The 288,358-nt window shown below is 44.5% G+C and overlaps 1 long non-coding RNA gene across 1 annotated transcript; it reads left to right on the top strand.

Annotated features, from left to right (window-relative positions):
- Positions 1-121,317: 121,317 nt before the first annotated feature.
- On the top strand, positions 121,318-266,858 carry LOC132206979 (uncharacterized). Its single transcript, XR_009443262.1, has 3 exons — positions 121,318-121,342; positions 121,773-121,923; positions 266,826-266,858. It is a non-coding gene; the product is annotated as an uncharacterized LOC132206979 (long non-coding RNA).
- The last annotated feature ends 21,500 nt before the right edge of the window (positions 266,859-288,358 follow it).

Here is a 288,358-nt window from a genome sequence, read left to right as displayed (position 1 = left end):
GGGGTGGACGTTGCGGCCTTTGAAGAATGAGGACATCTGGGATGTATGGGAGTGGAATGCCTCATCCTGGGAGTAGATGTGACGGAGGCGAAGGAATTGCGAATATTGGATGGAATTTTTGCAGGAAGGTGGGTGGGAGGAGGTCTATTCTAGGTAGCTGTGGAAGTTGGTGAGCTTGAAATGGACATCGGTGTCTAGGTGGTTGCCTGAGATGGAGACTGAGAGGTCCATGAAGGTGAGGGATGTGTTGGAGATGGCCCAGGTGAACTTGAGGTTGGGGTGGAAGGTGTTGGTGAAGTGAATGAACTGTTCGAGCTCCGTTGGAGCACGAGGCGGCGCCAATACAGTCATCAATGTACCGGAGGAAGAGGTGAGGGATAGGGCCAGTGTAGGTGCGGGAGAGAACTTTTTTATCAATGTGTATTTTACAAGCTTCAAAATCTCCCAAAACCTGCCCAACTCGTCCCCGCCTCCCTATCCTGTTCTTCCTCTCACCTATCCCCTCCTCCCCCCTCAAGCCGCACCTCCATTCCCTACCTAACCTCATCCAGCTCCCTTGATCTGTTCATCCTCCCCGCTCTGACCTATCCCCTCCCTACCTCCCCACCTATACTCTCCTCTCCACCTATCTTCTCCTCTATCCATCTTCAGTCTGCCTCCCCCTCTCTCCCTATTTATTTCATAACCATCTCCCCATTCCCCTTTTCTGATGAAGGGTCTAGGCCTGAAACATCAGCTTTTGAGCTCCTGAGATGCTGCTTGGCCTGCTGTGTTCATCCAGCTCCACACTTTGCCACCTTTTCCTTAAAATCGCTTAACAATTCATCATAGATATTTGCTCTGTCTTTATGTAAATTTGTCCACATTCAGTGTTTTGTTTGCTCCCTTTAAGTTACAAGCCATTTTTAATGTTTTGAACCATTGAGATGGTGTGTGTATGCTCTTTATCATTTTCCAGAACCCCTTTAAATTTTCTGCTAAACCATTCCATTTAAATGTTTTCAGATACCAGGGCATGTGAGTCTTCATATAATTTTTGTCATGATATGCTTAAATATACCCAGGCTCAGTGATTTCAAGATTCCTGACACTCACTGTAATTGATATTTCCACAGTACTTCCCCAACACTGAAGTGTGTTATTGATGAATTGCTTCGAGGGTACCTCATCCATTACTAGGTTGCAACGTTGACATTCTGCAAACAAGTTCAGCCTTCAGCATCTCCAATTTTGAAAAAAAAGTACAAACAAGCTCAATCCACTCCACGTCAAGCTGAAAGGGTTAATTAGTATTAATTTTCTACAGATTCAAAAGAGGCTGGGGCTTAAACGCCTGCACGTAATTATGCCATCCAACTCTCCTCCTCCTTGAAGGAAGGAAAAGCCCACCCATTGTTAAATTGGCCTTTCCTGAATCTCCTCACATACAGGCAGATGCATATTCAACATTCCAATATCCCTATCACTTGGATATTATCAATTAGTCAAGTTTATTATTCGGAATTAAAGATTCAATATTTGGAAGTTTGTTCTGGCCAGCAAATGAAATTCCAAAGATGGTCATTTCCGGAATTAAAATGTACCCGAGTCCAAACACAACACAGAGCTAATTCCAAAAGGGAAATGTCTACCAAGCTTTACGAACCAAATTTTTGAATCAACATTTCACAAATTTTGGCTTTATACAACCACTGATGGTTTCATTCCATTAACTATACGTGTCCCACACAGATACAGGCACACAACACTCTGTCAAGTCACCAGACCTTCCCAACATCCTAACCAAGACTTCAAAGTATCCCCAGATCATGAGCTCAAGGGAACAAAAAGACACAAATTGTACGGGAGGATTCCCGCATTTCCCGCAACACATCCCTCACACCCCGCCCCCGCCACAACCGCCCAAAGAGGATCCTCCTCATTCTCACACACCACCCCACCAACCTCCGGATACAACGCATCATCCTCCGACACTTCCGCCATCTACAATCCAACCCCACCACCCAAGACATTTTTCCATCCCCGCCCCTGTCTGCTTTCCGGAGAGACCACTCTCTCCGTGACTCCCTTGTTCGCTCTACACTGCCCTCCAACCCCACCACACCCAGCACCTTCCCCTGCAACCGCAGGAAATGCTACACTTGCCCCCACACCTCCTCCCTCACCCCTATCCCAGGCCCCAAGATGACTTTCCACATTAAGCAGAGGTTCACCTGCACATCTGCCAATGTGGTATACTGCATCCACTGTACCCGGTGTGGCTTCCTCTACATTGGGGAAACCAAGCGGAGGCTTGGGGACCGCTTTGCAGAACACCTCCGCTCAGTTCGCAACAAACAACTGCACCTGCCAGTCGCAAACCATTTCCACTCCCCCTCCCATTCTTTAGATGACGTGTCCATCATGGGCCTCCTGCAGTGTCACAATGATGCCACCCGAAGGTTGCAGGAACAGCAACTCATATTCCGCCTGGGAACCCTGCAGCCTAATGGTATCAATGTGGACTTCACCAGTTTCAAAATCTCCCCTTCCCCCACCGCATCCCACAACCAGCCCAGTTCGTCCCCTCCCACCACTGCACCACACAACCAGCCCAGCTCTTCCCCTCCACCCACTGCATCCCAAAACCAGTCCAACCTGTCTCTGCCTCCCTAACCTGTTCTTCCTCTCACCCATCCCTCCCTCTCACCTCTAGCCGCACCCCATCTACCTACTAACCTCATCCCACCTCCTTGACCTGTCCGTCTTCCCTGGACTGACCTATCCCCTCCCTACCTCCCCACCTATACTTTCTCCACCTATCTTCTTTTCTCTCCATCTTCGGTCCGCCTCCCCCTCTCTCCCTATTTATTCCAGAACCCTCACCCCATCCCCCTCTCTGATGAAGGGTCTAGGCCCGAAACGTCGGCTTTTGTGCTCCTGAGATGCTGCTTGGCCTGCTGTGTTCATCCAGCCTCACATTTTGTTTTGTTGTACAGGAGGACATTTAGCAACCAACAAACAAAGGTGCATTCAAACCAGGCCACAAAGAGTTAACACTCCTACACGGCTCAGTGCTCTTGAACTGCACAAAAACCTGGCCTCCAGTTTTCTCTTTCTCCCAGTTATAACTATCTCCCATCCTTTTTGGGGTCCTGAAAGTGAGCTATATTGGTGTCACATCGAATTGCTTCTTATTATGCTTTTCGTGCCTCTTCTATATTATCAGTGATTTCCTTGTGGTGAACTTTTCAGTTGTTGTGAAAACGAAGAGGAACTGGAGGCACGGGAGGAGCAGGAGGAGGAGCACAAGATGCAATGGCTGGTTGTCCTGTTTGAGGATATTCCCTTATATCCTGTAGCTCTTTTCATGCTGTGGAAATTGTCAGTTTCAGTTTTGTATTTCCACTGCGTGCTCCATTTAATGTCAAAAGTGCAGTGTTCATTCTCTGGCGCAATATATGAATCTTTTCTAAGGTTACTGCGAGTGATGAGTAAATATGTCCCTCTGAGACAGGCAAGAAGGGGTAAGATAAAGGAACCTTGGATGACAAGAGCGGTGGAGCTTCTTGTGAAAAGGAAGAAGGTAGCTTACATAAGGTGGAGGAAGCTAGGGTCAAGCTCAGCTCAAGAGGATTACACGCAGGCAAGGAAGGAGCTCAAAAGTGGTCTGAGGAGAGCCAGGAGGGGGCTCGAGAAAGGCTTGGCTGAATGAATCAGGGAAAACACCAAGGCATTTTACACTATGTGAGGAATAAGAGAATGGTCAAAGAAAGAGTAGGGCCGATCAGGGATAGCATAGGGAACTTGTGTGTGGAGTCTGAGGAGGTAGGGGAAGCCCTAAATGAGTTTTTTGCTTCTGTCTTTACGAAAGAAACGAACTTTGTAGTGAATGAAACCTTTGAAGAGCAGGTGTGCATGCTGGAATGGATAGAGATAGAGGAAGCTGATGGGCTGAAAATTTTGTCAAACATTAAGATTGACAAGTCGCCAGGCCCGGACTAGATTTGTCCTCGGCTGCTTTGGGAAGCGAGAAATGCAATTGCTTCGCCACTTGCGAAGATCTTTGCATCCTCGCTCTCCACTGGAGTCGTACCTGAGGACTGGAGAGAGGCAAATGTAATTCCTCTCTTCAAGAAAGGAAATAGGGAAATCCCCGGCAATTACAGACCAGTAAGTCTCACGTCTGTCGTCTGCAAGGTGTTAGAAAGGATTCTGAGGGATAGGATTTATGACCATCTGGAAGAGCATGGCTTGATCAAATGCAGTCAACACGGATTTGTGAGAGGCAGGTCATGCCTCACAAACCTTATCGAGTTCTTTGAGGATGTGACTAGAAAAGTTGATGAGGGTTGAGCTGTGGATGTGGTGTATATGGACTTCAGTAAGGCATTTGATAAGGTTCCCCATGGTAGGCTCATTCAGAAGGTGAGGAGGAATGGGATACAGGGGAACTTAGCTGCCTGGATACAAAATTGGCTGGCCAACAGAAGACAGCGAGTGGTAGTAGAAGGAAAATATTCTGCCTGGATGTCAGTGGTGAGTGGTGTTCCACAGGGCTCTGTCCTTGGGCCTCTACTGTTTTTAATTTTTATTAATGACTTGGATGAGGGGTTGAAGGATGGGTCAGCAGGTTTGCAGACGACACAAAGGTTGGAGGTGTCGTTGACAGTGTAGAGGGCTGTTGTAGGCTGCAGCGGGACATTGACAGGATGCAGAGATGGGCTGAGAGGTGGCAGATGGAGTTCAACCTGGATAAATGCGAGGTGATGCATTTTGGAAGGTCAAATTTGAAAGCTGAGTTCAGGATTAAGGATAGGATTCTTGGCAGTGTGGAGGAACAGAGGGATCTTGGTGTGCAGATACATAGATCCCTTAAAATGGCCACCCAAGTGGACAGGGTTGTTAAGAAAGCATATGGTGTTTTGGCTTTCATTAACAGGGGGATTGAGTTTAAGAGTCGTGAGATCTTGTTGCAGCTCTATAAAACTTTGGTTAGACTGCACTTGGAATACTGCGTCCAGTTCTGGTCGCCCTATTATAGGAAAGATGTGGATGCTTTGGAGAGGGTTCAGAGGAGGTTTACCAGGATGCTGCCTGGACTGGAGGGCTTATCTTATGAAGAGAGGTTGACTGAGCTCGGTCTCTTTTCATTGGAGAAAAGGAAGAGGAGAGGGGACCTAATTGAGGTATACAAGATAATGAGAGGCATAGATTGAGTTGATAGCCAGAGACTATTTCCCAGGGCAGAAATGGCTAGCACGAGGGGTCATAGTTTTAAGCTGGTTGGAGGAAAGTATAGAGGGGATGTCAGAGGCGGGTTCTTTACACAGAGAGTTGTGAGAGCATGGAATGTGTTGCCAGCAGCAGTTGTGGAAGTAAGGTCATTGGGGTCATTTAAGAGACTGCTGGACATGCACATGGCCACAGAAATTTGAGGGTGCATACATGAGGATCAATGGTCGGCACAACATTGTGGGCTGAAGGGCCTGTTCTGTGCTGTACTGTTCTATGTTCTATGTTCTGTCTATGTTACCATTTATCACTGTGTCAGCTATCTTACTAAACTGTTCTTTGCTTTGCCCTGATTGGATAGCTTCCGTGAGAGAATTTTGTAAACATTTGTCTTTTTGTACTGGCTTTTGAATGATGGGTTTGAATTTCTTGACAGGTCCAAACATTTTGGGTTTGGTATTGAAGTAATCTGTGTATTGGGTTTGATATCGAATCTGTGTAAAAGGATGGTAAGTGTTCTGACTGCATCACTAGTGCTGTTTTGGTCACTGCAGAGGATACAGCAGATATTGTAGACGGGTTTGAGGCACATAAATTATGTGAGATGCAATCACCTTGCTTCATTGCAGTATCATGACTTTTAAAAGAATCTGAAAAGAAAGTTGGATTTGAATTGATTGCAAAGGTCACAGATGTGTTAACGGACTGATCACATGGAGCACTGGAAATTATGATATCTCTCATAAAAGGTGAACATAGAACACAGAACAGTACAGCACTGTACAGGCCCTTCGGCCCATGACTTTGTGCCAAAATTTTACCCTAAACCTAAGGTCGATCTAATCTCCACCCCTACCTTACACTATTATCCATATGCCTATCTAATAGCCACTTAAATGCCCCTTATGAGGCCGACTCCACTACCTTCTCCAGCAATGCATTCCATGCCTCAACACTCTCTGAGTAAAGAACCTACCTCTGCCGTCTCCCCTATACCCACCTCCACTCACTTTAAAACTATGGACCCTTGTAATAGCTACGTCAACCCTTGGAAAAAGTCTCTGGCTGTCCACTCGATTGATACCTCTGGTCATTTTGGATGCAGTTTACTTTGTGAAATCTGCCTATTTGCAGCATGTAATTGCTAGTCAGTTAGGAAAGGCATACGTATCTTTAATGAATGAATTCTGACTTGGAGCAGCTTTAGCTTCCTCATGTTTTATCATTTTTTCAACATTTTCTGTGTGGAAGTGGAGCGCAAAACCTGTCTTCTGTTGGTTTTCATTTTCTCCCTCCACTTCTGGCTTGATCTCCCTTACTTCCCTACCCTTTGGAGAGCAGTGCATTCTCCATATGTTGTACATGGCACCCGTCGGTATTCCGTCTATCTTATTCCTCCCTAATCCTGCTTTTAATAAGGCAAACATTTCCTTTTTGGTTATGTCTTGTTTCACCTTCAAACCTACTCTACCTTCAACTGAGAGTCAAAAAAAAATTGCAGATGCTGGAATCCAAAGTAGGCAACCTGGAGGCTGGAAGAACACAGCAAACCAGGCAGCATCTGGAGGAAAGGAGCAGTCAGTGTTTTGGGTATAACCTTTCTTGAGGACCGGATTTGTGGGTAGGGGGAGCTGCAGATAAATGGGGGTGACGGGTGTAGAGGAATAGTGGTGATAGGTGGACACTGGCAGAAGGTACAACCTGGTTGGTCTATGGGAGGGATGAATCTGGTTGGTGGCTAGAAGGAAGGGTCAGAAGGTTGAATGGGGGTAGGCAGGAAGTTTATTTGAAATGACAGATGTCAATGTTGAGTCCTCTGAGCTGTAGTTCTCCAATTTCAATTAACCTTCCCACTCATTCCCCCGGCTCCCTTTCCAGCCCCACCTCCTCCTTTCCATTTCACCTTCTACTACAGACCCTCCCCCCACTCATTCCAGCGGTGAAAGCTTCCTGACCTGGACCCTGAAACTGTAGAGAATGCATACCCATTTATGTAGATAAATCCCTCAAACGTTTTATATCTTAAGGTACGCTCTCCCATTTTTCAACACCACCTTCCTAATCAAACCGGGAAGGGTAATTGTTTGCTGCTGCTGGTGTCAGCGCATTCCACAATGATCCAGTTTGCCGTATGTTTCTAAAGACTGTTCATTTTGGATCAACACTCACTGCTCCCAGAATCCCTCACTCTGTGGCACTCAGCATAATATGGGCGGTACCTTGGTCCCATGACTGGGTCAGCAAAGAGGCCAAAAGTCCATTCGGCTTAAAGTGTGACCCAGAGCCTGCAATTCAGACAGAGAGTGATCTCTGAGATAGCAGGAACTGCAGATGCTGGAGAATCTGAGCTAACCAGGTGTAGAGCTGGATGAACACAGCAGGCCAAGCAGCATCAGAGGAGAAGGAAGGCTGATGTTTCAGGCTCAGATTACAGGGTCGAGGCCTGAAATGTCAGCCTTCCTGCTCCCCTGATGCTGCTTGACCTTCTGTGTTCATCCAACTCTACACCTTGTTATCATAGAGTGATCCGTCACTGTTCTCAAATTTTGTGGGTTCTGTCCTACCTGTTTTGCCTTTTTATTATTAAGGGTCGTGCTAATAGTCCCTTCTCTGAGTATGGCTCTGGGGGTGGAGCATCCCCTTCCCCATCCATCCATTCAGACTCTGAATCAGATGAATACCAGATGTCTCCATCCCAGTGGTTGGGGTCCCATTGTAAGGATAACAATGCACACATTTTCACTGGGTCAACTTACAAATTGCACTGTACTGCTCACTTTTTCTGTTGTATTGTCACCAGACGACATAGTATCTGTTTCTGTTTCTCCTTCGCTGTCGCCATTCTCTCCTGCGCTGTCTTGACCTCTTCTGTTTGGATAACATTACACCATTCTACTGCTGTCAATGCAGCCACAAACTGCCTGTTTCTGGCCTGGTGCTCTTCCAATTCCCTATATGTAGAACACAGAGCTGTTAACAATATCCATCCCATTTGTAGTACGCTGTCCTTGCTTTTGGGGAAGGCTGCCTCTCGCAAGCACTTGTGTACAGCAGCCTGTGCGAATAACCCTCCCTTTTCTCTTTATCCAGTTATGACTGTCACCAATTCTTGTGGAGGCCCTTACCGTGCTAACAAATTAGCTATAGACTGGAATCCAGAGTCTATCGCATTCCATCCTGGAACACAGAAGCTCTCCGGAGCATCAGGTTGCCTTTCTCTTCACTTAACTATTTTCCCAAATCCTATTCCATTTGCCAAAAAATGCCTTGGATCACAGCGTGTATCCAAGCGGTTCTTTTCAGACTCAGTTAAACATAATTAAGAGAAGGCTTGACAACAGCAATTTGCTTAAATATGAATGTATATTAAGTAAGAATAATGACTATAATGGTAATAATAAATGATTACAGTGGTGATAATAAATGGAAGAGAAAAAGAAAAACATCAATAAGCCTCATGCCCCTCTGCCCCTCGGCCGATGGCTGGTCTGGAAGCTTATGTTCGTTCCTGGCACTGCTCACGATTCTGAGCTGAGGTGAAGTCCAGCAGCAGCAGCAGAAGCTTGGAGTGAAACCTTCTCTCCCTTATACAGTGTGACAGCACAAAGCAGGTACAGAAAGACCAAGCTGCTGGCTGGTACAGAAAACACAGGATGGGAAAACAAGTGCAGGTGTCATCTTCAGTTCATAAAGGAGTATTCACAGGACTTATTCAAGGCCATGCAGCCTGTCGAGTATCATCAACAATTTTAGCCACTCACCCCATCCTATACAAACTATCTCTTCATGCAGCTGTTGAATATCATCATTAACTTTCTGCCCTTCGGCCCATCCTACACAGATTCCAATACGTGCCAACAGCATTCTGGAATTGTAATCTGACCACTTTGCTGGTTAGGGAAAACTGGAAGGAATTCCATACATCCTGCATGTAGATCCTAAGGCTTAGCCATCATGCATGAACAACAGTGAAAGTCATCTCATGTTTGAAACAAGGGAGAGAAGGACTATCAAAGCCTATTTGATGTGAAATACAAAGTTGCAAATGAGTTCACATTTCAACCTGACCTACACGAGCCAGGAAGAAGCCTGAGGACAAGAATGGCAGGTATCTTGTCCAGAGAGTAATGGAAGCAAGGCCATTGCAGGTCTTTAAGGCTGAGTTTGATGGAATTATTGTTGACAAAGGTGTCAAAATTCAAATGGGGCTGGGGTCATAGACATGTCAACCATGACATTATCAAGTGGTGGAGCATGTTTGGGGAACCAACTGGCCCTCTCCCCCCGTTCCTAATTTGTATGTACCCATTAAAAGGCAAAAGATCAGGCCACCATAGCCCCAGTCTCTCAACTTGAGGATCACAACACCTTAGGCAAGAGGGTGAGAAGGAGAGCCTTCCACATTACCTCCAGCAAATGCAGGAATTGAACCTATATTTTTGGCCAAGACTCCAAATTGCATGCCAACCGTTCAGCCTACCAACTACCAATCCCCTAGAAGTCATTAAGTTCATGCTAATTCCCTTGAGGCCCAGTTTTGTGTGCTGCCTACCACAGTATATGTATATATACTTTTTAATTCACTCATGGGATAGTGGGCATTGCTGGCTGGACCAGCATTTATTTCCTGGCCATAGTTTCCCTTGAGAAGGTAGTGGTGAGCTTATAGCCCATGTGCTGGAATGAATATAAAAGAAAAAAAGAAAAAATGTTATTGCAAATTACAAAAGGAGGACGTATGATAGATTTGTTGGTTGCCCTAGAGAGTTCTTTTTATCTACAATTATTGCTTTCCAATCAAATGATGCAAGAGATGGCTTGAATACAAATGTTATACCAGCTTAAATATAAAGCTCGATCTACCTAGATATTCAGGGCCTCCATACAACTATATGAACATTGGACGGAATAAGAACGTCATACATGTTTCTGTGCAATTATTTGTGTAGTCACTGCTTTACTCAACTGTGAGATAGTAAGAACTGCCAATGCTGGATTCAGAGATAACTCAGTGTGGAGCTGGCTGCCCAAAGCCCACCCCACTGTAATGGGTTACAAAATTCCCACGGTATCGGGCAGGCCTGGCAGCATAGCCATGGGACCCAAATTTATTCTCCCCACCTTCCATCCTACCTCCTCCTTGGTGGGCACAAATTACAGCCCCCTTATGCGACTGAATGTCAACCTTTCTCCCGCGAATGAACTTGGGACCTCAAACTGGGTTAAGGGTGCTAATGAATGCAAATTATTGTGTTTGATCCCGGACCTGAGATCACATACGATGCTTGACACATGGCAGAGAAAGCGTTTCTTTATCTGTGAGCTGTCAGTAAATGGGATGGTTAAGGATAATCATCTTTGGATTTGATAAAGTCGGGGGTGGGGCATGTAGGTTTCCTTGGGTTGTCCTAAGCTCCCACAGAGAGAATCTCCAATTTCCGTGACTGCACAATACCGTAAACACTGCACGTAATTTGTGTTTATTCATTCATTGCTAACTGCTTCTCAGTTATGAGCCATATGCATTAATACAAGCCTTATTCAAAATGCTTATTTGAAATGTGAATTGTTTCGAAGTTGGACATTAGCTGAACTCATTAACGAATGATGGCCTGTACTTTCCACAAGGAGAGATTTATATTTATGAGGCTGTTTTATATTTCAGCACGCCATCAAAAGGAAGCACATTTGATGAGCATCAGGATTGTCTCTCACATTTGTGCCCTTTGCAGTGGACACAATAATGCTGAAATAAATACGACAAAGGCGGGTTTTTTCAGGTCATAAATTGCTACTCACTGTCATCCCAGAATGGCTCTCCAGCACTGAGCATCAACAATTTCTCATTCATCCCACACGGGTAGCCTTGGAATGGAAGGCTATGGCACCAAAGCAAACAAATTGAAGCAGTTACTTTCAATTTCCTCAGCTAAGTCAATGCCTTTGCTAAAATCTCATCCAAAAAGATAAAGAGCAGAGCCTCCTGACAGGTGAGGTAATGCCGCATGGCTGTCTGTTATGAACCCAACCTGATTTTTGTTTGCATTACTGTGTTCATGTCTGTGTCTAGAGCCATCGTATGGGAATTAAAATCCCAACACATAATCTCACAGCAGTGTGCATCAAAATCTCATATCCTAATGCAATTCACAAAAGAAGTAGAGCCATAGAGTCACAAAGTTGGACAGTGCAGAAACAGACCCTTTGGCCCAACTCATTCATGCCAACCAGATAACCTAAATTCATCTAGCCCCACTTGCCAGCATTAGGCCCATATCCCTCTAAACCCATCCCATTCATGTACTCATCCAGATGCCTTTTAAATGTTGTAATTGTACCAGCCTCAACCACTTCCTCTGGAAGCTCATTCCATACCTTCACCACCCTCTGCATGAAAAAGTTGCCCCTTAGTTCTCTTTTAAACATTTCCCCTCTCACCTTTAACCTATGCCCTCTAGTTTTGGACTCCCCCTATCCTGGGGAAAATATCTTGACTATTCACCCTATCCACGCCCATCATGATTTTATAAACTTCTATAAGATGACCCTTCAGCCTCGGATACTCCAGGGAAAATAGCCCCAGCCTATTCAGCCTCTCCCTATAGCTCAAACCCACCAACCCTGGTGATTCTTTTCTGAATACCTTCTTCATTATCGTGTATACCCGCAACTCCACTTTCAAGGAACAATGAACCTGCACTCCAAGGACCCTTTGATCAGCAGCTCTCCCCAGGATATCACTGTTAAGTGTATAAGTTGTATGCTGATATGCTGTACCAGACTCCACCACCTCACATTTATCTTGATGAAACTCCATCTGCCACTCCTCAGCCCAAAAGAACATCTCCTTACTTGTGCACCAACTGGCTCAGATATGGCACTTACTCTCTGTCAGGGAATTGAACCCTAGTCTCTTGCGTAACAGGCAGGGATATTAAGCACTACAGTAATGAACAGCCAATTCAAGTTGTTACAGAGATAGTAGGAACTGCCGATGCTGGAGAATCAGAGATAACACAGTGTGAGGCTGGATGAACACAGCAGGCCAAGCAGCAGCAGAGGAGCAGGAAAACTTGACGTTTCGGGTTGGGACCCTTCTTCAGAAGAAGGGTCCTGACCTGAAGCTAATTCAAGTAGCTAATATTTAACTTGCTAATTGTGCATGAAGAGCACTATGTTCTTATATGTGTAGGGGAATGGATGAAGGAGTGAGAAGCAAGTTTGGTCAAAGTATGTAGCTTGTTCTGAAACAGGGTAAGAGCCTACCTATCCTTGAATATTCTTTACCCCAATGATGTGACCTTATGGAAGATAAAGCAATGCAATGTTGTGCCAAGGGTTGTCTTTATCAAACACAGGGCACCATCTTATGGATGTGCTGCATCTTTTTCCACAGATTTTTCCACTTTCAAACAGATTATTGCAATAAATCAGCTTTAGCAATGGCCAGGGTCCAGAAGCAGGAGTCAGCAAACCAATGCAGAATATAGGATAACAAAGTGTGGAGTTGGATGAACACAGTAGGCCAAGCAGCATCTCAGGAGCACAAAAGCTGATGTTTTGGGCCTAGACCCTTCATCAGAGAGGGTCTAGGCCTGAAACGTCAGCTTTTGTGCTCCTGAGATGCAGCTTGGCCTGCTGTGTTCATCCAGCTCCACACTTTGTTATCTTGGATTCTCCAGCATCTGCAGTTCCCATTACCACCAATGCGGAATATAGATGCTTTTAGACAAGGAGCTAGCTATTATTTTGGTACTTTCCGGTCAGCAACAGGGTTCCACGGATTTAAAGGGTGAACTGGAAGTTTTGTTAAGACTGGAGAGATCTTTGTTGTGACAGGATTCATTCACACAGATAAGAAAAGTTTCATAGTCTCATTGGCAATCAAACAACACTAACGTCATTCACTGTGAATTGCTGCAGTTGATAAGTGAACTTTGTTTGATGGAGGAGATGAAAAGAATGCAGATTATAAAAAAGAAACTAATGTGTCTAAGTGGGCAATGAATTATTCACAATATTCCCGGCTGGAGGTAATGCATGCCAGTGACACTCCATGGGACTTTGAAAACTGGCACGTGGGACCGAATTACAGCAGCACTTCCCTCATTGCTGACAGATGAAATTTTTACCAGTAAAACATGTAGGGTGGTAAAAGGCGAGGTAACAAAGTGTAGAGCTGGATGAACACAGCAGGCCAAGCAACATCTTAGGAAAAGGAAGGCTGTTATTTCAGGCCTAGACCGTTCATATGAAATGGTGGGGGAGGAAGGGGGTTTTGAAATAAATAGGGAGAGAGGGGGAGGCGGATCGAAGATGGATAGAGGAGAAGATGGGTGGAGAGGAGACAGACAGGTCAAAGAGGCGGGGATGGAGCCAGTAAAGGTGAGTGCAGGTGGGGAGGTAGGGAGGGCTTAGGTCAGTCCAGGGAGGACAGACAGGTCAAGGGGGCGGGATGAGATTAGTAGTTCGGAAATGGGCGTGTGGCTTGAGATGCGATGAGGGGATAGGTGAGAGGCAGAACAGGTTAGGGAATCGGGGACGAGCTGGGCTGGTTTTGGGATGCAGTAGGGTGAGGGGAGATTTTGAAGCTTGTGAAATCCACATTGATATCATTGGGCTGGTGGTAAAAGAATTCCATTTGAAGGTAATCCAAATTCATCAGGGCCAGATGAATCTTGTGTTGAGTTCAAACAGACTTCATTTCAGCTGTTCCAAGAGTCTTGAGCTGATGGGGTGGGTGTAACTGCTGTTTAAGGTAGATAAACACTGCTTAGAATCTTCTACAATGTGGAAACAGACCATTCAGCCCATCAAGTCCATACTGACCCCTACCCTATCCCTGTTAGCCTGCATTGTCCACGGCTAATCCACTAGCTTGCACATCCGTGGACATTATGGGCAACTTACCTCGGCACATCTTTGGACTTTGGGAGGAAACTGGAGCACTCAGTGGAAACCCATGACAACACAGGGAGAATGTACAAACTCCACATGGACAGTCACCCAAGACTGGGATCAAACCCAGGCCCTTAGTGCTGTGGGGCAGCAGTGCTAACCACTGAGTAACCATATCTCCCCTTAATTGTTTTAATTTGAAGTTTTTAAAGTCCCTCCTCTTTTAAATCATAAACAAAAAGGTGAGCCCAATATCTCCGATTAATAGAAAATGTGGAATGTTTTGAGTGACAGGTAGTTGGCACAGCATCTGTGCAGTTTCAATAGGAATCTTTGTTAATATCTATTCAAGAGCTATTTTTATACCTTTAGGAATGATTGGCTGGGTTTCAAAGCTAAAGTTATTTCTGTGCAAGGATCTGAGTTCACAGTTTGATCAACTGCTTAAGGAGGTCATTAAAAAGCTTGTGGGAATGATGAGAAGTTTGTTTGTTTTATGAGAGATTAACCATTTCAGCATACGTAAACATTTTGGTACCTTCACGACCCAGAGTTTTTGCTTTGCTATGTTCAATGAGAGTAATATAAGATTTTAAATTTTAGATCTCCACATAATTTGCTAGATATGTCCAAGATGAATGTTTAGTGGCTTGGTATTGAGTTAGCCTGAATGATATAAGGAGGCATGGGGTAGTGTGGTTAGGGTGCATTTGAGAGAGTGTGAGAGTTGATGATTAGAGGACATAAAGTCTTCTAAATCAACTGGAACCAATTTCCAGAGAACAGAGTTATGCCTTCTAATTAGCCAGCCTGAACATTCATTGGCACCTGGGTTGTTGGGTCCAAATTCATCTTGCAGTTTTTAGTAACAGCTCAGGGAATTTTTGTTCACTGAGGCAGCATTAACTAAGCTTTTCATCCAAATCTGGCTCGATCTGTCTGTTCTTTTATTCATCGAAACTGTTCCCATCAAACTGCTCCATTAAATTGCAGAGGACAATGAAGAATATTTATTAAAGCGATTGTAACTTTCTTCCATTTGTGTTTTTTTAAAGAGTTCTCAAGCAGAGAAAAGCACAATTTGTTTCCATTTGGAATGATATGAACCCCAGCAATGCTGGTTATCGAAATGGAGAAAGTTGCAGGAGGAAGCAAACTGGCTGAAGAGTTACTTAAACAGAGGAAACAATTCTTACAGGCTTTGGGAAGAGTTTGACACAGTTTATAGAGAGCCGTCACCTTCAGAAAGTAGAACAAGAGAAAATCCTGGCATTTCCAAAATGAGCTGCAATGAAGATTTATCCTTTGGGAAAACACATTATAAATAGGACAGGATTTTATTAGAATCATAGAATCTTACAGTACAGAAGGAGGCCATTTGATGGTGTTAAAAATTTTCCCCTTGTGTCCCTTTTAAATCTTTCTCCTTCCAGCTTAAAAATATACCCCATGGTCTTTAAGTCCCCCAGCCTAGGGAAAAGACCTTCAGTAATCACCTTATCTATGCCTCTCATGATTTTATAAACTTCTACAAAGTCACCCCTCAACCTCCTATGCTCCAGTTCCAGCCCATCCAGCCTCTCCTTATAAGGGCAGCACGGGGGCTCAGTGGTTAGCACTGCAGCTTCACAGCGCCAGGGACCCAGGTTCAATTCTAGCCTTGGGTGACTGTCTGTGTGGAGTTTGCACATTCTCCCCGTGTCTGCGTGGGTTTCCTCTGGGTGCTCCGGTTTCCTCCCACAGTCCAAAGATGTGCAGGCTAGGTGGATCGGCCATGCTAAATTGCCCATAGTGTTCAGGGGTGTGTGGGTTATAGGGAGATGGGTCTGGGTGGGATGCGTCAAGGGGCGGTGTGGACTTGTTGGGTCAAAGGGCCTGTTTCCACACTGTAGGGAATCTAAAACTCAAACGCTCCTGTCCAAGGAACATTCTGGTAAATCTTTTCTGAATATCTCCAATTTAATGATGTCCTTCCTTTGGTAGCTTTATTTTCTTACATGCACAATTGTGGACAGCAGATCGAAACTGAGCACAACAGCCACAGTCTCATTCAAAGGCACACGAAGAAGTGACAGACATGGGAAAACAAATAAAATGCCAACAGAGTGGAGAACATTTCTCCTCATCTAACACATGCTGTACCTGATGTGAGTATTCGATAACTCTGTACAGATTGAAACAGGAAATAAACCTGTTCTTCAAAGCCACAAAGCATTTTCAGCAGACAATATAGGGCCAGTTTGCTCATTTGTCTGGTTCACAATGCAGAGCGTTCCTGGTAATGCAGGTTCAATTCCTGCATGGATTAAGATTATCATGAAGGTCCTGCCTTCCCTCGACTGAGGTGTCGTGACCCTTAGGTTAAGCTCACTGCCGGTCATCTCTCTGTAATGAGAGAGTGAGACTGTGGTAACATTACCCGTTATTGTACATAAACAAATCATGTGAATGTGAATGAGAAAATCTGAAAAAATGGTGCAAGTCATCAGCAGATCACTCAGTGTCTGTGGAGAGAACAGGTTACCTTACATCGAGATAGTAAGAACGCAGATACTGGAGTCTGAGATAACACAGTATGGAGCTGAAAGGACACAGCAGCCCAGGCAGCAACAGAGGAGCAGGAAAACTGATGCTTTGGGCCGGGACCCTTCTTCAGAAATTCTGAAGAAGGGTCCTGACCTGAAATGTCAGCTTTCCTGCTCCTCTGTTTCTGCCTGGCCTGCTGTGTTCTTCCAGCTCCACACTTACCTTACCTTTCTTGAAGAGAAGAAGATTAAAGACAGCCCTTGTTAAGCAAACAGCACGAGGAGACCAGGAAAGAGAAGGTTGAAAGTTGACCCAAAAATTACAGATGGTTTTGATAAGGTTGACTGAGGGACAACATTCTTATTACAGAAATGACAAAATTCAGGAGCCACGACTATGAGGTCATCAGCAGTAAAATCACAATAAAATCCAGGAACAGGAAACTTCACCAGAGATTGGTGAGAGACAAAAACCCGCTGTCACGAGGAATGATGTGAGTAGCATAGGTGCATTCCAAGACTAAGCTGGATAAAGACTTGAGGGGCAAGAGAACAAAAGGGATTGACTTTTAGAGGAGGAAGAAGAAAGGTGAGACGCGATTTGGCAATGTGAGCACAGAGATCACCAGAACAGCAGGGAGCCATGGGAATTTTGCAGCAGTTTTACATCATTCATTAAGAAGTCAATAAAAGAAACTGGGAAAAGGAGCGAATCAATAAAATCGTGCAGTGATTTGACAACAAATATTGCATTTCTTTTTCAGCTACTTACCAAACATTCACTGTCATATTATTTATGAAGTAAAAACTCAAATCACTTATTCTTGAGATTTCCTTTTGTCCCTGCCAATAAAATCATTTTGGAGGTTAGATAGACCTTAGGATTAGGCGAAAAGCTTGGCACAACAACATAGGCTGAAGGGCCTGTACTGTGCTGTACTGTTCTATGTTCTATGAATGTTAAAACTGCCCAAAGCCAAACCAGTGATTTTTTTTAAAAAGTATTGGTTTATAGGTAAATTGTTTTTTGAGCTGTTGGTGTCATGCTGTTTAGCTGTATACTGTTGTATAAGGGAAAGCCATTCATATTTCTGTTCCTTTGTAGGATGTGGGCATTGCTGATAAGGACAACATTTACTTTTCCATCTCTAGTTGCCCTTGCAAAGGTTCTGATGAAGTTGTAGATTTGCTCACTGAGTCAGTGTGTTTGGTTGTAGATATTTCATCACCCTGCTAGATAACACCATCAGTGCACCTCTGGTGAAGCATTGGTGTTCTGTCCCGCTTGTGCTCTTTATATGCCTTGCTTTGCTGGGGTAGTTGGCATCATTTCCGGTTCTGTTTTTCAGTGGTTTGTATATCGGGTCCTGTTCAATATGTTTGCTGATGGAATTCCAGGCGGAATGCCAGGCCTCCTGGAATTCCCTGGCAAGTCTCTGGCTTGTGCTATTATCGATGTGTTGTCCCAGTTGAATTTGTGTCCCTCGTTGCCTCTGTGTATTGAGACAGTGAGAATTGGTCAATTCTTTTGGTGGCTAGTTGGTGTTCATGTATCCTTATTGTTAGTTTTCTTCTCGTTTGGCCTACGTAATGTCTCTCACAGTCCTTGCATGGTATTTTGTATATTATCAGAGATAATGGGAACTGCAGATGCTGGAGATTCCAAGATAATAAAATGTGAGGCTGGATGAACACAGCAGGCCAAGCAGCATCTTCACCCTCTGATGAAGGGTCTAGGCCCGAAACGTCAGCTTTTGTGCTCCTGAGATGCTGCTTGGCCTGCTGTGTTCATCCAGCCTCACATTTTGTTATTTTGTATATTATGTTAGTTTTATTGTTTGTGGGTATGGGATCCTTTATGTTTGTCAGTAGCTGTTGCAGGGTGGTTGTTGGTGTGCTGGTGAACTGCATTCCTGAACCCCTTGAGTCTACAGGGTGTGGACAAGCCCACATTGGTGATTGGCAGGGGTTCCAGGTCTTTGACTCAGATCATGCCTATCGAATTCCACACACTTTACCCTGATTTTATAAAAAGCCCACTGCATCTGCATTAAAATAGCTCTGATAGCTCACTTACCAACACTAGGCATATTCTAGCTAAACGTTAATGTGCAGAGAGAATTTATTTTGCACTGAGTTTACAAATTACTTTTTTTTACTTCATTTGTCTCTCTGAGTAACAGGGATAGGCTCAGCAGGCTGCATTGTGTTTGTGTTCAACTCAAGACAAGAGTACTGAGTGGGTGAACCTGCCCTGCTTCTTTCCACATTCTTCACCATCAGAGATGCCAGTGTCTGGCTGATTTGGCTCACTCCACATGGTGTGGAAAGTGGCTGATTGCACAGGAAACAGAAAAACCTCTGGGCAGAGGAAAGGCAAATGCAGGACAATATTATTAGGCAAGCCAGGGTAGCAAGATGAGCAAATATCGATGGGTCATTTTGGAGAGCAAATTTGCAAAGTGCTTATTTGCAAAGACAATCGACCATCAGCTGAAATGGGAACGGCTGTGCAACTTGTATATATTGGTTTTTGCTGGAGCCTTCTGCGAAGCCTTGGACAGATTCATTGTCATCACTCTTTCTTCCCAGTATCAGTCTCAACTACTCATATCAAGTGGGCAATTTGGCATTTAGGAAAGGAAGTACAATGTCGGCATTCATTTTAAGAGGGCCAGAATACTAGAGCAAAGATGTATCACTGAGACTGTATATTCAGACCACATTTGGAATATTGTGAGCAATTTGGGCTCATATTTTATGAAGAGCAGCTGCCACACCACACTATGATGAATCCAGACAGGATGCAATCTATGGTGCATCCCTAAAAATTTGAAAGAGTCCTCATGGACGTAAAAATTATTTTAGCCTCCTGAGGAAGTAGAGATGTTCCCGTGCTTTCTGGTCCTTGGCATCAACATGGGTGGACCAGGACAGATTGTTGGTGACCATCACTTCCAGCAATTTGACACTCTCAACCATCTCCACCTCAGCACCATTGATGCAGGAAGGGGATGTCCTCCACTCTGCCTCCTGAAGCCAATATCTAGCTCCTTCGTTTTGTTGACATTGATGGAGAGATTGTCGTCTATACGTCAAGCAGGCAAGCACTCAGTCACTTTCCTGTACTCTGTCTCGGCATTGTTCGAGATCTGCCCTACATTGGTAGTGTTGTCAGCAAACTTTTAAATGGAGTTGGGGTGGAATTTGGCCGTGAGCGTATAAGAAGTATTGTAGGGGGCTGAGTACACAGCCTTACGGGCCACTAGTCTTGAGGAGTATGGTGACGGAAGATGTTGTAACCATTTTTTTTACTGGTTGTGGTCTGTGGGTCAGGAATTTGACGATCCGGTTACAGATGGGGGAACCAAGGCGTAAGTCTCGGATTTTAGGGGTGTATTTATTTGGAATTATGGTGTTGAAGGTGGAACTATAGTCAATAAGTAGGAGCCTGATAAAGATATCCTTATTATCCAGACATTCCAGGGATGAGTGTAGGGTCAGGGAGGTGGCACAAAAACAAAGTTGCTAGAAGAGCCCAGCAGGTCTGGCAGCATCTGGGAATGTCCCAGATGAGTCTGGGAAAGTCCCAGATGATTGGAAAATTACTGTTGTAACCCCCTTGTTTAAGAAAGGATCGAGGCAAAAGATGGAAAATTATAGGCCGATTAGCCTAACCTCTGTCGTTGGTAAAATTCTAGAAGCCATTGTTAAGGATGGGATTTCTAAATTCCTGGAAGTGCAGGGTCAGATTAGGACAAGTCAGCATGGATTTAACGAGGAGAGATCGTGCCTGACAAACCTGTTAGAATTTTTTGAAGAGGTAACAAGTATGTCAGACCAGGGAAACCCAGTAGATGTTATCTATCTAGACTTCCAAAAGGCCTTTGATAAGGCACCTCATGGGAGGCTGCTGAGCAAGCTGAGGGCCCAGGGTGTTCGAGGTGAGCTAATGGCTTGGATTGAGGATTGGCTGTCTGACAGAAGGCAGAGAGTTGGGATAAAAGGTTCTTTTTCGGAATGGCAACCAGTGACGAGTGGTGTCATGCAGGGTTCAGTGTTGGGGCCACAGCTGTTCACCTTATATATTATTGATCTGGATGAAGGGACTGGGGGCATTCTGGCGAAGTTTGCCGATGATAAGAAGATAGGTGGACAGGCAGGTAGTATTGAGGAGGTGGGGAGGCTGCAGAAAGATTTAGACAGTTTAGGAGAGTGGTCCAGGAAATGGCTGATGAAATTCAACGTGAGCAAATGCATGGTTTTGCACTTTGGAAAAAAGAATACAGGCATGGACTATTTTCTAAACGGTGAGAAAATTCGTACAGCTGACGTACAAAGGGATCTGGAACTCTTGGTCCAGGATTCTCTAAAAGTTAACTTACAGGTAGGGTCCGTGATTAAGAAAGCGAATGTAATGTTGTCGTTTATCTCAAGAGGGTTGGAATATAAAAGCAGCGATGTGCTTCTGAGGCTTTATGAAGCTCTAGTTAGGCTCCATTTAGAATACTGTGTCCAATTTTGGGCCCCACACCTCAGGAAGGACATACTGGCGCTGGAGTGTGTCCAGCGGAGATTCACACAGATGATCCCTGGAATGGGAGGTTTAATGTACAATGAACGGCTAAGGATCCTGGGATTGTATTCATTAGAGTTTAGAAGGTTGAGGGGAGATCTAATAGAAACTTACAAGATAATGTATGGCTGAGAAACGGTGGACACTGGGAAGTTGTTTCCCTTAGGTGGGGAGGCTAGGACCCATAGGCACAGCCTTAGAATTAGAGGGGGTAAATTTAAAATGGAAATGAGGAGATATTTCTTCAGCCAGAGAGTTGTGGGCCTGTGGAATTCATTGCCGCAGAGTGCAGTGGAAGCTGGGATGTTAGATGCCTTCAAGGCAGAGATCGATAAATTCTTGATCTCACAAGGAATCAAGGGCTACGGGGAGAGTGCAGGGAAGTGGTATTGAAATGCCCATCAGCCATGATTTAAATGGCAGAGTGGACTTGATGGGCCGAATGGCCTTACTTCCACTCCTATGTCTTATGGTTTTATGGTCTTATCTGTGAAGGAAATGACCGAGTTAACGTTTCGGGTCTGGTGACCCTTCCTTAGAGGTGGCTTCTGCTGCAGACCTGTTACTGTAAGCAAATTACAAGGGATCAAGGCAGTCTGGGAGGCTGTCGAAGCACTTTATTGTTATGGTGGTCAGAGCTGCTGGACTGTAGTCACTCAGGCACGTTGCATGATTTTCCCTTGGCTTGGGGATGTTGGTGGTTTTCTTGAAGCAGGTGAACACTTCAGGTCATAACAAGGAAAGGTTAAAGATGACGGTGAATACTCCTGCCAGCTGATCCATGCAGGAGCTGAGCACATGGCTGGGGTCTCCATCTGGTCTGGTTGGTTTCCATGGATATCTGATTGAAACTTTCAAAAAGCTGAGAGGCCTGGATGGAGTAGATATGAAGATGTTTCCATTAGGGATGGCTAGGACCTGAGGGCACAGCTTTAGAGTGAAGTGAGTAGAACTGAGGTGAGGAAGAACTTCTTCAGCCAAAGAGTGATGAATCTATGGAACCTCTTGCTGCAGAGGGCTGTGGACATCAAGTCATTGAGTGTCTTTAAGTCAGAGCTAGCTAGATTCTTGATTAGGAAGGGGGTCAAGGGTTATGGGGAAAAGGCAGGAGAATGGGTTGAGAAACATATCAGCCCTGATCGAATGGGCTGAATGGCATAATTCTGCTTCATTGTCTTGTGGTTTTGTGGAAAAATGCCCAAACAAACTCTTCAGCAGAAGATAGATTCATTCTTGACGAACAATATATAGATTTCACGAGGTTGACCAGATTCACCTGGCTGATACTGGATGAGGAAAGGTTGAACAGGTTGGGCCTGTACTTGTTAGATTTCAGAAGAATGAGAGGCTACCTTACTGAAATATACAAGTCCCTTAGGGACTTGACCAGTTAGACGTGGATAGGTTTATTCCATTTCAGGGAGAGTCTAGAGCCAGAATAAAGGGTTGCCCATTTAAAACAGAGATGAGGAGGAACTTGGTATCAGAGATAATAGGAACTGCAGATGCTGAAGAATCCAAGATAATAAAATGTGAGATAATCGGAACTGCAGATGCTGGAGAATTCCAAGATAATAAAATGTGAGGCTGGATGAACACAGCAGGCCAAGCAGCATCTCAGGAGCACAAAAGCTCTGTGAGGCTGGATGAACACAGCGGGCCAAGCAGCATCTCAGGAGCACAAAAGCTGACGTTTCGGGCCTAGACCCTTCATCAGAGAGGGGGATGGGGTGAGGGTTCAGGAATAAATAGGAGAGAGGGGGAGGCGGACCGAAGATGGAGAGAAAAGAAGATAGGTGGAGAGAGTATAGGTGGGGAGGTAGGGAGGGGATAGGTCAGTCCAGGGAAGACGGACAGGTCAAGGAGGTGGGATGAGGTTAGTAGGTAGGAAATGGAGGTGCGGCTTGGGGTGGGAGGAAGGGATGGGTGAGATGAAGAACAGGTTAGGGAGGCAGAGACAGGTTGGACTGGATTTGGGATGCAGTGGGTGGAGGGGAAGAGCTGGGCTGGTTGTGTGGTGCAGTGGGGGGAGGGGACGAACTGGGCTGGTTTAGGGATGCGGTGGGGGAAGGGGAGATTTTGAAATTGGTGAAGTCCACATTGATACCATTAGGCTGCAGGGTTCCCAGGCGGAATATGAGTTGCTGTTCCTGCAACCTTCAGGTGGCATCTTTGTGGCACTGCAGGAGGCCCATGATGGACATGTCATCTCAAGAATGGGAGGGGGAGTGGAAATGGTTTGCGACTGGGAGGTGCAGTTGTTTGTTGCGAACTGAGCGAAGGTGTTCTGCAAAGTGGTCCCCAAGCCTCCGCTTGGTTTCCCCAATGTAGAGGAAGCCACACCGGGTACAGTGGATGCAGTATACCACATTGGCAGATGTGCAGGTGAACCTCTACTTAATGTGGGATGTCATCTTGGGGCCTGGGATAGGGGTGAGGGAGGAGGTGTGGGGGCAAGTGTAGCATTTCCTGCGGTTGCAGGGGAAGGTGCCGGGTGTGGTGGGGTTGGAGGGCAGTGTGGAGCGAACAAGGGAGTCATGGAGAGAGTGGTCTCTCCGGAAAGCAGACAGGGGTGGGGATGGACAAATGTCTTGGGTAGTGCGGTCGGATTGTAGGTGGCGGAAGTTTCGGAGGATGATGCGTTGTATCCGGAGGTTGGTGGGGTGGTGTGTGAGAACGAGGGGGATCCGCTTTTGGCGGTTGTGGCGGGGGCGGGGTGTGAGGGATGTGCCGCACCCCCATCTACCTACTAACCTCATCCCACCTCCTTGACCTGTCCGTCTTCCCTGGACTGACCTCTCCCCTCCCTACCTATACTCTCCTCTCCATCTTCGGTCCGCCTCCCCCTCTCTCTCTATTTATTCCAGAACCCTCACCCCATCCCCCTCTCTGATGAAGGGTCTAGGCCCGAAACATCAGCTTTTATGCTCCTGAGATGCTGCTTGGCCTGCTGTATTCATCCAGCCTCACATTTTATTATCTTATGATGAGGGACTTGTTCTGTTAGGGGACAGTGAATCCTTAGAATTTGCTACTACAAAGACTATTGAAGCCGCAGGATCAAGTATGTTCAAGGCTAAGATAAACAGATTTTTAATCAGTAAGAGGATCGAGGGCTATAAGGAAAAGGCAGGAAAGTGGAGTTACCAACAGCCATGATCTCTTCAAATAGTAGAGCAAATTCAGTGGACTGAATGGCCTACTTCTGCTCCTATGCTTTACATTCCTTGGGTTGTTAAACATTACTGAGGAGTTACTTACATCTGACATAACATGATGCAGAAACACAGTTGTATGGAAATTGAAGTGTTAAGTTAGTTTCTCTGCTTTGACAGATACTACCAGCCCTGCTGACTTTCTCCAACATTTTCTGTTTTTATTTTAGAAAATCTTGATCACCCATCTTTCATTTGAAATACATGTTCATCTCTTGTGGAATTAGTAGGCTCATGGTAAGGATACATGGGCATTGCTACTTTAACTACCTGCAGTTAACTCAACAAACAATTGCACTAAGCTGGTGAAAGCTTCAAAATATGTAGGGCTGTCCACACACACAAACTGAGTGACTCAACTCCTGACTGCCCAGAGCCTGTCCACCATCTACAAGGCACAAGTCAGCAGCGAAGAGGTACTCCCCACTTGCCTGGATGGGTGTAGCTCCAACAACACTTATGAAGCTTGACACTTTCCAGGACAAAGCAGCCCGCTCGACTGGCATTACATCCATGAACATCCACTCTCTCCACCACCAACACTCAATAGCAGCAGTGTGTACTATCTACAGGATGCCATTCAGAAATTCACCAAAGATCCTCAGACAGCACCTCCCAAATCCATGAGCTCATCCATCTAGAAGGACAAGGGCAACAGGTATATGGAAACACAACTACCTTCAAGTGTCCCTCCAAGCCATTCACCATCCTGACTTGGAAATGCATCACCATTCCTTCACTGTCACTGAGTCCAAATCCTGGAATTCTCTTCCATAATAGCATTGTGGGTCCACCCACTGTGGGTGGACTGCAGCAGTTCACCAAGACAGCTCTCTACCACCTTCTCAAGGGCAACAAGGGATGGACGAGAAATGCTGACCGCACACGCACACACACAGAATAGCTCTTCCAATATTCCTTTATATTCTGATATGCAGAGCATACCTTGTGATACCAGTTAACTCTTTCAGGTGCTAACGACCCTTACACACAATGATAGAGGCCACTGGAAATTATATAGGAAACAGCTGATGCTGTATTTGCAGGATGGACTGGGCCAATGAGATTTAATGCACCCAAAAATCAACTCTGTCCAGCAGGTGCTATTGCCCAGAGCCAAATAAATCCTTTGTCTAGCTTCATAAGCCTTAAGGTTTGATCCATGTAAGATTTTGTTTTGCTTTTGTTTGCAAATTTACCTTTCAAAGTGAATGAACTACATTTACAGCATTTCAACTCCTTACAAGAAAGCTTCTTATTCGAATAGCTGCTGAGGCAGGCAGCTTGAATGTATAACCTTTTGTTTATGTCATTGTCTTGAAATGCATTCCACTACCACAGAATAATGAAATGTGAGGCTGGATGAACACAGCAGGCCAAGCAGCATCTCAGGAGCACAAAAGCTGACGTTTCGGGCCTAGACCCTTCATCAGAGAGGGGGATGTGGGGAGGGAACTGGAATAAATAGGGAGAGAGGGGGAGGCGGACCGAAGATGCACTACCACAGAATTCTGCTTTCAGTGCAGAGACAGAATAGAATAGAGCATTCCAGCACAGTACAGGCCCTTCGGCCCTCGATGTTGTGCTGACCTGTCGTACCAATCTCAAGCCCATCTAACCTACACTATTCCATGTACGTCCATATGCTTATCCAATGATGACTTAAATGTACCTAAAGTTGGCGAATCTACTACCATTGCAGGCAAAGCGTTCCATTCCCTTACTACTCTCTGAGTAAAGAAACTACCTCTGACATCTGTCCTATATCTTTCACCCCTCAATTTAAAGCTATGCCCCCTCGTGCTTGCCGTCACCATCCTAGGAAAAAGGCTCTCCCTATTCACCCTATCTAACCCTCTGATTATTTTATGTGTCTCAATTAAGTCACCTCTCAACCTTCTTCTCTCTAATGAAAACAGCCTCAAGTCCCTCAGCCTTTCCTCGTAAGACCTTCCCTCCATACCAGGCAACATCCTAGTAAATCTCCTCTGCACCCTTTCCAAAGCTTCCACATTCTTCTTATAATGCGGTGACCAGAACTGTATGCAATACTCCACCTGCGGCCGCACCAGAGTTTTGTACAGCTTCACCATAACCTCTTGGTTCTGGAACTCGATCGCTCTATTAATAAAAGCTAAAATACTGCCTGCCTTCTTAACAGCCCTGTCAACCTGGGTGGCAACTTTCAAGGATCTGTGTACATGGACACAGAGATCTCTCTGCTCATCTACACTGCTAAGAATCTTACCATTTGCCCTGTACTTTGCCTTCCAGTTACTCCTACCAAAGTGCATCACCTCACACTTGTCTGCATTAAACTTCATTTGCCACCTCTCAGCCCAGCTCTGCAGCTTATCTATGTCTCTCTGTAATCTACAGCATCCTTTGTCACGATCCACAACTCCACCAACCTTAGTGTCGTCTGCAAATTTACTCACCCATCCTTCTACGTCCTCATCCAGGTCATTTCTAAAAATGACAAACAGCAGTGGACCCAACACCGACCCTTGCGGTACACCACTAGTAACTGGTCTCCAGGATGAACATTTCCCATCAACTACCACCCTCTGTCTTCTTTCAGCAAGCCAATTTCTGATCCAAACTGCTATATCCCCCACAATCCCATCCCTCCGCATTTTGTACAATAGCCTACTGTGGGGAACCTTAACGAACGCCTTGCTGAAATCCATATACACCACATCAACCGGTTTACTCTCATCTACCTGTTTGGTCACCTTCTCAAAGAACTCAATAAGGTTTGTGAGGCACGACCTGCCCTTCACAAAACCGTGCTGACTATCCCTAATCAAATTATTCTTTTCTCGATGATTATAAATCCTATCTCTTATAAGCTTTTCCAACACTTTACCAACAGATAAACTCTAAGAATGTGTTTAAACTCCATGGGTAGGAGTACCCCTTCCATATATTAGCAACCTGCAATTTCCCATCCATTACAGTGAAAGAATAGACAAGCAAGAGGGATTCAATGCTTCTCCTGCCATTCTGTAATCAAGTTCAGCTCGCAGCAAACTAGAAAGGAGCGTGCAGCATGGACAACCCTGCAGTTTGCATTCAGTAGTCACTTCAACACACAGCTTGCAGCTATCAATCATTTTCCAGTCTGAAGAAACAGTCAGGGCATCTGCTGATTTAGTACACAAATTCCAGAATCCAATATCCACTTGGAACTGCCTGGACCTGTGTTTTAGGTGTTTTCGATCTTAGACTTTCCAGACTGAAAGAGATTCTGGTTCTTAAACATCAATGACAAACACTCATGTTACAAATGAAGGAAGTGAAAGAACTTTCATTTATATAGCAAATTTCTAGATCTGACTACTCCAGTGGACTCCTGCCTAGCCCTGCACTTTGACACACTGTAAGCCTGAAGTTATCTAAGACTTTCAAGTTCCGATCTTAACACACACTAACTCTGTATCGCTATCACTTCAGTTAGAGATCTAGCCAGGAATATAGCTAGGGACGTTGGAATAGGAGGAGTCCATTAAAGTAAAACAAATGAAACAAAAGGAAAAAAAAGCAGAAGTAAAAAGAAAGAAAACAACTGGGAGTGGATGAGCCCAGGGCTCAAGAGCCCGCACGCAGCCTGCTGCTCCACCGCCATCTTGAATATTTTGTCTTCTACAGGCCCTTGAGTCTGTTCCACCATTCAATGAGACCATAGCTGATTTGTGGCCTAACTCCATATACCTGCCTTTGGCACATATCACTTGGTACCTTTGCTACATTCCCCAAGCATCCACTCCCTTCACCTCCACTGCCCAGTAGCAGCAATGTGTACTAATGGAGAAAGGTGCATTGCAGAAATTCCCCGAAGGTTGTTAGATAGGACCTTTCAAACCCATGACCACTTCCATGTGGAAGGACAAGAGCAAGAGGTAATTGGGAACAGCACATCGAGCAAGTTCTTCTCCAAGCCACTGACTATCCTGGCTTGGAAATATATTACTGTTCTCTCACTGTCGCTGGCTCAAAATCCAGGAATTCCCACCCTAAAGGCATTGTGGGTGAACCCACAGTTCAGGGACTGCAGTGGCTCAAGAAGGCAGCTCACCACCACCTTCTCAAAGGCAGCTAGTGATGGGCAGTAAATGCTGTGTGAGCCAGTGACATCCATGTCCTAGAAGTGAATAGAAGACAACATTATCTTCCTCAGATTTAAAATTAACAACAGATCCTGCATCTGCTGTTGTTCATGGAAGACTGAATATTCAAGATGATGGAGGAGTAGCAGGGCTGTGTGCAGTCTCTTGATCCTGGGGATCCCCCACTCCCAGATAATAAAGAGTGAAGCTGGATGAACACAGCAGGCCAAGCAGCATCTCAGGAGCACAAAAGCTGACGTTTCGGGCCTGGACCCTTCATCAGAGAGGGGGATGGGGAGAGGGAACTGGAATAAATAGGAAGAGAGGGGGAGGCGGACCAAAGATGGAGAGTAAAGAAGATAGGTGGAGAGAGTGTAGGTGGGGAGGTAGGGAGGGGATAGATCAGTCCAGGGAAGACGGACAGGTCAAGGAGGTGGGATGAGGTTAGTAGGTAGATGGGGGTGCGGCTTGGGGTGGGAGGAAGGGATGAGTGAGAGGAAGAACCGGTTAGGGAGGCAGAGACAGGCTGGGCTGGTTTTGGAATGCAGTCGGGGGAGGGGACGAACTGGGCTGGTTTTGGGATGCGGTGGGGGAAGGGGAGATTTTGAAACTGGTGAAGTCCACATTGATACCATTGGGCTGCAGGGTTCCCAAGCGGAATATGAGTTGCTGTTCATGCAACCTTCGGGTGGCATCATTGTGGCACTGCAGGAGGCCCATGATGGACATGTCGTCTGAGGAATGGGAGGGGGAGTTGAAATGGTCAGCGACTGGGAGGTGCAGTTGTTTGTTGCGAACCGAGCGGAGGTGTTCTGCAAAGCGGCCCCCAAGCCTCCACTTGGTTTCCCCAATGTACAGGAAGCCACACCGGGTACAAGGGATACAGTATACCACATTGGCAGATGTGCAGGTGAACCTCTGCTTAATGTGGAAAGTCATCTTGGGGCCTGGGATACGGGTGAGGGAGGAGGTGTGGGGGCAAGTGTAGCACTTCCAGCAGTTGCAGGGGAAGGTGCCGGGTGTGGTGGGGTTGGAGGGCAGTGTGGAGTGAACAATGGACTCACGGAGAGAGTGGTCTCTCCGGAAAACAGACAAGGGTGGGGATGGAAAAATGTCTTGGGTGGTGGGGTCGGATTGTAGATGGCGGAAGTGTCAGAGGATGATGCGTTGTATTTGGAGGTTGGTGGGGTGATGTGTGAAAACGAGGGGGATCCTCTGGGGCTGGTTGTGGCGGGGGCGGGGTGTGAGGGATGTGTTGCGTGAAATGAGGGAGACGCGGTCAAGGGCGTTCTCAACCACTGTGGGGGGCAAGTTGCGGTCCTTGAAGAATTTGGACACCTGGGATGTGCGGGAGTGGAATGCCTCATCGTGGGAGCAGATGCGGCGGAGGTGGAGGAATTGGGAATAGGGGATGGAATTTTTGCAGGAGGGTGGTTGGGAGGAGGTGTATTCTAGGTGGCTGTGGGAGTCGGCGGGCTTGAAATGGACATCAGTTACAAGCTGGTTGCCTGAGATGGAGACTGAGAGGTCCAGGAAGGTGAGGGATGTGCTGGAGATGGCCCAGGTGAACTGAAGGTTGGGGTGGAAGGTGTTGGCGATGCTGCTTGGCCTGCTGTGTTCATCCAGCTTCACACTTTATTATCTTGGATTCTCCAGCATTTTCAGTACCCATTTTCACTGATCCCCCACTCCCATCTGCTTTCTTTCTTTTATCTTCTTCTGCTCTTTTTCTTTCTTTTTTTTGTTAGTTTTACTTTTCTTTAAAACATGCTGTGCGGGTTAATCGGCAACGTTGGTATAACGGTGAGGGTGGGCCTCAAGTGGAATGGAGGCAGCCTCCTGGCTGTTGGAGGAGGGGTAAGTGGACGTGGCTCCTCTTGGTAATAGAAAGCAGCAGCGAGAATGCCCTCTCGGGGTCCGGGGACAGCGGCAAAGCTCCTCCAGCGATCAGAGGCGGCAACAGCAGCGAACCTTTCAAAATGTTGGTGCTGGCAACACGACAACTTGGAGGAGGATGGCCAGAGCAGGACTGTTAGTGAGATGACGGCAATGGCCTGGTTTGGCAATGGAGCCTGATTGGGTGAAAACAGTTTCCTTAATTCCCCTCCAACCTTTTGCTGCTTACCTTAAATCTGTGTCTCTTAATTATTGACCTCTCCATTCACTGAAAAGTTTCTCCCTGTCTGTGCTTTCGATGCCCCTCAGATCTTTGGGCACCTCGGTCAGATCCCGCCTCAGACTTCCCTCTTCTTACCAAAGCAACCCTAACCAATCCATTCTGTCTTCATAGCTGAACTGCTTCAGCTCAAACATCAGCCTGGTGAACCTCCTCCACATTCTGTCCAGTGCCATCACATCCCTCCTATAGTGTGATGACTAGAACTGCGCACAGTACTCCAGCTGGGACCTAGCTAACATTACATGTGACGCCATCATAACCTCATTGCTCTTGTATTCACTGCCTTGACTAATAAAGGCATGCATCCCATACACCTTCTTAACCAACTTACCTACCTGTCTTGTTGCTTCCAAGGATCCATGGACATGTACGCCAAGGATCACCTTCTACTTTCTATGTCCTAGAGACCCACTATTCAATTGTACTCTTTAATCCTTTCAAAATTTATCAGCTGCCACACTGATTCACTTTGCCAAACTCCAGCTATTTCTTCTACTCTGCTCTGGAATAACCTTCAACTACAGAGTTTCAACCAAAATTCATACTTGTGCCGTGGCATTACTGGCAGGGTTGATATTTATTGCACCTCGCTATTTGGTCTTATAGGGTAATGGGGCTTCTTGAGCAGGTACAGTGTTTCACCCTGCCCTCCCATTCTACTTCAGTATCATTCATTCATTCATTGGTGGTCCCTCACAGACGAGGATGACTGTGTCCCACTCTCAGGGTGTGACCATAGGTGGCTGTACAGACTGATGCAGATACCAGAGGCCCTGATACACCCAGGGCAGAAGGTGGTTGTGGGTAGGGGTGGGGGTGGCATTGACGTGGCAGCGCATTCCTTTTGCTGTTTAATCCTGTTTTCCGCATTTTCCCGACGGCCGAGTCTCAAGGTGCTCGATGCCTGCCCCTTTTGGAGCTGGGAGTAGGGCACCTGCTTGGGGAGTCTTGTGTTGGTCACGTGGATGGTGTGCGCAGCCCATTGTAGCTGATCGAGGATGGTCAGCGCCTCAATGCTGGGGACGTTAGCCTGGTCAAGGGCGCTGGTGTTGGCACATCTTTCTTCCCAATGGATTTGCAAGATCTTGTGCGGGCAGCATTGGTCATACTGCTCCACTGCATTGAGGTATCTGTGTAGACAGTCCACATCTCAGAGCCATATAGGAGGGTGGGAACCACTACAGTTCTGTAAACTGTGATCTCCGTGTTGGATCTGGTGTTGTTGTCCTCGAGCACCCTTTTCCTCAGGAGGCTGAAGGCTGCTCAAAGACCTGGAGAAAAAGTAGCGTCATACAACCAACTGCTCCCTTCAGATAGAACTAACTCTCTTGGTCCAAAGTGACAATCATTGTTGTACAAACATAAAGAGCTATGGATGTTGAAAATCTACAACAATCCAGAACTTTACTTCTGTCTCTACAGCCAGACCTGCTGAGTTTCTCCAGCACTTTGTTTCGGTGTCCATCATTCTTTGCTGGCCTAATGCAGGTGAAATGCCCTCTGGTAAGAGTGAAACCAGCCAATGACTAGACAAATAAAAATTAATTGCAGCCTGTGTAGTGGTAAACAGAACAGCTGTAGCTATCAGAAAACCCTCAAGGTATTCACATTTACCTGATACATATCAGTAAGAGCCTCCTCGGTGAATTATGTTGCAGGAGAGATGGCCGATTTCATTGAAATGTTTCTGACTGTTCTACAACTCATGAAGCAGCAGCGCAATGAATGAACTGTTGCTCGTGAATAGAAAATACCAGTTGTTTAGCAAATGGCTGTTAATTTAGATAAATGTAGCATTTTACATGTTAACTGGACCATTGCCAAATACACTCCTGCCCCCACAGGGTCAAGCTTTCATACATATTTGCAAAGGAAAAGCATCTTGGTATCGCAGTATATAATTCCCTTTAAAGGTTTACCATGAGTGCTGTCAATTGATAAGCAAACTAAGTCGGGGGTTGTTTGCATTTCCTGGATGATTCAATGTAAGACAAAGATCTTTAAAATGCTACAAACAGATACAGGAAATAATCACAAACGTTAATGGGATGCTGGCCTTTATATTTAGAGGAACAGAGTACAAGGATGCAGAAGTCACGCTGCAGCTAAACTAAACCCTGGTTAGATCCCACTTGGTGCACTGTGAACAGATCCGGGCACTACACCTTAGGAAGGGCATATTGGCCTTGGAAGGAGTGCGACACAGGTTAATAAGGCTAGTACCTGTATTTGAGGGGTTTCGCTATGAGGGAGTTGATACGACTAAGACCAGTTTTCTCTAGAATATAAAAGATTAAGGGGTGATCTGATTGAAGTCTTCAAGATATTAGAAGCAAAAGACATGGTAGATAAAGATAAACAATTTTCACTGTTTGGGGACTCCAGAACTAGGGGGCATGATCTGAGAATGAGGGTCAGACCATTCAGGAGTGATGTTAAGGAGCATTCCCACAAACAAAGGGTGGTAGAGGTCTCTTTTACTCTGGGTAGAATTCTCTTCCACAAGCGGCAATGAATGCAGGATATGTTGTTAATTTTAAAATCTGGGATAGATAACTTTTGTTAAGAAAAGATATTAAGGGATATCAGTCAAAGGCAGGTATATGAACTTCGCCCACAGATCAGCCTCGACCCTGTTGAACAGTGGAACAGACTTGAGGCTGAATGGCCTATTTCTGTTCCTATGTATTATTCCAATAAAAGGCAAGCCTTCCTCTGGTTCTCACTAACTTCACTTTTCTTGGGACATCGCTGCCATATTTGGTCACTTGTTGCCTCTTCGAAGTGTAGTCACTCACCTCACCACTTCAAGTATTCATCTCTTTTCTCCATGTTTGGGCCAAAGCTATAATGAGACGAAACATTGACTGGCCTTACTGGGATACAAACTGAACACCAAGTGATCAGTTTATTACTGACTAACTGGCGGCTTGATAACATTGTCAATGACACCTTCCATCAGCTTGATGCTCACGAGGACCAATGGGATTTAGCCAGATTTGATTTTTGTGGAATGATACACCTGGGCAACATTCCGCATTGTCAGGTAGATTCCAGTTGTGCAGCTGTACTGGAACAGATTAGTTGGGCTGTGGATAACAAAGTGTGGAGCTGGATGAACACAGCAGGCCAAGCAGCATCTTAGGAGCACAAAAGCTGACGTTTCGGGCCTAGACCCTTCATCAGAAAAGCCTGTATCTTGTTCCAGACCACAAGTCTTCAGTACTATTGCTGGTACTGTTGCCAGGGCCCTTCGTCTTTGTTGAATCCAGTGCCTTGAGCTGTCTCTTGATATAACATTTGAAAGGCATCTGGATGGGTATATAAATAAGAAGAATTTAGAGGGATAATGGGCCAAATGCCGGTAGATGGGACTAGATTAATTTAAGATATCTGGTTGGCATGGACAAGTTGGACTGAAAACTCTGTTTCTGTGCTGTATGACCTATGACTCTATAAATGCAGTGTAGGGATTAGTGCATGGTCTAGTTTTTTTCTTCTCTTATCTGTCTATTTCAGATGTTTGTGTGTTTGGGAAAGAGTTAACAATGTTGGAAATAAGGTGTAACAAAAATGCAAGTTCCACATATTTTATAGAGACGATGATGTGATTCATTCAAGGAAAATTATGCTGCAGAGATAGTAGGAACTGCAGATGCTGGAGAATCTGAGATAACAAAGTATAGAGCTGGATGAACACAGCAGGCCAAGCAGCATCAGAGGAGCAGGAAGGCTGACGTTTTGGGCCTAGACCCTTCTTCAGAAGGACCCTTCTGAAGAAGTGTCTAGGCCCGAAACATAAACCATCCTGCTCCTCTGATGCTGCTTGACCTGCTGCATTCATCCAGCTCTACACTTTCTTATCTCAAAATATAATGTGAAGCTCCATCTGTAAGCTGACAGTTCCCACTACACATCACCATCATCTCTCTCTCTCTCGATTCCTCCACATTTTACATTATCCGTCTGCTTGGATGAATAGAAAATTTCTCTAAGTAAATAGTGTGAAATTTGATACTATTTTCTTTGAACCTCATTACGAGCCCTGTGCCCTTCTGATAACAACGGTTTGAGGCTGACTCAAATTGAGGCTGGAAGTTTGCTGCTCTTTCAAGACTCAACATCCTTAAGCACTTCCCTCAGTACTAGGGTGACACACAGGACTTGCAAATCTTTACTCAAACTGCCTTTTGTGATCCCACGCCAAGGTACAACTGTATTTAATGTGATATGTCCTTCATTGGATAGCATGGAAGTGGTAATCAGATACCAATGATGCTGCCCTGACTTGAAAGTTCACATCAACACTTATCCCACTGAGTTACGAAACAGGCTCAGGGGGAGGCAGGGGTAGGAAATGCCCTCCTCCTGTTCCTTAGGTTTCATTTTGGGCCAGCTCCGAGCAGGATTTCGATGTTACAGTATTAAAGGTTTTGCAGGTGATTAGAAACGATTTTGTAAATGAGTGAATGTGTCTACAATTCACAATAACTCTGGCAATCCCGAACTGGACTTCTTATTCTAAATTTGGAAACGAAGTCCTGAAAAGAAAACACCATTGTTCTTGAGGCCAGTCCTTTGCTCTAAATAAAACACATTTCAGTCTCGTTCATGTACTTACATTCTCTATCTTACCAAGCTACCAATCTCAACTGGGCATTTTACCAACATGCAGAGAAAGGGAGAATGTGGTATGTGAATCAACAACTGTCTTTGTGCACCTGTCTTTTCCCAGCACTGGTGGGGGGAAGTAGAGAAATAAATGCATAAATACATCTGAGAAGTGCAATATTGCATTGGGAAAATTAGAATTCAGGTGAAAACTTTGAATGAGTGTTCTCTTTTTGGGTAATGAATTACATGAATAGAACAGCCAAAATAGATGAAAACTGTAGGAATTAGGTCTTACTTATCCCCCATGCTATGTTTGTTTGTGAATGAACCAGAATACTAACCAATTGCATGGAAGACGAATATAATGAACATATAATTAATTAATTGATCTGAATTTGCTCAGAACAGACCTTGAAATTGACTGTCAGGCAAAGAACAGATGTCCCAAATCTTTAAAGCGAATTCAAGCAATTCATGGCTAATTGTGGTTTTGAACTTTTATGCAAATAAATGACAGAATTCAAAGCAGCATATAATCTGACGGTGTCCAAGAAGAACAGATGCTTGTACTTATATTCTGAAATGTGCCAATTGGCTTGACAGAGAATATTGAGGTGTACTTACAATAGCTGCCTCTACGTCTGGGCTAAGCCTGAACAACTGTTGTTTTCTCTGATACGCACTAGTCCTTAACAACATCATTTGAAAATATAATGTGAAGTCAGATATGATCGTATATCCACAGAGAACCATGGTTCGCTCCCATCATCAATGTCCTAAATAGAAACTGAACCACAACAGCCGTATATCTGCTATGGGTACAAGAGCATGTGAGAGGTTGGGAACCCTGCAGTGAGTAACTCATGTCTGTCTCCCAAAACCTGACCATCATCAAATGGGCACAAGTCAGGAGTGTAAAAACTGACAGAACTGCAGATGCTGGAAATCAGAAGCAAAACAAAAATCGCTGGAGTAGTTCAGCAGGTCTGTCAGCATCTGTGGACAGCAATCAGAGTTAATGTTTTGGATCCAGCGACCCTTTGTTCAGAAAATGTTGATTTTTATGCTGAAGGCATGGCACAGGGAGGGGGTTAAGAGTAAACAGTAGTGGAGATAGAGCCCAAAGAGAAGAGCAGTTGGGCAGACAAAGGAGTAGATAATGGTCAGCCTGGGAGAATGAATGGCTGCTAATGGACAATAAGTGGCTAACAATGGGTTGTGAATAATGGAAGACTATGTGATAACAAGGCCTAGTGTATGGGCGGTTGGGTAAGAACTTAGGAGAAGGTGCCTCAAGGCCTAAAATTGTTGAAGTCAATATTGAGTCAAGAAGGCGCGAGAGTTCCAACTGGGAACTGAGGTTCTGGTCTTCCAGCTTGTGCTGAGCTTCATTGGAGAACCATAGCAAGCCTGAGACAGAGATGTTTGCCAGGGCGTTATGTTGAAGTGACAGGCAACTTGAAGCTCAAAGTTATTTCTGCAGACAGAACATAGATGCTCTGTAAAGTGGTCACCCAGCCTACACTTGGTTTCCCCAATGTAGAGGAGACCATATTGTGAACAGTGAATGCAATCGACTAGATTGAGTGAAGTGCAGATAAAGAGCTGCTTCACCTGGAAGGTGTGCTTGGGCCTTTGGATGTAGAGGGGTGATGAAGTAAAAGGGCAGGTGTTACCCCTTCTGCGGTTGCAGGGGTAAGTTGCCAAGAGCATGATGGGATACTCCCCACTTGCCTGGTTGAGTGCAGCTCCAACGACACTCAAGGAGATCGACACCATCCAGGCACAGCAACTTCCTTGATTGGCACCCTACTTCACCACAGTAACCATTCAGTCCCTTTACCACCAGCACACAGTTACAGCAGTTTTTATCATCAGTGTTGATCCAACTCTGGAGAATTTCAGCTGGAACAAAGACAGATAGTTTTGCTAAGTGTGAAATATCTGCAGCAAGACACAATAGCTCATCACTGACTACAAATAAACAAAGAGGGTGAGCTTGGGGGAGTTTGGTGATTGAGAGGCAAGTAATGAGGAAGGTAGTCTGGTCAAAACAGCTGCCAGATGAAAAACTAAAATCATTAAATCCAAAACATACAAAAAAGGAACCAATGGATGACTGGTGAGAATTTAGAACTTCAGAGGTTTAAAAAAATCATGGGAGGGAAAACAGAGAGAAAGCACAGCAAGTTGAGGTGGAGCAGCAAGGTAGCACGCTGCTAACTAATAGCCAGTGTCCTGTCCCTCAGTCTCTGTACCAACTCTCCTCAAATTTGGACGCCTCTCAGAAGAAGCATGGACATTGGCAAGAGCACAGAATATTTTCCAGGAGCGGGGCATCAGTGTCCATTACTGAGGGTGACTTGGTAGCATATCTGCTTACTGAGCTGGTTCAACGGCAGCTGGTGGGGTGTCCAAATAGTCTTCTCGACTTCATCCTCACGAAAATACCCACTGCAAATGTATCTGCCCATGACAGAATCACGATAACTGATCACTGCACAGTCCTTAAGGAGAGGAAGTCTAATGTTCACATTATGATTCTTATCTGTGGCACTGCCAGCACACTTTTGAATGGACTTAGCAACTTGCAACTGGACATCAATGAAGTGAAGTGGGTCATCATCAGCAGAAGGTTTTTATTGAACCGCAGCCTGTTAGGTCTGGATTCAGCATATCCCACACTCTACCATTAACATCAAGCTGGGGAGGAGTGCACACCTAAAAATGAAGTGTCCACCTGGTGAAGCTACCAAACAGGGCTAGTTTTTTTTTTACCAAACAACAGAAGCAGCATTCACAAAACTGGGTGATGTGAGACCACATTAGCAGATCAGATCAAAATTCTGCAGTCCTGCCAAATCCAGTCATAAAAGGTGGCAGAGAGTTAAACAACTAATTTGTAGTGGAGACTCCACACTTATGTATCCATGTTGAGGCGGGAGCACAGCGATCAGGCAAATCAGGGCATCCCTCTCATGATTTTTTAAGCCTCTGAAGTTCCTTGTATGATCCTGAGGAGTGTTGCCAAACAAAGGGACCCTCATTTATGAAACAGGGTCTGGACCCTAAACATCAGCCTTTGTGCTCTCTGATGCTGCTTGGCCTGCCGTGTTCATCCAGCTTCACATCTTGTTATCGCAGATTCTCCAGAATCTGTAGTTCCTACTATCCCCAAGAGACCCTGGAGTGCAGGTTATTAGTTCTTTGAAGGTGGACTCTCAGGTAGAAAGGGTGGTGAAGAAGGCATTTGGAATGCTTGCCTTTATTGGTCAGTGCATTGAGTATAGGAGTTGAAGTGTCATTGTCGTGGCTCTACAGGACATTGTTTAGGTCCCTTTTGGAATACTGCATTCAATTCTGGGTTTGGCTGCTGTACCAAAGATGTTGTTAAACTTGAAAGGGTTCAGAAAAGATTTACAAGGATGTTGCCAGGGTTGGAGGCTGGCGGTAAAGGGAGAGGCTGAATAAACTGAAGTTACTTTCCCTGGAGCATCAGAGGCTGAGGGGTGACCTTCTAGAGGTTTAAGGCATGGATAGGATGAATAGTCAAAGCCTTTTTCCCAGGGTAAGCGAGTCCAAAACTAGAAGGCATAGATTAATGGTGAGATGGGAAGGATTTAAAAGGGACCTAAGGACTAAGATTTTCACACAGAGGATGGAGCGTGTATGGAACGAGCTGCCAGAGGAGGTGGTGGAGATTGGCACAATTACAATATTTGAAAGGTATCAGGATGTGCACATGAATAGGAAGGGTTCAGAGGGATATGGTCCAAATGCTGACTAGATTTATTTAGGATATTTGTTAGGCATGGATGAGTTGGCTGGAAAGGCCTGTTTGCTTGCTGCACAACTTGATGACTCTATAATCAGGACATAAGACAAGGCTGGTGTTTATATACCCAATATCAACCAGAAGTCCTGAGTAAATGATGCATCTTGGCCTCTTCTTGAGGTCCCCGGAACACAAAATGCAGTTGTTGGAATTCAATTATTTTAGCCCCAGGACATTATTCTTAGAGTTTCTCGGGATAGTGTCTCACAACCACCCTCAGCTCCTTCTTGAAAGACATGGAAGATGCAGTGAAAGGAGTCCCAAAGATTTTTAGCATCATCTGACCTGAGAGAGAGAGATGCATCAGGCCTGCAAGAGAGCAGCTCAGAGCAAGAGGCTAAAAACAATGGGGGGGAGTCTTGAAGTCTACACCACCTCTGTCAAAGTTGCAGGAATATCAGATCTGAGGAAGAACTCCTTCAAACAGGAGGCTACAAACTGTAGAAGCATCTTGAGACTTAGACAACTCACCTGGCAATGACAATGGATCACTCACCTGCTTAACAGTGGCCAGCACTGAGTTCAAAAAGAAACAACAGTAAGGCAGGCGGCCCAGTGGCTCAGTGGTTAGCACTGCTGCCTCACAACACCAGGGACCCAGGTTTGATTCCAGCCTCAGGTGACTGCCTGTGCGGAGTTTGCACATTCTCCTTGTGTCTTTGTGAGTTTCCTCCGGGAGCTCCAGTTTCCTCCTACAGTCCAAAGATGCGCAGATTAGGTGAATTGGCCATGCTAAGTTGTCCATAGTGTTCAGGGATGTGTAGGTTAGGTGGGTTATAAGGGGATGTATCTGGGTGGGATGCTCCAAGGGTCAGCGTGGACTTGTTGGGCCAAAGGGCCAGTTTCCACACTGTGGGGATTCTATGTGATTTTAAGAGACTGCAGAAAATGAGATCAGAGTAAAGGAGAAAACAATGAATTATATATCAGGATTACTGCGCAGGGTGTGTACGGAGTATAGTCAATACATTTGAGGAATTACAGGTGTAGATTGCAGCGTGGATTATAATGCCATGGTAATATCAAAGAGCTGCCTCAAGGAAAGGCATGACTGGGTGTTAAATATTTCAGATAGAGGGTGTCAAGAAAAGAAAGGAAAGATAGAGGGTAGTAGTAGTGATTAAAGGGGGGCATTGCAGTGCCAATGAAAGAGGGTTTCCCCAAGTGTTCAAGGACAGAATCAATTTGACAATAACTGTAATCAAAAAGGACGCAGCTCGATTTAACAGACATAACAAGGTGTAGAGCTGGATGAACACAGCAGGCAAAGCAGCATCAGAGGAACAGGAAAACTAACGATTCGGGTGTAGACCCTTCTTCAGAAGCGAGTTCTTTATCAGCAAGCCATACTATCTCTGTAATAGATTCTCCAGCATCGCCAGTTCCTACTATCTCTGCTCCTCTGATGTTGCTTGGCCTGCTGTGTTCATCCAGCTCTACACCTTGTTATATCAGATTTTCCAGCATCTGCAGTTCCTACTATCTCTACCCATTTAGAACATAGAACATAGAACATAACAGCACAGTACAGGCCCTTCGGCCCTCGATGTTGTGCCGACCTGTCATACCTATCTCAAGCCCATCTAACCTACACTATTCCATGTACGTCCATATGCTTATCCAATGACGACTAAAATGTACCTAAAGTTGGCAAATCTACTACTGTTGCAGGCAAAGCGTTCCATTCCCTTACTACTCTCTGAGTAAAGAAACTACCTCTGACATCTGTCCTATATCTTTCACCCCACAATTTAAAGCGATGCCCCCTCATGCTCGCCATCACCATCCTAGGAAAAAGGCTCTCCCTATCCACCCTATCTAACCCTCTGATTATTTTATATGTTTCAATTAAGTCACCTCTCACCCTTCTTCTCTCTAATGAAAACAGCCTCAAGTTCCTCAGCCTTTCCTCGTAAGACCTTCCCTCCATACCAGGCAACATCCTAGTAAATCTCCTCTGCAGCCTTTCCAAAGCTTCCACATCCTTCTTATAATGCGGTGACCAGAACTGTACGCAACACACCAAGTGTGGCCGCACCAGAGTTTTGTGCAGCTTCACCAATAACCTCTTGGTTCCGGAACTCGATCCCTCTATTAATAAAAGCTAAAACACTGTATGCCTTCTGAACAGCCCCGTCAACCTGGGTGGCAACTTTCAAGGATCTGTGTACATGGACACCGAGATCTCTCTGCTCATCTACACTACTAAGAATCTTACCATTAGCCCTGTACTTTGCCTTCTGGTTACTCCTACCAAAGTGCATCACCTCATACTAATCTGCATTAAACTCCATTTGCCACCCCTCAGCCCAGCTCTGCAGCTTATCTATGTCTCTCTGTAACTTATAGCATCCTTCGTCACGATCCGCAACTCCACCGACCTTAGTGTCGTCTGCAAATTTATTAACCCATCCTTCTACGCCCTCATCCAGGTCATTTATAAAAGTGACAAACAGCAGTGGACCCAACACCGACCCTTGCGGTACACCACTAGTAACTGGTCTCCTGGATGAACATTTCCCATCAACTACCACCCTCTGTCTTCTTTCAGCAAGCCAATTTCTGATCCAAACTGCTATATCCCCCACAATCCCATCCCTCCGCATTTTGTACAATAGCCTACTGTGGGGAACCTTATCGAACGCCTTGCTGAAATCCATATTCACCATATCAACCGGTTTACTCTCATCTACCTGTTTGGTCATCTTCTCAAAGAACTCAATAAGGTTTGTGAGGCACGACCTTCCCTTCACAAACCATGCTGACTATCCCTAATCAATTTATTCTTTTCTCGATGATAAAAATCCTATTCCTTATAACCTTTTCCAACACTTTACCAAGGCTCACTGGTGTATAATTACCAGAATTGTCTCTACTCCCCTTCTTGAACAGGGGAACCACATTTGCTATCCTCCCAGTCATCTGGCACTACTCCTGTAGACAATGACGAGTTAAAGATCAATGCCCAAGGCTCAGCAATCTTCTCCCTGGCTACCCAGAGGATCCGAGGATAAATCTCATCTGTCCCAGGGGACTTATCTATCTTCACCCTCTGAAGGATTTCTAATACCTCTTCCTTGTGAACCTCAGTCCCACCTAGTCTAGTAGCCTGTATCTCAGTATTCTCCTCGACAACATTGTCATTTTCTAGAGTGAATACTGTTGAAATATATTCATGTAGCGCTTCCCCTATCTGATCTGACTCCACACACAACTTACCACTACTATCCTTGATAGGGCCTAATCTTACTTTCATCATTCTTTCATTCCTCAAATTCCTATAGAAAGCCTTAGGGTTTACCCTGATCCTATCCGCCAACAACTTCTCATGTCTCCTCCTGGCTCTTCTGAGCTCTCTCTTTAGGTCTTTACTGGCTACCTCGTAGCCCTCAAGTGCCCTAACTGAGCCTTCACATCTCATCCGATTATAAGCCTTCTTCTTCCTCTTGACCAGAGATTCCACCTCCTTCGTAAACCATGGCTCCCGCACTCTACCGCTTCCTCCTTGCCTGACAGGTACATACTTATCTAGAACACACAGGAGCTTTTCCTTGAATAAGCTTTTTTTGCTTCTGTCTTTACGAAAGAAATGAACTTTGTAGTGAATGAAACCTTTGAAGAGCAGGTGTGCATGCTGGAATGGACAGAGATCGAGGAAGCTGATGTGCTGAAAATTTTGTCAAACATTAAAATTGACAAGTTGCCAGGCCCGGACCAGATGTGTCCTCGGCTGCTTTAGGAAACGAGAAATGCAATTGCTTCACCACTTGCGAAGATCTTTGCATCCTCGCTCTCCACTGGAGTCGTACCTGAGGACTGGAGAGAGGCAAATGTAATTCCTCTCTTCAAGAAAGGAAATAGGGAAATCCCCGGCAATTACAGACCAGTAAGTCTCACGTCTGTCGTCTGCAAGGTGTTAGAAAGGATTCTGAGGGATAGGATTTATGACCATCTGGAAGAGCATGGCTTGATTAAATGCAGTCAACATGGCTTTTTGAGGGGCAGGTCATGCCTCACAAACCTTATCGAGTTCTTTGAGGATGTGACTAGAAAAATTGATGAGGATCGAGCTGTGGATGTGGTGTATATGGACTTCAGCAAGGCATTTGATAAGGTTCCCCCTGGTAGGCTCATTCAGAAGGTGAGGAGGAATGGGATACAGGGGAACTTAGCTGTCTGGATACAGAATTGGCTGGCCAACAGAAGACAGCGAGTGGTAGTAGAAGGAAAATATTCTACCTGGAAGTCAGTGGTGAGTGGTGTTCCACAGGGCTCTGTCCTTGGGCCTCTACTGTTTGTAATTTTTATTAATGACTTGGATGAGGGGATTGAAGGATGGGTCAGCAAGTTTTCAGACGACACAAAGGTTGGAGGTGTCGTTGACAGTATAGAGGGCTGCTGTAGGCTGCAGTGGGACATTGACAGGATGTAGAGATGGGCTGAGAGGTGGCAGATGGAGTTCAACCTGGATAAATGCGAGGTGATGCATTTTGGAAGGTCGAATTTGAAAGCTGAGTACAGGATTAAGGATAGGATTCTTGGCAGTGTGGAGGAACAGAGGGATCTTGGTGTGCAGATACATAGATCCCTTAAAATGGCCACCCAAGTGGACAGGGTTGTTAAGAAAGCATATGGTGTTTTGGTTTTCATTAACAGGGGGATTGAGTTTAAGAGTCGTGAGATCTTGTTGCAGCTCTATAAAACTTCGGTTAGACCGCACTTGGAATACTGCGTCCAGTTCTGGGCGCCCTATTATAGGAAAGATGTGGATGCTTTGGAGAGGGTTCAGAGGAGGTTTACCAGGATGCTGCCTGGACTGGAGGGCTTATCTTATGAAGAGAGGTTGACTGAGCTCGGTCTCTTTTCATTGGAGAAAAGGAAGAGGAGAGGGGACCTAATTGAGGTATACAAGATAATGAGAGGCATAGATAGAGTTGATAGCCAGAGACTATTTCCCAGGGCAGACAAGGCTAACACGAGGGGTCATTTGTTTTAAGCTGGTTGGAGGAAAGTATAGAGGGGATATCAGAGGTGGGTTCTTTACACAGAGAGTTGTGAGAGCATGGAATGCGTTGCCAGCAGCAGTTGTGGAAGTAAGGTCATTGGGGTCATTTAAGAGACTGCTGGATATGCATATGGTCACAGAAATTTGAGGGTGCATACATGAGGATCAATGGTCGGCACAACATCGTGGGCTGAAGGGCCTGTTCTGTGCTGTACTGTTCTATGTTCTCTGTTCTCATAAGCTCTACATTTCTAATGTACCCATCCCCTGCAGTTTCCTTCCCCATCCTATGCTCCCTAAATCTTGCCTAATCTCATCATAATTGCCTTTCCCCCAGCTATAACACTTGCCCACTGGTATACACCTATCCCTTTCCATCACTAAAGTAAACATAACAGAATTGTGATCGCTGTCACTAAAGTGCTCACCTACTTCCAAATCTAACACCTGGCCAGGCTCATTACCCAGTACCAAATCTAATGTGGCTTCACTCCTTGTTGGCCTATCTACATTCTGTGTCAGGAAGCCCTCCTGCACACACTGGACAAAAACTGACCCATCTATAGTACTTGAACTATTGTGTTCCCAGCGAATATTTGGAAAGTTGAAGTCCCCCATGACAACTACCTTGTCTCTCTCACTCCTATCGAGAATCATCTTTGCTATCCTTTCCTCTACATTTCTGGAACTATTCGGAGGCCTATAGAAAACTCCCAGCAGGGTGACCTCTCCTTTCCTGTTTCTAACCTCAGCCCATGCTACCTCAGTTGACGAGTCCCCAAACATCCTTTCTGCAACTGTAATACTGTCCTTGACCAACAATGCCACAAGATGAAGTCCACAAGATGACTTTCCACATTAAGCAGAGGTTCACCTGCACATCTGCCAATGTGTTATACTGCATCCACTGTACCCGGTGTGGCTTCCTCTACATTGGGGAAACCAAGCCGAGGCTTGGGGACCTCTTTGCAGAACACCTCCGCTCGGTTCGCAATAAACAACTGCACCTCCCAGTCGCAAACCATTTCAACTCCCCCTCCCATTCTTTAGATGACATGTCCATTATGGGCCTCCTGCAGTGCCACAATGATGCCCCCCGAAGGTTGCAGGAACAGCAACTCATATTTCGCTTGGGAACCCTGCAGCCCAATGGTATCAATGTGGACTTTACCAGCTTCAAAATCTCCCCTTCCCCCACCGCATCCCTAAACCAGCCCAGTTCGTCCCCTCCCCCCACTGCACTACACAACCAGCCCAGCTCTTCCCCTCCACCGACTGCATCCCAAAACCAGTCCAACCTGTCTCTGCCTCCCTAACCTGTTCTTCCTCTCACCCATCCCTTCCTCCCACCCCAAGCCGCACCTCCATCTCCTACCTACTAACCTCATCCCACCTCCTTGACCTGTCCGTCTTCCCTCCTCTCCACCTATCTTCTTTTCTCTCCATCTTCGGTCCGTCTCCCCCTCTCTCCCTATTTATTCCAGAACCCTCACCCAATCCCCCTCTCTGATGAAGGGTCTAGGCCTGAAACGTCAGCTTTTGTGCTCCTGAGATGCTGCTGGGCCTGCTGTGTTCATCCAGCCTCACATTTTACAACCATTCCTGTCCCTGCTCTATCCATGTCTCTGAAATGGCCACAACATCGAAGTTCCAGGTACCAACCCATGCTGCAACTTCACCCACCTTATTCCAGATGCTCCTGTCATTGAAGTAGACACACTTCAAACCAACTTCTTGCTTGCCGATGCCATCTTGCTTCCCTGAAACTTTATTTCGGACCACCCTACTCTCAACGTTTTCTATAGTCAAACTACAATTTTGGTGCCCATCCCCCTGCTGAATTAGTTTAAACCCACCCGAATAGCCTTAGCAAATTTCCCCCCCAAGATATCGGTACCCCTCTGGTTCAGGTGAAGACCATCTTGCTTGTAGAGGTCCCCCCTCCCCCAGAAAGAGCCCCAAGAATCCAAGAATCCGAAACCCTCCCTCCTGCACCATCCCTGTAGCCACGTGTTCAACTCCTCTCTCTCCCTATTCCTCGCCTCACTAGCACGTGGCAGGGGCAACAAACCAGAGACAACAACCCTGTTCGTCCTAGCTCTCAGCTTCCATCCTGGCTCCCTGAATTTCTGCCTTAAATCCCCGTCTCTCTTCCTACCTATGTCGTTGGTGCCAATGTGGACCACGACTTGGGGCTGGTCCCCCTCCCCCTTAAGGATCCCAAAAACACAATCCGAGACATCACAAACCCTGGCACCTGGGAGGCAACACACCAACCGTGAGTCTCTCTTGTCCCCACAGAACCTCCTACCTGTCCCCCTAACTATGGATTCCCTAATGACTAATGCTCTGCTCCTCTTCCCCTTCCCTTCTGAGCAGCAGGGACAGACTCTGTGCCAGAGACCTGTGCCCCACTGCTTTCCCCTGGTAAGTCGCCCCCCCAACAGTATCCAAAACGGTATACTTATTGTTGAGGGGAATGGCCACAGGGGATCCCTGCACTGCCTGCTGGTTCCCTTTCTGTCCCCTGACCGTAACCCACCTGCCTTTTTCCTGTACTTGAACAGAGTTGTCCACAGGCAACCAACTGGCAGGGAGGATATAACGGAACAAATCTGTAAGGAAATTTCATTAGGATGCCAACATTATAATGTGTCTATAACTGGGGACTTCAGCTACACAAACAGGTACACCTAGCCTGTGAGAGTGGAGAAAAGCAAACATACCTATATTGTGTTCTAGAAACTTTACTGCAGCAGTATGTGTCTCAGTAGAAAGGGTGGCATGGTGGCTCAGTGGCTAGCACTGCTGCTTCCCAGTGCCAACCTCAGGTGACTGTGTGGAGTTTGCCTGTTCTGTCTGTGTCTGTGAGAGCTTTCTCCCATAGTCCAAAGGTGTGCGGGTTAGGATGAATTGGTCATGCTAAATTGTCCATAGTGTCTAGGGATGTACAGGTTAGGTGGGAAAGCCATGGGAAATAACAGGTGCGGGGTTGTGGTGAGATTAAGTGGGATGTTCTTTGGAGAGTCAGTGTTGACATGTTGGGTGGAGTGGCTTGCTCCTACACTGTCGGGATTTTATGGTCTATTGGACCTCGGCCTTGGAAATGAGCTGGACCAACTGAATCAAGTTTGTGCAGAGGAGTCATTTAGGAGACAGTGATCATTGGATGATTGTTGGAAAGGACAATTGGCAATCCAGTCTAAGTATAATCAACTTGGGCAGAGTCGATTTCAATGGGGCCAGCACAGAACTGGACTGCCTAGGTTGAAATAAAAAGCTGGTGGAATAAACAGTCACTGAGAAATGGACTACCTTTAGAGAGGAGATGGTCTGGGGCAAAGTCATGGTACATTCCCTCAAAAAGGAAAGGCAGGGCAAACAAATCTCGCAGGATGGTAGAGGCGATAGAAGTTAAAATAAATAAGAAACATGATGTTAATGACAAGTATCCAGTCGAAAATGCAATTGAGAGCCTCGATGAAATTCAGAGTAAGACGTAAAAAGCATATTAGAAAAGCAAAGACGGGCAGTCAACATAAAGGGGAATCTGAAGATTTTCTGTAGGGACATTAATAGTAAAACAATGGTAAAAGGAGGAGAGGGGGCCAATTATGGATCAAAGAATGAGGATTTACACATTGAGGCAAGGGGCATGGCTGAGCTGTTATACAGTCATAGAGTCGCAGAGTAGGAAAGCATGGAAACAGGCCTTTCGGCCCAAACTGGCCCATGTTGACCATGGAGCCCATTCAGCTACTTCCAATTGTGTGCATTTGGTCCATATTCCTTCAAATCCTTCCCATCCATGTCACTACCCAAATGTTTTAAAAATGTTGCTGTTGTACTTCCCTCAACTACTTTCTCTGGCAGCCCATTCTATATACATACCACCCTCTGCGGGAGGAAGTAACCCCTCAGGGTCTTCTTACATCTGTTCCCTCTCACCTTAAACCTATGCCCTTAATTTTCAGTTCCCCATCCCTGGGAGAGAGACTCTATGCATTCATCCCATCTATGCCCCTCACGGTTTTATACACCTCAATAAGATCTCCCCTCATTTTTCTATGTTCCAAGGAACAAAGTCCTATCTTGGCCAACCTTTCCCTATAACACAGGTCTACTATTCCTGGAAACATCCTCATAAATCTTTGCACACTTTCCAGTTCAACTATGTCTTTCCTGTAACAGAGTGGCCAAAATTGTACACCATACTCCAAGTATTGTACCTCTGGGGATGCGATGGCTTAGTGGTATTACCACTGCCCTGCTAATCCAGAGACCCAGATAACGTTCTGGGGACCTTAGTTCTAATCCTGCCATGGCTCATGGTGGAATATAAATTTAATAAATATCTGGGTTTAAGAGTCTCATGATGACCATGAATCCATTGTCAATTGTCAGGGGGAAAAACCCACCTGGTTGACTAATGTCCTTCAGGAAAGGAAACTGCCATCCTTATCTGGCCTGGCCTACATGTGACTTCAGATCCACAGCAATGTGGTGGTTTAAGAATTGCTCTCTGAACAATTAGGGATGGGCAATAAATGCTGCCTAGCCAGTGACACCCTCATCCTCTGAATGAATAAAGAAAAAAAAAGTGCAACCTCGCCAACTCCTGTACTCAATGCCTCAACCAATGATAGGCCAGCATGCTCAATGCCTTCTTCACCACCCTGTCTGCCTATGACACCACTTTCAATAAACTATGTACTTGTACGCCTAGTTCCCTCTGTTCCACAGCACTCCTCAGGACCTTACCATTTACTGTATAAGTCCTACCTTGGTTTGACTTTCCAAAGTGCAGCACCTCACACTTATTTGTATTGAATTGCATTTACCAATTCTCAGCCCACTTCCCCATCTGATCAAGATCCCTCTGTAATTTTTGATAACCTTTCTTGCTATCAACGATACCTCCTATTTTTGCATCCGTCTTCACCAAGGAGATAGATGCCCCCCAGGCCATGATGGCAGTGGAGGAAATTCTGTCACGAGAGGGGTTCAACATTGATAAGGTGGAAGTGTTGGATAGATACGTGGCAGTTTATTGGATCCAGAGGCCTCAATGCAAGTAAACAGGTGGCATATGTGATGGAACATCTGTGTGGGAAGACCCATTGGGAAATACTGGGAAGCAATACAAATGTAGGTATTGATCTTTGAGGCACTGACAAGGGTTTTTGGGGGCAGCAGTAGCCTAACACAGTGAAAGCAGAGGTTATAGAAGGACAGGTAAGCTGGAGGGATGGGTGGGTTTGAAATTTTTTGACTACATTGTGCCCCTAGTTACCTCCTTCCAATCAACCTGAGATCCACAGCTGAAGCTTTGACTGACAGATACAATGAAGGATGGCAATGTCCGAATGGAGTCAATAAAGTTGCCTGTGACCAATCTCAATTATCTTTCTTCGATAGGCAGGATATGAGGAAGGGTTGGAATTCCGATACCAGGAAAAAAGCTACCATTACAGTAGGTGTGGTGGATATGTAGACCTCAGGCTGAAGAGGCAGGAAGAACAGATAGTTACGCAGCAAACACAGAGACAATCCTTGATTTTGTATCTCCACAGTGAACCTCAGAGCCAATACTGCCCAAGAAATGCCCCAAAGAGGTATTGGAATTATTACAGGTCTGGGCACGTGAAGCAAGACTTCCCTCAACAGCCACAGTCAACATTGCCTTCAGAGACAGAGTCATCACCCATTGGAGTCATACCTGGCACATAGAAGATGATCATGGCTGTTGAAAATCAGCCATCTCATCTCCAGGACATCGCCACAGGAGTTCCTCAGGGTGGTTTCCTAGGCCCAACAGTTTTTAGCTATTTCATCAATGACTTTCCCTCTATCAGAAGGTCAGAAATGGGGATGTTCGCTGAAGATTGCTCAATGTTCAGCACCACCCGTGACTCCTCAAATACTGAAACTGTCCATGTTCAAATGCAACAAGTTCATGACAACATCCAGGCTTGGGCTGACAAATGGCAAGTAACATTCATGTCACACAAATGCCAGCTCATGACCATCACCAATAAGAGACAATGCAGCCACAGCCCCATAATATTCAATGGTGTCACCATCACTGGCCATCCCACTATCAACATTCTGAGGGTTACCATTAACCAAAAACTCAGCTGGACTCATCACATAAACACAGTGACAACAAGGGCAGATCAGAAACTAAGAATGCTGCAGTGAGTAACTGTGTGTGTGTGCGTGTGCGTTTGTGTGTGTGTGTGTGTGTGTGTGTGTGTGTGTGTGTGTGTGTGTTTAGGAGGAGTCTTATAAGATTTTATAATACTTGTAGAGTATTCACTCTTATAGAGTTACAAGTTGATGGATCATAATTCTTTTTCCATGTAGCTAGAATCTATATTTTTGTGATAAATAGTCTTTCTGGTTCAGTACAGAAACCTGGCCTCTGCATTCTTTTAGCCTGGGTTAAAAAGACAGCAATATGGGCAATTATGAGTACTTTTATAAAGTCTTTAAGTTTTGTGATTACTCGGGAGTAGTAGGGTTTGATTTCCACTGTGCTACTCTGATGAGCTATAACACTTAGGCTGCCTCCAGACTGATGCCACCATTAGGCATATATTTCCATCCCCTCTCCTGTTGGTAGTACAAAGTGATGTCCCTTCCGAGTCACCATCATTCCCTCCTCTGTCACCATCAACACTTTGTCACTGTTTCTGTGCTACCTTCCCTGGTCATTGAAACCTCCAGCATGGGGAAAAGTATTTTTCTTCTACCCTATCTATGTCCCTCATAATTTTACACATCTCATTCATGTCCCCTCTCAAACTCTGCTCTAAAAAACCTCCTCTGTCTGATCTCTCTCCATAACTGAAACTCTCTAGCCCCCATCTCCTCTGCACCCTTTCTAGAGCTAGCACATCTGACCCATAATGTGGATTCCAGAAGGGCTCAGAATTCTCTAGCTCATTGCTGCAGAAAACTGTGGAGGTCAAGTCATTGAGTATTTAAGATAGAAAAAGATAGGTTCTTGATGAATAAGGGGACCACGGGTTATGGGGTGAAGGTAGGAGAATGGGTTTGAGAAATATATCAGCCATGATCAAATGGCAGCGCAGACCTAATGGACTCTGTGGCCTGATTCTGCTCCCATGTGTTCTGCTCTTATGGTAGCTGTGGTCTAATACAGCTCCAGCATGGCAAGGCAATGTCCAGTGGTATTGTTGCTTGTCTGTTAATCCAGAGACCGAAGTAACGTTCTGGGGATGCAGATTCAAATCCTGACATGGCAGATGGTGGAATTTGAATGAAATAAAAATCTCAGATTAAGAGTCTAATGATGACCATCAAACCATTGTCAATTGTCAGAAAAATACATCTGGTTCACCAATGTCCTTTAGGGAAGGAAACTGCTATCCTCAACTGGTCTGACCTATGTATGACTCCAGGCCCACAGCAATGTATAGAGCTGGATGAACACAGCAGGCCAAGCAGCATCAGAGGAGCAGGAAGGCTGACGTTTTGAGCCAGACCCTTCTTCTTCCTGCTCCTCTGATGTGCTTGGCCTGCTGTACTCATTCAACTATACACCTTGTTATTTCATATTCTCCAGCATCTGCAGTTCCTACTGTCTCTCCACAACAATGTGGTGGATTCTTAACTGCCCTCTGAGATGGGTGATGAATGCTGGCCTAGCCAACACTGTCATCTAGTGAATAAATAAACAAAAGGCATAGCCTCCCTGCTTTCAGACTCCATGACAAGGATGTTGTCAGGATTGGAGGGTTTGAGCTACAGGGAGAGTCTAAGTAGGCTAGAACATTTATTTCCCTGGAGTGTCAGAGACTCAGGGGTGACATTATAGAGGCTTATAAAATCATAATCGGCTTTGATAGGGTGAGTAGCTGAAGTCTTTTTCTTAGTTTAGGGAGGGGAGTCCAAAGATAGAGTATATAGGTTTAACGTGAGATGGGAAAGATTTAAAAGGGGCCTGAAGGGCAACGTTTTCACACAGAGAGTGGTGTGTATGCGGAACGAGCTGCCAGGGGAAGCGGTGGAGGGTGGTAAAATTAAAACATTTAAAAGGCGTCTGGATGGGTACACAAATAGGAAGGTTTAAAAGGATATGGGCCAAATGCTGGCAAATGGGACTAGATTTATTTCTGACATCTGGTTGGCATGGATGAGTTAGACTGAAGGAGCTGCGTCTCTGCTGTATAAATGTATGATGCTAATAAAGGCAAATATCCTACATAGCTACCTTAAACACTTAATCGACCTGTGCTGATACCTAAAGAGAGGAGAATCTTTCAAGATAGGAGTTAGGAAACATCCCTTGACACAATCCATGCCAGAAATTTAGACTTCTTTTTTCCAAATGGCAATGGATCAATTCTTAGTTTTGAAACAACGAGAGATAGATTTATGTTCTTCAAATGTACAATGGGAATTGGAGCCAATGGCAGGCATATGGAATTAAAACATAACTCAGCAAAAATGTCATTGATTTGATTTAGTGTTGTCATATGTATCTAAGTACAGTGAAAAGTTTTGTTTTGTGTTCAATACAGACAGTCCATAACATACGAGGACTTAAGATCACAGTGATTGAACAGACCAAGGCATACTAGGTTAGGGCTGCACAGAAGGTGTACAACAGCAAGATCAACATTAGATTGAAATTTGAGAGCTCCATTCAGCAGACTAACTGAATTAACTAACTAATTTTACTAGCCTCCACCACCTCTGGCAGCTCGTTCCACATACACACCACCCTCTGTGTGAAAAAGTTTCCCCTCAGGTCCCTTTTAAATCTTTCCCATCTCATTTCTTCTCTTTCTTCAGACTCCCCTCCCTACCCTGAGAAAAAGACTTTAGCTACTCACCCTATCGATGCCCATTATGATTTTATAAACCTCTATAAAGTCACCCCTGAGTCTCTAACAGCAAGGAAGAAGCTGTTCCTGAACCTGTTGGTATGTGTGCTTAAGCTTTTGTTTCTCTTGCCTGATGGAAGAGGTTGGAAGAGATTGTAACTAGGATGGGAGGGGTCTTTGATAATGTTGGCTGCCTTTCTCTAGCAACCAGAAATGCAGATGGAGTCAATGGATGGCAGAACAGACATGACCACTTGATGGTGCCCTCCTGTTTCTGTACATCCCTATAATCATGTTCAATTAGATTATTCCTGAGCAAGACTGTGGTCTTCAGCAAGTTTATAAAGAAAACACGAGGTAACCATTGAGTCACTTATGATGTAAATCCTTCTAATGTTTACCTAATGTCTCCAGCAATCTCAGGAAACAGGGGGTAATTCATTGTTGTTTTTCTCCCTGAGAATTAGGATAGGAAAGCGGAAAGCAAACAGTAATTATAAGGCAGGCTTTCTCTTTTTTACAATTAAGGAAAGTTCTACAATAGAATCTCATTAAATTGAAACAGAGATATACAATTCAGCCTCTTAAATTCCAATTTCAACATATCTAATTTGGCTTCATTTATCTGTCTTTACTTCACCTCCCTGAAATCCTTCCCTAAAAAAAAGTCACTTTGCAGGGACTAAATTACTAGGTTAGAAGTATCTGTTATAGCTCTCCCAATATCATCTCTTTCATTTAGCAGCTCCTGAGAAATTCGTAAGATCAAACCCATTCATTTCAGTGTCCCAGCAGTTCCTGGTTCATACCTGCCTGGAGAGCAAGTGGCTTTAAATTTTTCAAAAAGACATCAGCATTTTGTTAAACATAAAGTCATCAGATCTCTGCTCAAAGATTATTCACAGACTTATTACGCATACTTCTGAAAATTCTCGTGAATTTAGTGCCCATTTACCACAAAGCTAAATGTGTCATCAGGTTTTTAACTTTACACGAGCCCATATTTGGACGCAGACTTAAAACAAATGCTCTAAGTCTGCTTGAGGCATCAAGTAAAATACTTAGTACCAGGGATCCAATTAACTTAAAGAATGCTGCACATTCTGAGTTTTGAAATACCTTGGGGCACAAAGCCCATTGTACATTAATGAGGATTTGCTGACAATCTTCATCCATTCAAGTCATGTTTTACTTAAACATGTTTTAGTGTTAAAAGGATGTGTTTTTTCCATGCAAATGCATTAATACTGATGAGTTTCCCCCAAGTGGCAACTGATAAATGAATCCTTCTATGTAAATATTGCATCTGCACCATTCGCAATTATTCAATAACAGTGATGTGATTAAAATCCACAAACTTAGTTACAGATATTGTCCAAATGACAATGTTGGAACTTTCAACTACCCATAGTGTAGATCACAGCATCTCTTTCTATCTTGCAGCTGTTCCTATTCAGTTCATAGATTATGGAACTAGGAGATGGATGCATCACAGAAGTTCATACACACCTTTGTGCTATTTCTAGACTGTTTTTTACTTGTTTACAGGATATTGGCCAGGCCAGCATTTAGTGCTCATCCCCAGTTCCCCTAAAAAAAGGCTTTCTTCACTGAAGAGTCACCCATAGTGCAGTTAGGGAGTGAGTTCCACGAATTGACCCAATGATAATGAAGGAATGATGTTACATTTCCATGTCAGTGCAGTGAATGGCTTGGAGAGGAACGTTCTATGTATCTGCTGCTCTTGTTCTTCCAGGTGATAAAGGTCACAGGATTGGAAGGCACCATTGGATGATATTTGGTGAATTCCTGCAGATTGTAAATGGTTCATACTACTTCCTCTGGGTGTCAGCGGTAGAGGAAATGAACATTGAAGATTCTGGGTGAGGTATCAATCAAGCAGGTTACATTGTCCTGGATGATGTTGAGCATCTTGAGATTGCTAGAACTGCAGTTATAGAAGAAAGTGGGGAGTATTTCATGACACACCTGGCCATTACCTTGCAGATGCGGCTTTGGGGAGTCAGGAGGTGAGTTACTCGCTGCAGGATTCCTCGCCTCTGACCTGCTGTGCAACTGCAGTATTTATGTAGAGATGTCATGGAGATATGTGGCACTGGAACAGACCCTTCAGTTCAACTTGTCCATGCTGACCAGATATTCTGAACTAATTTAGTCCTATTTTCCAGCATTTGGCCCATATCCCTCTTAAATCCTTCCTATTCATACCCATCCAGATGCCTTTTAAATAATTGTACCAACCTCCACCACCAGCCTCTGGCAGCTCATTCCATACATGCATCACCTGCTGTGTGAAAAAGTTGTCCCTGAGATCTCCTTTAAATTTTTCTCCTCCCACCTTAAAGCTATGGCCTCTACTTTTGATGTCACCTACCCTGGGGAAAATACCCTGACTATTCACTCTTTCTGTGTCCCTCGTGACTTTATAAACTTCTACAAGATCAGCCCTCAGGCGCCAACATTCCAGGGAAAATAACCCCAGCCTATTCAGCCTCTCCTTATAGCTCAAACTCTCCAACCTTAGCAATGCAATCCAATCATTGTAAATCTTTTCTGCACCCTTTCAAGTTTCATGACATCTTTCCTATAACAAGGAGAACAGAATTGAATACAGTATTCCAAAAGTGGCCTAACCAATATCTTGTACAGCTATGACATGACCTCCCAACTTCTTTCTCAATGCACTGACCAATAAAGTTAAGCGTACCAAATATCTTGTTCACTATCCTTTCTACCTGTGACTCCACTTTCAAGATTTTGTGAACATGCACTTCAAAGTCTCTTTGTTTGGCAACACTCCTCAGGACATGACCATTAAGTGTATAAGTCCTGCCTGAATTACCTTACCAAAATGCAACACCTCACATTTATCTAAAATAAATTCCATCGGTCGCTCCACAGCCTGTCGACCCATCTGGTCAAGGTCCTATTGTACTCTGAGGTAACCTTCTTCGCTGACCACTAAACCTCCAATTTTAGAGTCATCTGCAAACTTACTAAACACACCTCCTGTATTCACATCCAAATCATTTATATAAGTAGCAAAAACAGATCCATGCAGCACACTGGTCACAGCCCATCAGCCTGAAAAACAACTCTCTACCACCACCATTTGTCTTCTACCTTTGAGCCAGTTCCGTATCTGAAGTCCTGGTTCTTCCTGTATTCCATGTGACCTACTTTGTTAACCAGTTACCATGTGGACTCTTTTTGAAAACCTCTGGCTAGTTCTGTTCAGTTTCTGGTTAATGGCAGCCTGCAGGATGCTTATAATGGGCAGTCCAATAATGGTAAGGTTAATCTCTACTTGTTCACAGGATGTCGGTATGGCTTGCCAGAATTGTTGCCAGTACTTAATTGCCCTATGGGCAGTTAAAATTCAAACATATTGCATTAAGGTCTGACCAGGTAAAGATACCAGATTTCCAAACAGACATTGATGAACCAGATGTGTTCCTGAAAATCAACAATGATTTCATGGTCACCGTTAGATTCTTAATTCCAGATTTTTGCTATTGAATTCAAATTCCACAACCTGTCATGACGGGATTCAAGTGCAGAACATTACCTGGTTCTCTGGATTAATAGACCCAATCATCTTGCCAGTAGGCCATCAACTGCGCCACCTCATTGACTGTCAAGGGGCGATGGTTGGATTCTCTCTGGTTGGGACCTAGTCACAGTCTGCCACTTGTGGGGCGCATATGTTGAATCATGTGCACTGTTTCCAACCTGATGAAGATTTTACAGGGGGAGTAAGATTACGTACATAATGGATGGCGTTGTTTTACCACAGCCCCCAGTGAAGAGCAATGTGAGTTCCTGAATGCACATGGGATTCTATCAAAGTTCAGTCTCCATCTTGCCATTTGGCCTTCTTTAATGGAATGCCTGGATTCACAGTCCTCTCAATTTTCTGGCCTGGCTGTTTCCTTGCCAGAAAAATAGTGAATATACATTACGCGACACATGGTATGGTGGCTCAGTGGCTAGCAGTGCTCCCTCACAGTGCCAGCATCCTGGTTCAATTCCCTCTCAGGCAACTGTCTGTGTGGAATTCGCACGTTCCCCCCTTGTCTGCGTGGGTTTCCTCCGGGTGCTCTGGTTTCCTCCCACAGTCCATATAATGTGCAGGCTGGGTGGATTGACCATGCTAAATTGCCTGTAGTGTTCAGGGATATGTAGATCAGACTGGTTATAGGGGGATGGCTCTGGGTGGGATTTCTGTGGGTCAGTGTGGACTTGTTGGGCCGAAAGACCAGTTTCTACACTGTAGGGATTCTGTGGATAAAGTAGGTGATAGAAAAGTGCATGAATCTGTGAAAGAGTGGGAGAATTGTTACATGCTGGAGTCTCCAAAGGATTGAAGGGATTTGGAATTGTGCTTTAGCCTGGTTAAAGAACATCGATGTAGCTACATGTCGAATATTTGCATGGTCACCTTACATTTCCTTGGAGTGATATATATTGGAGGGATTTCAGAACACACTTGTGTGGCTGATTTACAAACTTGGCTCCACATTATAAAACGTATCACATATTTAACATACATCATTTGAGAAAAGAAAATTTAAAGATGGGGGTCATTATGTGTGATTTTTACAAATTAAGAAGGATTAATAGTGTAGAAGCAAACAGGCCTATTAAGTTAGAACCATGAGGAACTAAAACCAGAAAGGCACAAAAGTGATTCGCAGCAGAACAATATTTCTATACCCTGCAGAGATGTCGCTATGAGAAACAATTTTTAACATTGTGCAAATTAGATAGTTAATATGTAGAATATAATAGGATAATAATTGTCCTGAGAGAAACCAGCTTCAACAGGGAATGCAGTTCTGAGGCAGGATTATTACATTGCTCTTAATCCTTCACTTTGTGACTGAAATTGGTGAATTTTACCTCAAAAACCCAAACAACGCTAAATATCATGGAGGTTTGCAGAGTTTACTTTTCAGGGTAAGGAGCAGCTTCATGCAATGTTCCCTTGGCTGGTTAACTGAAAATTGTGAAAGGGTCCCTTCTTGATTTAATTAACCAATTGTAATTAAACACAGAGAAGTTTGGGTGCTGGGCATTTGATTTCGTAAAGCTCCTCTTACTACCTCAAGAGGTTCAGGGCAAAGGCACGCAGGCAATGAAAAATAAAATAAAGCAGAGGTCGGAAATCTTGAAATTAAACCAGAAGAAGCAGGAAATGCTCAGTAGGACTGGCAGCATCTGTGAAGCAAAGTACGTAGAAACAGAAAATAGGAGCAGCAGTAGGCCATTCAGCCCAAAGGGTTTGCTCTCCTATTCATGATCATGGGTGATCCTCTATCTCAAGGCCATGCTCTGGATCTCTTTCTGCACCCTACTGGTAACTTTTGTTTGTCGAAGTCTATTTCTTCCTTCACGATATTCAGCAGCTTGACCTCTCTGGTAGAGAATTCCACAGATTCATCACTATTTCAGTGAAGAACTATCTCCCCACCTCAGTCCTAAATGGTGCACTGAGTATCCTGAGACCGTGACTCACTGATCTGGAATCCCACCCCCACACCACCCCTGACTCAGGACAAACATCGTTTGTGCATCCAATTTGTCCAGCCCTGTCAGAATTTTATGTTTCTGTGAAATCCCCTCTTATTCATCGCAATTCCAGTGAACACAAACTCAATCAACCCAATCTATCCTCATATGATAAACCTGCCATCCTTGGAATTAGTCTGGTGAACCTTTGTTGTACACCATCAATGGCAGGTGTATCTTTTCTTGGGTAAGGAGATCAAAATTCCGCACAATATTCCAGCTCTACATAGCTTTCTTAAGATTTCTTTGTTCCTGTACACTTGCAATGAAGGCCATTAAATCACTTCTCTTTCGAACTGCTGGCCCTACCTGTGTTCTTGCTTTCAGTGACTCGTGTAGAATGTTAAACAAGTATTTTTGCATATTGACATTATGCAATCTATCCCCACTTTAACAATATTCTGCCTTTTGAATTTCTATGAAATGACCTCGAAGACGCTTTACATTCTCCTCACCACCTAGGTCTGTGTATCATCAGCAAACTTGGAAATACAATATATGACTCTCCCTTCCAAATCACTGCTGCATTTTGTGAAAGGAGTTAATGTTTCACAACTACAAGCTTTCACTGAAAAAGATCATTGACCAAAACTATTAACCCGGGTTTGATCAGGACTGAGCTGCTGATCTCAGCTAAGCGTCAGTACAGGCTATCGAAAAAGCACCAGCAAGATGGGATTGTGGACAAGAGAAATGGCCATTCCTGAATGTTACTGAGCAGGCAATTCCTGTGGGGGTCATCTTTTATGTTGTTTCAGGGAAGAGACATAATCGCATCTCCAAATTCCTACTTTCAGTTTGTCACTTTGAAGGCAACACAGATACGACTGTTGTCAAGGAAGAGTTACTAGCTTCTGAAATTAGAGAGCAAGTTGGTTGAATTCGGTCAATACTACTTCAAGTTGCATCATGTCACCAAACAAAGAGACCTTGGGGTTCAGGTTCATAGTTCCTTGAAAGTGGAGTCACAGGTAGACAAGATAACAAAGTGTGGAGCTGGATGAACACAGCAGGCCCAGCAGCATCTCAGGAGCACAAAAGCTGACGTTTTGGGCCTAGACCCTTCATCAGAGAGAGGGATGGGGAGAGGGTTCTGGAATAAATAGGGAGAGAGGGGGAGGCGGACCGAAGATGGAGAGAAAAGAAGATAGGTGGAGAGGAGAGTATCGGTGGGGAGGTAGGGAGGGGATAGTCAGTCCAGGGAAGACGGACAGGTCAAGGAGGTGGGATGAGGTTAGTAGGTAGGAAATGGAGGTGCGTCTTGAGATGGGAGGAAGGGATGGGTGAGAGGAAGAACCGGTTAGGGAGGCAGAGACAGGTTGGACTGGTTTTGGGATGCAGTGGGGGGAGGGGATGAGCTGGGCTGGTTGTGTGATGCCGTGGGAGGAGGGGATGAACTGGGCTGGTTGTGGGATGCGGTGGGGGAAAGGGAGATTTTGAAGCTGGTGAAGTCCACATTGATACCATTGGGCTGCAGTGTTCCCAGGCGGAATATGAGTTGCTGTTCCTGCAACCTTCGGGTGGCATCATTGTGGCACTGCAGGAGGCCCATGATGGACATGTCATCTGAAGAATGGGAGGGGGAGTTGAAATGGTTTGCGACTGGGAGGTGCAGTTGTTTATTGCGAACTGAGCGGAGGTGTTCTACAAAGCGGTCCCCAAGCCTCCGCTTGGTTTCCCCAATGTAGAGGAAGCCACACCGAGTACAATGGGTACAGTATACCACATTGGTGGATGTGCATTGGCGTTATCCTCTCACAGGTAGACAGGATGGTGAAGAAGACATTTGGTACACTTACCTTTTTTGGTCACTGCGTTGAGTATAGGAGTTGAGATATCATGTGATAGCTGTACAGGACATTGGCTAGGCCACTTTTGGAGTACAGCATTCAATTATGGTCTCACTGCAATGGGAAAGATGTTGTTAAACTTGAAAGGGTGCAGAAATCATTTACAGGGATCATGCCGGATGCAGGTTTGAGCTGTTGGAAGAAGCTGAATAGGTTGGTGCTATGTTCCCTGGAACTTTGGACCCTGAGAAGTGGCTTTATAGAGGTTTGTAGAACCATGAGGGGCATGGATAATGTGCATAGCCAAGGTCTTTTTCCCCAGGGAGGGGAGTCCAAAACTGGAGCAAGTCGGTTTAAGGTGAGAGAGGAAAGATATAAAAAGGAACCAAAGGTCAACCTTTTCACACAGAGGGTGGTGCAGATGTGGAATGCGCTGCCAGGAGCAGTGGTAGAGGCTGGTACAATAACATCATTTAAAACACATCTGGATGGGTGTATGCATAGGAAGGTTTGAGATGGATATGGGCCAAATGCTGGCAAATGCGACTAATCTGACTCCACAACCACAGATGTATGTCCCTCCCCACCTCGATCTGCCTTTCATAGGGACCGCTCTCTCTGTGGCTCCCTCGTCCGCTCCACACTCCCCGCTAGCCCCACCATCCCTGGCACCTTTGCCTGCAACCGCAGGAAGTGCTACACCTGCCCCTACACACCCCCTCTCACCTCCATCCAAAGCACAAAACAAACATTTCACTTTAGACAGAGGTTCACCTGCACATCTCTCAGTGTGATTTATGGCATCTGCTGCTCCCAATGTGGCCTCCTCTACATCGGTAAGACTAAGTGAGGGGTCGGAGACCACTTTGTAGAACATCTGCACTCTGTTTGCATCAAACGACAGCACCTTCTAGTCGCGAACCATTTTAACTCCCCCTCCCACTCCCAGGGTGACATGTCCATCCTGGGCCTCCTCCAGTGTCACAATGACGCTACCCGCAAACTGGAGGAGCCGCACCTCATATTCTGGTTCAGGAACCCACAGTCCAATGGCCTAAATATAGATTTTACCAGTTTCAAAATCTCCCCACCCCCAACCTCATCCCATGAGACCTGCCCTCTCATTCCTGCCCCGTTGACCTGACGTAAGCTGTCCATCTTCTCTCCCACCTATCTGCTCCTCCCACCTCACTGACCAAATCCCTCCGTTCCCTACCTGTGCTCACCTATCACCATCCCACCTACTTTCCCCAGCCCACCCTTCCTCTCTATTTATTTCCAAGGCCCCTTCCCTGTCCCCATTTCTGAAGAAGGGTGCCAACCCGAAATGTCAGCTTCCCTGCTCCTCTGATGCTTCCCGGCCTTCTGTGTTCCTCCAGCTCCACACTGTGTTATCTCTGACTCCAGCATCTGCAGTTCTTACTATGTCTGAGTAGATTAATTTAGGATATCTGTTCGGCATGGACGAATTGGACCAAATGTACTATTTCTGCACTGTTCAACTCTATGACTCAATGAAACTGAACTATTCACAGTTGCTAACTACAGGAGATGTGAATTTCTAAGTTAAAATAAATGAAAATGGATGGTTGGTTTTACTCTGAATCAGGCAGAAACATTAGGGACAAATGTATGGATTTCTTTTCAATTGAGAACTCAGAGAAGGAGCGGAAAATAAGTTGTAATTGGGGCCCATAGGAAATACTGGCCAGCCTCCTACCTGATAAATTATGGGTCCCAATGCTGTTAGAGTGGTGTCAGTGCATTGATTGAAATTAAATATGTTTTTCAAATAAACATTTGAGGTGATATTGGTAGCGAGAAAATAGACGATGATAATGTCTTAATAAATAAATCAAACTTCCCAAGCCCCAGACAACTCTGCTCAATGTGAGCAATTAACCTGCTTCCTGTGCAAGATATTGATGGGATCCATCGAGTAAACATGTTTGGTTAAGAATGCAAGCAATCGAATTGGCTAAATAAATCACTTATGATTTACAACAATTTATTGCTTGATGACTATTCTATCATTGCCATAGTAACCAAAATGAGAGCTATTTTGCAGTTCTCCTTTTTGACAGAGTTCTGCAATAGGATGATAAGCAAAACACACTGGTCCTGAAAATGTGCATTGTCTTCAGCCGCTGGAATTCTCTCAATAATGGGGACAGTTGCCAAGATCTACCCTGTCTTCTTGAAAAAATGCAGGATAGATCCAATGCGGCCAATTCTGGCTCTATCAGTCCATTCTTGGTCACCAAAAAACTAATGGAAGGGGATCATTGGCAGTGGTACGTGCTCAACACTGACCCACTCACCAGTGCTCTGTTTGGGCTTTGCCAGGGTCATTCACATTTCAAGCCATGGTCTAAACATGGACAAAAGAGTTGGGCTGAGGACAGAAAATATCAGTCACCGCCTTTGACAGTAGCATTTGTCCAACTGTTATGGCAAAGCCCCTAAGAAAATAATGGAGCCAGGATGTCAGATGTGTGATCGATGTACATTTTAATAATTATCTTAAAACGTGGACTTTGAACTAGTGGCTTGTGGATTTGGTACATGTCCATGAAGGAGTTAATAAAGCAGCTGAAACATAAAAACATCACAACCAGGACCAGGAATTTGGCCTTCCATGGCTGCACCACTATTTGATTTAATTATGGATAATCGTTTATCTCAATGCTATATTCCCTATGTCTCCCCATACCCTGAAGATGGCTGGGCCTAGGCCATTACCCTGTGGAACTCCTGTAGCAATGTTCTATGACTGAGATGAACCATAGGCCGACTGCTAACAAGAACCAAAGACCCTCAACCTACTATGGACAGAGCCAATGTAGTACACAAGGTTCCATGCAAGGACTGCGACAAACATTACATTGAACAGACAGGAGGGAAACAGGCTACAAGAATACATGAACGCCAACCAGCAACAAAACGACACGACCAGTACTCACTCATCTCCATGCACACAGACAAGGAGAACCACCTGTTTGATTGGGACAATGTCAGGATCCTAGGACCAACAAAACAGACAAGCATGGGAATTTCTAGAGGTCTGGTTGTCCACCAAAAAAGGCCATCAATAAACACATAGAATTAGACCCAATATACACAACACTGCAAAGAAAAACTGGAAATGAGGTAATCAACTCCAAACGGACCCCACAGCTTAAATAACAGGTGGGAAAACACAGCAACACTTCACTGGAGGCTGGACTGATGATGTTACCGAGAAGGGTAGTGAATCGTCTGCAAACTAACGAACCAGCTCGGCAACTGAACTAACCACAAGATTCCTAGCCTCCGACCTGCTCTTGTAACCAAAGTATTTAGATTGCTAGTTCAATTCAGTTTCTGGTCAATGGTAACCCCAGGATGTTGATAATGGGAGATTCAGTGATGGCAACGCCATTGAATATTGAGGGGGACAGTGGCTACTTTGTCCCTTATTGGTGATGTACATTGCCTGGCATTTGTGTGGTATGAATGTAATTTGCCACTTGTCAGCCTGAGCCTGGATATTGTCCAGATTTTGTTGCATTCGGACATGGATTGCTTCAGTATCCGAGGAGTTGTGAATGGCACTGAACATTGTGCAATCCTTGGTGAATATCCCCACTTTTGACCTTATGATCGAGGGATGGCCATTGATGACACAACTGAAGATGGTTGAGTGTGTGTGTGTGCATGTGCCTCTGTGTGTCTGAGTGTGTGTGGACGTAGTGTGTGTTTGTCTGAGTGTGCGTCTGTGTTTGTCTGTGTGTGTGTGACTGTGTGTATGTATGTGTGTGTGTCTGAGTGTGTGTCTGTGTGTTTGTCTGAGTGTGTGTGAGTGTGTGTGTGTGTGTGTGTGTGTGAAAGTGTGTGCGTCTGTGAGAGTGTGCGCATCTGTGAGAGTGTGTGTGCGCATTTTTGTGTTGTTCCTTTTAAGCTTGCAAGAGTTCCAATTGAAAAATAACTAAAACAAACTATATGCTAAACATAATAATTAGCTTATTACAAAATCAGCAGGAAGTTTTTGAAGTAGGAGTAATGAAATTACTAAGCAAATACATTTCAGGATGAAATGTGGATAATGGTAGAAGATACTTATAAAGATGACATTCAGTCCAGCCCTTTATAAGATTGCTGCAAGCCCCTTGTTTGCAGCTGAAGTGCTGATTGAATGGTTGAAATTGGGAGGATGTGTTCAGCAGCGGTGATCGATGCTGTAGTGGAAGCCATTTTCAGTAGACTGAGTGGATAAAGGAAGGAGTAAAGGTGCTTCTTTCAAAAAAAAACTAGTTCTGCTGGCATAACAATTGACAACTGCCTGGATTCCTCTGTAATCATTTAGCTGGGCTGAGGGTGATATTAACCACCACCCCCGGCTTCCCCCCCCCCACCCCCCCCGACCCTGCCTCCGCCTCCCCGCCCCCAGTCGGGGAGTGATTTTTGTCTTTGAGAGCTGTTGGCAAACCAGGTGGATCTGCAGCATTATGTTCCTGTAGTTGCTGTACCTGAGTCTACAGCAATCCCGAAACAAGAGGAGCTCACGGAGGTCAAGCTGAATGCTGACCTGAGGTAGGGGTGGCACAGTGGGTAGCATTGATGGCTTACAGCGCCAGGGACCCTGGTTTGATTCCATTCTTGGATGACTGTCCGTGTGGAGTTTGCACGTTCTCCCCGTGTCTGTGTGGGTTTCCTTCGGGTGCTCCAGTTTCTTCCTACAGTCCAAAGATGTGCAGGGTAGATGGACTGGACATGCTAAATTGCCCGAAGTGTTCAGAGATGTGCAGGTTAGGTGGATTAGGTGGAATAACAATGGTTAATGTAGGGTTACACAGATAAAGTGTGTTGCTCTTTGGAGGATTGGTGTAGAGTTGAGGGGCCGAGTGTACTTTACCTGCACTGTACGGATTCTATTGGTAGGCTTGACAAGGTATCTGCAGATTGGGGTGCATGGGGTTTGCAGAGGGCAGGTTTAACAGGCCATGTTTACTGGGAGAAATAACATTGGGGCTTGCCTCTGGTGGGCACAGGGTTGCTTCAAAGGAATTAATTAGCCACAGAACCAAAACTGCCAGCTGTCCATCTAGTGTTGATGCCTCCCTTCCCTGTGCCATATAGCAGTGGGGAGGGATACTGACGTCTTGGGGGCCTAGATACATTCTTCAGGCCACACACTGCAATTTATTTCCCTGCTAAGCTTTTGAATACATTGGTGGGCACTGTCCACCCTAATGCTTCAATGCTTTTTACACAGAGGGCTGTGTGCGTGTGTTCAGGGTTAATGATTAGAACAGAGGCTGTGGCAACAGTTTGAAAAGCTTGGGCAGGCATTTTGAAGGAATGGGGATTCAGACCATGTGGGAGCACAGTAGGCACATAGGATTAGAACTCGATTTTCTGTGGAGAATCAGTATTGGATAGAAAAATCTGTTTCATTTGTGTGCTTTTGATGTAATTCAACATTTGGTCTTTCCCATTATGCTCACTGACCGAGTGATAATGGGAACTGCAGATGCTGGAGAAATGCTGGAGAGATGCTGGATGCCTCTCTGATGAAGGGTCTAGGCCCAAAACGTCAGCTTTTGTGCTCCTGAGATGCTGTTGGGCCTGCTGTGTTCATCCAGCTTCACATTTTATTATCTTATGCTCACTGACTGATATTGGTCGCAACACCTCAGTTTTAAAACACTTGTCATTGCTTTCAGGAAAATGGATATGAGGAATGTTGGATCAACCATGATCCAAGTGATTAGCAGAGCAGGCTCAAGGGTCCAAAAGGCCGACTTATGTTTCTTATTCTTATGGTGTTGTAATCCTCCAAGACATATTGTAGGGGCCGGGTCATTTTATTTAAAATAAAAGATCTGTAGACTGTAATGAATAATTGGAATGGAATATGCAATAGTGACTAGTTATCGTTGACAGAGACCTTTTAGCTCATCAATAACTGTGTGATTGGTTCAGTTCGTCTCCAGTTAAGGAGTTGTCATTCTGTTCCCTCCAGTCAAAACTCACTGTAAACCTGAAGAAAGATAGTTTATATTTCCTGCAACAGTTGTTGTAAGCTATGACTTTTAGCTAATAAATCAGAGAAAAGTTATGAATGAATTGACCACACTGTCTCTTACCAACTAGTGGAAGCATCTGGAGAACAATGGTCGAAGCAATATACTAGCTAGCAAAGAGTCATAAAACTCATCACAACAGGGAACAAAACTACGGATAATAAAATGTGAGGCTGGATGAACACAGCAGGCCAAGGAGCATCTCAGGAGCACAAAAGCTGACGTTTCGGGCCTAGACCCTTCATCAGAGAGGGGGATGGGGGGAGGGAACTGGAATAAATAGGGAGAGAGGGGGAGGCGGACCGAAGATGGAGAGTAAAGAAGATAGGTGGAGAGGGTGTAGGTGGGGAGGTAGGGAGGGGATAGGTCAGTCCAGGGAAGACGGACAGGTCAAGGAGGTGGGATGAGGTTAGTAGGTAGCTGGGGGTGCGGCTTGGGGTGGGAGGAAGGGATGGGTGAGAGGAAGAACCGGTTAGGGAGGCAGAGACAGGTTGGACTGGTTTTGGGATGCAGTGGGTGGGGGGGAAGAGCTGGGCTGGTTGTGTGGTGCAGTGGGGGGAGGGGATGAACTGGGCTGGTTGAGGGATGCAGTGGGGGAAGGGGAGATTTTGAAACTGGTGAAGTCCACATTGATACCATATGGCTGCAGGGTTCCCAGGCGGAATATGAGTTGCTGTTCCTGCAACCTTCGGGTGGCATCATTGTGGCAGTGCAGGAGGCCCATGATGGACATGTCATCAAGAGAATGGGAGGGGGAGTGGAAATGGTTTGCGACTGGGAGGTGCAGTTGTTTGTTGCGAACTGAGCGGAGGTGTTCTGCAAAGCGGTCCCCAAGCCTCCGCTTGGTTTCCCCAATGTAGAGAAAGCCGCACCGGGTACAGTGGATGCAGTATACCACATTGGCAGATGTGCAGGTGAACCTCTGCTTAATGTGGAATGTCATCTTGGGGCCTGGGATGGGGGTGAGGGAGGAGGTGTGGGGACAAGTGTAGCATTTCCTGCGGTTGCAGGGGAAGGTGCCGGGTGTGGTGGGGTTGGAGGGCAGTGTGGAGCGAACAAGGGAGTCACGGAGAGAGTGGTCTCTCCGGAACACAAAACTACGGAACTGTTTTTCCAGTTTTTTTCCCTCTAGTCACAATGTATTTTGTCCATTCTGTTTGTTTGTCTGTGTATGTCCAAGAGGGAGTTCATAAGGGGATTAATGGTTTAATTCATAATGTCAGTTTATGACTGATAACCTGTCGCTAGAGTCCAATTACTAGTAATAAATAGTCATTCGTGTTCAACACGGAAATCTGGCCTGTGTTTTCTATCAATCTAGGTCTGTAAGTCGGGTAAACTGAGGTACTTTGCATACATACTATAATAGAATCTCCACAGTATGGAAGCAGGCCATTCAGCTCATTGTGTCCACACTGACCCTCTGAAGAGCATCCCACCCAGACCCACCCAATATCCTATCCCTGTATTCCCCATGGCTAACACACCTAACTTGCACATTCCTGGATGCTATGGGTAATTTGGCATGGCCAATCCACCTAACATGCACATCTTTTGGACTGTGGTAGAAAACTGGAATGCCTGGAGCAAGCCTACGCAAACATGACGAAAAGGTACAAACTCCACACAGAGAGTCACCCAAAGGTGGAATTGAACCCTGGTGCTGTGAAGCAGCTGTGCTAACCACTGAGCCATCATGCTACCCCTTGCTTAGCAAAATCTTTAAATTTTGTGATGACTTTAGGAATTATGAAGTTCAACTTCCAGAGCATTACCCTAATGACTTGTGACAATATGCACTCATCTCACTCTGACTTCTTGGGCGAACTCAATTTTCACCATTGATAATGGGAACTGCAGATGCTAGAGAATCCGCGATAACAGAGTGTGGAGCTGGATGAACACAGCAGGCCAAGCAGCACCTTAGGAGCACAAAAGCTGACGTTTCGGGCCTAGATCCTTCATCATCTGATTTTGTGCTCCTAAGATGCTGCTTGGTCTGCTGTGTTCATCCAGCTCCACACTTTGTTATCGCGGATTCTCCAGCATCTGCAATTCTTGTTAGACCGCATGACGGCTCTGGAGCTGCGGATGGACTCACTTTGGAGCATATGCGATGCTGAGGGTGTCGTGGATAGGACGTTTAGCAATTTGGTCACACCGCAGATTAGAATTGCTGAGGGAGATAGCGAATGGGTGACCAAAAGGCAGAGGAAGAGCAGGAAGGCAGTGCAGGTGTCCCCTGCGGTCATCTCCCTCCAAAACAGGTATTCCGTTTTGGATACTGTTGGGGGAGATGGCTCACCAGAGGAAGGCAGCAGTAGACAGGTTCATGGCACCATGGCTGGTTCTGCTGTACAGAAGGGCAGGAAAAAAAGTGGAAGGGCAATAGTCATTGGGGATTCAATTGTCAGGGGAATAGATAGGCGGTTCTGCGGTCGAAAGCGGGACTCCCGAATGGTATGTTGCCTCCCAGGTGCATGGGTCAGGGATGTCTCGGATCGGCTGCAGAACATTCTGAAGGGGGAGGGCAAACACCCAGTTGTCGTGGCGCATATAGGCACCAACGATATAGGCAGAAAATGGGATGAGGCCCTACAAGCAGAATTTAGGGAGTTAGGAGCTAAGTTAAAAAAATAGGGCCTCAAAGGTAGTAATCTCAGGACTGCTACCAGTGCCACGTGCTAGTCAGAGCAGAAATGAAAGAAAAGCTAGGATGAATGCGTGGCTTCAGAGATGGTGTAGGAGGGAGGGGTGCAGGTTTTTGGGACATTGGAACCGGTTCTGGGGAAGGTGGGACTATTACAAATTGGACGGTCTACACCTGAACCGGACTGGAACCAATGTCCTTGGGGGTGCTTTTGCTAAAGCTGTGGTGGGGTGGGGGTGGGTTTAAACTAATGTGGCAGGGGGATGGGAACCAAATATTGGACAGAAAAGAGGTAGAAACGAAAGCCTGTAGGGAACTGGATAATGGAGTCAGTGTGACTAAAGGGAATAGTAGTCGGGGAGCAGATGATGAACACAAAGGGACAGGTGGTCTGAGGTGCATTTGTTTTAATGCGAGAAGTGTAGTAGATAAGGCAGATGAGCTTAGGGCTTGGATCGGTATCTGGAGGTAAGATGTTATTGCTATTACTGAGACTTGGTTGAGGGAAGGGCATGACTGGCAACGAGTTGTCCCAGGATATCGATGCTTCAGGCAGATAGAGAGGGAGGTAAAAGGGGTGGAGGAGTTGCAGTAATGGCCAAAGACGATATCACAGCCGCACTGAAGGAGGGCCCCATGGAGGACTCAAGCAGTGAGGCAATATGGGTAGAACTCAGAAATAGGAAGGATGCAGTGACAATGCTGGGGCTGTACTACAAGCCTCCCCAACAGCGAGCATGAGATAGAGATACAAATATGTAAACAGATAATGGAAAGGTGTAGGAGAAACAGGGTGGTGGTGATGGGAGATTTTAATTTTCCCAACATTGACTGGGATTCACTCAGTGTTAGGGGTCAAGACGGAGCAGAATTTGTAAGGTGTGGCTCATTCAGAAGGTCAGGAGGAATGGGATACAGGGGAACTTAGCTGCTTGGATACAGAATTGGCTGGCCAACAGAAGACAGCGTGTGGTAGTAGAAGGAAAATATTCTGCCTGGAAGTCAGTGGTGAGTGGGGTTCCACAGGGCTCTGTCCTTGGGCCTCTACTGTTTGTAATTTTTATTAATGACTTGGACGAGGGAATTGAAGGATGGGTCAGCAAGTTTGCAGACGACACAAAGGTCGGAGGTGTCGTTGACAGTGTAGAGGGCTGTTGTGGGCTGCAGCGGGACATTGACAGGATGCAGAGATGGGCTGAGAGGTGGCAGATGGAGTTCAACCTGGATAAATGCGAGGTGATGCATTTTGGAAGGTCGAATTTGAAAGCTGAGTACAGGATTAAGGATAGGATTCTTGGCAGCGTGGAGGAACAGAGGGATCTTGGTGTGCAGATACATAGATCCCTTAAAATGGCCACCCAAGTGGACAGGGTTGTTAAGAAAGCATATGGTGTTTTGGCTTTCATTAACAGGGGGATTGAGTTTAAGAGTCGTGAGATCTTGTTGCAGCTCTATAAAACTTTGGTTAGACCGCACTTGGAATACTGCGTCCAGTTCTGGGCGCCCTATTATAGGAAAGATGTGGATGCTTTGGAGAGGGTTCAGAGGAGGTTTACCAGGATGCTGCCTGGACTGGAGGGCTTATCTTATGAAGAGAGGTTGACTGAGCTCGGTCTCTTTTCATTGGAGAAAAGGAGGAGGAGAGGGGACCTAATTGAGGTATACAAGATAATGAGAGGCATAGATAGAGTCGATAGCCAGAGACTATTTCCCAGGGCAGAAATGGCTAGCACGAGGGGTCATAGTTTTAAGCTGGTTGGTGGAAAGTATAGAGGGGATGTCAGAGGCAGGTTCTTTACGCAGAGAGTTGTGAGAGCATGGAATGCGTTGCCAGCAGCAGTTGTGGAAGCAAGGTCATTGGGGTCATTTAAGAGACTGCTGGACATGCATATGGTCACAGAAATTTGAGGGTGCATCCATGGGGATCAATGGTCGGCACAACATTGTGGGCTGAAGGGCCTGTTCTGTGCTGTACTGTTCTATGTTCTATGTTCTATGTTCTATGTGTCCAGGAGGGTTTTCTAGAGCAGTATGTATGTAGTCCAACTCGGGAAAGGGCCATACTGGACCTGGTGCTGGGGAATGAACCCGGTCGGGTGGTTGACATTACAGTAGGGGACTACTTTGGAAACAGCGACCACAATTCCGTAAGTTTTACAATACTCATGGACAAGGATAGGAGTGGTCCTAAAGGAAGAGTACTAAACTGGGGGAAGGCTGACTATACCAAGATTCGGCAGGTTCTGAGGAATTTAGATTGGGAGAAACTGTTTGAAGGTAAATCCACATTTGGTTTGTGGGAGGCTTTTAAGGAGAGGTTGATTAACTTGCTGGAGAGACATGTTCCTGTGAAAATGAGGAATAGAAAAGGCAAGATTAGGGAACCATGGTTGACAGATGAAATTGTGAGACTAGCCAAGAGAAAAAAGAAAGCATACATGAGGTCTAGGCGACTGAAGACAGATGAAGCTTAGCAAGAATATTGGGAATATAGACCGAATCTGAAAAAAGGGATTAAGAGGGCTAAGAGAGGACATGAGATATTGCTGGCAAACATGGTTAAGGAAAATCCCAAAGCCTTTTATTCATATATAAAGAGCAAGAGGGTAACTAGAGAAAGGATTGGCCCACTTAAGGACAAGAAGGAAAGTCTGCGCTGAGTCAGAGAAAATGGGTGACATTCTTAAAGAGTACTTTGCATCGGTATTCACCAAGGAGAGGGACATGACGGATGTTGAGGTTTGGGATAGATGGTTGCTTCGTCGAGGTCAAGTTGACATAAGGAAAGAGGAAGTGTTAGGTATCCTAAAAGACATTAAGGTGGACAAGTTCCCAGGTCTGGATGAGATCTATCCCAGGTTACTGAGGGAAGCGAGAGAGGAAATAGCCGGGGCCCTAACAAATATCTTTGCAGTGTCCTTAGACACGGGTGAGGTCCCAGAGGACTGGAGACTTCCTAATGTTGTCCCCTTGTTTAAAAAGGGCAGCAAGGATAATCCAGGTAATTATCGACCGGTGAGCCTGACGTCAGTGGTAGGGAAGCTACTGGAGAAGAAACTGAGGGATAGGATCTATTCCCATTTGGAAGAAAATGGGCTTATCAGTGATAGGCAACAGGGTTTTGTACAGGGAAGGTCATGTCTTACCAACTTAATAGAATACTTTGAGGATGTGACAAAGTTGATTGATGAGGGAAAGGCCGTAGATGTCATATACATGGACTTCAGTAAGGCATTTGATAAGGTTCCCCATTGCAGTCTGATGGAGAAAGTGAAGTCACATGGGGTCCAGGGTGTGCAAGGTAGATGGATAAAAAACTGGCTGGGCAACAGGAGATGGAGGGTAGTAGTAGATGGGAGTTTCTCAAATTGGAGACCTGTAACCAGTGGTGTTCCACAGGGATCTGTGCTGGGACCACTGTTGTTTGTGATATATGTAAATGATCTGGAGGAAGGTGTAGGTGGTCTGATCAGCAAGTTTGCTGATGACACGAAGGTTGGTGGAGTAGCTGATAGTGAAGGGGAGTGTCAGAAATTACAGCAGAATATAGATAGACTGGAGAGTTGGGCAGATAAATGGCAGATAGAGTTCAATCCGGGCAAATGTGAGGTGATGCGTTTTGGAAGATCAAATTCAAGGGCGAACTATACAGTAAATGGAAAAGTCCTGGGGAAAATTGATGAACAGAGAGATCCGAGGGTTCAGGTCCATTGTTCCCTGAAGGTGACAATGCAGGTCAATAGGGTGGTCAAGAAGGCATATGGTATGCTTTCCTTCATAGGGCGGGGTATTGAATGCAAGAGTTGGCAGGTCATGTTGCAGTTGTATAGGACTTTGGTTCGGTCACATTTGGAGTACTGTGTACAGTTCCGGTTGCCACATTACCAAAAGGATGTGGATGCTTTGGAGAGGGTGCAGAGGAGGTTCACCAGCATGTGGCCTGGTATGGAGGGTGATATGGTATGGTTCCCGGTTGAAGAAGTAGGCATGGAGGCGAAGACGGCGGAAAAACTGCTCTTCGCCTCCATGCCTACTTCTTCAACCGGGAGCCTAACCCTCCCTCCACTGACCCCTTCACCTGCTTCCAACGCAAGTCCTCCTCCTGCACACCACCCCCAGGCCTCCTACCCTCCCTCGACCTCTTCATCTCCAACTGCCGTCGAGACATTAACCGCCTCAACCTCTCCACCCCTCTCACCCACTCCAACCTCTCCCCCGCAGAACGGGCAGCCCTCCGCTCCCTCCGCTCCAACCCCAACCTCACCATCAAACCCGCAGACAAGGGTGGCGCAGTGGTAGTATGGCGCACTGACCTCTACATCGCCGAGGCCAGACGCCAACTCTCCGACACCACCTCCTACCGCCCCCTCGATCATGACCCCACACCCAGAGCACCAAACCATCATCTCCAAAACCATTCATGACCTCATCACCTCAGGGGACATCCCACCCACAGCCTCCAACCTCATTGTTCCCCGTTTCTATCTCCTTCCCAAAATCCACAAACCTGCCTGCACTGGTCGACCCATCGTCTCAGCCTGCTCCTGCCCCACCGAACTCATCTCCACCTATCTGGACTCCATTTTCTCCCCTTTGGTCCAGGAACTCCCCACCTACGTCCGTAACACCACCCACGCCCTCCACCTCCTCCAGGAGTTCCAATTCCCTGGCCCCCAACACCTCATATTCACTGTGGACGTCCAGTCCCTATACACCTGCATTCCGCATGCAGATGGCCTCAAGGCCCTCCGCTTCTTCCTGTCCCGCAGGCCCGACCAGTCCCCCTCCACCGACACTCTCATCTGCCTAGCTGAACTCGTCCTCACCCTCAACAACTTCTCTTTTGACTCCTCCCACTTCCTACAGACTAAGGGGGTGGCCATGGGCACCCGCATGGGCCCCAGCTATGCCTGCCTCTTTGTAGGTTACGTGGAACAGTCCCTCTTCCGTACCTACACAGGCCCCAAACCCCACCTCTTCCTCCGGTACATTGATGACTGTATCGGCGCCGCCTCTTGCTCCCCAGAGGAGCTCGAACAGTTCATCCACTTCACCAACACCTTCCACCCCAACCTTCAGTTCACCTGGGCCATCTCCAGCACATCCCTCACCTTCCTGGACCTCTCAGTCTCCATCTCAGGCAACCAGCTTGTAACTGATGTCCATTTCAAGCCCACCGACTCCCACAGCTACCTGGAATACACCTCCTCCCACCCACCCTCCTGCAAAAATTCCATTCCCTATTCCCAATTCCTCCGCCTCCGCCGCATCTGCTCCCACGATAAGACATTCCACTCCCGCACATCCCAGATGTCCAAGTTCTTCAAGGACCGCAACTTTCCCCCCACAGTGATCGAGAACGCCCTTGACCGCATCTCCCTTATTTCCCGCAACACATCCCTCACACCCCGCCCCCGCCACAACCGCCCTAAGAGGATCCCCCTCGTTCTCACACACCACCCTACCAACCTCCGGATACAACGCATCATCCTCCGACACTTTTGCCATTTACAATCCGACCCCACCACCCAAGACATTTTTCCATCCCCACCCTTGTCTGCTTTCCGGAGAGACCACTCTCTCCGTGACTCCCTTGTTCGCTCCACACTGCCCTCCAACCCCACCACACCCGGCACCTTCCCCTGCAACCGCAGGAAATGCTACACTTGCCCCCACACCTCCTCCCTCAGCCCTATCCCAGGCCCCAAGATGACATTCCACATTAAGCAGAGGTTCACCTGCACATCTGCCAATTTGGTATACTGCATCCACTGTACCCGGTGTGGCTTTCTCTACATTGGGGAAACCAAGCGGAGGCTTGGAGACCGCTTTGCAGAACACCTCCGCTCAGTTTGCAACAAACAACTGCACCTCCCAGTCGCAAACCATTTCCACTCCCCCTCCCATTCTCTAGATGACATGTCCATCATGGCCTCCTGCACTGCCATAATGATGCCACCCGAAGGTTGCAGGAACAGCAACTCATATTCCGCCTGGGAACCCTGCAGCCTAATGGTATCAATGTGGACTTCACCAGTTTCAAAATCTCCCCTTCCCCTACTGCATCCCTCAACCAGCCCAGTTCATCCCCTCCCCCTACTGCACCACACAACCAGCCCAGCTCTTCCCCCCCACCCACTGCATCCCAATACCAGTCCAACCTGTCTCTGCCTCCATAACCGGTTCTTCCTCTCACCCATCCCTTCCTCCCACCCCAAGCCGCACCCCCATCTACCTACTAACCTCATCCCACCTCCTTGACCTGTCCGTCTTCCCTGGACTGACCTATCCCCTCCCTACCTCCCCACCTATACTCTCTCCACCTATCTTCTTTTCTCTCCATCTTCGGTCCGCCTCCCCCTCTCTCCCTATTTATTCCAGTTCCCTCTCCCCATCCCCCTCTCTGATGAAGGGTCCAGGTCCGAAACGTCAGCTTTTGTGCTCCTGAGATGCTGCTTGGCCTGCTGTGTTCATCCAGCCTCACATTTTATTATCTTGGAATTCTCCAGCATCTGCAGTTCCCATTATCTCTCCACACTTTGTTGTCTCTGTTTTCACCATTTTGTCCTTGGGTCGCCAAGACTCAATCACCTGGCCCCAGATCCTTCATCTGTGAACTTTCTTCCCTTTACCAGTCCACATTATCATTTTCTTCCTTTAAGACATTCCTTAAAATGTGCTTAAAATGCCAAGCTTATAGCCATCTAGCCTAATGTCCCATTATATGGCTTGGTGACAAACATTTTCATTGTAACACTCATACCAACCTCCTTGGGACATGTTATGGTGATGTAAAGTAGGCAGCGTTATTGTAAATTATCATCAATTTCCAGTCGTCAGAAGAAAAGTGTCCAGAGTGGGTTGTTAAAGTTGCAAAAATTCTACATTATGCTAAAAGCTTGAAAACACAGGATCTCTAGACGTTTAAATAGAATATTTTTCTATCTTTCCATTTTTTTCTGTCTTTCTCCCAAGAATTTATAAATCATGTTTGTTGTTCTGTATATTTTTAAATTTCCGAAAACGGGATTTGAGCATGCCTTCTGAAAATGTCATGGTCAGAGACTGCTTTGAGAAATCTTTGCTGACTACTAAGTATTGGGAGAAGTAGAAGGTTGAGGCTGACATAATTAAAGAGGGACCAGGAAATCTGTGCCTGCCAGCTGATGGGTTGCCCTATCGAGGTTCATAAAACCATGAGGGGCATAGATAAGGTAAATAGCAAACGGGCTTTTCCCCAGTGTGGGCAGTTCAAAACAAGGGGGTATATTTTTAAGGTGAGAAGAGAAAGATTTAAAAGGGACCTGACAGACAACATTTTCACACAGAGAGTGGTTCACTTGTAGAATGAGCTGCCAAAGGAAGTGGCATACCACACTGTAGGCACAGTTACAACAATTAAAGGAGACTTAGCCAGGTACATGCGGGCAAAATAGGACTGGTTTAGTTCGGGAAATTTGGCCAGCATGGTCAGGTTGACTGAAGAGTCTGTTTCCATGCTGTATGACTCTGTGATTCTTTCGACATTGGAGCCATGTTGCATCAAATGTATGTTTGGGTGACTGATGAAGTGGAGTTTGTTGCTGCTCGAGATGGTGAGTGACAAGGTGAACAGGCTGAAGGCAATTGAAAATGAGGAATTCTTCTGTGTAATGCAGGACCATCCAGTGCCCTCATGATTACCTCAATTGAACCTGCTCCCACTGGATTTCCAGGCATTGCATTCCAGACCCTAACTACTTGCTGTGTGAAAAAGTTTATGTCACATCACACTTGCTTCATTTGCACATCACTTCAAATAGAATACAGAATAGTACAGCCCAGGAAATGGCCCTTCAGCCCACGATGTTGTGCCAAACATGGTGCTAAATTAAACTAATCCCTTCTGCCGCCCTTGGTCCATATCTCTCCACTCCTTGCATATTCATGTGCTTATCTAAAAGTCTCTTAAATGCCCCTGTTGTATCTGCCTCCACTACCACTCCTGACAGCGCCTTCCAGACACCCCCCACTCTGTGCGTTTAAAAAAAAAACTTGCCCCTCACATCTCATTTGAGCTGTCCCTCTCTCACCTTAAATGCTTGTCCCCTGTAGGAGACATTTCAACTCTGGGAAATAGATTCTGACTGTCAATCCTATTTATGCATCTTATAATTTTATAGGACCTCTACCAGTCTCCCCTCAGCCTCTGCCGATCCAGAGAAAAAATAAGTTTTTCTAGGCCCTTCATATAGCTCATACCCCCTAATCCAGGCAGCATCCTGATAGACCATTTCTGCACTTCTTCCTGTAATGTGGTGACCAGAATTGAATGTAAATCTTATTTCTTTTATAAGCGGAAACCGTTTCGTCTTATCTATTGTGTCCAATATGGTCCTTCATAATTACGAAAATTTCAATCAGATCTCCTTTCAGCCTTCTTCTCTTCGAGGAGAATAGTCCCAACCACTGAACTTTCTCATTCCCTGAATCATTCTAATGATATGACCAGTTCAGTATTTTGAAATTTCTGACTTGCTTTGCTTCGTCTTTCAAAATGTGTTCGCCCTACGAGAGCTAGTTTCTCCCAGCTAATAGGCACGCTTCTTCAGGAAAATGAATTAACCCAGAAAGGACTGTCAAACAAATATACAAGTAATTTCACTGAAATTCCTTTCTCATTTTCGTTTTTGATGCGATGGGGTTTCATTGCTGGCAATATTTAAGAGCTAGAGAGAAAAGAAATCTTGTCAAAGAAAGGGATCAAAGCAGAAAAGACTTTGATGTATTCTGGAAAAAATGCTTTGGGAACCGTCTTGTTTTGGTGATCTTCTACATAGTAAGGAGGCAAGCAAAGCACTTTATTTATGAAAGTGGCACAAATAATGCATTAAAACCCTGACAAGATAAGCTTTTAACTTAATTTATGTCACTGAATCATGAGATTTGAAAACCGATTGACCATATTATGGTTGGTGTTGAACTAATTTAGAAGAGCAGAGATTTGCAAATGTAAAATCTTATTTTCTTTAGCTATTTATACATTTGAATAAACAAGCCCCAGTGCAATGCATTAACATACACTTATAAGGTAATAGTATGTGATAAAATAACCAGAGCTTTCAGTTCGCTTTCTGTACAAGTACTTCAAGAAACAGTTGACATGTTTCAATCCTTACCCAAATCAAAGCAATGCAACACAATTGCACAACATTAACAAAATACTGCCAATGCTGTACATGTACCAACAGATTCAACTGCAGCTTTTTCTTGCTGTTATTAGACTTCTGAATGGACCTCTCAAATTTTAAATTTAATGTTGATCTTGCACTTTGTGTGCCTTCTCAGCAACCATCACGTTGTATTCCTTGCTCTGTGCCAGTATCCTAAAGCACTTTGTATGGTATGGTCTGCCATTTCTGCATGCAAAACAAAACTTTTCACTGTATAACTGCGCATATGACAATAATAAATCAGATCAAATCAAATCGGTAATAAACACTGAGAATGCTTGAAAAACTCAGCAGGTTTGGTAGCACCTACGGAGGGAGAATCAGAGTTAATGTTTTGAGGCCAGCATGACTTATCCTCGGAGCTGCAGAATGTAAATGATTCAGTATTACAATGCTTTAGTTGCTTGTACTAAAGATGATACCTCAAAACCCAATATATCACTTGCATTTGTCATGGTAATGGGATTGCTTCCAGAGCAGAATAGATTCTTGGATGATTCATGTACATCATATTTGGACCATGTTTTTATTAAGAATAAAGCAGCTGTGTGGATCAAAAATTCAAATTTTCGTCGTACAAATTCACTGCTTCAAACGTCATTCAAAAATATGAATGAGTTCTTAATTTGAAAGCAAAAAAAGCCTGACTAATTTTTCTTGAAACTAGTGTTGAATGGCTTATGAAAGCTGATGCAAATTTCATGAGATATGATCAGAGAATGATATTATAAAATCCAAGTGAAGAATGGAGTTGAGTACAATTTTTATCATTTCTCTATTTAATCAGTACCCCAATGCTTCCTTATTGCTTCTGTGAATTTACGTTTATATAACAATTTTGTCACAAAACACTTTATGAGCAGCTTATTAGTTTAGGGTTGGCACCACACAGAGAAGCTAGCTAGTTTAATTTTACTCATTAAGGTTCTCCAAACACAACAGAAAAAAAACTGACAGAACTGCAGACGCTGGAAATCAGAAACAGAAAAATAAATGTTGCAAAAACTCAGCAGGTCTGTGGAGAGAAAGCAGAGTTAATGTTTCGGGTCCAGGGACCTTTCTTCAGAGCATAAGGTTGAAAGTTCCTGTTCACAATCACTTGTTGGGTAAATGTTGGCCAGGACGCATGGTCCATTCTCTTGAGCGCATGTTCACTGCCTGGAAGTGGTGTTTACTGAGTGCAATGGTGTTATTTGACATCCCCCAACGACTGCCCCACCCCCAAGTACATTCTTAATGAATATTTAATGTGTGTAACACATATAATTGTAAAAATCAATTAATACATCTGAATTTTGAATTCCTTTTCATGTATAAATACACAATCATTAACTGTGAAAGTATGTGCCATACTGAATATGCAGCTATCTTCTAAACCCTTGATAACAAGGTGTGAAGCTGGATGAACATGGCAGGCAGAGCAGGAAAGCTGACGTTTCAGGCCTAGAACCGGCTTGGCCTGCTGTGTTCATCCAGCTGTACACCTTGTTATCTCAAATTCCCCAGCATCTGCAGTTCCAACTATCTTATAAACCCTTGACTTTACTTCTGTTAAGTGGAGAACTATTGATCCCAATGAATGACTGACCACTTAATTTATTTCAGTAGTGGCAGTGGTTGAAGTAATTATGTTGGTCAGGATCCTGGAAGAGCACCCTGCTGGCAGAAAAAAAATGATATAATATTTTCACGATCCCAGCTGGTGAGAACACTGGACAAGTGACCTTTTCATGGCATGCTTGCACCTGATGGAAAGTTATACATTGAGGTGCTCACAATGCAGGGTCAGTTTTTTTTAGTCAAGGCCAGTATTTAAGATTTCTAGGGCTACTTTTGATTTTCAGAGATGTTTTGTTTTTCATTTCACTAACTCCTTCATTAACTGAAATGCAGTCATGTAGTAACAGTGTTTCAGAGATAGAAGGAACAGCAGATGCCGGACCATCCGAGATAGCAAGGTGCAGAAATAATTAAGGGTCCAGGCCCGAAATGTCAGCTTTCCTGCTCCTCTTAAGCTGCTTGGCCTGCTGTGTTCCTCCAGCTCTACACCGTGTTATCTATGTAGCAATGGTGTATGTATTTGCGTTGACATGAGGCTCTCAGAAGCTGACTTAGAAGAGTTAATCAATGCCCCCCTACCCACGCTGACCAGACTCAGAATGCTGCCTCTGCCAAAGTCGTCTCATTGCCATCGAAAATCTGCCTGCCGTGCAGCCACAAGACTCTGGAGGACCGGGGCCCCATTCCCAATGTCTGAGAACCAACGGACCATCTGAATGAATTCCCGAGGATCGAGGGGTCATTCAACCCCGCCACTGTTTACGTTTGCTCCCGAAACACTGAAGGAAAAGAGCCGACACAAATCCATCGAAGCTGGAACAGTTGCTCAAGATGCAACCCACCCTGGCCACTCAGAATGGAATGGGTCCGCCACTGAATAGCTTCCTGCAAACCCTCTCCACCTTCTGCAACGCAGAAAAAAGACCAAATGAATTAGCAGGATGTTGTTGAGACTGTAGGGTTTGAATTATAAGGAGAGGATGGATAAGCTGGGGCTTTCTTCACTGGAGAATAGAAGGTTGAGAAGTGACTGTGTAGATGGTTAGAAAATAATGAGGGGCAGAGGTAAGGTGAATGGCAAAGGTCTTTTCCCTAGGGTGCGACAGTTCAAAACTAGGGGGCATATTTTTAAGTTGAGAGGAAAAATATTTAAATGTGACCTGATAGGCAACTTCTGAGGAAGGGTCACCGGACCCAAACAGATGCTGCCAGACCTGCTGGGCTTTTCCAGCAACTTTGTTTTTGTTCCTGAGGGGAAACTTTTTCACGCAGAGGATGTTTCATTTGTGGATTGAACTGCCAGAGGAAGTGGTAGATTAAATTTGATTCCCTACAGTGTGGAAACAGGGCCTTCAGCCCAACAAGTCCACATCGGCCCTTGGACCATCCCACCCAGACCCATCCCCCTATAACCCACACACCCCTGAACACTATGGGCAATTTAGCATGGCCAATCCACCTAGCCTTCACATCTTTGGACTGTGAGAGGAAACCAGAGCACCCGGAGAAAAACCAGGCAGACACGGGGAGAATGTACAAACTCTGCACAGATAGTTGCCCGAGGCTGGAATCGAACCCCGGTCCCTGACACTGTGAGGCTGCAGTGCTAACCACTGAGCCACCGTGCCACCCATGTGGGTACAGTTACAACATTCAAAAGGCATTGGGGTAGGTACATGAATAGGAAAGGTTTAGAGGAATATGGGCCAAACACAAGCAAGTGGGACTAATTAGGGTTAGGAAACTTGGTCAGTAGAGATGAGTTAGACCAAAAGGTCTGTTTCTATGCTGTATGACACCATGACTCGATGACTATAAGTGTTTGGATGCGGGTGGAGTAGTTGATGTAATTTATAGGATAACTTGGTAAAATAGATCCAGAACTGGCCTAGCTCAGGAGACAAAAGATGATGGTAGAAGGCTGTTTGTGTGAGTGGAGTCCAGTGTGTAGTGCTGTACCACAGAGATCAGTGCTGGGTTCGTTACTGTTTGTGATATTCATAAATTATGACACAAAGATTGGCCAGGTGGTTGACCGTGAGGATGAAGGTGTGACATTACAGGAAGATATAAATGGGTTGGTTCGATGGCAAGATCAGTGGCAGGTGGAATTCAAGTCTGACAAATATGAGATGACGCACTTTGGAAGAAGGGACACAACAAGGAAGCTCTCAATGAATAACAGGACACTAGGAAGCTCAGGGGAGCAGGGGGATCTTTGGGTGGGGGCTTGTCCACACCTCCATGAAGGTGACAGGGCAGGTTAAAGGGGCAGTTAAGAAGGCATATAGGACACCTGCCTTTTTCAGTCATGGCATAGGTTACAAGAGCAGGGAGGTCATGTTGGAGCTGACCAGGTCTTTTTTTTCCCCGTTATTCATTCACGGGATGAGGGTGTCACTGGCCAGGCAGCACTTATTGTCCATCCCTTATTGCCCAGAAAGCAGTTAAGAGTCAACCAAATTGCTGTGGGTCTGGTGTCACGTGTAGGCCAGACCAGGTAAGGGTGGCAGTTTCCTTCCCTCAAGGGCATTAGTGAACCAGATGGGGTTTTTCCCACAACAATCGACAATGGATTCATGGTCATCATTAGACTCTGTAATTCCAGATTTTTATTTTTATTGAATTCAAATTCCACCATCTGTCACGGCAGGATTTGAAGCCAGGTCTCGAGAATGTTATCTGGGTCTCTGGATTAACAGCCCAATGATAATACCACTAGACCATCAGTTACCCATTTGGTTATGCCACAGCTGATGCACTGTGTGCTGTTCTGGTCACCACAGTGTAGGAAGGATGTGATTGCACTGGATGGAGTACAGAAAGATTCAGCAGGATATTTGCCTGGAATGGAACATTTCGGCTACGGAAAGAAGCTGGATAAGCTCGGATTGTTTACTTTGGAGCAGAGAATGTTGAGGAGGAACCTAATAGATGTGTCAAAGTTTCAAAGGGACATGGACAGGATGAATAGAAAGCAGCTGTTCCCTTTAGTCAAGGGGGCAATAGCAGTGGAACATAATTTTGAAGTGAAACGCAGGAGATTGAGGGGGATTTGAAGAAAATCTTTTTCACCCAGAAGTTGGTGGGGAACTGAAATGCACTGCCTGCGAGGGGAGTGAGGCAAGAAACCTCACAACACTTAAAAGTTTTCATAGCATTCAGGGACACAGGACTAGTTGGGAAAGTGGGGCAAGTGTAGCTAGCAGGTATTTTTGGGACAGACTTGATGGGTCGAAGGAGCTCATCTGCATTGTATGATTCTACAATTCTAAGACTCTTCTTCTGCCAAGCGACATGCCAAGTCTGATAACCCGATAGAGCACATTTCTTTTCATAATTGGCAGGTTCACTGTTGCATTATAATGATGTTGTCAGGAGCACATGAAGACACAAACTAAAAATAAAACAAAAATCATGAGCAGAGTTTCAAACAGCCCAAACACATCTGTGAGTTTCCTTACGTGGTGACAGTAGAGAAGCTGTGATTACTTCTCAAAGAACAGCAATGGTCAGAGATTTGACAGACCTTCAGAACAATGAAGGATTTTGATGGAATAAATAAAGGAAAACAATTTCCATGCCAGAAGTATTGGCAACCAGGGCCCATATTTTTAACATGAAAACATGGTAAACAACCAGAAGCAACATGAGAAAATCAAACATTATTTTATTTTCGAAGCGTGTTTGTGATTTGGAATGTGCTGCCTGATAGGGGTCATAGAAACAAGTGCAACCATAAGTTTCAAAAAAGAATTTGGTAAATACTAAAATGGGCATTTTTTAAAAAAAAGCCAACAATAGACACTTGGGCTGAATGACCATTGTCTGAGCTGAACCATTCCAGAATCTGATTTCAGTGTGTGCTGGCCAGATAGAAAAGGTCCAGTTCAGCTAAAAATCTGCTTTCTAAAGCAATGGAGAGATGTGACCATCTTATCAGTCTTCTATATAGTCCTGGCTAAAGTCACGACTCAATCAGTAACAACATTTGCGGTTTTGTCAGGACCTGCTGAACCATGTCGATGTCTGTATCATCCAAATTCTGGGGAAACAAAATGTCAATGGAGTTCTTTGCAAGAGGAATGTGTGCTGGTGGAGAAAGGGGAGTCCAAGGGACTGTAGTTTGAACCTAGATTTTATTAAAACACTTGCAAGCTAAAGAAAACAGCTCTTGCACAAATCAAGTTAACTTTTCCCAAACTAGGCAGACTGCCTGAAAAAGACATGTACTACCTGCTCTGGCGAACTTGCACTGGATCCAGTTCACTGAGCTCCATTGAATTGAGCACTCAGGGTCTTCTTAGTATGAAGGTAGTTCTCACATGGAATCTTCACTGAAGGAATGGCCTCCAGGCATCCTTTCTTATCGACTCCCTTTCTGAGCCCTTCTGGAACATTCTTTAACTTCAGCCAATGGGAGGGAGTCACTCTACCTGATGAGGTTAAGCCAGCTCATCCTTGGTGTGCAGATCCCCTTTCCAAGATATGATTAGTCTACTGTGCCAAGGAATCTGGTCAAAACTGGGGAATACGCAAACATAATATCTCCCTCTATTGCTGTCGCTGAGTATCACTTAATGAGTTTCAGATCTCAATGAACCTCCTATTGTTAAGGTCAACCACTCCTGTTCAATCTGCAATACAGATCTGGACGAAATTTTTTTTCTAAATAACCAGTTCAGAGATGATATGAGACATATTTACAGCAGGTGTGACTTGAGCCTGGGCCTCCAAGCTCAGAGGTAGGGGATGCCTGTTTGCTTTTGACCTGTGCTAACCTTGGCTCCTTTGCATTCCATCAGGCATTACTTGCAGAAACTGATGAACCAGTTTTATGTTGCACCTAGTTGTTAAAGTTATTGACCACTTGCTTGTGATCCCATGAGCCTCAACCAATAGGATAAATAGCCCAAGTCAAACAAATTCCGGTCGCAGGCAAGTTTCTGTGTCTCAGACAGTCAGCACAAAATCCCCAACTCTTTCATCCACATAAACATCCTTAATTTGGTACTGTAAACACATTCACCTTAAAATTCATGCACAGAAAATGTAAACATTGCAAAAATCAAGACAACACATCCTAATTTCAAACATTTTCTCAAATGCAACACAAATCTCAAATATCGTAAAATCAAAAATACACCCTTTTCCTGAATTCAAATACAAACTGAATCGTTACAGTATGCACAAAAGAGTTTTGAGTGCATGCCCGAAGATCGTTGGTTGCACATCATCTATGTACTTACGCTCTGTAGTAGTTCCTTCATACACAGATGAGTTTTACTTACAGTGTGACCTGGATAGTCCCAGTGAGTAACATCATCAAACTCAGCCACTGTGCCAGGAGAGAACCATCTGTCACCAGGATAGTTCTCTCCTGGTTCAAGAGCAGCATGGTGGCTTGGTGGTTAGAGCTGCTGTTATACAGCACCAGGGCTGTGAGTTCAATCCCACTGTTAGTTGACTGTCTGTGTGGAGTTTGCACATTCTCCCCGTGTTTACCTGGTTTTCTTCCGGATGCTCTGCTTTACTCCAACGGTCCGAAGATTTGCAGTTTGGGTGGATTGGCCATGCTAAAATTCCCAAAGTGCCCAGGGATTTGCAGACAATGTAGATTAGCCATGGGAAATATGGGGATAGGGTAGTGGGTGGGACAGACTTTGGCAGGTCAGCATGGAATTGATGGGCTGAATGGCTTGATTCCACACTGCAGGGATTCTATGAACTGGTGTCGTGAAGGTCATGATAACAAGAAGGGCTGTCAATTAAGTGCCAAATGATTCCTTAAAGAGGTCAAGTTAACATCTGTCACTATTTTATTTAATATTTTCATGGATTACCATCTATACAACCATGGAGGCATATTGATGTAGCCATTTTCCTTGGTCAAATCTGCTCTAATTATGTTCTTCACAGATTGGTTCAACACCAATTCCATCTTCATTCTAAAATTGCCAGTTTTGCTCGCTTCCCAATTTCTCCTAACCAGTTTTCCAGGGGTTTAACCCACATTTGGAGAAGTTCACAGCATGGACGCCTTTGAGAAAAGTTGAATGAATGAATAACGATTATAAATCCACCGACACCAGGGCAGTGCTGAGGGTTTGACAATGAATGTGATGAAAAGTCGTCGAAATTTTAATAATTCCATGAGTCCCACAGACACGGAGATTGTGTTGTGAGGTAATAAATTCAGAAAGTGATGGCAGAGGTTCACAGACTTTGGAGGAGTGAAGGATAATGATGGTTACCGATCGTACTGTACTGTAATGTGGCTTGCTGATCATTGATACCAGTCGTCCTCAGGGGAGATGATAGCAGGCTGTGGCAGCAGGAATCCATCCTCTTGTGTGTCCGAGATGGATTGTGGATATTAATGAACGCGTAAGAGACTAACAGAGATGGCAGGCTAGTTTGAAAGAAATCGGCCATAAGATGATGGGTAGTTGAGAGTGGGTTAAGCTCAGTACCTGTGTCTGTATCTCTGAGCCTGTACGTGCTGAAGGAGATTCCCTGCCAAAGTGGAAGGGGTCTGATTATTGGGGGCCTGTTCCTCCATCACATCTTGCTGGGGCACTGGAGTGAATGCCTCAACAAAGAGACTGTCTCTGTCAAGGCCTCTTGTCTTGAGTTTGCCCTGGACCCTTCTTCTATATCTGTATCAATAGGCACTTGGAATATACAGTCAGATGCTCTCCCTTAAGCTGCTTATACTAATTTAAACCTTCTCCCTGATCTCCTCTATTGTTGCTGAGTGTTGCTAAAATCACTGTTTTCGTGTCCTGCAGCTACCGTCCCTCTATGTTCTGCGGATCATGGAAAGCAGATTAGATCAAGGGGCTCGGACACTTGAACATATGTTTTACTTCCTCTGTGTCATAAAGTCCAAGCAAAACCCTTTGTTGGTGGGCATTCTCAAAGAACATATTGGGGTCAGCAGATGTGGCCATCTTTTTTTTCTGCTATCTCAGTGCCCAGTTGTGCTGCAATGAAAAGATGTGTGTGTGTGTGTGTGAGAGAGAGAGAGAGAGAGAGTGAGAGAGGATTTTCATTCTTCTGGATGTCCTAGCACCTTGCTGTCAGAGGGTTCATTGGGGAAGAGGATACTGGGGAGGTGTGAAGGGCTCTGTTTGGAAAGGGAGGTGGGTGTGCCCAGAGGTCATAGAATCCCTACAGAGCACATGGAAGAGAGAGAGTACTAGCTATTTAGGTACAGAGCTGGCTCAAACTTAGAAGACAGAGGATTGTCGTGCAGGGTTGTTTTTCAGCCTGGAGGCCTCTGACAGGCAGTGTGCCACAAGGTTCAGTGCCGGATTCACTGATTTTTGTGCTTTAAATAAATGATATGGATGTGAATGTAGGAGGTACGGCGAGTAAGTTTGCAGGTGGCACTAAAATTGACAGTGTAGTGGACAGCAAAGAAGGTTACATCAGAGAAGAATTGGGTCTTGATCAGATAGGCTGATGGACTGAGGAGTGGCAGATGGAGTTTAATTGAGATAAATGTGAGGTGCTGCATTTTGGAAAGGCAAACCAGGGCAGGACTTCTACACTTAATGGTAAGGTCCTGGGGAGTGTTGTTGAACAAAGAGACCTTGGACTGCAGGTTCAGAGATAATGGGAGCTGCAGCTGCTGGAGAATTCCAAGATAATAAAATGTGAGGCTGGATGAACACAGCAGGCCAAGCAGCATCTCAGGAGCACAAAAGCTGACATTTCGGGCCTAGACCCTTCATCAGAGAGGGGAATGGGGAGAGGGAACTGGAATAAATAGGGAGAGAGGGGGAGGCGGACCAAAGATGGAGAGTAAAGAAGATAGGTGGAGAGAGTATAGGTGGGGAAGTAGGGAGGGGATAGGTCAGTCCAGGGAAGACGGACAGGTCAAGGAGGTGGGATGAGGTTAGTAGGTAGATGGGGGTGCGGCTTGGGGTGGGAGGAAGGGATGGGTGAGAGGAAGAACCGGTTAGGGAGGCAGAGACAGGTTGGACTGGTTTTGGGATGCAGTGGGTGGGGGGGAAGAGCTGGGCTGGTTGTGTGGTGCAGTGGGGGGAGGGGACGAACTGGGCTGGTTCCGCCTGGGAACCCTGCAGCCTATTGGCATCAATGTGGACTTCACCAGTTTCAAAATCTTCCCTTCCCCAACTGCATCCCTAAACCAGCCCAGTTCGTCCCCTCCCCCCACTGCACCACACAACCAGCCCAGCTCTTCCCCCCCACCCACTGCATCCCAAAACCAGTCCAACCTGTCTCTGCCTCCCTAACCGGTTCTTCCTCTCACCCATCCCTTCCTCCCACCCCAAGCCGCACCCCCATCTACCTACTAACCTCATCCCACCTCCTTGACCTGTCCGTCTTCCCTGGACTGACCTATCCCCTCCCTACCTCCCCACCTATACTCTCTCCACCTATCTTCTTTACTCTCCATCTTTGGTCCGCCTCCCCCTCTCTTCCTATTTATTCCAGTTCCCTCTCCCCATCCCCCTCTCTGATGAAGGGTCTAGGCCCGAAACGTCAGCTTTTGTGCTCCTGAGATGCTGCTTGGCCTGCTGTGTTCATCCAGCCTCACATTTTATTATCTTGGACTGCAGGTTCATAGTTCCTTTTAAGTGGAATCAAAGGTAGACAAGATAGTGAAGATGATGTTTGGAATGCTTGTCTTTATTGGTCAGTGCATCGAGTATAGGAGTTGGGATGTCACATTGTGGCTATACAGGATACCAGTTCGGACACTTTTAGACTATTACGTGCAATTCTGCTCTCCCTCCTATAGGAAGGAATTTGTGAAACTAGAAAGGGTTCAGAAAAGATTTATGAGTATGTTGCTAGTGCGGGGGCAAGGAGGGGCTGAGTAGACCAGGGCTATTTTCCCTAGAATGTCGGAGGTTGAGGGGTGACCTTACAGAGGCTTATAAAATCATGAGGGGCATGGATAGAGTGAATAGACAAGTCTTTTCCCTGGGGTAGGGCAGTCCAAAACTGGAGGGCATAGGTTTAAGGTGAGACGGGAAGGATATAAGAGGGACCCAAGCGGCAACTTTTTCACACAGGGTGGTGTGTATATAGAATGAGCTGCCAGAGGAAGTGGTGGAAGCTGGTACAATTACAATATTTAAAAGGCATCTCAATGGGTGCATGAATAGGAAGTGTTTCGTGGGATATGGGCCAAATGGGACTGGATTGATCTAGAGTATCCAGTCAGTACGGATGAGTTGGACTGAAGGGTCTGTTTCCACGCTGTACATATCTGTAACTTTATGTGTGGAAACCAGTCCACACAGACGCTCCACAGGGGAACCTACCCGTACCCAACCTCCTACCCTATCCCTGTAGCTCTGCTTTTCCCATGGCCAATCCACCTAGCCTGCATATCTTTAGACTGTGGGAGGAAGCCAGAGCAGCCATAGGAGACCCATGCAGACACAGGGAGAACATGCAAACTCCACATAAACAGTTGCCTGAGAGTGGAATCGAACGTGGGACCCTGATGCTGTGAGGCAGCAGTGCTAGCGCCTTGGACTCCAGGTTCAGTGTACCTATGAGCCTGGACCCTCCCCCCCCCTAGTCAATCTCAACATCATTTTTCTTTTACTCGCCTTTATTTCAAGAAGAATTAAGCTTACAAGTAAGGAGGTTATACTTCAGTTGTACAGGGCATCAATGAAATGCTGTCTGTGGTTTTGTTCTCTTCATTTAAGGAAAGATATAAACTCTTTGCTGGCTTATTAGCTTAATTTCTGGAATGTCTTATGGAGAAATGATGGATGGACTTTGTTTGATTTCACTGGAGTTTAGAAGACTGACTTGATTCCACTATATAAGAGCACTGTCAAGGCGGATGTGAAATTATGTTTCCTTGTGTGGATGAGGCCAGAACTAGGGGACACTGTTTTAATACTAAATGTTGCATTTTTAAGATATGAATGAGACAATTATTGTTTTTCTCCCAAATGTTTGTGCAACTTTGGCAGTCTGCCTCAGAGGATAGGTGAGGATGTGATCATTTAGTCTTTTAAGTTGAAGATAGATTCATGTTAGGCTGGGGAATCAACGGTTATCAGGAGTAGAACGTGGAATCTGAAGCACCAAACAGATCAGCCATGAAAGCTTTGTATGACAGTTCAATCCACAGAACTTTTTCCAGATATTTCCATTTCCCACCTCATCATTAGAATTGATGTTTGATGGCTGTTTTTGAAGTTCTGAAGCTTGGAATCAATCACACAGCTGAGCACATCTCATTGACACAAGGAAAGTCAATTTACAAGTTGTACTTGATATCTGTCACAATTATGGAAAGGCATTTGACAGATATTAAATTTCTCATTTTTCAGAATTTGCTAAGTACAATAAAATGATTTTTTTACACAAAGTTCATATGTTTCAATTAAGCGAATGCTGCAGAGAATTGACATTTGCTGATTAGATAAAGCTCCATTGTTTAACAGTTTAATCTTTAGCCACTGCAGTCCTTTCATACACTGCACAAAAGAATATTCCCTTTAGCAAGGTATAATAAAACGGAAAGCACTTGTGTTTATGGTTTTAGTGTTGCACATCGAGAAACAATCTAAGGTGCTTTATGAAGCAAATTTGTGGCTATTTATGAAGGTCTGACCAAGAGATTAAGCAAAGCAGGCATTTTCCATGCTTATACCAGTTTCTGCATTAAAACACTATACCCAAGTACACTTGTCAGTGAAGTGAGCAAAAGGGCACAGAATTCCCTTTGCTGAATTTTATTAACAAAATATCCATAATTAATAACACCATGGGAGCAGTTGCCAAATTCCCACAATATTTACTCTCTATCTAGCTCTATTCATTTGAAAAAGGAGATTACTTTGCAACAATTCACACGCTTGAGCTGGGCTGTAAGAACCTCCTCACTCTCCGATGTAAGGCTAGCTCTCTTCCACGAAGGTGGGTTCATGCAGGTCAGTGTAGGTCTTGTCCTGGGTCTTCTTGGATTGTACCTCATGATCTTCTGCTCTGAGACTTACTGTGAATCTTACCTGAAGGGATGGCTTCCAGGTATGTGAATTCATCCCCCTCACCCCTTTCTGAATAAACTGTGGCCTTTGGCCAATGGGGACACAAGAGAAATTCAAAGCTACCAATGGGATCATGACAGTACCCTTCATGCTGTGGAGGTGTGAGGTGCACATCCTCAGGTACTGGCTGGTAATCAAGTTGCCAGAAAGTCTGTTGGATAAGACTCCAATGCAAATCCTTCAGACTGGTTGTAATTGGTTTCCCCATGAACCTTACTACCTCTTTGACCTTGGTTTCCAATGTTGTCTGTAGCTATTAGCTGCTGTTTAATTTAGTTTGGCCAATTTTCTGTCAGGCCCGATTTCTTCAGTTGTGGGGCAACTTAAAATGTCCAGTTTTGGGCCAGTGGCCTCTTGGCCACATGGGGAATTCTGAGAAGGAGAACAGTGGAGAGCTGAAAGGGTTTAATGAGGGAAGACCAGAGTGTGAAGTCCAAGCATGAGATCATATGATCAGGTGAAGGAATGGCAGAGGAAGGATGTACAAGATGTCAATAGCAGAGAAAGTGTTGTCAAACATCCTGGAGTCTCTAGAAATTGAAGGTCATCCTCCAGCACACTTGTCTCGATGATATATTATGAGACCTATTGACATGTGAATTCCATTGGCTAATGCAAAAGGTGGGCCTGATATGAAATAAAACAGCTTATTAAAAAAGACCAAAGTGCTAACGTAAAATGGCCGCAGGGATCAGCTGACTCACCCAGGCTGGCCAAGCTTCATGAACACATATTGATTCGACAAAAGGCAGCCAGAGCTGGAATTAACATTTTCTTCAAGAGCAATGAAACCATCAGCCAAACCTTCCAACCCGATGGAAAGCATGTAAAGGTCAGAATCAACTATTTTATTTACACAATTGTGAGAATTTTTATATGAAGCATCGCCAACTCTTTCCAGTATGGAAACAATAAGTTCAACAAACCCAGTTTTTGCTTTTGTTATTCATTCAGAGGAATGTGGTGAGATGGATTGGGACATGGAGTAAATTCAAGGGGGAGATGGGCAGGTTTTTAAGTAGGAATGGGTTGAAAGGTGATGGACAATGGGTGGGAAAATGGAGTTGAGGTCAAGATGATGTCAACTGTGAATGTATCAAATGGTGGAGCAGGCTCAAGGGGCTGAATTCCTGCTCCTGCTCCCAGTTCTTACATTCTTATGTGGGCTTCTCTGGTTGTGCCAGCAGTTGCTTCTTTCACTTAATTCCTCTTGTCAAGGTGATGGTGAGCTGTATAATTGAGCTGCTGCAGTCCATTTGTGGTAGATACATCCACAGAACAGCAACACTAGAGGAACGGCGATAAATTTCCAAGTCAGGATGTTGAATGGCTTGGAGAGAAAATTGCAGGTCATGGGCATTCCCATATATCTGCTGCTCTTGTCCTTTTGGATGAAAGTGTTTGTGGGTTTGGAAGGTGCTGTTCCAGGATAGTTGGGTGAATTTTTACAGCGTATCTTGTAGATAGTACATATTGCTGCTATTGAGCATCAGTGAAGCGAGGGAGTGACTGTTTGTGGATGTAATGCCAATCAAGCGGGCTGCTTTGGCCTGAATAGTGGCAAGTATCTTGATGACTAAGTATACGGGCAGAGCTAGCTGGAGACAATTGGCAAATCATTCTACTCTTTTAAACTTTTCCCCAGGGCAGGATTGACTGCCACGAGGGGTCATAGTTTTAAGCTGTTAGGAGGAAGGTATAGAGGAGATGTCAGAGTGAGGTTCTTCACCCAGAGAGTCGTGAGTGCATGGAATAGTTTACCAATGGAAGTCGTGGAAGCAGAGTCATTAGTGACATTTAAGCGACTGCTGGACATGCACATGGACAGCAGTGAATTGAGGGGAATGTAGGTTAGGTTATTGTATTTTTGGATTAGGATTATTCCACGGCACAACATTGTGGGCCAAAGGGCCTGTACTGTGCTGTACTTTTCTAGTTCTATGTTCTAAATCTCAACTGTAAGTCTGTCAGAGTTGCTCACAGTGTTCTTTTAAGTCTCCTTACGGATCTGGTGATCTTTTTACCTCTGGAAACAATCAACAGCCTGACCAGATCTGACCCGATGAAGACCGGGATCGCCCAGAGGACCTGACTGAATGAAACAATGGGGCCCCAACTGCCGACACTGGGACCACCACCACAACAGTGCAGTGACTAGCCACTTACTGGCTTCTCTAAGGCCTGACTGGGATGTTGATTGGCAAACTGATTCCATGGACAGGACGTGACGTCCTACATGTCCTCACGGAAACCCGACATGAAGGCTGAGAACAAAACCTTCTGGAGCTCCAGAGGCCATGCGCGGTGCCCAGGACCCCACCAGACACACCCACTTACCTTCCGGAATGGCAGGCCATCCACACTGACTCCTGGGCCTGGCAGGAAGCGACTGTTTATCTAGGGAACGTGAGAGATGTGTTGGCCTCCAGGTAAGACTGAGACAACACAGTTTCAAGATCCATCCCCACCTCAGCATTCCCCTGGCAAACGTCCAAGCCGCTGAAAACAAGGCGGATGAACTTAAAGCTAGACTTATCTCCCAAAGGGAACTGAGAGACTGCTGTCTGCTCTGTTTTACAGAGACATGGCTCACACCTGCTTCACCTGACTATGCCTTACAACCTGAGGACTTCTGAATTCACCAAGTAGACCACACAATGTCCTCAGGCAATCCAAACAGTGAGAGGGTCTGCCTCCTGATCAGCGCCTCCTGGTGCTCAGATGTGATGATCCTGGTAAGTTACTGCTTCCTGGACCTAGGGTATCCCATGGTGTTAATGCCATCCCTACTTCCTGCCGTGAGAGTTTACTTCTGCTAGCCTGACAACAGATTATATCCCACTCCATGCGGAAGTGAAGAGTACGTTTGATTAAATATACGCCACCATAAATAGCCTTGAGATGGAATACCCCTTGTTCATTGTAACCAGTAACTTCAATCTCAAGAGTGTGCTACCAAGATAGAATCAACACATTTCCTATCCCACCAGAGGTCCAAGCATCATGACCATTGCTACACTATGTCAAAAATGTCTTCCGCTCCAACCCCCACCCGCATTTTGGTAAGTCAGACCATAAGGCTGTGTTCCTTCTCCCAGCTTACTGGTGGGAACTGAAGCATGAGGATCCAGTACAGTGCTGGTCTGTGGAAAAGGATGAGCTCCTATGTGACTGTTTGGAGTCAGTGGACTAGTGTATATTCAGTGGCCACCCTAAATGTGTATGCCACTGCCATCAGAGGCTTCATCAGTAAGCATGTATTTGCAAAAGAAGTTAATCCGAGTGTTCCCCAATTGCAAATCATGGATGAACCAGGAGACCCACGCCCTCCTGGAGTCCAGGTCTGAGGTGTTCAAGTGGTGTGACCACGACCTACACAGGAAATATAGGTATGATCTTTGCAAAGCCATCAGGGATGCCGAAAGACAATAACAGACCAAGTTAGAGTCCCTGACTAACCACATGAACACACGTCAACTGTGGCAAGTCTTACACAATGTAACGGTCCACAAAGCAAAACAGAGCTGGCAACAATGCATCCCTCCTTGAAGAGCTCAATGTGTTCTACGCTCAATTTGAACAGAAAGTCAGTGAAATGTTCCCACGCATCCTAACTGCCTTGGATACAACAGTATCCACAGTCACTGTCACAGACTTTCGATTGGCCTTCTTGAGAATGAACTCATGAAAAGTGGCTGGGCCAGATGGACTCCCAGCCACGTACTGGGATCTTGTGCAGACATGTTGGAGAGAGTACTCGTAGACACCTTTAACCTCTCCTTACTCTGATGTGATTTTCCCACCTGCTTCAAGAAGACCACGATCATCCCGGTGCCAAAGTAAAACCATGCAGCGTGCCCAGTGGCTCTGACAACCATCAGTATGAAGTTCCTTGACAGGTTAGTAATGGATCATGTCAGCTCCAGCTTCCCAGATTGCCATGATCCATTGTAATTTGTCTACCATCATAACAGGTCCATGGCAGATGCCCTGACCTGGAATAATCAACTGGCACACTCCTGGTGCCATAAGTGCTGGTTAACAAAACTATAACTAAATGCTCTGTTATTGCATTCTCTGCAATAAACTGCAATATTTTCCCAGTGACAGGTATTTGAAAAATCTAAGGTAATTGACCTATAGTTTCACTTTTTAATAAAGGTATTACACTGGCAGATGTCCAATCTTCTAAGACAATTCCAGAATCTAAAGATTCCTGGAAGATTGCTACCAATATATCCATTATCTCTTGTAGCTAATTCCTGATTTGGTTTGGCATATTAATGTCATTGAGAGGTCCATTTATAGGTCTGATAGCAGTGGGGAAGAAGCTGTTCTTAAATCTGTTGGTAAGTATTTTCAGACTGGTTTTATCTCCTGCCCAATGGATGAGGATGGAAGGGAGCATAGCCCATGATTGGAGGGGTCTTTGATTATGTTAGCCGCCTACCTGAGACAGCAAGAAGTTCAGAGGGAGTCAATGGAAGGAAGCCTGATTTGTGAGATGGACTGGGTTGTGTTCACAACTTTCTGTAATTTCTTGCAGTTTACAGGAGAGCTTTTGCCATACCAAGCTGTGATGCACCTGGATTAGATGTTTTTTACAGTGCACCTATAAAAAATTATAACCGTCATAGCTAACATGCTAAATTTGCTTCGAGTATTTGCGACAAGTATTCTGGAAAATCAAGAGGCACACATGATAATTGTAAAAGCACACACCAAGTAATAGAAACGTAATGCAGGGGGGTATACACGTCACTATAATACTGAATTTACTACATTAGGCACTTAAATAACAATGCAACTTTACCTTAAATGAAACTTCTCCCATGTACCCTCAACTGACTACTCTGACATTGCAGTAGATTACAGTATTTGAGGAGAAATTGACTCGAAATTGAATCAACTATTGATATTTTGTGTGGCCATTCTGTTGAACAATAAATACATTTACATTAAGGCAAATAAATAAAAAAACTATAATAATTGGACAAGATAATACAGAAAACTTCATGGTATTTGGGACATATAATTTTTGCTCATTTTATTGAGAGTGCTGGTTCACAAGGTGTTGTTTAAAACAAAAGTTTGTTGTCTATAATCTGATCAAGCGGCGTCAAATTGACTTCTTGAAGGGGAAATCATGCCTGATAAATATATTTAAATTATTTAGGGAAACAACAAGCAGGTTAGATCAAGAGCATGTTGTGAAGGTGCCTGTGTTGGACTGCAGTGGACAATATCAGAAGTCACACGACGCCTGATTATAGTCCAACAGGTTAATTTACAATCGCAAGCTTTCAAAGTGCTGTTCCTTCACCAGATTAAGAAGAAAGAGGTGCAAAGGCATGGAACAGTTAGGTGGAAATATAATCACAAGATAATTAAGAATGTCAACAGAGAAATATAAAAAGTGTAAATTTATTGTCGACAGGCTGAATAACCAGTCTTTGTAGGTAGTAGATCAAGAGGAAGCAGTCGATGCAGTGTATTGTCGTCATGAGAACTTGAATTGGTGTGGCACTCATAGCGTTTCGGAGTTGAATGTTTTTCCAAGTTCTACTCCTTTATAAGTAAATACTACGTCACTCCTGAATGGCAGAGCTATTGTTTTAAGCCTTGCTGCCCGGTTCCGCATTCCCTCAACCAGCAGAGGTGTCAGTCAGTTATTTTATCATGTTAAGCTCCTCAACTCAAACAGGCTCCAACCTTCTAAATTGAGAAGGCCAACTAACCTGTCTCAAGGCACAGATTTGAGTGGAAGAGATGGAGGAGACAAAAGGCGATAGGATTTTGGAGAATATGAGAGGTTGGAATGACTGGTAAAAAAAACCTGCCATTTTTATAGAGTAGGAACTGCAGATGCTGGAGAATCTGAGATAACAGGGTGTAGAGCTGGATGAACACAGCAGGCCAAGCAGCATCAGAGGAGCAGGAAAGCTGACATTTCAGCAAGGGTCTAGGCCCGAAACATCAGCTTTCCTGCTCCAATAATGCTGCTAGGCCTGCTGTATTCATTCAGCTGTACCTCTTCACCATTTTTATAATCCATTTTCCATGATAACAAACATGTTGAACATTCACCAAAAATAAAGTTCTGCCCCTTGGAATTGTAATTCAGTTATGGTTTCAATAGAGCTGTAGTATTGCTTCAGTGAATATGTATGCTTTCAAGGCCAAGTCTGAACTGTACTCTTTCTAGGTATTGTCACTCAGTGCAGCCTCTAATGTTGAGTACTTGTGGGGAGTGGGAACATAACCTGAGCCCCTTGCACTTCTAGGCCTGAAAGGTTGGCTTTTGTGCTCCTGAGATACTGCTTGGCCTGCTGTGTTCATCCAGCCCCACACTTGGTTATCTTGGATTCTCCAGAATCTGCAGTTCCCGTTATCACAAATACAAGGGACGGTTAGGTCAAGTGGCTGGTTTGTGCAGGAGGGTGACACCAAAAATATAGCTTCAATTCCTGGCTGAGGTCAACATAAAAGCTTGGATTTTCCAGCAGTATACATCCCTCACTGAAGGCGTAGTTAACCCTCAGGTTAAACTCATCACCAGTCCTCTCTTCTGCAATGACAGAGTAGCCAGTAGTCCACTGAGACTATGGTAACTTTCAATTTATTTCCTAAATACTGCGATAATTTATATCAAAACAAAATTATTTGTTCATTCATTCAAATGTGGACATTTCTGGCTGGGATAGCGTTTATTACACAATCCTAGCTACCCTTGAAATGGTAGTGGTGAGCTGATTTCTTAAATATTGCATTCCACATGCTATACGTAGATCAATAATGCCACTAGGGAGGGAATTCCAGGATTTTGACCCAATTGATAGTTGAAGGATCAACGATATGTTTTCAAGTCGGAGGGTGGGTGGCAAAAAATAGAAATTGCTGGAAAAGCTCAGCTAGTCTGGCAGCATCTGGGGAGAGAATCAGATTTAACATTTCCAGTCCAGTGACCCTACTGCAGAGTGGCTTGGATGGGCCACTCTAATGGTGCTTCCATGTTCTAGGTGGAAGCGGTTGTGTGTTGGGATGGTGTTGTCTAAGGAGCCTTGATAAATTTCTGCAGTGTATCTTGCAGTGTTACTACTAAATATCATCAGTGGAGGGAGTGGATATTTTGTGGATTTGGTGCCCACCAAACAGGCTAGTCTTTATTGGATGGTGTCAAAATCTTCAGTGTTATTGGAGTTGCACCAATCCAGGCAACTGAGGTACATTCCTCACTTGTGCCTTGTGTTTGGTGGACAGGCTTGGATAAGTTAGGAGATGAATTATTTTCTGCAGAATTCCTACTGTGAGAATCTGTTGCATCCACAGCATTTATGGCTCTAATGTAGTTCAATAGTAGCTCCAAGGGAATTGATAGTCGGGGAATTCAGTGATGGTATTGCTGTTGAATGTGAAGGGGTGAAGGTTAGATTTTCTCTTGCTGGTCATTTCCTGGCATTAGTCATCCCAAGGCTGAATATTGCCCCTGACTTTACTGCATTTGGACTTGGTCTACTTCAACATCTAAATAGTGAATGGTACTGTATGTTATGCATTCATCAGCAAATTTCCTTACTTCTGACCTAATGACTAAGTAGCTAAAGATGATGACACCACCCTGACGAGTTCCTGCAGAAATGCCCTAGAGTTAAAATGACTAACCTTCAACAGCCACACCCATAAGCTTTGCCCCAACTATGGCTCAGCAAGAGTACCTGATGGTAATGGTAGATGTGTAGGATATGCTGAGCCGTAAGATTGTGAGATTGTGCTGGAGTACAATTCAGCTCCTGCTGCTGATGGCCCAGAACATCTCAAGGATGCCCAGATTAGAGTCACTAGGTCTGCCCAAAATCTCTCCCATTTAGCATGGTTATAGTGCCACGTGACATAATGGAGGGTATCCTTAATGAGAAGACAGAACTTTTGTCTCAATAAGGACTGTGCGGGGTTGTCATTCTTACTGATACTATCGTGGATAGATACCTTTATGACAGGTAGATGGGTCGGGATGAGGTTCAGTATGTTTTATCCTTTTGTCAGTTCCCTCACCACCTGCTAAAGATCAGTCTTGCAGCTATGTCCTGCAGGACTTCTCCAGTGCTTCCTGCATTGCCAAGTCACTCTTGGTGACAGACTTGAAGCCCCTTCCCCCGCCCCACTCCACTCTGAGAGTCTATTCTGCACTGGCACCGCCCTCAGTGCTTCCTCACTGGTGTTCAACAACTGGGGGAAGACAATATGGAGCAATCAAACATTACTGAAGTAAAATGAACTCTGGATAGATTGGGTTTGATTGGATGAGTAACATTAAGTCCATAAAAAAAACTAAAAGAACTGTGGATGCTGAAAATCAGAAACACAAACGGAAACTGTTGGAAAAGCTCAGCAGGTCTGGCAGAATCTGTGGAGACAAATCAGAGTTAACGTTTTGGGTCCAATGACCCTTCCTCAGAACTGATGGCAACTAGGGACATGTTTTTTATCCAGAAGATTTTGGAGGAGTGGGGAGAGGGAAAGAGTAAATGATAAGTAGGGTTAGAGCCCAAAGAGAAAGAAGAACAGTTGAACAGACAAAGGGATGGATAACGATCAGGCTATGAGTATGAACAGTTATTAATAGGGACTGTTACTGACTAACAATGGCTTGTGTGTAAGAGCAGATCACGTGACTATAAGGTGTGGTGTGTCTGAGTTGGGGTAAGGACATGGGAGCGCTCAAGCCTGCAAAATTGTTGAATTTGATTTTGAGTCCAGAGGGCTGCAGATTTCCCAAGCGGAAAATGGGATGTTATTCTTCCAGCTTGCCTTGCGTTTCACTGGAGCACGGCTAGAAGCCTGAGACAGAGCTATCAGCAAGGGAACACAATGGTGTGTTGAAGTGGCAAAAAATACATAAGGCAACATTAAGCCCATAATGTCGTATGCTCCAAAGTACTTAGCGACATCTCGGACAGATACAAGTAACCATAAAGGAGCAAGTTATTTTCTCCCTAGTCAGTGGTGGAGCTATTGTCTACTGTTCCTTGCACTGTCAGCCATGACAGCCCATGTGTTAAATCTCACAACAGCAATTACTGAAACTCACTCACAACGTAGAACAAATTCTTCCTCAATGATGCTTTGATAAACAGATCTTACTGCTCTGAGAAAAATAACGGATGGTGATCTCACTTTGTCTCTCGGGAAGTTTGCAATTTAACATTGGTGAATTACAAAGGAGTAGAACGTGGAAGATAGTGAATGTCACACAACTAAAGAGTAACAAAGCATTTACATACACCAGGGAAATTCAGTGAGAGGTGCTTTCACATGTCATTTATCTTATCGTATCACAGGACACATTATTAACAAACTATACTCCAGTTTACTTTTGTTTGGTAGAGGTGATTAGTTTCCTCTCTGTTAGATCTACAGATCTTCGCTTTACTCCAAGCTTTCAACTGAAAAGTGATAATGTTACCAATATCTCCACAATCCTCAACTCAATGTCAGGAAATCGTGAAAGGTCTCTTCTCTAGTTCTAGGTTCACTAAAATTACACCTCCCTGGTCATTTATTGCAGTGCTCCTGTGGAATCTGCTAAGCACACATGGGCCCGATGTTTGCCATGCAAGAATAGTGACATCTTCGAAAGCACTCTGTGAGTGTAAGGTGCTGTGGGGCTTAGTGAGCTTGTGAAAGGTGGCAAATCAGTATAATAGAAAACTTACGGATGAGAACTCTTCCACTATATTTATAGAGTAGGTTTTTGTTTGCAACTTTAAGAACGCTTCTTTACTTATTTACATTTTAGGTGCAAGTGGGATAATGCATCACTGAACAGGAACCTTCATGTTTTCTGAATGCTTAAGAACAAAGAAAATTACAGCACAGGAACAGGCCCTTTGGCCCTCCAAGCCTGCGCCGATCAAGATCCTCTGTCTAACCTGTCATCTATTTTCTAACGGTCTGTGTCCATTTGCTCCCTGCCCATCCATGTACCTGTCCAAATATATCTTAAAAGATGCTAACGTGTCTGCATCTACCACCTCCGCTGGCAACGCATTCCAGGCACCCACCACCCTCTGTGTACAGAACTTTCCACGCATATCTCCCTTAAACTTTCCTCCTCTCACTTTGAACTCATGACTCCTAGTAATTGAGCCCCCCACTCAGGGAAAAAGCTTTTTGCTATCCACCCTGTCTATACTCCTCATGATTTTGTAGACTTCAATCAGGTCCCCCCTCAATCTCCGTCTTTCTATTGAAGATAATGCTAATCTATTCAACCTCTCTTCATAGCTAGCATCCTCCATACCAGGCAACATCCTGGTGAACATCCTCTGCACCCTCTCCAAAGCATCCACATCCTTTTGGTAATGTGGCGACCAGAACTGTACACAGTACTCTAATTGTGGCCAAACCAAAGTCTTATACAACTGCAACATGACCTGCCAGCTCTTGTACTCAATACCCCGCCCAATGAAGGAAAGCATGCCATATGCCTTCTTGACCACGCTATTGACCTGCATTGTCACCTTCAGGGAACAATGGACCTGAACACCCAGATCTCTCTGTTCATCAATTTTCCCCAGGACTTTTCCATTTACTGTATAGTTCGCCCTTGAATTTGATCGTCCGAAATACACCACCTTGCATTTGCCCGGATTGAACTCCATCTGCCATTTATCTGCCCAACTCTCCAGTCTATCTATATTCTGCTGTAATCTCTGACAGTCCCCTTCACTACCTGCTACTCCACCAATCTTAGTGTCATCTGCAAACTTGCTGATCAGACCACCTACACCTTCCTCCAAATCATTTGCGTAGATTACAAGCAACAATGGTCCCAGCACAGATCTGTGTGGAACACCGCTGGTCACAGGTCTCCAATTTGAGAAACTTCCTTCTACTAGTACTCTCTGTCTCCTGGCCCAGCCTTAGCTGTCCTTGAGAGATCTTGGTGAGATGCCTTCTTGAACTGCAGCAGTCCATTTGGTACAGATATGCGAATGATGCTGTTAGGCAGGCAGTGCCAGGATTGTGAAGGAACACTGAAGGAACAGTGATATATTTCCAAGTTGGCATGGCGAGTGCCTGAGATGGAATTTAAGGGTGCTGGTTGTTCCATGATTTGGGTAAAAAAAATCGGAATAACTAATGAAAAGGAGGCCTCTGGGTCTGCAGAGCTTACTTCCAGGCTGGCAATTGTCTTAGGGCTTTCATGTGAAAACTCTCATCACACAGTAAATGAAGTAGTTGGTAATGACCCTGTCCTGATTTCCATAGTGGTGATGGGGGTGGGAAGAGGGAACATGGATTAGATGGTTGATGGGTTTCATTATAAAGTCGCTATTGTGCAGTAGCAGAACATTCTGACCCTTAATTCCACACCGACTCTCCAAACAATATCCCTTTCACCCCTGTACCCTATCCCCATAGTCCTGCATCTCCCATCCGAATTCACCTCATATGCACCTCCCTGAACACTACGGGCAATTTAGCATGGCCAATCCATCTACCCTGCACATCTTTGGACTGTGGGAGGGAACCAGAGCACCCGGAGGAAACCCACACAGACACAGGGAAAAAGTGCAAACTCCACACAGACAGTCACCCAAGGGTGGAATTGAACCCGGGCCCCTGGTGCTGTGAGGCAGCAGTGCTAACCACTGAGCCACCACTGGGGAAAATATTAATTTCAACTCTTATTGTCTTATCTAATTGATGTTTGTTTCATAAAGCTTGGCCATCTTGGGTGGGTCAGCTGATCCCCGTGGCTATTTAAAGTTAGTACGTTTATTTCTTTTCAAAAGCTATCTTACATTGCCACAGTTCCAGGTTTTACATTGGCCAATGGAATTCAAAGGTCAATAGGTCATATTTTATATCATGGAGTCAAGTTGTTGGACGATGATTTTCAATTCTTGAATACTCCAAAGACGGTTGGCAACCCTTTCTCTACTCTTGACATCTTGTACATTCTTCCTCTGCCAATTCTTCACCTGATATACAATATCCTGCCTAATCTTCACATTCTAGTCATCTCTCATTAAATCCTTTCACCTCTCCACTACTTCTCCTACCCAAAGTTCCTTGGTCTTGGCCAGACCTTCATAAATGGCCACAAGTTTGCTTCATATAGATCTTAGATTATTTCTCAGTGTGCAACACTAAAACCGTTTCACGATACCTTGCTAAAGGGAATATTCTTTTGTGCAATGTATTGAAGGACTGCAGTAGCTAAAGATTAAACTATTAAACAATGGAGTTTTATCTAATCAGCAAGTGTCAATTCTCCGCAACATTGGCTTAATTGAAACATGTGAACTTTGAATAAAAAATCATTTTATTGTATTTACCTGATTCTAAAGAATGAAAAATCTAATGTCTGTCAAAATGGTGTATTCCCATAACTTATGACAGATATCAAGTACAACTCATAAATTAACTTTGTTTACCTGATGAGATGTGTTTACCTGTGTTTTTGATGTAAAGATTCAGAACTTCAAAAAACATCCATTGAACATCAATGTTAATGATGAGGTAGGAAATAGAAACATCTTGAAAAAGTTCTGTGGATTGAAATGTGACATTAAGCTTTAAATGTGTACATGTATAAGAAACAGGAATATGTCAGGCTACACAGGCACTTTGAGCCTACTCTGTCATTCAATAAAGTCACGGTTGATTTCTTTGTGCTCTAAATTCCACATTTCCATCTACTCTTGATAACCTTTGATTTCGTTGGTGAACTATAGTCGATCTTGTAAAATTTTAAATAATCCCTCTTTACTGCCTTCTGATACAGACTTTCAAAGTTACATAGATCATTGAACATAGAACAGTACAGCACAGCCCTCTGGTCCATGATGTTGTGCCGAACATGATGACAAATAAAACCAATTCATTCTGCCTGCCCTTGGCCTATATCCCTCCATTCCTCGCATATTCGTGTGCTTATTCCAAAAGTCCCTTAAATTCCATTATCGGACCTGCCTCCACCACCAACGCTGACAGTGCATTCCAGACTCCTGTCACTCTTTGTAAGAAATCTGCCCCTCAAATCTCCTTCAAACTTTCCCCCTCTCACCTGAAATGCGTGCACCCTAGTTTTAGATACTTAAATTCTGGGAAAAAGATTCTGACTATCAACCCGATCTATGTATTTCATAATTGATAAATTTCTATTAAGTCTCTCCTCAGCCTCCACTGATCAAGATAAAACAACCTGAGTTTTTCTAGCAGATGCTGGAGCCAGAGATAGCACAGTATGGACCCGGAGGAACACAGCAGGCCAGGCAGCATCAAAGGAGCAGGAACGTTGATGTTTCAGGTCAAGACCTTTCCTCAGTTCAGACAGTGTTGTGTCTGAGTTTTTCTAGCCTCTCCTCATTGCTCATACACCCAATCCAGGCAGCATCTTGGTAAATAAAAACCAAAAAAACTGTGGATGGTATAAATCAGGAACAAAACAGAAGTTGCTGGAAAAGCTCAGCAGGTCTGGCAGCATCTGTAAAGAGAAATCAGAGTTAACGTTTCAGGTCCAGTGACCGTTCCTCAGAACTGAGAACTAACACTTGAAGAAGGAGCGAGGCTTCAAAAGCTTGTGTTTTCAAAAAAAACCTGTTGGATGATAACCTGGTGTCGTGTGATTTCTGAACTTGTCCATCCCAGTCCAACACCTGCATCTCCACATCATCGCTACCCTGATGCACTTTGTATGGTACCATCTGCTTGAATAGCACGCAAAAAACAAGTTGCTTTTCCAGCAACTTTTAATGTAAAAAACTGAAAGAACTGCAGCTGTTGTAAGTCAGAAACAAAAGCAGAAATTGCTGGAAAAATTCAGCAGGTCTGGCAGCACCCGTGGAGAGAAATTAGAGCTAACATTTCGGGTCCAGTGTCTCTTCCTCAGAACTCAAAACCTTTCACTGTATCTTGGTGCATGTGACAATAATAAATCAAATCAAATCTTAATAAGCTTCAGCTGAGTTCTTTCCAAAACATTAACATTTTTCCTTAAATACGAAACCAAATGCAGCTTTTGAGATATTGAATTTGTACAGTGTGGAAACAGGCCATTTGGTCCAATGCATCCACACTGGCCCTCCAAAGAGCATCCCATCCAGACCTACCTCCCTAACCTATCCCCATAACCCTGCATTCCCATGGCTAATCCACCTTACCTGCACATCTTAGGTCTGCAGGAGGAAACTGGAGCAAACCCACACAGACACGGGAGAATGCACAAATTCCACACAGACAGTTGTATGATTGTGGAATCAAACGCGGTCTCTGGTGCTGTGGGGCAGCAGTATTATTCACTGAGCCACTGGGCAGCCTTAAGCAAGGCCTTGTATGCATGAATAAGGTCAGTAGTTGCATGATGCCAGTTTACTGGCCCAACAGGTTTATATGAAAACACAAGCTTTCGGACCGTCATCAGGTGATGTGTTAAAAAAAACACAGACACAGAATTTGGAAGCAGACAGATCAGTTAGCAGAGAGATCAAAAGATCATACAAATGGTGTGAATGGAGTGTCGACAGGCTGAATAATTAGTCTCTGCAGGTGATCAAAAGTGTCAGACAGGATTTGCTCAGTCAAGTAGGAATGTGACAGACACCTAAAGATGCTGAAAGATGCCTTTGTTAGAATGGGATACGATGCTCAACTCGCCAATCACCAGGTCTGACATGCCACAGTGAAAAACCATGATGACTTCCTCAGAAGGTAGACACAGGACATGATTGATAGAGTCCCCTTTGTCTCCCAGTACTTCCCCGCAGCAGAGAAACTACGCCATGTTGGCTGCTGGTTTGTTCGCTGAGCTTGGCAAATGAATCACAAACGTTTCGTCACCAGTCGAGAAGACATCATCAGTGCGTGGGTGGGTGATTCCTCCGGTGTTTGCCTTTATATAGGTTGCCTAAGAGTAGTTAACGTTCTCGATTTTGATTAGTGGATTAGTACGCCGTGTTCTTCGCAGCTTTCAATGAGCCATTGAAGATGATGAACATCTCACCAAGATCTTCCCTACACCCCAACTTCTCACCTTCAACAACTGCTAAACCTCAAACAGACCAAAGTTCGCAGCGCACTACCCAGCCTTCTGGACAACCCTACCATGGCAACCTCCACAAGACATATCAGATCATCGACATGGATACAACCATCACGCGCGTGAACACCACCCACCAAGTGCAAGGCAGGTATGCATATGGCTTGGCCAATGTTGTCTCTCTCATACGGTGCTGGTAAGGATGACCCGAGGAATGGCATATTGATGAAACCATGCAGACGCTATGACAACGGACGAATAGGCACTGCACAACAAGTGCCAGACAGGGATGTTTCCCTCCCAGCGGGGGAACACTTCATTGGTCAAGGGCATCCAGTCTCAGATCCTCAGGTAAGTTTTCTCCAAGGCGGCCTTCAAGACATACAACAGTGCAAAATTGTCAAGTAGAAACCGACAGCCAAGTTCCGTACCCGTGAAGCCGGCTTCAACCATGATCCTGGGTCCTAAGGGTAGGTGAGATGGAGATAGGTGGGTGCAGGTAGGAGGTTATTGTGGTTGGTCATTGGGAGGCTGGGGTGGGTGGGTGAGTGGGAAGATGCATAGGTTGGGGATGGAGAAATTTTGAAGCCGGTGAAGTGATATTCAGGCCATTGGACTGTAAGGTCCCAAGGAAAAGTACTGGGTGTGGTTCCCCCAGTTTACATTTGGCCTCACTCTGACAGTGGAGGAGGCCAAGGATGGACATGGGGAGTGGGGAGTTACAGTGGATGGCAACTGGAAGGTTGGGTCGGTTGATGCATGCAGAGTGCAGATGGCTCTGCAAACCGGTCCCTGAGTCTGCTTTTAGTCTCCCCGATATAGAGGAGACCGCATCAGGAGAAATGGATACAGTAGATGAGGTTAGATAAAGTGCAGGTGAATTTCTTCCAGAGTGGGAAGAATTGTTTGGGGCCTTGGACGGAGGTGAGAGGGGAGGGGTAGGGGCAGGTGTTGCACATCCTGCGGTTCCAGGGAAAGGTACTGGGTGTGGTAGTGAAGTTGGTGGGAAGTGTAGAGCTGCGGAATGAATGACTCTTGTAGAAAGCAGACAGGGGTGAGAGGGAAATATCTTTTTTGGTGGTGGGATCTGATTGCAGGTGGCAGAAATGTCAGTGGATGATGCTTTGTATTCAGATGTTGATGTGGTACGTGAGGACCAAGGGAACTGTATTCTTATTGTTGTTGGAGGGAAAGGGTTTGAGGGATTATCCAATTCACTTTCTGATATATCTTAAAGCCATCTGCAAAATTAGTTACCATACCTTTATTCCCATCTTCTAAGTCATTGGTCTAAACTGCAGAAAGTTGAAACTGTGACATAGACCAACACAATGTAGGGGCTATTGTCCTCAAGAGTCTATGACCATGCTGATGACTCTATGAATCAGTGTGAAAATGGGATTTCATCTCCACGAGGACAGTATGGTTGTCGCTCTTACTGGTCCTGTCACAGACAGATGCACCTGAAGCTGTAGATTGGTAAGGATGAGATCAAGTATGTCTTCCCTCTTGTTGGTTCCCTCACCATCTGCCACAGACCCTTGGTCTGTAGTGGTGCTGTCCAGCCACTCTGGATGTAACACCTTGAAATTCCTCAACCAGAGTCAGGGATAGATTGATTTATGCACCCTCTCTGTTGTCTGCCATCCAGCCAACCTTCCATCATACTGGTGTTTTATCAGCCCCACAATGTTCTTCAATAATCTTTGATGCCGCACTTTCTCTAACGACTTCTGGAAATCCAAACACTATGTTAATTGGCTCCCCTTTATCCACCAACACACATTCCTCCTGCAAAGAACTATATTGGCATTTTGTTTTCCCCAGAATCTGGATGACACGGATGTCGACATGGTTCAACATTTCCTGACAAAACTGCAAATGTTGTTACTGATTGGATTGTGGCTTTAGCCATGACTGTAAAGAAGATGGATAAAATGGTCACATCTCTCCATTGCTTCAGAAAGTAGATTTTTAGCCTAAACTGGACCTTTTCTATTTGGCCAGCACACATTGAACTCAGAACCTAGAATGGTTCAGCTCAGACAATGGTCATTCAGCCCAAGGGTTCAGCCCATGTGTTTCCATGACCCTTTCAGGCAGCACATTCCAGATCAATGTGTTAATAAAAATATTTTTCTCATGTTGCCTCTGGTTGCTTACCATGTTTTCATGTTAAAATCATTGCCTCTGGTTACCAACTCTTCTGGAACAGAAATAGTTTCCCCTTATTTATTCTATCAAAATCCTTCATCAACATGAAGGTCTGTCAAATCTCTGAACCACCGCTGCTCCTTCTCTATTCTCAGGACTTAAGGGATGTCACAGATGTGTTTGGCTTGTTTGAATTTCAGCTTATGATTTTATTTTATCTTTAGTTTCTTTTGTTGTGTGCTCCTGTCAACATCATTTTAATGCAACATTGAACCTGCCAATTAGGAGAAGGGTGTTCAACTGAATAATGCACAGTGGCTCAGCGGCTAGCTCTCCTAAAACACAATGCAGGGGACATGGGTTCAATGCTCGGGCAACTGTCTGTGCAGAGTTTGTGTGTTTTTCCTGTGTCTGCGTGGGTTACCACACAATGCTAAAGTTTCCCTCCATTGTCATTGGATATGCAAGTTAGGTGGATTGGCCATGCTAAATTACCCCGTAGTGTCTTCGGATGTGCAGGCAAGGTAGATTAGCCATGAGACATGTGGAGTTATGGGGCTGAGGTGGGGGTTGTGGGGGATGGGGTGGTATTGTGTTGAATCTGGGTGGGATGCTCTTCAGAGAGTTGGTGTACACTTGATGGGCTGAATACCCTCTTTCCGCACTGTAGGGATCTGTAATTATCAGGCTTGCTGTGTTGCTTGGCAGAAGTAACATTGTGGGCTGAAGGGCCTGTACTGTGCTGTGCTGTTCTAAGTGTCATATTGGATTTGAAATTCAATTAGCCCTGTTTGATTCTCCACAGAGGTTATCAGACCTGCTGTGTTTCTCCAGCGCATTCTGTTTTTTATTTCTGATTTCAAGTAGTCTCAGTAATTTGCTTTGATTGGTGTATGTCTCATTCAGACAATCAGCATGGATAAGGTAGGCGAGTAAAAAGCCAACATTGATTCTGAAAAGACAGTCACTCTCATCTTCTCAACGGATGGTGTTATCCAGCAGGGGCCAACACCATCTAACTCTGAAGCACCTGCCATTATTCCCATCTCCTCAAAGCAATAAAGGTCACCTGATTAGCTCACTCCCCTCTACAGTTTGGTCAAAGCTTAAGAGCTGAGATGTAACATAAATACCAAAGGAAGTCAGGTAAAAGTGAGGTAAATGTTATTTGTATTAACAGTGAAGATCCAGAGAGAGAGAGGGAGAGAGAGAGGAAAGGAGACACAGTAAGTGTTCCAGAAGAAAAGATTAATACATGCAGAAGGGCAGTTTACTTTAATATACAGACTACTAAAGTGACAACTGTAACTCCAAGGCTCTGCAGTAGATAGCTACATCCTTGGTCAGTAATGACCAGCTCACCTTTTCTATGATTACTCATTTTCACTGTCAGAGATGTCCCCAAGAACCACAACAGGGGTGAAAGGCATTCAGCCAATCTAACCCAAGTTATCCAGTGTTTATTTTACTTATGGAATTGCAGATTACTACTTCTCGTCAGTGCTTCTCCATGTTGTATAATGCTTGGAGGAAGCACCGAGGGTGGAAAGAATGTGCTTTGGCTAGAGGAATTCAAAGTGCTTCACCAAGAGTGGCTCAGCAACAGGACCACTGATCGAGTTGGTTGGGTCCTAAAGGACATAGCTCCCAGACTGGGTCTGTGGCAGATGGTGAGGGAATCAACAAGAGGGAAAAACATACTCGTCTTCATCCTTACCAATCTTCTAGCTGCAGGTGCATCTACTGCACAGTCCTTGAGGAGACAAAGTACTGCCTTCACACTGAGGATAACTTCCATCGTGTTGTGTGACACTCTTCCTGTAGTCAATGGGACAGACTTTGAACAGACCTAGCATCTTATGACTGGGCATCCAATAGGTGCTGTAGACCATCAACAACAAAGCAGAATTGCACTACAGCACAATCTGAAACCTTGTGGCCCGTTATCAGTGAAATGATGGAAGTTGATAATAAAAACAATAGTTTCAAGCAGCACTGCTTTTGAAATAACCAGTTCAGTGATGCTCAGTTTGGGTTCTGCCAGAGCCACACAGCTCCTGACCTCTTTACAGCCTTGGTTCAGTCCATAAGACCATAAGACATAGGAATGTAAGTAAGGCCATTCAGCCCATCAAGTCCACTCCGCCATTTAAATCATGGCTGATGGGCATTTCAACTCCACTTCCCTGCACTCTCCCCGTAGCCCTTGATTCCTTGTGAGATCAAGAATTTGTTGATCTCTGCCTTGAAGGAATTAACGTCCCGGCCTTCACTGCACTCCATGGCAATGAATTCCACAAGCCCACCACTCTCTGGGTAAAGAAATGTCGTCTCATTTCCAATAGCAAAAGAGCTGAATTCCAGAGGTGAGGTGACAGTGACAACCCTGACATCAAAACCACATTTGACCTGAGGGTGACATCAAGGAGCCCTAGAAAAACTGGAACAATAGGAGTCGGGGGGAAATCTCTCCACTAGTTTAGCCATTCTTGGCATTAGGAAGATATTGTAACTGTTAAAGGTCAGCCATCTCAGCTGCAGTATGTCACTGTAGGAGTTCCTCAGGGTAGTGTCCTCGGCCCATCCATTTTCATTTGCTTCAAAGAACAACAACAAAACCAAAGAAAATTACAGCACTGGAACAGGCCCTTCGGCCCTCCAAGTCTGCACTGATCCAGATCCTCTATCTAAACCTGTCACTTATTATCCAACGATCTGTATCCCTCTGCTCCCTGCCCATTCATGTATCTGTCTAGATACATTTTAAATGACGCTATCATGCCTGCTTCTATCACCTCTGCTGGCAATGCGTTCCAAGCACTCACTACCCTCTCCGCAAAGAACTTTCTACGCATATCTCCCTTAAACTTTCCTCCACTCACCTTGAACTCATGACCCCTAGTAACTGAGTCCTCCACTCTGGGAAAAAGCTTCTTGCTATCCACCCTGCCTATACCTCTCATGATTTTGTAGACCTCAATCAGGTCCCCCTCAACCTCTGTCTTTCAAAGGTAAATAATCCTAGTATACTCAATCTCTTTTCATAGCTAGCGCCCTCCATACCAGGCAACATCCTGGTGAACCCCCTCTGCACCCTCTCCAAGGCATCCTTTTGGTAATGTGGCAACCAGAACTGTACGCAGTATTCTAAATGCGGTCGAACCAGTCTTATAAAACTGTAACATGACCTGCCAACTCTTGTACTCAATACCCCGTCTGATGAATGAAGGCATGCCGTATGCCTTCCTGACCACTCTATCGACCTGCGTTTCACGTTCAAAGAACAATGGACCTGAACACCCAGATTTCTCTGTGCAACAATTTTCCCCAGGACTTATCCATTTACTGTACAGTTCGCTCTTGAATTGGATCTTCCAAAATGCGTCACCTTGCATTTGCCTGGATTGAACTCCATCTGGCATTTCTCCGCCCAACTCTCCAATCTATCCATATTCTGCTGCATCCTCCAACAGGCCTCTTCAATGTCTGTTACTCCACCAATTTCAGTATCATCTGCAAACTTGCTATTCAAACCATCTATACCTTCCTCCTGATCATTTATGAATGTCACAAACAACAGTGGTCCGAACACAGATCCCTGTGGAACACTACTGGCCACAATTCTCCATTTTGAGAAACTCCCTTCCACTGCAACTCTCTGTCTCCTGTTGCCCAGCCAGTTCTCTATCCACTTAGCTAGTGCACTCTGTTCCCCATGCCACTTCACTTTCTCCATCAGCCTACAATGGGGAACCTTATCAAATGCCTTTCTCAAGTCCATGTTTATGACATCTACAACCCTTCCCTCATCAATCGACTTTGTCACTTCCTCAAAGAATTCTATCAAGTTGGTAAGCCATGACTTTCCTTGCACAAAACCAGGCTTCCTATCACTAATAAGCCTATTTTCTTCCAAATGTAAATAGATCCTACCCCTCAGTATCTTCTCCAGCAGCTTCCCCACCACTGACATCAGGCTCACCGTCCATAATTACCTGGATTATCCCTGCTACCCTTCTTAAACAAGGGGACAACATTAGCAATTCTCCAGTCCTCCGCGACCTCACCTGTGTTTAAGGATGCTGCAAAGATATTTGTTAAGGCCCCGGCTATTTCCTCTCTTGCTTCCCTCAATAACCTGGGATAGATCCCATCTGGACCTGGGGAATTGTCCACCCTAATGCCTTTTAGAATACCCAATGCTTCCCCCCTCCTTATGCTGACTTGACCTAGAGTAATCAAACATCTATCCCTAACCTCAACATCCGTCATGTCTCTCTCCTCGGTGAATACCGATGCAAAGTACTCATTAAGAATCTCATTTTCTCTGACTCCTCACATAACTTCCCTCCTTTGTCCTGGAGTGGGCCAGCCCTTTCTCTAGATACCCTCTTGCTCCTTATGTACAAATAAAAGGCTTTGGGATTTTCCTTAACCCTGTTTGCTAAAGATATTTCATGACCCTTTTTAGCCTCTTAATTCCTTATTTCAGATTGGTCCTACTTTCCCGATATTCTTCAATTCTTCATTTGTTTTCAGTCACCTAGACCTTATATGTGCTTCCTTTTAACTCTTTGCTAGTTTCAAAATTTCACCTGTATCCATAGTTCCCTAATCTTGCCCTTTCTATCCGTAATTTTCACAGGAACATGTCTGTCCTGCATTCTAATCAACCTCTCTTTGAAAGCCTCCCGCAGACCAAATGCGGATTTACCTCAAACAGCTGCTCCCAATCTGCATTCCCTGTCGAATCTTGCTATAGTTGGCCTTTCCCAATTTAGCAATCTTCCTTTTGGACCACTCTTGTCTTTGTCCATCAGTATTCTAAAATCTATGGAATTGTGATCACTATTCACAAAGCAATCCTCTATGGAAACTTCAACCACCTGGCCAGACTCATTCCCCAACACCAGGTCCAGTATGGCCCCTTCCTGAGTTGCACTATTTACATACTGTTCTATAAACCCTCCTGGATGCTCTTTACAAATTCTGCTCCATCTAACCCCCTAACACTAAGTCAATCCCAGTTAATATTGGGAAAATTAATATCTCCCATCACCACCACCCTGTTGCTCCTACATCTTTCCATAATCTGTTCACATATTTGTACCTCTATCTCATGCTTGCCATTGGGAGGCCTGTAGTACAGCCCCAACATTGTTACTGCACCCTTTCTATTTCTGAGCTCTGCCCATAATTGCCTCACTGCTCGAGTCCTCCGTAGTGCCCTCCTTCAGCACAACTGTGATATCCTCCGATATCCTCCTATCCAGCCTGAAGCATCTATATCCTAGGATATTTAGTTGCCAATCTTGCCCTTACCTCAATCAAGTCTCAGTAATAGCAATAACATCACACCCCCAGGTACTAATCCAAACCCTAAGTTTATCTGCCTTCCCTACTACACTTCTCGCATTAAAACAAATGCACCTCAGGCCATCTGTCTCTTTCCGTTTGTTATCTGCTCTCTGCTTAGCTTCCCCTTAGTCTCACTGACTTCATTATCTAGTGTTTTACATGCTTTAGTTACTACCTCCCTACTGTCCACTAACATCCTCATTTGGTTCCCATCCCCCTGCCACATTAGTTTAAACCCTCCCCAACAGCATTAGCAAAAGCACCCCCCGAGGACATTGATTCCAGTCCTGCCCAGGTGTAGACTATCCGATTTGTAATAGTCCCACTTTCCCCAGAACCGCTCCCAATGTCACAAAAATCTGAACCCCTCCCTCCTGCACCATCTCTCAAGCCACACACTTATCATGCCTATTCTTTCATTTCTACTCTGACGAGCATGTGGTTCTGGTAGCAATCCTGAGATTACTACCTCTGAGGTCCTACTTTTTAACTTGGCTCCTAACTCCCTAAATTCTGCTTGTAGGACCTCATCCTGTTTTTTACCCATATCATTGGTGCCTCTTTGCACCACGACAGCCGGCTGTTCACCCTCTCCCTTCAGAATGTCCTGCAGTCGATCTGAGATATCCCTGATCCGTGCACCTGGGAGGCAACATACCATTTGGGAGTCTCGTTTTCGAACACAGAACCGCCTATCTACTCCCCTTACAATTAAATCCCTAATGGCTGTAGCCCTTCCGCTCTTTTTCTAGCCCTCCTGTGTAGCAGAGCCAGCCACGGTACCATGAACCTGGCTACTGCTGCCTTCCCCTGGTGAGCCATCTCCCCCAACAGTATCCAAAACGGAATACCTGTTTCGGAGGGAGATGACTGCAGGGGACACCTGGCACTGTCTTCCTGCTTATTCTATGCCTTTTGGTCACCCATTCACTACCTCCCTCAGCAATCCTAATCTGCAGCGTGACCAATTTGCTAAACATGCTATCCACGACTTCCTCAGCATCGTGGATGCTCCAAAGTGAGTCCATCCGCAGCTGCAGAGCCATCATGTGGTCTAACAAGAGCTGCAGCTGGGCACACTTCCTGCACGTGTCGGAGTCAGGGACATCAGCCACGTCCCTGAGCTCCGACATTGTGTAAGAGGAGCATAACACAGGCCTGAGATCTCCTGCCATTTTTACACTTAAGCTTAGCTGAACCCTACTATAGTATCGAATACTAGATGAATGAAGTGAAAAATTTATTACCAGCACACAATAAAAGATAAAAATACAAAAATCTTACCTTATCAACACTCCACAGAGACTTTTTTTTTGGTTAGAGGAGGAGGGCGGGTGGGAGACATGCCACATGTAGTTCCTCAGGTTTAGCCACTGCCCAAATATATCAGTTCACTTAGCTTCCCAGAGCACAATTCGACCACTCCCACTCAGCTCTGTTGCTGAAAAGAAGGACTTACCATCCCGGCAGCTTCCTGGTCCTCGCTGTCACTGCTCCCGCTGCTGCTGAGAACGGAGGCCGCTGCTTGCTTCATTAATGACCTTCCTTCCATCATAAGATCACAAGTCGAAATTTGCACTGATGATTGCCCAATATTCAACTCCATTCACAGCTCCTCAGGTACTGAAGCAGTCTATGTTCAAATACAAGACCTGGAAAATATCTATGTCTGGATTGATAACTATCAATAACATTCAAGGTACACAAGCGCCAGGCAATGTCCATCTTCAATGCACATCCCCTTAATATTCAATGGTGGTACTATCATTGAATGCCCCACTATCAACACCCTGGGGATTACAATTGACCACAAACTCAACCGGACTCAAGGTGCATCTTTTTTCTGTGGCTATGTCTGTGCCTAGTTAGCAAGGGAGAGGGTGCATATCTTGTCCACAGGCATATTCCAGGCCTTTTGTATCTATTGAGCATTGTATGGGCTGGAGTGCATTGCTAATAATCAAAACATCATTTTTATATCCTATTTGTTAATTTAAATTTGCACCTTGACATTTGTTACAATGCCTTCTTCAAGGATTGGCCCCCTTTAACCTGGTTTATTTTGGTTTGATTTCCCTTGTTTTACTTAACTGATACCAGAAGAGCTAATGGTGCAATTGACCACATGGTTAGAAAGTTGGAAAAGGTGGATATCAGATGTCCTGGGCCATTAGGACAGATTCTGGGCAAGGTGGGACTTGCACAAGCTGGACTGTCTACACCAGGGTGGTATATTGGGCAGTTAGTGAGAATTTAAACAGGATTGACAGGGCAATGGGGACGTGAGAGCAAACACAGAACAGGCAACAGGAGGAAGAGGTTGAGCATTTGATTCTGAAAGACAGAGGAAGCTAAGATTTAAAAACTAGCTGCACAGAAACTTGAAAGCATGAGGAGGTAGTTAAAAGAGAGAATACACAAAAGCATCAGTTTCACCAGCACACTCCAGTAGAGTTGAAATTGACCCCTTTGTATTCTTCAAAGGGAAAAGCATAAAATATATCAGTAGCTGGGGACATAATTGGTAGTGGGTGGTTTGCTGATGATTTTGGAATTATACTTGTTATATTTGTGGTCACAACAGATCAAAGCCCAGACTGTTTTGACTTGACTCTCACCTCCACCACATCCTTTGCAGGCTTTTATTTGAAGTTCCTTTATATCTGCAGGTGTGACATTGTGTGGACCTCTCTTCCTCTCTCTCTCTCTCTCTCTCTCTCTCTCTCTCTCTCTGTCTCTTTCTTTGTTGCAGACAAGACCTGTGTTTTTAATTACCTGCCACTTCAACACATCACCTTGTATCCTGGCCAACGCCTCTGCCATGAGCTTGCAGCAGTGCTCCAGTGGACCTCAGCGCAAGCTGGAAGAACAATACCCCATTTTCCATTTGGGAACTCTACAGCCTTCTAGTCTCAATTTTGCTTTCAACAATTTTAGGGCTTGAGGCAACTTCTTGTCCCAACCCATACACTTATTATCGCATGTTCTGCTAAAATACACAACAATGTTGTTAGCCATTAATTTTCCATTAATAGCTATTCGTTCCCCTAAACTGACCATTATCTACTGCTTTGTCTACCTGACTGTTCTTTTCTTTCTTTGGGCTCAATTTCCACCTATTGTTTACTCCTTACCCCTTCCCCCACCCTACCTTCTGTCTAAAAACAATTCCTCCCATCCACAGCCTCAAACCTCATCGTTTCCCAACCCAACACCACCCGCTTCTATCTCCTTCCCAAAATCCACAAACCTGACTGCCCTGGTCAACCTATTGTCTCCGCCTGCTCCTGCCCGACAGAACTCATCTCCACCTATCTGGACTCCATTTTCCACCCCTTGGCCCAGGAACTCCCTACCTACATCTGTGACACCACCCATGTCCTCCATCTCCTCCAGAACTTCCAGTTCTCCGGGCCCCAACACCTCACGTTTACTATGGACGTCCAGTCCCTTTACACCTGCATTCCCCATGCAGATGGCCTAACCACTTCTTCCTGTCCCACAGACCTGGCCAGTCCCACTCTACTGACACCCTCATCCACTTAGCCGAACTCGTCCTCACCCTCAACAACTTCTCTTTCGATTCCTCCCACTTCCTTCAGACAAAAGGGGTGGCCATGGGTACCCGCATCGGCTCAAGCTATGTTCCCTCTTTGTTGGTTACATGGAACAATCCCTCTTCTGTATCTATACGGGCCCTAAACCCCACCTCTTCCTCCGTTACATTGATGACTGTTTCGGCGCCGCCTCGTGTTCTCATGAGGTGCTCGAAAAGTTCATCCACTTCACCAACACCTTCCACCCCAACCTCAAGTTCACCTGGACCATCTCTAATACCTCTCTCTCCTTCCTGGACCTCTCTGTCTCCATCCCTAGCAACCACCGAGAAACTGATATTCATTTCAAGCCCACCAACTCCCACAGCTACCCAGAATACACCTACTCCCACTCGCCTTCTTGCAAAAATTCCATCCCCTATTCCCAATTCCTTCGCCTCCGCCACATCTGCTCCCGAGATGAAGCATTCCAATCCCGTACATTTTAGAGGTCCTCAAGGACCGCAATATCCCCCCGGCAGTGGTCGAGAACACCCTCGATCTTGTCTCCCGTATTTCCCGCAACTCATCCCTCACACCCCCTCACCGCTATAACAACTAAAAGTGAAACTCCCTCCTCCTCACGTGCCACCCCACCAACCTCTGGATCCAAAGCATCATCTTCTGACACTTCAACTCTCTGTAATCTGATCCCACCACCAGACATTTTTCCCTCCCCACCCTTATTAGCTGTCCAGAAGGACCACTTGCTCAGTGACTTCCTTGTCCGCTCCACACTTCCCTCCAACCCCACCACACCCGGCACCTTCCCCTGCAACCGCAGGAAGTGCTACACTTGCCCCCACACCTCCTCCCTCACCCCTATCCCAGGCCCCAAGATGACTTTCTACATCAAGCAGAGGTTCACCTGCACATCTGCCAATGTGATATACTGCATCCACTGTACCCATTGTGGCTTTCTCTACATCGGGGAAACCAAGCGGAGGCTTGGGGACCGCTTTGCAGAACACCTTCACTCAGTTTGCACTAAACAACTGCACCTCCCAGTCACGAACCATTTCAACTCCCCCTCCCATTCCTCAGATGACATGTCCATCCTGGGCCTCCTGCAGTGCCACAACAATGCCACCCGAAAGTTGTGGGAACAGCAACTCATATTCCGTTTGGGAACCCTGCAGCCCAATTGTATCAATGTGGACTTCACAAGCTTCAAAATCTCCCCTCCCTCTACCATATTGCAAAACCAGCCCAGCTCGTGCCCACCTCCCTAACCTGTCCTTCCTCCCACCTATCCCCTCCTTCCACATCAAGGCCCACCCCCAACTCCTACCTACTAACCTCATCCCGCCCCCTTGACCTGCCCGTCCTCCCCTGGACTGACCTATCTCCTCCCTAGCTCCCCACCTACACTCACCTTTACTGGCTCCATCCCTGCTTCTTTGACCTGTCTGTCTCCTCTCCACCTATCTTCTCCTCTATCCAACTCTATCCGCCTGTCCCTCTCTCCCTATTTATTTCTGAACCCCCTGCACCTCCCCCAATTCTGAAGAAGGGTCTAAGCCTGAAACGTCAGCCTTCCTGCTCCTCTGATCCTGCTTGGCCTGCTGTGCTCATCCAGCTCTACACTTTGTTATCTCATTTTCCTAGCTACCATCCATTCTGTGGCAAAGTCACTGGGCCCAAAACATTAACTCTGATTTCTCTCCACAGATGCTGCCAGACCTGCTGAGATTTTCCAGCAATTTCTGTTTTGGTTCCACCTTAAATTTACTCAGTGTCCCAGCATCCACCACACTGTGGGGTCGTGAATTCCACAGATTTGTGACCCTTTGAGAGAAGTAATTGCTCCTCATGTCTGTTTTAAATCTGCTACCCCTTACCCTAAAGCTGCAGCATCTCATTATTGATTGCCTCACAACAGGAAAAAAAGCCTTTCTACATCTGAGTTGTCAACCCCCTTTAGAACCCCATACGCCTCATTTAGATTTCACCTCATCCTTCTAAATTCTCAAGAGTACAGGCCTAAACTGCTTTGTTCATAAAACAAGTCCTCTATGTCAGGAATTAATTGACCAAACCTCCACTCTACTGCCTCCAATGTAAATACATCCCCCTTCAAATATGGGCACCAGAACTGTAAGCAGTTCTCCAAGATGGAAGGCTGAGGGTTGACCTGACAGAGGTTTATAAAATCATGAGGGGCATGAATAAGGTCAATAGATGAGGTCTCTTCCTCAGTATAGGGGACTCAAAAACTAGAGGGCATTGGTTTAAGGTGAGAGGGGAAAGATTTTAATGGGATCTAAGGGGCAACATTTCACACAAAGGATGGTGACTGTATGGAACAAGCTGCCACAGACGTGGTGGGGACTGGTACAATTACAACATTTACATTGTATATGAATAGGAAGGATTTAGCGGGATATGAGCCAAATGCTGGCAAATGGGACTAGATTTGTTCAGGATGTCTGATCGGCATGGACAAGTTGGACCGCGCAGTCAGTTTCTGTGCTGTACATCTCCATGATTCTATGTGGTCTCATTAATGCTTTGTTACAGCAACACTATCATACTTAATAGTCCATTCCTTTAGCAATGAATATAACAATCCATTCGCCCTCTTTCGTATCTGCTGTTACATGCAGCATCACACACACTGCGATTGGATGGCCACTGAGAGTATCAACATTTGCACAGTCACTGCATTGTCACTGAAAAAAAAAGAGGTGAGCAAGGAAAGAAGATAATAAAATGTGAGGCTGGATGAACACAGCAGGCCAAGCAGCATCTCAGGAGCACAAAAGCTGACGTTTCGGGCCTAGACCCTTCATCAGAGAGTCTGATGAAGGGTCTAGGCCCGAAACGTCAGCATTTGTGCTCCTGAGATGCTGCTCAGCCTGCTGTGTTCATCCAGCCTCACATTTTATTATCTTGGATTCTCCAGCATCTGCAGTTCCCATTATCTCTGAGCAAGGAAAGAACCTGTGTACCACTGGAACACTGAAAGTCCCACAAATCCCACAAGAGGGCAGCCAATGCCAGGGCTGACGCCAGTTCCCCTAGCAACCCTCGGAGGAAGTGAGAAATGTGAAGCGAGGAGTTGCTCAACGTGAGAACCATTTCAGTCATTCAGACGAGGGTAATGGTGGATGGGGAACTGGTTGGGCTGAGGTCAAGGGACAATCAGAATGCCTGAATGGGGAGGGTTGTTGTTGTCATTTGGCCAGGCACCCAAGATGGAAAGAAATGGTTCGGGCCAGGAAACTGGAAACTGTTAAGAGATGTGGAAGAGTTGCAGCTGTAGGTGGAAGTGGGGAGGCATTGGCCTTGTGGGTATTATTACAAGACTATTAGTTCAGATACCCAGGGATCTGAGTTTAAATCCCACCATAGCAGTTGGTAAAGACTGAATTTTAAAAATAAACGTTGGGGTTAAGATTTTAATGAAACTATTACTGATTGCTGCGGACAAGCCTATCAGGTTCAAAAATGCCCACTGGGGAAGGATATCTGTCATCTTTACCTGGCCTGCCCTACATGTGACTCCAGTCCCACAGCCACATGGTTGACTCTCAACTGATGGGTAACAGATGCTGGAATAATCAGCAATGTCCACATCCATGAATGAATTACAAAAAAAAGACAAGGTGGAAGAAATGAAGCTATAATATGAATGGGAATGACGCAGCTGATGTTAGCTCTGGTTCTCAGGCTGTAAATGCTGTCAGTCTAGTGTCTTCTGTTTTGCTGTTTGTGTGGAACTGTCTGCGTAGGAGGATAAAGGTGAGAATCTGAGAGAGAAAAGGATTGAGAAAAATCAGAGAATGTCTACCTTCCGCTGGGTTGCTTGAGGGAACTGGCATTCTCGATTGAAGTGAGTGCACTAGCTGAACTTGCTTAGAAATAGAACTCTATAAATAACAGTGCTGCTGGAGTTAATTCATGCTTGCTGCTTTGAGTCAAAAATAACTATGGAGTAAATGAGAAACTAAGGCTCATTTACCTATTCATTTTGTGACCTTGTTTCATTTCAATGACTTGTAATGGCTTGGTTTAATTAACTACTCCTTGTTGGATTTAGGATGCAATTACTTCTGGGTAACTTTTCCCTTCAATTACTCTTTCTTGCTTCCTGAAAGATTTTGCCTCTTGACATTGTAACGCAAGTATGAATATTTTCATATCATTACTTCATACCCTTGAGCATATGATCAAGATAGAATCTTGCTCCTGTCGTGTATTTCCTCATTGTCGGCCATGGAAGGATGACACTGTACAGGTAGGGCACAGGATGGATTGAATTGAATCAGAGCAAAGATTTAATTTAGTCACTATTATCAATTCATATATTCTGGTCTTCTTCTTACTTGTTGTGTTATAATTGTAAGGCAAATGGCAAAAGGTTTGTAACATTTTGAGAAGATGGCATGTTATGTTAGACTAAGGGGGTTAGAGAACTGATCTGCCACAGTGCCATCTCTGATGCAGGGTATGGTTGCAGTGTGACCAATTTACATTCAGCAAGTTGCTTTAGTGGTCAGCTTTGGGCCAGGGAAGTTGGCAAGGTGGGCTCATAACTCAGGGCTCCATATCAAAAACAGCATGCCAGTTAGAAGCCCCTCCCCAAGTACTTTCCTTTCTCATTTTGCTCTTTTCTTTGCCGTTTCACTTCCTTTCTCTTTAAAAGCCTTTCTTGTCATCTTTGCCAGGGCAAGAGTGAACCTGGCCTCCTGAGAATACAGCAGCCATGGCAACAGAGGCAGCTCTTGCCCACGACAGGTGGCAGTAACAGAGGATCTCTTTCCCATGATTGGTAGCAGCATCGGCGGCAGCAAGAGTGATTGGTGGAGCATGCTCCAGGTAAAGGCTGACTGAAACTCCAGGCCAGGGCTAGGCCCAGGGAGATAAAATGATCTGCGGACCCAGGTTTGAATCCTGCCACCGCAGTTGGTGGAACTTGAATTCAGTAAACAACTGATACTCAGAGTCTACTGATGACCATGGAGCGAATGTTGGGCAAAACCTAGCTAGCTCACCAATGTTCTTCAGAGAAGGAAATCTGTCACTGTAACCTGGTCTGGCCTACATCTGATTCCAGGCCCACAGTAATGCTGTTGACTCGTAACTGTCTTCGGGGCAATTAGTGATGGGCAATAAATGTAGGTCTAGCCTGCTATGCCCTCATGCTCTGAATGAATATGGGTGTTGGGGAAGCTAAACTCTATCCAGAATATAGCGCTGAGGGCAAGAGGTCATTTATTCTCCTTGCTAATGAACCTCAGGGGGTCTTGAACCCTGGGTTCTTTCTCAAGATAGGCAGTTAACCTCGACCCCTCACTCTGACCTAACTTTGAGGGGAAGAATATCGTTGATATATTCCACAGTCACATTGTCCTGACCCCACCGTTATGCTCCCAGCTGATGGTGACAATGGTCAAGTCGGATTTCTTACTTGACATAGCAGACATTTTATCTTCTGCAATTTGAGCAGGATTCTTGAGCCTGCTCCTCCATTCAATAAGATCATGGAAGATCTATGGCCTAACTCCATATCCCTGCCTTGGACTCATATTCCTTGATACTGTTCCTTAATAAAAACTTGCCTACCTCAGATTTAAATTGAACAATTGAATTAGCATCAATTGCCATGTGAGGAAGAGAGTTCCAAACTCCCTCTACTCTTTGAGTTTAGAAGTGCTCTCCAACATCTCTCCTGAGTGGCTCAGTAGTTCGCGCTGCTGCCAAGGACCCAGGTTTGATTCCACCCTTGGGCAACTGTCTGTGCGGAGTTTGCACATCCTCCCTGCGTGGGTTTCCGCTGGGTCCTGCGGTTTCCTCTCACAATCAAAAGATGTGCTGGTTAGGTTCCTTGGCTATGTGAAGTTGCCCATAATGTCCACGGATGTGTAGGCTTTGTGGGTGAGCCATGGGAAATGCAGTGTTACAATGATAGGGTAGGGTGGTGGGTCTGGGTTGGATGTTCTTCAGATGGTCAGTGTGGATATGATGAAACAAATGGCCTGTTTCCACACTGTAGAGGTTCTAAGAAAGGCTCGATCTTAATTCTTAGACAGTTCCATAGCGCCAGTGGATCACCAGGCTCATTGTGCTAGCCTTCTGATCCTTTTGATGTTGACACAAGTTCATTGGAACACGGATGTTACAGTTTTTCACTCACTCATTGAAAATTCCTCTTTTCAACATCTCTGATGGCATTTTATTTCTTCTTCAACAGGGGAAATAGAGTGAAAGATGAATGAAAGCCAGTCTGCTGTTATTGGAAACAGAAGCATGAGTTCCTGGAAAAGTTCAGCAGGTTTGGCAGCATCTGTGAAGAGAATTTTGAGGAAGCGTCACCGGACCCAAAACTTTAACTCTGATTTCTCTTCGCAGATGCTGCCAGACAAGCTGCGCTTTTCCAGCAACTTCCATTCTTGTAGCTGTTATTTGAGACTTTCTGATATCTCCACGAGAGAGAGAGGCATGGAGAAATTTAAATGCAATTCTTTTGTGGGCCCAGTGTTTCTTCAGGCCACACCAAAGCCATAATCATCAGGCCAGGAGCCGATCGAAATGTTTTTGCTAGGCAGTCGTCCCCTCATTGAGAACCCACTGATTTAAAAAGTTACCACGAGCGTCAGGGCCCTCCATATTGGTTTCAGCAGCAGGGGGAGCGGAAGCTTCGAACAGGTAGCTGCCGGGAAGGTGAGCCACTGATTTAAAATGTTACCGCGAGCGTCGGGGCCCTCCATTTTGGTTTCAGCAGCAGGAGGAGCGGAGTAAGTGAGGTAATATATTTGTGTGGTTGCGTTGCCCAAAACATTACTCGGGTAGTGTCTCCCACCCATCCTCCTCCTCTAACCAATAAAAAAGGTTCTGTACGCCAGATTGGTAAGGTAACTAGTTTATTTTTTTCCTTATTTTTCAATAGTCTCTTTGGGAATTTAGAATAATGGGAACGGAGGTCAGGGCGGTTGAATGTTCCTCCTGCAGAATGTGGGAGGTAAGGGTCACCGCTAGTGTCCCTGCTGACTACATCTGCGGGAAGTGCACCCAATTCCAGCTCCTCGAAAACCGCGTTAGGGAACTGGAGCTGGAGCTGGATGAACTTCGAATCATTTGGGAGGCAGAGGGGGTCATTGAGAGGAGTTACAGGGAGGTAGTCACTCCTCAGGTACAAGAAAAAGGCAGATGGGTTACAGTCAGGGGCCAGAAAGGGAACCTGCAGGCAGTGCAGGGATCCCCTGTGGCCATTCCCCTCAACAATAAGTATACCGTTTTGGATACTGTTGGGGGGGGGGACTTACCAGGGGAAAGCAGTGGGGCACAGGTGTCTGGCACAGAGTCTCTGGCACAGAGTCTGTCCCTGCTGCTCAGAAGGGAAGGGGAAAGAGGAGCAGAGCAGTAGTCATTAGGGAATCCATAGTTAGGGGGACAGGTAGGAGGTTCTGTGGGGACAAGAGAGACACACGGTTGGTGTGTTGCCTCCCAGGTGCCAGGGTTTGTGATGTCTCGGATCGTGTTTTTGGGATCCTTAAGGGAGAGGGAGAGCAGCCCCAAGTCATGGTCCACATAGCCACCAACGACATAGATGGGAAGAGAGACGGGGATTTGAGGCAGAAATTCAGGGAGCTAGGATGGAAGCCGAGAGCTAGGACGAACAGAGTTGTTGTCTCTGGTTTGTTGCCCGTGCCACGTGCTAGTGAGGCGAGGAACAGGGAGAGAGAGGAGTTGAACACGTGGCTAGAGGGATGGTGCAGGAGGGAGGGTTTCGGATTCTTGGATAATTGGGGCTCTTTCTGGGGGAGGGGGAACCTCTACAAGCAAGATGGTCTTCACCTGAACCAGAGGGGTACCGATACCCTGGGGAGGGAAATTCACTAAGGCAATTCGGGTGGGTTTAAACTAATTCAGCAGGGGGATGGGAACCAAAATTGTAGTTCTAGTTTAAAAAAAGGTTGAGAGTAGGGAGGTCCATAATAAAGTTTCAGGGACACAAGATGGCACCGGCAAGCAAGAAGTTGGTTTGAAGTGTGTCTACTTCAATGCCAGGAGCGTCCGGAATAAGGTGGGTGAACTTGCAGCATGGGTTGGTCCCTGGACTTCGATGTTGTGGCCATTTCGGAGACATGGATAGAGCAGGGACAGGAATGGTTGTTGCAGGTTCCGGGATTTCGATGTTTCAGTAAGAACAGAGAAGATGGTAAAAGGGGTGGAGGTGTGGCATTGTTGGTCAAGGACAGTATTACAGTTCCAGAAAGGATGTTTGGGGACTCGTCAACTGAGGTAGTATGGGCTGAGGTTAGAAACAGGAAAGGAGAGGTCACCCTGTTGGGAGTTTTCTATAGGCCTTCGAACAGTCCCAGATATGTAGAGGAAAGGATAGCAAAGATGATTCTCGATAGGAGTGAGAGAGACAAGGTAGTTGTCATGGGGGACTTCAACTTTCCAAATATTGACTGGGAACACTACAGTTCGAGTACTATAGTTGGGTCAGTTTTTGTCCAGTGTGTGCAGGAGGGCTTCCTGACACAGTATGTAGATAGACCACCAAGGGGCGAAGCCACATTAGATTTGGTACAGGGTAATGAGCCCGGCCAGGTGTTAGATTTGGAAGTGGGTGATAGTGATCACAATTCTGTTATGTTTACTTTAGTGATGGAAAGGGATAGGTGTATACCACTGGGCAAGAGTTATAGCTGGGGGAAGGGCAATTACAATGAGATTAGGCAAGATTTAGGGAGCATAGGATGGGGAAGGAAACTGCAGGGGATGGGCACATTAGAAATGTGGAGCTTATTCAAGGAAAAGCTCCTGTGTGTCCTAGATAAGTAAGTACCTCTCAGGCAGGGAGGAAGATGTAGAGCGCGGGAGGCATGGTTTACAAAGGAAGTTTAGAAGGGTATGGAGGCATCTTGCTGAAACTGATAGAATACTGAGATACCTGGATAGAGTGGATGTGAAGATGTTTCTACCAGTGGGAGAGACTAGGACCCAAAGCCAAAAGCATCAGACCATTTAGAACTGAAATGAGGAGGAATTTCTTCAGCCAGAAGGTGATGATTCTGTGGAATTCATTGCCACAGAAAGCAGTGGAGGCCATGTCATCGAGGGCATTTAAGACAGAGATAGATAGGGTCTAGGTTAGTAAGGGGATGAAAGGTTACGAGGAGAAGGTAGGAGAATGGGCTTGAGAAACATATCAGCCAGGGTTGAATGATGGAGCAGACTCAATGAACCAAATGGCCGAATTCTGCTCCTCTGCCATATGGTCTTTTGGAACCGATCCTTTACCACACTGGGGATTTCTGATAATAATGAAGATTAATTTTCAGTGAAGAAAACCCTGAAAGGGTCGATGTTAAATTGGCACAGTACTGAACAAATGTGTGGATTGCACAGTGCAGCAACCCTTGTTCAGAGTAGTAATGTTTTAAATTTCATTACCTCCTCATTGCTGCCAAACTTTTGTTTTAAAAATGTTGTTCCCTTCAATAATGCAGTGATCATTCACTCACTCAGTTACATTCTGCCATGTGTATGCTATTTTGCAATTTTTCCCTTCCATGTAATGTGACTATACCACCAAAGACAGCATTTGTTGCTTATCCATAATTACCCTTTACGGTTGCCCATTCTCAGGGGCTATCTTTTCCAGGTTCTCATTCTGGCAGTGGGAATAAAGAATCTTACTTCATGGTCACTCAGTCAGTTGGCACTGCAGCTCATTTGGTCAAACTGCTTCACTAGTAAGTGAGGCAATCCTGTATTCAAATGCCAGTGGTGCTAATGTTTAGTTTTGTTGCCAAAGCCTTCATGGCTATGGCCCTCAAGCTGGAAAGAGGGATTAATATCATCAGATCTGTGTTTTGGCATGGATACAAGGGGCTGTGTGGCATCCTTCTGCGTTGCAAATGTCAATGTGTCAAAAACATTGGTGAGACCATATCTGGCGTAGGAAGGTCATCAAGTCAACAGTGCAGCGAAGATTCACCAGACTGATTTCTGGGTTTGAGGCGCTGCCTTATGATAAGAGATTGGGGATTCCCTGGCGTTAAGAATGAGAGGTGATCTCATTGTGAGGTACAACATTCTGAAAGAGCCAGGGATCCTGGTGTAGATTGGCTATTTCCTCTGACCAGGAGACTCAAGAATCAGTGGGCATAGTCTCACCATGTGGTGGAGGGAATTGAAGACAGAGATGAGGAAGAATTTCTTCACTCAGATTGCATTGACTCTTTAAAATTCTCTATTCCAGAGACCCATGGAAACTTATTCTTTCATTATGTTAAATGCGGAAATCTAGAGATTTCTACAGAATATAGACATTTTAGATACTATGATACTTTTAATTTCCATATACTACTGGTCATGGGAAAAGGGAGGAAAAACAGCATTGAGGGAGATAGTCAGCCATGATCTATCATCAGCCTGGAGGGGCTGAATAGCCTTCTCCTGCTCCTGTTTTCCTGTGTTCTTGCAGTTATGTGTGAGTTGCACTCACTTTTCAATAAAAAACAATTACATTTTCTAATCATACTACAGTCCTTTGAGACTTACAGCAGCATCTCTTTTCTTACGTTCAGTAGCTCTGTAACATATGCTGCACTCCAGGTTCCCCATGCCTCTAGTTCATGGAATATATGAAGGTGAAGCAAGCATAATTTGATCATGTTGACGGAACCTCCTGGGGTTGAGATGGACTTTGGTCTTCATGGGTGTACCCAGGGCTCTCAGTGCTCTCTGAACCCTAATGGCGAATCATCACTGATATCTGATGTACAGCATGTTCAACACTAAATCCATTTCCTTCTGCATTTTTGTCTTGCTTTTCTTGTTCACCAATCAGAATTTTGCTGCTGTGTGCAAACAGAAAGCAAATCTAGAGTTAGACGCTCCTGGAATTTTGTTCTGATGATTGTCAGCTATAGTTCTTCACAAAACAATGCTATCTATGTTTTGCAGGCTCTAGGCAAAATAATCCTTCGAATGCACAATTGTTGCCTGTTCTTCAAGTGCATGGTTCTCGCTAAGGGTTTTTGTGTGACAGAACAAGCTGATTCTCAACCTTCAGATTTTTTGGGCATAAGTGGGAGAGAGGACAGCTCACAGAGAGTAAAATCTGCAGTGTCGGATTTGCTTTAATTTTTTTTCCCTCTGTCTCATCATAAGAGGGAGCTGGAAGGAGAATAGAACATAGAACATAGAACAGTACAGCACAGAACAGGCCCTTCAGCCCACAATGTTGTGCCGACCATTGATCCTCATGTATGCACCCTCAAATTTCTGTGACCATATACATGTCCAGCAGTCTCTTAAATGACCCCAATGACCTTGCTTCCACAACTGCTGCTGGCAACGCATTCCATGCTCTCACAACTCTCTGTGTAAAGAACCTGCCTCTGACATCCCCTCTATACTTTCCACCAACCAGCTGAAAACTATGACCCCTCGTGCTAGCCATTTCTGCCCTGGGAAATAGTCTCTGGCTATCAACTCTATCTATGCCTCTCATTATCTTGTATACCTCAATTAGGTCCCCTCTCCTCCTCCTTTTCTCCAATGAAAAGAGACCGAGCTCAGTCAACCTCTCTTCATAAGATAAGCCCTCCAGTCCAGGCAGCATCCTGGTAAACCTCCTCTGAACCCTCTCCAAAGCATCCACATCTTTCCTATAATAGGGCGCCCAGAACTGGACGCAGTATTCCAAGTGCGGTCTAACCAAAGTTTTATAGAGCTGCAACAAGATCTCACGACTCTTAAACTCAATCCCCCTGTTAATGAAAGCCAATACACCATATGCTTTCTTAACAACCCTGTCCACTTGGGTGGCCATTTTAAGGGATCTATGTATCTGCACACCAAGATCCCTCTGTTCCTCCACGCTGCCAAGAATCCTATCCTTAATCCTGTACTCAGCTTTCAAATTCGACCTTCCAAAATGCATCACCTCGCATTTATCCAGGTTGAACTCCATCTGCCACCTCTCAGCCCATCTCTGCATCCTGTCAATGTCCCGCTGCAGCCTACAACAGCCCTCTACACTGTCAACGACACCTCCGACCTTTGTGTCGTCTGCAAACTTGCTGACCCATCCTTCAATTCCCTCGTCCAAGTCATTAATAAAAATTACAAACAGTAGAGGCCCAAGGACAGAGCCCTGTGGAACTCCACTCACCACTGACTTCCAGGCAGAATATTTTCCTTCTACTACCACTCGCTGTCTTCTGTTGGCCAGCCAATTCTGTATCCAAGCAGCTAAGTTCCCCTGTATCCCATTCCTCCTGACCTTCTGAATGAGCCTACCATGGGGAACCTTATCAAATGCCTTACTGAAGTCCATATACACCACATCCACAGCTCGACCCTCATCAACCTTTCTAGTCACATCCTCAAAAAACTCGATAAGGTTTGTAAGGCATGACCTACCCCTCACAAAGCCGTGTTGACTGTATTTGATCAAGCCATGCTCTTCCAGATGGTCATAAATCTTATCCCTCAGAATCCTTTCTAACACCTTGCAGACGACAGACGTGAGACTTACCGGTCTATAATTGCCGGGGATTTCCCTATTTCCTTTCTTGAAGAGAGGAATTACATTTGCCTCTCTCCAGTCCTCAGGTACGACTCCAGTGGAGAGCGAGGATGCAAAGATCTTCGCAAGTGGCGAAGCAATTGCATTTCTCGCTTCCCAAAGCAGCCGAGGACAAATCTGATCCGGGCCTGGCGACTTGTCAATCTTAATGTTTGACAAAATTTTCAGCACATCAGCTTCGTCTATCTCTATCCATTCCAGCATGCACACCTGCTCTTCAAAGGTTTCATTCACTACAAAGTTCGTTTCTTTCGTAAAGACAGAAGCAAAAAACTCATTTCGGGCTTCCCCTACCTCCTCAGGCTCCACACACAAGTTCCCTATGCTATCCCTGATCGGCCCTACTCTTTCTTTGACCATTCTCTTATTCCTCACGTAAGTGTAAAATGCCTTTGTGTTTTCCCGGATTCCTTCTGCCAAGCCTTTCTCGTGCCCCCTCCTGGCTCTCCTCAGACCATTTTTGAGCTCCTTCCTTGCCTGCATGTAATCCTCTCTAGCTGAACTTGACCCTAGCTTCCTCCACCTTATGTAAGCTACCTTCTTCCTTTTCACTAGAAGCTCCACCGCTCTCGTCATCCAAGGTTCCTTAATCTTACCCCTTCTTGCCTGTCTCAGAGGGACATATTTACTCATCACTCCCAACAACTGTTCCTTAAACCGTCTCCACATGTCTATAGTTCCCTTACCATGGAACAACTGCTCCCAGTCCATGCTTCCTAACTCATGTCTAATCGCATCATAGTTTCCTCTTCCCCAATTAAATATCCTCCCATTCTGCCTAATCCTCTCCTTCTCCATAGCTATGTAGAATGTGAGGCAGTTATGGTCACTATCACCAAAATGCTCTCCCACCACAAGATCTGATACCTGCCCCGGCTCGTTTCCGAGCACCAAGTCTAGAATGGCCTCTCCCCTCATCGGCCTGTCAACGTACTGCGTTAGGAAACCCTCCTGAACACACCTTACAAAAACAGCTCCATTCAAATCTTCTGCTCGAAGGAGGTTCCAATCAATATTAGGAAAGTTAAAGTCACCCATTACAACAACCCTACTGCGTGCACACTTTTCCAAAATCTGTCGACCTATGCTTTCTTCAATCTCCCTGCTGCTATTGGGGGGCCTGTAGTAAACCCCTAACGAGGTGACTACTCCCTTGCTGTTCCTAATTTCCACCCACACTGACTCAGTAGGCAGATCTTCCTCGACAATGGAAGCTTCTGTAGCTGTGATACCCTCTCTGATTAGTAGTGCTACACCCCCTCCTCTTTCTCCCCCCTCCCTATTCTTTTTAAATGCTCTAAACCCTGGAACATCCAGCAACCATTCCTGCCCATGAGAAACCCATGTCTCTGTTATGGCCACAACATCATAGCACCAGGTACTGATCCATGCTCTAAGTTCATCACTTTTATTCCTGATACTCCTTGCATTAAAGCAAACACACTTTAACCGATCCCTTGGTTCCTTCCCAGGAAAATCCTTCCCACTAGCTGGTCTACCTCTTGCTACTGCCTCACCTGCATCAACGCTCACCTCTGGTATACAGCTCAGGTTCCCACCCCCCTGCCATACTAGCTTAAACCCTCTCGAACTACTCGAGCAAACCTTCCACCCAGGACATTGGTCCCCTTCCAGTTCAGATGCAACCCGTCCTTCTTGTACAGGTCCCACCTTCCCCAGAAGGCATCCCAATTATCAACATATCTGAAGCCCTCCCTCCTACACCAGCTGCGTAGCCACGTGTTCAGCTGCGCCCGCTCCCTGTTCCTCACCTCGCTATCTCGTGGCACCGGTAGTAAACCAGAGAACACTACTCTGTTCGTCCTGCTCTGCAGCTTCCATCCTAACTCCCTGAAATCACTTTTTATATCCTCAAACCTATTTCTGGCTATATCATTTGTGCCAATATGTAACACGATTTCTGGCTGTTTGCCCTCCCCTTTTAGAACTTTATACACCCGATCGGAGATGTCCCGGACCCTGGCACCAGGGAGGCAACATACCTTCCGGGAATCCCGATCTTGCCCACAAAATCTCCTGTCGATTCCCCTAACTATCGAGTCCCCTACCACGAGTACTTTTCTATTCTGCCCCCTTCCCTTCTTTGCCACAGTGTCAGGCTCAGTGCCAGAGAACTGACTACTATGGCTTTCCTCTGGTAGAGAAGCTGTCACTATTTTGAAAAACCCTTTCCTGTTGTAGAATAATGAGTATGACACAGTGCTGTGTATCGTGATGTAGCAGTGAAACCAGCAGGCATGTGCACAGGCTGTGGAAAGAAAGGATAGTGCAGGTTGAAGCAAGACGTACTTACTGAGAACAACACGAGGTGTAAATAAATGCTGTCAGAAACCTACTAGAGTCAGAATGAAACCATTCTTCCCATATTTTCAGATATCAAGGCTACTTTCTGGTTTGGATCATTCTCCTTCCCGATGCTTAGTCTAATATTGGTATAATTAACAGTGGTATCTGATAAACTAGGTCAAAACAGAGGAGGCACTTGTCTTGTGTAACATGGTAGCTCATTACATGATAGCAACAGGAACAGTTTTCATTAACTGATTGAACATAGAAAGCATGAGAAGTGGATGCTTGAAAGTTGGACCATCATTTGCATGGAGATGTAGCAAATTCTGTTCAATTTATTGCCATGGGATAGCATTAGAGATTGATGGTCTCCATGATTGTGTGTGTATGAATTCCTTTTCTCCCACATAAAATTGTGCCCTATGTATCAGTATATGGAGATTCTAGCACATGTAAATGCAACACACTGCAAGATCTATTGATAATCAAGTTGGCATAAGGAGGGATGAAGTGTTGGGTATCTTAAAAGGCATTAAGGTGGACAAGTCCCCAGGTCCGGATGCGATCTATGGAAGCGAGAGAGGAAATAGTCAGGGCCTGAACAGATATCTTTGCAGCATCCTTAAACATGGGTGAGGTCCTGGATGACTGGAGAATTACTAATGTTGTCCCCTTGTTTAAGAAGGGTAGCAGGGATAATCCAAGTAATTATCGACCGGTGAGCCTGACGTCAGTGGTAGGGAAGCTGCTGGAGGAGATACTGAGGGATAGAATCTATTCCCATTTTGAAGAAAATGGGCTTATCAGCGCTCGACAGCATGGTTTTGTGCAGGGAAGGTCATGTCTTACCAACTTAATAGAATTCTTTGAGGACGTGACAAAGTTGATTGATGAGGGAAAGACTGTAGATGTCATATACATGGACTTCAGTACGGCATTTGATAAGTCTCTGCATGGCAGGTTGATGGAGAAATTGAAGTCGCATGGGTCCAGGGTGTGCTTGCTAGCTGGATAGAAAACTGGCTAGGCAACAGGAGACAGAGAGTAGTAGGGGAAGGGGGTTTCTCAAATTGGAGACCTGTGACCAGTGGTGTTCCACAGGGATCTGTGCTGGGACCACTGTTGTTTGTGATATACCTAAATGATTTGGAGGAAGGTGTAGGTGGTCTGATCAGCAAGTTTGCAGATGACACGAAGATTGGTGGAGTGGCAGATAGTGAAGGGGACTGTCAGAGAATACAGCAGAATATAGATAGACTGGAGAGTTGGGCAGATAAATGGCAGATGGAGTTCAATCCGAGCAAATGCTAGGTGATGCATTTTGGAATATCTAATTCAAGAGCGAACTATGCAGTAAATGGAAAAGTCCTAGGGAAAATTGATGAACAGACAGATCTGGGTGTTCAGGTCCATTGATCCCTGAAGGTGGCAACGCAGGTCAATAGAGTGGTCAAGGAGGCATATGGCATGCTTTCCTTCATTGGGGGGGGTATTGAGTACAAGAGCTGGCAGGTCATGTTGCAGTTGTATAGGACTTTGGTTCAGCCACATTTGGAGTACTGTGTACAGTTCTGGTCGCCACATTACCAAAAGGATGTGGATGCTTTGGAGAGGGTGCAGAGGAGGTTCACCAGGATGTTGCCTGGTATGGAGGGCGCTAGCTATGAAGAAAAGTTAAGTAGATTAGGATTATTTTCATAAGGAAGACGGAGATTGAGGGGGACCTGACTGAGGTCTACAAAATCATGAAGGGGAGAGACAGGGTGGATAGCAAGAAGCTTTTTCCCAGAGTAGGGGACTTAATTACTAGGGGTCATGAGTTCAAAGTGAGAGGAGGAAAGTTTAGGGGAGATATGCATGGAAAGTTTTTTACATGGAGGGTGGTGGGTGCCTGGAACACGTTGCCAGCGGCGGTGGGAGATGCAGACATGACAGTATCTTTTAAGATGTATCTGGACAGGTACATGGATGGGCAGGGAGCAAAGGGATGCAGACCCTTAGAAAATAGATGACAGGTTTAGACAGAGGATCTTGATCGGCGCAGGCTTGGAGGGCCGAAGGGTCTATTCCTGTGCTGAGATTTTCCTTGTTCTATGTTCAATCTTAAACTGGTTACTATTGTATCTCTTAGAACAGTCCTTGATTATTTAATAAACAATTTCCAAAATTAGAATCGAGTTCAATCGTGACATTACTGTTCATGTGAATTGAGAAAATCAAGTTAACAGAGCTAGCCATGAGGAAAAATAAGGAACAAAAACAAAGTTGCTGGAAAAGCTCAGCAGGTCTGGCAACATCTGTGAAAGAGAAAACAGTTAATGTTTCAGGTCCGGTGACCCTTCCTTGGAACTGATAGTGGCTGGGAAAACGTCAGATTATATGTAGAAAATAGGGAGGTGGGTGGGGTAGGGAGGAAATGATAGGATAGAGCCCAAAGAGACAGAAAGACAGTTGGACAGACAAAGAAGTTGCTAATGCTCAGGGTGGGAGAGTCAATAGTTATTAATGGAGACTGTTAGTGACTAACAACAGGGTGTGTAATGGCAGGCTGTGTGGTAACAAGGCCTGGTGTGTGGGGTGGGGGGCTGAGACATTGGAGAGTTTAGGCCCTAAAATTATTGAACTCAACATTAAGTCTGGAGGGCTGTAGGATCCGCAAACGGAAATGAAATGTTGTTCCTCCAGCTTGTGCTGGTCTTCACTGGAACACTGTAGCAAGCCAGAGATAGATCTGTTGGCCCGGGGACTGGTGGTGCATTGAAGTGGCAGGTAATGGGTAGTCTTTTCTGTGAGTAAAAATGCTGATATGTAGTGAAGCATGGTTATCAAATGATTTCCGAGTAAATTATCGCCTAGGAAATAATGATCACAACGCAGTAACATTTTGTGTCAATTTGCGAGTGAGAAAATTGTATTCTTTCATGGGATGTGGGCATCACTGAATGGGCCATCATTTATTGCCCATCCCTAGTTGCCCTTGAAAGGGTGGTGGCAAGGTGCCTCCTTGAAACACAGCAGTCCATTTCTTTGAGTTGGAAACAAATGTGCTAAAATTAAATAAGGGTAATTACACCAGAATGAGGGCAGAGCTAGAATGGATGGAAAAGGAGTTTAGCATCAAAGATCATCGAGGAACTATGACAGACATTTAAGAAAATAATTCATGATGCACAGCAAAAATATATCCCAGTGAGGAAAGAAGATTCTAACAAACAATCATTAGTCAAGAAAATAAAAGTGTGTATTAAATTGACAGAAAAAAAACATCAAATGTGGCATAACAGAGCATGGTCAGGTTTTATAGCGCTACAAAAAAAATGACGAAAACAGGAGAAAATAATTAATTTTTGATTGTAAACTAGCAAGTAAAAGAAAAAAATTGGATAGTAAAAGCTTCTTCAAAAAAAGAAGACAGATGCCAAAGTAAACATTAGCCCATTAGAGAAATAAACTGCAGAAATAGCGACCAGCAGGAAATCATAAAGTTGTTGAATTAAATTTCATGGTAAAAGACACAAATAATATTCCAAAAATACAAGATTATCAAGGGAAAAAAGTTGGGGGGGTTTGTGCTTGTGGGGAGAAAATTTAAGAAGAACTATTACTAGAAACAAATTACTGGCAGCATAGAGTAGAAACTAGGAGCAGGAGCAGAACATTTAACAATTTAAGTCTGCTTATCATCTGTTTAAATGTCACATTCTTGCTTTATTTCCATTCCTCTTAATGCGTTTTTTTATTCATTCATAGGATGAGGATGTCGCTGGCTAGGCAGCACTTATTACCCATCCTTAATTGCCCAGAGAGCAGTTAAAACTAAACCACATTGCACTGGGTCTGTAGTCACAAGTAGGCCAGACCAGGTAAGAATGACAGTTTCCTGAGCCGAAATGTCAACCCTTCTGCTCCTCTGATGCTGCCTGACCTGCTGTGTTCCTCCAGCTCCACGCTGTGTGGACTCTGCCTCCAGCATCTTCAGTTCTTGCTATCTCTGAGTGAACCAGATGTTTTTTTTTCCCCAACAATCAGCAATGGATCCATGGCCAATTTCAGACTTTTTTTTAAATTGGATTCAAATTCCACCATCTGCCATGGCAGGATTCAAACCCAGGCACTAGAACTTGATCTGGGTCATTCATTAACAGCCATATGCTAATACCTCAAGGCCAGTGCCTCACCAAATAACCAAATAACTGATCATTCTTGAAAAAACTCCATGACTGGACATCCACAACCTTCTGCAGGTCAACCACTCTCAGAATAAAGAAAAATTTCAGCCCTAAATGGGGAAAGTAATGGGCCTAACTGCCAATATGTTCTTTTCCAGCATACTAAAGGGAGCAGCTACAGCAATAACGGCTATATTCTCCGTGTTCTTCCAGGAATCATTAAAATCTCAGAGGATGGCCAAACTGCCAATGTAGCAAGTTTACTCAGTAACAGAGGAAGACGAAAAACAAGTAACTAAAGCCTAATTATCTTAGTGTCTGTTATAGAGTCATAATGATGTACAGCATGAAAACAGATCCTTCAGTCCAAAACTTCCACACCAACCAGATATCCTAAATTAATCTAGTCCCGTAAACTCTGAGGCAGTAACAATTGCCAATGCTGGAGTCAGAGTCAACACAGTGTGGAGCTGGAGGAGCACAGCAGTCCAGGCAGCATCAAAGGAGCAGGAAAATCGACATTTCATGTTTGGACCCTACATCATGGACTGGGGAGGGGGAAGGGAACTCAGAAATAAATAGAGAAGGAAGGGTGGGGCTGGGGTAAAGCAGGTGGGATGGCAATAGGTGGTGCAGGGGTTAGTGGGGACTGGTCAGTATGAAGGGAGGAGCAGGTAGGTGAGGAAGAAGATGAACAAGTAGTGGCAGATCAAGGAGGCAGGGAAGAGAGGGAGAGTTGGATGTAGGATGAGGCTGGAGGTGGGGAGATTTTACATCTTGTGAATTCTATGTTTAGGCTGTCAGGCTATAGGCTTCCGAGATGGAATATGAGATGTTGTTCCTCCATTTGCAAATAGAATCAATGTGACACTGGAGGAAGTTGTGGATTAACATGTCACCCAGAGAGTGGGAGGGTGTGTTAAATTTGTTAGCAACTGGAAGGTGTTGTTGTTTATAGTGTACAGAGTGCAGGCGCTCTGCGAATGGTCACCAAGTCTGTGCTTTGGTCTCATTGATGTAGAGGAGGCCACATTGGGAGCAATGGAGACAGTAGACCAGTTTGGAGGATATACAGGTGAACCACTGTTGGATATTGAAAGTTTGTCTTGGGCCTGGACTGGGGGTGAGGGGGGAGGTGTAGATGCCCGTGTAGCAATTCCTGCAGTTGCAGGGAAATGTGCCAGGTGTGGTGGAGTTGTTGGGGAGACTGGAGTGGATGAGGGAGTTGCAGAGTGAGCAGTCCCTATGAAAGGCAGATAAAGGTGGGGAGGGAAATAGCTCTTTGGTTGTGGGGTCAGATTGCAGGTGACAGAAGTGGCAGCGGATGATGCACTGGATTCAGATGTTGGTGGGGTGATATGTGAGGTCAAGGGGGATTCTGTCTTTATTTCTGTTGGGGGAGGAGTGGGTTTGAGGGCAGAAGAGTGGGAAATGCAGGAGGTACGGTTGAGGGGATTTTTGATCAACGCGGTGGGGGAAATGTTGCGGTCCTTGAAATAGGAGGACATCTGGGATGCTCAGGAGCAGAACACACCATCTTGGGAGCCGAGGTGGAGCAATTGGGAGTAAGGGATTGCATTCTTGCAGGAAGGTGGGTGGGAGGAGGTGTAGTCCAGGTAGCTGTGGGAGTTGGTGGGTTTGAAATAGATGACAATGCTGGGATGGTTGCCAGATATGAGACATAGAGGTCCAGGAAGGGGAGGGAGGTATTGGAGATGGTCCAGGTGAATTTGAAGTCGGGGTGAAAGGTGTTAGTAAAGTTGACAAACTGTTCAAGCTCCTCATGGGAGCACAAGGCAGTGCCGATACAGCCATTAATGTAGCGGAGGAAGAGGTGAGGGATGGTGCGTGTATAACAGCAAAAGTGGGACGTTCCATGTATCCTATGTAGAGGCAGGCATAACTTGGACCCATACAGGCACCCAAAGTCATTTTAGTTTGTAGGAAATGGGAGGAATGAAAGGAAAAGTTGCTGAGGGTAAGGATAAGTTCCATTAAGTGAATAAGGGTGTCGGTGGAGGAGGACTGGGTGGGTCTGCAGGACAGGAAGAAATGGAGGACTTTTAGACCATCTCTGTGGGGGATACAAATGTACAGAGACTGGAGGTCCGTGGTGAAGATGAGGTTTTGGGGCTGGAGAATTTTAAATCTTGGAGGAGGTGGAGGACGTTGGTGATGTCCCAAATGTAGGTGGGAAAAGACAGAATCAAGGTAAGAGGAGATGGGTTCAGTTGGGCAGGAGCAGGCAGACACAATGGGTTGACCGATGCAGTCAATTTTGACCAGAAAGAGACCTCTACTGTTATTAATTTCTGCAGAAATCTTACCCTCAAACAACACTTTTTCTCCACCCTATTGTACATCAAGAATCCTAAGTAGCCAAACTTGCTTGTGCTTACCCTACAAACCTGACTGCTCTGGTCAACCGATTGCCCCTGCCTGTTCCTGCCCCACTGAATTGCACATCCCTGGACACTATGGGGTAATTCAGCATGGGCACTTCACCTAACCTGCACATCTTAGGACAGTGGGAGGAAACCGGAGCACCCAGATGAAGCCCACGCAGCCACTGGGAGAATGTGAAAACTCCACACAGACAGTGGCTGAGAGTGGAATAGATCTCAGATCACTGGCCCCGTGGGGCAGCAGCACTGTGCCGACCTAGTACATGGAGGTATTTTCCCTGTCCACAGCGTCAGCTTGGTCACTTATTGGGGAAGGACTAAACTCTTTGCTGTCACATTTACCACAATAGCGTGGTGAGAGATTGTGCACTAGAAGTTTTAAAGCTGACAATATAACAGCTTGAAGGTATACCTCAAGATGAACACTTGAACGCTTTCTATTTAACCCTGCAGCACAGTTTGCGACATCTTTTTGCAGCTTGTTTCACAACGTGGCTGAAGGCCGCAGCTGGTACCCATTGCTTAGCGCCGAGTCCTAAGAGTTGCCATGGAAACTGGGCCTAATTCGTTTGCAAGTACCTTTTCGAAGTGTCTCTCAGCATGGTAATAAATGTGCATCAAAAAAAATGGCACTTGTGGTTGGTCAGAAATGATGCAGCAATTTATAAATAAGTCTAAAAAACAAAAGCGAAAATAATGTTCTGGGAGAAAAACCATGTGACCTAGATAAACTGAAGCTTAAATTTAAAGTTCCAGCTGAAGGAAAAAAAAATTTTTTAACACTCACAGATCAATCTTATGAAATTGTGTCAATTAAGGATACTTGTGGGGATCTGAGTGCTAAATGATCGGTAAATACCTTCTGAAAATGATTAGGAATTGCATTGCAGTTATTTTTATAAATCTGTCAAATTGAGGCATCAAGTTTGGGTCATATAAATTAATAACTATTGAAATCTGAGACTTCATTCATCAACAGGAGAAGCATTGTGTCTCTTAGCATTTTTATCTTGAGATTTCTTCCAGTAGTGAAGTTGAAATGCAATGTTAACAGTGAATGAATTAAGAGGTGTGGAAACATAAGGAAAGGAACAGAAAAAAACAAAGAGGTGGAAAATGTAAAGTCCAGTCTTTGAAAGATGTTCACTCCTTACAATTTGATGTTTTATTTTCTGCAACAACGTTTGACATGACACCTTGACAATGCCAAATCCAAATACAGTTCAGCCATTAGTTGCAGGTATGATAGACTTCAGCTCTGAGGATGAATTGGGGAAGTTGAATGCTGGTCTTCAACCCTAAAGGGCTGGAGTATAGAGATGGTGCAGTTAAACAAAACTCCAGTTGGCCCCCACTTGTCATGGAATCCCCACATTGTGGAAACGGGTCATTCAGCCCAACAAGTCTACACTGACCCTCTGAAGAGCATCCCACCCAGACCTATTATCCCACCCCGGATTTGGCTAACACAATTAACCTAAACACAACTGGGCACGATGGACAATTTAGCACGGCCAATCCACCTACCCTGCACAACCTTAGACTGTGGGAGGAAACCGGAGCACCTGAGAGAAATCCACATAGACATGGAGAGAATGTGCAAACTCCACACAGACAGTTGCCCAGTGCTGGAATCAAACCTGGATCCCTGGCACTGGGAGGCAGTAGTGCAAACCACCGAACCACTGTGCCGCCCATTTAGAGCAGCTTTACACACTACACCTAAGGAAGGATGTTTCCTACCCTGGAGGGAGTTCAACCCAGGTTTACAAGGATGATACCTGGGTTTCAGGAATTAGCTATGAGGAGAGATTAGACAAATTAGGGCTTTATCCTCTAGAATTTAGGGGTGATCTAAGTGACCTCTTCAGGATATTAACAGAGTTAGACACTAATTTATTAAGCAAGGGTATCAAAGATATGGGCCCAAGGTGGACATATTGAGTTCAGCCACAGATCAGCCATGATCTTATTGAATGGCAGAACAGGTTTGAGGAGCTGAATGGCATACTCTTGTTCCTCTGTTCCTTTATTGCTCCCAAGTTGGAACTGTTTTCCTTGAAGAGGAGAAGGTGAAGAGGACATCTGATGGAAACTTTTAAAATCACGAGGAGGCCTAGTCAGAGTAGATGAGAGAAATTATTTTCACTTGTAAGACAATCTAGAACATAAATTTCAAGGGTTTTGCAAAAGCAGCAAACAAGAAGTCAGTCGAGTCTAGAATGCACGGCCTGGGAGGTGTGTGGAGGTGGATTCAATTGAGGCACTGAAGAGAACATCAGATGATTATCTAAATAGAACACAATGCAGGGTATGAGGAAAACATAGGAAACTGGCACCAAGAGAACATATTTAGAAAGGCGTTGCAGATATGATGGGCCAAATGGACTCCTTTTTCCTCATAACCATCTGTGCCTTGTTCCCCTTTGTTCACAGCAACTATTACTTCTACAAGAAATTCAAATAACACAATTAAACATGTCTTCTCTTTCAAAAAGAATGTTGACTCTCCCTGAATACCTTGATCATTCCTCAGTGCTCTGATTTTACAACTTGAACAATAGCTTCTAATAATTTTCCCATGATCTATTTGACCCACCTCATCCATTAAAACCTGATCTAGTCGTGCCTTTTTTTTTGACAGGAAGCATGCTGTTGTGAAAAATTCTCCTGAACATAATTGAGGAATTCTCACTGCCCCATATGTGACTATCATCCCAGTCTTTCTTCAAATAATTAGCATCTCCTATTACACCACTCTGTAATTCTCCCGGCTTTGTACGATCGCCTTGCACATTTTATTCTCTGTATCTTTTTCACTAGCTTGTGGCCAGTAGACTGCACTGAGCTATGTAATGACCCCTTTCATGTTCCGTATATCTGGGCTAATATATTCTTTCTTTGACCACTCTGAAGCATCAACTCTCTCCAGCAGTGTCATCTTCTCTTTGATCACCACTGCCACTTGTCCTCTTTTCCTTCCTTTCACATTTTCATTAACATTGGAGAGTCAGGAATATTTAATACCCAATCCTGCCCATCTTTGATTCAGGTTTCTGTTATAGCCACAATGTCACATTTCCACCTGGCAACTGTCTACAACTCACACTTCTTATTTATCACACTCCATGTATTCAGATACATGCATTGTAAGCCTGATTTGGACTGTATTGCTATGAACCAACCAAATATATTATTATTTACTCTTGCCCAATACAAAACTGTTCCCTTCTTTAGTACTGTCTACAATTCTAACTTTATATATCTTTTTCTTCTTTCTACTTCTCCTGATGTTCATCCCCCTGTGAATTTCTTTGGTTCTTCCCCAGTACTCTGATCTGCACCTTCCCTTTCATTACATCTTCCATTACCCATTATAAAGCTACACTATAGCGACTCTCATTCTCAGTCCCAGCACAAACTCACTGCATCATTATTCACTTTCAGCAGCTTACTGTTCTCATATGCTCACCTTTGCAGAATCTGCAACATTGATCACTTCTCATCCAGCAACTCATGTTTCATTAATAATCTGTCCATCCAGTTTAGAGCTTGCCTTGTCTCCCACATGGCACACACAAGTGGCCCCCATATGGGGCAGAATCTTTCTGGAGACCATGTGTGGTATGGTACTTTTCCTCAGTGACAGGTCAAGTTGTCTTGTGTGATAGCATTCTTCTCAGTTCATTGCACAGGCTGGAGTAGGATGCCACATTGTTGGGACCATTCAGGCAGAGAACTTTGATACCCATTTGGACCCTCCGTGCTTCAATTTCAGGCACATTAAAAATGCAGCAGGACAGCACTTCAGCTTCCATAAGCCAGCAATGCCACTAAAACTGTGTTGGTCACTCACTCCCAGAGATGTCCAGGATCAGACAGAAGGTGGCTCCACAGATGACCCTGTAAGAAGTGGCAGATGGCATTCCCAGTCAAGTGAAGATGCCTGGGACATTGCCATTCACTCATCTTGAGGGAGTTGCAATGCCGTCATTAGGGCCTCCTATGGTGCACTGCTCAATAGCACTGAAGACCCAGATTCCTCTGCTCTAGGAATACTCAATGCCCCACAGCTGGGGTCACCTGAGTTTCATGCCTTTGGCGTAGTTTGTACTGGGCATTTATTCATACAATCCCCACACTGTGGAAGCAGGCCATTCAGCCCATTGAGTCCACACCAACCCTCCAAATGCCATCCCATCCAGACCCACACCCATCCTAACTCCATGGTTCCCATGGCTAATGCATATAGTCTGGACATCCCTGGACACTACGGAGTGCGCAAACTCCACACAGGCAGTCACCCAAGGCTGGAATCGAACCCAAGTCCCTGGTGCTGTGAGGCAGCAGTGTTAACCACTGAGCCACCCAACTGTTCCTCTGTCAGCACAACGTAGCCAGTACAGCTGCTGGGCTTTAAATGGCCAACCATTTTGCATCTCAGTCATATATAACCGACTGCTTATGCTGAGAAAATGATGCGTAAAATAAAGTCTCCAGCCAAAGCAAACTGTCTCTCACTACCTCACCTGTCAAGCCATCAATGAACTTTTTGTGTCAAGACGATCTCCTCCCTTTCTTCTAAACCCCGGAAGCCACAAGGCTGTATTATGCATTTTCGATATTGTGAAGAACTCCTGCAAAATTTCTCCCACATTCTCTTTGCACATTTGAAAAGTGGCAAGCACCATGCTGTTAGGTTAATAAATGTTATTATTAATAAAAGTAGATTTTTTCAAAATTCAGTAGGGGTGAGAAGCAGATCACTGAAGATTACTGAACTACAATGCCAAGTTAAATTTTAGATTCCATTTACCTCAGTTAGCTAAGTCATGCATAATAAGACGCACAAATCTTTCTATTTAACATGTCATTCTACCTGCTTCATGGTCATTTTTTATTATTCCATAGCAATTCATTACAACACAAAGGAAAATCGGTTTCTTCTGTCAGTGTACCCTGGATACTGGAGCAAATATGTCGTACAATAGTGAGGAAAATTCCTAATTAAGTGAAAATGTTTGAAATATCACACACGAGAGAGGCAGTTTAGTATGTTCTGTTGCAAAGTGATATTTTGCCTTCAGATATAGCTTTTCCAGAATGTAGAATATCAGAACAGGTGTAGTCATTTGCCTCCTCATGCCTTTTTCAACATTTAATTCAACAACATTTGATCTGTACAACTCCATTTACCTGCTACTTCTCTTCCGTAAACCTTGTACCCTTGCCTAACACAAAAAAAACACCTGATTTCTCTTTTCATTGGATTATCTCTGGTTGTTGAACAGTGATTCCCTAGTTCTTAATGTTTTTCTTAAAATTCTTTCAGTTCATTCAGTTAAGGGGCAGCACAGTGGCTCAGTGGTTAGCCCTGCTGCCTCACAGCGCCAGGGACCCGGGTTCGATTCCAGCCTTGTGATATTGTCTGGGTGGAGTTTGCTCATGGTCCCTGTGTCTAAGTGAGATTCTTCCATATGCTCTGGTTTCCTCCCACAGTTCAAATAAGTTCATGCCAGATGGATTGACAATGCTAAATTGCCCATAGTGCCTCCGGATCAGTAGGTTAGGTGGATTAGCCACAGGGCAGGGGCCTGGGCCTGAGTGGGGTGCTCTTTAGAGGAGCAGTGTGGACTTGTTGGGTCAAATACCTTCCTCCACACTTTAGGGGTTTTGTGATGATGGTGTCACTGGCTGGCCCAGTATTTATTGCCCAGAGGGCAGTTAAGAGTCAACCACATTGTTGTGGGTCTGGAGTCTGATATAGACCAGACCAGGGATGGTAGTTTCCATCCCTCAAGGACATTAGCGAAAATGGTACGTATGGGAAAAATTGACAGTGGTCACATGATCAGCGCTCGGCTAGCCTTTTATATTCCATATTTTCATTAAATTCAAATTTTACTCTCATTCAAACCCATGTCTCTGTAGCATTAGCGTGGAGTTCAAAATTACTAAATAAAAACCGAAAGAATTGCTGATGCTGTGAATCAGAAACATAAACGTAAGTTTCTACAAAAGCTTAGTAGGTCTGGCAGCATTTGTGAAGAAAAAAGTCAGTTAATGTTTCAGGTCCGGTGACCCTTCCTCAGGGCTCAAGAAAGGGTCACCAAATCTGAAACATTAACTCTGACTTTTTTCTTCACGGATGCTGCCAGACCTGCTGAGCTTTTCCAGCAACCTCTTTTTTGTTCAAATTTACTAGTCCAGTCACATCGCCATGATCCACTGCCTCCCACTAAGATGCAAAATGCTCTCCTCATTTACCCTCAGGATACTTCATATCTTTCAATCCAGTCATCTCTCATTGTTCTAAACTCCAACAGATTCAAACCTATCCTTTCAAACTTACCTTCATAAGTCAATGCACATATTCCTGGTAGTAGTCTGGTGAACCTTCTTTGTAGATTAAAACCTTCTCTTGTGAGCTCCCCTGTAATTGATACATTGAAGAGGTCAATCGACCATTATTTAAAGAGAAGTAACTTGCAGGGTCAGAGGGTAAAGGCTGATTGCCACTATAACAATTCTGTGATAGATCTTCCACTCAAGCTATATCTCAATCGCATCCTAAGTCCACTTCTTGTATCCTAACTCGCATTAAATCTCATTTGCCCAGTTCCCCAGTGCTCAGTAATGCCTATGTCTCGTTGTTCATACGTCCCTGATTTCAGTCACTTCATCATTGTTGCCTTACCTGTTTAACCTGTTCCCAGGCATATATATGAGGCTTGACAGCAAATCTTGTTTGATATTATGCCTTGGGACATCTTACCAGAATAAAATTGCCTTAGGAAGCATACTGAGAGCCTAAGGAAACAAAATAATATAATAGAGGTCCTCTGCAAGGGGTTGGCAATTTCCCTGCCTTATCTCTATTAAACAGGCAAATTGAATGTGAATGAAAAAATATCTTTCATCCAGTTTTCTAACAGTGTGAATTTCAGACTCGATCTCTAACTGGGCAGAAGTGAACATCCCCCACTCAGCTAATTATTTGGAAGTGAAGACAATCCCGACACTGTGATTACAGTAAAACAGTAGATATACCTTATGCTTTAACAGAATCACTCAGATTATAAATGGAGTACTGCAGTAAGGTTGATGACCTAGTACCTATGTCCGATTTTACCAAATTAATTCTAGCTGCATACATTATAATGTTCTTTTAGCTCTGTAAGGTAATAGATTATAAAATAGGCCGTGTGGAGACTCTGTATGATGTATGAGAGAAGACTTTCATAAGTGTGCCCCGACCCCATTTCATTAGTGCAATGAATAGGTGTAATTAAAATCCATATAATAACGTAGAACAGTGATTGCTGTTGGACTGTCCTTGTATACCTAGAGCAGTTACAGTCAATTTTGCGAGTTGTTATGGTAACGTAAAGCAGAGATGGCTGCAGACAGCTTCAGCTTTCTGAGAGTTGAACTTTTGTGGTTGTCAATGCACCAATAGGACTTGGGGACACATGGACATGAGGACAGAGTTGGCACTTGCCTCTTTGCCCTATCCCTGAGAATGGAATTAATGGTAACCACCTCTGACACAAAAAATAGCTCAGGGTGAAGCGTCAATAAACAATGAGCCATTGATCAGACTCAAGGCTGAGCACTCATGCCTAAATGAATGAATGAATACGTTTCACACTTTGGATTTTCATGATAATAAAATGTGAGGCTGGATGAACACAGCAGGCCCAGCAGCATCTCAGGAGCACAAAAGCTGACGTTTCGGGCCTAGACCCTTCATCAGAGAGGGGGATGGGGAGAGGGTTCTGGAATAAATAGGGAGAGAGGGGGAGGCGGACCGAAGATGGAGAGAAAAGAAGATAGGTGGAGAGGAGAGTATAGGTGAGGAGGTAGGGAGGGAATAGGTCAGTCCAGGGAAGACGGACAGGTCAAGGAGGTGGGATGAGGTCCCACCTCCTTGACCTGTCCGTCTTCCCTGGACTGACCTTTCCCCTCCCTACCTCCCCACCTATACTCTCCTCTCCACCTATCTTCTTTTCTCTCCATCTTCGGTCCGCCTCTCCCTCTCTCCCTATTTATTCCAGAACCCTCTCCCCATCCCCCTCTCTGATGAAGGGTCTAGGCCCGAAACGTCAGCTTTTGTGCTCCTGAGATGCTGCTGGGCCTGCTGTGTTCATCCAGCCTCACATTTTATTATCTTGGATTCTCCAGCATCTGCAGTTCCCGTTATCATTGGATTTTCATGATTTTGTTTTTATTTCCTCTGATCCAAACAAATGAAACTTGGCTTCTTCAAAAAAACAGTTGTGCTACTAGCTTATAAAGCCTTGAGAACAGCAGTAGGAAGTACTTGCGTACGTGTGTCCTGAATGTGATACCTACACTTCACAACATGGAACAGGAGTCTGTACCCACACCTGAAGGCTTTGAGGCTGCCCAAAGATGTGTACATCTAAGCCCTCCCTTTCCCAAGAGTTAGTAAACAGCCACTGTAGAGCTACATCTGGCTCTTTAACATCCCACTTGCAAATCGCAAACATTTCCAGTTGTAACCGCAGTGTAGAGCCCTGGATGTTGACATTTTGCATCATGATTCAGTTTACTGATGGTAAAAAAAAACTAGTATTCAAAACTACTTGAAGTAGATTGGGACATCAGGTTAGAAAAAGGGGGGACACAGTGTAGGTTTAGGGGCGACAATGTAGACAGAGGGGAGACAGTGCACACAAAGTGGGGGAAGTGCAGTCAAAAGAAAGACAATGTAGAAATGGGGAACACAGTTCAGATAAAGTCAACCAATGCAGATATGGGGGGACAGAGCAGACAGAAGCAGACAGTATAGAAATGGGGGCAATATAGCAGACAAAGCAGGGATGGTGTAGACATGGGGAAACACAATAGACAGGGAGAGACACTGTGGGAAATGGTTGATAACATATTGAAAAATCATTATCGTGGGAGGTGCCAAATAATGAGGTTACTACAGATAAAACAATAAATCATAATTTATAACATGATTATAGGCAATAAGTAAAATGAGAACAAGGGATAAAATAATGAAAGCATTGCACAATTATAGACATTGCATTATACAAATAATTACAATGCATTGCAAAGGCAAGGATCTTTCATTTAGAGAATGAACATCAAAGATCTAGTGCAAGCTGCATTTCGTCAGTCCAAAAGATATTGGAGAAATAGTACGCAAAGGATTTGTCTCACTTTTTGAAAAACTAAAAACTCTCCTTATTGTGGGAATAAGAGGCTAATCATTGTGCTGCATCATAAAGTTTCGAATGAATATTTGAACAATAATGAATCAGTATGCTCTAAGTAAGCCTGTTCGAGCAGTACAGCTACACCATAGCCACAGGTAGTGACTTTGGTTTGAGAAACAGGTTTTATAGTAATGATCAGTGTTGTTTGTAATAAGATCATGAATTCTTCTGAATTTGCTTTAGAGGCTTTTAATGAATTGCCAGAAGTGAATAAAAATATTAATATCCAATATTTTATCATTATTCTAAGAATCCAGAGTTAACACTTGTCTTAAAGATGACTTTGCTAAGGAAACAATAGCAGAAAGAAATAATTCAATTTGTTCCAAACATTCAAACAGTTTTATATGCAAATCGCTTGTGGCATCTTTTATTCAAAGTGGAAATGTGTTGCTTTTTCCATTAAATCAATATGGCTCTCCATTTGCAATTTTTCATTATTGAGCAGCCTTATACATAATTCGTGCAAACTGACATATCAAAATGGATGTACTGAGGTTTCAAAGAAAATTAATCCAAATGGTACAAAAGAAGTCCAAAAAAATGCAACAATTTTGTATTCATGTCTATCTATGTCAGAGTCAGGTCTATCTGAATTTCAGAGGTTTTTTTTCTGTTGAGGCATGAGCTGAATACATCTTTTTTATTTATTATGTATGAAATGATGCATTCTATTGTGGAGGGAAGTTCAAAAATGCAAATCCCAATGACAACCATTTTAAACAAATCAGTTGAAAAAGGGTCTTTGGTTTAAATAAAAGACTACAGATCCCTGGTGTGCACCTCCCATGGTGTTCCCAGTGTGCAGTTCTGGTCGCCCTGCTTTGGGAAGGATATAATTAAATTGAAGAGGGTTCCAAATAGATTTTCCAGGATGTTGCTGGGAATGGAGGGTTTGGGTTATAAAATAATTGGATAGGCTGGGACTTTTTTCGCTGGGGTGTAGAAAGTTAAGGGGTAACCTTACAGAAATTTATAAAATCATGAGGCGCATAGATAAGATGAATGACAAGAGCCTTTTCCCTAGAGTAGGGGAGTTCAAAACAAAGGGGCATGTTTTAAAGGTGAGACGAGCAAGTTTTAAAAAGAACACAAGAAGCAACATTTTCACATAGGCAGTGGTTTGCATGTGGACTGCACTGCCAGAGGAAGTGACAGATGCAGGTACAGTTACAACATTTAAAAGACATTTAGATAAGTACCCAAATAGGAAAGGTTGTTGAGGGATATGTGCCAAACACAGGTAGGCGGGACTAGTTTAGTTTGGGACGATTGTCAGTTTGGACTAGTTGGACCAATAGATCTGTTTCCATGCTGTATGAATCTGTTAATCTTATTGGAGGTGTCAGTCCAGAATCTAGTTGAGATGACCTTGTCCCAAAGGCCTGTACATTTTAAAATAAGACATGTATCTCTTGATGACTGGTTATGTTTATTGTCTAGCTGTCAAGCAGCTGGCTTAGAGATGAACTTGCTCATGCATAATGTGGTAATTTACTGTTTATACCTAATGAAACTGACACAGTTTTAAAAGGATAGCTTTCATATTTTGTGAGCGAACAGGGGAAATCATAAAGGTATATGCAAGGGATGAGGGAGTGCTTTTGGCCATCTTCTTCAAGCCTTAACATCGGTACTATTTGTGATCTTTTTAAATGACTTGGATGAGCAAGTGGAAGGGTAGGTTAGTAAGTTTGCCAACGACGCGAAGGTTGGTGGAGTAGTGGACTGCGTGGAGGGCTGTTGTAGGTTGCAATGGGACATTGACAGGATGCAGAGCTGGGGAAAGAAGTGGCAGATGGAATTCAACCCAGAAAAGTGTGAAGTGATTGATTTAGGAAGGTCGAATTTGAATGCAGAATATAGGGTTAATGGCAGGATTCTTGGCAGTGTGGAGGAATGGAAGGAACTTGGGATCCTTGTCCAATGATCCCTCAAAGTTGCGACCCAAGTTGATAGGGTTGTGAAGAAGGTGTATGGCGGATGTGGATTGAGTTTAAGAGCCGTGTGGTTATGCTGCAGCTCTATGAAACCCTGTTTGGATCACATTTGGAATATTGTGTTCAGTTCTGGTCCCCTCATTATAGGCAGAATGTGGAAGCTTTAGAGAGGGTGCAGAGGAGCTTTACCAGGATGCTGCCTGGACTGGAGGGCAGGTCTTATGAGGAAGGGCTGAGGGAGTAGGATTTTTCTCATTAGAGTGAAGTAGGATGAGAGGTGATTTGATAGAGGGGGTCAAGATGATGAAAGGCATAGATAGAGTGGGTAGCCAGAGACTTTCTCTTAGAGTGGAAATGGCCATCATGTGGGGCATAATATTAAGGTGATTGGAGGAAAACATCGGGGAGATGCCAGAGGTAGGTTCTTTGTACAGAGAGTGGTGGGTGTATGGAATGCACGGCCGGTGGTGGTAGTAGAGTCACATACATTAGGAACATTTAAGCAAGTCTTGTCTAGGCACATGGATGGTAGTAAAATGAAGGGCGTGCAGGTTAGTTTGATCTTGGAGTAGGAAATAGGTCAGCTCAACATCATGGGCGAAGGTCCTTGTTACTAGTTCTATGCTCTAGGTTCTAATTCTCATAAGCAAATTTTGAATTAAAATAGTAACTGGATTAACTAATAATCAGATTCCCTGAAGAATTGTTACAAGCAGCACCAGAAGTAAATGACATTGAAGATAGTGCACTGGATTGCTCAGTACTGTTGATATCCGGCAGATTTTTCTTTTGTTGTCTCAATCTTCCATTATAGATCTGTACCTTTCAAAATGGGAATCAGACTAAAGTATTTTGAGATGACCTTAAGGAATATTGAATCGTTGACATTTCTACAGAGGAGCTTACAATCAACTGACTTGATCTCCGTATGCAAAATAAGCTTGTGATAGAAATTTGGAAAATTACTAGGAGGAGGCTATTCAGCCCTTCAAACCTTTAGCATCATGCAATATGATGATGGCTGATCCTCTATCTCAACACCATATTTTCTCTCCATATCTCTCAATGCCTTTAATATCTAAATATTTATCTATCACTTCTTTGAATATAGGCAAGTGACCCAATGTCTTCAGCCTTCTCTGGGAGGGAATTCCGCAGGTTCACCACCCTCTAAGTGAAGAAACATTTCCTCATCCCAGTCCTAAATAGTCTGCACGCTATTCTGAGATTGTGATCCCTGATTCTAGACTCCCAAACCAGAGGAAACATCCATCCAGCACCTAATCTGTCCAGTCCTTTAGAATTTTAAATCAGATCCTTTTCACTCTTTCAAACTCTAGAGAATACGGACTCAGTCGAATTAACCTCTCCTCTTCCAACATTCCTGCCAACTCTGGTGTCAGCTAATGAACCTACACCGCAGCCTCTCGATGGCAAGTAACCGTCTCTTTCATTGGGAAACCAGAACTACACGCAATCTTCTGAATGTGGTCTGACCAAGGCCTTATAGAACACAGTTAGTGATCCCTACTTCTGAACTCAAATCCTCATTCCTAGAAGTTGATATTTTCGAGCAGCAATTGGAGGAACACTGGAAGAATCTTTCCATGTGTTTTCCCAGTGCCAATGCCTTCCAGGCACCCAACACCCTCTGCGTAAAGAACTTTCCACACATACCTCCCATAAACCTTCCTCCTCTCACTTTGAACTCATGGCCCCTAGTAATTGTGTCCCCCACTCTGGGAAAAAGCTTCTTGCAATCCACCCTGTCTATACCCCTCATGATTTTGTAGACCTCAATCACGTCCCCCCTCAATCTCTGTCTTTCTAATGAAAATAATCCTAATCTATTCAACCTCTCTTCATAGCTAGCACCCTCCATACCAGGCAACATCCTGGTGAACCTCCTCTGCACCCTCTCCAAAGCATCCACATCCTTTTGGTAATATGGTGACCAGAACTGTACACAGTACTCTAAATGTGGTCGAACCAAAGTCTTATACAACTGCAACATGCCCTGCCAACTCTTGTACTCAATACCCTGTCCGATGAAGGAAAGCATGCCGTATGCCTTCTTGATCACTCTGTTGCCACTTTCAGGGAACAATGGGCCCAAACACCTATCTCCCTGAGCATCAATTTTCCCCAGGACTTTTCCATTTAGTATATAGTTTGCCGTTGCATTAGATCTTACAAAATGCATCACCTCGCATTTGACCAGATTGAACTCTATCTGCCATTTATCTGCCCAACTCTCCAGTCTATCTATATTCTGCTGTAATTTCTGACACTCCCCTTCACTATCAGCTACTCCACCGACCTTAGTGTCATCAGCAAACTTGCTAATCAGACCACCTACACCTTCCTCCAGATCATTTACATATATCACAAACAACAGTGGTCCCAGCACAGATCCCTGTGGAACACCACTGGTTACAGCTCTCTAATTTGAGAAACTCCCATCTACTACTACCCTCCATCTCCTATTGCCCAGCCAGTTTTTTATCCATCTACCTTGCACACCCTGGACCCCATGTGACTTCACTTTCTCCATCAGCCTGCCATGGGGAACCTTATCAAATGCCTTACTGAAGTCCATGTATATGACATCTACAGCCTTTCCCTCATCAATCAACTTTGTTATGTCCATTTTGGCATGTTCGTTTTTGGGAGGAACAAGAGAGTGAGCACCAGGAGGCTGCCAGGAAAGTAGGTTTTCCCACTTTAACAAGCTTACCTCGAGCGCGAATGGCCTTATTTATTTGGGCAACGGCTGAACCCGAGGCACTTTAGTGTCTCCCACCCACCCTCCCCCTCCTCTAACCAAAACAAAAAGGACTAGGTGGTGTGTAGCTAAGGTAAGGCTTTGTCTATTTCATTTTTTTCATATCGTGTGATTGGTATAAACTTTCTCGTTCCTTTTTCATTTATCTAAGTTAAGTTTAAGATTGAAAATGGCAGGAGATCTCAGACCCATGTTATGTTCCTCTTGCTCAATTTGGGAGCCCTGGGACACGGCTGATGTCCTGACTCCTACACTTGCAGGAAGTGTGCCCAGCTGCAGCTCTTGTTAGACCGCATGACGGCTCTGGAGCGCAGATGGACTCACTTTGGAGCATACGCGATGCTGAGGGGGTCATTTTGAGCACGGTTAGCGATTTGGTCACACCGCAAATTAGGATTGCTGAAGGAGAAAGGGAACATGTGACCAAAAGGCAGAGAAAGAGCAGGAAGGCAGTGCAGGTGTCCTCTGTGGCCATCTCCCTCCAAAACAGGTATTCCGTTTTGGATACTGTTGGGGGAGATGGCTCACCAGTGGAAGGCAGCAGTAGCCAGGTTCATGGCACCGTGGCTGGCTCTGCTGTACAGAAGGGCGGGAAAAAGAGTGGAAGGGCGATCGTCATTGGGGATTCAATTGTAAGGGGAATAGATAGGCGGTTCTGCGGTCGAAAACGGGACTCCCGAATGGTATGTTGCCTCCCAGGCGCACGGGTCAGGGATGTCTCCGATCGGCTGCAGAACATTCTGAAGGGGGAGGGCAAACACTCAGTTGTCGTGGCGCATATAGGCACCAACGATATAGGCAGAAAACGGGATGAGGCCCTACAAGCAGAATTTAGGGAGTTAGGAGCCAAGTTAAAAAGTAGGATCGCAAAGGTAGTAATCTCAGGATTGCTACCAGTGCCACGTGCTAGTCAGAGCAGAAATGAAAGAATAGCTAGGATGAATGTGTGGCTTGAGAGATGGTGCAGGAGAGAGGGGTTCAGATTTTTGGGACATTGGAACCGGTTCTGGGGAAAGTGGGACTATTACAAATTGGACGGTCTACACCTGGGTCAGACTGGAACTAATGTCTTCAGGGGTGCTTTTGCTAATGTTGTTGGGAAGGGTTTAAACTAATGTGACAGGGGGATGGGAACCAAATATTGGACAGGTTATTGGACAGAAAGGAGGTAGTAACTAAAGCCTGCAGGGAACTAGATAATGAAGCCAGCGTGGCTAAAGGGAAGAATAGGCAGGGAGCAGATGATGAACACAAAGGGACAGGTGGTCTGTGGTGCATCTGTTTTAATGCGAGAAGTGTAGTAGATAAGGCAAATGAACTTAGGGCTTGGATCGGTACCTGGAAGTATGATGTTAATGCTATTACTGAGACTTGGTTGAGGGAAGGACATGATTGGCAACTAGATAAAGATCACAATGAACGTAGGGTCGATCCTGAAACAGATCCCTTTGGAACGCCACTGGTCACCGAGCTCCAGGCTGAATTCTCTGTATCTACTACCATCCTCTGTCTCCCGTTGGGCAGCCAATTCTATACCAGACAGCCAAATTTCTCTGAATCCTATGCCTCCTTACTTTCTGAATGAGCCTACCATGTGGAACCTTATCAAATGCCTTGCTAAAATTCACATACACCACATCCACTGCTCTACCTTCATCAATGTGTTTTGTCACATCCTCAAAGAATTCAGTAAGGTTTGTGAGGCATGACCTGCCCCTCACAAAGCCATGCAAACTATTTCTAATCAAAGTGTGGCGCAGGCTTGGAGGGCTGAAGGGCCTGTTCCTGTGTTGTATGTTTGTAGGTTTCTTTGTGTGCTTTTCCAAATAATCATAAATACTGTCTCTCAGAATCCTCTCCAATAATTTGCCCACCACAGAAGTAAGACTGATTGGTCTGTAATTTCCAGGATTATCCCTATTCACTTTCTTGAACAAGGCAATAACGTTTGCCACCCTCCAATCTTCTGATACTAATCCAGTGGACAGTGGGGACGCAGAGATCATCATCAAAGGGGCAGTAATCTCTTCCCTCACTTCACGTAAACACCTTGGGTATACCAAATCTGGCCCAGGGGACTTATCTATCCTCATGATTTTCAAAATATCTAGCATGTCCTCCTTCCAAACATCTACCTGTTCGAGCATATCTGCCTGTTTCATGCCGTCCTCACAAACATCAAGGTCCCTCTCACTGGTGAATACTGAAGCAAAGTAATCATTAAGGACCTCCTCTACATCCTCTACCTCCGGGCACACGTTCCCTCCACTATCCCTGATTGGCTCTACCCTCACTCTGGCCATCCTCTTGTTCCTCACATATATATAGAAAGCCTTGGGGTTTTCCTTGATCCCACCTGCCAACGTTTTCTCATATCCCCCTCTAGCTCTCCTAAGTCTATTCTTCAGTTTTTCGTGGCTACCTTATAGGCCTCTAGGCCCTGTCTGATCCTTGCTTCCTCAACCTTAAGTAAACGTCCTTCTTCCTTTTGACTAGATATTCCACATGTCTTGACATCCAAGGTTCCTTCACTTTACCATCCTTTCCTTGCCTCAGAGGGACAAACCCGTCCAGTACCTGTAGCAACTGCTCCAGAAACAACCTCCATATTTCTGTCGTGCATTTCCCTGAGAACATCTGATCCCATTGGTGCTTCGTAGTTCTTGCCTAATAGCATTGTAATCCCCCCTCCCCCAATTAAATACTTTCCCATACCATCTGCTCCCATCCCTCTCCATGACTATAGTAAAAGTCAGGGAGCTGTGATCACTATCACCGAAATGCACCCCCAACAAGAGATCTGACACCTGACCCGGTTCATTGCCAAGCACCAAATCCAATATGGCCTCCCCCCGTCGGTCTATCCACATATTGAGTCAGAAATCCTTTCTGGGCTCACCTGATTAAATCTGCTCCATCCAAACTATTTGCACTTAGGAGGTTCCGGTCTATATTAGGGAAGTTGAAGTCACCCATGACAACAACCCTATTACTTCTGCACCTTTCCACAATCTGTCACCCTGTCTGTTCCTCAGTGTCTCTGTTGCTATTGGCGGGATCTATAGGAAGTTCCCAACAAAGTGACTGCTTCTTTTCTGTTTCTGACTTCCACACATACAGACTCAGTAGACAAACCTTCCTCGATGACCTCCCTTTCTGCAGCTGTGATACCACCCCAGAATGCCACTCCCCCACTTCTTTTACCTCCCTCCCTATTTCTTTTGAAACATCTAAACCCCAAAACATCTAAAAAACACTCCTGCTGCTGTGCTATCCAAGTCTCCATAATGGCTACAACACCATAGCTCCAAGTACTAATCCATGCTCTAAATTCATCACCTTTATTCCTGAAACTTTTTGCATTAAAATAGACACACTTCAACTCATCACGTTGACTGCAACTTTGTCTTATCAACTGTCTATCCTTCCTGGGGCAATAACATGATGGAGGCATTTATTGCTAATCACTGGCAATTGTTCTTCAAGTTAAATGGCTTGTGGCTAAATGACTTCACACATTGTAATGAGATTACAATCAGACATAGGGATTAGGGTCACATACAGATGAAAACGTGCAGAGCTGACAAATTAGGGGCACTTGTCTGGTGGAATGGTAGTGTCCCTACCTCTAGATAAGAAGACCTGGGTTCAAGTCCCACCAGCTCCAAAGACATGTAACATTATTTCTGCACAAGTTAGTTAGATCAGGGTGATAAATTCACTTCCTTGAAGGAAATTGTTGGATTATTTACTACTACTGGGCAGGTTCAGTGGTCTTTTATTATTGGTATGAACCCAAAGAAGGCTCGATGATGAATCAGTGACGATCAGCCAAGGCAACAAAAGTCAATATTTTTAACAAAATAAATCATGCCAAGATGCTTCATAGGAACTGTATAAAGCAAGAGAAGCATTGATAAGTATCTAAGGGTTGTGGAGCACGATGAACTGATATAAACCATGAGCGAAAGTGAATGGAAAGATTTGAGACAAAGTATTAGAATTTTAAAATTCAGATATATCTTCATGACCCAAGGTAGATCAGACCATCTTATCTGGCCTAAAAAAGGATGCTGTGTAACTGCGTAGCACATAATTTTTCTAGCCTGAAGGGATAAACACAATGAGCTAGTTCAGGAGATCTGCCTTGGGGTGGCTGACGGAGATACTCAGGTTTGTTCAACCCATAGTGAGTTACATCAAAACACTGTGGTCATTCTAGCAGTCCCTCAAACCTCTACTAGTACCCCACCGTAACATCCCACCCAAAGATTCAGAGAACCAATGAAGTGAATTTCTCTGAGTCCAACAATAATGCAAACAATAAACCATGCTGTTCATATGAGTCAAGATGATTATTTGATTTAATATGATTTGATTCATTATTGTCATATGTAACAAGATACAGCGAAAGTATTGTTTTGCATGCTAACTAGACAAATCATACCTTCCATAAATCATACCAAATCAGGATGATAGAACAGAATGTAAAATATAATGTTACAGCTACGGAGAAGATGCAGAGAGAGATCAACTCTAATATATGATAGGCTTGCTCATAAGTCTGATCACAGCAGGGAAGAAGCTCTTCTTAAATCTGCTGGTAAGTGCTTTCAAATGTTTTGTATCTTCCGCCCAATAGAAGAGAGTCGAAGAAAGTGTAACCTGTTGGGAGGGGTCTTTGATTACATTGGCTGCTTTCCCGAGACAGACAGAAGAGTAGACTGAGCCAATGGAAGGAAGGTTGGCTTTTATGATGGACTGAGCTGCTTTCACAACTCTCTGTAATTTCTTGTAGTCTTGGGCAGAGCAGTTTCCATACCAAGCTATGATGAATCCAGATCGGGTGTTTTCTCTGATGCATCTATAAAAATTGTAACAGACATTGTCAACATAAGGAATTACATTAGTAGGAGTGTTGGTGTGCTTTTTTACTGTGGCATTGACATGGATGGATCAGTTGGATGAGCTCACTACCAGGGTTAGCACAGTCTCAATGGTGCAAAAGAATGGATGGCATTGCCATAAGAAGTTCACTGACCTTCTCTGTTCTGCCTGAGTAAGTGCTATCTTATTCTCTCTCTATAACCCCAAAATCACTCTGCATCTGATACTATACCTACCTCCCACCAAGGCGCATGATTTGCCACTCTCACTATTATCTGCAACAACTTCAACAACTCACTCTCAAATCACTCTCAGCCATTGTCATTGGGTAAATGTTACAGTCTGTTATAAAGGATACAACAGCGAAATCATGCCTAACCGATAGCTTTTTGAAATGGTAATAAGTAAGATAGATAAAGGGAAACAAGCAGATGCAATATATTTGGACTTTCCAAAAGGAATTTTCCTGCAACACATTCCAGCACAAATCCCCACTCCACTAACCCTGTATGCCCTTTATGATGCCAATCCACTCTGTCTGAACACTTCATCCCTTTCTACCATCTGCACCAACACTGTCAGGTGTGCCATCCACTTTCTCCCTTTCTCTCATTTCAGGTGAAGTCAGCTCATAATCAAGCAGAAAGGGCAAGATGGATGGGTGGCTGCCTGACTTTAGACTCCACAGCACCACCTGTGACCCCAAACCCCACCACGGTGAGGAGAGAGTGCTGGCCTCATTGCTTATGCCCTCTAACATCAAGGAAATGGCTTCTGGCAGAGCCAACCATTTCTCCTCAGTGGTACATGCAAGACAAAAGAGAGAGATTGTGTCATGGCCAGTGGTTAGAAGTGGTGTGCAATGAATGAGACTGACCCCAGCGGGGTTATTGTGAGTGTTGCAGTAGAATAAAGAATGGTAATGACTCAGTGATGTTTTAGCATCCCCACAGTAAAGCTATCGTTGTGATTTCTTGGCTGTCTCCAGGCACAGGTTAGCAGTTACCAAGGAGATCCAGGTCTAATACTGTCAAGGTATGCTCTGAGAGGATCGCTGCTACTACAGTCTTCAGAAACAAAGAATGACTTCAGGGGAATCGTTCATGTATAGGTTCATTTGACAGTTAGGGAAGCAAATGCAATGTCAGCATTCATTACAACAGCACAAAGTTACAAGTGCAAGGATCTATTGCCTCGGCTGTATGAGGCTTTGGTCAGACCAAAGGAGTACTTGTACTCAAGGGAATTTGGAAGGATAAGAAGGGATCTCATTAAAACTTCTTCTCTCCACTAATAAGGAGACTGGGACTTAGAGGTACAGCCTCAGAGAGAAGGGATGGCCCTTTTAGAACTGAGATGAAGAAATGAAGAGGAATTTCTTCAACCAGAGAGAGTTTATCTGTAGAACTCATTGTGGCAGAATACTGTGAAGGGCAAATAATTAAGTACATTTAAGACAGATAATAGATAAATTTTTTATTAATAAAGGCAATCCATGACAGTTTGGCATCTAGAGACCTTGTAGGCCGTTTCTTTAAGCCTGCCTTCAAAGTTTGGACTGTTCGTACTGCCAGACTAATGGATGGTGGATGATGTGGGACTGTCCTTGTATAATGAATTGATACTTGACTTTTGGAAATATTGAAATGAAAGTTGTATCCTTAATCTGTAAAGGTTTGTTCATGTTGGTTCTCAGTCTACCCGAGGTCTTGCACAAACTTAAGCATTGAAGCTCAGAGCGCAAGCCATGTCAGAGGCAGGTTTTGTGATCACTGAAACAGCCGTGCTGGTATCGAGCTCCATTAGAATCAGGTGACCTTCTAACCTCAAGCTCATTTTGACTAGTTCTGATTTGGATGTTGCCAATCAATGTAATTGTTCAAAACTAGATGCAGGTGAAATTTCCAAGGTGGGCACTCTCTTGGATACCATCCTATGAGTTTTCTTACTCAATTTTCCTGTCTCAAGTCTGCTATAATGGCTAATTTTTTTTAATTGTTAGGCCAAAGATTGGCTTCGTTTCATGGCTTTGCTGTGGGCTGACCTAGAATCAGTCTGTTCAGGATATGCCCTAAATGTGGCCATGCAGTTGCCTTCACTAAAGTGGTATTCCGCAAGCTCAGTCCAAGTGGAGAGGGCGTCCGTGTCCATCGGACTACACTGCAACTCATTTGGTCCACTTACCACATTTTCCAACGATAAAGCCAGTTATAGTGCCTGTTTAAAGTCCAGTTGGGCTTCAGCTAGTAGGTGCTTTTGTGGGGTTACTTCATTAAGCCCACCCACCAAGCAGTCTTTCAGCATTTCATTAAGAGTTGAACAGAAGTAACACGCCTCTAGTAACTTAAATTAGTCAAAAGTCCCCTGGTTCTCAAATTGCTGAGTAAAACTAATAGCATCTCAGAAATAGATGAGGCTTGGGGTTGTAATATTTCTTAATATTTCATCAACGTTTGAAAGGCTTTAGTATATGATGCCTCAAATAAAGTTAGGCTCCTAATGACTGAAAAAGTTGCGGGTCCACAGGCTGTCTGGAGAATATACTCATTGCTTTTCATTTGCCCCAGTGTCATTAGCCCAGAAAAAATAACACATTATTTTCAAATTCTGAGCCAAGTCTTTGATGGCAGGATTGATTGCGTCAAGCTTCCCAAATAATGGGATGATGCTAGAAACGCGTATCTTAATTCAAAGGCAACTGTTACGGGTGAATTTCTTCAAGAGCATGCTATTCATCACTGCTGAAATAGCTCTGCAGAGGCCAGTCACGCATTACTAAATGATCTTTTATTTGCATGATCATTAACTTCAGCAAGTCATTTACTTCAGGAAAAAAGGAGGCGGATATGCCCCCCCTCCACCAATCTATGTCAATGGAGCTGAGGTAGAAAGGGTCAAAAGCGTTAAGTTCATAGTAGTTTGATAGCCATCAACCTGCTCTGATTGGCACAACAACATCTCTTTTTCCTCAGGTGGCTTAGGAAATTTGTCACGTCCACAAGGACCATCACCAACTTCTCCAGATGCACCATATAAAGCATTCTATCCGGGTGTATAACAGCCTGGTACACCAGCTGCTCTGCCCAGGACTGTAATAATCTGCAGAAGGTTGTATCCACAGCCCAGACCATTACAGAAGAAACACTCCCATCCATGGACCATTTACACCTTTCATTGCCGTGGAGAGGCTGGAAATATCATCAAAACGCCTCCCACCCCGGTAATGCTCCCCTACTAACATAGAAACATAAAAGATAGTTGCAGGAAGAGACCTTTCAGCCCTTTAATCCTGCTCTGCCATTCTTCATGATCATGGCTGATCATCCAACTGAACAATCTAATCTTGCTTTCACCCCATAACCTTTGACCCATTCACCCCAAGAGCTATTTCTAGTTGCCTCTTGAATACACTCAATGATTTGGCATCAACTCCTTCCTGTAGTAATGAATTTCACTGGATCACCGCTCCTTGGGTGAAGAAATATCTTCTCAACTCCATTCTAAATTGTCTACTCTGAATCTGTATAAGGTGAACCCTGGTTCTGGACATGCCCACCATCGGGAACTTCCTCCCTGCATCTAACCTGTGCAGTCCTGTTAGAATTTTCTGAGTCTCTATAAGATCCCTTCTCGCTCATCTAGCGAAAACAATCCCAATCTAGTCAATCTCTCCTCATATGTCAGGCACGTCATTCCCGGAATCAGCCTGGTAAACCCTTGCTGCTCTCCCTTGAGAGCAAGAGCATCCTTCCTCAGAAAAGAAGGCCAAAACTGTAAACAATATTCCAGGTGTGGTCTCACCAAGGCCTTGTACAACTACAACAACGCATCCCTGCTCTTGTACTTGAAACCTCTCGCAATGAAGGCCAACATACTATTTGCCTTCTTTCCCACCTGCTGTACCTGCATGCTTACCTTCAGCGACTGGTGCACAAGGTCACTCAGGTCCCACTGCATACTTCTCTCTCCCAATTTACAGCCTTTCAGGTAGTAATCTGCCTTCTTGTTTTTGCTTCCAACTCTTCCATCAGGCAGAAGACACAAAAGCTTGAATACTCACACCAACAGGTTCAAGAGCAGTTTCTTCCCTGCCCTTATTAGACTGGTGAATGGGCTCTCAGACTTCAAATAATGTTGATCTTGACAATGTTGAAATTGCTTTGTGCATCTCCCAGTATTGTAACCTGTATGTGTCATTCTGTCTAAGCATGCTATGATCTATATGTCCTTGTTTGCTATGATCGCTCTGTACTGTTTACAGACAAAGCTTTTCACTGTACTTAGGTACACATGATGGCAAAAAATCAAATCAGCTCAAACATGTGGACAGTCTGTGACACTGATCCAACTCACAGAGTCATAGAGCCATACAACATGGAAGCAGACCCTTCAATCCAACTGGTCCATGCTGACCATAATCCCGAACTAAACTAGTGCCACCTGCCTGCGCTTGTCTCATATCCCTCCTAACATTTCTTATTCATGCACTTATTTAAATTTCTTTTAAACATTGTAACTGTACCCATATCCACCACTTCCTCTGGAAGTTCACCCCACACATGAACTATGTTCTTTGTAAAAAAAATTGCCCTCGTCTTTTTTAAATCTTTCTCCTCTCACCTAATCTTGAAATCCCCTACCCTAGGGAAAATATACCTGCCATTCGCCTTATCTATACCCGTCATGATTTTCTAAACTACCATAAGGTCATCTCTCAACCTCAAATGTTGCAGTGCAAAAGGTGCCAGCCCATCCAGCCTCTCTTTACAACTCAAAACATTGTGGTAAATCTTTTCTGAGCTCTCTGCAGCTTAATAATATCATCCTGTAGCAGGGTGACCAGAACGGGACACCTACTCTGGAAGAGGCCTCACCAATATCCTGTACAACCTCAAAATAATGTCCCTATTCCTACACTCTAGGATTTCAGCAATGAAGGGAAGCATGCTAAATGTCTTCTTAACCACCCTATCTATACATGATGTAAACTTCAAAGAATTATGTACCTGAACACCTAGGTCTCTCTGTTCTACAAGTGACTTGTGTACAAGAGCACTCAAGTCTCATTGCACATCACCCTTTCCCAATCTAATATCATTCACATGTGCCTTCAAGTTTATGCAACTTCACATTTGCCCATATTATATTTTAACTGCCATGCATTTTCCCATTAGCTCAAAATGTCTAAATCACACTGAATCATCTCTACACCTTCCTCACAATACACCCTCCTGCTTTGTGTCATCTAAAAACCTGGACATGTTACATGGAATTGACTTATCCAAATCATCAACATTTATTGTGAACATTAGAATCTAAGCATTGATCCCTGAAATACTCCAGTCTGTTTCCACATTGTAGGAATTCTGTGAACACAACTCAAGGCCCTACATTTAAATGTACAAGTCCTGACTTTGTTTGGTTTTACCAAAATGCAGCACTTCACATTTATCGAAATTAAATTCCATCTGCCACTGATCCGTCCATTGACCCAATTGATCAAGATCTCTTTGTAATTTTTTCATATCATTCATGAGATGAGTGCGAAGCTGGCTACGCAGCATTTATTGCCCTTCTCTAATTGTCCAGAGGGGAGTTAAGAGTCAACCACATTGCTGTGGATCAGGACTGACACATAGGCCAGACCAGGTGAATTTGGCAGTTTCCTTCACGAAAGGACATAACAGAACCAGAGATAATGGGAACTGCAGATGCTGGAGATTCCAAGATAATAAAATGTGAGGCTGGATGAACACAGCAGGCCAAGCAGCATCTCAGGAGCACAAAAGCTGACGTTTCGGGCCTAGACCCTTCATCAGAGAGGGGGATGGGGGGAGGGAACTGGAATAAATAGGGAGAGAGGGGGAGGCGGACCGAAGATGGAGAGTAGAGAAGATAGGTGGAGAGAGTGTAGGTGGGGAGGTAGGGAGGGGATAGGTCAGTCCAGGGAAGATGGACAGGTCAAGGAGGTGGGATGAGGTTAGTAGGTAGCTGGGGGTGCGGCTTGGGGTGGGAGGAAGGGATGGGTGAGAGGAAGAACCGGTTGAGGAGGCAGAGACAGGTTGGACTGGTTTTGGGATGCAGTGGGTGGGGGGGATGAACTGGGCTGGTTTAGGGATGCAGTAGGGGAAGGGGAGATTTTGAAACTGGTGAAGTCCACATTGATACCAATCGGCTGCAGGGTTCCCAGGCGGAATATGAGTTGCTGTTCCTGCAACCTTCGGGTCGCATCATTGTGGCAGTGCAGGAGGCCCATGATGGACATGTCATCAAGAGAATGGGAGGGGGAGTGGAAATGGTTTGCGACTGGGAGGTGCAGTTGTTTGTTGCAAACTGAGCAGAGGTGTTCTGCAAAGCGGTCCCCAAGCCTCCGCTTGGTTTCCCCAATGTAGAGGAAGCCGCACCGGGTACAGTGGATGCAGTATACCACATTGGCAGATGTGCAGGTGAACCTCTGCTTAATGTGGAATGTCATCTTGGGGCCTGGGATGGGGGTGAGGGAGGAGGTGTGGGGGCAAGTGTAGCATTTCCTGCGGTTGCAGGGGAAGGTGCCGGGTGTGGTGGGGTTGGAGGGCAGTGTGGAGCGAACAAGGGAGTCACGGAGAGAGTGGTCTCTCCGGAAAGCGGACAGGGGAGGGGATGGAAAAATGCCTTGGGTGGTGGGGTCGGATTGTAAATGGCGGAAGTGTCGGCGGATAATGCGTTGTATCCGGAGGTTGGTAGGGTGGTGTGTGAGAACGAGGGGGATCCTCTTGGGGCGGTTGTGGCGGGGGCGGGGTGTGAGGGATGTGTCGCGGGAAATGCGGGAGACGCGGTCAAGGGCGTTCTCGATCACCGTGGGGGGAAAGTTGCGGTCCTTAAAGAACTTGGACATCTGGGATGTGCGGGAGTGGAATGTCTTATCGTGGGAGCAGATGCGGCGGAGGCGGAAGAATTGGGAATAGGGGATGGAATTTTTGCAGGAGGGTGGGTGGGAGGAGGTGTATTCTAGGTAGCTGTGGGAGTCAGTGGGCTTGAAATGGACATCAGTTACAAGCTGGTTGCCTGAGATGGAGACTGAGAGGTCCAGGAAGGTGAGGGATGTGCTGGAGATGGCCCAGGTGAACTGAAGGTTGGGGTGGAAGGTGTTGGTGAAGTGGATGAACTGTTCGAGCTCCTCTGGGGAGCAAGAGGCGGCGCCGATACAGTCATCAATGTACTGGAGGAAGAGGTGGGGTTTGGGGCCTGTGTAGGTGCGGCAGAGGGACTGTTCCACATAACCTACAAAGAGGCAGGCATAGCTGGGGCCCAGGCGGGTGCCCATGGCCACCCCCTTAGTCTGTAGGAAGTGGGAGGAGTCAAAAGAGAAGTTGTTGAGGGTGAGGACGAGTTCAGCTAGGCGGATGAGAGTGTCAGTGGAGGGGGACTGGTCGGGCCTGCGGGACAGGAAGAAGCGGAGGGCCTTGAGGCCATCTGCATGCGGAATGCAGGTGTACAGGGACTGGACGTCCATGGTGAATATGAGGTGTTGGGGCCCAGGGATATGGAAGTCCTGGAGGAGGTGGAGGGCGTGGGTGGTGTCACGGACGTAGGTGGGGAGTTCCTGGACCAAAGGGGAGAAAATGGAGTCCAGATAGGTGGAGATGAGTTCGGTGGGGCAGGAGCAGGCTGAGACGATGGGTCGACCAGGGTAGGCAGGTTTGTGGATTTTGGGAAGGAGATAGAAACGGGCCGTGCGGGGTTGGTTCACGACCATTCACCTCAGGGCCATTCACGACCTCATCACCTCAGGGGACCTCCCACCCACAGCCTCCAACCTCATTGTTCCCCAACCCCGCACGGCCCATTTCTATCTCCTTCCCAAAATCCACAAACCTGCCTGCCCTGTTCGACCCATCGTCTCAGCCTGCTCCTGCCCCACCGAACTCACCTCCACCTATCTGGACTCCATTTTCTCCGCTTTGGTCCAGGAACTCCCCACCTATGTCCGTGACACCACCCACGCCCTCCACCTCCTCCAGGACTTCCAATTCCCTGGCCCCCAACACCTCATATTCACCATGGACGTCCAGTCCCTGTACACCTGCATTCCGCATGGAGATGGCCTCAAGGCCCTCCGCTTCTTCCTGTCCCGCAGGCCCGACCAGGCCCCCTCCACCGACACTCTCATCCGCCTAGCTGAACTCGTCCTCACACTCAACAACTTCTCTTTTGACTCCTCCCACTTCCTACAGACTAAGGGGGTGGCCATGGGCACCCGCCTGGGCCCCAGCTATGCCTGCCTCTTTGTAGGTTACGTGGAACAGTCCCTCTTCCGCACCTACACAGGCCCCAAACCCCACCTCTTCCTCCAGTACATTGATGACTGTATCGGCGCCGCCTCTTGCTCCCCAGAGGAGCTCGAACAGTTCATCCACTTCACCAACACCTTCCACCCCAACCATCAGTCCACCTGGGCCATCTCCAGCACATCCCTCACCTTCCTGGACCTCTCAGTCTCCATCTCAGGCAACCAGCTTGTAACTGATGTCCATTTCAAGCCCACCGACTCCCACAGCTACCTAGAATACACCTCCTCCCACCCACCCTCCTGCAAAAATTCCATCCCCTATTCCCAATTCCTCCGCCTCCGCCGCATCTGCTCCCACGATAAGACATTCCACTCCCGCACATCCCAGATGACCAAGTTCTTTAAGGACCGCAACTTTCCCCCCACGGTGATCGAGAACGCCCTTGACCGCGTCTCCCGCATTTCCCGCGACACATCCCTCACACCCCGCCCCCGCCACAACCGCCCCAAGAGGATCCCCCTCGTTCTCACACACCACCCTACCAACCTCCGGATACAACACATTATCCGCCGACACTTCCGCCATTTACAATCCGACCCCACCACCCAAGACATTTTTCCATCCCCTCCCCTGTCCGCTTTCCGGAGAGACCACTCTCTCCATGACTCCGTTGTTCGCTCCACACTGCCCTCCAACCCCACCACACCCGGCACCTTCCCCTGCAACCGCAGGAAATGCTACACTTGTCCCCACACCTCCTCCCTCACCCCTCTCCCAGGCCCCAAGATGACATTCCACATTAAGCAGAGGTTCACCTGCACATCTGCCAATGTGGTATACTGCATCCACTGTACCCGGTGCGGCTTCCTCTACATTGGGGAAACCAAGCGGAGGCTTGGGGACCGCTTTGCAGAACACCTCCGCTCAGTTCGCAACAAACAACTGCACCTCCCAGTCGCAAACCATTTCCACTCCCCCTCCCATTCTCTTGATGACATGTCCATCATGGGCCTCCTGCACTGCCACAATGATGCGACCCGAAGGTTGCAGGAACAGCAACTCATATTCCGCCTGGGAACCCTGCAGCCTATTGGTATCAATGTGGGCTTCACCAGTTTCAAAATCTCCCCTTCCCCTACTGCATCCCTAAACCAGCCCAGTTCATCCCCCCCACCCACTGCATCCCCAAACCAGTCCAACCTGTCTCTGCCTCCCTAACCGGTTCTTCCTCTCACCCATCCCTTCCTCCCACCCCAAGCCGCACCCCCAGCTACCTACTAACCTCATCCCACCTCCTTGACCTGTCCGTCTTCCCTGGACTGACCTATCCCCTCCCTACCTCCCCACCTACACTCTCTCCACCTATCTTCTCTACTCTCCATCTTCGGTCCGCCTCCCCCCTCTCCCTATTTATTCCAGTTCCCTCCCCCCATCCCCCTCTCTGATGAAGGGTCTAGGCCTGAAACGTCAGCTTTTGTGCTCCTGAGATGCTGCTTGGCCTGCTGTGTTCATCCAGCCTCACATTTTATTATCTTATAACAGAACCAGAAGTGTTTTCACTGACAATCAACAACCAGTCATTGTTTGACTCTTAATTCAAGATATTTATTGAATTCAAGTTCTTCCATGGCAGGATTCGAGCCTGGGTGCCCAGAATATTAGTGATAATGGGAACTGCAGATGCTGGAGAATCCAAGATAATAAAATGTGAGGCTGGATGAACACAGCCGGCCCAGCAGCATCTCAAGAGCACAAAAGCTGACGTTTCGGGCCTAGACCCTTCATCAGAGAGGGGGATGGGGTGAGGGTTCTGGAATAAATTGGGAGAGAGGGGGAGGCGGACCGAAGATGGAGAGAAAAGAAGATAGGTGGAGAGGAGAATATAGGTGTGGAGGTAGGGAGGGGATAGGTCAGCCCAGGGAAGGCGGACAGGTCAAGGAGGTGGGATGAGGTTAGTAGGTAGGAGATGGAGGTGCGGCTTGGGGTGGGAGGAAGGGATGGGTGAGAGGAAGAACAGGTTAGGGAGGCAGAGACAGGTTGGACTGGTTTTGGGGTGCAGTGGGTGGAGGGGAAGAGCTAGGCTGGTTGTGTGGTGCAGTGGGGGCAGGGGACGAACTGGGCTGGTTTTGGGATGCGGTGGGGGAAGGGGAGATTTTGAAGCTGGTGAAGTCCACATTGATACCATTGGGCTGCAGGGTTCCCAAGCAGAATATGAGTTGCTGTTCCTGCAACCTTCGGGTGGCATCATTGTGGCACTGCAGGAGGCCCATGATGGACATGTCATCTAAAGAATGGGAGGGGGAGTGGAAATGGTTTGCGACTGGGAGGTGCAGTTGTTTATTGTGAACCAAGCGGAGGTGTTCTGCAAAGCGGTCCCCAAGCCTCCGCTTGGTTTCCCCAATGTAGAGGAAGCCACACCGGGTACAGTGGATGCAGTATACCACATTGGCAGATGTGCAGGTGAACCTCTGCTTAATGTGGAAAGTCATCTTGGGGCCTGGGATAGGGGTGAGGGAGGAGGTGTGGGGGCAAGTGTAGCACTTCCTGCGGTTGCAGGGGAAGGTGCCGGGTGTGGTGGGGTTTGAGGGCAGTGTGGAGTGAACAAGGGAGTCACGGAGAGAGTGGTCTCTCCGGAAAGCAGACAGGGGTGGGGATGGAAAAATGTCTTGGCTGGTGGGGTCGGATTGTAGATGGTGGAAGTGTCGGAGGATGATGCGTTGTATCCGGAGGTTGGTGGGGTGGTGTGTGAGAACGAGGGGGATCCTCTTAGGGCGGTTGTGGCGGGGGCGGGGTGTGAGGGATGTGTTGCGGGAAATGCGGGAGACGCGGTCAAGGGCGTTCTCGACCACTGTGGGGGGAAAGTTGCGGTCCTTGAAGAACTTGGACATCTGGGATGTGTATGTGTGGGAGTGGAATGCCTCATCGTGGGAGCAGATGCGGCGGAGGCGGAGGAATTGGGAATAGGGGATGGAATATTTGCAGGAGGGTGGGTGGGAGGAGGTGTATTCTAGGTAGCTGTGGGAGTCGGTGGGCTTGAAATATTACCTCGGTTTCTGGATGAACAGTCCAGTGATAATTCCACTAGCTCAGTGCCTTCCCATAATTGGTTGCTATTAAATAGCTCATAAAACTATTCAATGCCTTCTAGATTTCAAATCAATTGTGAAAACACGGTCATGCATTTGGTAAATTATTAGACAGATTGGTGCTGAGACTTCTTTAGCCTCCCCCAAATAAATAAGGTAGCTTCAGAACTGCTCTCTCTATAGATACCCCGATTGAACATATAAAATCAATGGGAAAAGCTTAACCAAAGAGATATTGTTATCATATTAGACCGCAGTACTGTAAAACATGTTGTCCACTTCACTAACACTCTGTAATTAATGTTTCCATTTTTACAACATTGAACCATGTGGGAGCAAATTGCTTACTGGGAGATATATCTAACAATTGCAGCACAGTCAAGACTCATCTTAATGAACATAGATACAGCTCACATTACAGCATTTAATGGTGTACTGTAATTAAGACAAAATCAGTTCATTTTTCTTTTAAATTTAAGTGATGGCCCAGTGGTATTATCAGTGGCCTGTTAATGTAGAGGTAATGCTTTGGATGAAGGGTCTAGGCCCAAAATGTCAGCTTTTGTGCACCTAAGATGCTACTTGGCCTGCTGTGTTCATCCAGCTCTACGCTTTGTTATCTCGTAATGCTTTGGGGACCCAGGTTCGAACCCTTCCATGGCAGATCAAGGGATGTGAATTTAAAAAAACCCTGGAATTAAGAGTCCAGTGATGGCCATGAAACCATCACAGATTGTTGGAAAACCCATCTGGTTCACTAATGTCCTTCAGAGAAGGAAACTGCTGTCCTTACCTGGTCTGACCTATATGTGACTCCAGACCCATCGCGATGTGGTTGACCCTTAACTGCTGTCTACCAATGAATACTGATCTAGCCAGCGATGCCGTCATTCCATGAATGAATAAACAAAAATCCACTCCAATTAATAAAGTGTAAAGCTGGATGAACACAGCAGGCCAAGCAGCATCTCAGGAGCACAAAAGCTGACGTTTCGGGCCTAGACCCTTCATCAGAGAGGGGGATGGGGTGAGGGTTCTGGAATAAATAGGGAGAGACGGGGAGGCAGACCGAAGATGGAGAGAAAAGAAGATAGGTGGAGAGGAGAGTGTAGGTGGAGCGGAGAGGAGAAGACAGGAGAGGTAGGGAGGGGATAGGTCAGTCCAGGGAAGGCGGACAGGTCAAGGAGGTGGGATGAGGTTAGTAGGTAGGAAATGGAGGTGCGGCTTGGGGTGGGAGGAAGGGATGGGTGAGAAGAAGAACAGGTTAGGGAGGCAGAGACAGGCTGGGCTGGTTTTGGGATGCAGTGGGGGGAGGGGAAGAGCTGGGCTGGTTGTGTGGTGCAGTCGGGGGAGGGGACGAACTGGGCTGGTTTTGGGATGCGGTGGGGGAAGGGGAGATTTTGAAGCTGGTGAAGTCCACATTGATACCATTGGGCTACAGGGTTCCCAAGCGGAATATGAGTTGCTGTTCCTGCAACCTTCGGGCGGCATCATTGTGGCACTGCAGGAGGCCAATGATGGACATGTCATCTAAAGAATGGGAGGGGGAGTGGAAATGGTTTGCGACTGGGAGGTGCAGTTGTTTATTGCGAACCGAGCAGAGGTGTTCTGCAAAGCCTCCGCTTGGTTTCCCCAATGTAGAGGAAGCCACACCGGGTACAATGGATACAGTATACCACATTGGCAGATGTGCAGGTGAACCTCTGCTTAATGTGGAAAGTCATCTTGGGGCCTTGGATAGGGGTGAGGGAGGAGGTGTGGGGGCAAGTGTAGCACTTCCTGCGGTTGCAGGGGAAGGTGCCGGGTGTGGTGGGATTGGAGGGCAGTGTGGAGCAAACAAGGGAGTCATGGAAAGAGCGGTCTCTCCGGAAAGCAGACAAGGGTGGGGATGGAAAAATGCCTTGGGTGGTGGGGTCGGATTGTAGATGGCGGAAGTGTCGGAGGATGATGCGTTGTATCCGGAGGTTGGTGGAGTGGTGTGTAAGAATGAGGGGGATCCTCTTAGGGCGGTTGTGGTGGGGGCGGGGTGTGAGGGATGTGTTGCGGGAAATGCGGGAGACGCGGTCAAGGGCATTCTCGACCACTGTGAGGGGCAAGTTGCGGTCCTGGAAGAACTTGTACTAACCTCATCCCACCTCCTTGACTGACGGTCTTCCCTGCAATGGCCTATCCCCTCCCTGCCTCTCCACCTATACTCTACTCTCCACCCATCTTCTTTTCTCTCCATCTTCGGTCCGCCTCCCCCTCTCTCCCTATTTATTCCAGAACCCTCACCCCATCCGCCTCTCTGATAATGGGTCTAGGCCCGAAACGTCAGCTTTTGTGCTCCTGAGATGCTGCTTGGCCTGCTGTGTTCATCCAGCGTCACACTTTATTATCTTGGATTCTCCAGCATCTGCAGTTCCCATTATCTCCACTCCAATTAATGCCCTCAAACAGCTGATTTAAAACCTAACAGCTCAGCTACCACCTTGAAATTTGAAAAATAAAACTTATCAGTTAGAGTGTTTCAAAGAGCCCAAAACAATGGTAGCCACTATATTCATAGGCATGGAGCCATGATCTCTCCAACAGTCAGGAAAATGACTGAGGACAGAAACAGATGAAAGTCTGAGGACAAACAAGTTTGCTTTAAGTTCTGGATACTCAACTAGGTGACCATTTTGTGCTGGTTCTGCCTTTCTGCGATCCAAATGACAAACATGAAAAATCTGGGTCCAACATTTCCAGTTGAGAAGTTTTTATCGGAATACACGCTCATTGTAATTTGAAGTGAGCCAAAATGGAAAACAAAAGTTTGAGACATGATGAAAGATGAGAGACATTACATTACAAAATAATTGGTGGCATTTGGGTAAAAGGTAACAGGGAAATGACAAGAAAAGAATCAAAAGATTTGTGTTGATAACGTATGAATAGGAATAATGACCACCTAAAAGCAAATGCATCAGAAAAATGACTAGAATCCTTGATCATACTAGGAAAGTGGGGAAAACAAAACAGGGTTAGTGTTGCGGACTGAAAATTATGGCTTCAGAATTGAGACTGTAAGACAAAATTGAAAAATGAAGCACTACTCTCGAATTTTCAAGTTGGTGATGCTGTCACTTTAAATATGTTATTTTATCCTGTGATTTTTTTTTTTGCAGAGACGCTGCAAAGGCAGAGGTGTAGAACAGTCTACTGGATCTGGCCTAAGTCAATAAATTAAGAGGCTTTTAGGATTTAAAAAAAAGATGTATCAATGGAAGGGCAGTGGTCAGTTCTCCCAGCTCAGGCTTCCTATCATTTTTAATTGTGACAGTAGAAACTGCTTAGGTCCCAGAAGGATTGCAAGCTTCAGTAAATGATTCCTAATGGTGACTTTCTCTGAAATCTCTCTTGGTGTTGTTCCCTCCTGGATTGGGAAACTGGATGTAAGAATCGGTGTCTGAACTTACCCTTTTTTCCAAGGGGTGTACTTATAGGATGTTGTTAGAACAGTTAATTAGTAATCATTACTGGATCTATTATTCCGTTGAGTTTTCCAATAGTTATCTTTTTTGTTTGTATTTTAACTATAATATTTAAATAACTTGTATTTGGCTTAAAATTGTGTGGTTTGACCAGTTGCATCAGACCTGGAACATCCATTTCACATCTACCATTAAAATAAGGAAAAGTTAGGGTCTATGCTACTTTCTTAAAAATATTTTGTGGGAGTGTCTGGCCTAGTCCATAATAAATTGGGTTTTTTTTAACCAAGATATAGTTCTTTAATTCCAGTTTGAGTTTAGGCTTGTTGGAGTCAAAGGTGGTGACTGGTAGGGGTTAGAGCCTTTAGTTTGGGTGTTGAATTTGTTTGGTTTAAGCAGAGCATGCTTTGTGTAGTAATTGCTGTTACAGTCACAAAGAGTTTTCTGGGGGTGCAAGAAGTGACTTTGGGGCTTTTACAAAAAGTGAGCAAGGCAAAGCTGTTGGAATTGGCAGACAAGCTGCAGCTGGGGTTACCTTTGTCTGTGAGAAAAGGAGAGTTCATCACAGCAATGGCTCGACATTTAAATTTGCTGTAGACATCAATGGGATCTTTGGAAATGGCTGGAATTTGATCGCAGATGAAGCAGATTGAACACAAAAAGGAACGGAAAGAGTTTGAATTATGATTAAACTCAGAGGACAGAGAAAAGGACAGAATAGCCCTGTTAGAACAGAAAGAAAAGAAGAGGCAGCCCCTCGCAGAAGAAAAAGTGAAAGAGAGAGAAGGCAAGCAGAAAGAGAAAGATTATTGAACTTCAGACGTTGGCAATTAGACGGGAAATTTGACTTAAAAGTTTTGAGGTAAAGGCAGAAGGTAGGCTTGTTGAGGACAATAGTGAAGATGAGCAAATCCCATCATAGCCAAATGCCTAGTGGGGATCTGTTTAAATATATCAAAGCATTGCCTACATTTGATGAGAAGAATGTAGAAGCCTTTTTCATCTCACTCAAGAAAGTGGCTTATCAAAGGAAGTGGCCCATGACCACGTGGGTTTTGTCGATCCAAACAAAGGTAGTGGGTAGATCTAGAAACGTATTTTCATCTCTATCAGAGGAGGTATTGGGGAGCATGAGGAGGTGAAGGAAGCCATATTATGTGCATAAGAGTTTGTGCAGAAGCTTACAGACAACATTTCTGGAATCCAAGGAGGGACCCTAGCCAAACATTCATTGAGTTTGAAAGGATCAAACATAATAATTTTGATAGGTGGATGAGGGCATTAAAAATAAATCAAACATATGACAATCTTAGATAATTATTTTGGAGGAGTTCAAAAATTCACTTTCTGAGGTAATGAGAGCTCATATGGAAGAAGAGAGAATTAAAACAGTAAGATTAGCCACTGAAATGACTGATGAATATGAGTTAGTTCATAAATCAAAGTCTGGCTTCCAACATCAATTTCAAACCGTGAGGGATAGAAATTGGGGAAGAGAGAAGTTCCCAGGTGGTAACAGAAAAGTAGATATCATTGCAGATAATAAAGAAAGCTTACACAGGGTAAAAGGATACCCAACAAGGGGAAAGAAGTATAAACGCTCAGATGTTTCCATTGCAATAAAGGAGGCCACATGCAATCGCGGTGTTGGTGGTTTAGGAAAAGCACTGGGAAGACGGATGTAGGAAAACAGGATTAGCCCGTGACTTTTGTTAAAGTGGTACAGGAAAGCACGGTAGACGCTAAAAAGCTGCCCCAGAATGGTCAGGGGTTGTTTGAGAAGAAAGTGCCAGATCTTCTTAAAACCATCTACATGCGAAGATAAGGTTTACTCACAATGACCAGGAGCAGCAGGAAAAGAAGTTACAGTATTAAGAGACATGGGATCATATCCATCTTTGATGGTGAGAGATGTGGAGATATGTTATTCAGAAGGACTATCGCCAGAAAATGTGCTGATATGTGGAATTCATTGTGAGATGAGAAGTGCTCCATTACGCAGCGAGAGGAGGCAGTGTGAAAAGTGAAGAAGCAGAGGTAGGAGTACTGGAGGATCTCTTGGCTCCTGGAATGCAATTTGTCTTTTGTAATGATATTGCTGGATCGCAGGTAGGAGTGCTGCCTACTGTGGTTGAAAGGCCAGTGGAAAATCAGGCAACTGAGGTATTATAGGAAGTATATCCCGGGAATTTTCTTGACTTTGTGATAACAAGGTCAAAAGCCACTGGTTGAAACAGGAGGAGAAACAAAGAATACAGATAAAGGAGTTGAGTAGAGTTATCAGAGGCCATGTTTGATTGAATGGCTGAGAAAATAAAAACAAGAACAGCTGGAGGACAATGTGAATATTTTTACTTCAGAGAAATTAACTGAGTTACAACAGAAAAATGAGAAACTGAGGGAATTGTATCAAAAAGTGTATACAGAAGAAGGATCTGAGTGTATTCCAGAATTCTACTACCTTCAAAATGATGTCTTGATGAGGAAATGCAGACTATCACATACTCAGGCAGATGAGAAATGAGCAGAAGTTCATCAAGCGTTATAGAAAGGAGGCATGTCAGGTAGAACATGAATTATCAGTAGTAGGTCATTTACGGGTAACAAAAACTCAAGCCAAAGTACAAAAACAATTTTACTGGCCTGGATTACATAACGACATGGTTGAATTTTGCCAGACATGTCATACTTCTCAGGTAATTGAAAAACCTCCATCAGTGATAAAACCAGCATCTTTAATACCCATTCCCACATTTCAGTAACCTTTTACAAGGTTCTTAATTGATTGCTTAGGACACCTACGTCAAACAAAATGTGTGAATCCATATTTGTGGGCAATGGTGGATGTGTCCACTAGGGTTCCAGAGGCCATTCCATTACGCAATATCACAGCTAATAGCATTGTAGATGAGTTGCACAAATTTTTCACAAGGTACGGACTACCCATGGAGATACAATGAGGTCAATGGTCAAATTTTACATCAAAACATTCAGGGAAGTTATGGATAGCTTCGGATTAAAACAATTCCACTCCACTAGGTACCATTCAGAATCTCAGGGAGTGTTGGAATGGTGGCATCAAACTTCAAAGACTATGTTGAAGGCTTATAGTCAAGGCTGTCCAGACAATTGGGATAAAGCAGTTCTGTTTGTACTTTTTGCCATGAGGGATGCACCAAATAACTTGACCAAATTCAGTCCATTTGAATTGGTTTTTGGGCACGAGGTGAGGGGGCCACTGAAATAAGTTAAGGAGAAATTAATGACTCAGAGTTCAAAGACCACATATTTGGACTATGTGTCCAATTTTAAAGAACGATTAAATAGACCGGAGAAGTTGGCTAGCCAGCATTTAAAGTAGCACAGCACATGATGGAATGGGAAGCAGACAAGAAATCAAATAATCACCACTTTGCTAATGAAGGTAACATGTTGGAATTACTCCCAGTGATAGGTAAACTTTTAAAAGGAGATTGAGCGAGGTGTATTATTTGATGAAGGAGATTGAATTATTTCTATAAAGGATGTTGAGTGAGATGAATTATTTGATAAGAAATCCAGATAGAAAGAAATCTCGCAGAGGGTGTCATGTGAATACGCTCAAAAGGTATTTTGATAGGGAAGAAAAGCAAAAGGAGAATGTGTTACTCTTTACAATACAGATTGAAGAACCCAGTTCATAGGATTCTGAATTGGACATTCTTCAAATTAAATTGGACTATGAGGGGGTTGTCAAAAATTGGGATAAATTATTGTTATCTTCCAGGTGAAAATTGAAATGATCTGAAAGAGTTATTATCACATGGGGAGATATGTGGGAATAAGCTGGGAAGTACTAATCTAATTATGCCTGTTGTAGATATAGGAAATCCCGTTCTAAGTGAGCAACATCTTTAGAGACATAACCCTCTAAAGTTGGCACAAGTTTAAAAAGAGATTGAATACATGCTCAAAGACAACAAAGCCGAAATGAGTTTCAGCAGCTGGAGCTCACCATATTAATGGTACCAAAAGCAGATGGTACCCAATGATCAATAACAGAAGTTGCTGGAAAAACTGAGCAGGTCTGGCAGCATCTGTGAAGAAAAAAGTCAGAGTTAACATTTTGGGTCTGGTGACTCTTCCTCAGTACCTAATGATCATATGTAGGCTATTGCAAAGTAAATGCAGTTATAAATTCTGATTCATATCCTATTCCATGTCTAGAAGATCATATTGAAAAGGTGTGACAAACAACTTATATTTCTAAGTTAGACTTTCTCAGAGGGTATTGGCAGGTACCTTTATCTGAATGAGCAAAGAAAATTTCAGCTTTTTTGATACCGAATGGATTACACCAATTTAAAGTCATGCCAATTGGTATGAAAACTGTGCAGGCTACATTTCATAGACTAATGAATGAAGTCATTCAGAGATAGTAAGAACTGCCATTGCTGGAGTCAGAGATAACACAGTGTGGAGCTGGGGGAATGCAGCAGGCCAGGCAGCATCAGAGGAGAAGGAAAGCTGGTGTTTCTGAAGAAGGGTCCTGACTCAAAACATCAGATTTCCTGCTCCTCTGATGCTGCCTGACCTGCTGTGGCCCTTCAGCTCCACACTGTGTCACCAATAAAGTCATTTCTGGATTACCCAGTTGTGTGATATACATCAACGACCTGGTGATTATTAGTCACACGTGGAAGAGACATTTGCAGTATTTGTCGGAACTATTCAATTGACTTCAGGAGGCAGGGTCGTGATAAACTTGGCTAAGAATGCGTTTGCAAAAACCCAAGTCACTTGCCTGGGCGACATTATCAGACATGGACAGATGGCCCCATGGAATGTGAAGACTAAGGGGAGTTTCCCATACCATTGACAAAGACAGCAGTACCTCAAATCCTGGGATTGAGAGAGTTTTATTGAAAGCCCTTAACAAATTTTAGCTGTGTAGTTGCTCCACTGTTGAAGAAGTGCAGAAAGTTTCAGTGGACAGCAGGCTGTCAGAAGAGGTTTGACAGCCTGAAAGCTGTTATAATCACCACCTGAGTATAAACCACACCTAATGGTTAAGTTATTCTAGATTCCTCTTTCTGTTGTTTGCATTTTAAACATAGCGTTTAAATAAATTGTGTTTTGCTTAAAGTCAAGTGGTTTGAATAGTTGCATCATATCTAGAAAACCCAATTCACAGCTACCTTTAAAATAAGGAAAAGTTAGGGTCTAGGCTACCTTCTTAAAATATTTTGATGGGGTCTGGTCTGATCCATGATACAAGCAACAAGTCACAACACACTTGGATTCAGACTGACAACACAATCCAGCACAGGAATAGACCCTTCAGCCCACTAAACCTGTATTGATTCCTCATCATTATTTAGACCTGCTACTTATTACCCATGCATAGTATCTATCCAAGATAACAAAGTGTAGAGCTGGATGAACACAGCAAGCTAAGCAGCATCAGAGGAGCAGGAAGACTGACGTTTCAGGCCTAGGGTCTAGGCCCGAAAAGCCAGCCTTCCTGCTCCTTTGATGCTGCTTGGCCTGCTGTGTTCATCCAGCTCTACACCTTGTTATCTCAGATTATCCAGCATCTGCTGTTCCTACTATTTCATGGTATCCATCCCTGTTTGCCTCATGTACTTCTGCACTGAAAGGAAGGCAACGCAGTCACCCAGCCTATGTCTGCTCTACACAGAGCGCAGAAATAGCTTGTTACCTTCCAATAATCACTAGGATTGAACGATTCAGTGCAACCATTCAACATTTAGTAGAATCCACTGCCACAGTGCTTTGATTCTGCAACCTTAAGGCATGAAATTGGAGATTTGCTTTGTTGTGTTATTTTCCAGTGTTGCCATCCTTCACTAAATTTATACATAATCCCCAGCCTGGAAATTGAGCCCATAATCCAAAAGGAATTCATTATTTATGTACGAATGCAAAATTTTGTCCACATTCTGATGTTTCATCTTAAGATCAGATTCAATCTTTGACTTGTTATGAGTAGAATTAATTCGGTGGCTTTCCAAAAGAACTAGTACAATGGACCAAATGGCCTCCAAATCTGCAACAGGATTTAACAATTTAAATGTGCGCACAAATCTTAGTGTTTCACTGCCGCATGGTAAAAGTACTTTTGTACGTCCCTCTTGAAAAAATTTATTTCTGTGGCAATGTTACACAAGGTCCTTCTTCTAATGAAGTCTCTGCTTGTCCTGATCCTTAATTTATTCTGCTTCTGTCTTACTTCCAGTTAGTTTCCCATTCAGTATTTCTCTTTACAGTTTGTATGCTCCTGACATTATTGCTGTTGTCACCTTGATATCTGTCTGTTGGCATTTGTTTAAGCTTTTCTCAGTAAAGTTTCTCTTTGTTTTGGGTGCCGAGTCTGATATTTTCTGAAGATACAGGTTTATAGGATGAAGAGTAAACCGTTCAGCCCCATGAGCTTATTCTACCATAGTTTATTGTAACTCCATGATTCCATAATGTCTAAAACCCTAGTTAAACAAAATCGACCAGTATCAGTTCCTTCTATTCTTTATTGGCATGTGAACCAATGCCAGCATTTATTACCCACCTCTAATGACTCTTGAGAAGGTTTTGGTGAATAACTGTATCGAATCACTACAGTCAATGGGAGGAAAGATACTCCTGCAGTGCTGTTAGGGAGGGAATTCCACAATTTTGACCCGATGACAGTGAGGAACGGTGAAATATTTCCAAGTCGGGTTGGTGAGTGTGTCGGGGGGTACTTGCCAGTGGTACTGCCCCCATGTCTGTGTTGCATTTGCCCTTCAGTTATGAAAGGTGCTATATAAATGGAAACGTATATTTTCTTTCCATCTGTCTATCTCTGATTGCCTCATATCTTTGAAACCTGGATGTAATGATGTCTGAAAACCATTGCACCCTGTCAAACTGATCTTGTCTTTTACTGCAGGAGCTGCAAGATGTGACAATCATGGATAACTCAGGCGGGCATGTGGTGAGGGTGGGGAGGAGCTCAAAGACTCAGGTGGAGATGATGTGTTGTGGCCTAGAGTGGCATTTTAAAGAAATGACAAAGCTGAAGTTGGGCTGGAGGTAACAGTGAAGCACAGACCAGAATAAAAGGGTAATATTTGAATTAGGAAGCTGGCTGTTCTCTTGTGACCAAATGAATGACAATATATATAATCAGTGGGATAAAACAGAACAATTGTACAGCATGTAGTTTTATATATAGAGAAGTCCAGCTCAGATATTGTAGATGCTAAAATGCAGGGCAGAAGTCATCAGTAAATACAAAATAATTAAAACATAATCATGATTACACATCTTGTTTATTTGAATGCATGGAATTTAATTTTTTTTAAGTAGTCTTGCAGTTGTGACAACTGGAAGTAACCTCTTTGTGTTACCAGCCACGTTACTGGCAGCATTGAGGGAACAGTGATCATAGTCGAGAAATAAATGAATTATCTCTCATTTTAATAGGATTTAATCCTTGATCAATGGTTTTTATCAAGCTTCAACATTGGATGGGCCTAGACTAGTAGGCCGCAAATTCAAAGTTGGCTTGGTCACTAGGGAATGGGATAGAAGCAGTTCAGTGCTGTTCATGTTTCCAAAAACCTTCCTCAATTAGAAAATCTCAACATCCTTTATGTTCAGATATTTATTTTTTATTCATTCATGGTATGAGGGCATCACTGGCTAGGCCACTATTTATTGCCCATTCCTAAGTGCCCAGAGGACAATTAAGAGTCAATCACATTGCTGTGGGTCTGGAGTCACATGTAGGCTAGACCAGGTAAGGATGGCACTTTCTTTCCCTAAAGGGCATTAGGGGAGCAGATGGGTTTTTCCTGATAATCAATTTCACGGTCATCATGAGACTCTTAATTCCAGAATTTTTAAAAAAAACTGAATTCAAATTTCAACTTTTTCCATTGCAGTGCTTGAACCTGCATGCCCAGATTAATGCTGTGATCTCTGGATTAATAAATCCAGTGATAGGTACTTCTAGGCTATTGCTTCCCTCATTGTGATGACTCACAAATAAAATCTCTCCTTTCCGTTGTTTGGTTTAACCTCACTCTTACTCCAGTCTAACATAGGCTCATTTTATTCATTCATGGGATGAGGGCGATGTTGGCCAGGCAGTTTTTATTGCCCATCTCTAATTGCCCAGGCAGCAGTTAAGAGTCAACCGCACTGCTGTGTATCTGGAGTCGCATGTAGGCCAGATTAGGTAAGGATGGCAGTTTCCTTTCCTAAAGGACAATAGTGAACCAGATGGGTTTTGCCTTGACAATTGACAATAGATTCATGGTCATCCTCAGACTCTTAATTCCAGACTTTTAAACAAAAATTGAACTTAAATTTCACCATCTGCCGTGGTAGGACTTGATCCTCAGGTTCCCAGAACATTATCTGGGTTAACAGTTCAGCAATAACGCCACTAGATCATCACCTCTCCCCTTTATTACAGTGATTAAAAAACAACTTTTGTTTGTACAGTTACTTTATACCATATCACAGTAATGTTATCAAATAAAATTGCACAATTGCCCACATAATGAGAAATCGGGCCAGGGTGACTAAAATTTTGATGAAAGAAATTGGTTTGGACAAGGAGGAGAAAGAGGACCAGAGAGGGAAAGGTCTACAGAAAGATTTCCAGAGCTGACAGTCTCGATGACCAAAGGCTAACAGTGATGCATTTAAAAATTAGGATGCACTAGAGGCCAGAATTGCATAAGCCCAGAGAGTTGTGAGACTGTAGGTTGTTACGGAGATAGGATGAAGTAAAAGCATGGGGGAGTTTGAAGATCAGGAGGAGAATTTTAAAACTGAAGTGTTGCTGAACAATGTGTCAGTTAACTCAGATTGAACAGGGCTCCACGTGAGTTGGAATGGAGGTTTACAGTTATTCCATTATGATTTTAAACATTTTAACAGATCCCTTACCCTTTCTGAGCTCATTCCTGGCAGGCAGTGCTTCAGCAGCACCATAAATCAAAACCTTCCATCCTACCAGGATAGCTAGGCTTTTTAATTAATGCAACTACTTTGCTTTTACTTTGTAAAATTGTCTGATTTCCCTTTCTGACCCTTTCTCATCTCTCCAAGCAATGTCGTCATTGGGGATATTTCCAAACTTGCCCTATCCACAGCTCAGGTGCAGATCAAACTGCAGAATTAAACACTTGCAGTCGAATTAGTGTCCTTGTTACCTGGCTTTAAGTAGCCCAGTGACTGTAATAGAGGACAGAGCTGGGGCAAGGGGCTGCAGGAACAGGGTGTGACTGAATGATTGCAGATTTTTGAAGGTGTCAGGGTAAGGTGAGAAAGCTGTTAAAATGTATATGAGATATGACCATATAAATAGTTCAGAACACAACAGAAAAGGAGGCTCTGTTAATCATAGACTCATAGTGAGGTATATTACGGAGAAGAACCCTTTGGTCCAAATTATCCATGCTGACCAGATATCCTAAATGAATCTGGTCCCATTTGCTACCATTTGGCCCATATCCCTCTTAACCCTTTCTATTCATGTGCGCATCCAGATGCCTTTTACATGTAATTGTACCAGCCACCACCATCTCCTCTGGCAGCTCATTTCATAAACACACCACTGTGTGAAAACATTGCCCCCTTAGTTCCTCACTTATATCTTTCTCCTCTCATCTCAAACCTATGCCCTCTAGATTTCTCCCACCCTGGTGAAAAGATTTTGGCTATTCACCCTATCCATAACCCTCATGGTTTTATAAACTTCTGTTATGGACTAGACCAGACCCCTTCAAAATATTTTGAGAAGGTAGTCTAGATTCTAACTTTTTCTTATTTTAAAGATCGATGTAACCTGTGCGTTGCAGATGTGATGTGACATGTCAAACTAGTCGAGTTAAGCAAAACACAATTTATTTAAACACTGTAGTTAAAATACAAACAAAAGAAGGAGGAATTTAAAATAACTGAACTATTTGAAAACTTAACCGAATAATAGATATGGTACCTATTACTAACTGTTCCAATACAGTAACATCACATAAATCTCTTGGCAAAAAGGCAAATTTAGACACAGATTCTTCTGCACAGTTCTCCAATCCAGAAGGAAGAGATATTGAGAAAATTCACAGTGTAATGGCCAAGAGACTTGCACTGAAGCTTACAACTCTTTTCAGTCCCCAAACAACTTTCAATATTGTTGCAAAAGAACCAAAATCCAGAAATCTGGATCTGTGAGGGCTGGCCACACCCATTCAGGCTACCTCCACATTCCAACTTTAAAAACAAACCGAAAGACTTCACAGATTGTTTACTTAAGTCGTCTTCAAGTAGCCAGTTTGGCCTTACAACCTCTCTTGAAAAACACCAGGACAAAATATCTCTGATGAAGGGTCCAGGCCCGAAACGTCAGCTTTTGTGCTCCTGAGATGCTGCTTGGCCTGCTGTGTTCATCCAGCTCCACACTTTGTTATCTTGGATTCTCCAGCATCTGCAGTTCCCATTATCTCTGAGGACAAAATAACTGTTGTAAGTGACAGCACTGTCACAGTTCTATTAGGTCATGCCTCAGCTTCCAACGGCCCAGGGAAAATAACCCTTCACAAATCATTAATTTGACTCAGCTGATGTGTTGCACCCTATTTATAGCACAATAATTCAGGTTTGAATAGAGTTTTGGTGAAGGTTGACCAGAATTGCATTCAGGATGAGAGGCCTCAGTGAAATGGAGAGACTGGGGCTGTTCTCTGAGCACTGAAGCAACATTGAGGCAAATTTTATTGGGGTGTTCAAAATGATGAGTGTTTTGGAAAGATTGTACAGGAGCCACTGTTTCCACAGGCTAGAGGGTCAATGACCAGTGGACACAGGAATAAAGTTAATTGGCAAAGAGCCAGATTTGAGACACTGAGTTGTGATGATCTGGACTGAGTTGCCTGAGTAGCTTTCAAAATTGAATCTGGATAAATGCTTAAAGCGAATTTAAAAAACTTGATGTTGAAGCTAATTTACAGGTCAGATCTCAGCAAGTTGTAGAACAAGCTCAAGGGGCTAAAATGGCTGACTCCTATATGCTCCTTTGTCTGGGATTTCCTGCCCTCCCTCATGATAACTTTGTGCTTGGGTTTTTTTTTCATTTGCTGGATGAGGGCATTGCTGGTTACACCAACATTTAGTGCCCATCCCTAATTGTCCAGAAGGAAGTAAGAGTCAACCACATTTCTGTCAGTCTGGAGTCGCATATAGGCCAGACCATGTAAGGATGGAGGTTTCCCTCCCTGAGAATTTTAGTGGACCTAAACAAGCTTTTTTTTCCGACCATCAACAATGGCTCCATGGCTCATTCTACAGTTAATTCCAGGATTTTTTGAAACATTGCATTCATATTTAAAAATCACCTGTGTTTCAAACCCAGAACATTACCTGGGCCTCTGCATTAAGAAAAACCAAAATAACTGAGGATGCTGTGAATCAAGGACAAAAACAAATTTGCTGGAAAAGCTCAGCAAGTCTGGTAGCACCTTTGAAGGAGAAAACAGAGTTAACATTTTGGGTCTGGTGACCCTTCCTCAGAACTGATGGTGGCTGGGTAAAGGGGAGTTGCAATACATCTGGGATGTGCGGGAGTGGAATGTCTTATCGTGGGAGCAGATGCGGCGGAGGCGGAGGAATTGGGAATAGGGGATGGAATTTTTGCAGGAGGGTGGGTGGGAGGAGGTGTATTCTAGGTAGCTGTGGGAGTCGGTGGGCTTGAAATGGACATCAGTTACAAGCTGGTTGCCTGAGATGGAGACTGAGAGGTCCAGGAAGGTGAGGGATGTGCTGGAGATGGCCCAGGTGGACTGATGGTTGGGGTGGAAGGTGTTGGTGAAGTGGATGAACTGTTCGAGCTCCTCTGGGGAGCAAGAGGCGGCGCCGATACAGTCATCAATGTACCGGAGGAAGAGGTGGGGTTTGGGGCCTGTGTAGGTGCGGAAGAGGGACTGTTCCACGTAACCTACAAAGAGGCAGGCATAGCTGGGGCCCATGCGGGTGCCCATGGCCACCCCCTTAGTCGGGTGCTCTGATGAAGGGTCTAGGCCCGAAACGTCAGCTTTTGTGCTCCTGAGATGCTGCTTGGCCTGCTGTGTTCATCCAGCCTCACATTTTATTATCGTGGCTGGGTAAAGGTCAGTTTAAATGCAGAAAAAAGGGGGATGGTGTTAGGATAGGGAGTAAACAATAGGATAGAGCCCAAAGAGAGAGAAGAACAGTGGACAGACAAAGGCTCTGGATTAATAATCTGGTGATAACAGCACTAGGCTGATATCTCCCCTAACTTGATTTCTCTCTATGGAACTTTTCCACTTTTCACACCACTCCCTCCAACCCCTGACTAAACTCATGGCAAGATGATTTTCTCTCCTCATTCTGATTTTTTTCCTTTGACAGATGCTGCCAGACCTGCTGAGCTTTGCGAGCAACTTTGTTTTTGTCCCTGATTTATAGCATTTGCAGTTCTTTCGGCCTTTTTTAATCCAGAAATCCAGATAATGTTCTGAGTTTGAAACACAGGCGATTTTAAAATTTGAATGCTATTTTAAGAACGTAAGAACTAGGAGCAGGCAGTTCAGGCCTTGAAGCCTGCTACACCACTTAATTTGATTTAATTCAATCTAGTCAACTTCCTCTGAGTCGCCACAAATAGAACTACATCCTCCTCTAGTGAGGGGACAAAATTACATGCAATAATCCAGGTGCAGTCTTACGAATACCTTTGGCAGTTTCAGCAACACTGCCCTACTTTTACACTTCATCCCTTTAGCAATAACTGCCAAAATTCCATTAGCCCTCTTTATTACCCGCTGCACCTGCATATCAATTTAACGCGAATCATGCATGAGGACACCCAGATCCCTCTGCACTAAAGCATCTGAATTTCTCTCCATTTAGATATTAACATAGAAGATAGGAGTAGGAGTGGGCCATTCAACTCAGACTCACTGAAAAACAATTCTCTCCTTTCTCTCCACCTCCCCTTATAAAAATAGGGGTTACATTGACAAACATTTAATCTGTAGGAACTGTTCAAGAGTCTAAAGAACCTTAGATGATGACCATTATGGCACTCCGCTATTTCTAGGGCTACTTCTTTAAGTACTGTGGGATGCAGATTATCAGGCCCTGGGGATGTATTGGCCTTCAATCCTATTAAGTTCTCCCATACCATTTCTCCTCTAATATGGTTCTGCCCCAGTTCCTCATCATTTCTTACACATTAGTCATGTCTTTCTTTGTGAAGACTGAGCAAAACATGAATTTAGTTCATCAGCCATTTAGTTGTTGCTCATTGTAAATTCCCCCATTTCTGACAGTATTGCATTGTATAAGTTGCTCCCACATAATCACGCTGTCTCGCATAACTCCCTGTCCTTTCTTTTTACTTATTCATGGGATAAGGGCATCACTGCTTAGATCATTGCCCGTCCCTAATTGCCCAGAGGGCAGTTAAAAGTCAACTACATTGCTGTGAGTCTGGAGTCACTTGTAGGTTAGACCAGATAAGGATGGCAATTTCCTTCCCTAAAGGGCATTAATGAACCAGACGCGTTTTTCCAACAATTACACAATGGATTCATGATTACCATCCGATTTGTAATTCCAATTTTTAAAACTTTAATTCAAATTCCACCATCTGCCATGGCAGGATGTGAACCTGGGTTGCCAGGACATTACCTGAGTGTCTGGATTAACAGTGCAGTGATAACACCACTATTCCTTCACCTCCCACATCTCTCTCCCACATAACTCCCACTCCCTGCCATGTCACTCTCAATTTCTCCCACATAATTTCCACTCTCTCCCACATAATCAAAAACCAAAAGATCTACAGATGCTGTAAATCAGAAACAAAAACACAAATTGCTGGTAAAGCTCAGCAGGCCTGGCAGCATCTGTGGAGAGAAATCTGAGTTATTGTTTCAGGTCCAGGGGCCCTTCCTCAGAACCTCAGCAATTTCTGTTTATGCTCCCATATAACTCCCACTCTCTCCACAGCTTCCCAAGCTCTCCCACACTCTCCCACTCTCCCACACTCTCTTACTCTCTCCCACAGAACTCCCATTCTCCCCCAAGTGGTGAGCACTACTCAGCTAATCACATCCCTTCAGCTTAGGCCAGCAAATATTTTAGCTTCTTATAACTATCCTATTCCCTTTTGAAAACCAGGTTTAAGTCTACCTTGAACATTCACTCAGTTTATTTCAGATTCACATTGATCAGAAAAAAAGGTTTTTCCTCATGTCCCTTCTGGCTCTTTTGTTAGTCAGCTTAAATTGATAGTTTTTATGATCCTACTGGTTGAAACATTTCTTATAGAAGAAAGTGATTTCACATTTTTAGGAATTGCTTTGTCTAAAAACTTCGGAAATGGAAGCCATTCCTAATGGCTAATTGTATTTGGCTTGCTCCAGTAAATAATACAAGTATAATGCAGAATAAACATTTCAAAATTATGTATGGATTGTAGCTTGATGAGTTGACCCATGACTCTCCTTGTGTGTTTCAGAGAAATGATGTGTTTCCTTTCAATTATATATTCACAACACTTTTCAATCCTTTCACAATTTTCAAGTTCATTTTATTCATGAGGAGTTCACTTCATTACAACTAATGAGATCAAATCTCTTTTGACAGTCTACCACCTAAAGCACAGAATTTAGAAAGATGGTTGGTATGCCAAGTCCAACATATTATATCCCAACTTGGTGATAATAATTAGCTCCTCCTTGCTGATGTTTGAGCTTCTTACTATGTGCCAATCTCTTCTTCCACTGACTCAGGAAGGCTTTGTTTTGGGTCACCATGATAAATTGCAGAATGTTCTAGGAATGTGATGTCATGCCATTGAAGGAATGGTGATATTAACCCAGGTCGGAGATAATGTGAACTGCAGATGCTGGAGAATCCATGATAACAAAGTGTTAAGCTGGATGAACACAGTAGGCCAAGCAGCATCTCAGGAGCACAAAAGCTGATGTTTCGGGCCTAGACCCTTCATTAGAGAGGGGGATGGGGAGAGGGTTCTGGAATAAATAGGGAGGGAGGGGGAGGCGGATTGAAGATGGACAGAAAAGAAGATAGGTGGAGAGGAGAGTATAGGTGGGGAGGTAGGGAGGGGATAGGTCAGTCCAGGGAAGACGGACAGGTCAAGGAGGTGGGGTGAGGTTAGTAGGTAGGAAATGGAGGTGTGGCTTGAGGTGGGAGGAAGGGATGGGTGAGAGGAAGAACAGGTTAGGGAAGCAGAGACAGGCTGGGCTAGTTTTGGGATGCAGTGGGGGGAGGGGATGAGCTGGGCTGGGTGTGTGATGCAGTGGGGGGAGGGGACGAACTGGCTGGTTTTGGGATGCAGTGGGGGAAGGGGAGATTTTGAAGCTGGTGAAGTCCACATTGATGCCTTGTTCCCTTGTTCGTTTGACTCCCTTGTTCGCTCCTCTCCACCTATCTTCTTTTCTCTCCATCTTCGATCCGCCTCCCCCTCTCTCCCAATTTATTCCAGAACCCTCACCCCATCCCCCTCTCTGATGAAGGGTCTAGGCCCGAAACGTCAGCTTTTGTGCTCCTGAGATGCCGCTTGGCCTGCTGTGTTCATCCAGCTTCACACTTTATTATCTTAACCCAAGTCAGCTTGGTTTGATGAGGGATTTGTAGGTAGTGGTGTTCCCATATATCCTCTGACCTTGTCCTTCTAGTTGCTGGGGGTTGTGGATTTGAAAGTGCTGTCTGAGGAGCCTTGGTGTCTCACTGCAGTGCATCTTGTGTTTTTTTCAGTACATTTTACTTTAGACTTGTGCTCTTGTTTATGGCCTTTCCATCTTCCTGCACAATTTGATGAGGCAGCTGAGATAACAAAGTGGGGAACTGGATGAACACAGCAGGCCAAGCAGCATCTCAGGAGCACAAAAGCTGACATTTCGGGCCTAGACCCTTCGTCAGTGAGGTTCACTCAGGACTAGTTGCAAGTTTTGCAGTAAACCTACGCCATCACCTTGTTGGACTCTCTCTCAAACTCATTTGCTTCTTGACATTAAGGAAGGCAAAGAAGTAAATTGTGAAGCAGACATAGGAGACTCCAAAATGATATAGATAGGTTAAGGAATTGGGAAAGATCTGTCAAATAGGGAGGTCAAATAGGTGGTATTATGACCAGACTATTAATCCAGACACACAGGTAATATTCTGCAGATCCTGGTTCAAATTCCTCCATGTAAGATGGTTGGAATGTGATTTCAGTAAAAATCTGGGATGATGAGCCCAATAGCAAATGTGCAATCATTGCCAATTATTGGGAAAAAGCCCAAACTATTGGCCGTTAGGGAAGGAAACTGCAATGCTTACCCAGTCTGGCATACATGTGACTCCAGACCCACAGCAATGTGGTTGACTCTTAACTGCCCTCTGAGCAATTAGGGATGGGCAATGAATGCTGCCCTGACCAGTAATGCCCATGTTCCATGACTGAATAAAACAAAATGTGGGAAAGATGTTATTGTCTGTTTTGGCAGAAAAAATTAAAAAGCAGGATTTTTCCGATATATTCATGGAATGTAGGCATCATTGGCTGGGTTAGCATTTGTTGTCCATCCCTATCTGTCCTTGAAGTGAATAGTTTGCTGGGCCATTGCAGCAGTTAAGAGTTAATCACATTGCAGTGGCTCTGAAATCACATGCAGGCTAAATCAAGAAAGATGACAGATTTCCTTCCCTAAAAGACGTGTGAATCATGTGCATTTAAAACAATGGCTAAGTAGTTGTCATTATACCAGCTTTTAAATCCATAGATTTATTGAATTCAAGTTTTACCATCTTCTAAAGGATTCAAAGCCATATCTCAGAACATTAATCTAGAAGGTAATAAAATGTGAGGCTGGATGAACACAGCAGGCCAAGCAGCATCTCAGGAGCACAAAAGCTGACGTTTCGGGCCTAGACCCTTCATCAGAGAGGGGGATGGGGGGAGGGAACTGGAATAAATAGGGAGAGAGGGGGAGGCGGACCGAAGATGGAGAGTAAAGAAGACTACCTACTAACTAAAACTACCTACTAACCTCATCCCACCTCCTTGACCTATCCGTCTTCCCTGGACTGACCTGTCCCCTCCCTACCTCCCCACCTACACCCTCTCCACCTATCTTCTTTACTCTCCATCTTCGGTCCGCCTCCCCCTCTCTCCCTATTTATTCCAGTTCCCTCCCCCCATCCCCCTCTCTGATGAAGGGTCTAGGCCCGAAACGTCAGCTTTTGTGCTCCTGAGATGCTGCTTGGCCTGCTGTGTTCATCCAGCCTCACATTTTATTATCTTGGAATCTCCAGCATCTGCAGTTCCCGTTATCTCTGATACCATTAATCTAGAAGGCTCTGAATTACCAGTTAAGTGACATTACAAGACAACCACTCTCCAAACGGTGAAAGATGATAAAATTTTGAGATGCAGAGGGATCTGTCTGCGTGAATGAATTGCAAAAACGTAGTTTGCAGGCATGGTAAGTAATTGGGAAAGCAAATGGAACATCATTATTTTATTGCAAACAGGGGGATTGAGTATATAAGAGGGGAGGTTATGCAGGGCATTGGTGAGACTGTGCACAGTTTCAATGTCATTATTTAAGGAAGGATGTAATTGAATTGGAAGCAATTCAGAGATGATTGGCTGGACTAATTTGTGGATTGGATTGTTGGTCTTATGAGGAAAGTTTGGATAGGTTGAGCTTGTATTCTTCGGACTTTAGAAGTGTAAGAGGCTACTTGAGTGAGACATATGAAATCATAACAGATCAGGAAAGGGTGCATGTGAAAAGGATATTTCCACTTGTGTGTAAGGTCAGAGCTTGCTTAAAAATAAGGATCATCCACTTAAATCAGAGATAAGGAGAGTTGTGAGCTTATGGAACTGTTCTTCAAAACGCAGAGGAAGCAGAGTCTTTGAGTTTTTCAAGGTAGAGATAAACAGATTCCAGTTAATAGAGGGGGTGAAAGGCTCTGAGGAATAAGTAGGAAGGTGCAGTAATCAGATGAGCCCTAATGGTGCAACAGACTTGAGGGCTGAGTCACTAATCCAACTTCTAATTCCTATGTTTGTATGTTCATGTCGCCCTTTGTCAATGTAAATGGAGAACTGAGCACCAGGGTGTGAATTTTGAAATCAGGGTTTCGCTGAACTGGGAGTCAATATAGATCAACAAGCACAGGATTAATCATGGAGAATGGTCAAAGAAAGAAGGAAAAACTTTGCACTTACATAGCAATTATCATGACTAAAAATCACTTGTTAGAGTAGCTAAATGGTAACAAGTTGTCTTGTAGGGTAACTAATCATTTTCATGGTTATTATATCAGTCCTTCTCAACTTTCTGAAGGGCAACTAGCAAAGGAGCTACAACAGAAGCGTTAGCTTGAGCTTGAAGCATACTGGAGAAAATTACAGGCATGCAAAAACAGGTACAGATGGACAGCAAACACAGCAAGGAGCTGCAAATTGCTAATGAGACAGACTTTTCAGAATTAATTACCAACAATGATACTCTTGTGAAAGAATTCAAGTAGGGCCAAGAAGAATACAAGCAAACACTAATGCAACAAACGGAAATGGTCCAGGATTTCCAGAATGCAAAAACAATGTTGAAGACTCTGGATGGTTGTGAGAGCAGCCTGTAAAGGAGATACCTACTGGATCATCGGAAGGCTAAATAAATACTGTGGAGGCTGGGAATCTGACACAGAAACTAGTCTGGCAGCATCGGTGGAGAGAGAAATGTTTCACATTTCGACTCTTTTACAGAATGGCTATAACTTTGATAGAATTGCAACAATCCAGAGTGTCAAATCAGAAGCTTCAAAATGGGCTGGGAGCTTTTAAGAAACAATACAATAAATGCCAAAAAGGTCCGAACGACTTCAGGAACTTGAGGAACAATATTCGTCAGTGGCTAAACTAGAACAAACCTCAGCTATGGTGGGTCAGGGTAAACAAATCCTGGGATAGCAATTGTCAATAAAACAAAAAGCTAACAACACAAATAAGAATGAAGACAAATATCAGTGATGATTGTGGAAATCAATTTCAGCTAAAAATCACCATCCTGACATAACTGTCAATTAGTTATATATTCTAGACTAATAAGTTCACCTGTTTTTGTAACTACAACAATCTTTATATTAACCAGCACCTATGATCCAAAGTATTCCGGATAATCAAGAGGTCCATATAATCAGTGTAAAAACACACAGCAAGCAATAGGATAGGCGGCACACTGGCTCAGTGGTTAGCACTGCAGACTCACAGCAACAGGGACCGGGTTCCGTGGAGTTTGCACATTCTCCCTGTGTCTGCGTGGGTTTCCTCCGGGTGCTCCGATTTCCTCCCACAGTCCAAAGATGTGCAGGTGAGGTGGATTGGCCATGTTAAACTGCCCGTAGTGTTCAGGGGTGTGTGGGTTATAGGAGGATAGGTCTGGGTGGGATGCTTCAAGGGGCGGTGTGGACTTGTAGGGCCAAAGGGCCTGTTTCCACACTGTAGGGAATCTAATCTAATCTAATGCAGGGGGTATACACACCACTGTTATACTTCATTACAGCACAAATCACTTAACTAATAAAATAACTTTGGCTTACATAAAACTTATCAGCAGAAATCCTTCTCACTGGCATCCTCAAATGACCATTCAGACATCGTGGTAGTTTGCAATATTTGAGGAGAAGTTGACTAGAAATTGAATCAACTGATGGTATTTTGTGTGGGCAGTCAATTGAACAACAAGTGTATTTACATTAAGGTAAATAAATCTTAAAAAGTACAATAATTAGACAGAATAGTACAGTAAATGACACACAGTTTGAGGTTTATAAGAGGCCGGTTAAAAAGAAGTTTACCGTGCTTAAAATTTTCTTGCAAAGGGCTGTTCATGTCGTTATGTGCATTTTGCCTTTAGAAGATGTCAGCTTTAAGGACTCCACATGCCATGTTCATGTAATTTACTTGGCAGGGGGAGTGATGGCCTAGTGGTATTATTGCTAGCCTGTTAATATTGAGGTACCATGCGAAGGGATGCAGTTTTGAATCCTGCCATGGCAAAATGGTGGAATTGGAATTTGATAAATATCTGGAATTAGGAGTTTAATGATTCCCATGAATCCACTGTTGATTGTCGGGGGGAAAAAAATACAGTCTGGTTTGCTGATGCTGTTTTCAGGGAAGGAAATCTGCCATCCTTACCTGGTCTGGCCTACATGCGACTGCAAGCCAGCATACTGTGAAGGAATAAATAAAAAAGTTAGTCGTCTGTGAATTTACAAGGTGCATTTCAAAAATCAATTGGTTGCTGGAATAACAAAAAGAACTGTGGATGCTGGGGATCGGAAACACAAAAAAACACATGAGGGGAAGAGAAGAGTTCAGTGATTTGGCAACATGGAGCAGGGTGGAAAGTGGTGTGCGTGGACCATAAACACTAGCACCGACCAGATGCACTGTATATTTCTGTGCTGTAAAGTCTTCAAAATTCTACAGTCCAAGAGTTTCTCTGCTTATCTCCTGGAATCATCATTATGAGCTAAAATCATTCATCTATTTCAAAAGACCCAGGGGTCCCTAAGGTAAAGAAATCCATGCTCTGTTATTCTGTATTATTCATACATTTGTTTCAAGTCTTATTAACAGCTAGAGCTTTATGAAATTATATTTTAATTTTACATTGTTCCCACAGGATAGGAATTGATTTATGCTTTATACATTGGGATGAATGTGTCTCCAACTGATGCAGTCTTTCTTCCATTAAACAAAGTTAATTATTGTCATCTGTACGATCGCTAAAGGCTTCCCAGAAGAGAGAGACTTGATAAGCAGAACACTAATTACTGATTAGCTATCAACTCATTCATTGAATATATACACTGCAAGATACATTTTTATTTGTGACAATATTGATGTTAAGCTAAATTCCAGGAAGTATTGTTCCAAAGGGCAAATTCAGCCATTATTTATTTTGGTACATGGGATGTGGGTGTTGCTGGCTAAGCCAGTATTTATTGTCCATTCCTAATTTCCCAAAGGGCATTTAGGAGTCAACCACATTGCTATGGATCTGGAGTCACATATAGGCCAGACTAGATAAGGACGGCAGTTTCCTTCTTAAAGGACATCAGTAAACCAGATGGAATTTTGCAATGATAGATAGTGTTTATATGGTCATCATTAGGCTGACTTTGGTATTGCCAGATTTTTCATTAAACTTAGGTTTCAAGATCTACCATTATGGGAATTGAATCACAGCCTTCGGGGCATTGGCTGGTTGACTGGATTACTAGTCCAGTGACACTGCCACCTTCCTCTGCGATGTGAAGTGTGGCCAGCAAGTCAGTACAGTGACAAATCACTCGAAGGGAATGTGACCTAATAAAGAGGAAGGAATGATACTTTTGGCATCACAAGTGTGATTCGTTGTGGTTTCTTCTGGTCTACAGTTTGAAAGAATGCCTAAACCTGCTCAATAAGAGCGTAAAAGGTTTTCACCCTAACACTCCTGCAAAGATCTGGTGCTGCCATTCCTGCCCTCATTACAGAAACAGCTTAATTTTCATTGACTTTGATCTCAGTGAAAGTCAGCAAGTTGAAAGTATACTCCAACACATTGAAAATTTTGTGATGTGAATTCATGTCGAACTATTAATGCTTTGAAGACTCACAGTCCTTCACAGCAGGATTGAGGAGTAATATTTGATGTTGAGTTATAAAGAAAATACCAGGCCAGGTGGTCAAAATTTGTGATCAGAGATAATGGGAACTGCAGATGCTGGAGAATCCGAGATAACAAAGTGTGAAGCTGGATGAACACAGCAGGCCAAGCAGCATCTTAGGAGCACAAATGCTGACGTTTCGGGCCTAGACCCTTCATCACTCTCTGATGAAGGGTCTAGGCCCGAAACGTCAGCTTTTGTGCTTCTAAGATGCTGCTTGGCTTGCTGTGTTCATCCAGCTTCACACTTTGATATCTGGTCAAAATTTGGTTCGATTTTGAAGTGAGGCTTAAAGGGGGATAATGAAGTAGAGAGATATAGAGGTTTCATGGGGAATTCCAGAGTCCAGGACTTTGACAGTTAAGGACATGCAAACAATGATGGAGTAATGAAAGTTGGGGGTAGTACTTCAGAGGCCAACATCAGCAGAGCAGAGATATCCAGGCAACTTTCAAGGTCGGAAGAAATCAAGGTTGGCACATTTGGCACAGTGTATGGACATTTGAGCAAGTTGTGACTCATACTACAGCTTCCATCCTGGACTTAGAAACCTTCGCCCCTTCCTCCAAAAATAATGCCAGATGATGCATTTCAACAATGTTTTCCCATGGTGACTAACTGAATTCCTTTTGCAACAGTCTCTTGTCAACACCACAGCACTTCATTGTTCTGAATTCTTGCTGGCAACTACCTGCAGCACATTTCTGGCAGCCTTGCCCTACTGAGACGGTACACCACTTAAATCTTCTGCTGCTGCTGCTAACAGAGTGGCAAATAGCATGTCCATTACTTGAATAAAATTAGTGCCAAACTCCATGTAATTCACTGAATCATATTTGATCAAATCCTGTAAGCTGGAACATTGCCACGAACACTCTAAGTGCATCGGAAATGAAAAAATTCCAGAGTTAGCATTAAATTTAGAATAAAATGGTCACCATTTATCTATGATAGTGAAGAAAAAATGGCACTTTATAATGCACCTTCCACAGCCATGATGCATCTCAAAAACGTCAACAGATACTTTTTAAGTGTAACTGATGTTGCACTGTCAGAAACACAGCTGCCAATTTAAAAACAGCAATCTCCCACAAATGACAATGTAACAGGAGCCAGATTAACTCTTAGTGTGATATTGGTTATTAGATAAAAACCAACTTGTAATTGACAGCAACTCCTGACATTCGTTGCGATAGTGCCATGTGGTTTTTCACCTCAATTCCAGCAGGAATGGCTTCATGTCCGTCCCAAAACATAGATTTACCAACACTGTAGCACATCCTTAAATAAAAACAAAACACTGCAAATGCTAGAAATCTGAAATAAATTTAGAGGATGCTGGAGAAACACAGCAGGCTAGGCAGCATCAGTGGAGATAGAGAAATAGAGTTAACATTTCAAGTCTGGTATGACTCTTTTTCAGAAGACCAAAGAGAAGAAATGCAGCTGTCCCTAGGCATTATAGCAGCAATATACCTCAGAAAATGTCAGCTTGAATTTGACATTGATGTCAGGAATGGGGCTTGAACCTTAAACCCAGTAACTGAGTGATATGAGTATTATTAACTGAGCCACAGCTGACACATTCTCTAGCAAGCATAGTTATAAACCTGAAAAAAGACACAGAAAAATCAATCGAATCATAGAACGTAGTTACCAGAACACAATCAAAAAACATGTGCAATAATGGTACCATTGGATTTATCAAGTAACTGCAACAAACCATCCTAATTTTGCAAACGAGTTTCCTCCTCTTCTAACCTCAGCAATGTGCAGATTACAGGTGAGGACTCTTGGGATGCTAATCCTTCAGGACTTTCCTATTGTCTTCACAAATTAGAAATTAATTTGCAGGTCACAGCTACAAGAAAATCTAGGATAAATTCATAAGGGCATTTGAATAATTTGTGTTCTTTTCATAAAAAGAAACCCAAAAGGTTGGGTAAGGCGACATAAAAAATGTTGAAGAAGGAGGGAGAAAATTCTTTTTTTTTGACATCGAGTTCAAATTCATCCAACTGGGTACTAATGAGGTGATTTTCTTTCTGATTGGTGAGATTGGTCCTGTCAGGTGACCAATGGTGGGAGGGAATGGGAGGGAAGGTGAAGGTGAGATGGATGGGCATGGGAGACCAAACGTTGAGATATCTTGTTGTGCATCTTATCAGCTTCAGCAACTGTTTAGGATCGTTTGGACGCATTTTCACAGAAAACCGGTTGGTATTACAATCTGTGCAACAAAGATTCAATAGATCGATCACCTGGATTAGAATCAAGTTCTCATGAAGAACACATTGAGGCTATAACCTCTGGAGTTCAGAAGGATGAGGGATGATCTCATTGAAATGTGCAAGATTCTGGGAAGACTTAACCAGATAGAAGTGTTGTGTCCCCTGCTGGAGAATTGAGCTCTAGGAATCATAGTATGAGGAGAAATATCTTCACAGTGAGGATTGTGAATCTGTGGAATCTCTACCCGAGAGTGCTGTGTGCGCTCAATACATTCACATACCGTGCAGGACAAAGCAGCCCATTTGTTTGGCACCACATCTACAAATATCCACCACTGACAGTCAGTAGCAGTGCTTCATATTATCAGCAAGAGTCACTGCAGAAATTCACCGAAGAAACTGAGGCAGCATCTTGCAACCCATTACCACTTCCATCTTGAAGGACGAGGGTAGCAGATAGGTGGGAACACCGCTACCTGCAAGTTCCCCTCCAAGACATTCACCAGCAAGCATGCACTAAAAACAAGTCATGACAGCTAGTTAGCAGTAATAAGTGAATGCTAAATTCTGAAAAGGTGCCAGCAGTGCATCAGTCTTTATTCTAATCATCGTTGTTCAATCTGTCCGAGTTCAGGTCTGAAGTTATAGAACATAGAACATTACAGCAAGGTACAGGCCCTTAGGCCCTCGATGTTGTGCCGACCTGTCATACCAATCTCAAGTCCATCTAACCTACACTATTCCATGTACGTCCATATGCTTGTCCAATGACGACTTAAATGTACCTAAAGTTGGCGAATCTACTACCATTGCAGGCAAAGCGTTCCATTCCCTTACTACTCTCTGAGGAAAGAAACTACCTCTGACATCTGCCCTATATCTTTCACCCCTCAATTTAAAGCTATGCCCCCTTGTGCTTGCCATCACCATCCTAGGAAAAGGGCTCTCCCTATCCACCCAATCTAACCCTCTGATTATTTTATATGTCTCAATTAAGTCACCTCTCAACCTTCTTCTCTCTAACGAAAACAGCCTCAAGTCCCTCAGCCTTACCCCGTAAAGACCTTCCCTCCATACCAGGCAACATCCTAGTAAATCTCCTCTGCACCCTTTCCAAAGCTTCCACACCCTTCTTATAATGCAGTGACCAGAACTGTACACAATACTCCAAGTCGGCCGCACCAGAGTTTTGTACAGCTTCACCATAACCTCTTGGTTCCGGAACTCGATCCCTCTATTAATAAAAGCTAAAACTCTGTATGCCTTCTTAACAGCCCTGTCAACCTGGGTGGCAACTTTCAAGGATCTGGGTACATGGACATCGAGATCTCTGCTCATCTACACTACTAAGAATCTTACCATTAGCACAACCAAAACTAAAGAGCTACTTTTAAAATTCATGCCTAAAAACTTGCACTGAAGTGCAATTTCTTTAAAAAAAAGAGCAGTAGAGGTGGTTTTTGACCTGATTTAAAAAGAACTGGAGTTTTAAGTAGTCCTGAAAAACAACTCCAGAGCACCCTCAGAAGTAAATACATCTTGAAAACACTGCCACATTCCTTTTTAAATGATCAAGTTCAATTCTGCAAAAAAAAACTTGGCAGATGGAATATAATGTGGGAAAATGTTAAGTTATGTATTTTGGCAGGAACAATAAAGGAGATAAATCTATTTAAATTAGAAAGAATACAGAAATGGGATGGAGGGATTTGGAAGTCCTTGTGCATGAATCACAAAAAGCTAGAATGCAAGTTCACCAGGCAGGAGGGAAGATAAATGGACTGTTGGCCTTAATTTTAAAGGGAATTGAGAATAAATGTAAGGAGGTTTTGCTAAAACTTTACAAAGCTGAAACTGGCAGATATTTAATCAGTAAATGGCCCAATATGGGCATCAAGGGCCATTGGGAAAAGGTAGGAAATACACTTAATTGTATACTTACGGTTTACATGGATCCACTGGCCTCTGAGGGAAGAAATTCCTCCCTAACTCTGCCTTAAATGTGCAATCTTATTCTACGATTTTTCCCTGTGGTCCTAGATTTGAATGTACCTACTGACCACCTACTGAGAAAAGAAATTCCACCTCATCTCTGTCCTAAATCTGCAACCCTTGTTCTGAGATCTTGTCATCTGGTCCTAAACTGTCCCACAATGTGAAATAATCTTTCTGCATCTACTGTGTCAAATCCCCAAAGCATTTTGCATGTTTCAATAGAGTTGCCTCTCATTCTTTGATATTCCAACAGGTGCAATCTACAAAACCTCTACTCACCTTCCAAGGGCATATAGCTTAAAGACAACATTGGCAACAGATCCTAAGCTATGACGTTTTTTCTAGTCACTCAGAACCAAACTAGAATTTGCCAAGAATGTAATCTTCAAAGGCAAACAATTTGTAATTCTGCAAGCTCTGTGCTAAGCCATATGTATAGATCCCATGGGTGCAGAAAAAAACCAACAGGTTGGTGCATAAGTGTATTTATTGACTGAGCATTTATAAGAACTTTGATCAATGAATCATGTTATGTGAAACAAGTCAACTCTATCAGCTTCAATAATCAAGAGAATGTCTCCCAAGACAAGAGATTCCATCTAATCTGTGGGAAAAGGTTGTCTTTCATATCCTCCATGTTAAATTTTTTAAAAGAAATTGCACTTCAGTGCAAGTTTTTAGCCATGAATTTTAAATGTAGCCCTTTAGTTTTGGTTGTAGCTATAACTTCAGACCTGAACCTGGACAGATTGAACAACAATGATTAGAATAAAGGCTGATGCACTGCTGGCACCTTTTCAGAATTTAGTATTCACTTATTACTGCTAACTAGCTGTCATGACTTGTTTTTAGTGCATGCTTGCTGGTGAAAGTCTTGGAGGGGAACTTGCAGGTAGCGGTGTTCCCACCTATCTGCTATCCTTGTCCTTTACATTGTACATCTACTACATTGTTGTGTTCAATTCTGATCGCCACACTACCAGAAGGATGTGGAGGCTTTGGAGAGGGTACAGAAAAAATTTACGTTGCTTGGTATGGAGGGCATTAGCTATGAGGAGAGGTTGGAGAAACAGGGGTTGTTCACACTGGAAAGACAGAGGTTCAGGGGTGACCTGATGGAGGTCTACAAGATTATGAAGGGCACGGACTGAGTGGGCAGTCATAAACCCTTTCCCAGTGTGGAAGAGCCAGTTACTAGGGGACAGAACTAAGGTGTGAGGGGCAAGGTTTAAAGGTGAGGTACGAGGCAAGTTTTTACACAGAGGGTGGTGGGTGTCTGGAACTCGCTGCTGGGGGAGGTAGTGGAAGCAGATGCGATAGTGGCTTTTAAAGGGCACCTTGACAAATACATCAATAGGATGGGAATAGAGGGAAACGGACCCTGGAAGGGTAGAAGGTTTTAGTTGTGATGGACAGCATGTCGGTGCAGGCCTGGAGGGCCAAAGGGCCTGTTCCTGTGCTGTAATTTTCTTTGTACTTTGATCTTTGTACTGACTGAGTATTTTACCAAACTTCTTTTTGTGCGACAGATACCACTGATTCTATGGCGTTGACACTCTGACCACCATATTCCAAATGTTTGGTGTTCCCTCAATAAATAATCTTCAACCATTGCCCACAATACAATAGTGGACTCTTCCAGGATGTATGGGAAATGAGGAGTTCAACATATTCTCTTCACTGCTCTCAGTCAAATGGTCTTATGCACACGGTTTGTGCACTAAAATCCATAACAGTTGAATGTAAAGTGACTTGCCAAGAATTTGCGTGAGTGATAATGGGAACATGCAGATGATGGAGAATCCAAGATAACAAAGTGTGGATCTGGATGAACACAGCAGGCCAAGCAGCATCTCAGGAGCACAAAAGCTGACGTTTCGGGCCTAGACCCTTCATCAGAGAGGGGGATGGGGAGAGGGAACTGGGATAAATAGGGAGAGAGGGGGAGGCGGACCGAAGATGGAGAGAAAAGAGGATAGGTAGAGAGGAGAGTACAGGTGGGGAGGCAGGGAGGGGATAGGTCATTCCAGGGAAGACGGACAGGTCAAAGAGGTGGGATGAGGTGGTAGGTAGGAAATGGAGGTGCAGCTTGAGGTGGGAGGAAGGGATGGGTGAGAGGAAGAACAGGTTAGGGAAGCGGAGACAGGCTGGGCTGGTTTTGGGATGCAGAGGGGGGAGGGGTTGAGCTGGGCCGGTTTTGTGATGCAGTGGGGGGAGGGGAAGAATTGGGCTGGTTTTGGGATGCAGTGGGGGAAGGGGAGATTTTGAAGTTGGTGAAGTCCACATTGATACCATTGGGCTGCAGGGTTCCCAAGCGGAATATGAGTTGCTGTTCCTGCAACCTTCGGGTGGCATCATTGTGGTACTGCAGGAGGCCCATGATGGACATGCCGTCTGACGAATGGGAGGGGGAGTTAAAATGGTTCGTGACTGGGAGGTGCAGTTGTTTGTTGCAAACTGAGCTTGGTTTCTCCAATGTAGAGGAAGCCACGCCGGGTACAATGGATACAATATACCACATTGGCAGATGTGCAGGTGAACATCTGCTTGATATGGAAGGTCATCTTGAGGCCTGGGATAGGGTTGAGGGAGGAGGTGTGGGGGCAAGTGTAGCACTTCCTGCGGTTGCAGGGGAAGGTGTCGGGTGTGGTGGGGTTGGAGGGCAGTGTGGAGCGGACAAGGGAGTCACGGAGAGAGTGGTCTCTCCAGAAGGCAGACAAGGGTGGGGATGGAAAAATGGCTGGGGTGGTGGGGTCTGATTGTAGATGGCGGAAGTGTCGGAGGATGATGCGTTATATCCGGAGGTTGGTGGGGTGGTATGTGAGAATGAGGGGGATCCTCTGGGGGAGGTTGTGGTGGGGGTGGGATGTGTTGCGGGAAATGCGGGATACGCGGTCAAGGGCGTTCTCGACCACTGTTGGGGGAAAGTTGCGGTCCTTGAAGAATGTGGACATCTGGGATGTGCGGGAGTGGAATGCCTCATCCTGGGAGCAGAAACATCGGAGGCGGAGGAGTTGGGAATAGGGGATGGAATTTTTGCTGGAGGGTGGGTGGGATGGCTGTGCTAAATCTACATGCTGCCCTTCAAGGCAATGATCGCTTCCAGCTCTTGAGTTTAAAAGGCAGATCCTCAAAACTTTTCTCTCCTATACTTTCTATATCCAACCACACACACATGATAGATTGTTGAAAAGAAGGTACAAGAGCAGTTATCCCAACTTAAACAAAGACAAAGCTCATGAGTTTGAGACTTCTGAAAGAGCAATGGGTGCGGGGACAAATACTGTTTTTTTTTCCAGTCTGTGTTGTAAGACATTACATTGAGCAATGGTCAAGTAATAAGCAAACTATCAGAATTCCATTTCATCAACCGCCTGACAAAATCGATGATGACTTGGATACTGAAGCCATCACGCCAGACAACAAACAATCATCTACAACAAATGATGCATCACCCATTCATGATGATAACCAACACATTGTGAAATGATGCTTCATTCAAATGATGATAACTATATCAGGACTCAAACTCTTCGCATCATACAACAGCCAAGGTATTATCTGAATGTCTAGCCACAACATAAAACATAGAATAGTATGCCACATGAACAGGCCCTTCAGCCCATTATGTGTGTGCTGACAATGATGGATTCTAAACCAATCCCATCTTCCTGCATGTGGTCCACATCGCTCTCCCCTCTTCCTGTTCTTGTGTCTATCTGAAAGCTTCTCAAACTCTGTTAATGTATCTGCTTCTGCCACTTTGGTTAGCAGCATGTAACAGGCACCTACGACCCTCTGTATAAAATACTTCAGTTGCACATCTACTTAAAACTTTTCCCTCTCAACTTAAACCTATGCCCTCTAATATTTGACATTTCTACCCTGGGAAAAAGACTCTGACTATCCACACTGTTCATGCCTCTCATAATTTTATACACTTCTTGCAGATTGCCCCCCAGCCTCTGATGCACCAGCTAAAACAATGCAAACTTTCCCTATAACTAATACACTCCAATCCGGGTAACATCCCAGTAAAAGCCCATAGATGTGGAATTGGAAAAGCACTGCAGGTCAGACAGCATCTGAGGAGCAGGGAAGTCAACATTTCGGGCCAAAACCCTTCATCAGGACTGTCCTTCCCAAAGCCTCCACATCCTTCCAATAGTGCGGTAACCAGAGTTGCACATAATATTCACAATGTGGCCTACCTATCTTATGCAGCTGTGATGTGACTTGCCAACTTTTAAACTCAATGCCCCAATTGATGAAGGCAAGAAGGCAGTATGCCTTCTCTACCACTTCATCTACTTATACGGTCACTTTCAGGGAGCTATGGGCTTGGACCCTAAGATCTCTCTATACAGTCTCTGTTAAGCATCCTGTCATCATATCTGCCAGCAATACATCTGAATGCATTATTGTACATGTTCATCAATAAAAGGGTCTCATTTTTTAAAGAGAAAGAGAAAGCATTGTATTATGACACAGATTCCAGATTTTGCAGACACTGTACCTTGAAGTCAGTTACATGACATCATGACATCCGACCTTCCTGTATAAAGGCAACTTCCTTGGTTTCAGTGATAATGGCTTTAAATGGTGTATCAGAGATAATGGGAACTGCAGATGCTGGATAATCCAAGATAACAAAGTGTGGAGCTGGATGAACACAGCAGGCCAAGCAGCATCTTAGGAGCTCAAAAGCTGACATTTCAGGCCTCGACCCTTATCAGAAAAATCCTTGGTTTCAGTCACACTTTGGTATGGGGTCCATCCAATCAAAAATCTATGTGTGTGCAATGCACAGTAACCTCAGAATGGACAATGGAGACTAGGTCTGCAAGTCTATCAGCAAGTGTGAGACAGATATGAGGAGAAATTTCTTCTCAGATGGCAATGAGTCAGTAGAATGTTTTACTAAAGGGGGTTGTTGAGCCAGGGTTCTTAAGTACATTCAAGCCTGAAGCAGACTGATTTTGAATCAGTAAGGAAATCAAGTGTTTTAAGGGAAAAAACAGTAAAGTAGAGCTTAGGATTATAAGATCAGACATGATCTCATTGACTGGTGGAGCAGACTCAGTGGCTACCTAGTTATGATTTTATATTGTGGCCTTGTGAATAGTTTGCATTGTACAGAAGCTTCAAGCTATCTGACTCAACAAACGCCCAAGTTTTGTGTTTTTTTTCACATGGACTAATACATACAGAAAATAAGAAAATGTGTACGAAATCTCATTCTTGAATAGACTTAAATGGGTTTAGAATCCATTTCAGAGGACAATTAAAAGTCAACCGAATTGCTGTGAGACTAAGCCATATGTAGACCAGGCCAGGTAAGAATGGAGGACTTACTATAACAGATTGTAGCTTTTCATTTCAGATTCATTTAATTAATGAAGTTAAATTCCCCAGATGCTGGAGTGGGATTTGAACTCATGTCTGTATGTCATTGGCCCAAGTCTCTGGACTATTTGCCCACTAACACGATCAGTCAATATAATACATAGAGTGTAGCTAGAAGAATCAGAAGCGCTCAAGAGGTCAGAATTTGATGAGTTCAGAAATCCCACAGAAGCATTGGCTGAATAATTCGTGTACTTTGAGCATTGATGTTGAGGATATATTGTTAGTGTGTTTATTGGAGTAAAAGTTCTTTTATTGGGTGAGCATTTAGAACGTAACATAGAGTCATAGTGTAATACAGAATAGAAACAGACTATTTGGTCCAACTCATCCATTTCAACCTAAACTGAAGTAGTTCCATTTGAACGTAAGAACTAGCAGTAGAAGTAGGCAATTCAGCCCCTTGAACCTATTCCACCATTCACTACAATCATGATTGATCTCTTTTTGACCTCAACTCCACTTTCCTGCCCATTCTCCATCACCCTTCAACACATTACTAATTAGAAATTTGTCTGTCTTCTCCTTAAATTTATTCAGTGTCCCAGCACTCACGCACTTTGGGGCAGTGAATTCCATAGATTCATGATCCTTTGAGAGAAGTAGTTTCTCCTTATCTCTATTTTTGAATCTGTTATCCTTATTCTAGGACTACTCACTCTAGATTTCCTCATGCCTTGGAGATTTAGATAAACTTGTAGGAATTCATTATGTGAATTGAGAGCAAACACTGTCTCTGGACAACCCATGCCTCAGTAAGTTGCAATGAAATTAAATTGACAGTCTAGTCTAAATGCCTACAGGCACAAACCCTTGTTAGGAGAAAGAGTGACTGTGAACTGAGGCTGAGCCATTCATACCTAATGTTGCTTATTCTTACATTATATTGTAATTAGTACATATGGGCCAATCACAGGAATTTATAACCAACAAAAATTATGATAAGCTGAGCTAATGATTTTGAATTTAGCAAGACAAATGAGTCCTCAGAAGGGAAATAATTCTAAAGAGTAACAAAGTATGAGAATTGGGAAATTTTAAATACTTCTGATTGTACGAATATAAAAGAGGTTGACGAAGTCTTTCCAACACTAATTAGAAAAAGACCGGGCAACTTAGCTCAATACTGAAAGGATACCTTGATACGAAAATGGAAAAATGATGTACTACAAATCTTTTGATTTGTTACGTTGTCCAGTAGTTAGGCAGTGAACCAAACCAGTCAGCCCTGATATCAAAGTATCTGAAAGAATGTTATATTGACATTCTCCCAACATAGAGCTTGATGACATCGAGAGAGTCTTTCCCCTGCTCTATAAGTCTGCTCATATAGTTTCGGATCAAATCACTGGGTGCAGAATCAAATTAGTAATGATACAAGATTTGCAAATACTTTGCTTTATTTTCATTTAGTTTTGAACGTAATCACTTAAGGTTCATGCTGTATTATGTGCTTGTTTAGATTTAACAGCAATTTCAATCTTGAACCCGAAACATAGTGTGAGAAATAAATTAATTTTACTTAAATACGGGCAGGTGCGTGTAAAATTATAATCGTTAATTAAGCTTTGTCATGTCACTTTAACTCTGTCCTAAAACAGCAATCAGCTGTTCAATATATACCCTCCTTAATTATCATTCATTTCCTCAAACCTTTTGAACCATTTGTGCCAGATTGTAAATATGGCAGCGCAGCTACTTGACAATAAAGATGGAATTTCTGTTGTACTTCTCATGAAGTTATGGTGTTGCAGTGGTGTAGCCTCCAAGGAGATTTTAGCGTCAATTTACTATGAATTTAAAAATCAAAGCGTCTGGCTGAACAGGTCAGCGAGGAATATGAGTTCAAAGAGAATTATTAGTGAAACTTATTTATATAGAGCGTTTTCTTTTTATTTAAATTACTGGGCACACTGTAAAACTAATCACAGTAGAAGATTTGCAAAAGAACTTGCCTACACTTGGATGAGTGTGGGATATCAATGGAGTGCTAGCACAATTTGTGAAGGGCGAAGTGTGTTTGACGAACTTGAGCGAGCCTTTGATGAGATAACAGAGAGACAGTGATGATGGAAAGGTTGGCTGCTATTGCGCATCTAAACTTTCCCCCCTAGCAACATTATGAGAGTGCCTGCAGCACATGTAATGGTTCAAGATGACAACTCATTCCCATCTTCTCAAAGACAACATGGAGTCAACAATGAATGTTGCCCAACCAACATCATCCCGGTCTCAGGAGAGGAAAACAAAGGAAAATAGATTTTTGACGGACGTAGAAGAACCATATGAAGAATATGATGTTTCCAATCTGATATGTTCAAGCTGATGTCATTAATATCTTTGTGAAAAATTTAAATTCAGCATCTAAAGCAGACGAATACAAATGACAATTTATTGTTGTATTTTAAGAATAGAGACGAACCTATTACTTGAAATGACAAACCTCTGCTAGGACACCACAAAACTGAACAAAGTGTCAATGACATATGTTAGGATTTAACCTAGACATTATTGTCTTAATATTTGTATATATGTGACAGATGAGGGGAAGAAAGACCAATTAGATGTCAGAGTGAAACCATTTCAAAGATCCATATACCATGACGATTTGTTCTTTGAAGATTATGGGGAAATTTCCCTGCGTGCATGCTGAGTTATGGGAAATTTGTCAACAGAAGTGAGATTCAAATGTCTGAATGGCTCATGTGGACTTAGGTCCATTGGGCCAAAGTACTGTAAAGTCTTACTTTCTTCTGTTATCTCTCACAATTAGTACATCAACATAACTTTAAGTGGCACAATTATTGTATCTTCTTTGTATCATAACATGTGACCTGACGTTATGAAGGTCTCAGATTCCATATGAAATTAGACTAAAAGACCATAAGATATAAGAGCAGAATTAGACCATTCATTCCATCGAGTCTGCTCTGCCATTTGATCATGGCTGATATGTTTCCCAACCCCACATTTCTGATTTCTTCCTATAGCCTTTGATCCCCTCACAAACTGATCTACCTCTGTCTTAGAGACACTCATTGACTTGGCCTCCATTGTCTTCTGCGACAATGAGTTGCTCAGATTCACCACCCTCTGGCTCAAGAAATTCCTCCTTAGCTCAATTCTAAAGAGTTGTTCCTTTACTTGCAGCCTATGCCCTTGGCTTTTAATCTCTCCCCCAGTTGGAAACATCTTCTCCACCACTAGTCTATCCTGGCCTCTCTGGAAGTTTCTAGAAGTTTCAATTAGATCATCCCTCTTCCTGCCAAGCTTCATTGACAGGCCCAGGGTCCTCAACCACTCCTCAAACAACAAGCGTTCCATCCCAGGGATCATTCTTGTAAACCTCCTCTGTGTTCCCCTCCAAGGCCTCCACATCCTTCCTTAGATACAGGGCCCAAAGCTGCTCACAATATTTTGTATGCAGTTTGGTCAGATCCTGAAACAGCCTTTGCAGTACACCTCTGCTCTTTTATTCTAGCCTTTTTGAAATGAATGGTAACATTGTATTTATCTTCTTAACTGCCAAATAAACTTGCATGTTAACCTTAGAGTCCTGAACGAGGACTCCCAAGTTGTTTTGTCCTCCAGATTTTCAAAGCCTTTCCCCATTTAGAAAATATGCCTCTATTCTTCCAAACAATGGGTATAACCCCATACTTTTCCACATTGTAGTCTATCTGCTACTTCTTTGCCCACTCTCCTAGCCTGTCTTCTGCAGCCTCCTTGCCTCCTCAACACAACTTGTTTCTCCACCTATCTTTGTGTCATCTGCCATCGAAAAGACAATGCCCTCAGCTCTTTTGTCCATATCATAAATGTATAACATGAATATTTGTGGCCTCAACACTGAGACCAGTAGAATTCCACTAGTTACCAACTGCCATCCCAAAGAAGACCCCGTTATCTCTATTCTCCGCTTTCTGTGAGTCAACCATCCTGAATGGCATCAAGTTTCTTGAGTGCTGATGGAGCAGCACTGATTCAGGCATGTGGGGAGTATTCCATCAAACTCTCGACTTCTGCCTTGTAGATGGTGGACAGACTTTGGACAGTCAGGAGTTGAGTTACTTGCTGAAGCATACTTAACCCCTGAACTGTTGTTGTAGCCATAGGACATAGATGGTGAGTGCAGCTCAGTTTTTGTTCAATGGTAATCTCCAGGATGTTGGTAGTCGAGGATTCGGTGTTGGTTATTCCATTGATTGTCAAGGAGCGATTGTTAGATTCTGTCCTTTTCAAGATGATCATTCCTGCCGCTTGTGTGGTGTTACTTTCCACTTTTCAGCTCAAGTCTGGATATTATACAGGCCTTGCTGCATTTGGACACGAGCTGTTTCAATAACTGAGGAGTCTCAAATAGTGTTGAACATTGTTCAATTTTCGGCAAACATCCCCGTTTCTGTCCTTTTGATAGAACAAGTGTTATTGATGTAGTATTTGAAACGGTGGGCCCTACAAAGGAGGGGGCGGTGTGTCCCTAATATCTAGAAATGGGCCCAGCAGGAGGAATCAATAGTGGTAACAGTGCGGGAGGAATTTTGGAGATAGTTACCATGACGCTGCAAGGTCTAGGATAATTAAAAAGGATATGGAGAGGCTCTGTTTGAAGGCTAATTTTATGAAGATATGATTTGGCCTAATCGGATTGGAAGTAGCTAATTGCAGATAAAGTTGTAACAAGCAGCCAGGAGGAAATAGTGAGAGACCAGGGCAAATATATGCCTGTAAACATAAAGGTGTTACCAAGACCAGAGACCCCTGGATCTCAAGGAACAAAAGCGATACAGTTAATTTACGGCAGCATCTGAGGTCTCACTATGGCAGGGATTGTGGATGCGCAGAGGGGAACATAAAAGGGAAATCAGGAAAGCAAAGAAAGTGCATGAGAAAGCGTTGGAAAGTAGAATAAAGAAAAAAAAACCAAAGGGCTCTTTACAACCTATAAAGAGTGAGGAGTAACTCGGGAATGAGAAAGGCCTGTTAGGGAGCATGGAGATAAGCTGTGTGTGGGCACAGTCCTCAACTAATACTTTGCATTGATCTTTACAATAGGAAAGAACAATGCAGGTATAGATATCAGGGTGGAGACAATGTAAAATATTGGAAGAAATTAAGAGACAGCGGAAATGTTTTCGCAAGCACAGCAGCCTTAAAATGGGATAAATTCATAGGCCCGGATTAGACGTATCATAGGATGTTGAGGGAGGCAGGATTCTCGGCAGTGTGGAGGATCAGAGAGATCTTGGGATCCATGTCCATAAATCCCTCAAAGTTGCTACCCAAGTTGATAGGGCTGTAAAGAAGGCGTATGGTGTGTTCGCTTTCAATGGCAGGGGAGTTGAGTTTAAGAGCCATGAGGTTATGCTGTAGCTCTATAAAACTCTGGTTGGACCACACTTGAAACATTGTGATCAATTCTGGTCACCTCAATTATAGGAAGAATTTGGAAGCTCTAGAGAGGGTGTGGAGGAGATTTACCAGGATACTGCCTTGACTGGAGGGCAGGTCTTATGAGGAAAGGTTGAGGGAGCTAGGGCTTTTTCCATTGGAGCAAAGAAGGATGAGAGGTGACTCAATAAAGGTGTACAAGATGGTGAGGGGAGAGATAGAATGGATAGTCGGAGGTAGATACCCAGGATAGAAATGGCTATTACAAAGGGACATAAATTTTAAGGTGATTGGAGGAAGGTTGAGGGGAGATGTCAGAGGTAGGTTCGTCACACTGAGATTGGTGGGTGTGTGGAATGCGCTGCCAGCGGTGGTAGTGGAGCCAGATATTTCAGAGACTTTTAAGCGACTCTGGGATAGGCACATGGAGGATAGTAAAATGTAAGGTATGCAGGGTAGTTTGATCTTAGTAGGATAATCGGTCAGCACAACATCGTGGACTGAAGGGCCTGCAATTGTGCTGTACTGTTCAATGTTCTATGAGGCAAGGGATATGAGGTAATATTCAAGTTCTGTCTAGCCACAGGTGAGGTGCCAGAGGACCGAACAATTGCAAATGTTGTCCCATTATTTAAACAGGCAGCAAGGGGGTGACAAGGAAATTACAGGTCAGTCAGTCTAAACCTGATGGTGAGCAATTATTAAAAATGTTTCTGAGGGATGTAATATGTATGCACTTGGAGAGATACAGATTAATTAAGGATAGTCAACATACATTTGTTAAAGGAAGTCCACATTTGACAAATTTGCTTGAATTTTTTGAAGGTATAAACAGGATGGATGGTGAGGATAATTGTTGTAGCCTACATGGACATTAGCAAGGCTTTTACGAAAAGAAGGTAAAAGCCCAGGACATCCACAGCAAAGTGTCATGCTGAAACTACATCAGAGATAATGGGAACTGCAGCTGCTGGAGAATCCGGGACAACAAAGTGTGGGGCTGGATGGACACAGCAGGCCAAGCAGCATCTTAGGAACACAAATGCTGATGTTTCAGGCCTAGACCCTTCATTAGAAAAGGGAGAGGGGGAGAAGGCTCTGAAATAAATAGGGAGAGAGGGGGAGGCGGACCGAAGATGGATGGAGGAGAAGATAGGTGGAGAGGAGACACAAGTTAAAGAGGCGGGGATGGAGCCAGTAGAGGTAAGTGTAGGTGGAGAGGTAGGGAGGGGATAGGTCAGTCCAGGGAGGACAGACATGTCAAGGGGACGGGATGAGGTTAGTAGGTAGGAAATGGGGATGCGGCTTGAGGTGGGAGGAGGGGATAGGTGAGAGGAACAACAGGTTAGGGAGGCGGGGATTAGCTGGGCTGGTTTTGGGATGCGGTGGGGGGAGGGGTGATTTTGAAGCTTGTGAAATCCACATTGATACCATTGGGCTGCAGGGTTCCCAAGCGGAATATGAGTTGCTGTTCCTGCAACCTTCAGGTAGCATCATTGTGGCACTGCAGGAGGCCGATGATGGACATGTCATCTGAGGAATGGGAGGGGGAGTTGAAATTGCTTACTACTGGGAGGTGCAGTTGTTTAGTGCAAACCGAGCGTAGATGTTCTGCAAAGCGGTCCCCAAGCCTCCGCTTGGTTTCCCCAATGTAGAGGAGGCCACAACGGGTGCAGTGGATGCAGTATACCACATTGGCAGATGTGCAGGTGAACATTTGCTTGGTGTGGAAAGTCATCTTAGGGCCTGGGATGTGGGGCTGAGGGAGGAGGTGTGGTGCAAGTGTAGCATTTCCTGCGGTTGCAGGGGAAAGTGCTGGGTGTGGTACGGTTGGAGGAGAGTGTGGAGCAAACAAGGGAGTCATGGAGAGAGTGGTCCCTCTGGAAAGCAGACAAGGGTGGGGAAGGGAAATGTCTTTAGTGGTGCGGTCAGATTGCAGATGGTGGAAGTGTCGGAGGACGATGTGTTGGATCCAGAGGTTGGTGGACTGGTACGTGAGGACAAGGGGGATTGTCTTTTGGTGATTATTGCGGGGGCGGGGTGTGAGGGATGAGTTGCGGGAAATGCGGGAGACACGGTCAAGGGCGTTCTCGACCACTGCTGGGGGGATGTTGCGGTCCTTGAAAAACGGGGGCATCTGAGATGTGTGGGAGTGGAATGCCTCATCCTGGGAGCAGATGCGGCAGAGGTGAATGAATTGGGAATAGGGGATGGAATTTTTGCAGGAAGGCAGGTGGGAGGAGGTGTTGACTGGCATAATCAGCCGTAAAGCCTTCTTCTGTGGTGTAAACATCTCTGAGTAGCTTATTGCCAATCTCCTGCATTTTCCCTATAATCATGCCCATTATTTCTGCTTAAATAATAATCTAATGCCCAATTGAATGTCTGAAGCACACTTCCAGACAGTGTATTTCAGGCCCTCACTAAATAAGGTCAAAGGTAAAGCCACCATAGTCCAACTGGATTGAAGAGCTGCTCTCATTAAAGAGGGATTACTGATGGTGTTTTAACCTGAGGGTAACCTCAGACGAAGAGAGAGGTTAGGAAGGAGAGTCCATCACGGCAGCCTTAGCTGATTCACAATAATTGACCCCATGCTGTTAGTGTTACTCTCAGACCAGCTGAGCTAATTGAGCCGAAACTGACCTTAACTCGTCACTATGTGAAAACATCTATTCTCATTTCACATTTGCTTCTTTTGCAAAACGTTCAAAATTGCTCTGTCTGATTCTCAATCTTTTTACGAGCATGAGCAGTCTCTCCCAATCTACTCTATCTAGAACCTTCATGACTTTGAAAATTTCAATCAGATCTCCTCTTAGCTTTCTCTTCTCCAAGAAAAAAAATGTCTCAGCTTCTTTCTTGAATTAGTAACCACAGCACTTGTGGTTAAGTAACAATCTTTCTTCGAACTGAAATGTCTCATCATTGTATCCAGTCTTCTGAACTCTCTCCAATGTGTTCACATCCTCCTTATCATGTGGCAAATAGAATTGTATGTAATACTCCAGCTGAGAGGTTAATAGATGTTAACTATCCCATGAAATTATGGGATATGGGATAAAAGGAGAGTGTATGAAATTAGTTCGCAAGACGTCCATAGTCTCTATGAATACTGCAGCAGGCTCATCATCTGTTCCTTTTCTGTGTTCTTTTACAATGCCATAAAAAAATTCATTATAAAAAATAAATTGGGGTTTGAGCAGATTGGGCAATATTAAATTTTGATTTACTTAATATTGTCACTTATACCAAGGTACAGCGACATATGTATAATACTCTGGCGCCATCTTGGATTACAGAATAAATTGCTAAATAAATTGTAAAAATGGTGAAAATCTGGATAAATTAATATTGAGCTGATAATACTGAGGCTGAAACAGCTTCAAAAGTTCATTTTTCCATCTCCACAGACTTTACCTTCTCTGCTCCATGGGTTGCTGCCGTCCGACATTGTCCCCATGGTCCTGGCCAACGTGCTCCCTTTATACCACCATTGTCATCGCTTCCGTGTCCGCTGCCTCCAAGCTGGAGACGGTGACGCTGCCCAGGTCCTGCATCTCCTCCGACTCTGGACATGAAATGAGGGGGGCCTGGCCCATTTTCCAATGCCGGCAGCTGAGATGGTGCTGGGATGAGATATACAGGGCCCCAGGCTCCTGCTAGAGGGTATCAGGAGGAGGTCCCAGGGCAACTAAGACCAAAAACAATCGTTACCAAGCTGGAAAACACAATGTTGAAGCCACGGGGATGGGCCAGACCTATAGCATGAGCCCAAGAGGGGTTGAACCCTGTATTCAGGTGCCGAATGCTTCCATACCCATCTTGGAGAGGTGGAGAGTGAGGGATCCAAGAGAGGATATTGTCCCTGGTGGAGCTATCTAGAAGCATTCTTTAACAATAAGGGGTGACCTATTATAGACAGTGATGAGGAGAAATGTCTTCTCTCAGATGGTTATTAATCTTTGAAATTCTCATCTCTCCCATCCCCCAAGCAGAATGGGCTGGGCCATTGAATATATTCAGGTTGGATTTCAATAGATTTTGGATCTAGATGGAATTGAAGACAATGGGTGCAGGTAGTAGGGTGGAGTTAAGACCACAATTGGGTCAGTCATGATCTATTGAGTGATGGGGCGGGGGCCAAAAGAGCTGCCAACCCTTTAGAAAGGCCATGCATCTTAGGTAAATCCATTTCAGGTAATAAAGTGCATTAATAATCAGAACGACAGAACCATTATACCACATTTTATATGCAGGCAATATCTTCGACAAAGCTGAGCTTGAGTACGACTGTTCAACTTGTTAGCTGAAGCCTGTAAGTAGCATCCTTAATGATGAAATGTCAAGATAGGGAAAAAAAAATGTGCTGCATCCTCAGTTGACATAAATACAAGGATTATGATGTAAAACATTATATAACAAAATTGCTTTGTCTTCAAGAGAAATTATTTCACAAATTTAAAATTTCAGTTAAACCAGATTTTACTTGTATAATATCAGTTAAGAACTACGTTTGTGACATTGAATTGCAAAGCATGTGTGATTATGTTAATGATATTGTATGGTTTACTCAGAAACAGTGTTTGCCTTTGTAGAAGGTAAAGTTCTCATAGTCTGACTGGACTGCTCTCTCATATGGGAGAAATGGCTGCTGTTGGTGGTTTAACCTGAGGGCCACTGGATGTTGGTGAGGAGAGTACTTCACAGTAACTTCAGTTGGTGTGAGAGTTAAACCTACACTCTTAGCATCACTAACTCGCCACCCATCCAAGTGGACTAACTGACCCCCTTGCTTTTGTAGTATGTATATGTACCATATAGGGTCAGTTAGCTGGTTTGAGATCCAGAATGATGATCCTCAGAATACTGATCCTCAAGTTAAACAGTCACAAGTTGTCTCTCTCAGATGGGAGAGCAGGGCTGGGATGACTTTACTCACTGTCATATATAATCATGTTAAAGTCAAGGCTTTGCAACCAAGTGTTTCAGCAAAAAGTAGGGGAATGGCTTTTGACAGGCTGAAATTGTGGTGCGTCTTTGAAAGTGCAGGTAATTAACCTGTTGTTTGTGGTCCTCAATTTAGCAGGGAATGACTGTCCCAGGATTCCTGCAGTTACTTCTGGTATTTAAGGAAGAAAAGAACATTTGAGAAAAGGTTCATTAGACCATTCACACCACACCCTCTCCCAAATGCACATCATGTCTATGTAACAGAGAAGGTATTTGGGCAGAATGTCTTGCGGGATGGGGTGGGGGCCGGCCGTGAAGAAAGATTCATATGTGGAGATCAATTATTATTTGAGTATTTATATGTTTTTGTGCCCAGGAGCAAATCCAGTTAGTGCTCCACAGAGTCATAGATCATGGGAACAGACCTTTCGCTCCAACCAGTCGATGCTGAACATAATCCCAAACTAATCTAGTCCCACCTGTCTGCTCCTGGCCCATATCCCTCCAAACTTTTCCTATTTTTGCACATATCTAAGAGTCTTTTAAATGTTGTAACTGTGCCCACATCCACCTCGCTCACAGGAAGTTCATTCTACAAATGAAACTCCCTCAGTGCAAAATATTTGTCCCTTGTATCTTTTTTAAATCTCCCTCCTCCTGCCTTAAAAAAATACTATTCAGGTGTGCAACAGCCTGGAATGGCAACTGCTCTTTCTGGGACCATAAGAAACTACAGAAAGTTTTGTGCATAGCCCAGTCCATCATGGAAGCCAACCATGCACTCCATTTACACTTCTTGTTGCCACGGAAAGGCCACCAGCATCATCAGGGACACTTTCCACTCTACAATCTTTCCCATCAGGCAGAAAATACACACGCACCGTTCTCACAATTTGGGAGCATTAGTGAACATCAGGAATTAGACAGGTATGCATTTCAACTAATAGGTAGCAATACAAACAAAATTGCATTTATAAAGCAGATTTTGCAATCACTGAGATACCCCAAGTCTTTACAGCCAATAAATACATTTGAGGTGTAATCATGGATATAATATAGGAACTGTGGCAGTACACACAGTATTCACCCACAAACAACACTATGATAATGACCTATTGAAATTAAATGTTAGCTATCGCCCTGCTCTTCCCCAAATTAATGCCAAGGAATCTTTTACATCCACCCAAACAAGGAGCTGGGATGTCTACTTAACCTCTGTTGCAAAAGACAGCACCATTAACACTGCAGTGCTCTCTGTCTTGATTTTTTATTGTTTTGTAGGCCCGAAGAGGCTTTATGATTCCGAGGTAAGAGTGCACCCGATTGATTATAAGGCAAACCACATGATAAGGTGCCTTCGTAGCGCACACAACTCCAGGTGTGGAGAAATTGCACAGACAGGGAGAACAAATCTGACCATACATGATATTCTGACTCTGGATTTACACAGCAGGTAAACCTTGCCCGTGGCAAAATCTTCAGGGGATAGTCAAAGACACAGGGTTACTGAGCTCAAAGCATTTGACAAGATCATTTCACTAACGGTTCCACTTGAAATTGTGGAAAATCTGGAGATTTCTGCAGCAATGTGGGGTTCTTACCTTCAACCTTAATGACCTTGGCTTAGAAGGTATCATGAAGCAAAATGAGGGCACTAGGGCCACAAGATTTTGTTACTACTTTTGCCAAGATGTTCATAGAATCCCTACAGTGTGGAAACAGGCCCTTTGGCCCAATCAGTCCACACTGACCCTTGGAGCATCCCACTCAGACCCATCCCCCTATAACCTACCTAATCTATATATCCCTGTACACTACAGGCAATTTAGCATGGCCAATCTCCCTAACCTACACTTCTTTGGACTATGGGAGGAAACCCACACAGACACAGGGAGAATGTGCAAACTCCACACAGTCACCCAGTGCTGGAATTGAACCCAGGTGCCTGGTGCTGTGAGGCTGCAGTGCTAACCACTGAGCCATCGTGCAGCATCTTGGGATTACCGAAGCTCAATTTTCTGAGCCTTCATTCTAACTGTCTGGCAACTCTACACAGGTAGTTTCGGTTTTTTTTAAATATAATTCAGACATTTCTCAGCAACAGATATGACATGCCACTCACTCATCCTAGACAGCTAAGGGCATACTGGCAATGGCCCAGAATGAGTCACTTTGAAGCTATGCAAAGGCATTGCTGGAGAACAGTTGAAACTGGGCACAAGATGGAGAACGGTGGAGCTTCTCGTCAAAAGGAAGAAGGTAGCTTACATAAGGTGGAGGAAGCTAGGGTCAAGCTCAGCTCTAGAGGATTACAGGCAGGCGAGGAAAGAGCTCAAAAATGGTTTGAGGAGAGGCAGGAGGGGGCATGAGAAAGGCTTGGCAGAACGGATTAGGAGAACACAAAGGCATTTTACACTTATGTGAGGAATAAGAGAATGGTCAAAGAAAGAGTAGGGCCGATCAGGGATAGCATAGGGAACTTGTGTGTGGAGTCTGAGGAGGTAGGGGAATCCCTAAATGAGTTTTTTCTTCTGTCTTTACGAAAGAAACAAACTTTGTAGTGAATGAAACCTTTGAAGAGCAGGTGTGCATGCTGGAATGGATAGAGATAGAGGAAGCTGATGTGCTGAAAATTTTGTCAAACACTAAGATTGACAAGTCGCCACGCCCGGACCAGATTTGTCCTCGGCTGCTTTGGGAAACGAGAAATGCAATTGCTTCGCCACTCGCGAAGATCTTTGCATCCTCGATCTCCACTGGAGTCGTACCTGAGGACTGGAGAGAGGCAAATGTAATTCCTCTCTTCAAGAAAGGAAATAGGGAAATCCCCGGCAATTACAGACCAGTAAGTCTCACGTCTGTCGTCTGCAAGGTGTTAGAAAGGATTCTGAGGGATAGGATTTATGACCATCTGGAAGAGCATGGCATGATTAAATGCAGTCAGCACGGCTTTGTGAGGAGCAGGTCATGCCTCACAAACCTTATCGAGTTCTTTGAGGATGTGACGAGAAAAATTGATGAGGGTCAAGCTGTGGATGTGGTGTATATGGACTTCAGCAAGGCATTTGATAAGGTTTCCCATGGTAGGCTCATTCAGAAGGTCAGGAGGAATGGGATACAGGGGAGCTTAGCTGTCTGGATACAGAATTGGCTGGCCAACAGAAGACAGCGAGTGGTAGTAGAAGGAAAATATTCTGCCTGGAAGTCAGTGGTGAGTGGTGTTCCACAGGGCTCTGTCCTTGGGCCTCTACTGTTTGTAATTTTTATTAATGACTTGGATGAGGGGATTGAAGGATGGGTCAGCATGTTTGCAGATGACACGAAGGTTGGAGGTGTCGTTGACAGTATAGAGGGCTGTTGTAGGCTGCAGCGGGTCATTGACAGGATGCAGAGATGGGCTGAGAGGTGGCAGATGGAGTTCAACCTGGATAAATGCGTGATGATGCATTTTGGAAGGTCAAATTTGAAAGCTGAGTTCAGGATTAAGGATAGGATTCTTGGCAGTGTGGAGGAACAGAGGGATCTTGGTGTGCAGATACATAGATCCCTTAAAATGGCCACCCAAGTGGACAGGGTTGTTAAGAAAGCATATGGTGTTTTGGCTTTCATTAACAGGGGGATTGAGTTTAAGAGTCGTGAGATCTTGTTGCAGCTCTATAAAACTTTGGTTAGATCGCACTTGGAATACTGCGTCCAGTTCTGGTCGCCCTATTATAGGAAAGATGTGGATGCTTTGGAGAGGGTTCAGAGGAGGTTTACCAGGATGCTGCCTGGACTGGAGGGCTTATCTTATGAAGAGAGGTTGACTGAGCTCGGACTCTTTTCATTGGAGAAAAGGAGGAGGAGAGGGGACCTAATTGAGGTGTACAAGATAATGAGAGGCATAGATAGAGTTGATAGCCAGAGACTATTTCCCAGGGCAGAAATGGCTAGCACGAGGGGTCATAGTTTTAAGCTGGTTGGAGGAAAGTATAGAGGAGATGTCAGAGGCGGGTTCTTTACACAGAGATTTGTGAGAGCATGGAATGCGTTGCCAGCAGCAGTTGTGGAAGCAAGGTCATTGGGGTCATCTAAGAGACTGCTGGACATGCATATGGTCACAGAAATTTGAGGGTGCATACATGTGGATCAATGGTCGGCACAACATCATGGGCTGAAGGGCCTGTTCTGTGCGGTACTATTCTATGTTCTATGTTCTATTAAGATACAGAGCAATGGCTCAACTAATGTTGATTCTCCAGACAGGGATTGTTCATCATTCGAAGATCACCTTGGGAGATTATCTAGAGTTAGTGTAAACAATACCAAACATCAATATTTTAGTGTAATTCATCTGTTCAGATGACAGACCAAACTGCAGGCTATTGATTCAAATGATAATTAAAAGCATCAAGAGGTACGAGGAGAAACTGAGGATATGGCATTGAGGTAAAGGATCAGCCACGGTCATATTGAATGATTGATTGATTGATTGATTTGATTTATTGTCAAATGTGACTAAGTACAGTGAATAGCTTTGTTTGTGAGCAGTACAGGCACAGGGTGCCACAACTCCAGCATGGCGGTACAGTGGTTAGCACTGCTGCCTCACAGAGCCAGGGACCTGCGTTCAATTCCACCCTCGGGCGAATGTCTGTGTGGAGTTTGTACATTCTCCCTGTGTGGGCATGGGTTCCCTACGGGTGCTCCAGCTTCTTCCCACAGTCCAACGATTTGCAGGTTAGATGGATTGGCCATGCTAAATTGCCCATTGTGTTCAGGGATGTGTAGATTAGGTGGATTATAGGGGTGAGAGATAATGGGAACTGCAGATGCTGGAGATTCCAAGATAATAAAATGTGAGGCTGGATGAACACAGCAGGCCAAGCAGCATCTCAGGAGCACAAAAGCTGACGTTTCGGGCCTAGACCCTTCATCAGAGAGGGGGATGGGGGGAGGGAACTGGAATAAATAGGGAGAGAGGGGGAGGCGGACCGAAGATGGAGAGTAAAGAAGATAGGTGGAGAGGGTGTAGGTGGGGAGGTAGGGAGGGGATAGGCATGCAGGCGAAGACGGCGGAAAAACTGCTCTATGTCCGACCGTGACTGGTATACGTTGATGTGTGGTTGTAGGGGGACAAAGGTGAGCCCCTTGCTAAGGACTGACCGTTCGTCCTCAGTCAGTGGGAGGTCTGGGGGGATGGTGAAGATTCGGCAGGGCTCAGTGTGGCTGTCTTCTCTGGGGTTGCAGGCTGTGGAGGTTGTGGGCGGAGCGATGATGTCGTCGGCCGTGGGCGGGGTTCCGTCGGCCGTGGGCGGGGTTCCGTCGGCCGTGGGCGGGGTTCCGTCGGCGTCGACCGTGGGCGGGGTTCCGTCGGCGGTGGGAGGATCGGGGTGGGCGGCAGCAGCTGAGGTGAGGGTGGTGTGTGGGCTGTAGTACCTGGACGTGGAGGTGGTGACTGCAGCAGCGGTTCCGGAAGTTCTGTGGCCGGCGGAGGCGGATGTGACGTCATCGGTGGGGTCTCCGGCTGTGTCCTCATGGTCGATGGCGGCGGGTGCATGGTGGGGGAGGGGCAGGGACAGAGTCGGGATTTGGGAGGCGCAGGAATCCTCTTGTGGGTGGCAGGGGCCAGTGAGTTGGTTGTACTTACGATGTTTGGTGTCCAGTAAAGCTGAGTGGAACTGGGTGTTCAGTCTGTGGATCCTGCGGAGGATAAAAAACAGCAGGGGTCCTTTGCAGGTCTGGGAGAGGGAGGCTCTGAGCTGGGGCAGGCTGGATTGCAGTGTGTGGAGGTGCTGGCGCATGGCTGCAAGTGTCTGTTTCAGGACTCGCAGGGAGAACTGCTTCTGAAGGGTCTGAATGTTCTGGGTGTAGAGGTGGTCACGGTTGGGGCCAAATTGGGAAGGCTGAAATGTGGACTGTAGTCCCTTGGGGATGATCTGGTTCCGTAGGCAGGTGCTGAGAAAGGTGATGTGGCTGTGGTACCTGGTTTGCTTCAGGACATGGTCGAGCAGGATTATAGGGGGATGGGTCTGGGTGGGATGCTCTGAGGTTCGGTATGGACTTGTTGGGTCAAAATGCCTCTTTCCACACTGTATGGAATTCTCGGATCTATGATCTGTACAGGTGACTGAAAACTGTCCTCTGTTTAATCACTGACGAGTTGGCTGGACAACTGTTCAGGCGGCATGGATGGCTCAGTGGCTAGCACTGCAGCCTCACAACGCCAGGGACCCGGGTTCGATTCCAGCCTCAGTAACTGTGCAGAGTTTGTACATTCTCCCCGTGCCTGCGTGGGTTTCCTCCCACAGCCCAAAGATGTGTAGGTTAGGTGGATTGGCCATGCTAAATTGCCCCTAGTGTTCAGGGGTGTGTGGGTTATGTGGGGATGGGTCTGGCTCTGGGTGGGATGCTCCCAGGGGCGGTGTGGGCTTGTTGGGCCAAAGGGCCTGTTTCCACACTGTAGGGAATCTAATCTAATCATAGTAAGCAAGGAATACAGATCATAGGGTCCTTGGATAAAGCAAGGCAAACAGATTACACTGCTCAAGAGGTGCACAAGGCAAGATCAACATTATTTGAAGTTAGAGAGCTCCATTAATCAGTCTAATAATGGCATGGAAGAAGCTGCTCATGAATCTGTATAAAATATAACTTGATGTTTTCATGTCAACCAACTGCAGATTTTACCCAATTTAGAGCTAAGTAGAGGAAATGTTTTTCATCCAGAAAGGCACTAACATACCAAATTCACCACATATTCTGCTTTATATTGAGTTCACATGCTCTTTCAGTTGAGCTACTCCTAGACTGCTTCAACGTGATAATAACCCAATGCACACTTCTTCCAGTCTGCTTCACAGTGATACCGACTCACTGCACACTCATCCCAGTCTGCTTCACAGTGATTCTGACTCACTGCACACTCCTCCCAGACTGCTTCACAGTGATACTGACACACTGCACACTCTGCTTCACAGCAATACTGACTTACCGCATACTCCTCCTAATCTCTATTACTGCGATGCTGACCTGCTGCACACTCCTCCCAGTCTCAGACCGAATGAATACCCCTTGCTGTTATATTGGAAAACCATTCTAAACAGAAGCTTTTAAAGTTATAATTTACTTTTTTTAAATAATATCTACAGAGATCTAGAACAAGTGACAAATGCTAAGGGCGTCAAGGGATATACGAAAAGGATGGGAGTATGGCATTGAGTTCGAGGAGCAGCTATGATCATGTTGTGTTGTGGAGTAGACATGATGGGCCACATAGCCAACTTCTGCTCTTGGTTTCAATGTTTCCTGCCACAGAAGTGCCAGGCATCACCATTTTCAACCTCAGAGAGTCTAATCAGCACCCCTTAACAGGGTATATTGAAATACCCATATCCACTTTGGGCCAGATTGAAAACTGAGCTTCAAAAGTTAAATTACAAGGACAGATTACAAAGGTAGTTTATTACCTTGGCTTTGCAAGGTTAAAGAATGATACAATCGAAGTTTTCAATTTAATATTTGGAAGAAATAGGTTATTGAGAGAAAAACTACTTGTACGTGTCGAAGAATCAAGGTATAGAGTTAATAAACATGAAAATTGTAGCCAAGTATTTCAGAAGTGTAATGTGACAATGTTTCTATAATAAATTGATGGCAGATACTTAGATCATAAGGCCAGAATGCAGGGAAATGCAGAGAAGCATGGGTATGGTCTGTCTGGGCTGCTCTTCAGAGGGTTGATGTAGACTCAGTAGGCCAAATGGCCTGCTTCCACATTGTTGGGATTCTATGATTTTACCTTAAGACGTAGAAGTAGGTCATTCAGCCCCTCTCTATGCTTTAGCATTCAATGAGATCACGGTCGATTTGATAATTCTCAAAAATGCCAAAGAACTATGGATGCTGTAAATCATAAACAAAAACAGAAATTGCTGGAAAAACTCAGCAGGTTTGGCAGCACCTGTGAAGAGAAATCAGCATTAATGTTCTGAAGAAGGGTCACTTGAACCAAAATATTAAATCTGATTTCTTTCCACAGAGTGGTGGGTTATAGGAGGATGGGTCTGGGTGGAATGCTTCAAGGGGCGGTGTGGACTTGTTGGGCCAAAGGGCCTGTTTCCACACTGCAGGGAATCTAATCATACTGTCAAACCTGCTGAGTTTTTTCCAGCAATCTCTGATCATTCTCAACTCCACTTTCCTGCCTTTTCCCTATAAAACTTGATTGCCTTCCCGACTAAAAATCTGTCTGCCTCAGCCTTGAGCATATGTAATGACACCAGCCTCAACAACCCTCTGCAGCAAAATATGCCACAGATTCACTGTCCTCCAAGAGAAGAAAATCCCTCACCTCTCTGCCTGACGTAAGCAATCTTTTCTTCTGGAACTCATTTGTTTAAATGCCAGTCGATGCCTGATTAGCAGTGTTTTCAATAACTGTGTGGTCTGTGCATGGAGGCAAACTCCGAATCCAGAAGTCAATACTGTGAACAGTATCAAAATCTCAGAGCGGCAGCGCAGAGCTCATTTTCTGGACCCGAACATTAGCTTTCCTGCTCCTCTGATGCTACCTGGCCTGCTGTGTTCTTCCAACTCCATACTTATTATCTCAGATTCCAGCATCGGCAGTTCTTATGATCTCTGAGCACATAGTTCCACAGCTTTGAGAGAACATTGCTGATAAGGTATAAAACGTAAAGGTGAGAATGATGGATTTTTTTAATAAACACAAGGGTATGGAGATTGATAGTGTGGAACCACAATCTCATTTAGTCTTAGAATAAGCTCTTGGAACTAAAACACCCACTCTCATATCTCTGTTGCTCAACTCATCATTGTCTGTAGGGTTCTTTGAAAGAAGATATCCAATTAGCCCTACTTCTTTCATCAATATTCTGCAGCATTGCTGCCAGAGTAAATCCACAAGGTGTTAATTATGAGAAGGTTTTGCACTGCTAATTAGTAAAGATTAAGCATTTGCATATCATAGCAGAACACACAGTCCAATGAAACAAATACCTTCCGATTCATCTCCTTACTAATAAATCGGAATCTCAGTTGCAGTGAACAGAATGAAACTTCTTTGTGTTTGTCCTAAGGTTTCAAAAGCTGGAAGTGTAACTTAGTTAAACAGCATGCCTTGTCTGAGCAATAACTGATCTTATTCTCGTAGGGAACCTAAAATATACAATTAGGATGGCTGCAGAGTTGAAACAAACAAACTTTCCTCTTTAGACACAGCGTTGTTTATTTAATATCAAAATAAAACAAAGATCTGCAGATGCTAAAGATCAGAAATTGCTGGAGATCGCTGCAGGTCTGGCAGTTTCTGTGAAAAGTAAGCAAAGCTAATGTTTCGCGTTCAGCCATCCTTTAACTCTGATTTCTCTCCACAGGTGCTGCCAGACCTGCTGAGTTTCTCCAGCAATTTTTGTTTCTATTATTTAGTATCAAATCCTTCTTCAGTTTCTACCCATTAGTCCAAAGCTGAAGAAAATTTGGTCTTTTTTCAATTATGTCTTCTCGGGAAGTGAGTGATCCTGTTTTGGCAAAAATATTCTGATGATAACTGTTGTTCAAAGTCAATGAATGGTTACCTCCATGAAACGGTTGAAGCCAGTGCGCTCCACAATTGTGTCAGAGAAAGGAAGTAACAAATTGCATTTATATAGCACCTTTGATGACCTCAGGATGTCCCAAAGTACTTTCGAGCCACATAATTTGACCTGTGATAATGGGAACTGCAGATGCTGGAGACTCCAAGATAATAAAATGTGAGGCTGGATGAACACAGCAGGCCAAGCAGCATCCCAGGAGCACAAAAGCTGACGTTTCGGGCCTAGACCCTTCATCAGAGAGGGGGATGGGGGGAGGGAACTGGAATAAATAGGGAGAGAGGGGGAGGCGGACCGAAGATGGAGAGCAAAGAAGATAGGTGGAGAGGGTGTAGGTGGGGAGGTAGGGAGGGGATAGGTCAGTCCAGGGAAGACGGACAGGTCAAGGAGGTGGGATGAGGTTAGTAGGTAGCTGGGGGTGCGGCTGGGGGTGGGAGGCCTTCCTCCCACCCCCAGCCGCACCCCCAGCTACCTACTAACCTCATCCCACCTCCTTGACCTGTCCGTCTTCCCTGGACTGACCTATCCCCTCCCTACCTCCCCACCTACACCCTCTCCACCTATCTTCTTTGCTCTCCATCTTCGGTCCGCCTCCCCCTCTCTCCCTATTTATTCCAGTTCCCTCCCCCCATCCCCCTCTCTGATGAAGGGTCTAGGCCCGAAACGTCAGCTTTTGTGCTCCTGGGATGCTGCTTGGCCTGCTGTGTTCATCCAGCCTCACATTTTATTATAATTTGACCTGTATCTGTTTTGACTTGAGTAGAATGAGATGTGCTCCTAATGGGACTCGACAGTGTGGATGCTGTGCGTACTCCCTTGTGGGGAGTGAATCAGAACTAGGAGACATTGTTTAAAAGTAAGCAGGTTCCCCCAATTAAGTTGGAGACAAGGAGGGTTTTTTTTCTTTCAAAGGAGCGATAGTTCCCCTTAATTGAATGGTCATTAAGAGGGGGGTACTCCTTTAAGGTGAAAAGCAGGAAGTTTAGAGGGATCTTGAGGAAGAATCCATTGACCCAGAGGGTGGTAGGAGTCTGGAATGCATGGCCAGGGAAGGGAGTTGAGGTGGGTAACCTCACAATCATTACAAAGGATCTGAATGAGTACTTAAAAGTGTCATAACATTCAAGGCTATGGGACTGTTGCTGGAAAGTGGGACTAGTGTAGATATCGTGAATTTTTGGCATTTGAGTGTTGGTGGGCTGAAGAACCATTCTGTGCTGGATGGTTCTATGAAGGACTTTGGAACTCTCTACTTTAGGGACCACTGGAAGTGGGAGTCATTGAATGCTCTTTAAATCAGAGATGGATAGATCATTCATGCAAGGTCATTGGGGTTGGGGTTAAATAAGGATATAGTTTTGACACCAAATCAGGTCAGGTGTGGACTTATTGGGAGGTAGAATGTGCGCGGACACTTGTATGTACATAAATACTATTGAAGTACTATTACTATTGTGGTTATGAAAACAAGGTAGCTACTTTGCAAACTGCCCGTAGTGTTCAGGGCTGTGTGTGGGTTATAGGGGGATAGGTCTGGGTGGGATGCTGCAAGGGGCAGTGTGGACTTGTTGGGCTGAAGGTCCTGTTTCCACTCTGTAGGGAATCTAATCAAACAGCCAGATCCCATCCAAAAAACGAGCAATGTGATAATGCCCAGATTATCTGAATCTGGTTGAGGGGTAAGTATTAGTCCAGATATGTGGAATAGCTCCCCAAATGGTTTTAACAAGTGCCATGCATTGGGATCTCTCTATGCAGCTGAGAGTGGAGCTGGGACCTTGGTTTCGCGTCTCATTTGAAGGACAGCACTGTTTGACAGTAGGCATCTGCCACAAACTGCACTAAAGTGTCAGTTTCAATTATGTGCTAACATTTGTGGAATCAGAGATAAACCATTCGATTCAGACATCAGAGAATTCATGTTCTGGGTAATACATAACAAGGGGAATTCCAAGATATGGGCCTCATGATAATGAAGGAGCACCAATATTTCTCCATGTCAAGGTGTTGTGTGGGAGAATTTATCGGTCTGATTTTTCCCACAACTCTGAGGTTGTGTGGGATGTTGTTAAAACCTCTTCTGGAGTATTGTGTCCAGTTCCGGTCTCCCCATTACAGGAAAGATATTATTTAGGTGGAGAGGGTTCAGAAGAGTTCACCAAGATTTGCTGAGAATGCAGGGTTTGAGATATAAAGAGAAGCTGGATAGGCTGGAATTTTCTTCCCGGGAGGGTAGGAAGCTAAGAGGTGATCTTATGAAGGTTCATAAAATCATGAGGGGTTTAGCTAAGATGACTGGCAGGTGTCTTTTCAGAAAGTGGACAGGTGGATTTCAAGACTGGGAGCATATTTTTAAGGTGATAGGAAGAAAGGTTTAAAATAGACCCAAGGGGCAACTTTCTTTACACAAAGAGTTGTTCATGTGTGGAATGAGCCTCCAGAGGAAGTGATGGGTATGGGTACAATTACAAAGTTTAAAAGACATTTTAGGTAGATTCATGAGTATTAAATATTTGGAGGGATATGGACTAAGTACAGGCAGGTTGAACTAGTTTAGTTTGGGTTTATGGTTCGCAAAGATGGTTAGAACCAAAGGGCCTGTTTCTGTGCTGTAAGAGTCTATGACTCGATACTCTTGATCTCGCCTTTGTTGTGGAGATGCTATCCTAAATTTGCTGTAGCCAGACTGATCTGAGGGGTGGACATTGAGTCCAGTGGCAGGTGTGTTGGCCAAGTGGATGGCTTCGTCCTTAGTTGCATCATACTCACTGAGCGTTTTACCTCTGCACCCACTGCACTACCCTTCAGATTTGTGAGCTTCCACTCTTTCACAAAATCTCTCTGCTGCCTCTTCTTTTGCTTATCCTACTTGTAGCCTCCCTTGACTCACATTCCTCCTTCAGCCTTCCTCTCCCTCATGCCTTTTACAAACTCCCTCATGCAGCGTTATCCCCCTCACTCCTCCTGCAGTTTCCTCCAGCTCGCCCTCATGTTATCTTTCCCCTCATCCCTCGTGCAGCCTTCTCTAGCTCCTCCTCGCTGTATCTTTCTCCTCACCTCTCCTGCACAATCCTACATCTCCCCTTGCAGCATCCATTTCCCCTAACCCCTCCTGCAGCCTCCTACAGCTCTCTCTTGCAGTATCCATCCTCACCCCTCCTACAGCTTCTACAGCTCTCTCTAGCAGTATAAATCCCCGTCACCCCTTCTGCAGCCTCCTACAGCTCTCCCTCACAGTATCCATCCCCCTCACCCCTCCTGCATCATCCTACAGCTCTCCCTCACAGTATCCATCCCCCCTCACACCTCCTGCAGCCTCCTACAGCTCTCCCATGCAGTATCCATCTGCCTCATCACTCCTGCATTGTCCTATAGCTCTCCCTGCAGTATCCATGCCCCCCCACCCCTCCTGCAGCTCTCCCTCACCCCTCTTGCAGCCTCCCACAGCTCTCCCTGCAGTATCCATTCACCTCAACCCTCCTGCACAATGCTCCAGCTCTCCCTCATGGTATCCACCCTCCTCACCCCTCCTGCAGCCTCCTACAGCTCTCCCTTGCAGTATCCACCCCCCTCCCCACTTACAGCTCTCCCTTGCAGTATCCAGCACCCCCACCCCCCCCTTACAGCTCTCCCTTGCAGTATCCAGCACCCCCACCCCCTCCTACAGCTCTCCCTCGCAATATCAATCCCCCTCAACCCTCCTGCAGCTCTCCCTCGCAGTATCCATTCCCGTCACTCCTCCTGCAGCCTCCTACAGCTCTCCCTTGCAGTATCCACCCCCTCCCCCCTTACAGCTCTCCCTTGCAGTATCCAGCAACCCCACCCCCTCTTACAGCTCTCCCTTGCAGTATCCAGCACCCCCACCCCTCCTGCATTTTCCTCCAGCTTTATCCTTGCTCTTGCAGGCTCATGCTCCCCCATAGAGACCAGTCCTTTTCCCCCTCCCCCAACCCTTGTATCCTCCTAGCCCTACGCCCTTCTTGTAACCTCCTCGCTCCAACCTCAGCCGATGCACCCAAATACCCTTCGTCCCACCCACTATCGCCCTCACAATTCCCAATTCATTAAGGGAGCCAGAAGTAGTATATAAGGGAGAGAATCAGCCTGTCACTTGAGAACAGCTTCTCACTGATACTGTCCATTCTGTGCACAGTAGAGCCTTACCTCTGACAGTCTACTCCTGCAGTTGAACTTTATTCCCTTAGCTGTAGCCCCTCACTGATCCACCCCCACACCCCTGGCTGCCCTACATGTCCATGTAACTCCACTTTCACTGCCCCTGAGCTCAGGGTGAGGCTAGCATTGCTCGCCTGCCTTTTGTCTATTTCCTCTGACTTTGCTACGTCGGCGACTGAGCTTCTGCCATTCTGCGTCACCGCCGGACCCAAACCTCTGACAGTCAGGTGTCTCCTTTGGTGACTCAGCAACTTTCATTGCACTTCTCCCACCCCCCATCATCTTTACAGCTTTAACTTATTGACGGGTACCTTTTGGACCATGCGTCCGTGCAGCTGTTTGGGAAGTTTTACAACAATCAGACAGCTACAGAAATGCAAGAGATTGTTGCTGTATCCATTGAGTTTAGAACACTTCTGCGATTTCTAATCATATTCTGGCAAGATTAAGATTGTGAAAAGTACTTTAGTGTTCTTCGTGAAGGCCCATGATGGACATGTTGTCTGAAGAATGGGAGGGGGATTTGAAATGATTCGCGACTGGGAGGTGCAGTTGTTTATTGCGAACCGAGCGGAGGTGTTCCGCAAAGCGGTCCCCAAGCCTCCGCTTGGTTTCCCCAATGTAGAGGAAGCCACACCGGGTACAGTGGATGCAGTATACCACATTGGCAGATGTGCAGATGAACCTCTGCTTAATGTGGAAAGTCATCTTGGGCCATTCTTCAGACGACATGTCCATCATGGGCCTCCTGCAGTGCCACAAGGATGCCACCTGAAGGTTGCAGGAACAGCAACTCATATTCCGCTTGGGAACCCTGCAGCCCAATGGTATCAATGTGGACTTCACCAGCTTCAAAATCTCCCCTGCCCCCACCACATCCCAAAACCAGCTCAGTTCGTCCCCTCCCCCCACTGCATCACACAACCAGCCCAGCTCATCCCCTCCACCCACTGCATCCCAAAACCAGCCCAGCCTCTCTCTGCCTCCCTAACCTGCTCTTCCTCTCACCCATCCCTTCCTCCCACCTCAAGCCGCACCTCCATTTCCTACCTACTAACCTCATCCCGCCTCCTTGACCTGTCCGTCTTCCCTGGACTGACCTATCCCCTCCCTACCTCCCCACCTATACTCTCCTCTACACCTATCTTCTTTTCTCTCAATCTTCGGTCCGCCTCCCCCTCTCTCCCTATTTATTTCAGAACCCTCACCCCATCCCCCTCTCTGAAGAAGGGTCTAGGCCCGAAACGTCAGCTTTTGTGCTCCTGAGATGCTGCTTGGTCTGCTGTGTTCATCCAGCTCCACACTTTGTTATCTTGGCTTCTCCAGCATCTGCAGTTCCCATTATCCCAGGATAAATATGCCAAACTGCTTATCACACGAGTACTACATTCCGTTGAAGACTACATGTTGTGAAGGTAATAAGCATTTGAGCTGATTTGCTATACATAGAATGATGCATGTAGCAATGTAGTGAGCATTGAATGTTTTCACATGTATTTTGATCAGCACTTCATCCAACATCTTAAATAATGACTCCCTCTACCATCAGTGTATGGTAACAACCCTGAATACCATTTGCAAGATGCACTGCAGGAACTCACCGAGGGTTCTTTAATATCATCTTCAACTCTTCCTCCATTCGAGGTTGATATTTTCTCAGGATTGTGTGTTTCTGCTCTGGGTTTACATGTGACTAAGAAGGCCAATCCTTTGCGTATCCAGAGCAAGATTTTGCTTGGTGTGGTGTGGACTAGAGTGCCGGATTTTCTTCCTTTTGTTCTGAAGATTGGTGACTGGAACTGAAACATTGACTCCCATTTCTTTCCACAGATAACTGCTAGACCTGCTCAGTTTTTTTTTGGCACATTCTGTGTTTGTTTCTTCCTTTTGTGTCTTTCTGTGCTGCTGCTCTGCCTAATCATTAAGGTGCTGTGAATGAAGCTGTTATGCAACTTAAGAGTCATACAGCTATACAGGATGGAAACAAACTCTTTGGTTCAACTTGCCCATGCCGACTGGATGTCTTAAATTAATCTAGCCCTATTTGCCAATAAATGCCCCAAATCCCACTATACCCTTCCTATTCATGTACCCATCCAGATACCTTTTAAATGTTGTATTTGTACCAGCCTCCACCACTTCCTCCCTCAGCTCATTCCATACATGCACCACCCTCTTTGAGAAAAAGTTGCCCCTTAGTACCCTTCTAAATCTTTCCCCTCTCACTTTAAACCTGTGCCCTCTGGTTTTGGGCTCCTGCCATGATTTGATAAACTTCTGCATGGGTATCCCTCTGCCCCTGATGCTCCATGCATCCCTCAATGTCCCATGCTCCAATCTTTCTGAAGCCTTTCAAGTTTCACAGCATCTTTCCTATCACAGGGAGACCAGGATTGCACACAGTATTCCAGAAGTGGCCTAACCAATGACCTGTACAGCTGCAACATGACCACCCAACTCCCTTACTCAATGCACTGACCAATAACAGCAAACGTATCAAACGCCTTCTTCACTACGCTGTCTCCCTGCATCTCCACTTTCAAGGAACAACGAACCTGCACCCCAAGGTCTCTTTGTTTAGCAACATTCTCCAAAACCGTACCATTAAGTGTATAAGTCCAGTCCTAATTTGCCCTACCAAAACATAGTATGTCACATTTAGCTGGATTAAACTCCATCTGCCACACCTCAGCCCATTGACCCATCTGTTCAAGGTCCTGTTGCACTCTAAGGTAACCCTCTTCACTGTCCAACATACCATCAATTGATGGAATTGTTGTCACTGTCTTGAACAATTGGTAACAGAATCATCCCATTCGTGACTATCAATAATGCCATGTGTCAAGGAGAGCTTCACTATGTGTCTGCAGCATTTGCTTTCTTCTTGCAAGAATGTTGATCACTTGGCAACAGATAAATAGTGGGTCAAGTGCTTTTCAGTCAGCTGGACAGTGTCTAGTCCATCGTGGTTAGTTTCGAAGGAGTGTTGTCTGAATGCTTGTGGAACTAGTTTCAAGAAGGACATTAGCAATTGCTTGACAGTTCTTGCATGGCTCCGGAGGATCTGGTAGAGGCATTGTTAATTTCTCTTGCACTTTTGTGAGTCAGTGTTTCACAATCCAAGTCCCTCTGCAACACTGGAGTGTGGTCACAGTATCTGCTCTGTACACTTAGACTTTTGTTGACTTGCAGAGGTAATTTTAGAGAAGGCTGAGGATTTGTCCAGTTGATGTTATATTGGATTTCCTCATCAACAGTGGCCTTTTGACAGAAGTGATTGCCAAGGTGTGGGAAGTGCTCAACACATTTCAGAGACTCAACTCAGAGAACATATATGGGTCCAAGAACATCTGGCTGACCAGATGTGGGTGGATATGACTTTTGATATGAGTATTGAAGGTAACTAATTTACATTTAGGAAAGCTGGTAAAGTGAGCAGACTATTAACCCAGTTCCAACTTCAGGCCAATGTTCTGGTGAGATAATCCCACTACAACAAATGCTGCAATTTGAATTCAGTAAAAATCTGGGATTAAAAGGTTGACCATGTGATTGCTGTTAAAAGCAGAACACTCAGAACATTAGCTGGCACCTTCTGAATTAATGCTGCAAAACCTATCTGGTTCACCAATATCTTTTACAGAAGAAAATCTGCTCCCCTTATCTGGTTTAAGCTACATCTGACTCCAAGCTTACAACAATGTGGTTGTTTCTTAATTTCTCTCTGGGGAATTAGAAATAGACAATAAATGTTGGCCAATCCAGCAATGCCACATCCCATGCCCAAATAAGACTAACTCTCACTTAATACTATTACATATGTACCATCATGAGGCTGTTGTAATTAGGTTTCTTGCCATCTAAATCTTTGAAGCACAATCCACAGTCCCACTATATACTGAGTCAAATCCTGTGCTTTGATGACACCTTCCAGACCCTAGACCTCCGCCATCTTGAATGTCAAAGGCAGTAGATACATGGGGACATCCCCTCCTACAAGTTCCCCTTCAAACCACCTACCATCCTAACTTGCAAATATATTGTTGTTCCTTCACTGTTGCTGGGACAAGAACCTGGAACTCCCTGCCTAACAGCAAGGTGAAGGTACCAACGGCACATGAACTTTCAGAACGTGACTCACCACTAACTTCTCAAGGACAATTCGGGATATGCAACAAATACAGGCCTTGGCAGGAACACCAACATCCCATGAAAGAATAAGAAGACAGTTCAACAGGAAGGGAAGAACATTGAATTTATTACCTCAGGATGACACAGAATACTTTACAGAGAATTAATTATTTCTAAAATGGGTAGCTGACCCTTCAGTTATCGAGGCATTCATCTTGCCGAATATGCCAGTACAATGCATGGAAAGACCTTTTCATCTCCACCTTGATTCTTTTGCCAAATATTTAGATCTTGCTACCAATGTAAGCAATTTATATCCATTTACTTCATCTATACACCTCAGATTTCTGAATATCAATTAAATTGCCTCGATCAGATGTGCCAATGTGTTGATGGGCCGAGAAGTGAAAGATCGAGTTTAATTTAGATAAATGTGAGGTGTTGCATTTTGGAAAAGCAAAGCAGGACAAGACTTATAACACTTAATGGTGCTGTCTTGGGGAGTGCTGCCAAACAAAGAGGCCTTATGGGTGCAAGTTGATAGTTGCTTGAAGATGGAGTCACAAATAGACAGGGTTGTGAAGAAGGCACTTGGTACGCTTGTCTTTATTGGTGAGTGCATTGAGTATAGGAGTTGGGATGCCATGTTACGACTGTTCAGAACTTTGGTTTGGCCACTTTTTGAATACTTTGTTCAATTCTAGTGCCCCTGCTATAGGACAGATGTTGTTAAGGGTTCAGACAAGAATTACAAGGATGTTGCCAGGGTTGGACGGCTTAAGCTATAGGGAAAGGCGGAATATACTGGGGCTATTTTCCCTGGAATGTCAGAGGCTGACGGGGGACCTTATAGAGGTTTATAAAATCATAAAATGCATGGATAGGGTGAATAATCAAGGTCTTTTCCCCTGTTAGGGGAGTCTAAATTACTGGAGGGTATAGATTTTAGGTGAGAGGGGAGAGGTATAAAAGGAACCCAAGAAATATTTTCTTCACACAGAGGGTGGTATGCATATGCAATGAACTGCCAGAGGAAGTGATGGAAGCTGGTACGATTGGTACAATGGACTTCAGCAAGGCATTTGATAAGGTTCCCCACGGCAGGCTCATTCATAAAGTCAGGAGGATACAGGGTGATTTGGCTGTCTGGATTCAGAATTGGTTGGCTGACAGGAGGCAGAGAGTGGTTGTTGATGGTAAATATTGTGCCTGGAGGTCAGTGCTGAGTGGTGTCCCACAGGGCTCTGTTCTTGGGCCTCTGCTCTTTGTAGTTTTTATAATTGACTTGGATGAGGAGGTTGAAGGGTGGGTTAGTATGTTAGCTGATGACACAAAAGTTGGAGGTGCCGTTGATAGTATCGAGGGCTATTGCAGGCTTCAGCGAGACATTGACAGAATACAGAGCTGGGCTGAGAAATGGCAGATGGAGTTCAACCTGAATAAATGCGAAGTGATGCATTTTGGAAGGTCGAACTTAAATGCTGAATATAGGATTAAAGGCAGGATTCTTGGCAGTGTGGAGGAACAGCGGGATCTTGGTGTTCAAGTGCATAGCTCCCTCAAAGTTGCCACCCAGGTGGATAAGGTTGTGAAGAAAGCATATGGTGTTTTGGCTTTCATTAACAGGGGGATCAAATTTAAGAGTCGTGAGGTCATGCTGCAGCTCTACAAAACCCTGGTGAGACCACACTTGGAATATTGTGTCCGGTTCTGGTCGCCCTATTATGGGAAAGATGCGGAGGCTTTGGAGAGGGTGCAAAGGAGGTTTACCAGGAAGCTGCCTGCACTGGAGGGCTTATCTTACGAGGAGAGGTTGACTGAGCTCGGACTTTTCTCACTGGAGAGAAGGAGGAAGAGAGGTGACCTGATCGAGGTGTACAAGGTAATGAGAGGCATGGATAGAGTCGATAGCCAGAGACTTTTCCCCAGGGCAGGACTGACTGCCACGAGGGGTAATAGTTTTAAGGTGTTAGGAGGAAGGTATAGAGGAGACATCAGAGGCAGGTTCTTCACCCAGAAAGTTGTGAGTGTGTGGAATTCTTTGCCAGTGGAAATCGTGGAAGCAGAGTCATTAGTGACATTTAAGCAACTGCTGGACATGCACATGGACAGCAGTGAATTGAGGGGAGTGTAGGTGACGTTATTTTAGTTTTGGATTAGGATTATTCCATGGCACAACATCGTGGACCGAAGGGCCCGTACTGTGCTGTACTTTTCTATGTTCTGATTTAAATGACCTGGATGAGGGCGTACAAGGATGGGTTAGTAAATTTGCAGACGACACTAAGGTCGGTGGAGTTGCGGATAGTGATGAAGGATGCTGTAGGTTGCAGAGATACATAGATAAGCTGCAGAGCTGAGCTGAAAGGTGGCAAATGAAGTTTAATGCAGACAACTGTTTGGTGATGCACTTTGGTAGGAGTAACCGGAAGGCAAAGTACAGGGCTAATGGTAAGATTCTCAGCAGTGTAGATGGGCAGAGAGATCTCGGTGTCCATGTACACAGATCCTTGAAAGTTGCCACCGAGGTTGACAGGGCTGTTAAGAAGGCATACAGTGTTTTAGCTCTAATTAATAGAGGGATCGAGTTCCGGAACCAAGAGGTTATGGTGAAGCTGTACAAAACTCTGGTGCAGCCGCACTTGGAGTATTGTGTACAGTTCTGGTCACCGCATTATAAGAAGAATGTGGAAGCTTTGGAAAGGGTGCAGAGGAGATTTACTAGGATGTTGCCTGGTATGGACGGAAGGTCTTACGAGGAAAGGCTGAGGGACTTGAGGCTGTTTTCATCAGAGAGAAGAAGGTTGAGAGGTGACTTAATTGAGACATATAAAATAATCAGAGGGTTAGATTGGGTGGATAGGGAGAGCCTTTTTCCTAGGATGGTGATGGCGAGCACGATGGGGCATAGCTTTAAATTGAGGGGTGAAAGGTATAGGACAGATGTCAGAGGTAGTTTCTTTACTCAGAGAGTAGTAAGGGAATGGAACACTTTGCCTGCAACGGTAGTAGATTCGCCAACTTTAGGTACATTTAAGTCGTCATTGGACAAGCATATGGACGTACATGGAATAGTGTAGGTTAGATGGGCTTGAGATAGGTATGACAGGTCAGCACAACATCGAGGACTGAAGGGCCTGTACTGTGCTGTAATGTTCTATGTTCTATGTTAACATTTAAAAAGGCATCTGGATGGATATATGAATAGGAAGGGTTTGGAGGGATATGGGCCAAATGGTGGGAAATGGGACTAGATTAATTTAGGATATCTGGTCAGCATGGATGAGTTGGACCTAAGGGACTGTTTCCATACTGTACATCTCTATCACTCTATAACTCTAATCGTTTGCAATCTAAGGAAAACAATCCCTGCTGCACCAACCTCATCGTGTAATTTAACTCCCTCTTCCTTGGTAACACTTCAGTATGTCTCCTCTGTGTCATTTCAAAGGTAGGGACTTTCTTCTTAAAGTGTGGTGCCCTAAATTGACCACAGTAATCCACTAAGGCCTAACCAGTGATTTATAAAGGCTTGTTGTATCTGCTTTTTACTGGGTGCTTCTGATTCAGAAACTGCAAGATTCTGCACAGTGCTTAATGGCTGATCATCTTGTCCTGCCACCTTAAAACATTAACATTGATCATTTTTGGGGCTGGAAACTGTTTTGGGATATCCTGATGTATTACAGGCTAATAAATTCCAAGTGTTAAAGGCACAGTTCAAAAAAATGCAAACTGAGGCATTTTTTATGATAGACATGTGGGTATTTTAAAATTAATGCCTTTAAGCCTTAAAGCATTAAATAATTGCGCAGGCTAGGTGGATTGACCATGCTAACTTGCCACGTAGTGTCGAGTGATGTGCAGGCTAGGTGGATTAGCCATGGGAAATGCAAGATTACAGGGGTAGGGTAGTAGTCTATGATTGGGTAGGATGCTGTCGGAGGTGCAATGCAGACTCAAATAGCTTCTTTCCACACTGTAGGGATTCTATGATTCTAAACACAATGGCACATTTCTTCTAGGCATATTTGCTGCTGTCCAATGTTAATATCTTTAAGCCCCTTTTGAGCTGCTATTGGAGGAGCCTTCAGTGCAATCCTTCACCCTCAGTCATGCCATCATTCTGAGGTTAAGGTTTAATATTGAAGCCTCACCGACTGCATTCACAATAGGCCCCAAGATCAAAATGAATCAAGTCTCATGCTTATTGCTCTGGTCTCCCACCATTATCACGTGCTAATCTCCTGCCCTCCTACTGATCAGAATGATTAAATGCCACTCAACACATCAGAGAACAAATCCTCCCAATACCTTCTTATTAAAAAAACCCCACAAACATTTATTGGTTATTTCAAATGGAATGACACTAATTAAAGCATTTTCTGAGGCTGAATAAAATCTGTATGGTTTTAAAACCTGGGGGATATTTCCTCCTGTTGAGGGAAACTGAATTTGGGGTCTATCACTGAGGAACAAGAGGTGTCCTTCTGAAAACAGAGAAGCTTGTTTTTCTCCCAGAAGGTCACTGCAACATGGAATTTTCTTCCCCAGAGGGTGGAGTGGAGGCTTTATCCAAGGTTATGTTGGATAGATATTGATAAACAAAGCATTTATAATTTATGGTATGAAGACAGGAAAGTGAAACGGAATCCTCAACCAGATCAACCATGATCTTATAAAGGGAAAGTAAGCCTGAAGGGTCAAATGGCCAACTCCTGTTCCAAAATCCTTTGTAGAATTTCCAATAATTTCCAATTACATCCTCAGCTTTGGGGTAATGTTCGATATTGCTATTAATACACCATTTATTTTGCTGTGTTTTTGATGAGGTCCCTTCTTAGCTTTTTGCTTGCACAAGTGCCATTTATTTCTCTGAATTGTAAATTCTGATATGTTCTCTTAGTTGATCCCCTGTCCACAGGGATCAGGCTTGTTGTTCTCACTTGTATCTTTTCTGATGCATTGACATCTTCATTATTGTGAGCAACACCTCAGTTAGTTTTCAAATTGGGCTAACTCTAGGTAATGCAATCTTAGCATGATATCAGTGTAACATGAATAAACCCTGCCTGTCTTGTGTAGAGTGGGAGGAAGACAGCCTGAAAGAGCAATTGTGTCATCACTCATTTTACCCCTCAGCAAAACTATTTTTAAAAAATATATATTTTGGTACTGTTTGAGCCACAATTATAATACATTTTTTTCTAAAATTGCTTGCTCATTGCTGTTCTTACTGGAACATTTCCAGAGTTCGGGATTGTCAGGTCAGATGCATTTCAGTCGTACAGGGCATTGGTGAGTACTGTGCAAATGGAATACTGTGTAAAGTGCTTGTCACCATACTTCCAGAAGGATGTTAATGCAATAGAAACAGTTCAGAGAAGGTTTAATTTCATACTCAGAATGAGCGATTGCCTTATGAGGAAAGGGTAGACACGGTAGTTCTGTACTATCTTTATCCTACAAGAGTGACTTAATTGAAACTTATAAAAGCCTGAGCAGGTGAATGCAAAAAGAATGCTTCAGCTTATGGGAGAATCTAGAACTAGTTTTAAATCAAAGGGTTGCCCATTTAAGATAGAGCTTGTCCACAAGGACTCTGACCAATTTTTACAGATGCACCATAGAAAGCAATCTATCTGGATGCATCACAGCATAGTTTGGCAACTGATCTTCCCAAGACCACAAGAAACCACAGAGAGTCACAAACACAGCCCAGTCAATCATGTAAACAATCCTTCCATCCATCGATTCCATTTGTCCTCCCTGCAAGCTCACAAAAATGACCAACATCATCAAAAACCCCTCCCAACCTGGTTATACCGTCTTCTCCTCTCTTCTTTTGGGCAGAAGATATAAAAGTTTGAACAGATTCAAGAACAGCTTTTTCCTAACTAGTATTAGACTTCTGAATAGATCACTCACATTTAAAATTTACTGTTGATCTTGGTCTTTGTGCACCTTCTCTGCAGCCGTAACATTGTATCCCTCGCTCTGTTCAATCGCCATGCTGCTCACGTGATCTGCCTGTACTGCACACAAGACAAAACTTTTCACTGCGACAATCATCAATCAAATCAAGATGGGAAGGATATTTTTCATCTCTAATTGTGTAGTGAATCTGTGGAATTCTTTCTGTTGAGCGTTAATGAGTCTGGGCTGTTTAAGTATATTCAAAGCTGAGATAGACAGGTTTTTAATCAATAAGCAGATCAAAGAATATGGGGAAAGATCAGGACAGGAGTTGAGGATTATCAGATCAGCCATGATCTCCATGAACTTAGTGGGCTGAATGATCACTATTGAAGTAGTCCTAACTTCAACAATAACAAAACAGTAACCTCAACTACACTCTTGAAATGTGATTTATTTTTGCATTTATGATTATTATAATTCAATCAAAAGTGTTTCTCCTTATGTGACACCTACCCACTCAGTTCACAAATATCCAAATTAATTTAATTCTCCTAGAATGTTACAGATGGTGAAGGTGATGTCATCCATCTGGCTGGATTTGGACCCAGATCCTGAGGTGATTGGCTGATGACTTCAGGCTCAAATGTGCTCTAGAGAAGAGCATTGCATTTCCTGTTACCTTAAAAAACATACGTCTGACAAAAAGGGTCATTACTGCATTAGAATTTAATCATCTGGCCAATTGAACAGGGCGAAGTTAGCTCTTTAGCTGGCAACTAAAACATTCATTTTTCTTGGCAGTAGAAGGAGCAAATCCTGTAACGACAAAGCAGATACGTTTCAAAGTTTCCTTACAGATCAGAATCAGGGATAGTAAACTGAACAAAAACAGGGTACCCCAGTGACACTTGACAATACAATCTGAGCTCAGCATCAGACAAACTTGTATGTTCTGTGTAATGTCAAAGTAAGTACAATTCAAAACTGCTTCAGGCAGCTGTCCCTGGGAGGGTACCATTGTCCTCCTGTTAGAAAGGGAGTCCCATAATTTTGACCCAGTGAAAGTGAAAGTGAAAGAACAGAGACAGAATGGTGCGTGACTTGAAAGGGAACTTGTGACTGCTGGTGTTACTAGTCGGTTGTTAATCTTGCCCTTCCAGATGATGGATGGTATATATGTTGTTCAGCTCTCAAGGGGCTAATGACAAGGAATAGAGTAGTCCTGCCCTATAACATTATACAGAGTGTCAAATTATTCTTGCAAAGTATGATGTAAAGGATCCTCTGGAATTATTTTAGAAAGGGTAGGTTGGATATCTTAGCCATTACTTAGCCCTCAACCAACTTCACTAGTAGCAATTATCTAGTCATTATCACAATTTTTTTTGTGAAAATTTGCAGTGGACAAGTTGGCCACTGTGTTTACACCAACTACCTATGGTGCACGAATTTATTAGAAGAGCACTTTGGAGAAATCCTGAGACCGTGAAAGGTACTAAAGAATACAAGTCATTGGGGTGATTTTTTGCTATATGCTTTAGACATAAAGAGAATAAATAGAAATACCAGAAAGCTGAATAGGGCTAAATGATTTTGATCTTTATATGGATTGAAAAGTCAAATTAACAAATAATGACTTGATTGTACTGAAATTAAGAATTACTGAAAAAGGACAGGTTGTGACATATCTTTTTACTTTATATTCACCTGGACATTTCATAAAAATACTAATTCATGGGGCAAATTACATTTATACTGTATGGTGCTGCATGAGAGGAGAGTGTGAATTAGTAAGGAAGTGGTCTCAGATTGGTCGTGGATAGACAATACTTCGGCTAATGTTGTTATCCATTAATCAGCTTTAATGAGCATATACTCTTTAGCATTGCCTCTACCAACCGAACCCACTTGACAGTCAGTCAGCACTCTCCTTTCATGCAATATAAATGTGTTTTTTTTCCATCGTGGTATTTTTGCAAAATTTCCTGATGGGTGCATGCTGAAAAGGTTTGGCAAAATGTTTTTTTTTCAGCAATAAAAGTAAAGTAAAATTAAAGTTGCCCTAATCCTGTCAGACCATAAGGCTGCTCTCTCATTAGAGAGAAATGACGAGTAGTGTTTTCACCTGACAGTCAGCATACCTCAGGTGAGAGGAGAGTTTGAGAAGGAAAAACCTTTCATGTTAACAAAAGCTGATAGCCGGAATTAAATCCATACAGTCAGCTTCACTCAAACCCAGCCAAAGAGCTAAGCTAACAAATGTAACTTTGAGAATGAGGTAATAATATGTATTTTCTATTCTTAGCAGTAGAGCAACACGCTGTGGAGCCAACCAGATTATTTCTGACATGGTGACAAGTGACTAATGACTTCATAATAAAGGATCTTCTCCACAAGTGATCATATCAGGTTGTAACTTGACTTTTAGGTTGAAGATAAGAAACCTGCATCTGAAACTAATGTCCTAAACTTGAAATAATAGCAATTACAGAGGTTTAGAGACAGAGTTGGGGAAGTGAACTGGGAAAATTCATGAAAAGAAAAGCTGGTAGATAAGTAACAGTAGACAATTAAAAAGATATTTCATAACTCTCAACAAAGATGTGTTCCATCGTGAAAAATAACAAAGCTAAGGATGGTATGGCATTGAATTAAAAGAAGTACAAAGCTGCAAAGGTGTAATTTAAAGTGACTTAATCTTACATGCTAAGGTAAATTATTTTGAATGCTTATGTTATGCCCAATTGCTAACAAAGCTCATTTTGATTCAAGTCAAATTCAATTTATGGTTGTAGAGAAGGTACATAAATCAGGTAAAGTGGGGACCTATTTTACAGACAGATTTTGAAGGCTATGATCACATAAGAGGTTGTACATGGAAGGAAGGTACAACCACACTAGCTGTAGGTAATCCATTCCAATTTCTTTAATTTCCTAGAGCAGAAGAAGAGGAAACATGTTTCTATAGCCATGGAATTAATTTGTGCATCTGGAACTTTACCAAATGACTCCTTAAATTGTCAGTAAATTATGTTCACTCATCATCCTCACTAGAGATCTGCACTAAATACGTGATATTGCATTTGCTTTCAAAGCCTCACTGACTGCTCTCACAAGTTTAATTTTCTGACTGATTTTTGTTTGATTAACAAATTATTCTTCTGATTATTTCTGAAGCCAACTGCAGCTGCAGCACAGGATCAGGTTTATCTCGCTACATGTATCCAGATGCAACTTTCCAAAACAATCAAACATGAACAACAAACTGAAACTGGAAATTAATGTTACAGTTTTACACTGACACTGCTGATAAGTCCCATTGACATGAGTGTATTATATGGGAAAGCAGGAATCTAATAATTAAAAACAGGTTCCTGTGGTTTTTGCAGGATAATTTAAATAAATTGACCTTTAAATAATCTGGATGTCTACATTATCCAAGATAGTGAATCCTACCCTTCAAGCCAGATATGCTCACATTAACTGCTTGCCATATTTGTGTTAGTAATTTGGCTGGAACTTAATAACCATCTATAATTGCCCTTCAAAGCTTACTAGGCAATTTCAGAAAACAAGTAAGGCTAGTCACCTACATTAGTGCGGACCTGGAATCCGAGGCCAGACTGTGTATCACAGAATGACAATTATTACATTGAAGAGGAGGCTATTTGGCCCATTATATCTACACTGATTTTCTGAATGAACATCTCAATTAATACCATTGTATTAGTTTTCTCCCTGTAACTGTGCACAGTGTTTCTTTTCAAATAACCATCAAATTCCCATTTGAATGACTGAGTTGAATCTACATCTACCACAGTCTCTGGCAGCACATTCGGGACCGTAAGGTAAAGTTGACTTAGTCTCAGAGATGACTGGTGGTGGTCTAACCCAAGGGTCACCACACCACAGATAAGGGTGCGAGGTTGAGAAAGGCAGTCCTTTGTGGTAACCTCAGCTTGTACAGGAAATGAACCCATGCCGTTGCCATCCCATTACATTACAAGGAAGCCATCCAGCCAAAGGAGCTAACCAAAACTCTCCAGATTGTAACCATCCACTCTGTGAAAAAACTTTTGTTCCTCTTACTAATTACTCTAAGCCTATTCTAAACCCTCCATGTTTTCGATCATTTCATGTGTGGAAGTTTTTTTTGTACAATCTCTGTCCACACCATTCATGATTCTGAGAGTATGCCAGACAAAGGGACGGCAGATTCACCAGAATAATGTAGGTGAAGTAGGTGATTTTTTTTTTCTCCAACAGTCTGGTGACCAACTCAAAATTGACTGAATTAAATTCCCCAGCTTTGCCGGTCAAATTCAAACTCGTAACTAAAGAGCTCTGTATTAACATTACATTGATGCCACCCCGGTAATTATAGACCTCTGGGCCTTACGTCTGTTGTAGGAAAAGTTTTGGAAAGGATTATAAGAGATAGGATTTATAGTCATCTAGCAAGCAACACCTTGATTGGGGATAGTCAGCATGGATTCGTCAAGAGCAGGTTGTGTCTCACAAACCTCATTGAGTTTTTTGAGAAGGTGACCAAGCATGTGGATGAGGGTAGGGCAGCTGATGTGGTGTACATGGACTTCAGTAAAGCCTTTGATAAGGTTCCACATGGTAGACTATTGGAGAAAACACAGAGACACGGGATTGAGGGAGATTTAGCAGTTTGGTTTAGAAACTGGCTTTCTGTAAGAAGGCAACGAGTGGTGGTTGATGGAAAATACTCAGCCTGGAGTCCAGTTACTAGTGGTGTGCCTCAAGGATCTGTTTTGGGACCACTGCTGTTTGTCATTTTTATAAATGCTTGGACACAGAAATAGGTGGATGGGTTAGTAAGTTTGCAGATGACACTAAAGTCGGTGGAGTGGTGGACAGTGTGAAAGAATGTTGCAGGTTGCAGGGAGACTTGGATAAACTCAAAATTGGGCAGGAAGGTGGCAAATGGAGTTTAATACTGATAAATGTGAGGTGATTCACTTTGGGAGGAATCATAGGAAGGCAGAATACCGGGTCAATGGAAAGATTCTTGGTAGTGTAGATGTGCAGAGGGATCTTGGTGTCCATGTACATAGATCCCTGAAAGCTGCCACCCAGGTTGATAGTGCTGTTAAGAAGGCTTACAGTGTGTTAGGTTTTATTGGTAGTGGGATTGAGTTCCGGAGCTGTGATGTCATGATGCGATTGTACAAAACGCTAGTGCAGCCTCATTTGGAATATTGCATGCAGTTCTGGTCGCCCCATTACAGGAAGGATGTGGAAGCATTGGAAAAGGAGCAGAGGAGATTTACCAGGATGTTGCCTGGTCTGGAGCGCAGACCCTATGAAGAAAGGCTGAGGGATTGGGTCTGTTCTCATTGGAGAGAAGGAGGCTAAGAGAGGATTAAATAGAGAAATTCAAGATGATCAGAGGATTAGATATGGTGGACAGTGAGCGTCTTCTTCCAAGGATGATGACGTCAGCTAGTACAAGGGGACATAGCTACAAATTGAAGGGTGATAGTTTTAAGACAGATGTCAGAGGCAGGTTCTTTACTCAGAGAGTGACAAGGGCATGGAACGACCTGCCTGCCAATGTAGTTAACCCAGCCACATTAGGGGCATTTAAACAGTCCTTGGATAAGCATATGAATAATGATGGGATCGTGTAAGGGGAGGGGCTTAGATTAGTTCACAGTTTGGCGCAGAATCATGGGCCAAAGGGCCTGTTCTGCCTGTATTGTTCTCTGTTCTATGTTCTATATCCATATTGGGAACTTAATGAGCAGTTTAACCCTGGAAAAACACATGCTGCATGACCGAATTTGTGAGGGCAGAGGATATTCTGTGTGATGCACAGGGCTTCTCTTTTTTGGATCGGTGATGAACCAGTATCTCATTACCGAACCAATCCCAGTGTCTTTTGGAGCCTGAGTCCTGCATGAGCTAAACTATTGTTGAAGTCTGATAAAGGGCGACAGTGTTCAGAAAGTGGGGAAAGGAATACGTTACTTAACATGTAAGTTGCCTGCTCTCATCCTTTGATCAGTTGAAATTGAATAACCATTGGACCTCCTGATGTCGAACTTTGAAAATGAAAATGTCAGTGATAGAACATTCCATTCTTCTAAAAGCATCCATAAAAGTAGATGGTAATTTCATGGAATGGTGCAGTTGTAATTTTGACATACCTCATGATATTGAGGAGCATGTGCATTACATTGGATGAACTGGTTGGGATAGCAACCTTGATCTTGCCACCTCATTCTTTAATGAGCTATCAATTCAAAGCAATATTCCTTTGGATATTCCATGGAGAGCTCCTCCTTCAGGTTTAAGGAAAAGCAAAGAAACAAACTTCTATAAAAATACTCTGAAGTGTCTAGGCCCGACACGTCAGCTTTTGTGCTCCTGTGATACTGCTTGGCCTGCTGTGTTCATCCAGCTCCACACTTTGTTATCTTGGATTCTCTAGCATCTGCAGTTCCCATTATCACTGTTTGCACCCATGGTAGCTTTAGGCCAATAATCTTCTCTTTTGGCTCAGTGCTAATAGAACCTTGGACATCAAATAGGAAGAAAGACCATTCCCTCCCAACTTGTGTTCCTCTGCTGTGGTGTGAGGACACAGGCCTCACCTCTCTCCCAAATGTGCCTATTCCAAGTGCAAAGCTCAAGAGGCTCACTCTCGACCTGCCAATCTTGCTGACCTCTCTGGAATTTTGTCAGGCTCTGGCTGCATGCCATTGCCCAGCACCCTCCAACCAAAACTCAGATTGCCTCTGGTGTATCGTAATGTAATCATTTTACCTTCATGTCACATTGTGCGAAGTAATCCCTGCAATAAAAATTACAAACAATAAGAACCAACTGCTCAGGTATCCGTAGAGTCATGGAGTTTTAAACAACATGGAAACAGGCCCTTTGACCCATCATATCTGTGCTCATCATCGAGCATCCATCTACTCGATTCCCACTTTTCAGCTCTTGGTCCAAAGCCTTATATATTATGGTGTTTCAATGCTCATCTAAATACTTCTTAAATGCCATGAGGGTCTTGTGAGAGTGAGCTAGCAGAGTCATCCTTTTAAGCCAGAGATGAGGAGGAATTTCTTCTCTCAGACGTCAATGAATCATTACCCCATGACTGTAAAGGCTAGGTCATTCAAGGCTGAGATAGGCAGATATTAAATTCGTAAAAGAATCAAGGGTTTGGGGAAAATGGCAGGAGAGTGGAGTTGAGGATTATTAAAATTATCTGTTGGATAGTAAAGCAGACTTGATGGGTCGAATGGTCTGCTGCTGCTTTGGCATGTTACGAAATGTCTTCCAGCTAGCAAGAATATTATTGTGGCTACTAAAGGATTGACAAGAATTGCTGTATATATGAAGCTGTTGGAATAAAAGAGAGAGGTTTTGAAGAAAATATGGCAACATTTCTTTTCTTTTGAGCTCACCATTCATTTTGAGCATCCCCTGGGGCTGGTGCCAAGTTTCTGTTGCCTCAGGAAATTAGTTCCACCATCTTCTGTGCATAAGTTAATGAAAGAGGTTATTAGTGTTGCCTCAGGAAATTAGTTCCACCATCTTCTGTGCATAAGTTAATGAAAGAGGTTATTAGTGTTGGGCTCTAATGACAAGGCACTGAAAATAAAAATGCACTCCCCACTAATGGATACACAATTAATGGGATCAATGGGCTGTATCTTCAGGCAGCAGAGCCCAAAACTAATAACTTCTTTCATTAATCTATGCACAGATGATGGTGGAACTAATTTCCAGAGGCTGCACAACCCTCTGGATTCTGATGAATGGATAAATGAACCTCAGAAAGAAAAAAATTGGCCAAGGTGTTTAATGTTATATTTTTAAGAGTTTACATACTTCCGCTGGAGATGTTGTAAAAGGTGATTGCAGAGTGCCAGCAGGATGTCACAGATGGCACATTGGTAGAATGGATAGCAGAAGCAAATGTGTATGAGTTTTGGTTGGCCCCTGGTGTTCACTCAGGCTGGGAGAACAGATGCTTTCACTGGCAGCCTTCATGTGAGTCAAGGCATAAGTTTGGAATAAACGACTTTGGACTCCCTGTTCAATGGGGTTTGAAGTAAAGATCATCTACAATCTAATTCAGTGGCAGGGCAAGACGGATGGACTGAATGGCTTGCTCCTGTGGCTAGTTTGCATTATAAATAAATGCTCCTGATCAAATTGATCATTGATCAAATGGATGATATGTTGCCTTTAAGCTCTGTTTAGCCCAATCATCTGATAATACAGGCAAAGACCCACTGCCATATATATTTCAGCATATATACGGGGAGGCAGTGGCCTAGTGGTACTATCACTGGACTGTTAATCCAGCAACCCAGATAATGTTCAAATGCCCATTATGGCAGATGATGGAATTTGAATTCAATAAAGATCTGGAATTAAGAATCTAATGATGACCACAAATCCATTGTCGATTTTTGGGATTAACCCATCTGGTTCACTTACATCCTGTAGGGAAAGTAAGTGCCATCTTTACCTGGTCTGGCCTACATGTGACTCCACGCCCACAGCAATGTGGTTGACTCTTAACTGTCCCCTGGGCTATTAGGGATGGACAATAAATGCTGGCCTCACTAGTGATGCCCTCATCCTGTGAATGAATAAGGATAAAAAGGTGCCAGTGGGTTTCTTGACACAGGTGGTTGGCTGGCGATGCAGTGCATGATAAAGTCTCAGGATAAATGGGCACCAACTTAAGACTGAGATGAGGAGGAATTTCTTTTCTCAGAGATTTGTGAGTCCTTGGAGCTCCTTACCTCAGACAGCTGTGCAGGCAGAGTCATTTTATTTAATTAAGGCTAGGATAGATTCTTGATCGGTCGAGGAATCGACCATTACAGGGACAGGCAGGAAAGTGGATATAGGTGTGTCAGATCAGCCATCATCCTACTGTGTGGCGTTGCAAGCTTGAGGGGCCAAATGGTCTACTTCTATTCCTATTTATTATGCTTCATTGCAGCTGTTGCCCATATGATACCCATGGCATCTCCAGCATCTCAACAAAAATTACAATAATTATTTGCTCTTGTGCTAGAAAAAGAGGCGAGCTTCAGCTTTGAAAGGCAATTATGGCCTTGCTGTTTTGAGAATGTCTGCTGACACTAACCATCTGATGATAAATTCTGACTGAGCATGATTGCATCCAATTTTCATTCTAATGCACAATAGCATTGTGATATGAAGACAATTTTTAAGAATTAAAAAGTCTACTTAATTAAGTTTCTTTTCATCTATATATATTTCTCCTTTAATAAATGGGTTGGTTAGCCTGACTTATCACATTTTGTTTCAAAGATTTTGCAGCCACTACACACGCTCGAGAGTCATTAAATGTAACTGACTGCTTTTAGACACAATGGTTTTAAAAGGCATATTTTTGGCTTAAAACTTTTAATTGTGTTTGAAAGTCTTTTTTTCAAAAGGGAGGTATGGATAAAATCTTAGCATCTCACTTTGTTCACACTGTGTCAGATTCAGAGTCACTAATGCTCTTTATGGAATCAAAATTTGCCCACTTCACCTGGTTTGACTTGCACACGACTTCAGACCCACAGCAATGAGGTCAACTTTTCAACTCCCTCTGAAAAGGCCTAGCAAGTCACTCAATTATATTGAACTGCTACAAAGTCTAGTAAAAAGAATAAAACTGGACAGACCACCCAGCAATGACAAATACCCCAGGCAAGACAATAGTACACAAAGCCCTGACAACCATGCAAAACCCTTCTTGCTCGTATATATTTTATTTTATTCATTCGTGGGTCGCTCCCCCCGCTCCTTGTCACAACCTGTGAGATGTCAGCTCAGGTAGGCATCACTGGCTGAGAAAGCACTAATTGACTATTTCTAATTTCCCTTCAGAAGGTGGTGGTGAGCTGTATTTTTAAACCACTGTGGTCCATTTGGTCTAGGTACTGCCACAGCGCTGGGTTGGGGGGTGGTGGTGGAGAGTCCTAGGATTTTCATCTGGCGACGCTGACGAACAGTGATATAATGCCAGGTCAGGATCGCGAGTGGCTTGGACAGAACTTGCAGGTATTCCCATGTACCTGCGACCCTTCCCTTCTCGATAGAAGTAATAGTTGTTTTGGAAGGTGCTGCCTGAGCTGCATTGGTGAATTTCTGCAGTCCATCTTGCAGATGATAAATGCTGCTGCTCCAGAGTGTCAGTGATGGAGATGGTGAATGTGGTGCCAATTAAGTGGAGGCTGCTTTCTCTTGGGTGGTGTTGAGCTCTCTGACTTTTGTTGGAGTTGTACTCGTACAGAAAAATGGAGATTATTCCATCCCGTTCTTGAGTTGTGTTTTCTAGATAGCGGACTGGCCTTTGGGAGTCAGGAAGTGTGTTATTCGTTCTGGGATTCCTAGCTTCTGACCTGTTTTAGTTGTCAGAGTATTTACATGGCCAGTCCACTTCAGTTTCTAGTTATTGGTAACCACCTGGATGCTGATATATCTGGAGATGAGTGCCAAGATTGGGAGAGCTATCCCATAAACTAGTTTAGCAACAATCTTGACATAGTCATACTCATGAAATCATACTATGCAAACAAATGGTGAGTATGACACAGAAAGTTGGAAGCGCTATTTAGACAGGTTACATGAGTAGGTAAAAACTTGGCCGATAGACTATAATATGGGAAAATGTGAAGTTATACATTTTGACTGGAAGCATAGAGGAGCTGAATATTATTTAAATGGAGGAAGACCCCACAGGGAATTGTGAACGCTTGTGCATGAAGTGCAGAAAAATGGCATCTAAGTTCAGCAGGTAATACAGAGGGCAAAAATGATCTGTATGCCCTTGCATGTTCTGATCTACCTGTACTCAGTGCAAACAAATCTTTTCGCTGTACTTAGATACATGTAAAAATAATAAATCAAAACACATTAAATCAAATCAAGTCAGTGGAATGTCGTCCTTCATTTCACAGGGAATGGAGTGAACAATAGAGAAATGTTGCTAAACCTGTACTTGTCAAACCACACACAGCCCTTCTTTCAGTAAAAATATACTGGCATTAGAGGCAATCCAGAGAAGGTTTGCTGATCTGATACCTGACTGTCTTAAGAGTAGTAATGGAGCCGATTGGTCCTGTATGCATTGGAATATACAACTGCAATGTTATTGCAATATGAAAGCATCTTACAGGACTTGAAAGAAAAGGCAGGTTAGTAGGAGTTCAGGCTAATCATATCTGACATAAGCTCTTTGAATAGCAGTGTAGATTTGATGGGCTGAGTGACCAACTTCTGCTCTGATGTCTTCTGGACTTTGAACAAGATTCCCTTGGACAATTCAGAAATGGAGGAGGAGGAAACCAGTGAGGGTAAATGTTCCTCTACTTGCTCACATTACCGCACAGGGTGCCAGGGATGCCCTGATTAATGCTAGGCCCACAAAGACTGCAACAGTGGGTTCTTGTCACAATGAAGTACAACCTTCATTCGGCCTGCTCTGTGCCCGGCCAGGATCCCCAAGCCCACTCAGCACCATCACCTTCAATATTCCTCATGTGCTTCATCCAAGAACTGAGAATGGACATGGTGGGAAAGTGATGGAAAAGAATATTGATGAAGATGAAGAACAAATGTTTACAAAAACATACTTTTCCACTCCTCTTCATCAATAGTCATGAGCAACTGCGAAGTCAACCTTCTCCTTTCTCCCCCCGCTCCTTGTCACAACCTGTGAGATGTCAGCTCAGGTAGGGACAAGCTGCTCACAGCCTTCATCTGATTGCTCAAAACCTCTTGGCTAATACCCTATAGGTTACGGTTCCCACATGTATACTACCAAGGAATGTTATGCCCATACATCTGGAGTTGTGTGTCTATAACTGCGTGGCTATTTGTCTTGAGTATGTCAGTGCCAGTGTGGGCGTGTATCTATACCTGTGTGGATATGTGTTCATACCCGTGTAGATGTGAGCATACACCTGCGCAGGTGTGTGCCTGTACCTGTGCAGGTGAGTGTCTAGATCTATGTAGGTGTGTTTCCATGACTGTGTAGGTGTGTGTCCATACCTGTGTGGATGTATGTTTATCCCTGTGAGGGTGTGTACCTACACCTGTGTGGGTGTGTTTCTATACCTGTGTGGGTGTGTGTCTATACGTGTGTGGGTGTGTCTATACCTGTGTGAGTGTGTGTCTATACCTGTGTGAGTGTTAGTCTGTACTGTGTGGGTGTGTGTCTATATATGTATGGGTGTGTATCCATACCTACGTGGGTATGTGTCTGTGCCTGTGTAGGTGTGAGTTTATACCTGTGTAGGTGACTGTCTATCCCTGTGTGTGTGTAATCTTGTCCACCTGGAGACAAGGCAACTTGTGATGGAGAGGAGGTCTGTTTGTGAGAAATGTAAAGCATTTGTGTGGCGGCTCCACACATCTACAATCGCTTTCATCACTATCCCGCACATGGCCTGGCCACATTGTTATTAGTAATACCATGGGGACCCCACTACAAGGTGCATATCACTGCAGCCCTGTGAGTTCAGGGCTAAGAGATCTGTCAAACTTTTAAAGCCAGGAGAGACATTATCAAACACAATTTACACAGCGAGATGTAAGCCTTGCTTGGGCCAATTAGCTTAGTTCTGCATCCCATAGTCAATCGCATTGGCCACTCCCTACATAAGAAGAACCATCATCTCACTGACCTACAACACCATCTCCCTCATATTCATGCTGGGCTTCTTCAGTGTCTCTGTCAGATGATGGATGTAGTCATGAAGGTCCATCAGTGCATCACACATTATCTACTGTTGCTTAATAATTCTCCATCAGCACAATGATCCCTGGGGACACACTGGCTACAGCAACAGTTAGAATAGGAGAGATGGGATAGGTTGGGCTTGAAGAGGTGGAGTGAGGGGTTTAGGATGAAACTGTGAAAACTACTTCATATTTTTAGACTGTGGAGAAACAGTGGGGGAAAGTGCTGCTTTAAACCAACGGTATTGAGAAAATAGAGTCCTCAAGTTATAGAGGTCAACATCATGGAAACAGGCCCTTTGGCCCAACTTGTCCCAACTTGTCCATGCTGCCCAGTTTTCACAATTAATCTAGTCCAATTTGTCTGCATTTGGCCCATATCCCTCCATACCAATCAAATCCATGTAGCTGTCCAAATGTTTCTTAAATGATGAAATTGTACTTGCTTCCACCAGCCTGTTCCAGATACTTTCCAGCCTCTGTCTAAAAAAGTTGCACCTATGGACCCTTTTGTATCACTGCCCTCTCGCCTTAAACCTATGCCCTCTCGTTTTACACTCCCTACCCTGGGGAAAAGCTGTTGGCTGTCTACCTTATGTATGCCTCTCATAATTTTATACACCCTCTATGAGGTCATACATCTGATGATCGAGGGAAAAAAGTCCCAACCTAACTTCTCCAAATCTTTCAGTCCAGATAGCATCCCAGTAACTCTTTCTCATTTAATAGTATCCTTTCTATGACAGGACGACGAGGTCTGCATGCTGTCATCCAAATGTGGCCTCATCAATTTCTAGTGCAGCTGCAACAAAACATCTCAACTCCAATGCTCAATGCTCAATGCTCTGACCGATGAAAGCGGGCATGTTGAAAGCCTTCTTCACCACCCTGTCTACCTGTGACTCCACTTTCGAGGAGCTACAAAGAAATTTTACAGACAAGTTACTGGAACACGCTGTGAGTTGTATCTAGAAAGTTGACCCATTCAAGAAGTCAGGGAACATTCTGGGCAGAATAGCACGTCTTCTGTGTCGTTCAAGCAACTTTACCCAGAGACAGTCATTCAGTTGACATTTTAATTGGGCTCAATTGTTGTCGACTCAGGAAGTGTCAGCATTACAACAATCGTTGTCACCGAGCAGATGACAACAGCTATGTGTGTGTTCAATGCAGCAGAAACATCCAGGCCGCGAAGAGAAAGCACCCGTCTCCCTCCCTCTGTCCCTCAATGTGTGAAATAAAACAATGTCCCTCATGGCCAGCCATTCTCCCTCCCATTCTCTGTGAGCCGCTCTGCCTGCTGAAAGGAAACAACCTCCAGAGGTGCTGAAAGGGTGAATCCTCAAACAGTAAATGAAAGAATGAGAATTAGAATGTCCACACTTTAGCATCTCCAGCATGGAATTGGAAGGAGTCTAAGTAAGATAAAAGAAAATATTTTATTGACATCTGTGTTCTGGACTGGTGCCAGGGCTGTGTTTCTCTAACTTCTAGTTTTCTTCTCCACCTACAATATTTATGTCTGTTGTCCCTTGTGTGTGTACTGCCATTTGTGTGTGGGAATTTTAAAAAGGGATAGAGGTAAGGTTTATAGCTACAGAGAACCAATCCAACCTTTTCTATTATTTTGCCATTTTATTTTCAAGATTTGATTAAAATAAATAGTTATTGTCTTGGTAACTGGCAAACCTGATTTACATGTGCTTTTAACCTGAATTAGTGAAGTAAACGTGGAAAAATCAAAGGTTTTCATTTAATCGAATGTTAACATTTGCAATGACTTGGGAATAATAAGGATTGATTTTTAGGGCATTACCCCAATGGGTCACATTTGGAGAAAGGTGGAAGTGTCTCTGTACTTACCTTCACTAATCTTTTTAACCCATTAAACTACTTCCTTCATTTTATCCAGGAACATATGACACCACCTCAGCAATCTCCAATCACTTCTTTCACAGGTATGAAGCTGGAAAAGCACAGCAGCTCAGACAGCATCAGAGGAGCAGGAAAGCCAACTTGACCCACGCTGCTTTGCAAACTTCATACCTTACGACTCTGGCTTCCAGCACGTGCAGTCCTTATTGTCTTCAATCGTATCTTCTTTATTTTTCCTCAGATATTTTCCTTGAGTTACCAGGGAAGAGTATCTTCCTCATACCCACTTCAAAGAGGTGCCAATTATAAATTTACCCATTTCTGCTCCATGCCACCATTTCCTGTCCCTTGACAGCCAACTCCAAATGCTCCCACTTGTATATTTGTAGCATAATTTTAAATACTGGAGTTGAGAAGGCATCAAGCAAGTCTGCAACATACCTGTTCCTGTTTGGAGAGGAACCCTGAGAGAAAAATGTTTGCTGAATTCAAAAGTGACAGTAAGACATGAAAAAACTATTCCTGGTGCTCCCCATTTGTTACTGGAATCCCTGATCAACTTCCAGTGAGCAAGCACATTAGTAAAATCCAGGGCATAAAGGCTGAATGCCAGGATCAATTCTAAGGAAGTTGAGTACTTTGAGTTTCTCTGTTGAATGGAAGAGACTGAATGGTGATTGATTCATCACTTCAGGGTAATGAAATTTAATGATGTGGGCTTGCTGCAAAAGTAGAATGGTTGTAGTGGAACAGAGTGAGAATCTATCAGCAGTGAGGCTTGGCACCATTTGTGATGCTCCTTCCTGGGACCACATTTCATTGAGATGTAGCAACAGAATGGTCTGGATTTTCCTGGGGTCCCTGATGTCTACTGAGTTCTAGAGCCCACATTGTGCAGCAGTCATCACTGGCTCAATGATCTTCCCAGCAACAATCTTCTGATCAGGTATGTCCACACTCTGCAAGGAGTGGCGGGAGGTCTCTGCTGGACCAGTAGTTAGTTTGGACTTCTTGCCAGGCCTAGCCAGAGAGCTGGGGTGTTGCTTAGGAAGTCTAGTGACCTCAGGGACGCATCAACACAGAGGCAGCCTTGGAAGTTTTGAGGCATATCAATTTTCAGAGGCTTGGAGCAAGTCAGCAAAAAGCTGTTTGGGAAAGGGTTGGTTCCTTCGATGCTTCTGGTGCCCACTGATGGCATGGTTCTCATTCTACAGGGCCTACAGTCAGCTGCAAGCCGTTAACAACACAGCCAATCACAGATCAGAGGTCAAGTGTTCAGCTGAGAAGAATTTCCTGGAATGAGCAAAATGTGACATTTGACACAGGATGGTACAGTAACTCTATAGTAAGCACTGCTACCTCACAATGCTAGGGACCCAGGTTCAATACCACCCTTGGACAACTGTCTGTGTGGAGTTTGCACATTCTCCCCATGTCTATGTGGCTTTCCCCTGGGTGCTCGGCTTTTCTTCCACAGTCCAAAGATGTGCAGGTTGGGTTGATTAGTGCACAGTGTCTAGGGATGTGCAGGCTAGGTGGACTAGCCAAGAGAAGTGTGTGGTTACAGGGATGGCAGTGGTGGGTCTGGGTGCGATCTGAAATGGGGCCTCAACTATTCAATATGTTTTCCACTGAGTGAAAATCAGAGCTCTTTATGTGGAAGTGGAAGTTTATGTGGATGTGGAAGCATTGGAAAGGGTGTAGAGGAGATTTATCAAGATATTGCCTGTTACGGAGGGGAGGTCTTATGAGGAAAGGCTGAGGGACTTGAGGCTGTTTTTGTTAGCGAGAAGAAGGTTAAGAGGTGACTTAATAGAGACATACAAGATGATCAGAGGATTATATAGGGTGGGCAGTGAGAGCCTTTTTCCTCAGATGGAGATGGCTGGCACGAGGGGGCATAGCTTTAAATTGAGGGTTGATAGATATAGGACAGATGTCAGAGATATGTTCTTTACTCAGAGAATAGTAAGGGCATGGAATGCCCTGCCTGCAACAGTAGTAGACTCACCAAGTTTAAGGGCACTTAAATGGTCATTGGATAAACATATGGATAATAATGGAATAGTGTAGGTTAGATGGGCTTCAGATTGGTTTCACAGGTCGGCGCAACATCGAGGGCCGAAGGGCCTGTACTGCGCTGTAATGTTCTATGTTCTATGTTTACAAGAGTGCACTGAAGGAAATAAGGCAGGCAGTTTAGTAAGTAGTGCACCTAGAGATTGCAAAGGAGCATTGATAGAATGAATGAGCAAATCTGTGGCAGCTGGGGTTTAATGTGGGGAATTGCAAAGTCATAGAGGTCTACAGCACAGAAAAAACCCTTTGGCCCATTGAGTCTGCTCCACTCAAAGATAAGCTCCTCACTTTTCTAATCCCATGTACCAACACTTGGTCTGTAGCCTTGTATACAGCTTGGCATTGCAAGTGCACATCTAAATCCTTCTTCTCTTAGAACATAGAGAACATAGAACATAGAAAAGTACAGCACAGTACAGGCCCTTCGGCCCACGATGTTGTGCCATGGAATGATCCTAATCCAAAAATAAAATAACCTAACCTACATTCCCCTCAATTCACTGCTTCAAAGTCTTCAATGTCATCTACTTCGTACCAAAAGAAAATTAGAAAATTCTTCAAAAGAAATATTTTTAAAAGCCATGCAATCTTACTTTTTAGTTCATGAGGGCTAGAATACAAGTGGTGGAAACTTTTGCCTCGGTTGTGTACTGTGTCTTGGGTAGTCTGCAGCTGGAGGATTTTCTCCAAGCCTGGGCAACACACCTTGGAATGGAAACATTGTTGCAGGAGAAGACCAGGGAAATATCAGAAGGTTTAACAACTTGTTGCATTCACTGTGAATGGTCTACTCCTGTTGCATTAATATGTACAGCTATTTTACATCAATGGTACATCACTAAGGATCCCAACACGACCCATCACCCACTCCCCCTGTCTCTTGGTAGTGCATATACCCACACATATATACATTAGTTTAAATACCATTTAATCAAAACGTACCCCTTTGAACCAAGCCCTGAAACAGTGACAGCACAGCACAATTCTCCCCATCACCGTGTGCATCACAATGAGTTGGGACATCACAATCGATCTGTGAACTGGGTAAGATTGAGGCACAAGGCTGCACTCAGTGAACGGGAAGGAAGTAGAGCTACACTGTCGAGAAGTGAATGCGATCAGCTGGAAGGGCTGACGGGTTTACTTTGTGAGGTGAGGGTGAAAAGAATGAAAGAATAGGACAGCACAAGACCATTCAGCCCAACATAACATTGACATGCTTGTCTCAACACAGCTACCTATTTTCTGAAAGACACAACAAATTCAGCAGCAATGTTGGACACAGAGTGGAATAGTTCCATTTGTTGTCTAGAATAAATTTTACACATCATTGCTTTCAGATAATCCATTGCTTGGAGCTTGATTTCTGATGCTTAATCAGACATATTGTCAAATCCTTCCTTGGACTCCCTGACCAGCCATCATGGTGCCAATCTGAGTTTAACACTCTCAGTCTTCAATGCACAATTGAGTTTAAGCAGTTTTGTGAAGGGGAGGTCACGTCTAACTAATCGAGTGAAAGAATTTGATTGGATTGGTAACATGCTGGAGAGTGAATGAGTGCTCGGATTTCCAGAGATATTTCTTTAAAGGTTGTGCTCAGAGCATTACAGTCAAAATGAGAGTCAATGGAATGAGAGGAAACTTGTGATACAGGTTGATAATTGATCTGGAGAAGAGAAACGTGGTGTTGGGATGAAGAGAATTTTCTCTGACGAACAAGATATGACAATCTGAACTGGAACCTAAGCTTTTCCTTAATTTTCAATTACTGAGATGGAGGAATGTCTAATAGATCCAGGCTTGTGGAAGGCTCTAAGACTGGCCGTGTAAGTAAATGTACATATAAGTGTTGATGTGTGTGTGCAAACGTGTTTGCAAGCAGGTATGTGTCCAAACATGTGTGCTTGTGTGTGTTTATGTGCATATGTGATTGTGAACGTGTATGTGAGCACCTCTCAACTGTTAATCTATGCTCCCTGCCATTCAGCCAATTATGGATCCTTTTTGCCAAACTTCCTTGGATGCCATGGATCTTTCCTTTGCTTTCAGTCTTCCATGCGGGACTTAAACAAAAGCCTTGCTGAGGTCTACGTAGATTGCATCAACAGCACTGTGTGTGCATGTGTATGTGTGCGCATATGTGAGCGTGCACATTTCCTGATTATGAGTCCACTCCTCTGGATTACAAATCCAGTAACATAATCCGTGTGTCACCGCACCAGAGATTCAGATGCTAATGAATTGCAGGATGTTGGAGCTGGCACTATGAAAATAGCAACATTATGACAGTTATCTATTCAATCAACAATGATTCAAAAGTGGAAACTCCAGAGAAATTGACAACAACTTTCAGTAATGCACAAGTATTCAGGGCACAATCTCTTGAAAATCTCTAATAAACTAGCCAGGCAGGATTTCACGAAGCCTAGTGACTCAGCTTTATTACATTATGTTTCCAAATGTGCTGTTACTTTGCCCCATTAGATTGTCTGATACTATAATACATCTTTAGCGATGGTGATGGTGCTTAATACCTCTCTTGCCTTCTTTATTATTAATGGCATGTTCAAAGTATCTTCCAATACAAAAACTGTGCAAAATATCTGTTTATTCTTTGCCATTTCCTTGCTCTTCCAAGATTCAATTCCAAGGAGCCTATGTCCACTTTTACCTCTCTTTTCTTTCTATATATTCAAAGAATTTCTTGTCATCAGTTTTTATGTTCCTTAATACTTTGGCCTCGGACTTTATATTCTGTTTCTTTTTATTTTATTTTTTATCTTTTCATCTTTTTAGTCCTCCTTTGTTGGGTTCTGAATGTATCCCAATCTTCAAAGTGTTTTGCCTTATATACTTCTTTCAACTTTATACTTAATTTCTTTGGTTAGCCATGATTGATTTATCCCACTTTTTCCTCCTCACCAGTATGTATTTTTGATGAGAATCATGAACTACCTCTTTGACGGTCTGCCCCTACTTGAGTATAAAAACCAAAAGAACTGTGGATGCTTTAAATCAAAATCAAAAATAAAGTTGCTGGAAAAGCTCAGCAGGCCTGGCAACATCTGTGAAGGAGGAAACAGAGTTAATGTTTTGGGTCTGGCGATCCTTCCTCAGAACTGATCATTGTCATTCCTGCTAATCTATCCACCCATGCATTGGATAAATCCACTGATAGATTGTCATCCTTTCATCCAGGAGCACAGCGCATTGGAATCGTCCAAGAATCACGGCCAATTCAAGAAAGCTGTTAAGAGTTTCTTCGCCCATTCCTAGGTCACCACTTGAGTCACATCTCAATGTAAATTAATCCCAAACTCCCTATACCAGGCAATGTTACAGCACACAGACTGCAGCAGTTCAAAAGGAAAGTTGCCTCAACCTTGCAAAGGGCAAATAGGGGCACTGGTTCCGCCAGCAATGCCCACATCTACACCTGACAAAGAAGCAGCACTCTAAAAGCTTGTGTTTTCAAATAAGCCTGTTGGACTATAACCTGGTGTCATGTGACTTCTGGCTTTGGAAAAGTAAATAAACTCACATCCATCCCAAGACTTTTACAAGATCTTAAATGATCCTGTTTCCTTTTCAGCATGCCCTCCAATGTTTCAATATCTTGCTCCAAAACCCTTATGCATCCAACATTTGAAATGCATCTTGGGGACCTACCATTACAACAAGGCAAAGCCTCGGCAATTTTGCAGCACTGTTAACATGTAAAATGACCTCCTAACGAACTCTGCAGAGAGCTATTAAACAAAATGTGATATTGAGCCCCAAGCATAAATAGAATAGGACATTTTCTTCTCACTCTGAATAACATTAAGGTCAACAGCACTCAAAGGAGTTTAAGTGCAAACGATTCAGAAAATCCATGTGAGTCAAGATGTGCAGTTATCATTCAACAATTGAAGAAATGCAAGTTCCACTTGTGTTTTGCTGTTCACTAGATGAACACAAAAATTCATGATTCAACTCACCAATATTTCTCTGTCTGCCTTCTGAGTGTATTTGTACTTTTTGGATTCAGTCAAATGTAAAGCATTAACTGTTCTTTGTTCCTGTTAGAAGGGGATTGGTTAGCTCAGTTGGCTGGATGGCTGGTTTGCAATGGTGAGTAATGTTAACAGTAGGAGTTCAATTCCTGCACTAGCTATGCTTACCATGAAGGACTCTCCTCAAAATCTCCACTTGCTTAAGTCATGGTGACCCTCAGGTTAAACCACCACTAATTGTTTCTCTCTCTGATGAAGGAGTCGCTCTATGTTCTGGAAAGACTATGGTGACTGTGTCTTAATTTGTGTCTAAGATGCCTTCTAACTAGATAAATGTTCATGATTGCCACTAGGCTTTTCTGGGGATGGATCTAAACAGATGTAGAGCACCATTCTCTCAGGAAATTTTTGGGAATTCTAAAAACAGAGTGACGATCCAGATTGCCAAAATGCAACCTGCCACTCCCAGTGCATGTGCAGCCTTTGATGTCAACAGCAATATGTGCCAGGCAATGTGCTGCCGTCATCACCGTGCCTTCATCATGCTCAATCCACTGACAACCCAGAATGGGAAGTCTCCACCCAGGAGCTGTTACCCATCAGAATGGTGTTTGAGAGGTAATAGGAACTGCAGATGCTGGGGATTCTGAGGTAACAAAGTGTAGAGCTGGATGAACACAGCAGGCCCAGCAGCATCATATGAGCAGGAGAGCTGACAAAACGTTGACGCCTTGTGATCTCAGAATGATATTGGACACCTCTTTTAAGTTTTGCACTCTTTGTGCCACCTGGAGCAGCTTTCCTAGCCTCCTGAAAACCATGAACCCTCTAAACATTTCAAATTCTCTTCCCCCACTTGAGACACTTCCTCACCCAGAGAGTGATGGGCCTGTGGTAGGGTGTGCCTCAGAAAGCTGTTGAGGCCAAATAATGGAGTGCTTTCAAGAAGGTATTAGATCTAGTTCTAAGAGCCAAAGGGTTAAATGGGTCTGGGGCAAAAGGGGGGAACAGGGTATTGAGTTGGATGATAGGCCACGATCATATTGAACGACAGAACATGTTCAAGGAGCCAAATGGCCTACTTCTGCTCAGCATTCCATCTAATTTTCTTTCCACAAGCCTGCAAGGTCAGACCATTGGCAAGTACCATGCACAGAACCCTGGAGTGCCCAAGTTAGAGCAAACATTGCTCCTGGCCCTATTTGTTCTGTCTCTATGTTACAAGTTTCTGTCGAGCTGTCATTATCCAAACTTTCTTTCCTTCCCTTTATTATTCCTTCTGTTGATGATTTGACACTGTAACAATCTCTCCAATTAACATTTCTTTCACAGTTTCAGAACAATCTTCTCCCTCCAGCTCTTGTTTTACACATTCTTGGTTAAGCGCCACAGCTTTCTGCATCACCCAAAGAGCTGAGTCACGCTGTCTTACTTCACACCGCTGCAGAGAGAGTAAGAGATATGTCCATAACACACTGTTGTTACCCCACTGTCTAACTGGAAGGAGGTTTCACAGTAACTGCATTATTTTGGCATTTTATTTGCTGCCTTTTAACTTGCTAGAGCTAATCTAGTCCAAAGCGTCAGCACAGAAATTGTTGGGGAAACTCAGCAGCACCTAGAACATAAAACAAAGAACAGTACAGCACACTTTTTTTTGATGCCTGAAACAGGAATGTATATGAGGGGGGAAGACCCCTCTCCACCTACATGCAGACAAGCACTCACACAAACACATGCATTTTTTAGACCCTTCACGAGGCTCCAAGAGTAGGATTGTTTCCAGTAATTCACACTCAGAAAATGTTGGAACTGTGCATTATCAGTGCATTCCTGCCTCTTGAATTGTTCAGAAGCTTCTATCTCCATTTAACTACAATCCCTCCCCTATTCCTGATGTGCTGTCAGCTCCTGGCCAGGCTCTTGCACATTGGTTTATAACACCCTTTGCACAAACACCAACAGCCTAGGGCTCATGCGGTCAACAGATTCATTTTAATATCTCCAGGCATTTCGAAGCAGGGGTATAGCTGCCTGTAAAAGCTTTGGGTATATTAAAGCACTTTAAGAAACAAAAACCTTAATGCGCCTAAACACCCACACTCTCACTATTTCAAGTGAAAAACACAGAAGCTTTGTGTGAGGAAAAACAAAGTGCTGGAGAAACTCAGCAAGTCTGAGCTGATCTGTGGACAGAGAAACAGGGTTAATGTTTCATTTCCAACTACTCTTTTTCAAAGAAGCTTTAGAACATAGAACAATACAGCGCAGAACAGGCCCTTCGGCCCTCGATGTTGTACCGACCTGTGAACTAATCTAAGTCCGTCCCCCTACACTATCCCATCATCATCCATATGCTTATCCAAGGACTGTTTAAATGCCCCTAATGTGACTGCGTTAACTACATTGGCAGGCAGGGCGTTCCATGCCCTTACCACTCTCTGAGTAAAGAACCTGCCTCTGACATCTGTCTTAAATCTATCATCCCTCAATTTGTAGCTATGCCCCCTTGTACAAGCTGACGTCATCATCCTCGGAAAAAGACTCTCACTGTCCACCCTATCTAATCCTCTGATCATCTTGAATGTCTCTATTAAATCCACTCTGAGCCTTCATCTCTCTAATGAAAACAGACCCAAGTCCCTCCGCCTTTCTTCTTAGGGTCTGCGCTCCAAACCAGGCAACATCCTGGTAAATCTCCTCTGCACCTTTTCCAATGCTTCCACATCCTTCCTGTAATGGGGCGACCAGAACTGCACGCAATATTCCAAATGAGGCTGCACTAGCGTTTTGTACAGTTGCAGCATGACATCACGGCTCTCGAACTCAATCCCTCTACCAATAAAACCTAACACATCGTAAGCCTTTTTAACAACACTATCAACCTGGGTGGCAACTTTCAGGGAACAATGTACATGGACACCAAGATCCCTCTGCACATCTACACTACCAAGAATCTTTCCATTGACCCAGTATTCTGCCTTCCTATTATTCTTCCCAAAGTGAATCACCTCACATTTATCCTCATTGAACTCCATTTGCCACCTTTCAGTCCAATTCTGCAGTTTATCCAAGTCTCCCTGCAACCTGCAACATTCTTCCACACTGTCCACCACTCCACCGACTTTAGTGCCATCTGCAAACTTACTAACTCATCCACCTATCCCTGTGTCCAAGTCATTTATAAAAATGACAAACAGCAGTGGTCCCAAAACAGATCCTTTAGGCACACCACTAGTAACTGGACTCCAGGCTGAATATTTTCCATCAACCACCACTCGTTGCCTTCTTACAGAAAGCCAGTTTCTTATCCAGACTGCTAAATCTCCCTCAATCCCATGCCTCTGTATTTTCTCCAAAAGCCTACCATGTGGAACCTTATCAAAGGCTTTACTGAAGTCCACGTAACCATGTCAACTGCGCTACCTTCATTCACATGCTCGGTCACCTTCTCAAAAAACTCAATGAGGTTTGTGAGACACGACCTGCCCTTGACGAATCCATGTTGACTATCTCCAATCAAAGTGTTGCTTGCGAGATGATTATAAATCCTAACTCTTATAATCCTTTCCAAAACCTTTTCTACAACAGACGTAAGGCTCATACGTCTACAATTACCTGGGTCATCTCTACCACCCTTCTTGAGCAAGGGCACAACATTTGCAATCCTCCAGTCCTCTGGTACTAAACCTGTAGACAATGAAGACTCAAAGATCAAGGCCAAAGGCTCCGCCACCTCCTCCCTAGCTTCCCAGAGAATCCTCGGAAAAATCCCATCTGGCCCAGGGGATTTATCTACCTTCACACCTTCTAGAATTGATAACACCATCCCCTTACTAGCCTCAATCCTTTCAATTCTAGTAGCCTGTAACTCAGCCTTCTCTTCTACAATATTCTCCTGTTCCTCAGTGAAAACAGATGAGAAATATTTGTTTAGGACCTCTCTGATCTCCACAGGGTCCGCACGCAACTTCCCACTTCTGTCTTTGACTGGTCCTAATCCTACCCTAGTCACACGCCTATAGAAAGCTTAAGGGTTCTCCTTTATTCTACCTGTTAATGTCTGCTCATGTCCCCTCCTTGCTCTTCTTAACTCTCTCTTTAAATCCTTCCGAGCTAATCTGTAATTCTCCGTCGCCTCGTCCAAGCCATCTCATCTCATCATCACATAAGCCTCCCTCTTCCACTTAACAAGAGATACAATTTCTTTAGTAAACCACGGTTCCCTTACCTTGTCACTTCCTCCCTGCCTTAAACCAGCTCCACATTTCGATTGTCCCCATTCCCTGCATTTTGCTAACCCATTCTATGCTTCCTAAGTCTTGCCCAATCGCATTATAATTGCCCTTCCCCCATCTATAACTCTTGCCTGTGGCATGTTCTTATCCCTTTCCATCACTCAACTACATGTAACCGAATTATGGTCACTCTCCCCAAAGTGCTCACCTACCACTAAAGCAAACACCTGGCCTGGTTCATTACCAAGTACCAGATCCAGCGTGGCCTCCCCTCTTGTCGGCCCTTCGACATACTGTGTCAGGAAGCCCTCCTGCGCACATTGGACAAAAACCGATCCATCCGACGTACTAGAGTTATAGCATTTCTAGTCAATGTTAGGGAAGTTAAAGTCCCCCATAATGACGACCCTGTTCTTTTCACTCCTGCCCAGAATAGTTTTGTCAATCCTCTCCTCCACATCCCTGGAACTTTGCGAAGGCCTATAAAAAACTCGCAGCAGTGTTACCTCTCCTCTCCTGTTTCTGACCTCAACCCATACCACCTCAGTAGATGATCCTCGTCAGAAGTTCTTTCAGCCACCATCATACTGTCCTTGGCTAACAAAGCCACACCTCCCCCTCTTTTACCACTTTCCCTGACCTTAATGGAAGATCTAAACCCTGGAACTTGCAACATCCATTCCTGTCCCTGCTCTATCCATCTCTCCGAAATGGCCACAACATCGAAGTCCCAGGTAGCTATCCATGCTGCAAGCTCACCTACCTTATTCCGGATACTCCTGGCGTTGAAGTAGACACACTTCAAACCAGCTTACAGTTTGCCAGCACACTCCTGTGACATCCTGCCCATGTCCTCCCTACTCTCTTCCTCCTGTATGCTGGAGCTACACCTCAGTTTCCCATCCCCCTGCTGAACTAGTTTAAATCCACTAGCTAGTTTCCCACCCAGGATATTAGTGCCCCTCTGGTTCAAGTGGATACCGCCCTGTTTGTAGAGGTCTCATCTTCCCCAGAATGAGCCCGAATTGCCCATGTCCCTGAAGCCCTCCCTCCTGCACCATCCCTGCAGCCACGTGTTCAGCTGATATCTCTTCCCTGTTCTTCGCCTTGCTATCACGTGGCATGGGTAACAAACCAGAGATAACCACTCTGTTTGTTCTAGCTCTCAATTTCCACCCTAGCTCCCTGAAATCCTGCCTGACATCCCTATCCATCTTTCTCCCTAAGTCGTTGGTGCCTGTGTGGACCACAACTTGGGGCTGGTCACCCTCTCCCTTCAGGACCCCAAAGACACGATTCGAGACATCACGGGCCCTGGCACCCGAGAGGCAACACACCAACCGTGAGACTCGTTCCTTCCCGACAAACCTTCTATCAGTCCCTTGAACTATTGAGTCCCCAATGACTAACACTCTCTTCCTATCCCCCCTTCCCTTCTGTGCTAGAGGGACAGACTCTGTGCCAGTGACCTGCAACCCAGTGATTGCCCCTGGTAAGTACCCCCCCTCAACAGTATCCAAAACGAAATACTTGTTTTTCAGGGGAACGACCACAGGGGGTCCCTGCACTGACTGCTTTTCCCCCCTTCAAACAGTTACCCAGCTTTCTTCACGCTTCGGAGTAATTACTTCTCTGTAACTCTTCTCTATCACGGACTCTGCCTCCCGAATGATCCGAAGTTCATCCAGCTCACGCTCCAGTTCCCTAATGCGGTCTTGGAGGAGCAAGAGTTGGGTGCACTTCCTGCAGACGCATTTGGATGGGACACTAATGGCGTCCCTCACCTCATACATCATGCAGGAGGAACATTCCTCTCCCTGCACTGCCATCCCTGCTAGTCGTCTTATCAGAAAGTAAATAAAAAAAACTTACCTGATTTGTCCCTGGCGGTATAAGGTTCGAGGAGGTGGATGGGTGGGATGCCCTACAAGGATAAGATCTCGGGTCTTGAAAATGATCACTTATATAGCTGAGGGGGAAACAAAAGTCCTTCCTTTCCCAGAAACCTATGCTCTCCGAGGTGCTGCTGCTCACAACAGAAATGGAGGTCTCCGAAGCTTGAGGTAAGCTTTTTAAGATTTAAAATCACTGACTCACCCGCTTCCCAACAGGCCCCTGGTCCAAGTTCCTGCTCTTGCTGCTGCTCACAACAGAAATTTGAACAAGACACATTTAACTCTGTTGCTCAAGCTTTGCTGAGAAAAGTTGAACACCTGTCAATGATATTTTTCATCTTGAACTCACCAGAAAATTTATAAGAATATCAATTTCTAAACCAACATTTAAATAGCATGAGAGGAATGCCCAGTGACATATTAAAGAGTTGCCATTGAGAATGCAAATGCTAATGATAACTAGCTGCCAGGCTTTGTTTAGATTTCTGATTGACTAGAGCATTTCCCTGACAAACAAATCAGCGAATGGCTGTTACATATTTTGTTGAGTTGAAACAGGTGCAGTATAGGTACATGTTCTGTCTGCATGCAAAGAAGACAGCCCTACATATTCATGTATGTTGTTGCCAGAGCACCTAAGTGTACCGCACACTGACTATGCCTGGCAATGCCAAATTACTTGTCAGAGTAATTCTTCACACACTTGGGATTATAAAATGTTGTCGGTTGGAGGATCATGTCTAATGTTTGACATTGTTGTAAATTGTGCAAGCACTGAATGGTTGGGTGCAATCAACAACTTGCTTATTGTGAGCAGCCAAACAGAAAGGATGTGATTTTTCAATCTGTGGATGTACAACAAACATATCTGGCATCACACTGGTCAATGTATATAGTTTGGTCTGGAGAAAAGTTTGCAGTGAATTTCTCCATGTGTTCCTGAGCTTTATTCATAGAGATACAGAATACAAGAGCAAGGCCATGATTCTGCTCTTGCTCAAGATACTGGTTTGATCTCAGCTACAGTTCTATGTAGAAGTCTGGGAACCACACATTAGGAAAGTAAGAATGCATAAAAGATTTGCAAAAATGATTCCATTGTTGAGAAATTTGTGTTACAAGGATGGTTGGAGATGTTGGGACTGTTCTTATAGAGTCATAGAGCTCAGAAACAGACCCGTTGGTCCGACCAGTCCATGCGAAACATAATCTCAAACTAAACTAGTCTCAACTGCGTGGTCCTGGCCCATATCCCTCCAAGCCTTTCCTATTCATGTACTTATCTAACTGTCTTTAAATGTTGCAACTGTAACCACATCCATCAGTTCCTCGGAAATTTATTCCACATGTGCGTCACCCTGTAGTGTAAAAGATTTTTCACTCCTCTCTTTTTTAAAACTATCTCCCCTCACCTTAAAAATATGCCTCCTAGTCTTCAAACCCTCCATCCTAAGGAAAAGAGACCAACCATTAACCCTACTTATACCGCCATTATTTTATAAACTTCTATAATGTCACCTCTCAACCTCCTACACTCCAGAGAAAAAAAAGCCCAGCCTATCCAACCTTTCTTTAGAACTCAAACCTTCCAGGCCCAGCAACGTCCTGGTAAATCTCTTTGGAACTGTCTAGCTTAGACTGGGAGAACATCAGATGGAAGTTATCAAAATCATAAGGGTGCTGGATACAGTATATCAGGAGATACAATTGCCATTTATAAAAGAATCAAAACAGCACAGGTTTAAAGTGATTTGCAAAAGAAGCAAATGTGTTGTGAGAAGACTATTTTCCTGTGACAAATGGCGCAGGGAAGAATGCATTGCATGGAGGTCAGATGGAGGCAAAGTCGATTGAGCCATTCAAAAGGGTATTAGATGATTGTTTATAGAAACACAATACAAAACGATAAGGAAAAGGCAGGCAAATGACTTAGTCATAATGTTCTTTGGGCAGTTGTTACAGACACGATGGGCAGACTGGCCACACTCTACATTGTAACAGTTCTGTGATTCTATGATTCACTAGGCAAGGGGTTCCAAACTGCGGGTTATGTTAAGAAGTGACCTCATAAGTCTGAATTTTGTGGTTGTGAGCTTAGTGTCAGTAACAGAGGCCATGGATTGAGTGCTGACTGTTGTGTTAAATCTCACCACTGAGATAATGTACCTTTACTGTTGCAGGGCATAAAATCTCTTGTTTTTTTTATCTAAGGCTGGACAAGACCTAGTGTGCATATCTTTGAGGCCTCACTGCTGCTGCAAATAAGGTAGGTGTTAAAAGTCATGCAGTTTAAACACTTCCTACCACACTTAACCTGATGTTCAACTCTAGTCATCATTAACTCCACTCTAAAAATCTCAGTGTCCCCTATATTTACACTGTCTAGTCATACGATGCTTGGGACATTAAACCACATCACACCAGGCAAAGCTCTGGAGAGTACTGCAGTACGTGGATGTCCTTAGCATTGACACAGTGCCCCATACAAAATCTGGTGGCCCCAATAAGTGGCCATGCACAACCAAAGAAAATGCCAAAAGCATCAAATGCTGCAGGCTGGCAAGCATGATTTCTGATGGCTGGATTCTTATCTTATGTGTAAGCCTTTCATTTAGATCATAATATGCAGGATCAGAATTAGGCTCTTCAGCCCATTGAATCTGCTGTCTAAATTGCAGAAAGGATGGATGGCAATGTTTTAGGACATTGGTGCTCTTCCTCTGTGACCATCCTGCTCCCCCATGACCTGTGACTTACCCAGTAATCCTTCCCCTTCTCTGTATGGATCTATGCTGGAGACAGTGGAAGGTGGAGTGAAATCATGCAGGATTGGACAATGAGATTAATACTTCTGCTCAACAGGGAGGGGGGCTCAGGTTGAGTTCTGAAATTCCACCACATAATGATGCCTTATTTCATGTCCTCCCCCATTTGCTGCTCCTACGCTGTCCCATGTCCAGGCCATCGATTTATTCCCAATTCAACGTTTCCTGGCCCCCAGAGTGTAGTAAGTGTCCTTAATCGTTTCACTGTCTACCACACTTCCAACAACACTAAATTTCTTTTCTTCTTTCTCAGAATGCGGGCCTCATTGTCAGGCCAGCATTTAATACTCATCCCTAATTGCCCAGGGAGCAGTTAAGTATCATCCACATTGTTCTGGGTCTGGAGTCACAAGTAGGCTAGACCAGGTAAGGATGACAGTTTCCTTCACATTAGTAAACCAGATAGGTTTTACAGGAATAGAGATAATGGGAACTGCAGATGCTGGAGAATCTGAGATAACAAACTGTGAGGCTGGATGAACACAGCAGGCCAAGCAGCATCTTAGGAGCACAAAAGCTGATGTTTCTGGCCGAGACCCTTCATCAGAGAGGGGGATGGGGAGAGGGTTCTGAAATAAATAGGGAGAGAGGGGGAGGTGGACCGAAGATGGATAGAGGAGAAGATAGGTGGAGAGGAGAGTATAGCTGGGGAGGTAGGAAGGGGATAGGTCAGTCTGGGGAGAACGGACAGGTCAAGGACACAGGATGAGGTTAGTAGGTAGGAAATGGAGGTGCGGCTTGAGGTGGGAGGAGGGGATAGGTGAGAGGAAGAACAGGTTAGGGAGGCGGGGACAAGCTGGGCTGGTTTTGGGATGAGTGGGGGGAGGGGAGATTTTGAAGCTTGTGAAGTCCTTGACCTCTCCGTCCTCCCGGACTGACCTATCCCCTCCCTACCTCCCCACCCATACTCTCCTCTCCACCTATCTTCTCCTCTATCCATCGTCAGTCCACCTCCCCCTCTCTCCCTATTTATTTCAGAAGCCTCTCCCCATCCCCCTCTCTGATGAAGGGTCTGGGCCCGAGGCTGTGTTCATCCAGCTTCACACTTTGTTATCTATGTTTTTCAGCAATCAATAATGGCTATTATTTGATTCCTATTTCCAGATACTTATTCAAATTCCACCATCTGCCTTGGCAAGATTCAAATCCGGGTCTCCAGAACATCACCAGAATATTTGGATAAATTGAGAAGAACTGCAAATGCTGGAAATCTGAAACAATAATAGAAATTGCTGGAAAATCTCAGCAGGTCTGGCAACATCTGTGAACAGAAATCAGGGTTAACGTTTCAGGTTTGGTGATCCTGTTCCAGAATACCTTCCGGACCTGCTGATATTTTCCAACAATTTCTGTTTGAGCCTCTGGATTATTAATCTGGCAATAATACCACGAAGCCATCACCTCCCAGAGTCGCATCAATCTTCTCCTTTACTTCATCAAAAAGAAACACAGTAGTGGAAGCAGATTTTAAAGATGTATTTTAAAGAAAAACAAGATAAATACTCAAGGGAGGAATGTAAAGTTGATGAAAGATGACAAAAGGAAGGAGGTATGATTGAAACATAAATACCAGCATGGCCCGGTTGGGCCAAATGGCTCATTTCTGATTCATACATTCAATGTAACGCTACATAAAAAAAAACACAATTTGCTTCAACACAATTTGCCATGAAGAAATTGATGCTGGATATCATTAATCAGCTTCCATTTGTTTTTCCAAATATCAAGTAATTTTGTGCTGGAATAGTACCTCCTAACTTTTCCCATCACTGACATGAGGTCTAATGTGGCTTATAGACCAAAAGATCATAAGGTGTAGGAGCAGAATTGGACCATTCAGGCCCATTGAGTTTGCTCTGTCATTGGATCATGGCTAATACGTTTCACAATCCCATTCTCCTGCCTTCTCCTTGTAACCCTTGATCCCCAACAAGAACATACCTATCTCTGTCTTAAATACACTCAGATCACTGCAACAATGAGCTCCACAAATTCATTATCCCATGTAAGAAATTCATCCTCATCTCGGTTCTAAGGAGCCGACCATTCACTCTAAGACCATGCCCTCAGGTCAAAGTCTCTCCTAAAAGTGGAAACATCTTCTCCACATCCACTCTATCCAGGCCTGTCACGATTCTGTACACTCCATTGAGTACAGAGCCAGACTCCTCAACCGCTCCTCACTTGACAAGTCCTTCTTCCCTCACATCATTCTTTTTAAACTTCCTCTGAACCCCATTCAATGCCAGCACATCATTCCTTAGATATGGTGTCCAAAACTGCTCACAACATTCCAAATGCAGTCTAATCAGAGGTTTACACAGCCTCAATATGCTGTTGTATTCTAGCCCTCTTCAAATGAGTGTTAACACTGCATTTGCCTTCCTAACCACCAACTAAAACTGCATGTTAGACTTAAGAGACTCCTGCAGTAGGACCCCCAGATCTTTATGCCTCAGATTTCCAAAGTGTTCCACAATTAGAAAATAGTCTATACCTCTATTCTTTCCACCGAAATGCATAGCCTTTTATGTTCCTTTTTATTGTCCACTTTTTGAAATCAAATGTTGAATTTTACAACATTCTTCTGGCAATACCCCCATGTCTGAGGCGAATTTGAAGAGCCATTCCTATTTATCTATTCAAAGTAAAAATGCACTTGCTCAAAATCTAACTGATAGTGATGTATATGCTACTCTTATCCACTGATCCAGTGAATATATGAATGGGTTCAGAAAATGCCTACAGAACGGAGTGCAGCCAGTTCTACCTGAAAAAGCACGGAGTACTGTCAAAAATGGTTAAGCTCAATTTATTGTGGAGCTGGTTTCATCAATCCACTTTGAAAGCCTGGTGGTGCATGTTTGGTTTGTGGCTTGGAGTGTCATTGAATGTCATCAGCAAGCTTTCAGTTATTTCCTGTAGTAGCAATATATGTCTCAAATCTCCAGTGTCAACTTGAAAGCCTGGCTAGGCATTTCAAGCAGGTTTCTGTTAATTGTTCAGTGGCTGGGTCAGCATTTGGTATTTGTCCAGAGGACATTTAAGATTCAACCACATTGCTTGGGTCTGGAGTCACATATAGGCCAGCCCAGGGAAAGAGCAACAGATTTACTTCCCTAAAGGGTATTAGTGACTTAATGCTATTTACAACAATGGTTAGATGGCTACCATCAGACTAGATTTATTCCAGATTCTTACCTAATTCAAATGTCACCATTTGCAATGCTGGGATCAGAACACATGTCTCTAGAGCATTCGTCTGTAGTTCTGGCTTACTAGTAAAGTGACATTGCCACACACTGCTGCCAGCTTTTTTATTGATTCATTCATGGGATAAGTGTGTCACTGGCTCGGCCAGAATTTATCACCCATCCCTAATACCCCCAAAGGGCATCTGCTGTGGCAAGATTTAAGTCCAAATCCCCAGAACATTAGCTGAGTTTCTGGATTAATAGTCTAGTGACCGTACTACTAGTCCACTGCCTCTCTGGACTAAATCATTTGATACAAGAGAAGCCATAAATATTTTATGTGCAGGAGCAACATTCGATCTCCAGTCTCTGCTTGGCTCTAATTGTCTTCCAGAGCTCTTCCAATGTCTCAGAGTCTTTCATAGAATCCCTATAAACAGACCATTCAGCCCAACGAGTCTACACCAATATTCCAAAGAGCATCCCGCCTTGCCAACCAAGATGCATCCCCCTGCATTTCGCATGGCCAATGTACCTAACCTACATATCCCGAGGCACTATGGGTAATTTAGCATGGCCAATTCACCTAATCAGCACATCTTTGGACTGTGCGTGGAAACCAGATCACCCAGCAGAAACCCATGGGGAGAATGTGCAAACTCCAGACAGACAGTTGCCTGAGGGTGGAATCAAATCTGGGTTCTTATCAGTGCCAAATACTGAGCCACCATGCCACCTAGTCTGTTAATCCTGGAGGGCTGCAAACGTTATAGAGTGGTTAGAATGGAGGCATTTAATTATCTCAACATGGGCAAGAATAGTAGCAGAAGAAAGGGTAGGAAGGGGCAGGGGTTTGGGAAAGTTTCACAGCAGTATTTTTTTTATTCTAATAAGAAGGAAGCATTGTTTCATGGGAATGAAAGTGTCAAATACAACAAAGTGTTGTTGGGAAACATTTTAGGGGTTAGTAATCATTATGCCTTAAGGTTTTGAGTGACTGTGGGAAAAGGACAAGGGATAGACAGAGTACTCTAAACAGATTAAGAATAATTAACTGGAGGATAGACAACTTAATTGAGATAATAAATCTGGGCTAAAGAAATTGGTGCTAAACATTGACAGAAATAGTGGCAGCTGAACAATGAGCTATCTTCAAATGAGAGATAGTTTGGCCACAGTTGAGGTATATTCCCTCAAAGCAGAAAAGTAGAACTATCTCAATGCTAAGATAACGAAGTGTGAAGCTGGATGAACACAGCAGGCCAAGCAGCATCTCAGGAGCCCAAAAGCTGACATTTCGGGCCTAGACCCTTCATCAGAGGGGGTCTAGGCCCGAAACATCAGCTTTTGTGCTCCTAAGATGCTGCTTGGCCTGCTGTGTTCATGCAGCTTCACACTTTGTTATCTTGGATTCTCCAGCTTCCGCAGTTCCCATTATCTCCTATCTCAATGATAAAAGAGGTAGAGATGTAGATAAAAAATAAAAATTGTACTGATAACAGATGCTTGTTAGGAAATAAAGTTGAGCATGAGGCTGAATATAGAATATATAGAAGGGAGATAAGAAAGAAAATAAAAGAAGCAAAAAGAGAGTATGCAAGTAGACAAGCAGCTGGCATGAATGGAAAACATAAAATTCCTCTTTAGGCACATGATTAGGCAAAAAGTAGTGATAGTAAGAAAGTAAGAAAACTAGGGACTATTAAAAGGATTTACCCATGAAGGCAGAGAGCATTTTTGAGGTATTAAATGAATACTGTGCATCCATCTTTAACAAGGAAGAAGATGTTCCAGGTTATGATGATAGAGAAGGTAGCTCAGATACTAGAAAGGTTTACAATTGATAAGGAGGAAATATTTTACAGGCTGTAAGTACTTCAAATGGACAAGGCATCAGGACCAGATGAGATACATTCCAATGTGAGGTATTGCATTTTGGTAAAACAAACAAGCACAGGACATACACAATTAATGTTAGGGCCGTATGTAGAGCAGAGACACCTTAGGGTTCAGGTACGTAATTCTTTGAAATTTGAGTCAAGGTAGACAGAATGGCTAAGAGGGCACTTGACACACTTGCTTTCATTGCTCATGACATTTGGGTACAGGAGTTGGGATGCCATGCCATCAGAAAAGATTTGCCAGAACGCTGTGGGGAATGGAGAGTTTCAGCTATAAAAATAATGGATATGGAAAACGTGGGATTCTTTTCACTGGAGCATAGGAGGTTGAGGGGTGACCTTGTAGAGATTTATAAAATCATGAGAGGCACAGATAAGCTAAGTAGCAAAGTTCTTTTTTTAAGGTTTCCCTTAAGGGGGGTATTCAAAATTAGGGGGCATGTTTATAAGGTGACAGGAGAAAGATTTGAAAAGGACATGAGGGGCAACGTTTTTACACGATGAGTAGTTAGTGTGTGGGATGAACTGCCGGGGGAAGTGGTGGGTGCAAGTACAGTTACAACTTTTAAAAGACATTTGGTTAGTACATCAATAGGAAAGGTTTGGAGGGATTTGGGCCAGGAGCAGGTAGGTGGGACTAGTGTAATTTGGAATAATGGTCAGCATGGGTTAGTTGGACCGAATGGTCTGTTTCCATGCTTTATGATTCTGTGATGATAAGGAAAGTGAGAATGGAAATTACAAAGGCACTCATTCTAGGTTTTCAGCCTTTCTTAGACATGATGTGAAACCAGTTGACTGGAATATTGTGAACATTATATGCTTGTCCAAAAGAAAGGGTAGAAAGAACAGCTTGGCATCTACTGCCGTGGGAAAATATTATGATGCATTTCTGAGTGTGCTGGCTTTCACAACGTAGATGGCCTCAATATTTCACTTCCAACAGATTGGAGATTTCCTGGTTCGGAAACTCCACAAAAGTAAGACTTTTGGTGAAAGTGATAATGGGAACTACAGATGCTGGAGAATCCAAGATAACAAAGTGTGGAGCTGGATGAACACAGCAGGCCAAGCAGCATCTCAGGAGCACAAAAGCTGACGTTTCGGGCCTAGACCCTTCATCAGAGAGGGGGATGGGCTGAGGGTTCTGGAATAAATAGGGAGAGAGGGGGAGGCGGACCGAAGATGGAGAGAAAAGAAGATAGGTGGAGAGAGTATAGGTGGGGAGGTAGGGAGGGGATAGGTCAGTCCGGGGAAGACAGACAGGTCAAGGAGGTGGGATGAGGTTAGTAGGTAGGAAATGGAGGTACGTCTTGAGATGGGAGGAAGGGATGGGTGAGAGGAAGAACAAGTTAGGGAGGCAGAGACAGGCTTGGCTGGTTTTGGGATGCAGTGGGGGTGGGGAAGAGCTGGGCTGGTTGTGTGGTGCAGTGGGGGGAGGGGACGAGCTGGGCTGGTTTTGGGATGCGGTGGGGGAAGGGGAGATTTTGCAGCTGGTGAAGTCCACATTGATACCATTGGGCTGCAGGGCTCCCAAGCGGAATATGAGTTGCTGTTCCTGCAACCTTCGGGTGGCATCATTGTGGCACTGCAGGAGGCCCATGATGGACATGTCGTCTGAGGAATGGGAGGGGGAGTCGAAATGGTTCGCAACTGGGAGGTGCAGTTGTCTATTGCGAACCGAGCGGAGGTGTTCTGCAAAGCAGTTCCCAAGTCTCTGCTTGGTTTCCCCAATGTAGAGGAAGCCACACCGGGTACAAAGGATACACTGCTTGAGATTGTGAAAATGGTAGGTCCACATAAAGCATTTAAGAAGGAATTGAACTGATTTTCTTTGAAAAGGAATGTGTGCAAAGTTATGAGAAGAAAGTGGGAGAATGGTGTGAAATGGATTATTTACTTGGAGAGCTACCTACGTCTGTGCTGTAACAGTTCTGTGGCAGAGGTGTTTTATTTTCTCATCAATTCTTCCACTGTCTGAGCAGTGGGGATTAGATTCCTACAGCGCGTCATAGTTCAAACTGACTGAACAAAATGTCTTTGCAGGAACAGCCAATTTTTCAATTCACACCTCAGCTCACTGAGAGATCAAGATTTGCTGGATCCTGGCTTCCTTTAGACCCATTAACTTATTTACGTTTTCTCTTTCATCCAACTTAGTAATACCTTGTACAAAAGCAGTATACTGTAGATGCTGGGCATGTCATATAAAAGCAGAGAGTGCGAGAGAAAGCAGATCTGTTTGTACCTGTCAGGAGCAAAATAGTTCATGTTTTGATCCCAGTGTGAGTCTTCTTTAAAGCATACAGTTATACCAATTTGAAACATTAACTCTGTTTCTCTCTTTACAGATGCTGACAGAGCTTGTCCAGCAATTTCTGTCCTTGTTACTAAAAGTAGGTTTCTTCCATTGAATTAAATATTTTTATTCTTCATTTCTCCATTCATTTTCCACAATCTACTGCTCATTAAGTTGAGGCTATTCAATGCTCTGTTGCCTGTGTCTTAACTTGCATCAAGATTCCTTCTGCACTGCAGGCCTCCTGCAGTGCCACAATGATGCCACCCGAAGGTTGCAGGAACAGCAACTCATATTCCGCCTGGGAACCCTGCAGCCTAATGGTATCAATGTGGACTTCACCAGTTTCAAAATCTCCCCTCCCCCCACCGCATCCCTAAAGCAGCCCAGTTCGTCCCCTCCCCCCACTGCACCACACAACCAGCCCAGCTCTTCCCCTCCACCCACTGCATCCCAAAACTAGTCCAACCTGTCTCTGCCTCCCTAACCTGTTCTTCCTCTCACCCATCCCTTCCTCCCACCCCAAGCCGCACCCCCATCTACCTACTAACCTCATCCCACCTCCTTGACCTGTCCGTCTTCCCTGGACTGACCTATCCCCTCCCTACCTCCCCACCAATACTCTCTCCACCTATCTTCTTTTCTCTCCATCTTCGGTCCGCCTCCCCCTCTCTCCCTATTTATTCCAGAACCGTCACCCCATCCCCCTCTCTGATGAAGGGTCTAGGCCCGAAACGTCAGCTTTTGTGCTCCTGAGATGCTGCTTGGCCTGCTGTGTTCATCCAGCCCCACATTTTTTTTATCTTGGATTCTCCAGCATCTGCAGTTCCCATTATCTCAAGATTCCTTCCCCCCATTTCTGACTAACATTGGTCCCTGACCAAGCAATGGCTTAATTTTGAAGTTCTCATCCTTGCTTTCAAATTCCTCCCTTGCTTCATCCCTCCCTACGTCTGTCATCCTGCTGAGATGTCTTTGCTCCAGTAATTCTGGCCTCTTGCGCATCCCTGATCCACAAATGGCAGGCATGCTTCGGGCCCAAACGCTGGAGTTGCTTCCTAAATCTCTCCAGTGCCCAACATCACTGTCCTCAATAAATCCTCCTTGAAGCCAACCTCGCTAACCAAGACTATGGTCATTTGTCATCATGTTAGCTTATGTTACGCAATGGCATACTTAATTTTATAGAGCTCTTGTGAACGTAATGAATGTAAGCTGAGAGAACTGTGGACGATGTAAATCAGAAACAAAAACAGAAGTTGCTGGAAATGCTCAGTAGGTCTGGCAGCGTCTGTGAAGCAAAAAATAAGAGTTAACGTTTTGGGTCTGGTGACCCTTCCTCAGGAGAGACCCAAAGCATTAACTCTGATTTTTTTCTTCACAGATGCTGCCAGATCTGCTGATCTTTTCCAGCAACTTCTGTTTGTGTTCCAGATTTACAGCGTCTGCAGTTCTTTCGGTTTTTATTTTGGGTTGTTGTAGTGATTGGAACCATGGCTAAGTAGATCTCATTGACTATAAGATCGTTGAAGGGGCTGTTAACCTGGGTCAATCAGGAAGCCCTGGCTGACAGATACAAACAGGAGATTCAGAAGGTCTCCTCAGTCTGTGGACTGGCTCTGAGCTGGCTGGTCACAGGTCATGCACATATAAATAAAGTGTGACCTGGTAATGGGATACTAGCCTGTACAGGATGGGCCGAAGGGCTAAAAGTTAATGATAATGTTTGACAGCTGCTTGAGAAGATACATTGTATATGCTGGGCTAAATGGCTGAAACTGTTGATGATATTTGGCAAACTACATGACCATGGATGAGTACTGTTAACATTCCTTTACAGATCCAAGACGCAACTTGTTTTTCTGTAGCTGTGTTTTGTCTTCTGTATCTGTTTTTTTTTTGTGCTGGCTGTTTGTGCTACTGTACAACAGAAAGAGTTTCGTTCCAAGTCACGGGAATTTGCCTCGGACTGGAATCGTGAATAGTGCCAGGAACAAGCTCAGCCCCCACAGCAGCCGACAATCGAGGGGTCCCCGACGGGCAGAAGTGTGTGAGATGTATTGGCTTTCTCCACATTTTTCATTTTTTTAATTAACTTAATATACGTCCCTTTCATTTTTGTCTTTTATTATTACTTGGTAAATGTTCATATTTAAGCAAATTGCTGTTGTCAAGACTACTCCTGACTGCATTTAGCTGAATCTGAAAAGAACCACTTTGATGCATCCTATGATGCAAGACACAGTCTCTGTGCAGTTATTTCAGTTATGAATCCAGAGACTCAAGCACTGCTCTGAGGAACTAGTTTCATGTCTCAGCATCGACAGATGGTGGAGTTTGACTTCAATAAACTAAGGTCTGGAATGAAGGATCTAATGATGGCCATAAAATCATTTTGAAGAAGCACCCATTAGATTCACTATTGTCCTTCAGGGAAAGAAACTGCTCATCCTTGCCTATTTGACTTACATGTGACTCCAGACCCACAGCAATGTGTCTGATTCCTGACTACCCTCTGGGCAATAAATACTGGCCCTCATCTCATGAATGAATTAAAATGAATCAGTTATTGAGACAAAAAAAATTACTGTACAAGGGATTGCGAATCTTTGAAATTCATGGTATGGATGTTCAACTGATGAGCATTTTCAATGATGGACTTTGAGCACAAGTGGATCTGGAAACAGAGTTAATAAAATTGATTTAATGCACAGATTAAGCCATGATCTTCGATAATGGTGTGGAGCTGTGTGGCCAGCTCCAGCTTCTATTTCTTTTGCAACCTTTATCAACAGATCTGTATAAATAATGTCAGAGATGATGGGAACTGCAGATGCTGGAGATTCCAAGATAATAAAATGTGAGGCTGGACGAACACAGCAGGCCAAGCAGCATCTCAGGAGCACAAAAGCTGACGTTTCGGGCCTCGACCCTTCATCAGAGAGGGGGATGGGGGGAGGGAACTGGAATAAATAGGGAGAGAGGGGGAGGCGGACCGAAGATGGAGAGTAAAGAAGATAGGTGGAGAGAGTGTAGGTGGGGAGGTAGGGAGGGGATAGGTCAGTCCAGGGAAGACGGACAGGTCAAGGAGGTGGGATGAGGTTAGTAGGTAGCGGGGGGTGCGGCTTGGGGTGGGAGGAAGGGATGGGTGAGAGGAAGAACCGGTTAGGGAGGCAGAGACAGGTTGGACTGGTTTTGGGATGCAATGGGTGGGGGGGAAGAGCTGGGCTGGTTGTGTGGTGCAGTGGGGGGAGGGGACGAACTGGGCTGGTTGAGGGATGCAGTCGGGGAAGGGGAGATTTTGAAACTGGTGAAGTCCACATTGATACCATATGGCTGCAGGGTTCCCAGGCGGAATATGAGTTGCTGTTCCTGCAACCTTCGGGTGGCATCATTGTGGCAGTGCAGGAGGCCCATGATGGACATGTCATCAAGAGAATGGAAGGGGGAGTGGAAATGGTTTGCGACTGGGAGGTGCAGTTGTTTTTTGCGAACTGAGCGGAGGTGTTCTGCAAAGCGGTCCCCAAGCCTCCGCTTGGTTTCCCCAATGTAGAGGAAGCCGCACCGGGTACAGTGGATGCAGTATACCACATTGGCAGATGTGCAGGTGAACCTCTGCTTGATGTGGAATGTCATCTTGGGGCCTGGGATGGGGGTGAGGGAGGAGGTGTGGGGACAAGTGTAGCATTTCCTGCGGTTGCAGGGGAAGGTGCCGGGTGTGGTGGGGTTGGAGGGCAGTGTGGAGCGAACAAGGGAGTCACGGAGAGAGTGGTCTCTCCGGAAAGCAGACAGGGGAGGGGATGGAAAAATGTCTTGGGTGGTGGGGTCGGATTGTAAATGGCGGAAGTGTCGGAGGATAATGCGTTGTATCCAGAGGTTGGTAGGGTGGTGTGTGAGAATGAGGGGGATCCTCTTGGGGCGGTTGTGGCGGGGGCGGGGTGTGAGGGATGTGTCGCGGGAAATGCGGGAGACGCGGTCAAGGGCGTTCTCGATCACCGTGGGGGGAAAGTTGCGGTCCTTAAAGAACTTGGACATCTGGGATGTGCGGGAGTGGAATGTCTTGTCGTGGGAGCAGATGCGGCGGAGGCGGAGGAATTGGGAATAGGGGATGGAATTTTTGCAGGAGGGTGGGTGGGAGGAGGTGTATTCTAGGTAGCTGTGGGAGTCGGTGGGCTTGAAATGGACATCAGTTACAAGCTGGTTGCATGAGATGGAGACTGAGAGGTCCAGGAAGGTGAGGGATGTGCTGGAGATGGCCCAGGTGAACTGAAGGTTGGGGTGGAAGGTGTTGGTGAAGTGGATGAACTGTTCGAGCTCCTCTGGGGAGCAAGAGGCGGCGCCGATACAGTCATCAATGTACCGGAGGAAGAGGTGGGGTTTGGGGCCTGTGTGGGTGCGGAAGAGGGACTGTTCCACGTAACCTACAAAGAGGCAGGCATAGCTGGGGCCCATGCGGGTGCCCATGGCCACCCCCTTAGTCTGTAGGAAGTGGGAGGAGTCAAAAGAGAAGTTGTTGAGTGTGAGGACGAGTTCAGCTAGGCGGATGAGAGTGTCGGTGGAGGGGCACTGGTCGGGCCTGCGGGACAGGAAGAAGCGGAGGGCCTTGAGGCCATCTCCATGCGGAATGCAGGTGTACAGGGACTGGACGTCCATGTTGAATATGAGGTGTTGGGGGCCAGGGAATTGGAAGTCCTGGAGGAGGTGGAGGGCGTGGGTGGTGTCACGGACGTAGGTGGGGAGTTCCTGGACCAAAGGGGAGAAAATGGAGTCCAGATAGGTGGAGATGAGTTCGGTGGGGCAGGAGCAGGCTGAGACGATGGGTCGACCAGGGCAGGCAGGTTTGTGGATTTTGGGAAGGAGATAGAAACGGGCCGTGCGGGGTTGGGGAACAATGAGGTTGGAGGCTGTGGGTGGGAGGTCCCCTGAGGTGATGAGGTCGTGAATGGTGTTGGAGATGATGGTTTGGTGCTCGGGTGTGGGGTCATGATCGAGGAGGCGGTAGGAGGTGGTGTCGGAGAGTTGGCGTCTGGCCTCGGCGATGTAGAGGTCAGTGCGCCATACTACCACTGCGCCACCCTTGTCTGCGGGTTTGATGGTGAGGTTGGGGTTGGAGCGGAGGGAGCGGAGGGCTGCCCGTTCTGCGGGGGAAAGGTTGGAGTGGGTGAGAGGGGTGGAGAGGTTGAGGCGGTTGATGTTTCGACGGCAGTTGGAGATGAAGAGGTCGAGGGAGGGTAGGAGGCCTGGGGGTGGTGTCCAGGAGGAGGACTTGTGTTGGAAGCGGGTGAAGGGGTCAGTGGAAGGAGGGTTAGGTTCCCGGTTGAAGAAGTAGGCATGGAGGCGAAGACGGCGGAAAAACTGCTCTATGTCCAACCGTGACTGGTATTCGTTGATGTGTGGTTGTAGGGGGACAAAGGTGAGCCCCTTGCTAAGGACTGACCGTTCGTCCTCAGTCAGTGGGAGGTCTGGGGGGATGGTGAAGATGCGGCAGGGCTCAGTGTGGCTGTCTCCTCTGGGGTTGCAGGCTGTGGAGGTTGTGGGCGGAGCGATGAGGTCGTCGGCCGTGGGCGGGGTTCCGTCGGCCGTGGGCGGGGTTCCGTCGGCGTCGGCTGTGGGCGGGGTTCCGTCGGCGTCGACCGTGGGCGGGGTTGCGTCGGCGGTTGGAGGATCGGGGTGGGCGGCAGCAGCTGAGGTGAGGGTGGTGTGTGGGCTGTAGTACCTGGACGTGGAGGTGGTGACTGCAGCAGCGGTTCCGGAAGTTCTGTGGCCGGCGGAGGCGGATGTGACGTCATCGGTGGGATCTCCGGCCGTGTCCTCATGGTCAATGGCGGCGGGTGCATGTTGGGGGAGGGGCAGGGACAGAGTCGGGATTTGGGAGGCGCAGGAATCCTCTTGTGGGGGGCAGGGGCCAGTGAGTTTGTTGTACTTACGATTTTTGCTGTCCAGTAAAGCTGAGTGGAACTGGGTGTTCAGTCTGTGGATCCTGCGGAGGATAAAAAACAGCAGAGGTCCTTTGCAGGTCTGGGAGAGGGAGGCTCTGAGCTGGGGCAGGCTGGATTGCAGTGTCTGGAGGTGCCGGCGCATGGCTGCGAGTGTCTGTTTCAGGACTCGCAGGGAGAACCGCTTCTGAAGGGTCTGAATATTCTGGGTGTAGAGGTGGTCACGGTTGGGGCCAAATTGGGAAGGCTGAAATGTGGACTGTAGTCCCTTTGGGATGATCTGGTTCCGTAGGCAGGTGCTGAGGAAGGTGATGTGGCTGTGGTACCTGGTTTGCTTCAGGACATGGTCGAGCAGTTTCAAGGCCGAAGAGATTACAAGAGAGTGGCAATGGGAGAGAGATTCCCTGAGGTTGGTCCGGAGGGAGGAGGGTAACTTCTTCAGGTTAGGCATCCCTGGAAGAGGCTTCGCAGTGAGGTTAAAATAGTATCAGAGATGATGGGAACTGCAGATGCTGGAGATTCCAAGATAATAAAATGTGAGGCTGGACGAACACAGCAGGCCAAGCAGCATCTCAGGAGCACAAAAGCTGACGTTTCGGGCCTAGACCCTTCATCAGAGAGGGGGATGGGGGAGGGAACTGGAATAAATAGGGAGAGAGGGGGAGGCGGACCGAAGATGGAGAGTAAAGAAGATAGGTGGAGAGAGTGTAGGTGGGGAGGTAGGGAGGGGATAGGTCAGTCCAGGGAAGACGGACAGGTCAAGGAGGTGGGATGAGGTTAGTAGGTAGCGGGGGGTGCGGCTTGGGGTGGGAGGACGGGATGGGTGAGAGGAAGAACCGGTTAGGGAGGCAGAGACAGGTTGGACTGGTTTTGGGATGCAATGGGTGGGGGGGAAGAGCTGGGCTGGTTGTGTGGTGCAGTGGGGGGAGCGGACGAACTGGGCTGGTTGAGGGATGCAGTCGGGGAAGGGGAGATTCAAAATCTCCCCTTCCCCGACTGCATCCCTCAACCAGCCCAGTTCGTCCGCTCCCCCCACTGCACCACACAACCAGCCCAGCTCTTCCCCCCCACCCATTGCATCCCAAAACCAGTCCAACCTGTCTCTGCCTCCCTAACCGGTTCTTCCTCTCACCCATCCCTTCCTCCCACCCCAAGCCGCACCCCCCGCTACCTACTAACCTCATCCCACCTCCTTGACCTGTCCGTCTTCCCTGGACTGACCTATCCCCTCCCTACCTCCCCACCTACACTCTCTCCACCTATCTTCTTTACTCTCCATCTTCGGTCCGCCTCCCCCTCTCTCCCTATTTATTCCAGTTCCCTCCCCCCATCCCCCTCTCTGATGAAGGGTCTAGGCCCGAAACGTCAGCTTTTGTGCTCCTGAGATGCTGCTTGGCCTGCTGTGTTCGTCCAGCCTCACATTTTATTATCTTGTATAAATAATGTGGTTGTGCTCGGTCTTTTGAAAGAGCTGCCCGATTAGTGTTGCTCCACTGGCCATTCCAGTAGCAGAACAAATTTCTCCTTTAAAATGATATCCCTAAATCACTTTTAAAAGTTATTATTGAATCTGCTTTCTTCGCACTTCCATTTAGTGCCTGTCAGGTCATAACATTGTTCTACAATAATAAAAATTATCATCATTTCCCAGCTGGAGGTGCTGCCAATTATTTTAAATCTGTGAATTCAGGTTATCAATCCAATTACAGAAACTGTTTATCCCTAATTACTCCATCAAATCCGCTCATAATTCTGGATATCTCTACTAAATCACTCTTAATTGAATTTCTAGCTGCCCTCCTCACCATCTCCTGTATCTTGGGTAACATTAATTTAATTTATCACCCTCCTCAAGTGCACACTTGCATTACTGAAAGCCAGAGCTTCAATATGCTTTCAGGATGTAAGTTGCTCTGGCTTTTTCTGTCTACTCTTCATGAATTTATATGTAACCAGCCACTTTTCCCATTTGCTACCTGCTTCCAATCAGTCATCAGCATAAATACACCATCCAATTCTCTTTCCAAAATTTTCCGACTCCTTTCACCTTGGTCTGAAACTTTCACCAATGGGAGCTGATGATCCTTATTTCAGATGTTTTTGCTCTCGTCACCATCCATTCATAGAGAATCCAATTTTGAACAGCATTACAGTGCTCAAGAAATAAATACCAAATCTAGTTAAGAGAGTCTTAAATGAATGATAAATGAAGTTGAAAAAAGTCTACCAGAAGAGTTACAAAAATGTTTCTTTGATGAAATCAATTACTCTAATAATGCATTCTGGGGTAGAAATATCAACAACTATAAACAAGATAATAAAATGTGAGGCTGGATGAACACAGCAGGCCAAGCAGCATCTCAGGAGCACAAAAGCTGACGTTTCGGGCCTAGACCCTTCATCAGAGTATAAACAAGATACAGGATTGGGTTTTATCTGACAATGGAGCTGAGTGCCAACATACTGCCTGCAGCCCATTGAAAATCTGCAACGTGACACAGGAAGTAGAAAACAAGCAGTGGTAAACTGTTTGTTCCACAAAATCAGGAATTTTGACTTTTAAGCAGAAACACTTGAATAAAAAATTAACCTTATCGGGAAGGATGAAAATGTAAATTAGCAAAAATCCAGGTGCAACTTCAAACAAGGCCTCCTGAAATTAATTGTTAGAATTACTTACAAAGGTTCTGAAATCAAAATTGCAATCAAGAAGGAAAGGATACTGAGAAAGTTGCTTGAGCTGTAGGCTGCCAAGTTCTGATTAACTTAATCCCCAGATCGTAAAAAAAAAGGATAGTGAGATAGTTAAGGTGACTAGGTGCCAGTGTTGGACTGGAATGAACAAAGTGAAAAATCACACAACAACAGGTTACAGACCAAAAGGTTTATTTGAAAACACAAGCTTTCGTAGCTTTGCTCCTGCATCAGGTGTAGCGAGGGAGGCATCACGACACAGAATTAATAAGTAAAAGATTGAAATATCATACAACTGATGAAAATGTATTGACTGAACCTAAAATGGATGACTGACTCCCTCCTGTTAAATCTTTAATTGGTTAGGAATTCAGGTTTCAAATGACTAAAATGTAAATCCCAGAATTTCTTTCAAGTCACTGCCCCGAAATGACTTTTTTTTGACATTGAGAGCATTGATTACAATATTCTGAAATTTCTCAGTTATGGTGAATTTTTCACCAGATTGAAAAATGCTGAATGCAATTCTGTTATTAAGAAGGTTGGGGAACAGAAAGCAAAAAGTTAGAGGCTGCTTTGTTTCGCATCTGTCATGGGGAGTGTTTGAAACTATTGTAAAAGAAATTATTGCAAGGTACATGGGTGTGTAAAAGGTAATTATGCAGAGCTGATATGGATTAGTGAAAAGGAAATTATGTTTATCAATTGACTGAAGTTTTTGAGGAGGTTCTCTGAGCAACGAAGAAAATGCCCTTGGATTTCCAGAAGTAAATCATAGAATTCCTATGGGGTAGAAGCAGGCCATTCAGTCTGTACTGATTCTCTGAAGAGCATCCCACCCGATCCCTGTATCCCATGGCTAATCCACATAACCCACACATCTCTGGGCACTATAGGCAATTTAGCTAGGTCACTCCACCTAATCTGCAGATTCTTGGACTATGGGAGTCTGACTATTTGAGTCAGATACTTCAGAGCAACTCTTGGATAGGCACATGGATGATAGTAAATGTGGGATATGCAGGGTAGATTGATCTTAGTAGGATAATAAGTCGGCACAACATTGTGGGCCGAAGGGCCTGTACTATGCTATGTTCTGTGAAAGGACACCTAGCAAACACAGGGAGAGTATGCAAACTCCACACAATCACCGAGAATGGAATCGAACCCAGGCCCCCGGAACTGTGAGACAGCAGTGCTAACCACTGAACCACCGTGCTGCCTTCAGATGAGGTCTCACTCCAAAGGTTCAAACTGAAAGTAAAAGCTCCTTCTAGATGGTTTTGGTCATGGGTTTGTATGTTACTGTCTAAGGATCTTTGGTGAAATTCCGCAGTGCATCATGTAGACAGTTACTCATTGCTGCTACTGAGAGCTGCTGGTGGAATTTTGTGGATGTGGTGCCAATCAAACAGCTGCTTTGTCCAAGATGGTGTCAAGCTTCCTGCGCTGCTCTCTTCCAGACAAAAAGATGATGGGCAGGCTCTGGGATCAAGAAGTACATTACTTGCTTTAGGATTCTGAACCTCTGACCTACTTTTCTCGCCACTATATTCAGTTCAGTTCAGTTCAGTGCCTGCTCACGGGTAACACCCAGAATGTTGATAGCGGAGGATTCAGTGATGGTAATGTCATTGATTGTCATCAGTTGATGTTTATATTCTCCCTAGTTAATGGTCATTTCCTGGCATAAGTATGGTGTGAATACTTCTCAGCACTTGTCAGATTAAATTTGGATATTGTCCACATCTTTTCGCATCATGGATAGAAGGTTTTAATTGATTAATATGTGTATTAATATCAATGTATATCAAACTAGTATCAATTAAAACATTCCAATTGATTAAAGATTTAACAGCGTGTTAGGTTTGTTTAATACATCCTCATCAGTGGTGTGTCCCTTTGATCTTTTACTTATAAATTCTATGTTTGGTACGACCTCTCTCACTAACATCGGAAGAAGGAGTGAGACTCTGAAAGCTTTTGTTTTCAAATAAACTTCTTGGACTATAACCTGGTGTGTGTGATTTCTGACCTTGTCCTCCCAAGTCCAACACCGGCAACTCCACATCCCAACAGAGGGGGAAGGTAGCAACATCTGTTTGATAACACATAATATTTTTTTTCATGAAAAGTGCAACGTACATAGTAATGAAACTGATGAGAGTTCCTTATTCGGATGTATTAAGACAAAAACAGCATCTGCATGCAAGTTTACTGAAAAGGAATTTTCTTTCTGACTTAGTATAGTAACGTTCCTTTCATGAATTCCATAGAGATCAAGACAGTTGTGAACTGTGCCTCTGAATACTCAGATATGGTTAATGATATGGCTAATTGTTTGCAAGTTTGCAAAGCACATTTTTCTCCCTAGGCCCTCCTTCTTTAGCACAATTTGGAAATCAGATCTACAAATGCACTCACGTTACAAAGAACAAAGAAAATTACAGCACAGGAGCAGGCCCTTCGGCCCTCCAAGCCTGCATTGACATGCTGCCATCACAACTAAAACTCCCTATCCTTCCGGGGACCGTATCCCTCTATTCCCATCCTATTCATGTATTTGTCAGGACACCCTTTAAAAGTCACTATAGTATCAGCTTCCACTACCTCCCCCGGCAGGGAGTTGCAGGAACCCACCAGCCTCTGTGTAAAACACTTGCCTCATACAACACCTTTCAACCTTACCCCTCGCACCTTAAATCCATGGTCCCTGGTACCTGACTCTTCCACCCTGGGAAAGAGCTTCTGATTGTCCACTCTGTCCATGCCCTTCATAATCTTGTAGACCTCTTTCAGGTCGCCCCTCAACCTCTGTCATTTCAGTGAGAACAGCCCAAGTTTCTCCAAACTCTCCTCAGAGCTAATGTTCTCTATACCAGGCAATATCCTGGTAAATCTCCTCTGTACCCTGTAATGTAGTCGTTATTTTTCTGGCATTAAGTTATATGCAAGTGTGCTTCCAATCTGAAACAGAAACAGAAACAGAAATTGCTGGACTTACTCAGAAAGCCGAGTTAGTGTTCCAGGTCCAGTGACTCTTTTTCAGAACTGATGGTAGCCAGATCTGCGTGGAGTTTGCATATTCTCCCTGCGTTTGCGTGGGCTTCCTCTGGGTGTTCCAGTTTCCTCCAATAGTCCAAAGACGTGCAGGTTAAGTGGATTCACCATGCTAAATTGCCCATATAGTATCCAAGGATACGTAGGCTAGGGGGATTAGCCATGGGAAATGTAGGGTTGCAGGGATAGGGAAGGTGGACGAATCTGTATGGGATGCTCTTTGATGAGCAGACTCGGTGGCAGGCTTATTGGGCCAAATGGCTTCTTTCCTCACTGTAGGGAGTCGATGAGTCTATAAGTCTATAATAAGTATATATGCTGAAGGTGGGGTCTGGAGGAATAAACATTGGGTGGAGATGGAACCCAGACAGAGAGGACAACATTGGTCAGCCTGGGAGAATGAATAGCTGCTAATGGGGACCATCAGTGGCTGACTGTGGGTTGTGCTTGGTAGCAGCAACTTTCCTCAGAGCTCAGTGGAAGTGTCCCCAGACCCAAAAGGTTGACTCTGGTTTTTTGACTCACAGATGCTGCCAGGCCCATTGAATCCTGAAGGCTGCAAAGTCCCCAAGTGGAAAATAAGATACTGTTCTTTCAGTTTGCATTGGAACACCGCAGCAAGCCTGAGACAGGGATGTTGGCCAGTGAACACAGTGGTGTGTTGAAGTAGCAGGTTGACTGGAAGCTCAGGGTTAGCTGAGCAGACAGAATGTAAATGTTCTGCCAAGTGGTCACGCAGTCTGCCCTTTGTTTCCCCAATGTAGAGGAGACCACATAGTGAGCAGCGGTAATCTAGACTGAGTGAAGTGCAGGTAAATTTTTGTTCCATCTGGAAAGTGTGTCTGGGGCCTTAGAATGTGAAAAGGCCCTCTAATCTCTTTAGAGTACAACTGAACTTAAACTGGCTGTAACTAGACATAATGTATAAAATGATCAGGGAAATGCCAAATTCATGAGAGGATATTTCATCCTTCAGTCCTAAACTTGGAAGGGAGAATTTTTGGCAGTGCAATCCAAGATAACATAAGTTGATAGGCCACATTTAATGGAACCTGTCAACTTTGTTAAAACTTGAATTCAGTGTTAGGATCTGTTTCAGAAACGCACAACAGTGCATGGACGTCTACCAGAGCTGTGTGCTTTTAGTTGCCCCTCACCTTGGGCTGCATCCATTTGGGCGGGTTACCTTCATAATCAGCTGCTTATACACCAGCACAATTACCTTTAACTTGCAGATGCTGAACCAAACCTGCCCCGTGAAGTTAAAAGATGAATAATCAACAAGTTGGCACTCCTTATCAACTTCAGCTGACACCTTCTAACTCTGAGGACCTTGGTACAGGATTGATCTGTCAAAAATACACACAAATGGCTGGGGAAATTGGTTCCAGTTGCGAATCTGCAGCAATGTGCTAAGCTGGTGTAAAGAGAAATGAATGACAGTTCCATTGTATCAAAATGATCGTATACTCTTTGGAAGTGTCAGATCAAGATTACAGGCTCAATGTCTTCTTTTGCATTAATACACAGGTTAGATGTTTCAAGCTAACAAAGTGTGGAGCTGGATGAACACAGCAGGCCATGCAGCATCTCAGAAGCACAAAAGCTGACGTTTCGGGCCTAGACCCTTCATCAGAGACGGGGATGGGGAGAGGGAACTGGAATAAATAGAGGGAGAGGGGGAGGCGGACCGAAGATGGAGAGAAAACAAGATAGGTAGAGAGGAGAGTATAGATGGAGAGGTAGGGAGGGGATATGTCAGTCCATGGAGGACGGACAGGTGAAGGAGGCGGAATGAAGTAGTAGGTAGGAAATGGAGGTGCGGCTTGGGGTGG

The sequence above is a fragment of the Stegostoma tigrinum genome, chromosome 2 (assembly GCF_030684315.1).
Source record: "Stegostoma tigrinum isolate sSteTig4 chromosome 2, sSteTig4.hap1, whole genome shotgun sequence".
In the NCBI taxonomy this organism is placed as follows: domain Eukaryota; kingdom Metazoa; phylum Chordata; class Chondrichthyes; order Orectolobiformes; family Stegostomatidae; genus Stegostoma; species Stegostoma tigrinum.
This window is presented reverse-complemented; position numbering and strand designations above follow the sequence as displayed.